This window comes from Stenella coeruleoalba, assembly GCF_951394435.1.
Source record: "Stenella coeruleoalba genome assembly, chromosome: 4".
Lineage (NCBI taxonomy): Eukaryota > Metazoa > Chordata > Mammalia > Artiodactyla > Delphinidae > Stenella > Stenella coeruleoalba.
Window position 1 is genome coordinate 135,234,154 of NC_137149.1, and position 281,712 is coordinate 135,515,865.

At 35.7% G+C, this 281,712-nt stretch overlaps 1 long non-coding RNA gene across 2 annotated transcripts; it reads left to right on the forward strand.

Annotated features, from left to right (window-relative positions):
• Window positions 1-1,114: 1,114 nt before the first annotated feature.
• LOC307185975 lies at window positions 1,115-185,675 on the forward strand. 2 transcript variants are annotated; one of them, XR_013828220.1, is made up of 9 exons: window positions 1,115-1,409; window positions 75,309-75,456; window positions 132,372-132,460; window positions 164,041-164,178; window positions 170,125-170,212; window positions 174,779-174,914; window positions 176,586-176,744; window positions 183,214-183,322; window positions 185,409-185,675. It is a non-coding gene; the product is annotated as an uncharacterized lncRNA (long non-coding RNA). The 2 variants fall into 2 exon arrangements; XR_013828221.1 differs by lacking the exon at window positions 1,115-1,409 and adding an exon at window positions 74,861-74,871.
• The last annotated feature ends 96,037 nt before the right edge of the window (window positions 185,676-281,712 follow it).

A 281,712-nucleotide genomic window follows, 5' to 3' on the forward strand; every position in this document is an offset into this window, starting at 1 on the left:
TTCATAGTTCCTGTTGTTTTTGGTGTCTGTCCCCAGTGGCTAAGGTTGGTTCAGTGGGTTGTGTAGGCTTCCTGGTGGAGGGGACTAGTGCCTGTGTTCTGGTGGATGAGGCTGCATCTTGTCTTTCTGGTGGGCAGGTCCACGTCTGGTGGTGTGTTTTGGAGTGTCTGTGGACTTATTATGATTTTAGGCAGCCTCTCTGCTAATGGGTGGGGTTGTGTTCCTGTCTTGCTAGTTGTTTGGCATAGGGTGTCCAGCACTGTAGCTTGCTGGTCGTTGAGTGAAGCTGGGTGCTGGTGTTGAGATGGAGATCTCTGGGATATTTTCACTGTTTGATATTATGTGGAGCTGGGAGGTCTCTTGTGGATCAGTGTCCTGAAGTTGGCTCTCCCTCCTCAGAGGCACAGCACTGACTCCTGGCTGCTGCACCAAGAGCATTTCATCCACACGGCTCAGAATAAAAGGGAGAAAAACTGGAAAGAAAGAATTAGTAGAAGTAGAAAGAGAGAAAGAAAGGAGGAAGGGAGGGAGGGAGGAAGGAAGGAAGGAGGGAAGGAAGGTAGAAAAGAAAGGAGATAAAGCAAAATAAAGTAAGATAAAATATAATAAAGTTATTAAAATAACAAAAAAATATTAAGAGAAAAAAAAGAAAAAAAATTAAAAAAACAAAAAAACCCGGACGGATAGAACCCTAGGACTAATGGTGGAAGCAAAGCTATACAGACAAAGTCTGACACAGAACCATACACATACACACTCAGAAAAAGAGGAAAAGGGGAAAAAAATCATAAATCTTGCTCTGAAAGTCCACCTCCTCAATTTGAATGATTCGTTGTCGACTCATGTATTCCACAGCTGTAGGTACTTCAAGTTGATTGTGGAGCTTTAATCCGCTGCGCCTGAGGCTGCTGGGAGAGATTTCCCTTTCTCTTCTTTGTTCTCACAGCTCCCAGGGGCTCAGCTTTGGATTTGGCCCCGCCTCTTCGTGTAGGTCGCCGGAGGGCGTTTGTTCTTCGCTCAGACAGGACGGGGTTAAAGGAGCCGCTGATTCGGGGCCTCTGGCTCACTCAGGCCGGGGGGAGGGAGGGGCACGGCGTGCGGGGCGGGCCTGCGGCGGCAGAGGCCGGCATGACGTTGCGCCGGAGTGACGTTGCAGCAGCCTGAGGCGCGCCGTGCGTTCTCCCGGAGGAGTTGACCCTGGCCGTGGCTGGCTGCACAGGCTCCCCGGAAGCGGGGTGTGGACAGTGACCTGTGCTCGCACACAGGCTTCTTGGTGGTGGCAGCAGCAGCCTTGGCGTCTCATGCCCGTCTCTGGGGTCTGCGCGTTTAGCCGCGGCTCGCACCTGTCTCCGGAGCTCCTTTAAGCAGCGCTCTTAATCCCCTCTCCTCGCGCACCAGGAAACAAAGAGGTAAGAAAAAGTCTCTTGCCTCTTCGGCAGGTCCAGACTTCTTCCCGGACTCTCTCCCGGCTACCCGTGGTGCACTAACCCCCTGCAGGCTGTGTTCACGCCGCCAACCCCAGTCCTCTCCCTGCGCTCAGACCGAAGCCCGAGCCTCAGCTCCCAGCCCCGCCCGCCCCGGCTTGGTGAGCAGACAGGCCTCTCGGGCTGGTGAGTGCCGGTCGGCCCTGATCCTCTGTGCGGGAATCTCTCCGCTTTGCCCTCCGCACCCCTGTTGCTGTGCTCTCCCCCGCACCCCCGAAGCTTTCCCCCTCCGTCACCCGCAGTCTCCGCCCATGAAGGGGCTTCGTAGTGTGTGGAAACTTTTCCTCCTTCACGGCTCCCTCCCACTGGTGCAGGTCCCGTCCCTATTCTTTTGTCTCTGTTTATTCGTTTTTTCTTTTGCCCTACTCAGGTACGTGGGGGGTTTCTTGCATTTTGGGAGGTCTGAGGTCTTCTGCCAGCGTTCAGTAGGTGTTCTGTAGGAGTTGTTCCACGTGTAGATGTATTTCTGGTGTATCTGTGGAGAGGAAGGTGATCTCTGCGTCTTACTCTTCCGCCATCTTCCTGGAAGCCTCTGAGCTTCAGTTTTATAGATTTGGACCTGTATTCTGCGTAGCTTGTGACTTGAATTTTTCTTATTTTACTGAAGGATTTTATTTTCTATATTTTGTTCACTTTATTTATTGAATGAGTGAATTTTGACAGAAGTAGGTGAGATCAATAAAATATATATGTGATACTTTTTATATCCTATTAAATAATGTTTGTAAATGTGTTGACTACCCTCCAATTTATAAATTCAATAGATTATCTAATATTAGCACCAAATTAATTCAAGCAAGATTTTCTAAACACCTACTATATTTAATGCATTAAGTTTGCTAGATGATACAAAATCAGTAACACTAAGTACCTGATCTCAAACATTTGACAAGCCATTATAGATCTACTAAGATATATTGTTTATCACTCTAGTACATAATGCAAAATGCAATTTAAAAGAAAGTGACCTAATATATCAGAAATACAGATGTTTTCTAAGATATGGATCTATAATTTGGCCAAGATGCTTGGTCAACTAGAATAAAATTAAAGTGTATTTTACCCTCTTGATACAGTGAAGTTTCTCATGGGTTTCTTATGAATAGCATCTTTTCTCCTATTATTCAACATTCAAAGTTACTTGAGAGTGATTCCGTGTATGTATGGTGTCAAAATGTTATTGAACGTACTGTATTTTTCTTTTCCTTTTAGATTTTGATATTAATTCTCCGATCAAATAATTTTATTATTAATTTTTACAAATATCTAGAGAAAAATAGATCTTGATTTTCCTCACTGAATAATAAAGAAATTTGTTTTGGGCTTGTTTTAAAGAGATATAAAAATTATGCCTTTGGCATTTTATTCATAGATGCAAAGGGACAAAATTTACATTTGATAAGCACCTACCACATTCCACACATTTGCAAACATTATTTTACTTGACCTCATAATAATCCAGAGAGTGATATCTTTAATTTACAGGTGACTTTGAGAGCCAGAGATATTAACTGACTTGTTCTGAATCACAGAGTAACTAAATGTCTGTGTAAGGATCTGAGCCCAGGCTGGTATCCAAACTAACTGATACCCAAACCAAACTGGTACCAAACCTCTTCCCATTTCACAGTAAAACTGTTTCCTATGGAAACATAGGAAAACTCATGTAGAGTTCTCCCCTGTTACGTGATGTATCAATTAGGGTTAAATTGTTTGATACTTTTAGAACCAGCACTATTAATTGGTCCCACTTTGGAGAGATTTATAGAATTTATTTATTCATTTAACAAATATTTATAGAGTGTTGGTTCGTGCCAAGCACTGTTTTATGCACTGAGGATAGAATAGGAAGTAAAACACATCTCTGCTCTACAGTGTATATTCCAGTGAGCAAGGGAAGTTTTATATAAACAAACATATATAACAATACTGTTATAATAAGGGCGAGAAAGAAAAATACAAGAGGAAGGAAATGGTATCAGGACAATTAGAGGCTGGGGAGTGTTGCTTTAACTAATTAGGGAAGGTCAAACTCTTAGTCTGCAGTGTTTAGGATTGTAAAATGTATGTCATTGAAGATGCGCAGCCTACAAACAGACTAAAAAAAGAGGCATAGTAGCAAGGGAAGCCAATATTTCTAGGAGGATATTTTGATAATGTTTGGTAGAACTTTTGCAAAGGATGAGCTTCCTAAGTTTGTTGCAATATTTCTTGCTACTGCAGATAATGTGGCTGCAAAGTTGGTTTGTGCAAGGAAGTTGATTTCAAGTCATGGGTAAAGGATTACTCATGAATTTAGAATCACTCAGACATACAAATGTTCCATTTTATCTCCATATGTTGCTATGAGCCTTAATTAACATTACTCCTATAACAACAAATCAAAGAAAGTGCAGACATTCTAGACTAGTATACAAGACTCACTCCATTTAAGAAGTACATTTATGTTTCCTTTGAAGGCACAGCAGATCTGTCATCATAAATTTATATATACTTTATAAACACTGAGTTTTTTATGGGTACTTTATTGGCTTTAACATTTATGAAATAGTAGCCATTTTAACTCCATGTACTCAAACATTGATTTTTCTCAACACAGTACCATTGCTACAACAGCATTCCATTTAAAAATAGGCTAAAGCAGCTGTCTACTGATGGTTTCTATTGATCATGCATAGACATTTGGATTCATGGTATAGCATAATACTGTAAATTTCAGGGTTTTTTCTATTGGTTTCCATTTTTAACTGCAAACAGTGTTTTGCCTGTCACTGAGAATTATTTTTAAAGCAGTCAGCATTCATAAATGACAATTGAAAATGTTTTTTTGAATAAGAATTCAAACCTTTTGTTCAATGAAAATTGAACATTTAAAAATTAAATGAAAAAAGGTAATGGGTATATACCTCATCAGTTAAAACACATATGTGCATCTTATTTGAATTATCCATATCTGCTACCAATCTATCTATCTAGTCTATCTATCATCTATCTATCTGTCGTCTATCTATCTACCTACCAATACCTACCTATCTAGTATATATAGCCAAAAGAAAATAACTTTATTATAAAAGGGCAGGAACAAAAAGCTCACACATGAAGAAAAGCAGAAATATTTACTATCACTGATGATCAAAAGAATGCAATGAAAACAATAAAATAATATGAAAACAGTCATTAAATAAGAAAATTATTTAAATGACAATGTTATTAATGCTCAGAAACTGTTGTTATAATTAAATATTAATGTAATTAAATATATATTTAAATATTAAAAATAATTTATTCTCAATCTTACTGTACAAAATATTTAAGATTAGTTATTAAAATAAATAATATAGCAAAAAAATTGTCATGAGAGTAAGACAAAGGGAATATATGGGTAGAAAATAGAAACAATGAAAATATTTGCATACAAAATTGCATGCTGTAGCTTTTTGTATATGAGCTAGAGCTGGCCAAAAACTTGGCTCAAGTTTCCTAGTGGCCAAAACAGAAAGAAAAATAAGTTTAGATAAACAGTTCATAATGTCCAAACACAAAATAAAACAATTGATCAAGGTAGTTTTTCTTGATGCTAGACCGAAGGGCAGCATATTTTCCGGGTTTCTCCTGAAGTACTAGAGTACTAGAGTATATCCTAAACTACATTTCTACAATAACGAGAATTCTGGTTCTCATAAAGCTGTTCGTTAAACATGAATCAGTGCAAACTGATAGCAGGAGGCCTACCATAAATCACTGAATTCTGAAAGCAGCCAAAAGCTGGTAAATATATATATTACAGGCATATGCCCTAAAAGTTTAAGAGCAATCCACTTAAAATTGACAAAGAATAACATTCCTCTTATTTCTGCCAAATACTCCCATTAATATTGCTAACACATCAAATACTTTCCTTTGGGAATCCAACCAGCTGTATTCCAAAAGATGAACCTTAAAAATCAACTGGTATAAAAGAAAACCTCCACAGGCCAGCATGAGGAGCTTGGCATGAAGGATAACTAAAAAAATTAAAATGATTACTGGAGTCAACCTAGATTGTTACTGAGCCAACATTCTACCCATTCAAGGAGGCAGGAGTGCCTCAGGATATTTGTACCAAGATATCAGTGAAGGGAAGAAGCTCACAAGTGTATTGGCCAGATAATTTCATTAGCAAACATTGAATAAAATGGGATAAGAAAATAGGATAAGAAAATTAAAAAAGAAAACTTCAGCATCTGTACTTTCAGAGAAAAACTAGGGAAATATTTTCTAAGGATGTGTAGTAAGCATATTAAGACAAATTTTGTGAAGATGGGTGAATCCTACTAATGGGAGAAAGCTCCCAATCATTTAGAAAAGACAAAGAAGTAATTTTGCGGTCATTAGTGGACAAAAAGTACTTGAAAAGTTTGGTAGTAATGTAGATTTTCAGATTCTGACCCCACAAATTCAATTTCAGGAGACCTAGGGTGGAGTCTGATAATCTCCACTCTAATTTAATAGACATCGGAAATGACCCTGGGTCAGATAGCCCTATGTAGCCACTTTCAGGAATGTTATTTCTATAGGAGGAAACAATATGGTTTAATGGAGAAACAACACAGTGATTTTGAAAAATTCAGTTATGATCTAAGTTCTAAAGTTGATCGAGTCTCCTTTCTTGGTAGATTTCCTTAGGAAGTATTCTTTCTCTTCACTACATGACAGATGAGTGAATGGATGTCTAAAATGGTCTAGGAATAGGAACTTAGCAATTCTTTCAAAATAATAAAATGGTTATATTCACAAAGATACTCCTTAGAGTAACATATATGTATGTAATGGCTAAAATTAATAAGCTAAATGCCTAACTAAGAATATTCATGTAAATTATATTTAATTGTATTGAATTACATAAATTAAATTGAATAAATGACAATATCAATAAGGTAATTATATTAGCATATATTATTTATAGTATATGAATATACAGTGTTAACTGAAACAGAAATCAAGATTAAATGTGCATGATGATAATAACTATGTAAATTATGCATGTGTATGATAATATTCACAAGGAGACTTTGGGAGAATTAAAATAGTTGTGTTTGGAGCGGCAAAAGAGCATATTTTTTGTATAGTTTCATAATGGGTTTATTATAATATACTTCAAAAGTGTTCAAAATCAGTATTAACAATATCTTAAGTAGTTACATTAAAATTATAATTATAACTTGCTTTCTGAAAAGGTATGGTAGGTTAGTACTTTGGCCAAGCATATGTTGATATATATAATACTTGGGGGAAAACATTATTGCTACTTCTTCAAAGAGTTTTATTTTAATGTTTGGAATGAGAAGCCCATGATAAAATATTTTTTATACTAAATTCTGGCTGCCTATAAATCTACTTTTACCTTTCAAATCTGTTGTTTGCACTGTTAAAATTTTTCTTCTCTGTAGTCCAAGGGTGACAGAGAAATTGGGATGATTTTATTTCTGTTGTATTCTCATGTATATTTAATGTAAAAAAGGCTTTTTATATTTTAAACTTGCATTACTGAAATGATTTATCTAATACTAACCATAGAAATACAGTCCCTAGAGAATGGTGTTATTTCTATTCTCTTAAATATATTCTGGTGAAAGCCAAAAGAATATATTCCTAATGTATAGTCTTGGGTATTGTATTGTAACATCAAGTAAACCGTAGGATTTTACTGTACCCCAAATTTTATTTTTATGTTGAAAAACACTCACCTTTTTCTGAACTCATATGACATGCTTAGCAATATTTAGCAATATGATACTTAGATTATTTCAAGAACCCCTTTGCTATTGTGCTATGTTATAATATTGATATCATCTTCAGATTACATACGAAAATCATAATTTATACATGTGTAACATGAAAATAATTTGTTGTAAGATCTTAAAACTAACTTGTTTACCTGTTAATAACAAATTTCTACAGGCATGTGACATCTGCCCCTTATCAAGTGACATATGCACTGTCAAAGAACATTTGACAGTTCTTTGGCTCACGTTTTCCAAATCGCCTGTTCCAAGAATAATGATGAGTTAAAATCCTGTGTTTTTTTCCTTGTTTCATTTCCAGTGGCTGAAATCTATACCTGTTAGATTTCAGAGTAATTTCTAACATTCTGAAATCAGGAATATTTATATTTCTTTTCATAATTTATTTTGAGGAAATCATGACAATACATTGCTTTCCCAGGTAACAGTTCTAGGCACAAGTAAGACTTCCTTTTGATAACTCCAGAGAAAATAGAATTTGTTTTGTGTTTACCTTAAATGCTTTCATCCGTATAAGCAAACAAAAGTATTAACTCCTATTTATAGAACATATGTGGAGTTTCAATAGGATTACATTAATAACAAGCAATATTTTGGGTGCTCTTCTTCCCACCAAAATGTTCTGGAAATCTAAGTAGGCCTTTGTAAAATATCTCCATCCAATTTTTGGCAATCCCGGGAAGGTATCGTGCATTTACCACCAATAACTTCTCTCTTAAATGATGTTAAATGATGCAAAAACTCTCTGCTCTCTTGCTCTGGCTGCTGTGAGGACATACTTTCTGTAGAATCATCTAGTGCATGGGGAGACAATTAAAACAACTGCTGCTTCTACTGCCTTTAGCCAAGGATGAAGAGCCATCCTACCACTCATTTCCTAATAACAATATACTTATTCTTTAATTTATTTAAATATATTCGATAAGCTCTTAATATATGTGAAGAGCTGCACCAGACACTGGGCATACAAAGATGAATATGCCCTGGCTCCCGTCCTGAAGCAGCAGATAGTCTATTTAGGGGAAGAATAGAAGAAAACAGGAAGATAATGAAAAAAGCTATGCTTTATGAAAAAAGCTATGCTAGGTAAGCACAGAGGGCTACATACACACATAGGAGGAGAATTCAAACCATTTCTATAGGTTCAGAAAACTACCAGTAAAAAAGTGATGTCTAAGCTAAAATTTTAATAGTAACTAACCACAGAAAAGTGTGTATAGAGGGGTGTATAGAGGGAGTGCATAATAGTAACAATTATTAATTTTTGTTATATTTTTACTAACTCATAACTCGCTATTTGGAGACTTAAATTAAGATAATACATGTAGAATCTTAGAACGAGTATGACTGTCATATGGTAAATGTTCCCAAAATATAAGATATCATCCTCATATATACATCACTATAGCAATTGTTAATATCTCGTTTATCATTTATAATTAATATAATCTTATTAATATACTATGATTGTATCATTTAATAAAATGCTACCACTACTATCTCCATTTTACCGATAAGAACAGGAGGGTTCAATAGCATTAATTTCTTGTGGAAGTTAACATAGGTAGTAAGAGGTGTAGCCTATTCCTAAACTGGCTCTGCCTGAATCCATAGCCTACCATTAACAAACTTCCTGAAAAGAGCTTTCCTGCTAGAAAGGACTGTCTGTGCAAAATAGCCTGAAATGAACTGAGATGAGTGAGTAGTAATCCAGGGAATCACAAGTTGTTTTACACAAGCTGGAGATAGAGCTGTATGTGGACCTGAGAGGTATACAGCGGTCATAATTTTTACTTTAATCTAAAAATGAGAACCTTTCAGCTTTCATTTCAATGTTTTTACTTTCTGGTTCTTATGAGACTAATAATGTGGAAAGGCACAGGAATGGATGCCAGCCAATCAATCAATCTTGGTGGCAAGTTTATGACATTGAACTCCTTTGAAGCACTGTGGAAAAGACTGACCAACAAGGGAGTTATGCCAGACCAATAACACTGCTCTGGCTACTGCAGTGCTAGTGTCCACAGTGTAACACCACCACCACTGCCTCAGGCTAATATCCATGTCATCAGTGATGGTGTCTGTGGATCCCCAACATCCTGGTGCTGCTTCCTATGGCTATGGATGCGTTGTGCTGGGACCTCCATGGTGATAGCCCAGCAGGATGATGCTGATGTGCTAGAAGATTCAGTGTCCCAGAGTTGCATTGTGGGTTTTTGATCCCCAGAGTACGGAAGCTTCATTGTGTTCTCTTCCAAAATGGAGGAAGTGCTGTCATTAATTTTGGTTACGCTTAGCAATGTGACCTTTCATTTTAATGTCTTATAAAATTTTACCAATTTATACTTTAGGCTTTTACACTGCAGTCCCACTTTTCCTTTTCTGGCACAATGTTGCTTAAAATAATGATTTGTTGAATTAATTTATTTCAATTTATTATCCCTTGTTCCATAAAAGTGTGAAGTGACTCCAAAATCCATTACCACTTCGGTTTTATAAGTTCAATAAAAATATCTGGGAATATGCATTTTGTTCCTTAAAATTATATATATATATACACACACACATATATATATATATATGTATATATATATGAGAAACTTTTCTGGTGTTTTGACATAAAATTGTGTCAACTCTCAGCATTTCATTCTGTTCCTAGTGATGCCAAGCAATTAGCCTTCTCTCTGATACCATTTAAAAAGACCTCATTTTGCTTCTGTGCCCTAGTAAAGGCAAGGTATATCATATCCAAGTGGCCATGTGGCCAGTATTGCCAGTCATGTCCTGGGTCCAGTCACACCACCATGTAATAAAGTCAAATGGGCCCAGCAGAAACCCAATGTAAAATGGAAATGGTACATTCAGGATTAGCATCAGGCGTGTCCAAAGATCACAGTAAGCTGTATGCGGAGCTAGACCAGATCCTCATGTTACCAGTCCATGTTGCACTGACTCCTATCAGCTCACACCCAAACTCATGGGAACCAGCTGATAGAGGATGAGAATAATTTGAGCCTGATTCAAGGGTAAGTCAGGTTAACATGTGGTTGCAAGATGAAAATGTTTTATTACTACGTTACCTTCTCACATAAGGGTGATCTGAAAAGGGAGCATTGAGAGTAAATCTCCCCAATGGGCAAAGCTTTGGGTTATGTAACTGACCATCCACTTTGTGTAGTGAAAGTTGTGATGTGAGGTAAGATTATGCTTGGATTTATAGGCAGGAGAATGGCTTAGCTAATTGGTTGGAATCTGAACAACTAAGATTGAGACAACTGAGAGATATTTGAGAAGCAAGTTTAGGGAAGAAGCTTGTGGTTGAATCTATGGAAGTGGACACAGGATTTGAGGATCATGTAATTTCTACCAAAAACTATCCACTACTGAAGAGCTTCTAAACAATTAAGTGGGCAGGATGACTTGGCCAGTAGATTTCAGCCAATTTCTGTTCTTAGCCATCAAAGCTTGGACAATGGACTCATAAACAAAGTAGATAGCAGATGATGACCAAGATGAGGGCTATACTTTGGAGCAAGTACATGGCACCCTGTTGAGGTTTGTCTTGCTACTTCCACTGCTGAATGTCCAAACCACCTGCAACAAAGTTCAGTGCCATGGCTGAAATACAGTACTCACTTTAAAAAGAGACTAACGAATCATTTGGTGGTAAGTTGACTGCATTAGATGCCTTCCACTCTGGAATAGACTGGCCAGAATTCCGCCTGACCAGGATTGACCATACTTAGGATTTGAATTTGTCTTTTTTGTCTCCTGTGCCCCAGCAGTGCCACTCAGGGCTCAGAATGTGAAATAAGCTGATGTATGAAATCATATAGCATTTTCTTGGACTAAGAGATTGTTATATGACAAAGAATTACAGTCAGTGGTAGATACATTATTGTGGGATTCGTAGATCTTATCACATACAAAACTATTCTGAAATTTCTACCCTGATAAAGTAGTAGACTTAAACCTTTGAAGTCAGAGCTAAGACACTAGCTTGAGGATGACAGTCAGTGAAAATGAGGTAGTAACTTTCAGGATGCAGTATAAACCTTAAACCAATGGCCATATGGTTTAAGGCACACATATGGCACACATATGGCACACATATGGTGATGTGTGCCCAATCGGTAGACTGGATGGGTTTAGGGACCAATAAGTTATAATAATATTGGCCTTGCTTACCATCAGTTTTAGTGTTCTGTTTGTGGGATTTGTACCTCTTGTCCTCACAAGACTCAGTGTCTAAAGTCCCAAGTCCAGGGTGGACATTTCCAACAGGATACAAGTAAGAGTGTCTGTAAGCTATCACTGTCCCCTGGTCTGATTGGGTTCCTTGCTACAGTAGATCAGCAAGCAGGGGTCAGTTACCCTATCATCAAGGAGAGGCAGGCTACCACCACATAATGGGGGTGAAGAGGAATGTATAGAACACTGGTGACCTTCTTGCATCTCTTGATATTCCCAAACTTAACTGAAACCACAAATGGACAAGGAGAGCAACCAACCCCTGATAAGGGCGTCATAAAAATGGATTTAGTCTCCTTGGACATGGTATGGATCATTCATCATGAAAGCCATTGAGACATACAGAAGTGCTAGCCAAAGGGGAGGGCAATCTAGAATGAATTTGGGGGAAGAGTGATGATGAGTATCAGTTACTGTGTCCAGACCAACTATAGCATTGAGAATTGTAGTTTGCCCTACAGTTTGTCCCACTCTTGGAAGTTTTCTCAGAAATTGTGACAGATAAAAATCTGAAAAAAGCTGTGCCTAGCTGCAGTATATTTAGTATTAACATAAGTGGGTCTGTGACTTGTGAAGTGTGAACTAGAATAGATTCTGTTGGTGACCTAGATTCCCTTTCCCAGCCAGTGTTGCCATACCCCACCTGCTTAGAGGTAGAGTTGCTAAGGCTCAGAATTGTCTGATTCTCCAGAGAGTCGCCCCATTTACTCAACCCATAAGGATGCAGTTTGTGTTCAGTGACTGACGGTCATTCAAGATGTAGAGTTCCTCTTGGGTACAGACTGAAGCTAGATCTAACTGAGGCCACATCCTTCCTTAGCTGCTTTCCGTGCTCTGTGATGCTTCTTCATTCTCTTTCTCCTCAGAGCTCTCCCTCAACATATCATATGATCCTGTTTTAGACTCCACATTTGGAAACTCAACCTAAAAACATGGAGAAATATAATTTCCATATTAATATCCTTGAGACATTTACATACTATTGATGCGTGAGAAAAATTGTACAACTATTTATAGGGTACAATTGTTCAAATCTCTATTTTTTTAACTCAGACATTTTGTTTCTGAGTAAGTATCCTGCAGAAATAATCATGCAAAATTTGAAAAAATATATATATATACATAAATGATTATTATAACATTGTTTTTTAATTGCAGAAATGCTGAATGTGTATCAGTATGGGAATGGGTTAAATAAGTCATAATGCATCCATACATTCAATAATACAGTATTAAGTAGATTCATTTGCTCTTACATAGAAGTATGCCCAGTGTATGGTGGGAATAAATAAAAGAGCTTAAGTGAATATACTTTCATGTTGGCAAAACAATTCTTTTGCAGGCTCTGCCTCTTATTTACTGCATGATGTCGAAAAAGGTACTCCACCTACATAAACCTACATTTCATTTTCTTCATTTTTAAAATTGCCTTTTAATAAGATATCACATGCAAAGCATTCAACACATAATTAATGGTCAGTATAAGTTTGCTCTTCTTTTATTATTATTATATTTTAAGTGAAAATGTTAAGTAGCAGAGCACTGATTCACTGAGTGTATTTAGAGATTGGTATAGTACTCATTAGTGTAGTTTAGATAGGATAGAACTTAAAGCATGGGCATGTAGCCAGTTCCCTAGACTAATGCCTTGTTGCATCACTAACTTTTGTGTAACCTTGGGGAATTTCTTAAACTCTCTAAACTCAAATTTCCTTGTCATCAAAATGGGTACAGTAGCAGTTCCTTCTCTGGGGGATTACTACCCTACCAGGCTTAAATGAAAGAAAAGCCATAATAGTTACTGCTTACTGAATGGCATTGTTCTAAATGTTTTACATGTATTTTTATCATAGTTTCACTGTAGCCCTAGAAGGTAGACATTGTTATTATCCCTGTTTTATATATGAGGAAATAAAAGCATAAAATACTTAAATAATTTGCCAAGGTTCATGTAGCTAGTACAAGGTGATTCAGGATTTGAATTCAGTCTGTCCAGTTTCACAGCCTGGGGCCATAACCACTTTGATGTAATGTGATTCCTAAGAAATATTAAGGGTTCAACAAATGGTATATTATCATATTTGTATAAAATATATGTATACACACGTGTATGTGTATATATATATACACATATATACACATGCACATAACGTGTGTGTGTTTGATTATTCATGGGAAAATATCTGGAAGGAGTTTAAACACTTGTTTGTTATGGTTACATCTGGGAATATGTTTCAGGGAGATCAGAGGAGGATATTCATATTTTAGTCAAAATATAGCTATTTTAAAAAAAGTTACAATAATCTAGATGCCCCCTCCAAAAATATTACAGTGAGCATGCATTATTTTGAAATAAGAGTAAAAATATAGTTTTAAAAATCAAGAAAATTACCTTAGTTAAATCCTAAAAATAGATTCAGTGAAGACAAGTTAAAATTGGTACACTTAGTAATAAAGCACCAATTACAATGAAAAGTTCAGTAATGATGGGTAGATAGGAAAAGTGGAAAGACAAGACATCTAATCATAGTTCACTAGAGATCGAATGCATTTATTATGTTGGAACAAAATTTAGGGGACAGAAAATCACTGGTGTTCTTAATTAGCTAGTTCATTGCCCAGCTGAAGGTGAACGGATCATTCCCTATTTCCACCTGGGGCACACTCCTTCTAAGGCTCCAATTGAACAATAAGATTAACAGTGATGGGTGGCTTCTCCTGGGCCCTCATTCTTACCCCCTTCAAAGGTACACAAAACGTTTGAGTTCCACATAAAATATAAAGGTGTCATTAATTTGGGATATTCATTTAGTTCTCAGACAGAATTGGAAGTTCGCTTTTCATATTCCAAGCCAGACTATTTTTAAATTATTGGTTCTAATCAACACATTTAAAAAGGATTCAAGAGGGGCTTCCCTGGTGGTGCAGTGGTTGGGAGTCCACCTGCCGATGCAGCGGACACGGATTCGTGCCCTGGTCCGGGAAGATTCCACATGCTGCGGAGCGGCTGGGCCCGTGAGCCGTGGCCACTGGGCCTGCGCGTACAGAGCCTGTGCTCTGCGGCGGGAGAGGCCACAACAGTGAGAGGCCCGCGTACCGCAAAATAAAATAAAATAAAATAAAAAGGATTCAAGAGAATGTACATTGAGTTTAAGAGAGGAATTACAAAAAGAACTACTAAAGGAGAACACACAGTGAAAAAGCTGGGAAGAATTTAGGTAGTATAATTCGTACAAGAAAATAAAATAGGCATGGCTGGCATGGGGTGTTGGTTTGGGGTAGCTATTGATAACTATGGCATGATGCACAGAACCAGGTTACCTTTCACAGTAAGCACATTTCTAATAGCTTAAGCTTACATTGTATTGGATATTCCAATAGAAAATATATTATGCAAGTGATTCAAAATAAGTTTTATCAACACAAAGAAATACAGCCTATAGAAGTAGAAAAACACATTCTATAAAGTTCCATATTGGATCATTCTCAAATATCTCTCACTTATTTTATCGAGGGGTTAAAATGGCCCAAGGAAGGTGTAGCTCTTCTACAGAACATGTCTGCAATCTAGGCTCCTTTTGCCTAGAGTTGCTCTTATGATGTTTTATAGAACTGGCTTGTTCTGGCTGAAGTCCTGATGTTGTAAAGAGTAAAACATAAGGAAAAAAGGATGAACGCAGAAATCACACTGGCCAGGGCACACATCCTGCCTTTACACCAGCTTAGCTATATGGTTTGGGATGTTTTTGAATTTTTTGAGTCTCCGATTTTTATTTGGCAAAAATCACCTTAAAGAGTTGTAAAATTACTAAGACAATATACATGATAATGTGGCATATAGTAGGAGATGATAAATTAACTATTATCATTATTTTTCTATATCCCTCCACAGATTTATACTTAAGTCTTTTTGTGAAGGTCACAGTTTTCCAGGCCTCAGTGTATTGAAACAGCCAGATTACAAATGAACAACCACACTGCGGAGAAAATGGAATCATTAAGTAACCAAGGAGGAGCTAGAAGGCAGAGAGGAGAGTTACACAGAGAGAACAAGAGACAGTTCATTATTTCTGACTCACAGATGACATTTTCTCTTCTTTGGACACAAAAAGTTATGAGAATATACAGGGAAATGGAGCTACCGCTTTAGTGCTTGTGATTTCTATGTTCAGTGCGAATCAAGTACACCTGAGAGGCAAGGCCTGGCAGAATCAACCCCTGTAGTGGGCGGTTCAGCCTGTTTTGATGAGCCAAGTACCTATTCATTCAATTGAAAGGAAATTGGTTATGTTGATGTAGTCAGCTTCACAGCAAGCCAGGAGCTAAGTTCAGGGAGATACAAGGAGTTCAGTGAAGAAGTGCAAAGTCTCCTGACCAAGGGGAGTACTTTCAAGGTAGGATGCATCTTAACTTATAGGCTAGAAAGAGTTTTTTCAGAATTTGGAAATGAAATTGCTTCTGTTCCCATTGCCACCTGGGGCTTGGTGACTTTAAAAAGGCGTTTTAAGGGCTTCCCTGGTGGCGCAGTGGTTGAGGGTCCGCCTGCCGATGCAGGGGACACGGGTTCGTGCCCCGGTCCGGGAGGATCCCACATGCCGCGGAGCAGCTGGCCCCGTGAGCCATGGCCGCTGAGCCTGTGCGTCCGGAGCCTGTGCCCCGCAACGGGAGAGGCCACGGCAGTGAGAGGCCCACGAACCGCAAAAAAAAAAAAAAAGGCGTTTTAATAACGTTGATGCAAGTTGGTTTTCGTTCAAAATGTAACCTTTCTCATTTTCAGTTTAGTATTTTATTTAGAGAGAATCTTAAAAACTTTTCTGCCATGTACTAATATTATAATGTTAGGAAATCACTTTATCTAATATTCAGTCTGTCCCTTAAAATGCCAGACTCCTCATTAGGCCCTAGGAATACAAAAGTGATTCTGACAAGATTGCTCCTCTCAGAGATGTTCATAGTCTAGTGGGGGAAATACAAGTCTGAATACATGATTTCAGTAATGTGAGAAAAGTGGCAATATTCACATGCATAAAATGGCACACTTCCCTAAGAGGTTTAGCAAAGGCCCCAGGAAGACAGTAGCAACTGAGCTCAGACTTTAAGGGTAAGCAGGCATTTTCCAGATTGAAAAAACAAAATGGACATTGCAGAGAGTGTCCTAAGGATGTTGACTATTTTAGCTCATTTAGCATGTGTCAGGTACTGAGGAAAATACTTTATATGCATTAACACATTTGAGCCTCCAACACTTGCCTGAGGTAAATTTTGTTTTTACTCCTTGGTATGTAAGTGGCTACAGGGATTACATATAACGACACAGTCTTTGAACACAAGGCAGTCTGACTTCACTTCTGTAACCACTTCACTGGAAAGTCTTTGGGTAAATGTATTATCATGCCACCGTAGAAAAGCACCGAAGGGAAGAAAACAGAGCATTAATTAATTCATGAGCACCTACTCTCTGCCAGGCACTGGGCTGGGGTGAACTGTCCAGAGAAAATTTAGGAGGATACTAACAAAACAATGAGGCTGAAGAAGCAAGTCTTGAGAGAAAAAGTAACTACTGGAAATTCGTTGTTGCCAGTAGATTAGGGATGAGAGATGGAGTAGACAAAAATGACTGATGGTTTTTGCTTGAAAAATGGAGTAAATATGATGACATAATATGAAGCAGGAAAAACAGGAAGAAAAATTTAATGGGGGAAAACAGGGTATTCATTTTGGAGCCCTGGGTTTCCCATGAAAATTAGTCAAATTACCTGCTTAACTACATCTCAGTTCAGTTAAGAATATCAGATTATGCAGTGATGCTTTTAACACTACCATATTATGCAAAGGTTAAAACAAACTATCTTACTCCAAGTGAATGAAAAGCCACAATGATATAAACTCATTCAATCAGGAAACATGGGAAACTCTAAGAGGGTCCTTCAGGGAGGTAAATGGCTACTTCCGAAGTCTGACATAGAACAGATAATAAATATTTGTGGAATGAAATAATAAATTAATGAATAAATGAATGTGCAAATTCATGGTGAGATTATCTACTGAATTTACTTGTAGAGCACAAATGAGAGAAAATGGACCTGAATTAGTGCAAAAGAGAGTTGAAATTCATAAATCATTAACTTCTTAAGCTTGTAGAGTATTACCCCTGGAGATGTTCCATAAAGGGAGAAACTGTCAGTGCTGGAGAGGTTGCTGCTTTGTAACTTGGATAGTTTATAACAGGCCTAATATGGAGTTCAACAGAAGTAGGAATGGAGGGGCATTATTTTATCCTGGAGAACCAGCCCTGAATATTCTGATAAACCCATATACTCTCTCACCTTCAGTTGATGTAAGCATTTCCTTTAACCTTAGATATTAACTCTTTAATTTAATTTTGTTTCAATATGCTACTTTTTAAACCCCAGCTAAGATTCTCTACTCATTTTTATAGAGACATTAATGTTAACCTTATAATTTGGTAAAAAGTTTACTTGGATTCAAAGCCATCGAACTATTTCCTATCAGTTGTATTTTTATTTTTACTCTCATGACCCCTCTACCTCAAGTGTCATTTCCTCCTCAACTGCCTTTTAAATATGTTTACAGTCATGACATCTATTGCTGTCATTTGCACTGAGAGCCAGCAATTTTTTTTTGTATATAAAGCTGTTTCTTTCACATTCAGTGATTATATTTTTAGCTATTTTTTTATTATGCAATAATTTTTATTGTATCGCACCAAATATTTTACTGTCTCTATAATCTGGTCCACATACTTTTGTTCTATTGCCTCAATAATAGTTTCATATACTCATTTTGTGTTTATTTTAATTTTAAAACTTATGAGTAAAATTATATAATTAAATATTTAATTTAGAATTAAAATATTTCAACTATGACAGAAGTAAATTGTAGTCATATAATAAATACTAAGAATATATTACAATATGGAAATTTATCAAAAAACACTGAGTGCCTGGTTGATGCTACTTGCCAAGCTAAGAGTTGGTGATAAAATAACCAAGAAGACAAGGATGGTCCTTATTCTGAAAATGCTTTTAGATTAGTGGAAAACACAGACAAATATAATTTTAGAATGTTATATAATAAGGGCTATAATAGAAAAATGTCAGATTACTATGAGATATAAATACACAAATATATGTATATACATATGTACATACATGTATATGATACATATATATTTAAATAAATAAAATATTTTAATTTTATTACTTTATTGTTGCTAGACTATAAGGTTGACTTCAATGTAATGACTTACATATTCCTAAAATACAGATATCCACTCTATTAATGATAAATCATTTTAAAAATAACACTGTATTTTTTTTTACATCTTTATTGGAGTATAATTGCTTTACAGTGGTGTGTTAGTTTCTGCTTTATAACAAAGTGAATCAGTTATACATATACATATGTTCCCATATCTCTTCCCTCTTGCGTCTCCCTCCCTCCCACCTTCCCTATCCCACTCCTCCAGGCGATCACAAAGCACCGAGCTGATCTCCCTGTGCTATGCGGCTGCTTCCCACTAGCTATCTGTTTTACGTTTGATAGTGTATATATGTCCGTGCCTCTCTCTCGCTTTGTCACAGCTTACCCTTCCCCCTCCCCATATCCTCAAGTCCGTTCTCTAGTGGGTCTGTGTCTTTATTCCTGTCTTACCCCTAGGTTCTTCATGACATTTTTTTTTCTTAAATTCCATATATATATGTTAGCATACGGTATTTCTCTTTCTCTTTCTGACTTCACTCTATATGACAGACTCTAGGTCTATCCACCTCATTACAAATAGCTCAATTTCGTTTCTTTTTACGGCTGATGTTCCATTGTATATATGTGCCACATCTTCTTTATCCATTCATCTGATTACGGACACTTAGGTTGTTTCCATCTCCGGGCTATTGTAAATAGAGCTGCAATGAACATTTTGGTACATGACTCTTTTTGAATTATGGTTTTCTCAGGGTATATGCCCAGTAGTGGGATTGCTGGGTCATATGGTAGTTCTATTTGTAGTTTTTTAAGGAACCTACATACTGTTCTCCATAGTGGCTGTACCAATTCACATTCCCACCAGCAGTGCAAGAGGGTTCCCTTTTCTCCACACCCTCTCCAGCATTTATTGTTTCTAGATTTTTTGATGATGGTCATTCTGTTGTGAGATGATATCTCATTGTAGTTTTGATTTGCATTTCTCTAATGATGTTGAGCATTCTTTCATGTGTTTGTTGGCTATCTGTATATCTTCTTTGGAGAAATGTCTGTTTAGGTCTTGAGCCCATTTTTGGATTGGTTTGTTTGTTTTTTTGTTATTGAGCTGCATGAGCTGCTTATAAATTTTGGAGATTAATCCTTTGTCGGTTGCTTCATTTGCAAATATTTTCTCCCATTCTGAGGGTTGTCTTTTGGTCTTGTTTATGGTTTCCTTTGCTGTGCAAAAGCTTTGAAGTTTCATTAGGTCCCATTTGTTTTTGTTTTTATTTCCATTTCTCTAGGAGGTGGGTCAAAAAGGATTTTGCTGTGATTTATATCATAGAGGTAACACTGTATTTTTAAAAGTTCCTGAATAGATCATAAGTATTTGCCATTAATTCAATATTTCACTTTTGTAATACATAAGAAAGTGTCATGTCTTTATGATTGACAAGTAATATGGAAAGAGCTCTTTTGAAGTTGCTGTTTTCATTTGAACATATGTATTATTAAGGTTATTTAAAAGGATATAAAAACTATGTTCAGGGCTTCCCTGGTGGCGCAGTGGTTGAGAGTCCACCTGCCGATGCAGGGGACACGGGTTTGTGCCCCAGTCTGGGAAGATCCCTCATGCCGCGGAGCGGCTGGGCCCGTGAGCCATGGCCACTGAGCCTCTGCGTCCGGAGCCTGTGCTCCGCAACGGCAGAGGCCACAACAGTGAGAGGCCCGCGTACCGCCAAAAAAAAAAACAAAAACTGTGTTCATTTGCATGAAGCATACTTCAAAATATAACTTTGTATTTAAGAATTTTTATATGTTACAGCCTTTAAATTCTGATAAATGATAAATATTATAATAATTTCATATTAAAACAGCTTTCAAATCATTTTTATTACCACCTAAGAAATGTAGCAAGATAATAACATAAAAGATTTGATTATGAATTATTTTTCAAGTAGTATCTGGAGGACAAAAACTATGTCTACTGTTTCCTTAGCATTTTCCCGTAGGGTGTAATAAAGTATGGTAGGAGCTCACTAAATGTTGATGATGGCCTCACTTCATATTTAGCTTTGATGAGTTTCTGAATTAGATGTCCTCTAATGTCCTTTCCTTCTCTGAAATTATGTTATTCTATAATATAGCTCTATATGTTCATTTTCCCCCATAGAGAAATATAAAGCATTTGATGCTCTTTAAGTAACAATGATCTGCTCAGTGATGCAGCTTACACATTATTCATGTTAGCGGTTAAGACAAAAATCACAGATAAGGTTCTCATCAGGAAGAGTTATTCCCAGATAGCAGAGAACGAGTTGAGGCAGTCTCTGCTCTTTCATTTTTTTCTTTTCAAATTCTGGTTTAAACAGGACAAGTGGAATTGTTTTGCTGGCATATTACCTTTAATTTATTTCTTTTTAAAAAAACTAGAGCACACATTATTACATGTTTCTCAATGATCAGTGTTAAAAACAGCATAATTGGAAAACTTCATGTTGATTACAAATACTGATTTATTAAACCTGAACTATCGAGAGTTGCATAGTGGTGATGCCAGGGAGGTCCAGAAAAACATCTTCTAATGTTTTTTATTATACATTAGGTTTTTTTTTTTTTTTTTTTTTTTTTTTGCGGTACACGGGCCTCTCACTGTTGTGGCCTCTCCCGTTGCGGAGCACAGGCTCCGGATGCGCAGGCTCAGCGGCCATGGCTCACGGGCCTAGCTGCTCCGCGGCATGTGGGATCTTCCCGGACCGGGGCACGAACCCGTGGTCCCTGCATCAGCAGGCGGACTTTCAACCACTGCACCACCAGGGAAGCCCTACATTAGATTTTTTGAAGTGTTGTTTGGTCACTTAATTCCTGTACATATCCTAAAAGGGTGGATGAATGAAACACCCACCCATAACTAGTTTGAAAAGTTTTTTTGACAGTACAAGGACTATATAAATTTAGAAGTGAGAACGTGCCAAAGACATAGTATATGATTCATTGCCAAATAAATGGCAACTAGGAACTCCTTTAAGATTTCAGATTGAGGAATCATGTTACCTTTTCTGTAGTATGGATAGCGTTTGAACGGGCAAAAAAAAAAAAAAAAATGCGATAGACAGTAAGGATGAAAAGCCTTAGTAAAATCTCAGAAGCAGGCAAACAAAAGTTAGACTCAGTGAAAATGATAGCGTCAGTTTGTCTGACACAGGGGTATGAGTAGGGAGGAAGAGCAGGCTGTGGTCAGACACAAAGGGTCTGAACAGGATAGCAGTGGACAGAGGCTGAATAAAGGTGTCTCTTACTTGTGAAAACCTTCTGAGGCAGAAGGCAGTTTGTTTAGTTTCTCCCAAACCAGGAAAACAAAAAGAAAGAAAACATACCTCTAGGTTATCACAGAATTAAATTATGTCCATAATCTGCCATGCAAAGCATTAAAATTCCACTCAATATTGTAAGTATAGATTTATACAAACTTCCTGTAGTACACTATATCCCCATAGGCTTTATAAACATTGTCAGGCATAAAAGTGATTTTTTTTTTTTTTGCTATGTATATGTTTAGGTTTTATTTAATTGAGGTATTTTAAACTGGAGGCGAATACAATGAGAACATTGGGTGGTAGAAACTCAAAGTAAAACCCTGGCTCTGCCAGGTCTGTTTTAAGAGTTTACAGTTTATATTCTATAGGTTTAAACATAGTAATGACACATAGCAAAAATGGAGGAAAGAAAAAAATATTTGTGATACAAGGGAAGACCATGGACTTCAGAGACAGAGACCTACTTTGTAATAAGTCTGCCTTTCTTGCTGTGTGGCTTTGGAACTCTACTGAAGCTCTTTGACTTTGAGATTTCGTATCCATAAAACAAGGACAGTTTTTCTACCTCATAGTATTTATGTGTCTAGTTTCATGCTTTGACACAGAGGCAGCACTCAAAAAACAATAGCTCACATCCCACGAATGTCATTATTTTATTCCTGGTGGGTTTTCTGTTAGTCATAAAAAAGACTATCAGCAATTTTTAAAGTTCAATATAAGGCTATATTGTGGTTGTTTGAAAATATATTTTAATTAACAACATCATTGATTCTATATATCTTTTTTCTGGGTTGAGATGACTGCAGTCAGTATTCAATATTCAATTTATGATATGATTCAGTTGAAGAGAAGAGAATCCACTCTGTTTTATATTAGCAGAAAGGGATTTGTTGCTGAGCATTAAATGCTTACAAAAGTTTGGGATGGGCTGAAAAAACAGTCTCTAGCCTGATCTTTCAGGAACTGCTACTTAAAAATATGCTCCAGAACTAGGCTGCCAGGAAAGCTGCTGTTCCCTCTGTGATTGGTAAGAATGCTACGTTGAGCATCAGGAAGTCCCTGCTACAGCTCCTCATTACCTCTGCTATAATGCTCGTGTGCAAAATGGATGCCTCAAGCCCTACTCTTTTTCCCACGTAATTTAGTTCTAATGCGAGTTTTGCTCAAATCTACCTGACTTGCAGTCCTAGATCACTTTTGAAATTCTAGGTTCAAAGAAGAATAAAAAATTAATTTCTTAAGCTTTTGAGCCCTTTCTGCAGAGGAATTTTCATAGAAGACAGAATGGATCATTCATTATCAAGTCAATATTGTGTGCAGTCCAATTGTGCAGTCCAACAATTGCTACTCAGTAACCTACTTCCATACTTAAATTTCTAAGCAACAATAACTGTACAACAGGTGCCTTCCTAATAAATATAAATGTCCTTCATGCAAATGAAGTAGTATCCAAATTTTACTGAAAAGGCACATTCTGCATGATGTTCATTCCTTCTCTAAATCATTTAAAATGATGAAGCCAGTATATTTACTTAGGGGATAAAGATAAAACTGATATATTCTACTACGATAGTTGGACAAAGGGAGAGAGAAACAAAAGATATCTGGTTAACATAAAAGCATATAGGAAGCATATATGGGTAGCTTCTTTAGTCTCTATATTTGCATAAGGTAATAAGATTTTCAGTTTGTTTCTTCCACCACCCATTCTTTATTTCCTTTGTTCACAGTTACTACCTCTGCTCTTCAGGATTCTTTACATGTTGGGGTGGCTCAAAACTGTATTCCTAGAGGATCTAACCCTTGATGCTCCTGCATGTGTGTGGTTGCTCCAGCGTTCCATTAACTAATAACACTGGAATGGCAGTACATGAAATACTCCTCCTTACTCCTGTTGTGTTAAAACAAACCCATTTGCCCTTGATAAGCAGAACCAGTCATCCTAGATAATACTGTATTATTCCCCTTTTGGGGGCTGTTGGTGTAGCAGCATGAGGAGCCCAAAATGACCAGGGGGTGATCTCAGTGACATTACTGTTGTTTTATCTGGTGGAAGCGTTTAGCTGAGAACTCTAAACCAATAGAACTTTGTGATGCAAGGAAAAGAAGAAAATATATTGTTGAGTTAGTCATTAGGTATAATAGAAATATTACTTCTAATTTACCCACATATTCTAGTTCCATGTGTTCTAACTATGGGAGAATTAGTCCAGCCTCGTATATTTGTCACTGATTTGTAGAATATTCTGTCTCCTCTAGGATGTCATACTTTCAAAGGGTTGTTTCTAAGTAGTGCAAAAAGCAGAGTCTTTAAGAGCCCATTTCACCAGTTACTTCCAGGTGATAGAGTTAGATTAGTCAGTTCTCTGAGTGTAAACCAATTGCCTCACTGCTTTGGCTGGAAAACAAGTTCATTCATTGAGAGGTAGAGTATCCTGGTGTTGAATAAGACATTCAGTAAGATTATAGTGGCATTGCTGGCATGCAGAGAAGAATGAACTAGAATAAATGTCTCTTCAAATAAGAAAACCTTCCATATTTGACATGCCCCAAGTTACTAACTGGTCCCCTAGAGATACACTGTTATTTGGAGACCTCAGTGTTGCTCCTTGCTGCTGGCATTGGGCAGATTAAGTGGCTTAGCCAAATAAGCTTTGAGAAGAGAAAAGAAGTCTGCATGCCCTCGTTCATAATCTTTATTCCTACCAACATGATCACTTTTTGCCCTAAACCTTTTAAGTATACATGAGATACCTAGGAAAAGAGGCCATGTAACATCATAATAATGCTGTCTTATTCACCTGAGAGCTTCTCCTACCAAGAGAAGCTTATATCCTCTCATTTTCAGTCTATTTTGAGTTCATAAACATACCTCTTCCCCCAAACTCTTGGTGACCTACCTGTTTTTATATATATATATATATATATATATATATTTCTAATTCACTGACCATCTGGCTAACCTGTTACCCTCTGTTCTTGAATAAACGTTGACTCATACTTGCAGCCAGTTCTTCTTCCATGCAATGTGACAACCATAGGTCTCATTAGAATTTTTGCCAAATGACAGTACCTTCTCCACTCTCCTTTCCAGTCAATAGACTGCTTCGGCATTACAGGCACACTTTTAACTATTTCTAGCATATAATGAAGGGCCGTTTGTAAACGCGGCTCTTTTTTTTTCTTTCACAGTCAAGTGGTCATAGGGAACTCTCTAAGTGAGCATGTGCAAATGTGGCTTGAAGAGGGGGCCAGTGCTGTAGAGATGGATGCACTGGATTCAGAGACTTCTAGAGCCTCAGTTTTACTTTTACTTCATATTATAGAATATTTTTGGTTATAAATAGTGCACTCTTTATAATAAATATGACATAAAACTTGTAGTTATGAAGATTGTATTTATAAGCCTAAAAATTAAAGTAAGGCCTTAGTGGGCTCCCCACCTATGTTAATCTTTGGTAGTCTATGAGCAATTAGTCAAAAATTCTGGTAACTTTAACTATTATGAAAACCATGATACCCTTGCTTCTGTCTGTTAAATATATCCACTTGGCCTCTGGATTCTTAGATCTCATCATACTTATTAAAATCTGAAGCCATATCAAGACAATTCTCATTATCATATTATAAAGAATAGCAAATAGAATGCTATGGCTTTCCTTACCAATGGATTTTTCAATGATTTGGTGAAAGGAATCTCCTTTGGACTCTCTCAGGGCGTCGCACTTAATGAATGTATAAATGAATTATGTATGATTAAGCCACACCAACATTGTTAAATCTTTGAGGTGTTAGAATTCCTTCTTCTATGTTATAACATGGAAATTTTGGCATTTTTGTCATAAGGATATAGTGCAGCAGCTAATCAGCTTATCAAATACTTTGCTTCAATAAACACTTTCTGCTGGGAGACTGCAGATAATCATTTAATTTGTTGCTTTGACATAGCATATGATGGAATAACAGTGTTCTGTACTCTGATGTTAGCAGGATCCTCTTTTGTCTTCAAACACAACCAGGTCAGACATTCAATACCAGATGCCCATTTCCTTGAGGCTTATTACCAGGCACACACTGTTGTATTAGCTAAGGTTTAACAGCAAAGACAGAACTCACTCGAGCTGGCATACAAATAAAATAATGTATTATAATAAATTTAATTTCTTACTGAACTATTGGGAGGCAGTAGGAACAGACTCTAGGTTAAGATGCAAGAATAACCTCCAAACCAACAATAGAACTGGGTTTCCAAGGACTGCTGTTCCCTCCATGATCAGGAAACTTCCTGTTGAATCAAGAAATCAGTACTACAACTGCTTGCTTCATAATCACAACACCTGTGCTATACTACACATACACAACACACACACACACACACACACACACACACACACACACACACACACACACACACACACACACACACACACACACACACACACACCCCCAATGGATGCCTTGTGCCCTGCTTCTTTTTACACTTAATTGAGTTTTGAATTCAAATCTTTTCAAGTGTGTCTGATTTGGGGAATCTAAATCATAACAAGGAATTTTATATTCTTGTTTTGTTCTGTTTTAGTAGTTCAGCATCTGCATTACAAGAAAGCATATTAGAAAGAGGTCGGAATGGCTATTGAACTGCCTGAGCCAATGCATCTGCCACAGTTTACTTACGTGGTAGTGATTTATGGAGTGGAAGCCTAATTGTGGGAAAGCTTTAGAATTAGCACTTGAATTTTGAAGTGTTCCCTCAAGCATTTACTCTATAGAACTGTTGCCAAACTTTTAGTTCAATTCACAACTTTAAGTACATAATTTGTGCCACGTTCTGGGGATGCAAAGATGAATTATATCAGTTCTTCACCCTTAAGGGGCCAACAGTCTATAGTGTATGATAAACTATTCAACAGCTGTAGTAATTCAGGTATTAACACTATACCAAGAAATGAACAACATGCTCTGGAATTAATTTAGCTTTGGGTGGGTATAGAATGGATATTTAAGTACTTCTACATGGGGAAATTTAAATCATGCCTTAAAGATTTTTTTTTTTTTTTTTTTTTTTGCGGTACGCGGGCCTCTCACTGTTGTGGCCTCTCCCATTGCGGAGCACAGGCTCCGGACATGCAGGCTTAGCAGCCATGGCTCACGGGCCCAGCCGCTCTGCGGCATGTGGGATCTTCCCGGACCGGAGCACGAACCCGTGTCCCCTGCATCGGCAGGCGGACTCTCAACCACTGCGCCACCAGGGAAGCCCGCCTTAAAGACTTTTTGTGGTATTATATGAGAAGGGAAATATATTATTTAAGGCGATAAGAACATGAGTAAAGCATGAAAAGATGAATGGTCATGTGAAAGTATATGATCCCTGACCCATAGTATGTGTACAATAAATATTTGTTGAAATTAATTTTAAAAAAACTAGGATGCAGAGGTCACAACAATAGTGAACAGAAAATAGGCCAAGATAGTTAGGATTTTTAGATTTTTAAGGACCTTTAAGGCAGTGTTGACAAGCGAGTTGTGAATGGATATCGAGATGTATCACTTACAGGCCAAAGCATTTAATTGCTTGTATAAGAACACCCAGGGATTTCTTTCCTATCTTGCAAAACCATTAATATTCAGAAGGAGACTGCTTACAGGAAATGTAAGAAAACCGAAGTCTTATACCAAGAAACCCCATAGTCGTATATTTATAATGGTAACTCTGGAAGTACTGAGGAGGGTAGATTATAGTGCAGACAGCTGGAGTCAGACATGAGATAGAATGCCATGTAAGAATCTATGTCCCCTGGAGCAGAAGCAGAAGTGGAGATGAGGAAGCTCATCTCAGAGACATTAAAGGGAGGGAAATAAGAGGACTTAGTTGGAGAAATTATATAGATAAAGAAGAAAGGGGAGGTGTCAGCAATAAGTTCAAGATTGCCATCTTGGCTCACTGGGTTAATGGTAGTTTCTTAATTGTGGCACAGATATTTCATACTCACCAGATATCTATGTTTGTTCCCGTACTGACCATACCTCTTGCCGTAAAGTAAGATAATCTAGTTGCTTCTTGTCAATGAGCTGTGAGCAGAAATAATGTGTGTCCCTCCTGAGAAAAGAATAACTTAAGTGGTATGCAGCTCTCTGGATCTTTCTTCCCTGACCTTGATAACAGAGATCTAGAGCTGAGGTGGCTGAATCACTTAGAGACTAGAATCCTAAGTCACTTGATGGATAGAAGCAACCGTAGAATGTCATCCAATCCTCATCACAAATTAAGTGAGATATGAACTTTTTCATGTGTAAATTGACTATGATTATGGGTTGCTTTTATGACAGCTTGGTCAGTTTACCCTGACTATAAAAATGGTGAAAGAGAAAGAACAGAACATTTGCAGAGGTAAAAATGTATAGTTTACTGAATATCTATCGTATGCCAGTCACTGTGTGAAGCACATCTATTATATGTAACAGTCCATTTGGTTCTAGGACAACTGTACAAGGAAAGGTTATTTTATTCCAGTTTTAGAGATGAGGGAATTGAGGCACAGGGGAGTTAGGTAATTTGATTTCATATAGCTAGGATGCTGTAAGCTTGAAATTCTGGACCACATTTTACACATGCTGAATATGAGACAAGAATATCCAGTGTGCATATAGAGATATGTTCTTCATGCTTAAGAGATTTAATTTTGTGATTCATTCCCATAGAGTTGATATCTCAATCCATAGACAAGATAAGTGTATTTGGAAGCATATTGATGCAAAAACAATATTGAGGTAGTGGGAATATAAGGGGATTTTTTTTTTTTGGAGACCTGAAATGACAAGAACACACACAAACACTGTGATATAAAGACTGGAATGTCTCTCCCTGGCTCTAAGATTCTAGATCTTAGTGGTTTTATCAGGCTGCCCGTTCACACTTGTAAATCCTATGTAGGGTGGGTGATGGAATTGGAGACCACTGTATAGAGTTGATTCAACTCTGCAGGGCTCCTTACCCTGAGGGATAGTGAGATAATTGTCTGCCTCCGCCCTCAATCTGGATGGGGAGGAAAAAAGGGAAAACATCTACCCTTACACTTTCTCACTACTAATCCACATTATCAGAGCTTGGGGACAAGAACTGCAACCTGTTCCCCTACAATTTCTAGCAAATGATAAAAATATAAAGTGGTTCCATAGATAGTACTTCTCTTTGTGGAAGAACTTCTTGCAATGTCTAACTTCGATAATGTTTCCTTCTCCACTTTTCCTTTATTATTATTATTTTTGAGTGCTAAACTCTTTTAATATTCCTTGTTCTGAATAATCTTTCTCCTGCCTTATTCATCATTATCTCTCAGGCCCAGCCATCTGTCTGTCCTGTGGGGGGCTTACATTCGAAACACATATTTTCAACTGCTGTATGCATATAAATATTCCCAAACATCTATTTATATCTTTATGTCTAGCTTGTGTTTCTGGTTCTCTCTAAAAGGTCTACGCCCTGACGTCTGCAACACATCTCTCATTAGTTAGCTGTCCAGCCAATACACAGGGAAAATTAAGGACTTTGATGGTGAACATTTCTTATTGCTCTTACTGCTATTGAGATTTATGCAAGGCAAAATATATTATCAGGGAGAAAATACGTTGCTGAAAAGGAAAACCTCTGGAGTCACAGAGTTCTTTGGTTTCAGTCTTGCCTCTGTTATTTATATGTGAGAGTTCAGATCTTTTAAGCTTTATATTCTGAGCCTCAGTTTTCTCATTTGTAAACTGAGGATAATTGATCCTACTTCACCTGTTGTGAGTACCAAATCAAATAATTCACAGAAAATCACTAGATACCTAGTATATAGCAGGCTTTCGATAAAAGTTAGATCCCTTCCCACTAGTTTGTGTTTTCAGTTAGATTTTCACTACGCAGCCAGCTGATTCTGTCTATTAGGATTTTCAAATCATCCTCTTTGAAAACTTTGATTCCAAGTTTTTGAGAGTTTAGATTTTAAGGCAATTCAGTATATGTATTAAGATTAATACTTTTTATTCAGTAGTAATGTGTATATCCTCCTTTGGATGGAAATATTATTTTAAATATTTTCATACATAATTTTAGCCTCTATACTTTTTACATTAAACCTCGATATATTGTACTTTTAATTTGGGGAAAAGTTTTCTTTGACAATCATTTTTTTCTTCATTCACTTCCTTTAAAAATGTAGTTCAAAACTGATTATTTCATGAAATTCTCTTTGTTGTAAAAACTAAATTCCATCCTCTGACACAAAATAATTATCTATTTATTATATGCTGGAAAACACACAACCCTATTGTGCACTGATCTATGTTTAAATCCTTAAGAAGTCCCCCAATTATGTTAGCTGTGTGTGTGTGTGTGTGTGTGTGTGTGTGTGTGTGTGTGTGTAGGTCAAAACTGAAACAAATCTTGGGAAAGTCTTTTAGAAATGTGATTTGAGTTACAATAGAGATTCTTAATGCTTTTTTTTTTAACAGCTTTATTGGAGTATAATTGCTTTACAATGGTGTGTTAGTTTCTGCTTTATAACAAAGTGAAGCAGCTATACATATACACATATCCCCATTTCTCCTCCCTCTTGCGTCTCCCTCCCTCCCTCCCTATCACACCACTCTAGTGGTCACAAAACACTGACCTGATCTCCCTGTGCTATGCAGCTGCTTCCCAGTAGCTATCTATTTTACATTTGGTAGTGTATGTACATGCCACTCTCTCACTTCGTTCCAGCTTACCCTTCCCCCTCCCCGTGTCCTCAAGTCCATTCTCTACATCGGTGTCTTTATTCCTGCCCTGCCCCTAGGTTCTTCAGAACTTTTTTTTTTTTTTAGATTCCATATATATGTGTTAGCATATGGTACTTGTTTTTCCCTTTCTAGCTTACTTCACTCTGTATGACAGGCTCTAGGTCCATCCACCTCACTGCAAATAACTCAGTTTTGTTTCTTTTTATGGCTGAGTAATATTCCATGTATATATGTGCCACATCTTCTTTATCCATTCATTTGTCGATGGACACTTAGGTTGCTTCCGTGTCCTGGCTATTGTAAATAGTGCTGCAGTGAACATTGTGGTACATAACTCTTTTTGAATTATGCTTTTCTCAGTGTATAGGCCCAAGAGTGGGATTGCTGGTCATATGCTAGTTCTATTTATAGTTTCTTAAAGAACCTCCGTACTGTTCTCCGTAGTGGCTGTTGAACCCTCTATGTTCATCAGTGATATTGGCCTGTAGTTTTCTTTTTTTGTAACATCTTTGTCTGGTTTTGGTATCAGGGTGACAGTGGCCTCGTAGAATAAGTTTGGGTGTGTTCCTCCCTCTGCTATATTTTGGAAGAGTTTGAGAAGGATAGGTGTTAGCTTTTCTCTACACGGTTGATAGAATTCACCTGTGAAGCCATCTGGTCCTGGACTTTTGTTTCTAGGAAGATTTTTAGTCACAGTTTCAATTTCAGTGCTTGCGATTGGTCTGTTTATATTTTCTGTTTCTTCCTGGTTCAGTCTCAGAAGGTTGATCTTTTCTGAGAATTTGTCCATTTCTTCCAGGTTGTCCATTTTATTAGCATATAGTTGCTTGTAGTAATCTCTCATGATCCTTTGTATTTCTGCAGTGTTGGTTGTTACGTCTTCTTTTTCATTTCTAATTCTATTGATTTGGGTCTTCTTCCCTTTTTTCTTGATGAGTCTGGCTAATGGTTTATCAATTTTGATTATCTTCTCAAAGAACCCAGTTTTAGTTTTAATGATCTTTGCTATTGTTTCCCTCCTTTCTTTTTCATTTATTTCTGATCTGATCTTTATGGTTTCTTTCCTTCTGTTAACTTTGGAGTTTGTTCTTCTTTCTCTAACTGCTTTAGGTGTAAGGTTAGGTTGTTTATTTGAGATGTTTCCTGTTTCTTCAGGTAGGATTGTATTGCTATAAACTTCCGTCTTAGAACTGCTTTTGCTGCATCCCATACATTTTGGGTCGTTGTGTTTTCATTGTCATTTGTTTCTAGGTATTTTTTGATTTCTTCAGTGATCTCTTGGTTACTAAGTAGTGTATTGTTTAGCCTCCATGTGTTTGTATTTTTTACTTATTTTTTCCTGTAATTGATATCTAAACTCATGGTGTTGTGGTCAGAAAAGATACTTGATAAGATTTTAATTTTCTTAAATTTACCAAGGCTTGATTTGTGACCCAAGGTATGATCTATCCTGGAGAATGTTCCGTGAGCACTTGAGAAGAAAGTGTATTCTGTTGTTTTTGGTTGAATGTCCTATAAATATCAGTTAAGTCCATCTTATTTAATGTGGCATTTAAAGCTTGTGTTTCCTTACTTATTTTCATTTTGCATGATCTTTCCATTGGCGAAAGTGGGGTGTTAAAGTCCCCTACTATGATTGTGTTACTGTCAATTTCCCCTTTTATGGCAGTTAGCATTTGCCTTATGTATTGAGGTGCTCCTATGTTGGCTGTATAAATATTTACAATTGTTATATCTTCTTCTTGGATCGATCCCTTGATCATTATGTAGTGTCCTTCTTTGTCTCTTATAATAGTCTTTGTTTTAAAGTTTATTCTGTCTGATATGAGAATTGCTACTCCAGCTTTCTTTTGATTTCTATTTGCATGGAATATCTTTTTCTATCCCCTCACTTTCAGTTTGTATGTGTCCCTAGGTCTGAAGAGGGTCTCTTGTAGACAGCATATATATGGGTCTTGTTTTTGTATCCATTCATGCAGTCTGTGTCTTTTGGTGGGAGCATTTAATCTATTTACATTTAAGGTGATTATCAATATGTATGTTCCTATTACCATTTTCTTAATTGTTTTAGGTTTCTTATTGTGAGTCTTTTCCTTGTCTTGTGTTCCCTGCCTAGAGAAGTTCCTTTAGCATTTGTTGTAAAACTGGTTTGGTGGTGTTGAATTCTCGTAGCTTTTGCTTGTCTGTAAAGGTTTTGACTTCTTTGTCGAATCTGAATGAGATCCTTGCTGGGTAGAGTAATCTTGGTTGTATGTTTTTCCCTTTCTTCACTTTAACTATGTCCTGCCACTCTGTTCTGGCTTGCAGAGTTTTTGCTGAAGGATTAGCTGTTAACCTTATGGGGATTCCCTTGTATGTTATTTGTTGTTTTTCCCTTGCTGCTTTTAATATTTTTTCTTTGTATTTAATGTTTGATAGTTTGATTAATATGTGTCTTGGCATGTTTCTCCTTGGATTTTTCCTGTATGGGACTCTCTGTGCTTCCTGGACTTGATTGACTATTTCCTTTCCCATATTAGGGAAGTTTTCAACTATAATCTCTTCCAGTATGTTCTCAGTGCCTTTCTTTCTCTCTTCTTCTTCTGGGACCCCTATTATTCGATCGTTGGTGCATTTAATGTTGTCCCACAGATCTCTGAGACTGTCCTCAATTTTTATTATTTTTTTCTTTATTCTGCTCTGTGGTAGTTATTTCCACTATCTTATCTTCCAGGTCACTTATCTGCTCTTCTACTTCAGTTATTCTGCTATTGATTCCTTCTGGAGAATGTTAAATTTCATTCATTCATTCATGTTCATCATTGTTTGTTTGCTCTTTAGTTCTGCTAGGTCCTTCTTAAACATTTCTTGTATTTTCTCCATTCTATTTCCAAGATTGTGGATCATCTTTACTATGATTACTCTGAATTCTTTTTCAGGCAGACTGCCTATTTTCTCTTCATTTGTTTATTCTTGTGGGCTTTTACCTTTCTCCTTCTTCTGCTGTGTATTTCTCTGTCTTCTCATTTTGCTTAACTTACTGTGTGTGGGGTCTCCTTTTCACAGGCTGCAAGTTCGTAGTTCCTGTTGTTTTTGATGTCTGCCCCCAGTGGGTAAGGTTTGTTCAGTGGCTTGTGTAGGCTTCCTGGTGGAGGGGACTGGTGCCTGTGTTTTGTTGGATTAGGCTGGATTGTGTCTTTCTGGTGAGGAGGACCATGTCCAGTGGTGTGTTTTGGGGTGTCTGTGAACTTACTATGATTTTAGGCAGCTTCTCTTCTAATTGGTGGTGTTGTGTTCCTGTCTTGCTAGTTGTTTGGCATGGGGTGTCCAGCACTGTAGCTTGCTAGTTGTTGAGTGGAGGTGTTTTTTAGCATTAAGATGGAGATCTCTGGGAGAGCTTTTGCTGTTTGATATTATGGGGGCGGAGAAATCTCTTTTGGACCAATGTCCTGAACTCGGCTCTCCCACCTCAGAGGCTCAGGACTGACACCCCGCTGGAGCACCAAGACCCTGTTAGCCACTTTTGGGAAGTCTGAAGTCTTCTGCTAGCGTTCAGTAGGTGTTCTGTAGAAGTTGTTCCACATGTAAATGTATTTTTCATGTATTTGTGGGGAGGAAGGTGATCTCCACATCTTACTCCTCCTCCATCTTGAAGGTCCCTCCTTTAATGCTTTTTGTGTGCAATGATTTTGATGAAGTAATGTGATTTATGAAGATAAATTTCTGTTATTTTTCTTGTGAATTTCCAATCAGCTTCCAATTTCTAATGCTGACTTTTTCTGATAAGTGAACATCTATTGAAGAACATCAGCAATATTGTCCATGGAAATTGAAAAGAGAAAAAATTTGTTTGCCCCAGTGGGGAGTATCTTGACATTCAATTGCTCTTTTATATTTTATTGTAAAGCAATAATGGGGCAAGATATGTACTTGTTGTAGAGGAGGTTATGATTAATTTGTCTGATAAGTGAACCAAAGTTTCTCCTTTCAACCTGCATTTGCACAAGTTAAAAGAGAAATATTATAGTTATTCTTTTTCTTTTTCTTATAGGTTTCTCATTTTTATTTCAAAATGCTAATAAATGAAGTTCATGCCCCAACTTATTAGTGGCAGTTGGTATTGCCAATATAGTGCAGGGAACTATATTTCAGTGCAGTAAAAGCTGGTTAACAAACATCTGTTCAAAAATAAATTTTTTTAAGAAAAAATATAACCCATTTCCAATTTTAACTTCCTAAATTATTTCCTATCTTATAGTTTTATAGTGAATATAATTTGAAAGAGAGCCTAATGTTTCATATTTGTAGTGTGTTTTATGCCTGAATAAAAAATATACACAATAATCCACATAGATGCAGAGGACACTCATCTGATAATCATCTTATTTGGAAGAAGGAAATCACCCAGGATCATTCATTCATTCATTTACTCACTCATTTAGCATTTACTATTTGATACGTGCTGGATAGAATGGTGAAGACCACAGACCTCACCCTACCTTCACAGAGACTACAGCCAATCATGTGTCACAGAGTTCAAGGATTTCTGCTCATGCCACATATACAACCTTTTCTCATAAGAGCTGTTAGCCACTGAGTCCCACATCTCATGTGAGCTTAATAGGCTCAGTGATCAAGCACTCTGACTCACAGCTGATTAAAATAAGTAAATCAAAACTGAGTTTACCTGCTAAGTGGCAAAGACATTAACAAGAAATGAAAGCATTTTGACTGTGAGAGTGGATAGAAAAATTTTCCCCACCTTACATTCCACTATTCAACTATAAAATAGCACATAATCTTATTCAACTCTTATTCACTTGCTTAACATTTATCAGTTATTATGTGACATATATGTACATGGACTTATAAAAAAATAGGAGTAAAATATGGTCCCTAAATAAAAGGAACTCGTAGTATTGTTTGTATATATGTGTATCCGTGTTTTGTGTGTGTGTCTTTGGCAGGGAGGTGGGGATAGTTGGTATAGGTTTCAAGAGCTGAAATCAATCAGAGGGGATATAGTGCCAAGGGAGAACTTTTAACTGAAGGTTACTTCAAAACTAGGGTTAAGCCTGAAATTGCTGTCAAAGAAGGTAGTGAAACTATTACAAAGATGGCATGATGACAGTGGTATCCTTGAAAGGGCAGAATGTGGATAGAACCAGAGTAAAGATGGAAGGCACTTATCCCACTGTGATAGCTGAAAGAAGGAAATGGACAAGGATCTGGGAACATGAGAGTAGGTGAGGCAGTGTGAATGTTTGAATTATTGTTCAGCAAATAGTCACTATGTTTCCTGCCCTGCTGTAGGCAGAGTCTGTTTACATACCTTATTGATTTGGGGTTTCCCCATATGACAGACACTTTCAACACTGGAGGCAGGACACGAGTTCCAAATGTAGGTCTTAATATTTATAAAGTGTTTTTCCTCAACTCTCGGAGAACTTTCGACCTCCACTATGAAGATCATACCCCACATAGCTTCTGCTCCTCTAGCCTGAGCCCCGAAATAAAGCAGATGGAGCAGAGTCCTCCAACCAACATGAACACCTGTGGAGATAAATAGTTTTTGAGAATAAATAAGAATTCACATTGAGAATAGTTATTGTTGTATGCCACTGAATTTTATGTAACAATAGCTAAGTAATAAATTAATTGGTGGCTAAGAATGGGGATGACTTAGAATGGGTCACACTGGCTTTGAGACTGGCTAATAGTTAACAAGGAAACTCTTATTGGAGAATGGATAATAGTGAGCTGTGGTATGTAATGGAAAAACATCTGGTAAAACATTTGCCTTTGGTAACTTGGAAGACAAAAAAAAATAAGGAAACTGTAGTATTGGGCAAGAAAGTTTTCATAGCATAAATGGCTAGTTGCATTTGGTAAGATACTACAGAGGGAAAAAATGAGTCCAGTAAAGAGCTGTGCAGTTTTAAATCATACTTGGAAGGAATATAGAGAAACTAGAAATTGCAGGGTTAAAATCATAGGCATAAAACATTACAACATAGATTCAGGAAAAAAGACAAAAATCCAGAGCACTAGATAAGAATGTAACACCCTTTATGAAGATCTTCAAGTGAATTAAACTTCATTTATTGAGCTGGACAAAGAGCCCCTAGAAAGCACAAGGGTGTGGTCCTATAGAAGCCAGATAAGTAACATCAACTATAATTATATTTAAAGAGAAAGAGCAGCATGCCCAAACGGACAAACAAACGACAGCAAAAGTCCAAACCCTTGTGGTTCTGCCTTTTGACTGTTGGAATTCTCTGCCATGAAACACATGAGAAATCCACAGCTTACAGAAACCTATATTAACAAAATCACTCCCAGCCTAGAGCAAATGAGATAGTCTTTCAATGTAAAAATACCTCAGAGCCACCACCTTTGTACAGACAAGAAGCAGTCTGAGAAAACCGTTTATCCACCAAGCAGTACTGCTTCAAAAGTAGCTAGGGAGGATTAAAGATAAAGAAGGGCCTCCCAGAGGGTAGCACCAAGCGTGGTAGTGATCAACGGAGAATGGGTAGCCACTCTCAGGGAGCAAATGTGGAATTAAATCAAAGATAGGGGCATCTGGAAACATTTGCCCAGCAGGAATTAGGCTTCTTGTGGACTATTAACTATAATTCTGCCTCTTATACTTCTCATTGTGGAATGAAAATATTTATTGTGGATATCCTTGTTTGTTTCACCATTGTAACTTAGGTAGGTGGAGAGTAAATGGCTTGTCTCTTTGGTTCATAAATCTTCAGGTCAAGAGAATCTGCATCTGGACATGATGCAGACGATGAGATTCTTGTCTTAAAGTCTGATACCATTGTGACAGATAAGTCTATTAGTGGTCTTAGGAGTACCTGTGTTTTGTGTGCAAGAGAACATGTGGAATATTTCTAAAGAAGAGGGTAGATTCTGATTGTTAGATGATTGTTCAGCAAATATTCACTCCTCCCTACTTCTCACTATGGGCACAGTATTCTTCTAAATGCATTGGTTTTAGATTTGGCCATGAGACTTGCTTTGGTCAATTGAAATGGCAATGGAAATAACACAGTGCAAAAATCCAAGAACAGACCTTAAGACGCATCACATCTTTCTGTGCACTCTCTTGGAGCTTCTGACCTCTGTGATGAGAAAACCATAGCACAGGTAACCCCTGCACTGCCAGCGTAGACATATGGGACAGGGTAGTCCCAGCCGACCTATGCAGACTAAAGTAAAGCAATTACAATTAATCCTGAGAGCCACTCTAGCTGACCTGTAGACCTATGAGCATGAGAATAAATGTTTACTGCTCCCAGCCACTGTGTTTTGGGGGTGTTTTGTTATGTAGCAGTAGCTGACTAATACAGGCAGGAAACTTAGTTCTGTGAGAAATAAAAGACAAGGATATCTGCTGAGAGTAATAGGAGAAGCAATGTGATAAGGACCATGATTAGATTATTGGATTATTTTAAAAGTGGTTATGAGAAATGGCAGAATAATAAGAAGCCATATGGAAAAAGAATCTAGGGTGTTATTGGAAACAAGTTTTCTTCTTTCTTTTTGCCTAAAGTGAAAGGAGTCTGCCACATGCCTGTCAACTCACAAAGTGAATTCTTCCTTTATCCTGTGTTCCCCTTTAGAGACCTCATGTTATTTTGCATTTCTTTACTCTTATAGATCTTCAAACTCACCCTCTCATAATTAAAAACCTACATAAATCTCCTTCAGAAATTAAAAAAAACTATAAATATATGTATAAACAACAACAGGAACACACAGAAAATTATTATTACCCTTTGAAGACAAACATAGATTACAAATCTTACGTCAAAAGATTTTCAAGAGAGCACTTCACACCCTTGAGATTTTGAATAAAGACAACTGCAATTTTGGCAAAACCTAACTTTAAAAATGCCATTGTCATGATGGAAGGTATGTCACTCAGTAACAGAGATTCATTGGTATTTATCAACCACCTCACACATTTTTCTTGTTATCTCAATTCTCCACGTAACTCTCACAATAAACCTACTAATATGTTAGTCTTACCATCCTTATCTTAAATTACAGCTTGTTAAGGTGATGGACAATATTAAATTCAGAAGTAAAATTCATCTATCTCTTACATTTCCACTTCCCCATTTCTAAGTAATACTTGGTATGTTGCATGCCACTCCAGTCACCTTAATAAAAGTTGAAGTTTCCTAAGCTCTTTCTAATCATCAAAGTGCCCATTTCCAGACTCCATTTATCTAGAATTCTCTATAGCATTAAATACTATTGACTTCTGTTTCCTCTTTCAAATATTCTTCATTGATTTCCATGACCTTTTATTGTTCAAGTCCTCTATATATCAACTCTATATAATTTCTTCTGTGTACAAGTATTCCCCATGTCCTCATTCTTTAAGTTGATCCTATGGGTTTTTATTTTCCTTCTGATATGCTACTCTCTACATTCTTTATCGTGGCAATCCATTCATTTGCATAGTTTTGATACCTAAAACTATATTTCTGAGTTTTCCTTCCTTTCTGCACTTCAGCTCAAGTCACCTCTTATTCTCAACTGTAGTTATTGCTTATTTATGATTTCTTGAAGTAATATTTTGTATATTGTTTTCTGCTTATGTTGAAATCTTATATCATTTAAAATGCTATATAAATTTATTAAGGGCGAATTTGTATTCATGTTCTAATCCCCTCTGAACCTATTGTAGTGTTTGGGTATAAAAGATCAGTAAGCATATTTGCATTCACTAGTGCATAATATATTTCTTCAGAAGACCCAGTGAGTCCATTTAGGGCCTAAACTGCCTCTTAAGATCCCTTGAGATCATTATTATCTTAAGACAGTCTTGCTTATAATGGTGTCTCTGATGAGCCAAGTGAAATTTAAATATTAAGTGTATTCAGTCAAGAAAGTAGAATATATAGAAAATAAATCAGTCTGAATTGTTCAGATAAGCTAAGCTTTGATCTTAAAAAGATAAACATACGTTCTTGAGTATTTATTTGTTTTAGATGCTTTTAAAAATGGACTCAGATAATGTTGCTATACTAAAAGTACAATTTACCAAGTAGATTCCAGTCTATTCTACATGCAGAGTTGTCAGTAGCTCATTATCACAGATCTTTCTTGACTACTGAACAATTTCACAGCTTCTTCTTTAGATAGATTGCAGAGGTCTGTTCTCAGCAATATATGTCATTTATTCTGAAGGAAAGTAAAGCACCAAGGATGCATTGTTTTCTAATCAAAAGCATCTTCCATAGCATTTGTTTATCTTGGACTCACTGCCCAGAGTAAAATTCATATACTGAGGCAACACGTCTTTTGGAGTTATAATTTCATTTTTAAGGTATATTATTTTTAAAGAAGTAAAAATACTAGATGGATGAAAATTTTTTAAATACAATAAATAAATTTTAAAACAAACGTACATGCTAGGGAAACTAACTATATCCTAGAAGAGTGTGAAGCAACTTCACACAATCTGCAAGTGGATAGAGAAAAGTGTTTTCAGCTATTTTTTATTACCACAAAGTCAAAACAAAGAAAAATATAGTGCAGGGCATTAGATTTTAGTCCAGGGCATTAGATTTTACCCTGATCTATTCCCATTTCAGTTATAGTGAAAATTGTCATTTATTCACAATGTTAAGTTTTCTGGTTAATTTAGTTACCAGGAAGAATAAAGTATTTTTGTAAATTTGTTTCAGACAATTCTGAATTGTGATGGACAATTCCTTGAACCTAGTCTTAGGGGGACAATCTGCTTATGATATATTGACATGCCAAGAGTTACCTTGGACACTAGGCTTCTTTGTTTTCATTATCCCACCTTATTTTTGCCCTTTAATATTTAACATCCAGCCCATCCTATGTTGCAGGAATTTTATACTGTACTTCAGACCCTCTCCCAGTACCCATGGCCACATGGAAGTGTTGCTGCCAGCTCAGTAATTATCATCCTGCAACATGATTATTGATGTTTATAACTTTTGAACATGTCAACAGTTTAACCCAAAATATAAATGCAATAATGGTAATAGTTTACAGATATTATGGTTTAGTATCATGGACACTTTCTATAAATGGCAAATGTAATAATAGCAAAATGCTTGTGAGCTTAGCATGTCCTTAGTGGGAAGTGGACATTTCTTTCTATCATGATTCATTAGTAAAGGGAGATGCTAACAGCAGAAGTTAGTACTTTTTTTGTTTGGGTTTTTTTTTTTTTTACTTTTTATTATTTTTTGGTAATCCATTCCTAGTCTTTGGGATTCAAATGTGACTCTGTTGCTTACTAGATGAAAGTTATCAGAAAAGTTACTTAATCTATATTGCCTCAGTTTTCTCACTTATAAAATAATAATAAAGCTACTTATTTATAGGACACTTGAGATTTAGATAGGGCATTACATAGGAATTGTTCAGGACACTACCTATAACAGCTCCATTAACTAATTGTTGCAATTATTATATAATAAAGTGAGTTTGATATACATGGTATTTAATATTGAATATTAGTGTTTTAGTAACACTAGCCAGTATAATTTGTTTCTTAGTACATCTTAAATGAGTAGGAAAGTTGAATAGATTGAAATATGATATGGTTGGAGACTAATTTTTAAAAATTTCTCCTTGTCAGTGATGAAAATTAAAATCTTGCTCTATAGTACTCAATAATAAAGAAATTAGAAAATAACATTTGAAAAAATAGTGGATTGGGTTATCAGAACCAAGATGCTTTTCCTAGTTTTGCTCTTACTGGCCATGTTAGTTTGAACAAATTGAGGCTCTGCTTGTAAACTTGTAATGGCTTACACAGAAAAGCACATTTTAGTTATATTTTACTTATAGATATAACCATAAGCACATAATAAATACTGGGAAATAATTACAATCATATTAATAGGCTACCTTAAAAGTATATCCATTTATTAGTTTGAAAATCCACATCTTATTTAAAACTATAATTTGGTGACATATGTATTTATATATAAATATATATAGTATTTTTAATTAGGAACTAGGGAACTGACAAGGTGTAATATGAATAAATTTTTATCTACCTGTATAATTCAAATAAATTACTTATTAGCAATGATGACTGTAATAAATTAAGAATGTGGTATGTAGAAACAAACAGCAGTTCTGCTGGTGAATCAGAGGGCCTTGCAATGTGATCAATCTTTGTTTTTTAAATAATTTATAAAATGAATATCATATAACTGACAATAAACACAACCAATCTGTGGAACTCTTTCTCATATTACTAAAATGGATCCTGTTCTCTGCAGTTGGTTGACTTCACTTGTATTTAAATCAATGGTTTCATTTAGAACAGAAGCCCACTTTGAGAATTGTGGAATTTCTCTACTACAGAGATCTATATATCCTGATGGGCCATAAAGACATAATGAACAACAAGGGAGTGTTCCAGGTATCATATATCATATAACCTAAATATGCGTAACAATCAGAGAATTTCTGTCATTTAAAAAACCCAGTTCTAAAGTTTCCATATTACAGTTTGATCACCATATCGTCTTAGACATTACCTTCCTAAAAGTCATCATATTTTACTCCCAGCTGTTCTGGCTGTGCATTTGTGATATTTAACTTTGCTGCAGTTACAGTCCTTTCTGGTTTAGTCTATTTCTCATGTTACAACTAGAGGCAATTCAATTCTCATTTTTATAAGGCAAATATCTCAAATTTTGTAGTAAAACTTAGGCAAATGAAATATAGGCGGTATAATCCTACTTAAATGTTTCAGGTAAATTTGTTTGTGCCAAAAAATTATTTTTAAATGCATATTTGTATTACCTCTGTTAATTTAGCACAACATGCTTAAAACCATTGCAAACAACATGTTTTTATTTAAACTGAACAAAGCACTTTTGAACAAGTGAACATGTGCGGTTAAAGTTTAGGGTTAGAAACTCTTTTAAATGTTCTCTGAAGGGTCAGTTTGTGGCAAAATATAACACATATTTAACACAGTGGTAGATCACCTCATGATGAACTGGGTCATTTGAAGCAATAAAACCCTAGAGTATTGCTTTTTTCCTTTCCTTCACCAAAGAGCAGGACGAAGGTAGAATTGGGGAATTCAAAATGATGTAGTTTACTAAGACCTGTGGTGACAATGACTGTATTTTCATTGAGGAATTTTTTGTTTGTTTGTTTTGGTTGCTATTACTAATCCCTTTCTTCTTCCCCACTTGCTTTCTAAGGACTTCTGTTTTCAACCAACTGCCAAGCAGGAGTTTCTACTTCAGTTAGTCCAGCTCACCACTTTTATTTATATGTTTTTTATCTTTTTAGGTACTCAGATCCCCCAAGGTTCATGCAGTCCTATGCCCATATCCCTTTAATTGTGCAGTTTTTGTTTTGTTTTGTTTTGTTTGTCTTGCAAAAGAGTGAATAGTCCTTCTCAGGCTCTATGTAAATGCATTGTCATAAAAGTCAGTAAAATGGCTTTTAGGCTCTTTGCTTGTAAACCATAGGGCACAAATGCCCAGTTTTCAGGGAACTCAGAACTTTGTTTTTAAAAATTGATTTTTTTCCTCTTTTGCTAAAAGTAGGTCGGTTATAATCTGTTGATAGTGTTCATCCTATGTAGAAGAAATACTCCTACATACGTTAGCTGTCCACTGTTTTCAGCTGTCATGCTGGCCTGAAGATGAAATTATGTTGTATGCAGTGATGCACTATAAGGGGGAAAGAAAAAAGGAAAAAATCAAATAAAAGACTTGCCTACTATCTTGACATTTTATCCAAAATAATTAAATCAAACAAAAGGAATGAAAACCTAAACTTATAATAGTACAGATATATGATGAATAACGTTTTGCAAAGCTAACTAAAGCCTTCTTTCAAGTCTCTTCTTTATTTCCTTCAGATATTATCTGACTTATGTTTTACAACAGCTGTTTTATTATACATGATAGCAAAGTGAGAGTATTAATAGAGCAAAGTGGAGAGTACATATAATGAGTCTATGCTTCATCTAAGAAATGAGTGTTTTATCATGCATGAGAAAAGAAGCTCAGACATAACATCTCAGAATTGATACATTCAGGACTGATACAGCTTTTTTTATTTCTAAGAACCAAATCCTGTGGCAACACAATTGCTGAGTACTTGCATAAAATAATACAACCATTTTTCATTTATTAATGTGACCTGAACATGTGTTAATCTTGTAATCTTAGGCTAATATATATTTTATATGTGTATATATATATATCTGTATATATATATGATACATACATGCTGTTTCCTAATATCAAATGACAAAATGTATTTCATGCACAAAAGAAATTCCTTTATTCATAACTATTCAGTTTTAGCGTTGTTTGTTTTATAAAAACATAAGGAATATTTCTATTCTCATTTGGAGAATATATTTTAGAACTAGTCAAGTTGTGAACATCAGCAAGATGGCGGAATAGGAAGCTCCAGATGCTCTTTCTCCCCACAGACCACCGATTTAGCAGCTACACAAGCATCAGTTCCCTTTTTGTGAAATCCAGAAACTGGTTGAGAGATTCCTGTATGCTGGGCAAGGGAAAAAACACCCACATAGACTGGTAGGAAAAGCTGAGACTCAATCTTGTCATAAACTCCATCCCTGGCACAGTACCATACGATCAGGAGGGAACCCCCAAATTGCAGTTCCTCCCTGAGGAGCAAAGGGTTTGGACCTCACACTACCGCCCCCATTTTTCCAGCTGCTATTCAGGGGTCTGTCTTATAACTCTTGTACACTGTTGATGGAAATGTACATTCATACAGCCTTTATAGAAAACGGTATGGAGGTTCCTCAAAAAACTAAAAAAGAAACTGCTATATGATCCAGCAATCGCACTTCTGACTATGTATCCAAAGAAAATGAAAGCACTATCTTGAAGAGATATCTGCATTCCCATGTTTATTGCAGCATTATTCACATTAGCCAAGATATAAAAACAACCTAAATGCCTGTCACTGGATGAACGAATAAAGAAAATGTGGCAGATAGATAGATAGATAAAAAGAAAGAATGGCATATTATTTGGCCTTAAAAAAGAAGGAAATCCTGCCATTTGCAACAACACAGATGAACCTGGAGAACATTATGCTAAGTGAGATAAGCCAGACACAGAATGACAAATACTTCATGATCTCACTGATATGTGGAATCTAAAATGGTCCAACTCATTAAAGGATAATGAGACTAGAATGGTGCTTGCCAGAAACTGAAGGAAGGGCAAAATAGGGAGATGCTTATCAAAGGATGCAAAGTATCAGTTATGCAAGATGAATAAGTTCTGGAGCACTAATGTATTGTACGCTTGAAATTTGCTAAGAGTGTAGAGCTTAAGTATCTTGAAAGAAAGAGAGAAAGGGAGGAAGGAAGAAAGGGAGGGTAAGACAATAACTGTGTGAGGTGATGGATATATTAATTAGCTTGATTGTGATAATTATTTTACAATGTATACTTATATCAAAATATCAAGCTGTAAACCTTAAATATATACAATTTTTATTTATCAAGTATATCTCAGTAAAGAGGAAAAAAAACAGTGTGTAAAGGTAATCAATATGCTTAATCTTTATGAAAGAAATATTTATGACATTGGAATAAAAGTGTTTCCAATGGAAAACTGCATTCTTTATAACATACACTTCCAGTTTATCTGATCCTATAGGGATTCTGTGCCTTTCTTTGCTTTTAAGCTACTTGCAACTTTGTAAATTGTAGACAAATGATAGCAATGCAAAATAATCACATTTATAGGTATGCAAAGAAATTTGTCATGTGGAGGTTCAATTTGGTTCCTTCCCAACTGAATTACAAGTCAGTTTCACACCTGTTTGCAAGCCCATTTCAATATTCCGGATCTATAAATATATTCCTTATATTCTTCTTTGGACCAGTTAACTTCTTACTCGTTCCTTCATTTATTAATGAGTTAATAAAATCTTTGCTATGTGTTCATTTTATAAATAGATGTTACAATTCTCATTTGAAATTTCCTTTAAACTTAAGTTCCTAAATTATGTTTCCAAAATTATAAAGGAATTAGATATTTATACATTTGAAAGTATTAAAAAATGTATTGTAAATCTCAGCAGTAAAGTGCTAATTACCAAAAGTATATCGAATAAGACTGGAAGCCAGAATTGGGAAGAGAGGAAGGGTGCTTAGGGATTTTCTTCTTTGGTTTGTTCAGATCTGTCTAGATGTTCACTATCAGGGAAGGGGAAATTAATACTTGTTCTCAAGTACAGGTCTGAAAGGTTTAGAGATCAAGAAAACAGTCATTTCGTTGTTGACCGTAGCAATACAGATTTGTATGTAGTAGGCTGGAGACAAGACAACAAATCAAGAACTGCCACTAAAGAAAAGAACTAGTGCTAAAGAAAAACTTGAAAGAATGTTGAATAAAGAGAACGAGGATAGAGAAAATTAGAAAATGTACTACAAAGTTCAAATACCAATGGAGTGTAAAACATTTGATGAAGTGTTATTAAATTCATCACGATATCTGGACTTTAAGAAGCATTACCATTTTTGTACCTTTAACTTGTTTCATTTCAGTCTTCAAATATAAACCAAGCATAAGCAGTTTTACTGATATGAAAACATCAAACCATCCAAAGAAACATAAGTTCCATTTTGTTTAAAAGAAAAGAAAGGAAGTTTATCTTTTACTCAATAACTTCCCTTTCACTTTCAGGAAATAAGTGAGCATTGGACAATGGTCTAATCTTTATTTTCTAAATCTGTGATCTTCATTTTGGAGAGCAGCTATCCTTCCCAGAAGACATTCTCAAGGGTGACCAAAGATACAGTTTAAAAGAAAGAAATTTTTAATTCCTCAACTTCCACTCATTAAAAAGTGATCTACCTGAGATTTCACTTGCTTGTTCCTGTTTTCCAAGTTCAATCCTCTTTTGCAAAATCCTTTCACTTGCATATCCCTTTACTCAAACTAAATTTTAGTATGTTGTATGTGTCCAGGACTAAGTACCTCAGGCCTCAAGAAAAGGTGCACTTTAAATTGCCCAAATCATCATATGTACCTCTCATTCTTGGCACATAGTTTTTGTTTTTTTTTTTGGTTAAGAATGAAGTGTGGACTTAAACCAAATATTGTGAACTGTGTCAGGCTGTTCTCATGTAGATATAAACTTTTAAGCTATGCTTAATGTGAAAGATGGAAATACAAAGAATGGCCTAGGGACTCTTCTACTCTTAAGAAAATTTTATTTTTCTTTTCTCATATTGACACTTTTTTTTAGCTGTCACATAGTACTTTAAAAAAACTTTATTTGGTTTTAAAAATCCTACTTTCCTTAGACAGTTTTTAGTTTTGACTGACATTTTAAAAATAGGATGCTGATATTAGGATAAGTTGCTTTGTATTGAGAAAAAAATATATACATTTGGATATCTGGTTTCTGGTTTACAGTTGAATCCCAAAATTTCATATTTCTATTCCGTCTACATATTAAATGACATTTTAGATGCCTTATTTTGTTCTCTACTCTAGATGAAACTTTTATTTCTAAGAGATGATGTTTCAACAGGAATACATCCAGTATTTTAGGCTTAAATCCTAGTCATAGTTCTTCCCATCCCACCATTAAAATTCATGAAATAATACAGCAAAAGATGATAATAAGCTTCTATGTGGTGCTAGCATATGGGGAATTATTTTAACATCTATAAGAGAGAAGAAGGTGGAAACAATTATTGTTCAGTATAAATATTGATGCTTAAATCAAATATGCTAATCAAAGAGGTCTACAACATATTTCATTTCCCATCATATTCTGCAAAACTCAGCATTGTAAGGAACATAAAGATAAGAAAACTTCTCTTTAGAGGCACTGGTTTCACTGGTCCAGGTACCTCTACTGTCTGCACTTCATCCTTTACCAGCACCTGTCTACATCTATTTGTGGTCTGCAGTGACCACAGAATATGGATAAGGAATTAGAAAATGGAAACAGTGGTTTTGTGGGAGACTTTGGAAGTTGTACACTTACCATTAAGACCAGGGTTAGAATAGGAGTAGTCCTGGTAATTAATATTGTGTTGGCCAAAAAGTTCATTCAGGTTTTCTGCAACATCTTATGGAAAAACCTGAATGAACTTTTTGGCCAGCCCAATATTTCATGATGGGGACCTCAGTTCCTGATATATTACATTATGCTAACTGAACAACAAAAAAAACACAGTTAATGAAAGTATGGGATAGTTTTTAAACTTGGAGAGCTAAATTAGAGGAATATTTGTAGGCAGACTGAACAAGAGTAATTATTTAAACCTATGCTCCTAAAATTTGTTTGAATGAGAATCTTGTATCACCCAAAGGATAGTGAGTAGGGACAAACATCTTTAAAAAAAATATAGCCAGTCCGAAAAAATCTTGCCTTGAATGAGAATGGTTAAAAAGTTAGGAAATCCAACACAATGATAGTAGAACTATCAAAAGAAATTCAATCATTGGAAATGGATTATGGATGATTCATATGGCTAGGAGGAAAAGGTATCATTGACCCTCATTTTGAAGAGAAAATCAGCCTTCATATTTACCACATTTTAAATTTATATATTTAAAAATGTAAAGTCTAAACCAAAAAATATTCTTAATACTCTCTTTTCTTTTTGCGGTACGCGGGCCTCTCTCACTGTTGTGGCCTCTCCCTCTGCGGAGCACAAGCTCTGGACGCGCAGGCCCAGCGGCCATGGCTCACGGGCCCAGCTGCTCCGCGGCATGTAGGATCCTCCCAGACCGGGGCACGAACCTGCGTCCCATGCATCAGCAGGCGGACTCCCAACCACTGCGCCACCAGGGAAGCCCCATGCTTTATTTTCTTGAAGAACTATGGCAAGCTCAATTATAATCCCAGATATTTAACACTTGAACACCTTTAATATGTATATTACTAATACTAAATTGAAATAGCATTTTTAATAGTTGCTCATTTATGACTAAAAGCCTCATATTTCCCTTTGTTGCTGAGTATGAGAAGACTTCATATTCCCCACAGGAGCATTATGAGGTCCCTCTTTGCCTACCAACACCAAAGCAATTCTTAGAATAGATGTTAAGTTATACCTGTTTATAAAAGAAATTTTACAATTTTTATGGGTTAATCTGGAATTCAACAAAATAAAGAAGGATATGGAAGAGGTATCTTGTGTGCCTACAACGTAGAAGCAGTACTGCAGAAACAAAAATCACAGATATGGAAAACATGTTCTCCCTAATATAAACAAAAAGACAGTGAAATGAGGAACATGGGGAAAAAAGATAGTAGATACAAGGGACAGAGGGAGCCAAAGCTAAATTCAAGATTTTGCTTCTGGAAATGGCAGATTAGCTTATGTCAAACCAACCTTCCTGCAGATAGTAATGATTAAATCTGTACAAAACATTTTTCAAGTCAACCATTTGAAAACACTCGAGGAAAAACAATACCTGTCCAAAACCAGAGAAGAGCTGACCCTTGAAAGAAGAGAACTATGCTGGGTGAAATTTATGTTTCTATGACTTTTCATCAGAGTCACTGTCAGTCTGTTGGGTGTAGAGTGACTACAACTCAAAAGGAACCACAACCATACTGACTTGAAGAATCAGAGGATGAAGTAGTGCAGCGCTGTAGTGTCTGGAATGTCTGTGTTGGGGGAGGGGTTATCCTAAAGGGAAGAAGCCACCGAAGAGGGAGCCCACAAAATCTCCATTTTACCTTTGCCCGGGATGCGAGTGGTCAAGATGCCAAGAATTGCAAATCAAGAGTGAGGGCCTAGGGGCTTCCCTGGTGGCGCAGTGGTTGAGAATCCTCCTGCCGATGCAGGGGACACGGGTTCGTGCCCCGGTCCGGGAAGATCCCACATGCCGCGGAGCGGCTGGGCCCGTGAGTCATGGCCACTGAGCCTGTGCGTCCGGAGCCTGTGCTCCACAACGGGAGAGGCCACAGCAGTGAGAGGCCCGCGTACCGCAAAAAAGAGTGAGGGCCTAAGAGAAATGCAGGACAAACAAGTTTGGAGTTTGAATCCGGCCAAATTAACCATCTATTTGAAGAGAAATCAATACGCTTCAGAGGAAGATAAGTAAATCTAAACTATCTACAATACCTCAAATACAATGTCAAGCATATAAGAGCAGTATGGTAAAATTGCAGAAAAACAGAGAGAATGAAAAACTTGGGAGCAGATAGAAAAAAAAAATCAAAAGCATATTAAATATGAGAGGAAGCATACACATGATCGTTGACTTCTCATCAGAAGCAATAAAGGAAAAACAAGGGAATTACATCTTTAAAGTGCCTTAAATTTTTTTTTTTAATTCTGTCAACCAAGAATTTGATATCTTAAAAAACTGTCAAGACCCAAAGGCCAAATGACAATTTCAGATAAATAAAAATTGAAGGAATTAGTGCAAGGGGATCCTGTACTTCAAGAAATGCTAAAAATGATCATTAGGCTGAGGGAAATGTCAACATATGGAAACTGTAATCTACAAGAAGAAAGGCAGAGTACTAGAAATGGTAAATATGTGGATAAACATATGACTGTATACTTTTTCCATCTTTTAATTTTTAAAGACATAGATAACTTTTTAAAGCAAAATGATGTGTTGTGGGATTTATAAATAAGTACACTATATGACTAAAGTAGAACTTAAGTCAGGAGTAATTAAAACTATAAGGTTGCAAGCTTCTTGCATTGTACATGAAGTAGTACATTAATAATTCTAAGTTAACTGATAAATTTTGGTTGCATACTGTAATCGCCAGAGAAACCATTAAAAATGTTTCAGAGAGGTATAGAAACTTATTATGAATTAAAATTAAATATTAATAAGAAATTGATAACCTAAAAGGAAAGGAAGGAGTGAAAAACGGGCAAAAATTAGGTGTGGTAAATTGAAAATAAAGAGCAGAAAATTTAGAGTTTCTGTATTAATGAGAGACAAAACTGACTCTAAGACAAAGAATATTACCAAAGAATGGTAAGTTCATTGAGGGTATAACAATCAATAAGGAATGCAAAGTCTTTTCAAGAAGTGGTGCTAGAACAAAAGTATATTGATATGGAAAAGAAAAACACAATTATTTTCTACCTCAAAGTGTATAAAAAACTAATCATAGATTTATGTATAAAAGTTAAAAGCCGTGAAACTTTTAGAAAAGAAAGGGGGAGAATATTATCACAACTTGGGAGTGGCCAAAATATACCTTGATACTGAAAGCAATAACAAAAACAAACCATAATAAGTTTGACAGAAAAATCTGCTTATCAGAAGACATGGTTAAGAAAATAAGCCCAGACTATATGACGAAGGATTGTGTCTAGAGCACATGACGAAGGAATCCCACAATTCGATATTTTTAAGGCAAAAACTAATAAAAGTTGGGCACAATTCTTGAATAAGCATGCCACAGGAAAGGTATATGAATGGGAAACCTACTACAGAACCCTTTCCTGCCTGGGTTTCATTCAAAGCCAGAAGCCTTTTTGAAACACCAGATATATGGGCCAGAGCAGTATCCCTTGTGCTGGAATATGCTGCTTTCAGGAACTGAAGAGGACTCTCAGGCACTGTGCTTCCTACCTCTTGGTGGAGACAGTGCTATTACGATTGTAATGTGTTGGCATTTACTTATTTTAGATCTAGAGAACACTTATTATATTCGATACCCCTGATTTATATTTTATGTCCTAGGTAGAAACTATCTGTCATTCATGGTGAACTTGACTCAAAATTTAGAATTTTTGCTATAATACAAAACCCAAAATATTTTAAAAAATAGATGGCATTCCTTTTGCCCATTTCTGACTTATCATTAGTTCTTTTGTACATCTCAGGAATAGGCAAGTTGCTGTATCTCAGGATATTATGAAACATTGACCTCTGAGTCAGTTGTTGCTGGTTGTTATTTTATTTTTTTTGCTTCAGGCTCTGTCACCATCAGTTCATCTCTCATGCTCTTCTATGTGTGTGTTTCTAGATGTTGCTCTCGTCTCTTCATTCCTTTCCCATCCCTTCCTTGCTTCATTTCTTCTTCATTTTTCATTTTCTTATTTTCTTGTGATTTCTTTTCCCCTGCTTTTCTTCATCACTTTTCTGTTTGTCAGATTTTTTTTTATGTCTGTATCTAATACCTGTTTCTTGGGCTAGTGTTTAGTAGCCCATGTTTGGGGGTTTGTATGTCCTTATGAGATAATTCAGAAACTCATAAAATAAGGTGCAAAAGGTGGTGTTCACTCAGTTGGTGAGAACAATACAGAAAGGTAAAGTCAGAAAGAAAAAGCAAGAAAAAGGAGAGAAAGAAGGTTGTAGAGAAATAAAGTGGAAGCAGAAGGACATAGAGAAATAAAGGGGAAGCAATCAACAAAAAATATTAAGGACAAAAAATTCACACTTAATTTCTATGAATATGTATTGAGTGCCTCCTAAGAAACAGAAATTACTGTATGGAATGAGGAGAAAATAATGGTGACCAAAAAAGAAAGTTTGCCCTGGCATAACTCAGTATAATCCAAAATATTAGTATATTTATTTAGTCATATCCCATGTCCCCTTAGCATGTGGTTTTATGAGTATTATTTCTTATCTAATTACCTGATTAACCATAGTTTATATCTAGACCTATGATTTATATTCAAACCTCCTAAAGGTTCACCCTGTTTGACAGAGCCACAAAAACCTGCCAGGGGAAAAATGATTCTTTCAGCTGACATAGCAGTATCTACAGAAATTACTACCCTAGGAGAAAATAAATAAAGTTAAAGGGCAGTGGAGAATGAGCTTACTATACACAATATACCAAGAGGAATAACTGTTTTGAACCTGAAAATAGTGGAAATGACAGGTGGTCAGTTTGTTTAAAATAGAGAAAGAAATAGCTATATCTGATAAGATAAAAAGCTAGTTGCTGTTAGGATTTTGAAAATTTTTGAAAACTGTTTTTGTATATGAAACTTAAATATATTGAGAGTAAATTTTAGTTTGAAATATGTTTTTTTATATCACTATAAATATTTTATATACATAATATTTTCATTATAATTTAATTATAGAACCAAAATACCTTGGTATTTGAAGGAAGTAAATTGAATAAAAATGCTTTGTCCACAATTTTGTAAAAATTCCACTTACTAATTTCTGAATAGAATTACGTTAAATGCTGTTTTTAAAAATTTAGACATTTAATTAAACCTATGAATTATTTCATTGAAAGGGATTAAAATCTCTTTAATGTTCCATTCCCATAAGCTGAATTCTGTGCCTGTGTTTTCTTTTCTTCTCAGAAAATGGTAATATGAGATTTCTAGTCCTCAAAATAAAACATTTCGAATCTTCTATCGCTCCTTTCATTGATCCACCTCTCATTTCAACAAGTTATTCAGATTCAACCTCCTGTCTTTCAAATACATCTCGGTTGAAAATCTAATGATGATTTTTCTTGGCCTATATAATTACATAATAATTTCCATATCCTTAGTAGTACTCTCAGTTTTTTACTGTCTTCTCCTATTTTCTTGTCACATCTACTCTGACCCCACAGTGAACATGTAACCACTCTATGCTCTAGCTGCTAAAAATATTTGTCATTTAATAAGTGGGTACTTCCAAATTTGGTGCAAGTGTGCATACTTGTGCCTTTCTCTGTAATATTCATTCTCTATGGTTGTGACTGTCAAAATCTTGTGCTTTGTTTTGTTTTAAATCAATTTTAAGTCTCTTTTAAAAAGCTCTCCAGGATGACAACCAGTTCCTGGGCAAAACTCCACAGCCGTGATTGGATATTTGCTGTGTAATAATAAAGCAATGTACAAGACACATTAAGGCTGGGAAGGACAGGAGATTAAGAAGGAAATGACTTTGAGAAAGGGAGAGAGATAAAGAGAAAATATGTAGAAGAAATGTTGGCTTCTTGATGCTTACAGTTCCCTGCTTACAGGGGAACTGCTTACAGTTCCCTGAAAGCAATGAGTTTTGTCTATCTCTGAAAATATTAAATTGAATTCTGAAATTCAAGATCCATATCATTTTTTAAATTGAAAATTTTATTGAGATCATTGAAGATTCACATGCAGTCATAATAAATAATACAGAGAGATCCAGTGTAACATTTACCCTGTTTCACTCAATAACAACTTATAAAACTCTAGTACAGTTTCATGACAGGACACTGACATTGATACAAAGTGCTGATTTTATTCACAATTTCCCAGTGTAACTTTTACTCGTTTGTGCATGTGTGTGTGTATTTAGTTATATGCAATTCTATCACATGGGGAGGATTCTGTATCCACTACTACAGTCAAGATACAGAACAGGTCCATCACCACGAAGATCATTCAAGTTGCCCTTAATAAAGTACAAAACCATTTGGAATTGTTTTCACTCAGTAGTATTCCCTACCTATGCATCTAAGCTGAGTGTATCATAATTTGCTTCCTTTTATTGCTAAGTAGTATTCTATAGTGTGTATTTTCTATAATTTAACCATTCACCTCTGAAGAACATCTGGAGTGTTTTATTGTTATTACAAATAAAGCTTCTATGAACAGTGATGTATGTTTTTGTGTAATAAGCATGTTTTCATTTCTCTCATACCCAAGAGTGAAAGAGCTGGGTCATATGATATTTGCATTTTAGTTATATAAGAAACTGCAAAACTGTTTTCTGTAGTGGCTGTAACATTTTACATCCCACCAGCTATGTACAAATGATCCAGTTTCTCTGCATCCTCAGCAGCATTTGGTACTGCCACTATCTTTTTTTAAAATCATAGCCATTCTGATAGATATATAGTGATATCTAATTGTGGTTTTATTTGCATTTACCTAATGGCTAATGATGAACTTCTGTTCATGTGCTTATTTGCCATCTGTATTTCCTCTGCAGTGAAATGTCTGTTCATATCTTTTTCCCAGTTTCTATTTGGATTATTTTGTTTTGTTTTTTATATTCTAGATACCTCTTCCTTTTGTCAGATATGTGCTTTACAAATATTTTCTCCCAGTCCATGGCTTGTCATTTTATCCATGTAGGATCTATCATAGAGAAAACATTTTTTAATTTGGAAGAAGTCCAAATTTATCAATTTTTCCTTCTGTCTGTCATGCTTTGAGATCAAAAACTGTCCAGCCCTAGATCCCAAATATTTTTCCTCATGTTTATTCTAATTCTTTTGTGGTTTCATATTTTACATTTAAAGCTTTATTCTATTTTGAATTAATTTTTCTGTAAAGCTATAACATTTAGGTTGACATTCAATTTTTGCTTATAGGTGTCCAATTGCTTCCACACAATTTGTTAAAATGATGTTGAATTGAATTGTTCCATTGAATTGCTTTTACACCATTGCCAATAATCAGTTGAGAATATTTGTGTGGGTCTAAATTCTGTTTGCTATTTAATTCCATTAATCTGTCGATTCCTCCTACAATACCACACTGTCTTAACTACTATGACCATATAGGTAAAGCATAGTATCAAGTAGAGTGAATCCTCTCACTTTATGCTTCTTTGTCAAAATGGTTTTACCTCATCTAAGGTCTATGCCTTTCCATATAATTTTTAGAATAGGCTAGTCTATATAAAAAAGATACTGCTGAGACTTGACAGTAATTGCATTAAACCCATCGATCAATTTGGGAAGAATTAATACCTTTGCTATGATGAGTGTTCTGATGCATGAGCACAGTATATCTTTCAATTAGTTTAGGTCTTCTTTGATTTAACTGGTATTTTGTTATTTTTAGTATATAATGCTTTAGTGTTCTGTTAATTGTGTACCTAAGCATTTCCTTTTCTTGGAGTGATTGCTACTGTTATTTGTTTTAAATTTCAGTTTCTGTAGGTTCATTATTGGTATAGAGGAATGAGAGTGATTTTGTGTGTTGATCTTAACATCCTGAGATTTATTACATTTTTAGTTTTAGGAAGGTTTTTTCTTTTTTGGTATAGTCCTTGCAGTTTTCCCCTAGATACTCTTGCCAACTTCAAATAGGAAAATTTTGTTTCTTTTTTTCTAATTTGTATGTCTTTTTATTCCCCCTTATTCCAGTAGCTAGGATTTCCAGTACTATGTTAAATGAGTGATCAAAGTGAACATCATTGCCTTGTTCCCTGTCTGAAAAGGAAAATATTGTTTGAGTTTCTCCATTAAGTAAGGTATTAGCCATAGGTTTTTTTGTAGTTGTTCTTTATCAAGTAGAATTTCCCTCTACCCTTAAATTGCAGAGGTTTGTTTTGTTTTGTTTTGTTTTGTTTCCCTTAATGGGTTTTGGATATTGCCAAATGCTTTTTCTTCATCAATTGAAACGATCACGTGATTTTTTTTCTTTAGCCTGTTGATATCGTAGGTGTATTGTTTGATTTTTTGAATGGTGAATCAGACATACTTACCTAGAAAAAAAGTCTCATTTGGTCATGGTGTGTAATTCAGTTTTACGTTGTTGGATTGGATTTGCTTTTATTTTCTTGAGAGTTTTTGCTTCTACCTTCATGAGAGATATGGAGCTGTAGTTTTCTTTTTTTGTACTGTCTTTTTCTGATTTTGGTCTCATGAAAGAAGTTGAGATAGGTACTCTCTGCTTTCTGGAAGGGACTGTGGAAAATTTTGTTAATCCTTCTTTAAATATTTGGTAGAATTCTGCAGTGAAATGATGTTGGCCCAGAGATATCTTTCTCAGGAGTTTTAAATTACAAATTCAAATTCTTTAATGATTATAAGATTATTCAGATTATCTGTTTAAGTTTGCTTGTTTTTAGTAGTTTTTGGTTTTTGAAGACTTACTCCATTTCAAATAAATTGCCAACTTTATCAATGTAACGTTGTTCATAGTATTCCCTTATTATCCTCTTAATGATGGTAAGATCTGTAGTGATATCCCGTGTCTCATTTCCATTATTGTTGATTTATTTCTTCTCTTTTTAAACTTGTGTTTGTCTTGCTAAATGTTTATCAATTGTGTTGATTGTATTAAAGAACTAATTTTTTTTAGTTTTAGTTGGTGTAGTGGTCTTACTGATTTTCTGTTATTCTCTTTTGAATTTCTTTCATTTCTGATCTTATCTTTATTATCCTTCCTCCTGTTTGCCTTGGGTTTATTCGTTTTCTTTTTATGGATTACTCAGAGGTTTGTTATCAAAGTTCCACGTGTTGGCTTTCTGTTACTCATTTCTAGCTTGACTCCATTATCATCAGATGTTGCTTTCTGGTTTCTTTCGGTGAATCGTCTATGGAAACCTAAGAATGTGTGCGTTTTGTTGTTGTCAGGTGGATTATTTTATATATCTGAATTTTATCCTACTGATTGATTCTGTTGTTCACAAATTCTATAATCTTGCTGATTCTCGGCTTAGTAGTTTTATCAGTTTCTGAGAGAGGTGTGTTGAAGTTTCCACATTTATTGTGGATTTGTTTTTTTCTCCTTTCACTTCTATCAGTTTTTGCTTCATGTATTTTGTGATTCTTTTACATACACATACAGAGGATCATTTTGTCTTTCTTGTGGATTGATTCTTTTATCATTATGCACTGTTCTTTGTCTCTAGTCAATTTCTTTGATCTTCAATCTAATTTATGAAATATTAATATACCTATTCTCCCATTGTTTCTAATTAATGTTTGCATGTTATATATTTTCTTATCCTTTTACTTTCAACCTACTTATGGCATGAATTTGAAATAAATTTGTTATAAACAGTGTATAATTGAGTAACTTTTTAAAAATCCACTGCTAATGTCTCATTTTTGATTGGTATATTTAGACTATTTACATTAAGTTAATTTTGGATATGTTAAAGCTTAAATCTGTCATTTTAGTATTCATTTTCTGTTGGTTCTGTTCTTGTTCTTTTGTTCCTCTTTTCTTGTCTTCTTGTAGGCTACTTGCACCTTATCTTGATGTATTTACAGTGCTTTTGAGCATATCTTTTTGTATAGTTGGTGTAGTGTTTGCTGAGTATTTCAATATTCATAAATGACTTATTACCATCTACTGGTATCAATATTTAACACTTTGAGTGAAGTTTGGAAATCTTTCTCCATTTTGGCCCTTGTTCCTCCCCCATTTAATATCATTGTCTTGAGTATCAGATGTGTTTTTTTTTTTTTTTCCTCAGTGATCAAATAGTTTCTATAAAGCTCAAGATGATAAGGTTAGTTGCTTGTATGTACCCATATATCTATTCTTTCAATTGCTCTTTCTTCCTTCTGGATGCTCCAAGATTCCTCCTTTTCTCACTTCTTTTCTGCTTCAGGAGCTTACTTTAGGCAATCTTAAAGGGTCATCTAGCAAAATTTATTTTAGTTTTTCTTTATCTGAGAATACCTTTACTTCCCATTTATTCCTGAAAAGTAATTTCAATGAAAATGGAATTTTTGGTTGACACTTCCTTTTTCTTCATCACCTGAAAAAATGTTATGCTATTTCCTCTGGCCTGCATAGTTTCAGATAAGAACTATAAATTAGTGTTTCTCTGTTAGGGAAGTTTTCTGATATTAATTTCTTCTAAAATTCTTTCAGCTCCACTCTCTTTCTACCATCTGGAACACTGACTATATGGACGCTAGATTTTTGGTATTGTCCCACAGATCTCTGAGAATCTGCACAATTTTTTTTTTCAGTATTTTTTTCTCTGTTGTTTAGATTAGGTCAATTCTGTGTTCTGTCCTTAAATTCACTGATTCTATCACCTCCACTATTGTCTCTCTCCTCTGTCATCTCCATTCTACTCTTGAGTCCATTAAGCTATTTTTATTTGTTACTGTGTCTTTTAGTTCTGTAATTTTCATTTGGCTCTTTTTTAAAACTTCTGTCACTTTACTGAGGTTTTTTTTCCATTTATTCAAGAGAGTTTATAATTAATTGTTAGAACATTTTTAGGACATTTGACTGTCTTATCTCATTCAAGTTACGATTTTCCTGGTTCTTGGTGTGCCAGGTGGCTTTTTATTGTATGTTGGCTATTTTGTCTATATGTTAAGGAGTGTCTGAGTCCTAGTTAAGCCTTTTATTTTAGTAGGTCATCATCCTGTTTATGGTTAGCATGTAGGTTCTAACCTATATCTATAGGCTGCAATTTTAAATACAGCTTGTTTCCAGAGCCTTCATGGTTTTATTTTGGTCTGCTTGGTTTATCTGGTCTCTCTGGGGTTTCCAAGGCCCTGCTGTTGCTGCTTCCCATGGCCACTTCAACAGGCACATTGGCCACACACTTTTGTGGTGAGATCTCCCTTGTTGGGCTACAGGCTTATAATGGTAGATGCCCTCTTTTAGCCTCCTCCACATCCTGGCCATACTGGCTGGTGGTACCTGGGAGGGGGCATCAGAGGCAACCAAAGGAGAAGCAAAGGGGGTTCTCAAGCAAACAGGGATAAAGAATATCCAGGGCCAGGCTACTTTTTGTAGTGTGGTCCCTATTGCCAGTCCCACTTGGCTGCCCTAGTATCTCTAAGTGGGAGAGGGAAGTTTCAGACCCTGTGGGGATAAAGAGCACTTTTCCTGCAGACTTATTTTTAGCAGAACTCCTGCTAACAAAAGCATTTCCAGTGGTGCTAGGCTCATCTGCGGTTGTCAGAGGGACTCCCATTCAATCCAGGGGAGAAATGAGCATACCTATGCTTCCTTCTGTTGCCAGGTTTGGATTTTGGATTCTGGAAACACTGAAATTTGATTACTTTCTACTGTTAGAGAGGAGACATAGGACACCCTTCTGCTTTGTTGTTTCTTTACTCTTGGGGTCCTAGACCAATCCATCTTCCTCTTACCACCTTTCAAAACTTTCCCTTGGTTGCCTTTTGCATTATTTCTAACGTTGTATTTAGCCAGGAGGAGCAGAGAGAAATGACACGATCTTGTCCAGATCGCCTTGTCATTTTAATTCCAGCAAAATGTCTGCACTTCTCTAGAATTTAATACAAGTCAGATGGATCACAATAAATTTCTAGGAATTGTACACCAAAATAATTATGTTACTTTTACAGACTCAATAATATACATGGGCTGTATATTTCAACATGAAGAAAAGAAATAATAGCTCTAGACTTTTCTTATTTTATACTCACCCCAATTAGCATTACTAGCTGAACCCTTAGACTGATGAGTGGAGTATGGCTTCTGTGGATGTCCATATGGCATTTTGTTCTGAAGTTCAGGAAATCAAGAAGAGGCAGAATAGCACTTGAAGATTATTTATAAACAAAAGGCTCTAACTAGGGGGAGGTGTGATTATGACGATGTAGATGAAAGAAATAGATAAGAATGAATCAAGTTTTAAATGTCATAAATAATGAAATGACCATTTTGATTCAATGTTAGTTCTAAAAAAATATATTGATTTGACTAATTTATATTTTGTATTTTGTGGTGGATAAAAACCACTGTGTGTCTATTGTTTGAGGAAGACAAGTCCTTCAGTAATAACACAGAGAATACTGAGGGTATAATCAAGATTTGAAAAATTAGCGTTTTTCCAGATAGATGAAGAGATGGGAAGTATAGTTCAGTAAATTAAGATCTCTTTATTGCCAGATATAACTTTTCAGAATTGAAATCATTTACAGAGCTCACTGTCTATATTATACAGAGTACTTTTTATCAATAACGTTAGTGTTGCCCCAGGAAGATAAACGTGAATAGAGATATTGTACATTCCAAGAACTTCCTGAAACACCCATGCTCTCTGAAATAGAAAGCATCAAATGACAATACCCGAAGATTCTTTGCAACGCTCACTGTGCCCACCTTAAACTACACTTAAATATCTTACTAAATATCCCATCCCTCTTTCACCAAGACAGATCAACCAAAATTAAAATAAATAAGGAAACACAAGCTTTAAATGACACATTATACAAGATGGATTTAATTGATGTTTATAGGACATTCCATCCAAAAACAACAGAATACACTTTCTTCTCAGTGCTCATAGAACATTCTCCAGGATAGATGATATCTTGAGTCACAAATCCAGCCTTGGTAAATTTAAGAAAATTGAAATCATGACAAGTATCTTCTCTGACTACAACACTATGATAGACTAGATATAGATTACAGGAAAAAACTGCAAAAAATAGAAACACATGGAGGCTAAACAATATGCTACTATATAACCAAGAGATCACTGAAGAAATCAGAGAGGAAATAAAAAAATACCTAGAAAAAAAATGACAATGAACACATGATAACCCAAAACATATGGGATGCAGCAAAAGCAGTTCTAAGAGGAAAGTTTATAGCTATACAAGCCTACCTCAAGAAAAAAGAATAATCTCAAATAAACAACCTAACCTTACACCTAAAGCAATTAGAGAAAGAAAAACAAAAAAAACCTAGAATTAGCAGAAGGAAAGTAATCATAAAGATCAGATGAGAAATAAATGAAAAACAAATGAAGGAAACAGTAGCAAAGATCATTAAAACTAAAAGCTGGTTCTTTGAGAAGATAAACAAAACTAATAAAACACTAGCCAGACTCATCAAGGAAAAAAGGGAGAAGAGTCAAATAAACAGAATTAGAAATGAAAAAGGAGAAGTAACACTGACACTGCAGAAATGCAAAGGATCATGAGAGATTACTACAAGCAACTATATGCCAATGAAATGGACAACCTAGAAGAAATGGACAAATTCTTAGAAAAGCACAACCTTCTGAGACTGAACCAGGAAGAAATAGAAAATATAAACAGACCAATCACAAGCAATGAAATTGAAACTGTGATTAAAAATCTTCCAACAAACAAAACCCAGTACCAGATGGCTTCACAGGTGAATTCCATCAAACATTTAGAGAAGAGCTAACAACTATCCTTCTCAAACTCTTCCAAAATGTAGCAGAGGGAGGAACACTCCCAAACTCATTCTACGAAGCCACCATCACCCTGATACTGAAACCAGAAAAAGATGTCACAAAGAAAGAAAACTACAGGCCAATATCACAGATGATCATAGATGCAAAAATCCTCAACAAAATACTAGCAAATAGAATCCAACAGCACATTAAAAGGATCATACATCATGATCAAGTGAGGTTTATCCCAGGAATGCAAGGATTCTTCAATATATGCTAATCAATCAATGTGATACACCATGTTAACAAATTGAAGGATAAAAACCATATCATAATCTCAGTAGATGCAGAAAACTTTTTTGACAAAATTCAACACCTATTTATGATAAAAACTCTCCAACAAGTAGGCATAGAGGGAACCTACCTCAACATAATAAAGGCCATATATGACAAACCCACAATCAATATTGTTCTCAATGGTGAAAAACTGAAAGCTTTTCCTCTAAGATGAGGTACAAAGCAAGGTTTCCCACTCTCACCACTATGATTCAACATAGTTTTGGAAGTCCTAGCCACAGCAATCAGATAAGAAAAAGAAATAAAAGGAATCCAAATTGGAAAAGAAGAAGTAAAACTGTCACTGTTTGCAGATGACATGATACTATACATAGAGAATCCTAAATATGCTATCAGAAAACTAACAGAGCTAATCAATGAATTTGGTAAAGCTGCAGGATACAAAACTAATGCACAGAAATCTCTTACATTCGTATACACTAATGATGAAAAATCTGAAAGAGAAATTAAGGAAACACTCCCATTTACCACTGCAACAAAAAGATAAAATGCCTAGGAATAAAAGTATAAGACACTGATGAAACAAATTAAAGATGATACAAACGGATGGAGAGATATACCATGTCTTGGACTGGAAGAATCAACATTGTGAAAATGACTATACTATCCAAAGCAATCTATAGATTCAATGCAGTCCCTATCCAACTACCAATGGCATTTTTCTCAGAAGTAGAACAAAAAATTGCACAATTTGTATGGAAATGCAAAAGACCCCGAATAGCCAAAGCAATCTTGAGAAAGAAAAATGGAGCTAGAGAAATCAGGCTCCCTGACTTCAGACTATATTATAAAACTACAGTAATCAAGACAGTATGGTACTGGCACAGAAACAGAAATATAGATCAATGGAACAGGATAGAAAGCACACAGATAAACCCACACACATATTGTCAACTTGTCTTTGATAAAGGAGGCAAGAATATACAATGGAGAAAAGACAGCCTGTTCAATAAGTGGTGCTGGGAAAACTGGACAGCTACATGTAAAAGAACGAAATTAGAACACTTCCTAACACCATACACAAAAGTAAAATCAAAATTGATTAAAGACCTAAATGTAAGGCCAGACACTATAAGACTCTTAGAGAAAAACATAGGAATAGCACTCTTTGACATAAATCACAGCAAAAACCTTTTTGACCCATCTCCTAGAGAAATGGAAATAAAAACAAAAATAAACAAATGGGACCTAATGAAACTTAAAAGCTTTTGTACAGCAAAGGAAACCATAAACAGGACAGAAAGACAGCCCTCAGAATGGGAGAAAATAATTGCAAATGAAGCAACTGACAGAGGATTCATCTCCAAAATATACAAGCAGCTCATGCAGCTCAATGTCTAAAAAACAAGCAGCTGAATCCAAAAGTGGAAGAAGATCTAAATAGACATTTCTCCAAAGAAGATAATACAGATTGCCAGCAAACACATGAAAGGATGCTCAACATCACTAATCATTAGATAAATGCAAATCAAAACTACAATGAGATGTTACCTCATACTGGTCAGAATGTCCATTATCAAAAAATCTACAATAAATCCTGGAGAGGGTGTGGAGAAAACAATAAATCCTGGAGAGGGTGTGGAGAAAAGGGAACCCTCCTGCATGGTTGGTGGGAATGTAAATTGATACAGCCACTATGAAGAACAGTATGGATGTTCCTTAAAAAACTAAAAATAGAACTACCTTTCGACCCAGCAAACCCACTACTGGACATATACCCTGAGAAAACCATAATTCAAAAAGATTCATGTACCACAATGTTCATTGCAGCACTGCTTACAAAAGCCAGGACACAGAATCAACCTGAATGTCCATAGACTGATGAATGGATAAAGAAGCTGTGGCACTTATACACAATGGAATATTACTCACCCCTAAAAAGAACTGAAATTGAGTTATTTGTAGCGAGGTGATGGACCTAGAGGCTGTCATACAGAGTGAAGTAAGTCAGAAAGAGAAAAACAAATACCGTATGCTAACCCATATATGTGGAATCTAAAAAAAAAAAAAATGGTTCTGATGAACCTAGGGGCAGGACAGGAATCTAGACGCAGACATAGAGAATGGACCTGAGGACATGGGGAGGGGGGAGGGTAAGCTGGGACGAAGTGAGAGAGTAGCATTAACATATATATGCTACCAATGTAAAATAGCTAGCGGGAAGCAGCTGCATCACATGGGGAGATCAGCTTGGTGCTTTGTGACCACCTAGAGGGGCGGGATAGGGAGGGTGCATGGGAGACACAAGAGGGAGGGGATATGGGGATGTATTTATATGTATAGTTGATTCACTTAGTTAAACAGCAGAAACTAACACACTATTGTAAAGCAATTATACTCCAATAAAGATGTTAAAAAAAAAAAAAAGAAATGTGACTGCAGTTCAGCTGAGAGCACAGTTGGCCACACATGCAGATGGTATAGGTATTTGCCTACCTGTTATAGATGAGAGATTCAGAAATGGTATATGCATACATAACACGCCATCCTAAAAAAAAATATATGTGTGTATATATATATATATGTGTGTGTGTGTATATATATATATATATATTCTTGAATGTCTGCCCTACCATGTACCCTATCGTGTGTGTTTGAAATTCTACAAGCAATTACATTATTTGAGGTACAACTTAAACAGTAGTGGTGCCCTCTGATTAAAAACTGAGCATTCCTTTGTAATTAATTTAGATTCATTGAGCTATTATTAGTCATCAACAATATAATATAAACCAGAATCCTGGAAGTTGGGGTACGGTCTAGAAGGCATGCTCCAGAGTATGCCTCTTTACGCCGCATGTCAATATGAAAGTTCAGAAAAGCCATGGAGCATAAGCGAGAATTAGGGAGGTGCACCCTCAGAAAGGACCCTGATGTGTTACTTAAGAGGGCTTTAAAGGGCAGATCGCTGACATCATAAATTTTCCTAAGCAGTGTTGTATTGAAGCATAAGGACGATGTGTTCTGCTAGTGGAAATATCTGTGGAGATGTATTTTGCATCAGAATTTGTGTATCACATTCTCAGAAATAACAAACAAAACTTAATTGATCCCAAAAGGTCTCTAAGTGTGCAGTCATACAGCAGTTGCACATTCATACATTCTGAATGTGAGAGGACCATACAGTCTTATTCAGTTCTTTCCCTAGGAGTATGTGTTACTAGTATTTGATTGTGTTCTTGGAGAGCAGCGGATCCTCAACTATTTTTTTAATGTTGTGATTTACTGTCCATGATAAACTCTGGAGCTCTTAGATTTTCTTTATGATTTTGATCCCTGTATTTACATTTGTATGTGAATCATAAGTGATTACACAAGAGCCAATATTTTGCTTTTAATGTTTGGGTTACCATTTCTCTTTGGTCTTAGGTTAATAAAGCCAAATTTCCAAATGACAGAAATTTTCCTACATCCCCTGTTATACTCAAATTATTTTATCAGTTCTGAAGGTTAAAATTATATGCACAATGGAGAGCCATTTTATAAAAAGGACTTTGATTTCTGAAATTAATAAACGGAGGCTTTAATAATGGAGGCTTTTATATTACATCACAGCAATGATAGGCGGTGAAATACACTGCTTTGTGTCTAGTGCCATCAAGAAAATGACTGAGGCCAATTAATATGTAAATTTGCACAGAGTGAAGATGAAATTGTGGTCAAGAAGCACTGTACAAATGACAGTTTTACAGTAGATGAACTAGATAATAGCAGTGGGTGTTTGAAGTACAACATGACACACTGAAGTCAAAAGCATTAGATAGTAATGGTTAAGAAAATGGATTCTCCAGCCAGGCTTCTCTACTTGCTAGCTTGAACAGGTGATTTCACTTCTTCTTGTCCAAGTTTCCTCAGTGAAAATTGGGGAATATAATAATACATTTTTATAGGACTGTTATGAACACTAAATGAGTTTAAAATATAATGTGCTAGAATAGTGTTTGGAACATAATCCAATAAAGGTCAGACACTGTTATTACTAGTTGTAGAACATGCACATTCAAAAGGATGTGTACCAGAACAGTTACCACTATATTAATGTTGTGGGCATTAATTTAATTTCCGCAAAATTATACCCTCTGCAACATTAAATTAATGTTAATAATGTGAAAGTAGTTGGTTTAATAATTTTGTTTATTAATATTTACAAATATGATTATTAAAATTTTTATACTGACTGATTTATGGTAATGACTATGTAAGTTTCTGTTAAACAATTATAAAATTCTATTTATGAATTGGTTTAGTTTCTGAGATGAACCAAAAATATAAACATAGAAATTTTTAGTTTTTGTTTTTACACATGTATTTAAAAACATAACAAGAAAAATTTGTCTTAGTGGAGAATCTGTTAGAATTTTCCCCATTTGAAACAAAATCTGCACAAGTGTAAAATTTTGGAAATATGCCCTACACAACTTACTTGGAGACAGATTCAAAATTAGGAGTACTGGAATTGGAATCAGGAAATGTTACTTTGAGGTCCAGATGAAGAACTAATAAAGTATGTGACTCACATCAAATTCATTTAACCACTGTACTCCATTTCCTCACCTGCAAATTTCAACTTAAACTTAATAATCTTTGAGGCAGGAGAATCCCAAGAGGTGGTACTTTGGCCACCTGCATCAGCATAATCTGAATACGCAGTAAAAGTTGTCAGCAAGAACCTGTATCTTAGAAGACTTCTGAATTATTCTCGAGGAGATGTGTTTTAACGCATAGAATTTTAAACTAAGAAGGTACATGGAGAAGATTATTAACATAATATTAGTAACATGTTTTGAGTTTCTCAGAAGACATTTTCTATTTATAAATAGCATTATATGTCATTATCACTATTGTTAGTTTATTTTTACATTTATGTGTTTTTTATAGTAAAATATTGTAAAATTAGATGAATTTAAACTGCACTGGGTATATTTGTCTTAGGGAAAAATGAATTATCAAGACAATAACTTTATGTCTACATATAGTTTACTTATTTATAATAATTTTATATCTTGATCAACTTAATTTTAATAAATATTCTTCATGTCTCCAAGAAGTTACTAATTACCCCTCCACTGCTGACCTCACATTTGAGTGGGACTGAATCCAATATTGTCCCTGATATATAAATTTATATTGTTCAATACAAGTATTTGCAAAATTGAATATTAATCAAATCAGAAAAATGCTGATCAGTAATAATCAATTTAATGGCTAGCTATCAATGTGCTACTCAGAATTATGTACACATACTTGCAAACATAACTCAAAATTGCCTCTGTAGCAGGGACAATTTCCTAGAATAAGTTGCCTCCTCCCTCCACTTGTGTAATTTCTTTCATCCCAAGGAAGAATTACTGGAAACAATGACCTCCATTATCTGAAATGTCAACCACTCTGAAAGTCCTGTGCGTCCCACCTTCTCCAGCTGGGACTCTCCACCAACTGCAGCTGTGAGACTATTTTGTAAATACAGATTTGAATGTTTATAAATGAAATAGAAGATAAAACATTCTATGACAGTATAATCTTTGGAAATATAGCAGGATGGATCATCAAACTTAACAAAGGGTTTTCTCCTTCCATTTGTTCTTCCCTGAAAACATTATCTGAGCCATGTTGTTATGGTACTGTTAGCTAATCAGATTTGTTTCCTAGCATTGAAATAATTTTTTTAAAAATAGGCATTATAAATCAAATTCAAGGCTTTATTCTTCTAAATTAAAAAATATATAATTTGATCATACTTCAAGTTATATTATGATAACAGATCTCACCTTTCACTCTGATTGAGCGTATATGACTTGGTGGTACAATTGTTGAAAAAGGTGAATGCATAAACTAATGAAAATAAAAAATAAAGTGATTTTCCAAGGAATCTGTGCTTTTGAGAGTTTTTGTAGTCACTAAACTGGTAAATATCTGAGCCAAGACTAAACTGGATTTTAAAACTTCTTGCATAACATTTTCTTAAATATGTCAAATTGAAGTCTTCTTGATGCTATTTTTCTCAGCCATAAAATATTACCCCTTTTGGCTTATATGAGAAATATTATATTTGCCTTCTAAAAGTTATATCTTTTAAAAAAATTTATTTATTTTACTTATTTTTGGGTGCATTGCGTCTTTGTTGTGGTGCGCGGGCTTCTCATTGTGGTGGCTTCTCTTGTTGCGGAGCACAGGCTCTAGGCGGGCAGGCTTCAGTAGTTGTGGCACGCAGGCTCAGTATTTGTGGCTTGCGAGCTCAGGAGCACAGGCTCAGTAGTTGTGGTGCATGGCCTTAGTTGCTCCAGGGCATGTGGGATCTTCCAGGACCAGGGCTCGAACCCGTGTCCCCTGCATTGGCAGACGGATTCTTAACCACTCCACCACCAGGGAAGCCCCTAAAAATTATATCTTTATTTGAGACACAGAGCAACACTTCATTGAAAAAGTTGGTATGTAAATACTCCCAGCAGGGTCTGAAGTAACATCCCATAATCAAACATATTTGCATTTCTTCAGCAAATTATGAATAATTAGACTGTATGGGATTAATATAGGCTAAAAATCACACCCCTTCCCATCAGATCAGGTTATGTTTTGCCACCAAATGAGTTTGCCACAATCTCACCAAACTACTTTAGGAGTTTTTTGGACTGTAATACCATGAATAGTGGATCATGGTGGTATTTCAACGTTCTAAAAGTCTTGATTATCCCTGAATAGTGAATTTGCCTCCAGGGAGCAAATTTAACACTGAGGAGAGTCTGTATGCTTCCTTGAATTCTATAAATAGTTGCACTTCTTGAGCTGTGCATAAACACGAGAATTCTCTTCATACGATGTCCACCATGTAATTTTTTTTTAACATCTTTATTGGAGTATGATTGCTTTACAATGATGTCTTAGTTTCTGCTTTATAACAAAGTGAATCAACTATACATATATCCCCATATCCCCTCCCTCTTGCGTCTCCCTCTTACTCTCCCTATCCCACCTCTCTAGGTGGTCACAAAGCACTGAGCTGATCTCCCTGTGCTATGCAGCTGCTTCCCAGTAGCTATCTATTTTACATTTGGTAGTGTATATATAAGTCCATGACACTGTCTCACTTCGTCCCAGCTTACCATTCCCCCTCCCAATGTCCTCAAGTCCATTCTCTACGTCTGCGTCTTTAATCCTGTCTGGCCGCCTAGGTTCTTCATAACCTTTTTTTTTCTTTTTTTAGATCCCATGTATATGTGTTAGCATATGGTATTTGTTTTTCTCTTTCTGACTTAACTTCACTCTGTATGACAGACTCTAGGTCCGTCCACCTCACTACAAATAATTCAATTTCATTTCTTTTTATGGCTGAGTAATATTCCATTGTATATATGTGCCACATCTTCTTTAGCCATTCATCTGTCGATGGACACTTAGGTTGCTTCCATGCCCTGTCTATTGTAAATAGAGCTGCAATGAACATTGTGGTACATGACTCTTTTTGAATTATGGTTTTCTCACGGTATATGCCCAGTAGTGGGATTGCTGGGTCGTATGGTAGTTCTATTTTTAGTTTTTTAAGGAACCTCCATACTGTTCTCCATAGTGGCTGTATCAACTTACATTCCCACCAACAGTGAAGGAGGGTTCCCTATTCTTCACATGCTCTCCAGCATTTATTGTTTGTGGATTTTTGATAATGGCCATTCTGACTGGTGTGAGGTGATAGCTCATTGTAGTTTTGATTTGCATTTCTCTAATGATTAGTGATGTTGAGCATCCTTTCATGTGTTTGTTGGTAATCTGTGTAACTTCTTTGGAGAAATGTCTATATCGGTCTTCTGCCCATTTTTGGATTGGGTTGTTTGTTTTTTTTTGATACTGAGCTGCATGAGCTGCTTGTAAATTTTACAGGTTAATCTTTTGTCAGTTGCTTCATTTGCAAATATGTTCTCCCATTCTGAGGTTTGTCTTTTCGTCTTGTTTATGATTTCCTTTGCTGTGCAAAACCTTTTAAGTTTCATTAGGTCCCATTTGTTTATTTTTGTTTTTATTTCCATTTCTCTAGGAGGAGGGTCAAAAAGCATCTTTTTGTGATTTATGTCAAAGAGTGTTCTGCCTATGTTTTCCTCTAAGAGTTTGATAGTGTCTGGCCTTACATTTAGGTCTTTAATCCATTTTGAGTTTATTTTTGTGTATGGTGTCAGGGAGTGTTCTAATTTCATTCTTTTACATGTAGTTGTCCTGTTTTCCCAGCACCACTTATTGAAGAGGCTGTCTTTTCTCCATTGTGTATTCTTGCCTCCTTTATCAAAAATAAGGTGATCATATGTGTGTGGATTTATCTCTGGGCTTTCTATCCTGTTAAATTGATCTATATTTCTGTTTTTGTGCCAGTATCATACTGTCTTGATTATTGTAGCTTTGTACTGTAGTCTGAAGTCCAGGTGCCTGATTCCTCCAGCTCCATTTTTCTTTCTCAAGAGTGCTTTGGATATGCGGGGCCTTTTGTGTTTCCATACAAATTGTGAAATCTTTTGTTCTAGTTCTGTGAAAAATGCCATTGGTAGTTTGATAGGGATTGCATTGAATCTGTAGATTGCATTGAATCTGTAAATTGCTTTGGGTAGTATAGTCATGTTCACAATGTTGTTTCTTCCAATCCAAGAACATGCTCCTATCTCTCCATCTGTTTGTATCATCTTTAATTTCTTTCATCAGGATCTTATATTTTTCTGCATACAAATCTTTTGTATCCTTAGGTAGATGTCTTCCTGTGTATTTTATTATTTTTGGTGCCGTGGTAAATGGGAGGGTTTCCTTAATTTCTCTTTCAGATTTTTCATCATTAGTGTATAGGAATGCAAGAGATTTGTGTGCATTAATTTTGTATCCTGCAGCTTTACCAAATTCATTGATTAGCTCTAGTAGTTTCCTGGTGGCATTTTTAGGATTCTCTATGTATACTATCATGTCATCTGCAAACATTGACAGTTTTACTTCTTCTTTTCCAATTTGTATTCCTTTAATTTCTTTTTCTTCGCTTATGGCTGTAGCTAAAACTTCCAAACCTATGTTGAATAATAGTGGTGAGAGTGGGCAAGCTTGTCTTGTTCCTGATCTTAGTGGCAATGGTTTCAGTTTTCCACCATTGAGAACAATGTTGGCTGTGGGTTTGTCATATGTGGCCTTTATTTTGTTGAGGAAAGTTCCCTCTACGCATACTTTCTGGAAGGTTTTTATTATAAATGGGTATTGAATTTTGTTGAAAGCTTTTTCTGCATCTATTGAGATGATCATATGTTTTTTTATCCTTCAATTTCTTGCTATCATGTATCACATTGATTGATTTGCGTATATTGAAGAATCCTTGCATTCCTGGGATAAACCACACTTGATCATGGTGTGTGATCCTTTTAATGTGCAGCTGGATTCTGTTTACTTGTATTTTGTTGAGGATTTTTGCATCTATGTTCATCAGTGATGTTGGCCTGTAGTTTTCTTTCTTTCTGACATCTTTGTTTTGTTTTGGTGTCAGGGTGATAGTGGCCTCGTAGAATGATTTTGGGAGTGTTCCTCCCTCTGCTATATTTTGGAAGAGTTTGAGAAAGACTGGTGTTAGTTCTTCTCTAAATATTTGCTGGAATTCGCCTCTGAAGGCATCTGGTCCTGGGCTGTTGTTTTTTGGAAGATTTTTAATCACAGTTTCAATTTCAGTGCTTGTGATTGGTCTGTTTATATTTTCTGTTTCTTCCTGGTTCAGTCTCAGAAGGTTGTGCTTTTCTAAGAATTTGTCCATTTCTTCCAGGTTGTCCATTTCACTGGCATATAGTTGCTTGTAGTAATCTCTCATGATCCTTTGCATTTCTGCAGTGTCATCTGTGACACTTTTTCCTTTTTCATTTCTACTTCTATTGATTTGACTCTTCTCCCTTTTTTTCTTGATGAGTCTCGCTAATGGTTTTTCATTTTTGCTTATCTTCTCAAAGGACGAGCTTCCAGTTTTATTGATCTTTGCTACTGCTTCTTTCTGTGTTTTCCATTTATTTCTGTTCTGATCTTTATGTTTTCTTTCCTTCTGCTAAATTTGGGGGTTTTTTGTTCTTCTTTCTCTAATTGCTTTAGGTGTAAGGTTAGGTTGTTCATTTGAGATGTTTCTTGTTTCTTCAGGTAGGGATGTATTGCTATAAACTTCCCTCTTAGAACTGCTTTTGCTGCATCCCATAGGTTTTTGGGTCATCGTGTTTTCATTGTCATTTGTTTCTAGGTATTTTTTGATTTTCCCTTTGATTTCTTCAGTGATCTCTTGGTTATTAAGTAGTGTATTGTTTAGCCTCCATGTGTTTGTATTTTTTACTGATTTTTTCCTGTAATTGATGTCTAACCTCATAGTGTTGTGGTCAGAAAAGATACTTGATAAGATTTGAATTTTCTTAAATTTACCAAGGCTTGATTAGTGACCCAAGGTATGATCTATCCTGGAGAATGTTCTGTGAGCACTTGAGAAGAAAGTGTACTCTGTTGTTTTTGGTTGAATATCCTATAAATATTAATTAAGTCCATCTTATGTAATGTGGCATTTAAATCTTGTGTTTCCTTATTTATTTTCATTTTGGATGATCTGTCCATTGGTGAAAGAAGTGGGGTGTTAAAGTCCCCTACTATGATTGTGTTACTGTCAATTTCCCCTTTTATGGCTATAAGCATTTGCCTTATGTATTGAGGTGCTCCTATGTTGGGTGCATAAATATTTACAATTGTAATATCTTTCTCTTGGATTGATCCCTTGATCATTATATAGTGTCCTTCTTTGTCTCTTGTAATAGTCTTTGTTTTAAAGTCTATTTTGTCTGATATGAGAATTGCTACTCCATCTTTTTTTTTGATTTCTATTTGCATGGAATATCTTTTTCCATCCCCTCACTGTCAGTCTGTATGTGTCTCTAGGTCTGAAGTGGGTCTCTTGTAGACAGTATATATATGGGTCATGTTTTTGTATCCATTCAGCCAATCTGTGTCTTTTGGTGGGAGCATTTAGTCCATTTACATTTAAGGTAATTATTGATGTGTATGTTCCTATTCCCATTTTCTTAATTGTTTTGGGTTTGTTATTGTAAGTCTTTTCTTTCTCTTGTGTTTCTTGCCTAGAGAAATTCCTTTAGCATTTGTTGTAAAGCTGGTTTGGTGGTGCTGAACTCTCTCAGCTTTTGCTTGTCTGTAAAGGTTTTAATTTCTCCATCAAATCTGAATGAGCTCCTTGCTGGGTAGAGTAATCTTGGTTGTAGGTTTTTCCCTTTCATCACTTTAACTATGTCCTGCCACTCCCTTCTGGCTTGCAGAGTTTCTGCCGAAAGATCAGCTGTTAACCTTATTGGGATTCCCTTGTGTGTTATTTGTTGTTTTTCCTTGCTGCTTTTAATACTTTTTCTTTTTATTTAATTTTGGATAGTTTGATTAATATTTGTCTTGATGTGTTTCTCCTTGGGTTTATCCTATATGGGACTCACTGTGCTTCCTGGACTTAATTAACTATTTCGTTTCCCATATTAGGGAAGTTTTCAACTATTAACTCTTCAAATATTTTCTCAGTCCCTTTCTTTTTCTCTTCTTCTGGGACCCCTATAATTCGAATATTGGTGTGTTTAATGTTGTTCCAGAGCACTCTGAGACTGTCCTCAATTCTTTACATTCTTTTTTCTTTATTCTGCTCTGCAGTAGTTATTTACACTATTTAATCTTCCTGGTCACTTATCCGTTCTTCTGCCTCCAGTATTCTGCTATTGATTCCTTCTAGAGAATTTTAAATTTCATTTATTGTGTTGTTCATCTTTGTTTGTTTGCTCTTTAGTTCTTCTAGGTCCTTGTTAAACATTTTTTGTATTTTCTCCATTCTATTTCCAAGATTTTGGATCATCTTTACTATCATTACTCTGAATTCTTTTTCAGGTAGATTGCCTCTTTCCTCTTCATTTGTTTGGTCTGGTTGGTTTTTACCTTGTTCCTTCATCTGCTGTGTGTTTTTCTGTCTTCTCATCTTGCTTAACTCACTGTGTTTGGGGTCTCCTTTTCACAGGCTTCAGGTTCACAGTTCCCGTTGTTTTTGGTGTCTGCCCCCCAGTGGGTAAATTTGGTTCAGTGGGTTGTATAGGTTTCTTGGTGGAGGGGACTGGTGCCTGTGTTCTGGTCAATGAGGCTGGATCTTGGCTTTCTGGTGGGCAGCACTGCGTCCGGTGGTGTGTTTTGGGGTGTCTGTGACCTTATTATGATTTTAGACACCCTGTCTGCTAATGGGTGAAGTTGTGTTCCTGTCTTGCTAGTTGTTTGACATAGGGTGTCCAGCACTGTAGCTTGCTGGTCGTTGAGTTGAGCTGGGTCTTAGCCTTGAGATGGAGATATATGGGAGAGCTTTCACCATTTGATATTATGTGGTGCTGGGAAGTCTCTAATGTACCAGTATACTGATCTCAGCTCTCCCACCTCAGAGGCACAGGCCTGACACACGGCCGGAGCACCAAGACCCTGTCAGCCACACAGCTCAGAAGTAAAGAGAGAAAAAAAGAAAGAGAGAAAAAAAATAAAATAAACTTATTAAAATTAAAAATATAAAATAATTGTTAAAAAAATTAAAAAGTAATAAAAAAAAAAAAACCAGACAGACAGAACCCTAGGACAAATGGTAAAAACAAAGCTATACAGACAACATCATACAGAGAATCATATAAATACATACACAAAGAGAAAAAGGAAAAAAATATATATATATATATCGTTCCTCCCGAAGTCCACCGCCTCAATTTTGGGATGATTTGTTGTCTGTTCAGGTATTCCACAGATGCTGGGTACATCAAATTGATCGTGGAGATTTAATTCGCTGCTCCTGAGGCTGCTGGGAGAGATTTCCCTTTCTCTTTTCTGTTCACACAGCTCCTGAGGTTCAGCTTTGGATTTGGCCCCGCCTCTGCATGTAGGTCACCTGAGGTCATCTTTTCCCGCTCAGACAGGACGGGGTTATAAAGGAGCAGCTGATTCGGGGGCTCTGACTCACTCAGGCCGGGGGTAGGGAGGGGTACGGATGCGGGGTGAGCCTGTGGTGGCAGAGGCCAGCGTGACATTGCACCAGCCTAAGGCGCGCCGTGCGTTCCCCCCGGGGAAGTTGTCCCTGGATCACAGGACCCTGGCTGTGGCTGGCTGCACAGGCTCCCGGGAGGGGAGGTGTGGAGAGTGACCTGTCCTCACACACAGGCTTCTTGGTAGCAGCAGCAGCAGCCTTAGCGTCTCATGCCTGTCTCTGGGGTACGCGCTGATAGCCATGGCTTGCGCCCATCTCTGGAACTCCTTTAGGTGGTGCTCTGAATCCCCTCTCCTCGTGCACCAGGAAACAATGCTCTCTTGCCTCTTCAGCAGGTCCAGAGTTTTTCTTGGACTCCCTCCTGGCTTGCTGTGGCGCACTAACCCCTTCAGGCTGTGTTCATGCCACCAACCCCAGTTCTCTCCGTGGGATCCGACTGAAGCCCGAACCTCAGCTCCCAGCCCACGCCCGCCCTGACAGGTGAGCAGACAAGCCTCTCGGGCTGGTGAGTGCCGGTTGGCACCAATTCTCTGTGCGGGTATCTCTCCACTTTGCCCTCCGCACTCCTGTGGCTGCGCTCTCCTCCGTGGCTCTGACGCTTCCCCTCAGCCACCCCCTGTCTCTGCCCGTGAAGAGTCTTCCTAGTGTGTGGAATCTTTTCCTCCTTCATAGCTCCCTCCCAGTTGTGCAGGTCCTGTCCCTATTCTTTTGTCTCTGTTTTTTCATTTTTCTTTTGCCCTACCCAGGTACATGTGGAGTTTCTTGCCTTTTGGGAGGTCTGAGGTCTTCTGCCAGCGTTCAGTAGGTGTTCTTTAGGAGTTGTTCCACATGTTGATGTGTTTCTGATGTATTTGGGGAGGAAGGTGATCTCCACGTCTTACTCTTCTGCCATGTTGAAGGTCTCTCTGCACCATGTAATTTTATAATATATCTTATACCTAGGATTTTGGTTCTTTCTATCAAAGTAAAATATTATTTTTAAAGCAAGAAACATTTGATTGCCCCTGCATGTCTAGCAACTCAAGCACCGAGAAGCAAAGTTCATTATTACAGTACAGAGTGAAAAGAAGCCTAGAAAGTTTAAGTGAGTTAGACATGTTTCTATTGATTACAACACTACTGAGAGTAGAAAGAGATAGATAAAAGCCAGAAAGTTGGAATTAGTTTAAAATTATCTCTCTAAGGGCGGAGCCCTTTGGAGAAAGCAGTGGATAAATTACAAGTCACATTTTAATAACCTTCAAGTACAAAACTATGAATATACTATATATGTGTGTGTGTGTGTGTGTGTATTCTAAAAGAAAACATAAGTGTAGTGTTGTTTAGATGCTTCTATTTCTTAGAAATATTTTGTAAATCTTCCAAGGAAAATTGCAAGAAATTCCTCACAGTTGCCATAGTAACAGAGTTAATATGTTTTGAACACAGTAAACTGAACCTTATTTTGAAAAAGAAAATATGTAACCTTGGTATACCTGTGGAACAGCACTGTCCGTAGAACTTTCTGTAATGATGTAAATATGGTAGCCCATAGCCACATGCTGGTATTGAGGATTTGACGTGTGGCTCCTGTGACTTAGGAACTGAGTTTTAAATTTAATTAGGTTTCACTTCATTAAATGTAAATGTAAATAGACACATGTGGCTCATGGCTACGCTATTTGACAGGGTAGGTATAGAATTTAAGATGTATTAAACATGGGCTTCCCTGGTGGCACAGTGGTTAAGAATCCACCTGCCAATGCAGGGGACATGGGTTTGATCTCTGGTCTGGGAAGATCCCACATGCTGTGGAGCAACTAAGCCCGTGCACCACAACTACTGAGCCTGTGCTCTGGAGCCCACAAACCACAACTACTGAGCCCATGTATCGCAACTACTGAAGCCCGTGTGCCTAGAACCCATGCTCCGCAACAAGAGAAGCCACTGCAATAAGAAGCCCGCGCACCACAAAAGAGTAGTCCCCACTCGCCACAACTAAAGAAAGCCCATGCACAGCAATGAAGACCCAATGCAGCCAAAAATAAATAAATAAAATAAATTTATAAAAAAAAAGTTAAGGAACTGTTTTAGAAGCATTTTTAAAATAAATAAAGAAGAAATAAAATAAAATATATTAAACATGTGAGCTTTTCCTACAATGTTGAGGTTATAATGTTTTGGATAAACCCATTTTAAAATTAATAAAAATTCTAATTATCTGATATTTGTTAGAACTAATGAAAATATTTTACTGGTGCCCAATCACAGTATGTAATTCATGTGATTCTAAATAAGAGGGTGCAGGGGATAAGATTTCCCAATGACAACGTAAGTCTTAGCTACATAAATCTAAGCTACATCAGTGCTCCTCAAACCTGAGAATACATAATAATCAGATGAAGAACTTGTAAAGCACAGAGATTCTTATTTGGTAGAACTGGGGTGGGACTCAAACATTTGAATTTCTAACAAGCTCCAAATAATGCTGCTAGTGGTGGTTCATGGACTACAGTTTGATTAGCACTCAGTAGGTACTTAGTGCAGTGGTCCTCAAAGTACAGACCCTGGACCAGCACCTTCACCATCATAATTACCTGGGAACTTGTCAGAAATGCACATTTTTAGTATTTATCTCAGACATATTAAATTAGAAACTCTAAGGATGGGTATATTTTTTTGGTTAACAAGCCCTCCAGATGAACTTGAAAATGTGCCTTAAAATCATTTGCACATATGCATGAGGAAAAATGTATTGTACGTATTAGCAAAAACTTGGAAACAACCAAAATGTCCATCTTAAAGAAACTAGCTGAATAAATGGCAGCTGAATCTGCTTTGGGAATACTATGCAGTAGTTAACAAAAAATCAGTAAGACAAATATTAACTGTCATGGAAAGATGTCTAAGACGTATAATGTGTGTGGAGGGTTTGCAGAAATAGACAGTGTATCATGATTTATGTAAACAAAATAATTTTTAAAATGGATGATCTTGGTATGTATATTTCTTGTATATAGAATAACTTCTGAAATCAAATTGATAACAGTGGTTTTCTATAAGGAATGAACTAGGATTGAGAGCAATAGTTGATATAGAATTTATTTTCATGTTGAATTTTATAAAAGGAAAATATATTCATAAAATTAATACTTGTGACTTAAAAATAATTAAGATACTCAAAATCCATGTCATGGTGTTATACAGGGATGCACTATCTATAAACATCAATTGCACAGACCTGTTTTATTATCTTTAATTTCTGAGACCATACTTTTTATTTTTATTTTTCGCGGTACGCGGGCCTCTCACTGTTGTGGCCTCTCCCATTGCGGAGCACAGGCTCCAGACGCGCAGGCTCAGCGGCCATGGCTCACGGGCCACCGCTCCGTGGCATGTGGGATCTTCCCGGACCGGGGCACAAACCTGTGCCCCCTGCATCGGCAGGTGGACTCTCAACCACTGCGCCACCAGGGAAGCCCTGAGACCATACATTTTATCTTTAATAGTTTACAAGTCGTTTCCTATATTAAGTTAGAAACAGCTTCCATTGCTAATGCTACAGTGTGTCATTATATGATAATATTGAATCAGAATTTTAGACCAAGAAATAACATTTTTACTCTTACACTTTTTGGTCAGTTTGCTATACTTCTGTATACAATGAACCTGCTTTGAATTCAGTTTCCAATATCAGGGTTTTTTAAATCTTTGTATAATTTTGGTGGATTTCTTTTCAAGACATTTTGCATTGTAAGGCGAACGTGATTAAGTTCTTTATTTGAAAAGATACTAATTATCAGAAAAACCAAGACAAAGGTGCTCTAACAGGGTACCTGACAAATTTTATCTGGTCCATTAGCGTTCACTTTACCTCTCTACCATGCCTAGGATGATTCCTCATTATCTTACCAGTTAGGTGCCCACAGTAACAAAGTGTATTTATCCCGGTGCATCATACACTGAACATGCACCTCATGGTTTGTGTAACATAGGAATACATGAATGTTCAAGATCCTTTCTGTCTTTCAAAACTTCCTTGTTAACATTTTAGGTATAATAAAAACAACAAAATGCTGTACTACACCTGAGGTTAATAGTGCTATTTTAATATTGAAATTAATTTTAATACTGCTAAAATTTCCTGTCTTGATCAATTTTATGTGTCAACTTGGCTAGGCTATAGGACCCAGTTTTTCAAACAAACATAAATCTTAAGTGTTGCAGTGGTTCTATATTTTAGATGTGATTAATGTCTACCATCAGTTAACTTTATGTACAGATTATCCTTGATAATCTTCACTGGCTGATCTAATCAACAGAAAGGGCTTAGAGCAGAATGGAGGTTTCCCTGGGGAGCGGAAACCTCACCTGTGGACTGCAGTAGCAGCTCCTGCCTGAAAGTTTCCAGCCTGCCCTGACTCAATATGTGAAAGTGACTTTGGAATTGGATAGTGGTAAAGAATGGGAGAAATTTGAAGCACTTCACAGAAAAAACCTAGATTGCTTTGAACAGAATGTTAGCAGAAATATGGACTTTAAAAGTGCTTCTGGGGGCTTCCCTGGTGGCACAGTGGTTAAGAATCCTCCTGCCACTGCAGGGGACACGGGTTCGAGCCCTGGTCCGGGAAAATCCCACATGCTGCAGAGCAACTAAGCCCATGCGCCACAACTACTGAGCCCACATGCCACAACTACTGAAGCCCACGTGCCTAGAACCCATGCTCCACAACAAGAGAAGCCACCGCAATGAGAAGCATGCACACTGCAACAAAGAGTAGCCCCTGCTCGCTGCAACTAGAGAAAGCCTGCGCTCAGCAAGGAAGACCCAACACAGCCAAAAAAAAAATGCTTCTGGTGCTCAGAAGGAAATGAGCACGGTAGAGAAAATGTCTATCTTGATTCAAAGACAAAATTTTTATTCACTGTAGGTCAGGAATCCTCCTGTGGCTTTGCTCTTATTGTAAATGTTGCAAAATGTGGATATGTAGGCTGGAAGAGTTGTGAACTTTTAATACTTTTTGTGATTTTTTTTGTAAAATTATTTGTTACCCATCTGTTTTATTAATGTTTCTCTTTACAAACATGTTTGAGGATCCAGTATGGTGTTTTCTGGACATGAGGTGTGAGATGGAAGAAGATGATTCTTTATCTTAGGTCTACAGATACTTCTGGTAAGGCTGGAAATAAACAATCACAATCTTCAAAGTCATTTCAAAGTAAGTGAGCGAGAGCAACAAAGGAAAAAACGAAACTATAGCAATAAAACCAAAAACTTCCTATATTTACCATGAAATCCAATTATTTTTACAGGAGCTGACAATCCAAGTTATCTAATCCCATTGTACATAGTTTGTTGCAAACAATCTCTAAGTGAAGCAACAAGATCAAAAGGACATAACTACAAACCATAGTCACTCAACAAGGAAAGTACTGAGAAATAGTTCTTGGAATCTTAAACTCAGTAAAGCTCTTTTTTAAAAAAATACCTGCATTCAATGAAATGTTTCAAGAATCAAGTTATTTAGTAGCAGGAATTATTCCCCCCCCCCCCACCAAAAAAAGAAAAGTTTCACATGGTTGGTGAGAACATAATGATGGAAGCATGTAAAGTTGTAGTGAGAAAATGTTAGGTCAAGATGCAGCTGGATAAATCAAAGACGCCATTCTCCATCAGTATAAGTTGAAATACTGAAGAAGTATCACCTGAAACTGAAGAGATTTGAGATCAGTAAATGGAAAAATGACATCTCCTTCCAGGTTGGTGAGTAAGCAGATTTCACCATTAGATATCAAGCTCTAGCTCTTGTAAAAATTGTAAACGTTGGCAAAATTCATAAACGATATTTTCTTGCTGCAAGTTTCCGTCTGAAACAAAAAAGGTCAAGGTACATTTAATTTTTTTGTCTTCATATTGAGAAAGTGCTGTCCAGGAGGAATTGTGTTGGCTTCTTTACCGATGTTATCCCATGGGTGGCTGGCTCCAGGAGAGGTTTCGTCTATTGTTATAAAATAAAATCTTGACATTGTCATAATACAGTGCTTTATTCACAGATAAATGCTGGGTTCAAAAAACTTGGAGAGCAAATGAAAACTAAAATGTCTGAATGACACTATAAAATGAGTAACTTTGTTAAAGGATGATCCGTTCCCTTGAGCATGTAAAACTGGGACGAAGAGCACATGAATGGTTTAGTACATACAGAAATCTGGATTCATTGTAGAGAGTTCTCAGCAAATTGTCAAAGTGTTTGAGGTGGAAGGTGAATTTCAGTAGTACATTTAAGGAAATATTGATACAAATTTTGTTGAATGCTTTGAAAATGATAAATGGCTGCCCAAAGTAACCTAATTAGTAGGTACTCTTTCTTCACTTGAACTGGTTGAACAAGTCTCTCTCTGCCAGGCTGTGGAGCGACAAGCCTCTTACACTTTGAAAGGAAACTGAATCTTTGAAAAATCATGTTGGAAATAGAAATTTTTGAATGTTTCCACTTTTGCTTGGGTTTGACAGTGAAGAAGGATATCAGCAAATATCTCCTCAGTCCCACAGTGAGTAAAAGTGGTATGAATTGCCTGCCAGAAGAAAATCTCTTCAGGAAAAACTTAATATCCAGAGCCTTTACTAATGTTAAAAGGCTCAATAATATTGACCTAGTTGTATCAGGTAACAGAATAAAATAACTAAAAAACCTAGAGAAAAACATAGGAAATGGAAACAGACCATTGGGGTAACAGATATTTTTAAATAATGTTAATTTACATGGTCAATAATATAGAAAGGTGGAGAATTTTAGCAGACCTTCTTGAACTCTACACACAGAAAAATCAAATGAATATTCCAAAATTAAAAATAAAATAACTGAAATTATAATTCAGTAGGCTTTAACAGCACACTAGACAGAAAAGGAAAGATAATTAGTGAAGAAAAAGATAGTTTAGTAGAAAATTTCAAACTGAAGTCTGGAGAGAAAAAAAATAATTGAAAATGTATTAAAAGCCATAAGAGATATAAGGTATATGGAAGAAATAAATAATATTCACACTACTGGAGTCCCAGGAATGGCGAGAAAATGGGACAACTTATAAACAGTGAAGAAAAAAATCATTAAAAATTTGAATTCAGGCATATTAAAAAAGACATCCTGTAAAATTTGATTTATTCTAAAAATTCAAGATAGGTTTAGCATTTAAAATGAATCAGTGTGATCCTCCACATTAACAAGATTTGGGAGGAAAATCATATGACCATAACAGTAGACACTAAAAAAATATTTAACAAAATTCATCAGCTATTCGTGAATTTTAAAAATAATTAGCAGACCAAGAACAGAAGGGAGCTTACTTAATACAACAGAGTATTGACCAAAATTCTGTAGTAAACATCCTGTTTAATGGTGATATATTGTAAAATTTCACTGTGAAACTAGGAATGAGTTAGAAATGGAGAAGCTTTGTAATACAATTTCTATTCAATATTTCATTCGAGGGAGTTCAGTGATGGAAGAAAAAGAAATAAAAGATACAAGTATTGAGAAGGATGAAGTAACACTGTCATTATTCACAGATGGCATTATATAGTACATAGGAATTCAAAAGAATATTAGAGACGATTAAAATTAATATGTGACTTTAAAAAGGTCACTGGATTAAATATCAATATAAAAGTTAACTGTTAACTGTATTAACACTTAGAAGCAATTAAGAAATGTAATTTTGAAAATATATCATTTATCAAAATATAAAGCTAAGAAACTTGAATAAGACTTCTATACCAAGAAAAAGATATTTATGAGATAAAGTAAGGAAGATTAATCAATGGAGATCATATATTGTAAACTTGTCACTTCTCCTTGAGTACAACTATAGATTCAATGCAGTCTCAGTAAAAATTTCAGCATGTTAAGTTGACAAGCTGACTTCAACTCATGTAGAAATGAGATAATCAAGAATAGTGAAGACAGTCTTGAGGAAATGAACCTTGCTGGAGGATATAATTGTCATCAAGATGTATAATAAAGTCATAGTTATTAGAACAGTGCTGTTACTCAAGAATAGACAAGTACACTAATGAAATAGAATAAATAGTAGAGAAATTAGCCTGATTTAAGACAAAGATGCCTCTGCAATTTGGTAAGGAAGGATGCTCTTTCTAATAAATAAGACTGGGTTAATTATATACCTGTGTAAGAAAATATAAACCTATCTACCTCATACCATACATAAAATCAAAATTTAGAACTATTTGGATGATAAGGCAGAAATATCTTTATGATTCTGGAGGTGGAGGAGGCAAGGAATTTTTTAGCTAGCAGCAAAAAGCAGTAATCATAAAGAAGAATACTGATGATTGAACTCCATTAAAATTAAAGTTTTGTTCAGCAAGAAGAAACCATTAGGAGAGAGAAAAGGCAAGCCACAGAGTGAGAAGATATTTATATCCAACAAAGGATTTGTGTCCAGAATAATCAAAGAATTTCTAAATATCAATAAGAAAAAAGACAGCCCACATTTTATAAAATAGAAAATTTTGAATTAATTCTTTACAAAGATGATATCCAAATGACCAAACAGCCTATGTAAAGAATTTCAACATAAGTAGTCATGAGGGAAATAAAGAAAAAAGACACAGTTAAATACCACCATGTACCTACCACAACAGTCATAAAAAGCTAAAAAAACAAACAAACAAAATGATTTCAAGAGTTGATGAGGATGAAGAGCAAATGAAAAGCTCATTCACTACTGGTTGGAATTTTCAGTATTTATTATACTAAATCTGAGCTTATAAATACTCTCTGATCCATTAAGTGCAGGCCATGAATGTCAGTTTTTCCAAAAACTTTAAACAACAAAGATGTCCACCAACAGTGAAGTAGTAAACTATGGCTATAAGCAACAAAGTGATAAATCTCACTCATTTCATGGTGAGTGAAAGAAGCTAGACACAAAATAATATGTACTATTTGCTTTCACTTATGTAAAGCTTAACCAAATAAGCAAATTGCTTTTGGAAAGGCTAATAACTGGGAGAGAATGATATGGAGACTTCTGGGATGTTGGTAATATTCTGTATCTTTATTGGATTATGGCTATATGTTCACTTTGTAAAGCATCATTAAACTGTGGAGTTCATAGTCTCTACATACGTGCTGTACTTCGGGCATTTAAAAGAGTAAATTAAGATTTAAATAAATGGCAAAAAGTATTCTACTCACACACTACTTCATTGTTTCAGCCATGTCTTTCTTTGAATTCTGTATTTTCCATTGATTTGTGAGACTCTGAATGTACAGATGCTAAATTATTTTATTTTATTTTTAGAATAAGTTTGGAATTAGCATCACTATTTCCAGTAAGGTAAAAAAAATAACATCTTACTGTGATTATATTTTGATATTAGACCTCATAGAATTAATACTGTGTTTTCCTAGCAAATGATAGAATATGTATTGCCATTTGTTCATCTTTTTTGGTTTTATATTCCTCAGTGGTGTTTTTTTTTTTTTTAACATCTTTATTGGGGTATAATTGCTTTACAATGGTGTGTTAGTTTCTGCTTTATAACAAAGTGAATCAGTTATACATATGTTCCCATATCTCTTCCCTCTTGCATCTCCCTCCCTCCCACCCTCCCTATCCCACCCCTCCAGGCGGTCACAAAGCACCGAGCCGATATCCCTGTGCCATGCAGCTGTTTCCCACTAGCTATCTACCTTATGTTTGTTAGTGTATATATGTCCATGCCTCTCTCTCGCCCTGTCACAGCTCACCCTTCCCCCTCCCCATATCCTCAAGTCCATTCTCCAGTAGGTCTGTGTCTTTATTCCTGTCTTACCCCTAGGTTCTTCATGACATTTTTTTTTCTTAAATTCCATATATATGTGTTAGCATACGGTATTTGTCTTTCTCTTTCTGACTTACTTCACTCTTTATGACAGACTCTAGGTCTATCCACCTAACACCATACACAAAAATAAGCTCAAAATGGATTAAAGAACTAAATGTAAGGCCAGACACTATCAAACTCTTAGAGGAAAACATAGGCAGAACACTCTGTGACATAAATCACAGCAAGATCCTTTTTGACCCACCTCCTAGAGAAATGGAAATAAAAACAAAAATAAACAAATGGGACCTAATGAAACTTCAAAGCTTTTGCACAGCAAAGGAAACCATAAACAAGACCAAAAGACAACCCTCAGAATGGGAGAAAATATTTGCAAATGAAGCAACTGACAAAGGATTAATTTCCAAAATTTACAATCAGCTCATGCAGCTCAATAACAAAAAAACAACCCAATCCCAAAATGGGCAGAAGACCTAAACAGACATTTCTCCAAAGAAGATATACAGACTGCCAACAAACACATGAAAGAATGCTCAACATCATTAATCATTAGAGAAATGCAAATCAAAACTACAATGAGATATCATCTCACACCAGTCAGAATGGCCATCATCAAAAAATCTAGAAACAATAAATGCTGGAGAGGGTGTGGAGAAAAGGGAACCCTCTTGCACTGCTGGTGGGAATGTGAATTGGTTCAGCCACTATGGAGAACAGTATGGAGGTTCCTTAAAAAACTACAAATAGAACTACCATATGACCCAGCAATCCCACTACTGGGCATATACCCTGAGAAAACCAAAATTCAAAAAGAGTCATGTACCAAAATGTTCATTGCAGCTCTATTTACAATAGCCCGGCGATGGAAACAACCTAAGTGCCCATCATCGGATGAATGTATAAAGAAGATGTGGCACATATATACAATGGAATATTACTCAGCCATAAAAAGAAACGAAATTGAGCTCAGTGGTGTTTTAAAGTTTTCTTCATGGGGCGTTTTTATTTCTTCCAACTTTGTTTTTCAGTATTTTATCTTATTATTGCTTTAGTAGATGGGTTCTTCACTTTAATTGATATCCATAATGTTTTTCTTCTTCAAATATGGGAAAGCTACTTTTTGTAAAGAAATCTTGTAAGTAGCTATTTAAGCACATTCTCTTATAGTATGAAACCATTTTGTAGTTGTTTTTCTTGTGTTTGTATGTATCAGATTCTGTCATCTGGAAATTGTGATAATTTTCTGTCTATCCAAGTTTTCTACTTCCAATTTCTTATTTCTATCTTTTCTCTGATTGTGTTTCCCACTCTGTTCATAAAAATAATACATATTTTATGGAGCCTTGATTAGGATCCAATGTGATTTGTTCAGAATCAATCTGAAAACTAGGATGGTTGACTGAAAATAACAAATCAGGTGTTTATCTTCTATGGTATTCTGACAAGCTATTAGTTGATGAAAAAGGGGAAAGAGGAGAATTATAACCATTATAATAATTATTATGGCATTTCCCATAAGGAGTTGAAATGAATTGTTTAGAAATTGGCAATTTTATTTCCAGAAATACATAGTAAAGTCAAAGCAATCTATATCAGAATTTGTGAGTTAAAGGGTCACTGTCTGAGGAAACTAAGGCCTGAAAATAAAAGTTTGTTTCTCAAGATCTCAGAATTAATCACGGTAAGGGTTGGATTTCCTATCTCCCAAATTGGCAGAGATAAAAATTTATTACAAAGTCATCTAATAGTCTAAAAACATTTAGTATAAATTAAATACATATATTTTGACAAAAATATTTTAATTATCTTTAAAACAATGCTTGTTCTTTTGAAATAATTTTGGCTAATTCTTCTTTTGTCCAAAATAAAGTAGGTTTTAGCATCTAATATGTACATAAAACTATCAGTCAAAACAAATAGAATATTAGATATAAAGATATATTTCATTTTCTTCTCTTCTTTGAATGTCTATTGGAAAATGTCTGAAAATTTATCACTGGAAAAGGTTTTTTTCTTATATTGAGCCCTACTTTTGGACACCTTAACGAACAAAAAGCTCTAAAAATGTAAGTAAATGGGTAAATTGCTTTTCAGGATGCCTTACATTTAATTATAAACACAAGTCTTTTTGACCATTGCATTTTTTTTTTTCTCGTCTCTAACAAGTTCTGAAAAGGATGGATTATACTCACTAATAAGCATTAGTTTGTCCATACTGATGATTAACATTTCTGAACTTGTTATTCAAGAATAAGAGATTTATAGGAGAAATACATCAGGCTTTACTAATTAGATAAAATACATTTGTATTTTGACTACAAATTCTGTAAAATCATGTAATATAAAACTAAATCCAATCAAATTACCATCATTATGCATACTTGTCATTTTTGAAAGTAAGCCAAGATTGTTAGATTATGAGTAGAGTTAACGGCTAACCTTAGTTGTAGACATCCCATAATTGAAGATTGAATAACTTAGTTCACAAGGTAGTTCAATTGTTGACATCCTCTTTCCCTAACAAAAATGTTCTTATGCTCTTGCACTTGGGTTAGGTAGAGAATCTATTTCAATTTCTTTAAGTAATTTCTCTCTTCATTCATCCCTTAATTTTTTTAACCTGGAAATTTACCTTTAAAAATAACGTGCATACATTGACATTTGGCAAGCAATGGATCAGTGCTACCATGAGATGTATGTATCACAGTTATTCTGTTTCACTTTATAAGCAGTTCAGTCATATTTACTAAAATGCTTTACTTAATGGATGACTTAGTAGTCAAAATGGTGAATTAGTATGGGCTTGTTTTAATTGTCTTGATGCTCAAATGCCACAGAGGTGAAATAAATAACAGAGATGGATGAAAGCAGTAAATAATAGGGAGTGGTGGGGACTGTGGCCAACCAAAGAACAAATATGTATGAAGTGTCATTCCCTACTTGAGATACTGCAGATTGTTGCTGTTCAAGAATGTAAGCAACTTGCTGCCAGATCTTCCTGTCTTAAGAGAAGCTGATAATACAGACTTCTGTTTGGATCTAAAATCTCTCTTTGTAAGAAAAAATGAGTGGGCAAAATAAAACAAATATATAACCTAGATCAAAACCCTGGGCTTCTAATGGGCCATTTCTCTTTTTAAGATTTTTTTGATGTGGACCTTTTTTAAAGTCTTCATTGAATTTGTTACAATACTGCTTCTGTTTTTTTACATTTTGGTTTTTTGGCTGCAAGGCATGTGGGATCTTAGCTCCTTGACCAGGGATCAAACCCGCACCCCCTGCATTGGAAGGCAAAGTCTTAACCACCGGATCACCAGGGAAGTCCCTTTTTTTTTAAGATTTTTTTTGATGTCTCTTCACTCCAATTCAAGCAGTGTGTATTTATGATCTTAAGACATATAAGATATCTTTGTAAGCTCATTTATGTGTGCTTATATCCTAGTCTGTGAGTGGGCAAAAGTTATTGTAAAACACTACCCTTGGCTGGAGACTAATTTTGTCATAAAAACATGAAGGCAAGAGACCTAAATACAAGTGTGCGGTGCTTGCTAGCCAGGGGAGGAAATAAATTGTCACCCAGGTCAGTACTGGTGATGAGATAACTTCTTCCTACCTCATACTCCATCAAGGTATCTTCTGAGGTATTCATATGTTTCCTCTTAAGAAGCCCCAAATAGGGTGTACCTATAATGGAAAAATGGGGGGCTGGGCATGGAACCTTAAGGGGATTTCTGTACATGTAAATTTTAACTATTGTCCTTTCATTTAAAAGAATTTGGGGACTTTTACCTCTTTTCCATGACATGCCTGTGTTTATTTGCATATAAAAATATTTTGAAGTATATTAAAGTCACTGTCCCAAGGAGATGAGCTGGTTTATTTTGTGGCTTCCAAGGGAGGAGGTCTGCAATCTGAGAATTAATTAGACTTTATGGTTGTTGGGAGGTGGGGATATTGAATAAATATCCTCTGAACTGAGAAGGAACTTTAAGACCAAAAATGAAGAAGGCAACTCCATAAAGTACACTTACGAAGTTTACTGTAACTTCCGTACAGGCGCGATCTGGCAGGCAAGATCCAGAGGCATTCACAGAGGCACTCTACTCTGCTGAAGGGGTTACAGGGAGATTTAAAAGGGGCCAAAGCTAAAAATAGAATTTGACTACTATGTGAGATGTGTGTCAGAACCAACTGGAGCTGGGGTTTTTCCCTCCCCCTGGGGGTCTCATGACCATTAACCATCTGCATCAGTAGAAGACATTCTTCCAGTTTTCGTATCAGATGAAGGCAAGGGTAAAAGTTGACCGGGAACTTATCTGGCTTGGGCACATTCCTTGTGAGTAGGCTAAAGCTCACTCATGCAGGCAGGGAATGGAATAGAACTGCAGGCCTAAGGTGAAGCGAGCTACATGGAGTCAGTATGGTTCCACTATGCATGGTAGATTGCATTATAACATATGTGACTCTCAAGCCCTGATCCAATAGAGTGGCCCAGGCCAGTGCAAACCATACGATGCCATTAATATTTTGTAGCTCATATCTACATTCCCGTCTTTTTTTCCAAGCTCTGAAGAGAACTAGGCAACTAATCATCAAAAATATATTATGTACAGAAATTGGTTACAAACTAACAGCACTCCTATGCATCTTAATAAATGAAGCATGTTTTTATTTGCTGCATTGTCACATATGTTAGTGTCCATGGTGGTATGTATGCCAGAATTACCTTATATAATTAAATAAGAGGCTAAAAATTATGCACTTTTATAAGTTCTTGAACACTACATAGGAAAAAAAAGGAGAAATAAATATGAGCAATCTCGGCTTTTTTAAAAAAAATGGCATACTGTAGCAACTATTTCAAAAGACTTGCAACCTTCTTTTTTATTTATTTCAATCCCCTTAGCTATTCTGAATTATTTAAATGATATATATTTATACTGTATAGAATCTGATTGTGTGTTTATCCAGAGGCAAAGTACAGGACAGTGTATTTCACGTAGGAGTCTATTTTTGATGTTCCATTTTTCACACTAAAATCTTGAAGCAGCATGGGTCAATGGTCTGAAACATGTGCCCGTCCTTTTTATTGCAACATAAAATTTGGAGTCTTTCTCTGGCACAGGCAAAAGGCGAGTAATCTATTAGAGTATACACAAAGATTTTGCTTTTTCCTATGACACGTGTATTCCTGTTTTCTATATGTATTACTACTCTCATTAGAGCAATGACAAAATAACATATAAGTTTGTGTGTGTGTGTGTGTGTGTGTGTGTGTGTGCACGCACTTGGGTGCATTGTGCATGGCACAGCTTCTTAGACTGGGGAAAATAAAATTATAATAGTAGATAAGGGAAATAGTTCTGGAGTTAAGTGGGTAGTTTTTATCCAAGCACTCGCTTTTAATACTTATTACTTGAGTGATTTTGAAAAAGTTGTTTACCCCATTCAAGCCTCACTTTTGTTAAATGTAAAGTGATAACAATTAAAATTTCTAATCCAAAGTGTTGGTACCAGAATTGAACCAGGTGAAGCATATGAAGTACTATGCATTTGCTGCTTGTTAACTTCTATTATTATAATTAAGATTCAATATATATCTGAATATGGGCAATTAGCTTTATTAATCATTTAGTTATTATCTCATTGTCAACCTCAGCAATGAAATTTATCTGAGGGAAGTTACTTAACCTTTCTGAGCTTCGGTTATTCATTTGTAAAATAGTGATAGTAATATTACATGTTTTGTTCTGGTATCTTGAGAATAAATGAGATGAAACATGCCAAGTGTTTAGAACTGGGTGGCACAAGGTAAGCTCTCAATAACTATTTGTTCACATGATAATTATTTGCTTTCCTACTAAATAGATTTTAATCAATGAATTAAGATTGAATGTTTTTATTTAATTCCTCTTATTCTTTCTTTTATGCTCCTTTACATTTTCAGTGAAATTCTTGACATAAATTTAATCCTTTATATATATGCATCATCATCTTTTCCTTTAAGCAGCAAATAACAAGTGTTGGAGAAAAGGGAGCCCTTGTACACTTTCAGTAGGAATGTATAATAAATTGGTACAGCCAGTGTAGAAAACAGTATGGAGGTTCCTCAAAAAATTAAAAATAGAACAACCATGTGATCCAGCAATTCCACTCATGGGTATTTTTCAGAAGAAAATAAAAACACTAATTAGAAAAGATACATGCACCCCTATGTTTATTGCAGCATTATTTACAATAGCCAAGATATGGAAGGAACTTTTGTCCATTCATAGATGAATGGTAAAAGATGTGGTATATGTATACAGTGGACTATTACTCAGCCATAAAAAAGAATGAAATTGTGCCATTTGTGACAACTTGAATGGACCTAGAGGGTATTATGCTAAGTGAAATAAGTCAGAGGAAGACAAATATTGTATGATTTTACTTATATGTGGAATCTAAAAAACAAAACAAATGAACAAAGATAAGAAAACAGGAACCAAGTCATAGATACAGAGAATCAATAAGTGGTTGATAGAGGCCCAGGGATTGTGTGGGGAAGGAGAGAAATAGGTGAGAGAGATTAAGAGGTACAAACTTCCAATTACAAAATAAATGAGTCAAGGGGATGAAATGTACAGTGTTAGGAATATAGTCAATAATAGTGTAATATCTTTGTATGGTGAAAGATGGTAACTTATCATGGTGATCATTTTGTAATATACAGAAGTATCGAATCACTATGTTGTGCACCGGGAACTAACATAGTGTTGTAGGTCAATTATAGTTCAAAAAATAATAAGCAAACTCATAGAAAAAGAGATCAGATTTGTGGTTACCAGAGGCCAAAAGGGGTGGGGGAGAAGGGGAAATTGGATGTAGCCAGAAGGTACAAATTTCCAGTTATAAGATAACCAAGTACTAGGGATGTAATGTACAAAATGATAAATATAATTAACACTACTGTATGTTATATATGAAAGTTTTTAAGAGAGTAAATCCTGAGTTCTCATCACAAGGAAAAACTATTATTTTCTTTTTCTTCTATTCTATATTGTATCTATATATATATGAGATGATAGACGTTCACTAAACTTATTGTGGTAATCATTTCATGATGTATGTGAGTCAAATCATTATGCTGTATACCTTAAACTTAGATGCTATAGGTCAATTACATCTCAATAACTGGAAGGAAAAATAAATAAGTAAACAGCTTATGAGAAAAAAAATTAGTTCTTCATATATACACATCATTGTTTTTCCTCTTAAATCAGTAATTAAATTTCTTTGATACTAAGTAGGTAAAACACTGCATAGTTGTTTTTGTTTTCTGCCTCAAGGCAGAAATCACCTTTTGGATCAAATGATGATAGATGGCAGGATTGTTGCTTCACCTCATGTCTTTCACCAGAGCCATACTGTACACTAGAGGCACATGTGTTGAAATTCACAGAAGACCACTGTTCTTAGCCAGGGCTAATATAAAACATATTTTGAAAACAGACCATTTGAGAGTTATTTCATTTGTCAAACCAAACAGTCTATTGCTTTGAGTGGTGTGACTCAGTGGAAACCCTTGGAAGTAAACTCCAGCACTTGCTGATTCTTCTGGACTCATGAATCCTCTCTTGTCAGTAGCTCTGCCACTTATACTAAGTCGCTGCACAGCACCAACAAGCACACCCCAGAGGTTCTAAGGACAGCCTGATGATGAGTACAGGGAAATGAATCAGCATCTAGTGACGTATAGAGGTTGCTTTTAGTACAACAAATCTATTCATACCTACCCATCTACTGCAAAACAAATTTATTTCCAAGTGAGAGTACCAAAGCCTATTTGGTAGATGTTATTTTAATCTCCAAATCTCAGCATTTTATTCCTTTTATGTGTTTCCCGGGTCTTTCTCCACTATTACATTATATCTTTCATAAATATATATTTGGGACTTTTATACAAATTAAGTAATTACAAAGATGGAATATTTATTGTCATCTAAGTCATACTCAAGATCTTTGAATATAACAGCAAATGATGTTTCCTTTAACTTTTTTGTGGGGGGAGAGGGGTAAGAGGAACACATAATTTTGTGAACTTAAAAATAACCTATTATGTTTTACTGCTTTTATCTTTATTTCTCAAAATATTTCTTTCCCAATATTTATATGAGTTGTTTATTGTTTAATATTGTTATTGCATACTGCCCTTAACAAGTACTTGAAAGGAACCATTCATACTCCATGCAATGTACACTTTAATTCAAATTGACAAATATATCTGCTTAAATTAAAACAGTCATCAGGGTGTGCCTGATCATGAAATTACAAGTGCAGCTTGTAATTTCAATGATTTTTAAGCATGTATATTCATGTTATTAAATTTTGATATCATGGCTATCATTTATGTTATATGTTTTTCAACAAAAGTACGTGGACACAATTAGTATATACTCTGGAATATGGGTTAATTTGGGCAGTGTTTCCTTCTGTTTTCTTTTGTAACACTCTTTTATATCTGAAGTACTCACACATCACCTGTGCAAATATCGAAGAAAAATATTTAGAGGCTATACAGGACATGCATGTGTGAATTAATGAAAGAAGCAGGTCATTGTTACCCTGTCAGTTACCCTTAAGTATAGCATTCTTGTTTCCTGGCAGTGGCAAATGTCATTCCTGCTCACCCCTCCCTCCTTATTCCCCTGTCCCTTTTTAGAGAAGGGGAGTAAAAAGGGCCTAAATTTTTGTCAGCTTTGGGAATTTAAAGTACATTTCATGATATGTATAAGCCTCACTTTCTTCGCTTGTATAAAGGAAATAATACTCCCTTCTTCTCAGGTTTACCCTGAGTCTAAAATGAGAGGATGCATATAAAATACATAGCACAGGATAGACAAATTTAATTCTCCTCCTCTTTTCTCATTTTGTTGAACCTAGTAATTAACAGTCACAAGAGGATCCCTTAACCATAATTTGAGATGCAATTACAAGGATATGTTGGCCTCTGAAAGAGAAATTGATACTTGACGAAGGTGATTCTTACTGGAATGAATAGAACCACGTGGGAGATTAGAGACTTCAAATCCACGTGTGTAAATTCAGCATATAGGTTCTTGCACAGACAAACTGCATGGCATTTAGGGATTATGATGCCCCCAAAAATATAGATTAAAATGTAGATTTTAGAAATGCTTTGGAGCAAACTAATTACGGTTTTAAATGATAGAGAAAAGGGAAAGAGAATATTGCTTTAGGGTTATAAATTTGACTAACTGAAACTATGGAGCTTGCAACAACACTGGCAAAGTCAAATTACAGATACACTCACTTTCTCAAAAGTTACGTTTTTCTAGAAGAGAAATCCATGAATTCACATCATTCAGGGCTACAGATGTTAGTGTGAGTAAACTAAAAGAATGAAATATATATGTATATACTGTCTAATCCAGGTACAGCCAAGAGACTCACTAGTCACGATCAAATTCAGTGAAGCAGCCAGGTAGTGGGGCAGTACCTGGAATCATGATGTGCTCCAATGGAAAATCCAATATTTAAACCTATTATTATATTATTATTATATATAAGGAGACTAGAGAGAGGGAGAAGAATTTAGGATGACAGAGAGATAATTTAGGAAAAAAAGCTGAATACAAGGATTTGGAATATAGTAAAAAGCATTAAATTTCCTTTATATTACCTCACTTAATTATGTATACAGGAAAATAAATGTAGTAAATATGAGAGACTCATACATGTGTGTAAATGTGTTTGAATTGAAAATAGTAAAATCTGTTTAGAAGTGGCAATATTCCAAATCTGAAAAATGAATTGCTGTCTCAACCTTACTTAGACACACAGTGGGGAGTACCCTTACCAGTGGCAAGCTAGTGTTATGTGACCCCTATACACTCATACAAAAAATGTAAATTTCGCTTTGAAATAACAGGCCAAGGCCAACCCTTGGCAAGGGCCGAGAAGGAGGGCTTCTCCACTGATTAATATTTTGAGCTGACCTAAGTTGTCCTCCATGCTCCACTAATGTAGAGATAGGGCTACAGCATTTCTTTTCATTTAAAATAGCAGGCTGAGTTTGGAAATACTGTATGATTTGAGAAGAGGGGTGAAGAGGTAGGGAAGACAGCTTTTTATTCACTGCATAAATGCTACCTATTCAGCTGTAACAAGCCAGTGAAGTTGGAGGTTGCAAATGAGAGAGGAGAATCACAGGAGTCTCTGTTAAATTCAGCTTCTGCTCTTGATTCAGTTTTATTACTTGCTAAACAAAGCTTGTATTTCAGTGATTTAGGGTTCATAAGCCCAGATCAAGTTCTTTCTACTCAATGAGCTCGGTCAGTTTGTGACCAGTCTAACTTAAAATCCATAAATGTGACTTGTTTAATCTGTCGTGTAGGTTGAGAGTCATTCAGGATTTTAAATCTATTTACTTTTCATTCCTGCAATGCTCTGCTCTCTCCAGCATGCAAGGAATTTGACTCACACACACTGGGAAGCTCTAGATGGTTTTGCCTCTAAGACATATTCAGTGTATTTTAGTTCCCACATTCATCATTTCATACTGCCCTTGATTGAAACTGGACTTGAACAGAACTCTCCTGAGTTACCTCAGACCTGCAAAGCTTAAATCTAGTCACAGTTTGTTGACGGAGACAGTAATGCATAATGAAATGCCATTAATTCACACATGTAATACTGGTTTCTAATTTGAAGCATAACATCTAATTGTCAGTAGGTTAGTTACTCAGATTCATAGCCTGGTGACTATGGGGAAAATGTGCCTACTTCCACTACCTGAACTGTCCGAAAATAGAATGATGTCTATTTCTTATGAGGGCAACTAGGAAATCTCTGAAGCCTTCACATTGTTATAGATTGATGGCTCAGTCCATAAAGAGAGTTCAGGAAAATCAGCTCTGCTGCTTGTTATTTCTCTACAACTCTCATCCCATACAGTGCTTGCAAAGAGATTCATCTTGGAAAAAGCACCTTATTTCAGTGCAACAGTTAGGGGTCATTATCCTGCTGTATTTGGGAGTAAAGGGCCTCAAAACATGGCAGCCATATTTCTAAAGCCCCGACTTTTGAAAGTATAAAGGAGTTCAGCATTTGATCAGCCTTTTAGGGGGCATGCTACTTATTAAGGGCATGAATTCCTAACCTCCGATTCTGTGTTTGCTTAGCTAACTTGGAGTGTTTGCATCCCCAGAGCAATCCTGATTCCACTTACATCTATTGTGCAAGGCTAGTTTCAGAAAGTGCTTTTGAATTCTGAGAAAGTACAGTCATAGGCATATTGAAGTTACAACTATGTATTCACAAAGACTGGCCCCTCTACAAGGGAGTATAGATGTTTGTGGAAAACATTGTTTCTCTTGTCTTAAAAGCGCCTACAGCCAGTCAGCAGGGAAGTGTGAGGGTGTCAGGTAAACATAATCAAGCCATTTGTGGAAAATGTGAGAGGAGAAAGAGGGAGGGTACTGAGACAGATAGTCAGGCTGTTTCCCAGTCTATTTAGCTAGATTGTTTTTCTCTAATTGTTTTTCTCCCTGGAGGTTAAAAAACAGAGAGAGAGGAAGGAGAGAGAGAGGAAAAAATAAGAGAATTTCAATATTATAAAACTAACCTTTATTATTGCTCCCTCCATTTTCTTCACAAAGAAATGTGTAAGGCATTATTGTTGTACCCAATAGCAACTCCATAGTTAAGGATTTGTCAGCAGTTCCATTATAGACCGTATTCCTGAAGATTCTATTACAAAAGCAAAATATTTGCTTTCAGGTAAAACTGGCATAAGTATTCTCAACCCAGGAGCATTTTGCTTTGCTCATTATTTTTAAAAAATCCTCAGAAAGTGATTTTTGTCACTTTGTCACCTCTGAAGACTTTTATTTTTATCTTACATGAATGTTGTGAAAACTCTCAAAATCAAGGTCCAATTCATTAACTCTAGAATATAATTATAAAAGGTAGCAATCTTCTAAACTCAAAGTTTTCTTTCTTTCTATCATAATGAATCTAGCTGAATGTCAGTCATCTATGAAAATGGGAAATAAGGATGAACTGGATAAATACAGTACCTAATAAATTCCTAAATTTCATGTAAACAAATAGTTGGCTTCTTTCCTTTTCAGCAACTCTCACCAACTATCAATCAGACTAACAAATAAACTTAACTAAAGATGGTACTATATCTACCAACTTTCAAGGGTTTACATTATTAAGGAGGAAAATAGTCATTATAAGCAGTAAAAAAGAAAGATAATTCAACAGTGATCTAAAATGAAGTCCAAGGCTCGTGGATAGACTGAGGAAATCCATGAATCTCTGACATTGATTCAACAGGTTTTGTGCACGTTCACGCATGTGTATGAATGTACCTACATAAGAACATACAAATGTACTCATTTTTTCTGACAAAATCAGATTGAGTCAGTGATCTAGAAATTCCATTAATTAGTTTGTGGACAATTAATATGTAACTATACATATTAATATGTACTTAGAAGTACCCGAGTACTTCTTAGTACCTAGCAGTTCAACTAGAAGTACCTAATACTTTTACTAAAACCTAATATAATCAAAAATGTTCTTTCAAATACGTAATTCTTAGTTACATACTCATCATTTTATGCAAGGAAGAAAGTGGTGAGGATAGGAACTTGTAACAATATATTGGACAAAGCACCAGTGAACAAGAACCTTGAATATAAGCATTTATAAAAATTGCAGTGAATAGCAAAGAACTGTGTAATAGGAAAAAAGAGATTTACTCCCTGATCCCAACAGTGTGACCTTGGGTTATGCACAGATTTTTTGGGTCTCACTGTCTTCATGTGTAAGAGGTTGCTTATGGCTCTAGCAATATATTATTACGTGACTTTTGATCAATGAATATGAGTATTCATTTTTTTCTTTCATATCCCTTTTTGTGTTGAGAGGATTTCAGTGAAAAGGCTGATTTTGATTAAATTTGCTCAGAAATATTTAGGCAAATTTTCAATCATTTTGATTGTAAATTCTGATGAAGTTTGGGATTTGGATCTTTTGGTTTTCTTTGCCTAATTTTTGTTTTGTTGTTATTTCTTTCTTCCTCCAAGACCACAAAACAGAAAATAAGGAACTTTTCTTTTTTCCTCTACTGGGATTGGTGGTGATCTATTACTGACTGTGAATATCACAGAAACTCAGAGATTAATACATAGTAAGACTAACCTGTTAGTAAGGTTAGTAAGACCTGTCTGTTAGTCTTTTAAATGTTCTGAGACACCTCAGAGGTGCCAGAACACATTGGAAAGTCAGTGGAATGCTACTGAATGACATTAGAAGGGAAGAAAGAAACAAAGATGCATGGCTGGACAGAAACATTAAATAAATCCGTGTGACCTTGTGCAAGTTACTTAACTTCTCTATTGCTATTTATACACCTATAAAATGTGGATCTAATGTTGTTATGAGGATAAACCATTATAATTATGGAATAATTATACAATTATTAACTACTATATTTGTCATTTTTATTCTCATACCCTTAACTTTGTTCTAAAAGTTGTAAGATTATTTCTGAAGAAAAATCAGTTCATAAATGGTTATTGGTGGAGCTGAAAGGTATTGAAAGCATGGCCTTTGAAAATATATACTGGAAGAACTAAAGAAAAAAGAATTGCTCTATTAGCAGCACCTTTAAGTGTAGTCTGAATATCCCTCTGCCCTACCGCCACCATGTGTACATTTTTGGAGACTGCTTCAATTGGATATATTAATTAATGCATATTTATTTATGTAGTCACACTTCAGATGCTTTATATTATATGAGCATTACACAACATGTAACATTATGATTAAAATATTCTTTTGCCCTGAGCAAAATATAATCTTTGCACTGATTTAAAACACTCTTTGTATTCTGTACTTTGAAATTTCAATATTCCTTAGTTCATAATTTTATTTCTGTCTGGATCTGAATTTTAAGGACTTGTAACACCAGACTATCAGATCAATGATCTTAGCATTAGGACTTATTTCAACTCCACTCTCAACCCTCTATTCAGCACTGTTCTAAAGCTCTCAAAGTAAGAACCATGAAAAGTACATTAAAATTTCATCTAATGGTGGTTTTGCTTTTGAGTACACATATACCTCAAGGAGTTTAGATGTTTAGGGTTGCTTATGACTTATAATATTTATTTAATGCACTTGATCCCTTGGCTGAAAATGCATGTAATGCTCTAGGGTTTTCAATGGGGAGTAGTACTTAGTGTCTTCATGGGTCTACTGTTTTTGTTAAGAAACTCTGCATTATCCTTTTATTTCTGTTGTTAAGTTGAAAGAACATGTGACTCTCTGGCAATACTTTATTTCTTTTCTCTCATTTTTATCTCCTTTGTGTATTTTTCTCTTCATCTCTTGTAACTCTTTTTCTAACAGGACGTGTAAATGCAATAATGTATATTTAATAATATATAAAATATAGTATGTATTATAAAATATGTAAAATATTTATATATTTTATATATTTGTATACTATACACATATTTATATATTTAATAAAATATGTAAATATATGTTTATATACCTGTCACCCAACACCTATATGTCTACAAGTTTGCCTATGTATATTATCTATTGCTACATAACAAATTGCCTCAAAATTTAGCAGCTTGAAACAGTTAACTCTCTCACACACTTTCTAAGGGTCAGGATCCTGGCAGCAGCTTAGCTATGTAGTTCTAGTTCAGGTTCTCCCATGAGGTCACAATCAAGCTGTTAGCCCATGCTGCTTTTCTCCAAAGGCTTGACCTCAGCTCACTCACCTGGCTATTGGGAGGAAGCTTCAGTTCCTTATGTCTTGGATTCTTCATGCCACACACTGCATGGCTGGCTTCCCCAAGACAGATTGATGCAAGAGAGAGTGACCAGGATGGAAGCCACAGTGCCTTCATAATCTAATCTTGGAAGACACATACCGTTGTTTCTACTGAATTTTATTGGTCATATAGACCATATTATGTGCAAGTGAACTACATGAATGTGTATATAGGCAGAGGTTGATTCAAGATAATCTTGAAAGCTGGTTAGTATAGCTGGCATTAAAACTAAATATTCAGATAATAACTGCATTTTTTATTCATTTTCTGTCTCATATTGAAAAAAATTTTTGATTTGTTTGTGTGTGTGTGAGTTTTATTGAGATTTAATTCACACACCATAAAATTCACCCTTTTAAAAGTGCCCAATTCCCTCTCTCTCTCTCTCTCTCTATATATGTGGTATATATAAATGATATATTCACAAAGTTATACAGCCAACACTACCTCTAATTCTAGAACATTTTCATCACTCAAAAAAAATCAAGTACCATTTATCAGTCACTGCCTATCTCCTTCTTCCTCCAGTCCTTGGAAACTACTATTCTACTTAATCTGTGGATATGCCTGTTTTCGACATTTAATATAAATGGAACTAAGCAATATGTGGCTTTTGTGGTTGGTATCTTTCACTTGCCATATTTTATTTTTGTTGTAGCATATATATAAGCACTTCATTTTTTGTGGTTGAATAATATTCTATTGCAAGAATATCCAACATTTTGTTTATTCATTCATCAGTTTTTGGGCATTTGGATTGTTTCCACGTTTTGGATATTATGAATAATACTGTTATGACCATCTGTGTACAAGTTTATATGTGGGTGTATGTTTCAATTCTTTTGGATATATACCTAGGAGTAGAATTGTTGGGTTATGTAGTAACTCTAAGTATACTATTTTGTGGAACTGCTAGACTATTTTCCAAAGTTGCTGCACCATTTTATATTCTCACAAGCAACGCATGAGTTCAGATTTCTCCACACTCTCACCAACACTTGTCTTTCCTATTTTAGCCATACTAGTAGGTATGAAGTGATATCTTATTGTGGTTTTGTATTTCTCCTTATATATGTTTTTTGTAAACATGTGTAAACAGCTCTGTTAAAAATAATATGCAGTTTTTCGATAAGTAAAAGGAAGGAAGGACACTTGGATTGTTCCATGTCTTGGCTATTGTAAATAGTGCTGCTATGATCATTGGAGTGCATGTATCTTTCCAATTAGAGTTTTTTATCTTTTCCAGATATATGCCCATGAGTGGGATTGCTGGATCATATGGTAGCTCTATTTTTAGTTTCTTAAGGAACCTCCATACTGTTCTTCATAGTGGCTGCATGAATTCACATTCCCACCAACAGTGTACGAGGGTACCCTTTTCTCCACACCCTCTCCAGTATTTATTACTGGTGGATTTTTTGATGATAGCCATTCTGACTGGTGTGAGGTGATACACCATTGTAGTTTTGATTTGCATTTCTCTAATAATTAATGATGTTGAGCATCTTTTCATGTGCCTGTTGGCCATCTGTATGTCTTCTTTGGAGAAATGTCTATTTAAGTCTTCTGCCCATTTCTTGATTGCATTGTTTTGTTTGTCTGTTTGTTTGTTTTGATATTGAGTTGTATGAGCTGTTTGTATAGTTTGGATATTAATCCCTTGTCAGTTGCATTATTTGCAAATATTTTCTCCCATTCAGTAGGTTGTCTTCTAGTTTTGTTTATAGTTTCCTTTGATGTGCAAAAGATTTTAAGTTTGATTAGGTCCCATGTGTTTATTTTTGCTTTTATTTCTTTTGCCTTGGGAGACTGATCTAAGAAAATATTGCTATGATTTATGTCCAGGAATGTTTTGCCTATGTTCTCTTTTAGGAGTTTTATGGTGTCATGTCTTATATTTAGGTATTTAAACCATTTTGATCTTATTTTTATATATGGTGTGAGGGAGTGTTGTAACTTCATTGATTTACACAAGGCTGTCCAGCTTTCCCAATACCACTTGCTGAAGAGACTGCCTTTTCTCCATTGTATATTCTTTCTACTTTGTCATAGATTAATTGACTGTAGGTGTATGGGTTTATTTCTGGGCTCTCTATTCTGTTTCATTGATCCATATGTCTGTTTTTGTGCCAATACCATGCTGTTTTGATTACTGTAGCTTTGTATCATTGTCTGAAGTCTGGAGGGTTATGCCTCCAGCTTTGTTCTTTTTCCTCAGGGTTGCTTTGGCAATTCTAGGTCTTTTGTGATTCCGTATACATTTTAGGATTATTTGTTCTAGTTCTGTGAAAAATGTTGTGGGTATTTTGATAGGGATCACATTAAATCTATAGATTGCTTTGGGTAGTATGGCCATTTTAACAATATTAATTCTTCCAATCCAAAAACAAGGGATATTTATCCATGCCCATCAACAGAAAATTGACTTAAGAAGATTTATATATATATATATATATACACACATATACATATTACATTGTGTGTGTATACACACACACACACACACACACACACACACACACACACGCACAATGGAATATTAGTCAGCCATAAAGAAGAATGAAATATTGCCATTTGCAGCAACATGAATGGACCTAGAAAATATCATACTAAGTGAAGTGAGTCAGACAGAGTAAGACAAATATTATATCACTTATATATGGAATAAAAAAATAATATAAATGAATCTATATACAAAACAGAAATGGACTCACAGACATAGAAAACAAACCTATAGTTACCAAAGGGGGAAGGGCGGTGGGATAAATTAGTAGTATGGGATTAACAGATACAAACTATTATGCATAAAATAGATAAGCAACAAGAATTTACTGTATACCACAGGAACCATATTCAATATCTTGTAATAATCTGTAATGGAAAAAATCTGAAAAAATATATAACTGAATCAATTTGGCATATAGCTGAAACTAACACAATATTGTAAATCAAGTGTGCTACAATAAAAAGGGAAAAAGGGAAGAAGGACAGAAGGAAGGAAAGAAAGAAGAACAAAAGAAAGAAAACGAAAGAGTGAATGTAAGATACACATACCCACATACTCATATATATGCATTGTATTTGAATAAGAATCTTTCAAAAGTGGAGGTGATTCATATATTAAGTTTCCAAGTAATCAACATCAGATTGGAGTTGATACTTAGTGTATATTCATTGTTTCCATTAAATGCATTAAATAGAAGACAAATGCAATTACTGTACCATACATTAATCCTGAATTGTAGGCCAAATCAGAGTTGAACTTACCAGGTTTCTGTAGCGAGAAAAGCAAAGCACAGTGCCTGGATTAGGAGCACTGGGTTAAGATTTAGTCCTCCAGGGCTTCACTGGTGGTGCGGTGGTTGAGAGTCCGCCTGCTGATGCAAGGGACACGGGTTTGTGCCCCGGTCCGGGAAGATCCCACATGCCGCGGAGCAGCTGGGCCTGTGAGCCATGGCCGCTGGGCCTGTGCATCCGGAGCCTGTGCTCCGCAACAGGAGAGGCCACAACAGTGAGAGGCCCGCGTACCACAAAAAAAAAAAGAAAAAAAAAAAAAGATTTAGTCCTCCATACTGAACAGAAAGCTACAGATAGAAAAAGATGATGTGGCTACAAGACTGGGGTGGCAACTTCAGACTGAAATCAGCCATGACAGAACACTGGAGAAAAGAGTAATGTCAGAAAAAGTCAGAAGACCACCTTAGGATCAAATAGAAGGAAAGGGGTTCAAAACCAGAGGAATAAGACTGCGACTGCTGAACTTGGGGCAAAGCCTGTGACAGTCACAGAAATGTACTGCTTGTATCTCCTTTCACAAAAGAACTGGATGATCAGCTGTAAGGGGTTCAGTTAGCTGACACCCTCCAGCTTCAGTGCCTTCAGGATATAACACAGCATTTGCCTGAGGCTCAGCAATTGCTGAGCATGGTGGGGATATTAAGCGTGACCATTTCTTTCCCGTGCAGGTGCAGGGCTCCTCTCCCAGCAGTCTGTGCTTGAGCTCCCACATGGGCCTGCTGACTTTTTCAGAGCTTCAGTGCAGTCTGATACTTTTCCTACCCAACCTTCCATTCTTATCCTCTTCTTTCATAGGTGTCAGACCGGTAGAATTGTCAGAAGGATTTTGAGGCCTACTTCTACTACAATCCTCTCCTCTTATTTTTCCTTGCATTTCTAACTCTGTCTTGACATGTGCTAACTGGAGGTGCCAACAGATGCAAGGGATACCAGTTCTTCAATTTGAAGCCTTTTAAAAATATGCTGCCCCCTGGTGTGGAAGTGGGAGAGAAGGGCTTTGCAGGTACTTAAGGGCATGATCACGGCATAGATACGAAGCTTAAGCAACTGTGGAATCCTTATGTTTTTAACAACACCACATATCTTTATAGCATTTTAACCACTTTTATGTAAATATTCTTAAATATAATACACCCCAAAAATAAGAAACTAGACTTCTCTTAAGGGCTCTGAGTCTTCTTTTTAAATTTGTACTATTGCAGTATATATCAAAAGGTTGTTGAGAGCTGTGAAGCTCTTTCCCCACAATATCAATGTTTGTAGGCTGCTGTGTCACTGATGTCACCTTTTTCACTTCTTACTGGTATGTTTCTATTCTTGTCTTACGTGTCTAAATGGCTGAAACTTGTGCAGTTTGCAACCGCCACGAGTTTGATCACCCAATAATTGAGTTTAATTTCTGTTGTTAACTCCATCTTCAACTCATGGACTAGCTTTGACTTTTGATCTCATTCATATAAACTCACTTGCTTGGGTTTATTAAGTTATGAGTCTTTGCTAAATCAGTGGTGGATCCAGGGTCAGAGTGGTGGAGTAGGAGAAAGATCATAGATTTTGGACTCTGATAAACCCTTATTATGCATGTGTCCTTGGGCAAGGAATTTTACTATTCTAGATATATCCTTTAGCATCCATAAAATGTATTTAATAACCACATATACTCTCTTGCTGTAAAGTTTAAATAATATAAGAGTTTACAAAATTCATCAGCATGCAGCACAGTCCTTGGCAGATATAATAATGGCCTCTTTACCCTCCCTGCAGAACGATAAACCTTTCAGAAGTTAATCAGAGGACTTCCCTGGTGGTCCAGTGGTTAAGACTTCACCTGCCAGTTCCGGGGGTGTGGGTTCGATCTCTGGTCTGGGAACAAAGATCCCACATGCCTTGCGGCCAAAAAACCAAAACAGAAGCAATATTGTAACAAGTTCAGTAAAGACTTTAAAATGGTCCACATCAAAAAAAAATCTTAGAAAAAAAGAAGTTAATCAGGAACTTTAAACTGATATTTCTTAGCTGGCTATGCTAGAGCAGTTTGCAGGTTGTGTTTAGCTAAACGTGAGTCATAAGATGTAAATCTTAAATAATTAATATTTGCTATTAGAACCATGCACATGATTGTGCCACAATGATATCTAAGCTTTAGCATGTCTTTTTTTTTTTTTTTTCAGTACGCGGGCCTCTCACTGTTGTGGCCTCTCCCGTTGCGGAGCACAGGCTCCGGACGCGCAGGCTCAGCGGCCATGGCTCACAGGCCCAGCCGCTCCGCGGCATGTGGGATCCTCCCGGACCGGGACATGAACCCGTGTCCCCTGAATCAGCAGGTGGACTCTCAATCACTGCGCCACCAGGGAAGCCCTAGCATGTCTTTTGTGAAGTCATTTTCCAATCAGTGTTTGCTGAGTGGAAGTCACAGGGAAATTGAAAACATATTGATTTGCAATATCAAGTGATGAAAACCTATAATGACACCTTTGGATTTCTACTTTGAAAAATCAGTGGATATTTTCAATAATAAAAGATATTTCCCCCTTTAATACGGAACAGCTTGAGTGATCAAGTGTACTTTTACAGCTATTAGGGGAGACTGAATGAGCATACTCAAGATTTAGCCTTTCAGGTGTTTTATCACATGATGGTTGTGGAGATCATAATTTTAAATTGTTTTTCTTGATTCTTATATACTGCTTAATTGCACCCATAAAAGACCAAAAAACCAAAAAAGGTAAAAGCAGACAATCTGAAAGGACGTAACATTGAAATACAAAAAAAGTTAATAGGGACATTAAAAATTATAATAATTCTGCAACTACATCTTGTAAGTTCCATTCATCTGATCAAAAATTTACATACTGCAGGGAGACACTGATGATACTTAAAAACTTTTAAAAGAGCAAAGAGTGAACATTATTGCAACTCTGATTATATTAAACATTTAACATTGATTTAATTCAATGTGAATTTTCATTGTTTTGAAATGAAAGGTATCAATAGAATGTATTTTGCAGAGAAACACTGTCATAAAGGATGTTGAAGCACTCTAGTTTCTTTTGTCGTTAAAAAAATGAAACTGAACCCCTATCTTAAACCACACACAAAAATCAACTCAAAATGGATTAAAGACTTGAACATAAGACCTGAAATCATAAAACTTATAGAAGAAAAAATAGGGACCTTGCTCCTTGACATCAGTATTGGCAGTGACTTTTTTTTTTAATTTGACATCAAAAGCAAAGAAAATAAAAGCAAACATAAACTAGTGGAACTAAAAAGCTTCTTCACAGCAAAGGAAACTGTCAACAAAATAAAAAAGACAACCTATGGTATGGGGGGAAATATTTGAAAATCATGTATCTGATAAGGGGTTAGTATGCAAAGTATATAAGGAACTCATACAACTCAATAGCAAAAGAGCAAACAATCCAATTTAAAAATGGGCAGAGACATTTTTCCAAAGAAGACATACAAATGGTCAACAGGTACATGAAAAGGTGCTCAACGTCACTACTCATCAGGGAAATGCAAATCAAAAGCACGATGTAGGGCTTCCCTGGTGGCGCAGTGGTTGAGAGTCCGCCTGCCGATGCAGGGTACATGGGTTCATGCCCTGGTCCGGGAAGATCCCACATGCCGTGGAGTGGCTGGGCATGTGAGCCATGGCTGCTGAACCTGCGCGTCTGGAGCCTGTGATCGCAACGGGAGAGGCCACAACAGTGAGAGACCTGCGTACCACACACAAAAAAAATCTTCAAACAAACAAAACTCCAGGACCAGATGGCTTCACAGCTGAATTCTATCAAACATTTAGAGAAGAGCTAACATCCATCCTTCTCAAACTCTTCCAGAAAATTGCAGAGCAGGGAACACTCCCAAACTCATTCTAGGAAGCCATCATCACCCTGATACCAAAACCAGACAAAGATACTACAAAAAAAGAAAATTACAGACCAATATCACTGATGAATATAGATGCAAAAATCCTCAACAAAATACTAGCAAACAGAATTCAACAACACATTAAAAGGATCATACAGCATGATCAAGTGGGGTTTATCCCAGGGATGCAAGGATTCTTCAATATACGCAAATCAATCAATGTGATACACCATATTAACAAATTGAAGAAGAAAAACCATATGATCATCTCAATAGATGCAGAAAAAGCTTCTGACAAAATTCAACACCATTTATGATAAAAACTCTCCAGAAAGTGGGCATAGAGGGAACCTACCTCAGCATAATAAAGGCCATATACGACAAACCCACGGCAAACATCATTCTCAATGGTGAAAACCTGAAAGCATTTCCTCTAAGGTCAGGAACAAGACAAGGATGTCCACTCTCACCACTAGTACTCAACATAGTTTTGGAAGTCCTAACCACAGCAGTCAGAGAAGAAAAAGAAATAAAAGGAATCCAAATTGGAAAAGAAGAAGTAAAACTGTCACTGTTTGCAGATGGCATGATACTATACATAAAGAATCCTAAAGATGCCACCAGAAAACTACTAGACCTAATCAATGAATTTGGTAAATTTGCAGGATACAAAATTAATGCACAGAAATCTCTTGCATTCCTATACACTAATGAGGAAAAATCTGAAAGAGAAATTAAGGAAACACTCTCATTTGCCATTGCAACAAAAAGAATAAAATAACTAGGAGTAAAATTACCTAGGGAGACAAAAGACCTGTATGCAGAAAACTATAAGACACTGATGAAAGAAATTAAAGATGATACCAACAGTTGGAGAGATATACCATGTTTTTGGATTGGAAAAATCAATATTGTGAAAATGACTATACTACCCAAAGCAATCTACAGATTCAATGCACTCCCTATCAAATTACCAATGGCATTTTTATGGAACTAGAACAAAAAATCTTAACATTCGTATGGGGACACAAAAGACCCCGAACAGCCAAATCAGTTTTGAGGGAAAAAAACGGAGCTGGATGAATCAGATTCCCTGAGTTCAGACTATACTACAAAGCTACAGTAATCAAGACAATATGGTACTGGCACAAAAACAGAAACATAGATCAATGGAACAAGATAGAAAGCCCAGAGATAAACTCACACACCTATGGTCAACTAATCTATGACAAAGGAGGCAAGGATATCCAATGGAGAAAAGACAGTCTCTTCAATAAGTGGGGCTGGGAGAACTGGACAGCTACATGTAAAAGAATGAAATTAGAACACTGCCTAACACCATACACAAAAATAAACTCAAAATGGATTTGAGACCTAAATGTAAGACTGGACACTGTAAAACTCTTAGAGGAAAACATAGGAAGAACACTCTTTGACATAAATCACAGCAAGATCTTTTTTGATCCACCTCTTAGCATAATGGAAACAAAAACAAACAATTGGGACCTAATGAAACTTCAAAGCTTTTGCACAGCAAAGGAAACCATAAACAAGACCAAAAGACAACCCTCAGAATGGGAGAAAATATTTGCAAATGAATCAACGGACAAAGGATTAATCTCCAAAATATATAAACAGCTCATGCAGCTCAATATTAAAAAAACAAAGAACCCAATCCAAAAGTGAGCAGAAGACCTAAATAGACATTTCTCCAAAGAAGACATACAGATAGACAAGAAGCACATGAAAAGCTGCTCAACATCACTGATCATTAGATAAATGCAAATCAAAACTGCAGTGAGGTATCACCTCACACCAGTTAGAATGGGCATCATCAGAAAATCTACAAACAACAAATGCTGGGAGAGGGTGTGGAGAAAAGGGAACCCCCTTGCACTGTTGGTGGGAATGTAAATTGATACAGCCATTATGGAGAACAGTATGGATGTTCCTTGAAAAACTAAAAATAGAATTACCATATGATCCAACAATCCCACTACTGGGCATATACCCAGAATTCAAAAAGACACATGCACCCCAATGTTCATTGCAGCATTATTTACAATAGCCAGGTCATGGAAGCAACCTAAATGCCCACTGACAGACAAATGGATAAAGAAGTTGTGGTACATATATACAATGGAATATTACTCAGCCATAAAAAGGAATGAAATTGGGTCATTTTTTGAGACATGGATGGATCTAGAGACTGTCATGCAGAGTGAAGTAAGTCAGAAAGAGAAAAACAAATATTGTATATTAACGCATGTACGTGGAACCTAGAAAAATGGTACAGATGAACCAGTTTGCAGGGCAGAAGTTGAGACACAGATGTAGAGAACAAACATATGGACACCAAGGGGGGAAAGCCGCGGCGGGGGGGTGGCAGTGGTGGTGTGATGAATTGGGAGATTGGGACTGACATTTATACATTGATGTGTATAAAATTGATGACTAATAAGAACCTGCTGTATAAAAAAAATAAACTAAAATTCAAATATTAAAAAAAAAAAAAAGGAATTTCTGGGCTTCCGTGGTGGTGCAGTGGTTAAGAATCCACCTGCCAGTGCAGGGGACATGGTTTGAGCCCTGGTCCGGGAAGATCCCACATGCTGTGGAGCAACTAGGCCCATGTGCCACAACTACTGAGCCTGCGCCGTATAGCCCATGCTCTGCAACAAGAGAAGCTACCAAAATGAGAGGCCTGTGCAAATAAATAAAATAAATTTTTAAAAAAAGGAATAATTTGTTATTTGTATTTTCTGTAGTTTCTAAATAGTCACTTGTATTATGATTTCATATTCTGTATTAACATTAAAATAAATGAGAAAGTGCCACCCGATATCTTCTTTAGCTTCTGCGGCTTTCATCCTCACTGCACTGCCTCCTGTGTTCTACCCTGTTTGTCTGAGATCTTCCGTGATGGTGAATTTTCCCAAGCCTATTTCTAGTTATCAATTTTATGTACAGAAAGATATGGTTTGGAGAGTTCAAAAGTACAGCTCCTTCCACAGGATCAGAGATGATTGTGCTTAGTAGCAGGTCTCATTTTAATTATCAGATCATCAATACTGAGGAGACAGCAGGCTATTTTTATGATTCTAAAGCTAGAGTTGGGTTTGCTATTAGTTTTATTGAAAAGTTGCAGGATGATGCTACCAGTGGAGGAAGATGCAGAATTCAGAGCTGCTATAAAATTTGCCTTAAAAATACAAATAAAACAGTAAGTAGGGTACATGCAATGGTTTTGAGTCCTAAGAGGACTGATAGTTAATATTTAAAGTATTAACATTAACATCCTTCTTATAAGATTGAAACACACATCATGGATAGTAGTCTCCATATACTTATAGGAAAATGAAGGTTATCCATAAGCCATTATATATGCCATGCTGCTTCTAAACTTAAATAAGTAGGAATTTCAGTCATAGGCTAAATGCATAAGGAAATATAAATGTGTAAGGAAATATAAAACTTTAGGTATACATTTTTTTTCTTAAAAACAAAGTTAAATTGGATGCTCTCATTGAAGTGCCAAAATATAAAAGACTAGCTAGGTCAAACCTCAGTGCTAGAGCAAGATGTGAGTTTACATGGAAGATATTACAAAATAGTTACATGATTCCACAAACTCCCACCCCCATTAAGGGCATTTAGGGCTGAGGATTTGGTGAATGAGAATTTCTCTAGCAACAGCTGGACTGGGCTCAGAGTGCCCCAACCAACCCCAGGAGCAGGAATCCCTGCCCTTCCCCTCAAATCTAAAGAGAAAGACTTCAGTGAGACCTTTCAGATAGTTTGCCATCTATTCTCTGAAGCAGAGATGGTGCAGGGAACCTGGGTTGAAGGCAGAAATAAAGGAGAAGAGAACAATTTGGTTAGTAAGTCTGTCCAGGGTGTGTTGGATATATGTTTCCCATGGACCTGATTTGTGCAAAGAGAGAGAGACAGGGAGAGAGAGAAGAAGGGATTATGTAAGATTTTGTCCAATAATTTTGCCATTTGGTGTCTGAACAAGTCTCTGCAGAGACAAGATGAGTTTTCTTGAGATTCTTATCTGCACCAGCAGAAATAAATGGTGAGTTTTGTAGTGGCCCTACACTGTTTCACCTTAGTCAATCTGGATCTACCTTTCCTAGTAATTCCTCACCTATATGGTTTCAGCCCATGTTGGCTTTGGGAGAAATGTGCCAGGCGTTTGGAAGTCAGAAGTAAAGGCAGAAGTAAAGCTTAACCATTAAGCTCTGAAGGTCATTGCAGGGGCCAGGCAGTTTTTGCATTCATAGTTGCTGTTTCACTGGCTCGCCTAATTAGCATAATGCTGTTCTTGAACTCATAACTCCTCCAGGCCCTTTTATAGTTTGTCTTGAGGATCCCTGTTTGTCCTTGTAAGGTGCAGTTTGTCTCTTCTCATCCAGGTCCAGCTTTCTTTTTTGTTTTTTTTAATAAAATCTCTCTTCCCTACTAGATTACAAGTTCTTTTTTTTTTTTTTTTAAGATGTTGGGGGTAGGAGTTTATTTATTTATTTTTGCTGTGTTGGGTCTTCATTTCTGTGCAAGGGCTTTCTCTAGTTGTGGCAAGCGGGGGCCACTCTTCATCGCGGTGCACGGGCCTCTCTCACTATCGTGGCCTCTATTGTTGCGGATCACAGGCTCCAGACGCGCAGGCTCAGTAGTTGTGGCTCACGGGCCCAGTTGCTCCGCGGCATGTGGGATCCTCCCAGACCAGGGCTCAAACCCATGTCCCCTGCCTTAGCAGGCAGATTCTCAACCACTGCACCACCAGGGAAGCCCCAGCTTTCATTTTTGACAGCCAGTCTGGCTGACCGATAGTAACTCTAGGGTCATCACCAGATTCAGGACAATAGACTGCTTTACCAGCTCCTACATTGTATGATCCCTGCAATACATTACTTACTCTATATCTCCCTTAGCAGTTTCTCTCCTCTGATCAAACTCAGACAAATGAAAGCTGTAATAGAAAGAGGGTATATCCCTCAAAATTGAGAGACCCTCAGGGGGAAGAGGTTGAGGTGAATCACCAAAGAAACCAAAGAAATGCCTACCCCCAGGAAGGAGTCCGCTTTCTACCTCAGCCAAGCCCAGAAAGCAGGCAGCTTGATTGGCACTTGCCCATGACTGCAAGCACGCAGGCTTTTCATCAAGACAGAGCCTACTGGAAAAAGAGGAGTAACTATCATTTTGTCTGAAGTTGGAAACTTTGACTTTTAAAATATAGGACTGGGCATTCATTGTACTGAATTAAGACTCTGCTTTGTGACATACGGTGACAGCAACTTGAATTAGCTACGAGTTAGCAGAAAAGCCATGGGTGCCTAAATTTTTATCCAGTGACAGGTGAAAAGTAGCCCCACTGAGCAAAACTAGACAGGGTGGTAATATAATAAAGATGGTTTTGAATTCATCCCACTACTTGTGCTTGTTCACTATTCATTGCACAAGTAAAACTTGCTTTCTTTACTTCCCAGGTGTTTGTCTGTTTACTTCCCTATATGCCTGTTGTACTTCTTCCTCTCTTCCAGTGTTTTCTTGACTTTTTTGTTTTCTGCTTTGCACTAGCATCATTATCTATTTGCAAACGTCTCCCTAAGCAATTCGATTTCTAAATTCAACATCTACTTCTTTTACATTCAGTGACAAGCCAAGTTGCAGCATCGAAGACAAATTAGTAGTCAAAAGATTTGAGATTGTTTTCCCTTAGAATGAGGTGGAAATAACCATGATCCTTTCTGGAAAGCACTAGGGTATGAAGCTGTTTTCTGTCTAACCACTGCAGGTTCATAGAGAATGTGCTAATATAATATTACTCAGAACTTTTAGAGCGCACAGCCTGATAGAGCGTGAGGTTTTATTTCCTCGTTAAGTTTAAATCCCAAGGAAGAATAGCCTAAGAAAATGTGTAAAAGTGTGTGTTTTTTTATTCACAGTAAACTAGTATGATTCAAAGCATTAGCTAAAATATTATAAAATAAATAATATCAAAAAATTTCTAATATGAAAAACCACTAAATATATGCAAAGCAGCTTCATCGTTGACCTGTTTATTTGATATAAATTAATAAGCCCTGTGTGATTCCACTTCCAACTTTAATGATTGACCTATGGTGGCAATGTTGGATCTTCCTTTCAATGAAATTATTTTGAAATAGAAGTTTAAATATAGAGTAAAGCACAGAAAAATGTTAAGTGAACATGGAACATAGCTTTGAAGGGATATTTATGTTGGCTTTCTGTTCTACTCTCACTGCCCACTTTGGGCTGCCCAGTCCTGTCCTGTGGAGCAGTAATAATGGCAGAGAAATCATCTAAGCACAGGCTGTACAGATGTTCTAATTCAAGGCCAACTTGAAAAGTTACCAGTAGAGCAAGGTTCTCTAAGTTTAAATGAGCTGCCAGTGCTACCATTTGGCAGTGTCAAGTGTGCAGTAATGAACAGAAGAGAAAAGCTATTGAATAAAGGAAACAGTGGCCATATTAAATAGTAGGTACAAAAAGAGTAGGTTCAAGAGAAAATCAACAGGACAGCCATACTTGGAGAGAGAGAGAGAAGGAGAGAGAAAAAGAGGTGAGAAATAGGCAGAAACTGTAAACTACTCACACAAAACTGAGTGGGTCTAATATTACAGCACAAATTTACTCAAGAAGAGTTAAGTTTTTTGCAGTGACAACAATGCCTATTCTCCACTCTGGTTACCCTGGCAACATGACTCCTTTCTTACAATAATGCCATTATAATAAGAAAAACAATAGACAAAAATGATGTGAAAAGTGATTAGAGGGCAGCTCTCAATCCACCTTGGAAATGCTTGGGGGAAAAATTTGAAAGGTATTTTTTTCAAAAGAAGTGAAAGCATGAAGAAATTCACTGACTTGGGCAAAGACAAGTAGAATGTGTTACCTTCAAACATCTTCTTTTTTGTGTGCTGCACAGTTCCACCCTTGGACCAAGGCACATAGAAACCCTTCCTGCATTGCCATATGCTGGAGGACCCACACTCTGGTCTCCTTCCAGCAGCATCTATCTGTGAGCTGAGGCATCCCTGGGCCTGTTGAGATGTGTGCATCCAGAGCCCATGCATCACCTTCTAGACCATGGTACTTGTTCCTGTGCACTGGAATTTTGTACCCAAATGGCTCCTAATCTGTGTCCACAGCCTGCCTGGGTCCTCTCTAGGGTGGATTATATATCACTGTTGTGAGTACCTCCAGGCTCAAGTGTCGGCCATGGGGAGGTTGTTCGTGGAGACTTTGGACGGATCTGTTAGTCCCAGCTGGGGTGCGCTGCTATAGTATAAGACTGAGCCAGGGCTGGAGGAGGAGGGGGGCATACTACACGGCCACATTTAGGCACTAAATTCTGTCCTTCCAGGTAATTTTGAGGAGTGCCTTTTATAAAGGAAGAGATTTGAGCATATTTAAGTCTTTGTTGTTTTGAGTTTAGTGTAAATTTACATATTTAGACCTATGGAATTTGAACCTCCATTTCCTCTTGTCTTGATCTTGCGAATGTCAAGGGCAGACTTGATACTTGCATGTCATAGATAATTGCACTTACATTTGTGTTGACAGTTCTTTTTTTTTTTTTCTGTAAGTGCTTTAAAGGTAAGGATGAATAGTGACCTACAGATATTATTTCTAAGTATTACTTAGAAAATCTGTAAATACAGAATTAAGATGATGCATCTTATTCTTATGAAATTGCCGTGGTTTTTCTATGCATACTCTCATCAAGGATCAGAAAAATGAACAGACCAAGAGCCAAGGGAGAAAGTATTTGCAAAGGTAGCTGCATGAATCTTTTTAAAGCTATGTTAAAGAATGAAGCACATGAATTAGATTATGGATATAACTCACGCAAGGTGCAGATTTTTAAAATATTATATTATTTTGACATTAAGTCTTCAAAAGCAACTCTGTAACAAAGTGTGAGCTAATGCTTCTCAATAGACTCCTTTTGTTGGTGACTTCTTTTTATATTTTGCCTCAAAAACTACTCATATTTTAAAAATATTGTTCCCACTATTTGATCAAAGAACCAATCAATGTGAAAGCATTTTAAACTGTATTATATAAATTTAAACACTTTTATATGTTATAATAAACAAATAAAGCAAATAATATATGTATATATTATATAGAGTGAAACTTTACTGTATTAATATAAACATTAACCTAATTATAGTAAACATTTATGAAAATGCCTTTGAGCTCAATGTTTCATCTTACCAAGTAAGACTAAGGCACATAAACTGAAAGGCCAAATCTATTTTTACCCTCACATTTGACTTTAATATTTGATATAATCTTCCTTGTAATTTATTTGTGTATTTATGTAATATCTACCTTTGAGAGTCAAGTTCAAAAGCATGATGCCATTCACCAAAGATAATGTTGCAGAGAGCTAAGTAACACTGCAGGACTCTGGAGATTCATGATGAGGTAGCACAGAGGAGGTCCCTGTTCCAGGGGAGCTTGCAGACTAGTTGGGGAAAGGTCATGAAGAAGCCCCATATATTAATAAACATGTATAATTTCACTTTATTCAGATAAGTGCTTTGTGAGAAAGGAAAGTGATCTATAAGAGCATCTGGTAAAGCAGTGGTTCTCAAGCTTTAGCACACATCATAAACCTCAGGGGGGGTTTGTTAAAACACAGATTACTAGGCCCTAACTCTAGAGTTCGATTTTGCACTTTTAACTGCTTCTCAGATGAAGCTGATGCTATAGGCTCTGGGACCAAACTTTGAGAAAGAGTCATAAAGAAACCTCACTACATTGGGAGATGCTTGTTCTTACCTTTGTATCTAGCATGCAAAACAACATGAGCTCAGCAAGTACTGATTTCAGTTATGTTCTTCCTGTAACATGTCCCACTTACCAGGGATTTCACTCTTCATATGACCATCTCTTCAGGAGTGATCCTGAATTTGTTAGAATGAACACAATCAATTGAGCAGAAAACCAACAAGTGGTAGTTTTATGACCAGAACTAAAAGCTCTATACTTTCTCCTTTCCTCTTTGGTTATTGTCATTTATAAAATTATGTTTTAAGTAATAGGAAGTGCAGGAAATCTTCTGTGAGAGAAAATGAAGAATGGTAATTACTGTAATGGAAGCAATAAGCAATTGCAACAGAACAAAAGGCATATAATACAAGAAAAGTGTGTTACATAAAATGCTGTGTCAAGAAGCCATTGGTTTACAGCCTATAGTTTAGTTTAAGCTGAAGAAATTGTACAAAATAGTCATTAAATATTACATGGATTTGAAATGTCAGTATGTCAAAATATTGCAAGCTACACCAGAGTAGTTAAATGGTAGATAATTCATATTTGTAATATTTTGTTCAAGCTACCCTATTTTTGTTATCTTTGAGTAGGTACCATCCTACTCAAGCTGAAAAATTAAATATTAAATACGTAAAAAAACAAAATTTAACCATTATGCAAATATAATACTATTTTAAGGACTTATGACTGATCTGGTTATAATATAATTATATAGATGGAACTACAGATTAAAATTCAATGTGGTTATAATTTTATAATAGTATTTACATTATAGGCATTTCATATCAATAAAATAATGAAAGATTATAACAAAAATTTTAGAGATAAAGTTGTATGTTTCAATAAATTATTCACTATTTTGCCTGTGGGCAACTACACAATCTAACAACACTGTATTTTTCAAGTAATGGAAGAAATGACCTTTGTATGCATTTAAAAGAAGCTATTCCCAAATGATTCCTTTAGGCTATTAAGTTGAATCAAAGTTCTTCAGCCTGATATTTTTAAGGGTTTTACTTGCTTCTGTAAAAATCAAGTTTATTGTTCATTTGTTCATTTAAGCCTGAAAAGCAACTCTGAAAAAGAGTGACGTAATGCTTCTCAAGCATGGTTTTGCTCAAAGGATATTGACCTTAGCAATAAATTGAAAGTATTAGAGATGAGTTAGCTGGAAATTAATGATAGATTGACTTATGATCACGTGTCTCACCAAAAATATGTATCAAAATATAAATATACCAATACGGGATGGGCCATAATTAATACCATTCATATCTATAGTGGATAACTAAATAAAAGCAAACTTGGAAATAATTTCTGTGCTTTTGGTACAATTTCTTTTTCCTGTTATAAAATTTTGCAGAAAAAATGGCTGAACTAGTGCAGACCTTCTAATTCTGGTTTGATTAATTTGCCTTTTCTATATAACCATGACTTGGGGTAGTTGGGGTGGAATACAATTAGAAATCATGGGAGTTAAATTATGATGAATTTTAATGTAAGTAAATGTCCTAAAAGAATTAGCAGAACTTATCAATATTATCAAAATGGTGGTTACAAGATTCAGCTACGTCACCATCTCCAGGGAATTGTTTCTTGACCCAATCTGTTGGAGTCAAAGTGGGTTACATATCCCTCCGCTATTCATTAGCACCCAGTGCTTGACTCTGCTGTGGTCTAGCTTACCACATGTTAATGCTCGTTCACTTATCTGTCTGCTCCTTTGAACTGTGAACTCCTTAGAGAAATTGATTGTGTCTTATTCATTTTTCCTCTTTTTTATTTTAATTTTTTATTAAGACTTTATATTTTTAGAGCAGCTTCAGGTTCAAAACAAAACTGAGAGGAAGATACAGAGATTTCCCATTTACTCCCTGCCCATATGCATGCATAGCCTCCCTCATTATCAGCGTCACTCACCAGGATGATATATTTGGATGAACCTACGTCAATGCATCATAATCATCAAAATCCCTAATTTACATTATGGTTCACTCTTATTGTTTTACATTTTATATGGGTTTGGACAAATGTATCATCATTATGGTACCATACACAATATTTTAACTGCCTTAAAAATCCTCTGTGTTCTGCCTATTCATCTCCCTTCTGCCCATACCCCAGTCCCCTGGAAAGCACTGATCTTACCTTTTTATTGTCTCTATAGTTTTGCCTTAACTAGAATGTCATATAGTTACTGTACTGTATATATAGTTACTGTACATATACAGTTACTGTACTGTACATATAGTTCTGTATGTACTTTATACAGTACATAGTATTTTCAGATTGACTTCTTTCATTTAGTAATATGAATTTAAAGTTCTTTCATCATTTCATGGCTTGGTAGCTTATTCTTTTTAGTGCTGAATAACATTCCATTGTCTGGATGTACCACAGTTTATTTATCCATTCACCTGCTGAAGGACATCTTGGCTGCTTCCAAGTTTTGGCAGTTATGAATAAAGCTGCTATAAACATCCATGTGTAGGTTTTTGTGTGGACATAAGTTTTCAACTCCTTTGGGTAAATACCAAGGAGCACAATTGCTGGATCATATGGCAAGAATATGTTTAGTTTTGGAAGACTGCCAAACTGTCTTCCAAAGTGACTGTACTATTTTGCACTCCCACCAGAAATGAATGAGACTGTTGCTTCATCTCTTCAGCAGTACTTGGTGTTGTCAGTGTTTTAGATTTGGGGCCATTCTAAAAGGTGTGTAGTGGTATCTCATTGTTGTTTTAATTTGTCTTTCCCTGGTGACACATAATGTGGAGTATCTTTTCACATACTTATTTGAAGACTTGTCTGTTAAAGTCTTTGGCCCATTTTTATATCAGGGTATTTATTTTCTTATTATTGAGTTTTAAGTGTTCTTTTTGGATAACAGACATTTATCAGATATGTCTTTTGTAAATATTTTCTCCCCATCTGTAGATGGTCTTATTCTCTTGACAGTGTCTTTCATGAAGCAGAAGTTTTAATTTTAATGAAGTCTAGCTTATTGATTATTTCATTCATGGATCATGCTCTTGGTGGTGTATCTAAAAAGTCATCACCCAAAAAAAAAAAAAAGTCATCATCATACACAAGGGCATCTAGATTTTCTCCTGTGTTATCTTCTAGGAGTTTTATTATTTTGCATTTTACATTTAGGTCTGTGATCAATTTTGAGTTAATTTTTGTGAAGGATGTAAGTTCCATATCTAGATTCTTTTTTTTTTTTTTTTTTTGCCTGTGAATGTCCCATTGTTCCAGCACCATTTATCAAAAAGATTATCTTTGCTCCATTGTATTGCCTTTGCTCCTTTGTCAAGGATCAGCTGACTATATTTATGTGAGGTTCTATTCATTTTTATAACTCAACACTCAGCACAGTGCCTGGCACAGGATGAGTTTTCACTGTATTTTTATTCAGCAAATGTGTGCGTGAATGAATGAATCTTGGTTTGGATATGATGTTTTATGCATTCAATTTCTAAATTTTTTTTAAAGCAGTTGACAAAAATGTACACTAAGGTCAAAGTAAATGACAGTGATCATTTTGAAAGACAAATGATTAGAATAATGTTAGTAAGCAAACCAAATAATAGAAATTTTTAATTGCTAATTCTAGGTTAATGTTTAGTTCTTAGCATTTTATTGGCTGCTTTTAAAAAAGGAAGGTTGTTAAAACTATGTAACATTCTGGAAAACTATGGAGATAGTAAAATGATGGGTGGTTGCCATGTGTTGGGTGGGGGGCAGGAATGAAAAGGCGGAACCCAGAGGATTTTTAGAGAAGTTAAAATACTCTGTATTATAATATAATGATGGATTCATGTCATTATACATTTGTCCAAATCCAGAGAATACACAACACCAAAAATGAACTGCAGTGTAAACTATGGACTTTGGGCGATTATGACATATCAGTGGCAACAAATGTGCCCCTCTGGTGGGGAAATGTTGATAATGGTTGGGGGGAGCTATTTATGTGTGTGGTCAGGGGCTATAAGGGAAACCTCTTATAGCCCCTGACCAAAGTGTTAATTTGGTTTTTTCAAAAGTAAATTTTAAAAAGTGAATTAAGGGGACTTCCTGGGTGTCCAGTGGTTAAGACTCCGCACTACCACTACAGAGGGCATGGGTTTGATCCTTGGTCAGGGAACTAAGATCCTGCATGCCGCAGGACATGGCCAAAAAAGAAAAAAAAAAGAAAAGGGAAGGTTGTTGATAAGAGTGAACTCTATGATAAGTTACCAACAAAAGTGCTAATTTGAAGAAAAATACAAAGTTAGTAGCCAAATAAAATAACAGAACTCTTATTATGTTGTTAGTTCTAGGTAAAGACTGAGCTCTAAGATTCTCAGAAACTAAAGTGAAGGGAGAAACATAATCTTAAGATTCAAAGTAATCATAAAATAAAAATTTTTCTGATATTTCAAAATTAAAATTCTGGATAAAATTTTCCCTGATGCCTCTTGAAGGGACCACTATGTGACGTAATAGACAGCATCCTTTAAAAATCCCTGAAATTATTATAAAGGCAGACTTTATACGATGGCTCCTACAGCATTAATCAATCCATGCTGAGCACCATGCCATAGGGAAGTCCAATAAAAGCAATTGTTCAAGATGTTGAAACACTGAGATCCAAATGCAATCCTCAGAGAGTCTGTCTCCCTATAAAGTACTATTCTCAACATTAGAAGGGTGATATATGATCCAACACATCCTCCAAGAGCAACCCTATTAATAGCAACCATGTTTTTTTGTTCCTTTTTATTTTTCCTAATATTGAGGAACAAAGAGTATGAGACTATATAGTCTGTAGAAATCTAGAGACCCAGTAGTCATTCTGTTGATTAAAGATAGGCCCATATGCTTTATAATCATCTAAGGTTAGTTGACATCTGAAAAGGAAATAGATTTCAAAACCTGGAATTTTGTCTAAAGTTGCTAGCCCATATTTGCATGAGGATAGCAAGAGGAAAAATTCAGGACCTGGCATTTCCTTGACAAATAATTCTGCATCTGTTCCAACATGAAAATGAGTGAGGGCTTAAAGACTTATTCCACACTAGATGGTCTCAATAATTTTATCCCGAACCATTTTCATAACATATTATCACTCACCAGGGCCCATAAAACATTTCATTTTAAGCAATTTGACTTCCCGGTGAAGGATCAAAAGCTAAATTAGTTGTAAAATATACCCTGAGGTAACTAAACATGTTAACGTGCTGGATACAGTTGTTGGATATAAACCAATTAGACACTGGAGAATATATATCAAAAACTGATTTCAGTTTTAGAGTAAGTTGATACTAAGTCATTCATTGTGACAGCAAGTGTGAGCTACTAGATCAAGATAAAGTTTTATCACCAACATGGTGCAGAATGCATATTGTTTGGTTGTCTAGAGTAGTGGCAACGGTTCCTTCAGTTTTTCTAAGAGACATGTTAAGTCATTAATCCAAAGTTAGAGAGAAGGAATGTTAAAAACTCTGACATTGAGAAATTGGGATTGTTAGGTTTTTTAGCATCATATCTCTAGCAGTTTCATGGGGAATAAAATTATGTATCCATATATTACACACAATTACCTTGTGTGCATTATATTAAATAGGATTCAATATGCTACTTGAAGATGAAAGTTATATGTGCAAAGGTTTAATGGTATAAATCACTTGAAGTATACAAATTCAGACAAAATTTAGTATAATCTATTTTTTGCTGTTTTTCAACTATCTATATCCTTAGTAGATGTTTGTATTTTGTCATGTCTCAGCAGAAGAAAAACAAATATATCCATATGATTGAATCTTAGAAGAAATATGAGGAATAAAATATTTAAATTGTATTTTTATAATTTAAAGAAAAAATAATTTGTTCTTGCAATTCAAATTCTTTTAGAATAAGAACATTTTTCTAGATAACACAAGTTACTTTCTTATGACTCTTTTTGATAACTTAGAACGCATAACATTCAAAAAAAAGAATCAAGAAAGATTAGACTAGGAGCATCTTTTGCAATAAACTTAACAAACCATAACAACTTGCCAGATATCATTCCTCATAAAGGAATATTTGGAGAGCTAAAGTTGTATAATACAGGCATAGAATTATCCATCTTATGTTGATGATGTAGAAAATACTTGAAATAGCTCATCATTTTCCAATCCGTTATACATTAATCCTGGGCATCTTTATGTAGCCAACGAATTTAACTTAAGGAGATTGGTGCCAAGACAGTCTGTACTGAATAATATCCTGACTGGACTACATTCCAGACTTAGTAGAATGAGGAGAAGTAGGTAAATGGAAAGCAGCATCTGCTCTGTCTCCTATATGAAGGTGGTGTAACAGAGGCTTCCATAAGAATGATAATATTACGGAAGCATTTAAACATAATTGGATTGCTTTCAGTACAATTACCCTTATAAATGTGCTTTGAGTCTTCCCATGACCTTCTGTATCTAATTGGCAAAATTTAGTAGGAGGGTAGAAAAGCAATAAATACAGGATGTTCATTTCAGGGTTTCAGCAGCATAATTGCTACTTATTAATAATAAGTTTTGCTTTTCTTTATCATTTTTGGACCTCATTTTTGAGTTTCAGAAATAGTCTTATAGTATTTATAATATTTATGCATACATTTATACATATATAATATGCATTATATTTTATTTTATTATCACTGAATAACACATTGAATTAATTTGTACTTAAAGAAATCAGTATTATTTCTGTATCACTTGTCTCTGAAAAGCTTAGAGTTTTCCATTAAACTGATACACAGATAATCTAAGATTCTGGTGTTAAGCTATTTAAGAGACCTAACAGCAGAGCATGGCAGGAAATAAATACATCAATAAGGGCTTATAAGTATGTGTGTTCAAATAAGTATATTTTACTTATGTCCTAACTTTTATTGTAATATTTTTGATGCCCACACCACATACCTTTTACATGAAAATTCAGATTAGAAAGATTTGGTTGAATTATATTCAAATATTAGATAGAGATTCATGTGAAAACTCACCAAATAGTCAAATTACAGTCTCTTGAATGTTAAATTAAAAGTGAGAAGATAATTTATATAGCAAAATTGATCACTTTTTTAAAGATACATGTAGTTTATAACAGTTACATGTAGTTAAAATTACTCTGGGAACCAATGACAAATAGTTATCTATGTAAAATGCCTGGTAGATATACTTTTAATATTTGTTATCCTTCTCTGTACTGAAGAAAAATTTCTTACAGATTCATATTCAACCAGAACTATAATATTTATTACTGTTAATCCATTGCTAAAGCACACCATTCTTCCTCTGCTTTGTTGATGCTTCTGGGTACTTTCTTTAACTTTTGAAGTCATCTTATACTCAATAATCCTTTTAATAGAAATTCTAGGATTCTTTTTCAACCTCAATTTCATTCTTACAGTCAGTGCTTTCAGTACTTACACAGGCACAATGCTCATGCAAGGATGAATTTGATGTCATTATAGTCATTAGAAAGTATTGAATTCAGACACAGTCACAATGTCAATTACAAGCATAGTTAGAAATAGGATATGGATAGAAAACTGAGGATGCATATAAATAAATAGCCAGCCATTCTTTGTGTAATATTCCAAACATAAACACTAAGAAACTGTAGATTAAAGTCATCATGCTGAGCTATAGCTCCATTTCTTTTCTGCTTATATGTTAAAATATCTATATGGTTTTCTGTTATATGCTTCAAAACAGTGACCACTGGGAGATGTGATATATTAGCTAACAAATGACTAGCATAGCGGATCTTAATGTGTTGTGAGTAGAATAATATTGCATATTGTATAACTTTGTGGCAGTAACATTATGCATGTACCGTAAGATCCACTTATAGAAAATAGAGATATAGTGATTTTTTAGTTTTAGTGAAGTAGAAATTCCTGCAGTGCATTAGAATATGCAAATTTGAATTATACTTGAGTGAACTCCCACTTAGAGTCAGGTTGTCTGCCAAGAACAAAAAAGCATTTGTAATACAATGGTTTCCCAACATTTTAAAGAATGATCTGATACTTTTTTTTTTTTATAAAATGAAAGCTCAGTTTTTTTTTACTTGTTCAGGCATGGACAAGCTGAACTACTTTGAATTTTGTCATCTATGAACTATTGTCTACTGAGTCAGTGATTTATCTGAGCTTCATTTCTTCAAAAATGACAGCAATAATGACAGTAAAGTACTGTTATTATAAAAGCAATTAACAATACTGGGTTTAGGAAATATATGAAAATGTTTTTGAAACATTAATTTTTATCTTGAAACCCTTATGCTGGACAGAAGATGCCACAAAACAAAGCCATTTCAAGAAAAACTACCTTGATTAAAAAAAGAAGGTAGAAAAGTGGAGAGAAAAAAATGGACATTTCTGGACTCTGTCTTTCTGTATAACAAGTCAGTGTGACATTAGTACTGCATTACAGTATGAAAGTACAGAAATAATAGAGAATAGGGGTTCTTTATTGTCATAAAACTATTTTAACAATTTGTATGAGTTATTTGCTCCTTGCTCTACAAGAAGATACTAAGTTGATATGTATGATTTTATATTATAAATCATATTCTATAAATCCAAGAAGTTACTTTGTTAATATCTAGAAGTTATTAAAATAGCATAATATAAATAAATAATTTAAAAATAGCATAATACATTCAGAGGCAGAATGTTACTAACAAGGTGCTATTGTAAAAGCAAATATTTTCTTTTGAGAATCATGTATTTATCTGTTCTAGTAATAGAGTATATATCTGTCTGGATAGTCTAGGTTATGCTGTGACAACAAACAGTCCAAAAATCTCCACAAAAATTTATTTTTTCCATGTTTCATGTCCATTAGTGTTGACTGGGGCCCTGTGGCATGTTGTCCTCAATCTTGAACCCATGCCAACAGACCATCCATCAACTAAGACGGTCACTTTGATAGAAAAGAATTTGGTATATCATACTGGCTTATAAAGCTCTGCTGTCAGGTAACACACGTTGGAAAAAACAAGTCATATGGCCACACCTCATTTTAGTGTGATGAGGGGATTACAACTTACTAAGTTCCAAGGGCAGAATTAGTAATGCTTGGTTTTTGTGTTAATGACTAACATAGGAGTACTAAGAAATCATATTTGACCAGCAAAATCTATTACTGTATAAGACTGGTTATTAGAAGATGACAGGCTAAAATAAACTACATTACTATACACTCTGGGCTTAACCCAAAACAAACCAAAATATATCATTATCATTAAAAAGTAAGTTAATAAGTGTTTTAGAAGGATCACAAAATAACATAATTTTTCTATTGAAAGTTATAATGTTTTTATTCTTTTGGAAAAAAAAGGTGAAAGGGAAAAACGTAATAACTGTGGTTAGGTTCACCATTAACTTCCTTTTGGTTTAAAAATGCATTACTAATGGCATTATTCTGGAAAGTATGACAAAGCCAGAAAAAGATTTTTTTTTATTATTTTAATAATTAAGAGGAAGTATTATTAAGAGAGTGGGTTGGCTGGAGCCAGCTTACCCATGTTTGATTTCCAGTTTTATCATTTACTAGCTGTGTAACTTTGGACAAGATATCTCAACAGTTTATGCCTTTGCTTTTTCATCTATAAACTTAGCATCATAAATAACTCAAAGAATTTTTAAGAGGATTAAATGAGTTAATACACAAAGGGCCCTTAGGTCACTACCTATTACATTATAAGGACTCAGTGGAGATTAGTCAGTTATGTTACAGTCCTCTCTCCCTCTATTTAAAATAAAGCAGCTGAGCCAAAAATGATTTTAGACTCTACCCTTATCCCTTACCATGTCACCATACCTCTAACATGTTTGAGGAAGAAGTAAGGCAGTGAGACAAAAGCAAGTTTCTAATGTGCAAGGCTCGAGGCTGATGGAACAACAAAGATGCTTCTGAAGAAGGTGTGTGTGTTTGTGTATGTTTGGGGCATGGGTTGGGAGTTTGCAGCCCCTTGTAGTAAGGCATATCCATCTCTAGTGGGGTGGCACAGTCAGTGCCCATCTGATCTGATTTTTCATATAGTATTTTGAAGTGCAGTTTGTTATCCGAATTCCCTGACTTCTCTCTGTAACGTTTAGAAAGGCACATAAAAAAGAAAAAGCAAAGTGATGTGGAGTGGGGGGAAGGGTGAGCGGGTCATATACATACTGGGAACAGAGATAGAAAATACCTGGTTTATAATCAGTTGTGGCACATCTATTTCCAGCTTTTTTCCACAAATTCTGCCCTCCTCCCAATATGTCTTTTTTTTTTGTGGTACGCGGGCCTCTCACTGTTGTGGCCTCTCCCGGAGCACAGGCTCCAGACGCGCAGGCTCAGCAGCCATGGCTCACGGACCCAGCCACTCCGTGGCATGTGGGATCTTCCCGGACCGGGGCATGAACCCCTGTCCCCTGCATCGGCAGGCGGACTCTCAACCACTGAGCCACCAGGGAAGCCCTATTTTCTTTTTATATGTAATTAGTTTTGTGTCCAACTTGGTTAAAATAAGTAGATCACCTAGAAATAATTTATGTAAACTAATTTAAACATATTTTTACAATAAGAACTTTATAAAATTGTTTCTTATGTAAAAACTTACATGTTACCTTACGTTTAATTATATAAACTCTAAAGACATTTTTTGACATTCATTGTATGATACACATTCAGAAATGTACATGAAAGTGATATGTACCTCTGTATGTGTTTCACAATCACCGAGGTCAAAATCTACCATATTATTAATACTCCACAACATTGTAAATCAACTATACACCAATAAAAATTGTAAAAAAATAAGTTTTGCCGACGTTATAAAGAAATTGGAACCATTATACCCTACTGATGGGAATATAAATGGTGCTGACAACATGAAAAATAGTTTGTCAACTCCTCCAAAAGTAAACATAGAGTTACCAGCAATTCTATTTCTAGGTATATACCAAGAAAATTTTTAAAATATGTTCATGTAAGAACTTAAGCCCAAATGTTCACATCAACATTAATGATAACCAAAAAGTAGAAACAGTCCAAATGTCTATCACTGGTGAATGTATAAACGAATTGAGGTCTATCCATACAATGGAGTATTATTCAGCCGTAAAAAGGAATAAAGTACTGATACACATTACAACATGGATGAACCCTGAAAACATTCTAAGTAAAAGAATCCAGGTACAAAAGATTCCATTTACATGAAATATTCAGAATAGGCAAACCCATAGAGACAAAAAGTAGATTGATGTTTGCTAGGGGCTACATTGTGGCAGGAATGGGAAGTGACTGCTAATGGGTTTGGAGTTTCTTTTAGGGATGATGATGATATTTTAAAATTAGATATTGGTGATGGTTGCACAATTCTGTCAATCTACTAAAAATGCTGAATTGCACACTTTGAAGAATGAATTTTATGTTATATAAATTATATCTCCAAAACACTGATATAAAAAACCTGGAATGTAAAATTTAACCCAGGGGATGTTCTCTACATATTAAACAACTTATATATGTAAAATAACTACCATGCCTGGCAGCAAGAAAGTATTCAGTATATAGGTACTATTATTATATCATTACATTAATAATATCTGAGGGCTCTAAAAGTCTTGACATTAACAAATGCATCTGCCTTTTCGAAAATGGTACACTTATTAGCTTAACAGAAGGGATACCATCTGTTTTTATTTTCTTTGTAATTTTCTTTACTTATGGCCTGGATAAAAGATCAAGCAGATGCTTATTGGTATGTGGCGCCACGTAAAGTTTTGTTTTTCACCAATCATTCTAATTTTAGAGATTCACGAAAGCGTAGTAAGTAAAGCTGCAAAAATAACGTTTTCAGATAATATTAGGTAAAATTATTGTTCAGATTCTGTTTTTTATTTTTTTTTAACATCTTGATTAGAGTATAATGCTTTACAATGGTGTGTTAGTTTCTGCTGTATAACAAAGTGAATCAGATATATGTGTACATATACCCCATATCTCCTCCATCTTGCAACTCCCTCCCACCCTCCCTTTCCCACCCCTCTAGGTGGACAAAAAGCACGGAGCTGATCTCCCTGTGCTATGCAGCTGTTTCCTACTAGTTATCTGTTTTACATGTGGTAGTGTATATATGTCCATGCCACGCTCTCACTTCATCCCAGGTTACCCTTCCCACTCCCCATGTCCTCAAGTCCATTCTCTACGTCTGTGTCTTTATTCCTGTCCTGCCCCTACGTTCTTCAAGCCATTTTTTTAGATTCCATATATATGTGTTAGCATATCGTATTTGTTTTTCTCTTTCTGACCTTCTTCACTCTGTATGACAGTTTCTAGGTCCATCCACCTCACTACAAATAACTCAGTTTTGTTTCTTTTTATGGCTGAGTAATATTCCATTGTATATATGTGCCACATCTTCTTTATCCATTCATCTGTCGATGGACACTTAGGTTGCTTCCATGTCCTGTCTATTGTAAATAGATCTGCAGTGAACATTGTGGTACATGACTCCTTTTGAACTATGGTTCTCTCAGGGTAACATTTTAAATAGAATATTAAATTGAATAGATCCATTAAACTGTAGTGTTTAATGCAACTTAAATGCTTCATTGTTTTCAGTTTTTTCCTTTCACGATTTGTTTTTATCCATTTTTAAAATTTATTTATACTCACTTTGTTGAACTAAAAGGGACATGTGTTCTCATTGTAATAAGTGAAATAGTACACAAATGGTGTAAAAAGTTAATAATCTCTTCTAACCTCTGTTCCCACCCCTGAAGTGTAATCAGTCTTAGCAGATTGATGTATTTCTTTGCCCATTTATCACCAGTCATACAATCCTATGAAACATATGTGCACGTCCATAGGAGTGGCAGACACTGTTAGTCACTCATCCAATATTCATTTTTCTCTGCTACCTTACAAATAGAACCCATTTTTTTAGGGAGGGAGTTACCAGTGTGCCCAGTTAAAATATTTGCTATTATAGACTTCCTTTCAGCTTGGGGCACAATGTGACAAACTTCTTGGTAGTGATAAGGATGTGGATGTCAACTAGGTGAGCTTTTGCAAAAATTTTTTAAAGGGAGAGAAGCTCAGTTGTCCCCTTGTAAGCTTTTCTTTTAGGCTTTTCTATTATCAGATAGTTGTGATAACTTCTAGTCCTTGGAGATGGCTTAGTAAAACTTTTCTCAAAGTGGGTGGACCTTTCAAATATTGAGAAAACATTTGGAAAATTGTTGATAGCTGCAAGACAAGGACACCAGCAATTCTGTCTTTGTCACAAGGATTGATATCTACCAATCACAGTAAAATAGAACATACGTGATTCGTTTGTTAAATCTGTCAGCTGTTTCTATAAACTGTATGTTGTAGAAAAAATGAATCACAAATTATGAAATAGAATCTTGGATGATATTTATTTATGATATCTAAGATTTAAAGTTGCAAGGCTTGGTGTCTTTAGAAATTTCTTATTTCAATTACTTATTTAATGAAGGAAATTCTGTCTTTGTGAAATTCAAAAACAAATGTTATCCTAGGGTGGAATGTTTAATTTTGAGGTCCTGTTTATTAATTGAGTACAATAGCTAAGTCTGTGGTTTTCTTTATTCCAATGACAATTTTAATAAATACGTTCAGAAACGAGTATCAGTTGTGTTTAATGATTATAATTTACTAAACTAGCTCTATTAATTTCTACTTGCCTCTAACTTATTATGTCTTTTCCTATGAATTGGCTTATGTTTTCCATGTAAAGAATAATGTAAATTTTACATTTTTCATCACAATAATTGTTACATGCAAGTTAGCATGAACATTTACAATTCTGTGTTGATTTAACTTAAGATGTTTTTCTTGATATTAAAGAGAGCATAATTCAGTCGAAATGATATATTTCAGCATAAAATAGTATAATTCGGCCTTTGTAATTAGATAGTTCTTTTTTCAGGGAGGTTCTTATATATGTAGGGGTGAAGGGTAGATGTGAGTTCACAGCAGCCTCAGAACTTGAGGCAAGGAAGGGAGCATTTCTTCACCTAACTTATAACTTTAAAAATGTGGCTTCCAGTGTTTATAATTCACAGCCAGCAAATTTAAAATTGATATAATCTTGAAATGAAGTCAGCAATGTTTATTCTAAATTTAAGTGAAACTTTTTTTCCCTTCCGTTTCTCTTCTCGCTGACGTGTTTCCAACATAGTTTTCTTTCCTATTTAACTTTCACTTCTTGACTTTTGGCTTGTACTCAGCCGCTGCTCTTTCTTGTAAACCATGTCATCATCTTTATTTTACATCTGTTTAAAATCTTCCTTTTTTTATTATTTGCATGGGTATAAGCTTTCAGAGTTCTAGTTGGTCCAAGGACAACCTTTATCTTGCCTTTTGCACTTCACAAATGGAATCAGAATGAGAGGTAACTTACCTGATGACCCAAGCCAACAGAAGAACCCATGGAGGCCACTATCTAATCATTCCAAACTGGGGACAGTCAAAAAATTATCAGGCCAAAAAAAAAAATCACAAGGTGTCAGTCAACACTATACTAAATCGAGCGAATTATGTAATGCTTAGCTTCTGAGCAAAAATACCTTTATTTATGAACTGATACTGCCCAATTTTACTGAATTCTTGGATAAAGTTAAAACAAATTACAAAAAAGTGCTTTCTAAATTAGAAAATATTCCATTTAGTTTAGGTGCATTATTAATTATTAAGACTAGATTATGAGAAAAAAATTAATGACAGATATTTAGAAAACCAGCCTACATGTACAAAACTAGACCAGATCTCTAGTTCTGGTAGGTCAGTATAGTAGAATGATAGAAGAATCAGCTCAAGACTCAGGAATGGAGGAGTATTCAACAATTAACTTGATAGATCCCAGGGCAGTTAAATGCAGTCATGTTTTTGTGTAGTGTAGTAGGCAGAATGCTAAGATGACCCTCACTGAATCATACATGCCTTTTAAAAATCTTTTCCCCTTCGAGGATGATACAACCTAGGACTTGCTTCTTGCCAATTGAATATGACAAAAGTTGTGAGATAATCACTCCCATGAGTAGGTTATATAAGACTCCATCTGAGTAGACTGGTATAAAAGCTTCTCCTATTTACTTTGAAGAAGTGAGTGACTATGTTGTAAACAGCCCATGAGCAGGCCACAGTACAAGGATCTGTGAGTAAGAGGGCCTCTGGGAGCTGAGAGCAGCCCCTGTCTGACAGCCAGCAAGAAAGTGGGGCCCTCAGTTGATACAGCAGCAAGGATCTGAATTCTGTCAACAAGATGTGAGTTTGGAAAAGGATCCTGGGTTCCAGAAAAGAAAGCAACCAGGCCAACAAGTAGATTGCCAAATTGTGAGGCCCTGAGCAGAGGACCTGAACTCCTGACCTGAAAACTGATAATGAAGATATGTTGTTTTAAGCATTAAACTTTTAGCACTGTGTTATGCAACACAGAAACTAACACATGTAATGAAAAGGGTTTAATCTAGCCTCTAGGAGTAAAAGGTTCACTTCATATTTTAGAGACAGGAGGCATTTTTATCCAGGAAAAAGGGCCCTGGGACTAGCTTGTAAAAAAAACAAGGCAAAACAAAGTAAAAAAACAAACCATGCACACAGAGAAATATCAGGATAAATTAGCAAAATAATTACAAATTTTTACACTGTCTATATGGGTGACTATCAAGGAATCTATTAAAGAGCTATTTAATTGCTGCTGAAGAATAAATAGCATGCTTTTCTGTTAAAGAGCACACTATTTAACATAGAAAACACTGGAAATAGAAAGCTAAGGAAACCAAGTATGAATTGTTACTCAATCAGAATTATTTTGTTAAACTTAGACCATGTTGCATTTAAGAAGGCAAACACTATTTTTCTTTACTTTGTTTTAAAACTGTGAAGTAAAACTACACTTCTCTTTAGATTCATTCTAGGATTTTGTGTGTGTGTCATGGATGGAGACGTGTTTGCTAATTTTCTTTAACAACAAGTGAACAGAAATGACTTTACTTCAAAATAATCACTATTGTGAGAATGCTGTAAACTGACATGTTCACGGCTTGCTTGTATACATGCACAATACTGTAATATTTTTGGAAAATAGTTGGTAATACATAAACATCAAGTGACATAAACAAATCAAATCCTTTGAGCCAGTTATTCCACAACTGGGAATAGATCCTAAGGAAATAGCTAAAATTTGTAGAACTTTACAGTAAATGACATTTATTGCTCGATATAATGAAAATGTTTCAATCAATCTAAATCTCTAAATGTAAGGAAACTGTTAACAATACCAGGCATTAAGGTAATTTTACAAGTAGTTTACAATTAGTGAGTTTCTGACGTCTCTAAATCTAGTTTGCTCACATCCTCAGGGGAAGCTCTGGAGAAGTGAGTCTACAATCCTCTGACTTGCTATCCAACAGCTGCTATTTCCATGCCCTGCTATGTCCTTGCCTGCAGAGCTACCTCCTCCTATAATAAAAAGCAATTTTTAATGACTGTGAACATTTCTGAAGAATATATTATTTGTTTTATTGCTATTGTATGTGTGTGCTTGTGTATGTTTATATCCTGCACGTGAGAGAGAGTTTATTGTGCACGATAACCTCAAAAAAACTATGGGCTTTAGGAGGAGAGTTGGTTCAAAGTTTAAAATTTCATTCTTTTCCCCACTAGGCCAGAGAAAAGGAATCACGCTTAAAGCTGCAGATGGTGGCAGCTGAAGGGGAAGCAGATGAACAAATACCAGGCATCAGAAAATGGAAGTAAGTGGTGTGACTTGGGTGTTAGCCTGGGAGCTGCAAAGCATCCCTGGGGGTTCCCAAAAAGAGTATGTAGGAGAAACTCATTCTTTCTTCATTCCAAAGTGACCATCTGTACTCCATAGCGCAAATGAATTTCTTTTTGTTGGAGTCTCTCTCAACCTTCTCCCCAACCTCCAAGCTGTGATGTGCACGAACAGTGGATTGAAAATGAGGGAATCCCTGTTCCCTGCATGAGGAAAAAAGGATAAGAATTGTTTTCCTATCATTTCATATCTATTTCTCGTGTTAGGCTGTTGAAGAGGTTGAGTACGCCAAGAAACGCCCCTCAGAATGAATAATTAAGTCTAGTAGGCTTCCGCTTGGTGCTTCTTGCCCAAGTCATGCTCCACCTTTCTTCTAAAACACAGTTATAGACTCCAACTGATAAAAGGCATCTGAAGCAGAATTTAAAAGGTACTGATGCAATTTAATATTTCCCTTGAAAGAAACATAACTCGTATTTCCATATGAATGTCAAGTTAGAAGATAGCTTTTAAAATTTTTCTGTCATTGTGAATCTCAAACTTTATAACATTTCATGCTTTATAATACTCTTGATGATTTTTCAAAATAAAAACATAAGCATTATAAATTACTTATTGGAAATTATACTTATACCAAACATCAAAATAATGCCATTTGTGGTCACAGCGAATATTTATAAATCATATATAAATTTTTTCATATGACTTGAATCAAATACATGACACCTGTATGCAAATTCAAGGCTGGACAATGTTGATACAGGGAGAGTTTTCAGTTTGTTAAAAGGAAGTGTGTGCACTCATTTGTATTTGTACCTGGGGAAAATTGTCTGGATAGAAGTAACTTATTGCATTTTGTATAAGTATATCCCTCAAGTAAAAGTAATTATTGCATCATTTAATCTAAACATGAATCACAAACACTTTGAACTCAACTGTTCCTTTTAAGTTTTCTGTTGAGATACAAACGCTATACACATCCAAAACATGGGGCTTATTCAAATAGTCATTCTAGGTATGCAAATTCTCTTTGTCATGTAAAATACAAAGACAAGAGGCCTAACTCAAACAGGTAGATATATTCTTTCAAAGATGAGAATAAACATCTATTAAATATTTTCTAAATTAATTCATTGGTTTATTTATTAATTTAAGCATTCACTTAGTTCCACCTGATATGAAAAGGTAAGTGTTGCAAACTTCTCGGTATTTTAAGAGAAACAAGACCTCTAGATACATCATATTTGATTGGCAATCATCTATTTGGTAAATTTTCAGTAGATGTGCAGCATACTGAATGGCCAATAATGTATTGTTGATTAAGCATTTAAAGAATATTTATTGATATTCAAGTATTTTAAAAAGAGAAAAAAATAGATTTCTTTTTCTAGAATGTGATTTTGAAAGATTAAAGACTGCAACCGCCATCAAAAAGTCAGCGCTTCATATCATTTGCATTTATTCTTTTACGTGTTTATTGTCTGTCCTCCCACTAGAGGGCAGGGCCTTCTCAGTTTTGTTAACCAATTTAGCCTCATGGCAGTTAGTAGGTGCTCAAAAAATTTTTTTTTGAAAAAATGAATTGATTAATTCTTTGGATTTATGCAATCCAACTTTTTGAATCCTACATTAAATGATATGCTTTAACTTCTCTCATGGTCCCACTGAACTGCACTGCTTATACCACATATGACAGAAAATTCCAGTTTGGCTTGTGAGTTTGCGGATAAGTACAGTCATCAGGCTACTGTGAAGTTGAAACTTCAGACAAGCGCAAGGACCTCAGCTGAGCCATCATAAACAAAATCTTTGTGAAAGCATTCCAGCTGAAACTTACGGTTTACAATCAGCTAGGTTTTATCTTCACTGTGATGTGAGCAGCAGGCGTCTCAAAGCATCGGTTGTCCAGTCATGCCCCTGTGAAGATGACGGGCAGCTGGCTGGTTTCACAGAAGGGATGGTGCTAAAAGCACAATGAGTCTGTTGATAGAATCTCTTCTGTTTCCAATATATTCTATAAAAAATAGAGTATTTTAAAATATGCTAGCATTTTAGCTGAAACTACTCTTTCCATTAAAATTTCCCCTAAAGATATTGAAAGAACTCTAGCAAATTTCATATGTGGTAGTGGACTACACGTATTCTCTTATACAACTGTACCTATCAGAAAACAGATGAGACCACATAGGCAGTATTATTATAATCCAGGTAAGAGATTTATTTTCCAAATGGCTAGCCAGTTAACCAATAGCATTTGTTGAAAAAAAAAAATCCATATTTTCTCCATGCTTTCTTTTCTTCTACTGGGTAGAATTGCTATAATAATCAAAACAATTTGGCACAGATATATATATATATATATATCTAGATAGATATCTATATAGATATATATAGATATACACATACAAACACATATATATATATACATATATAGACATATATGTGTTTAGATTTATCAAATGTAAAAGATGAAATCAAAAAAGATTTTGATTTAGTTATATTGAAGACTTTAGTGAAAATTGGCAGCTTTATAATGTTGAGATTTGTCATCCAAGAACAAATCATAATCATTGCTTTTGCTTTGTGAAGAACCACCACAACAAAAAAAGCTAATTTTGTTGAAAACTTACTTTGTGCCATTATCATTCAAATCATTATATGTTTTAAATCCTTTAATCCCCCACTACAATGTATGGTAACTACTATTACTATCATTTCCATTTTACAAATGAGAAACTGAGGCCCAGAAAGGTTAAGTGATTTGCCCAAGACCATGCAGGAGCAGGCAGATCAAAGCCATCTGCCTCTTACAGTCTTAATTCTGTCAGCTTCTCTGATATTTTGCTGATACTTGCTTATTTTCTCTGTTCTTTCTGTCTTTTGCTATGTGGTCTGTTTAGTACCTCATAGAAGTTATAATCTGCTTTATTTACTCAGAAGTAACTTTTTTTTTCTTTAAGTCACAACTTAAACCTGCCTTTCTTACTTTATTAACTTCAGGAAAAAAAAAATCTAATTCCCTGATGTGGAAGATGAAAAAATTGATGAACTAATAAAAACTTTCTTCAACCTCCCTTCCCCATTCTTAATAAAATATTCTGGGATTTTTATCACAATCACCAGAGATAGTTAACAGCATTTAGTATGTTTTACATTTATATAACTTGTCTTTTCAGAAAATAAACTATATTACTCATTTCTTAATACAATCATCACAGTTATTTAGTTAAGCCTATATTTTAATGAATGTGCTTATCTCTATCAGTCCTTTCACACCGTATGATATGATGGTAAGATGCTTCTTTTGGAAGTAAGTTTTAAAAATCCCACTCAAATTGCCTTAAAAATTTAGGAAATATATATGCCATAATTAGAAGTTCACAGATGACACAGGATCTAAGAACATTGCAATGGACTTGGTCTCAATGGTGTTATGGAGAACCACTGTTACCTTTAACCTCAGACCTAGAGCAAGTAGCTGGAGAAATTTTAGGAAACTCAGTCACATCCAAAGATAACGAGATGAAAAGGAGAAAAATATCTAAGTGAAAACGAGGAAGTTTCTCTTCTTCTCTCTTAGGCATAGAGATACTTCTCACAGAAGTCAGTAGCATACTTTCCCTCCAGTGTTGGAAGTTCCATTCCCATTTTTGAAATTTTACTGGGAGGAAAATTGGAATGAACATGTTTACTTTAGATTAATTATGTGGGTTTTTGAATTTGGGGAACTCTATCAAAAATCCCTTAAACACTATCCTCTTCATAAGTGAGCTATTTTTGGGGATCGTTTTGTAAATATCTAGCATATCAGTGAAGAATTATATTTCCTGAATTACTGTATACTAAATATATCATCCTGATGCCTTTGTATATGAAATACAACTTCCTGAGTAAGTAATTCAGAATTCACAGTATTTTCCTTCATACTCAATAGGTAGGCATTACTACTCTAATTTCTGGCACTAAATAGTATCCTTTGTATTTGTTGCCTATTTTACATTTTTATACTCTTCATATCACTGTTGTATCCTCTAACTCCTGATTTTTTTGTAGTTGTGTATTTTCTATGAAAGTTTTTTCCTTCATTAAGTGTCCTGTCAGTTCATTCTGTGCTATTAATACTTGATCTTTTATCACTTGTTTTGAGAATTGCATGTTCTCTTTAATTTCCAGGAGGTAAATTATTACTTGCTAAAAAACTTCTGTCTCTTAAGATATATCTTCTTCTGGAATGTTTTTTCAGTTTTTTCCATACTGTGTTTATTCCTTTTTTTTCTTTCTATCACCTCTGTGGCTATTAATAAAGTATATATTGACTATAGGTTTTTGTAGAACTTACATATTTTTTTTCTCTTTTATCTGACTCTGGATAAATCCACCTAGACCATTTTTTTTCTTTTTGCATGAAAATTGATTGTAAGGTTTTCTGTTGACTCTCCCCCTTTTTCCTCAAGGCATTGTTTGAATCATACCATAAAAGGATTAATGTGAGGACTAGAATCTGGTGTGATTTGGTTGTAATTTTTCCTTGGCAGCTCTTTAGATTACTGGAGAATTTATGGCATTATTCAAGAAACTTGTTGCATTCTGTAACTTCGACTTTTAAGCTCTAAATCAAAAGGCATCCCAGCAAAATAACCAAAAAACCACAGTCTAGGTAGTGTTGAGGGCTTTGTAATTCTAGTAATTAGATTGGAAGTGAGCAAATACTTTGGTGGTACAGAGAACAAACGATTAGATTTGAATGACCATTGCTGCAGAGATTAACTATAAAAACATTATTCCACATACATTCTCTTCTACAAGGCATATATATTTGTAATAGATTTTATAGTTTAGAGCACTTTTAGGTTCATAGCAAATTTGAGCAGAAAGTATAGAGAGTTCTCCTGTCCCTCCTGCCTGCACACACATACAACTTCCCCCGATACCGACATCCCACACCAAAGTGGTACATCTGTTTACAATTGATGAACCTACATTGACACATCATTACTAACCAAGTCCATAGTTGACCCACAAAAACAAACCCAAGACAATTAAGAAAATGGTAATAGGAACATACATATCGATAATAACCTTGAATGTAAATGGATTAAATGCCCCAACCAAAAGACACAGACTGGCTGAATGGATACAAAAACAAGACCCATATATATGCTGTCTACGAGAGACCCACTTCAGACCTAGGGACACATACAGACTGAAAGTGAAGGGATGGAAATAGATATTCCATGCAAATGGAAATGAAAAGAAAGCTGGAGTAGCAATACTTGTGTCAGATAAAATAAACTTTAAAATAAAGACTGTTACAAGAGATAAAGAGGGACACCACATAATGATCAAAGGATCAATCCAAGAAGAAGATATACCAAGTATAAATGTTTATGCACCCAACATAGGGCACCTCAATACATAAGGCAAATGCTAACGACCATGAAAGGAGAAATCGATAGAGTTACTCTTGGTGTTGTACATTCTGTGCATTTTGACAAATGTATAATGATATGAATCCCCCATAATAGCATAATTCAGAATATTTCCGCTGCTTTAAAAACTCCAAAATCATCTAAGTTTTCTCCTTTGTTATCTTCTAGGAGTTATATAGTTTTGCATTTTACATTTACATCTGTGATCCTTTTGGTGTTAATATTTATGATGAGTGTAAGGTCTATCTAGAGTCTTTTTTTTTTTTTTTTGCATGTTGATGTCCAGTTGTTCCAGTGCTGTATGTTGAAGAGACCATCTTTACTCTGTTGTACTGCCTTAGCTTTTTAAAAATAGATTGGTTGACTGTATTTATGTAGGTCCGTTTCTGGGCTCCAGGGCATATTTTTTCAAAGGCAAATTTTAGTGTTTTTATAATCTAGTTAAGCCTACATTTGTTCTCATTGAAGGGAATGGGTAAAGCCTCATCTGCTGGATCCTTCTTTCCTCCACCCCAGTGGCTGCTTGAATAGAACAGTTACTATTCCAAGAAAATCAGTGTGATAAACTATTTGATTAAAGTTGATATACGGATGCATACTAAACATTCACACTTACACATACACACACACACACACACTCACAGCCACAGAGGTTTTATGCCTGGTGGATTCCCATTCCTTCTCAATAGTAACATGAGAGAATTTAATCAATTGTGTAAAATTCTCAAGTGCTCATAATGTAATTTGCATGATAGGTCTTATTTACTCTCAAAAGGTAGTGCTCCGAGTAAGCTTGTGATTATCTTTGAATGTATTCTTTTGTCGAAGCTTGACCACTCTGTTCTTAAACGTTGTTCATTTTTTAATAAAACAATTCAATGAAAAGAACATCCTCTCCTTCATCCCTTAGAAAGCATAAATCCTTTTTTTAATGTACCATTATCATTCCTAAAACAATTCTGGTGGATCTCAGCATATCATGATTAATTTATATTAAATGGAAATCAGAAGTTTTCAATCTAATATAAACTGGTGGATCGAACTACGTTTTTGGGAACTGTATTCATGTGGGCTCAGTAATTTGAAATCTAATTAGTAAGGAATTTTATACATCAAGTTGAAATCATTTGGCTCAAAGTCAATGGTAAATTATACCCTCAATAATTTGGCTTACCATTGTTACGCCAAGAATTAGAGTAAGGATAAACCTACTGTAAGCTTCTTGAATACCAGATCTGCAAGGGACAGGAGGACCAGAACTACAGATCAATCAGTAAAGAAGAAGAACACCTACTTTCTAAGTGGCTCAATGTGGATGGGACTAGAGAGGCAACTGTTTTAATCAATTTAAGTCTTCTCTATATTTTATTTAAAAAGACACAGATATGGAGCACAGTGTTTAAGGGGAAGTCCCAGGGGCCCTCTGATTGAAGCCATCATTGCATGATTGATCCTACTTTGGGTGGTTGAAAGAGAGAAAACAACCTCAGTGGAAATATGTGTGCCTCTCACTTTGTGAGGATCCTAGGACATCAGTCAAAAGTTGCTATATACAGAGGGAAAAAACTAAGCTCTATGTCTTCTGGAATTTGCTGATCTATGGACATAAAACTTCAGTAAAAAGGAATCCCATGGTACTCTATTTCTATATCTTTCCAATAAAATATGGAGAAAACAGCAAACTGATTAAAACAATTACATCTCTTGTCTTTCCTATATAGAGCCACATAGAAAGTAAGCTTTCTTCCTTACTGTTTAATCTATACTCTTGATCATTCTGTCTGCTGTAGACTTGGTATTTAAGAAGCCTAAAGAAGTTGCTATCTTTACTCTAATTCTAGTCATAACCATTAAAATTATGATTATTGCACTCAGTATCTATCACTAGATTTCATTTCAAAGAAACAATGACAGAAACAAACATTTAAGTTTTAGAAATTTATCTTTTCCTTATGATTATGTAATTTCTCAGCCACTTCAGGCAACTACAAAGTTTAAAAGCAGAATCAATGCAAATTTCCTTTTCTTATTCCTTTCTTCATCTGGGTTGACATCTAAGTTCTGACGTTGGTTAGCAGCTGTAGTACATCATGGCATTTGAATGTTTGGCCTGTGGCAGCATCTGGTGACCAGTGCATCTAGGCTAGCTGCTTTGGTCTAAATGTGTCCCCCCGCCCCATCAATATGTTGAATCCTAACCTCAAAAGGTGATACTATTAAGAGGCGGGACCTTGGGAGGCTCTGCCCTCATGAATGGAATTAGTACTCTTATAAAAGAGGCTCTACAGAGATCCCTTCCCCCTTCTAACATGTGAGAATCACAGAGAAAATGCACCAGCTATAAAACCAGAAGAGGGCTGTCACCAGAACTCAACTGTACTAGTGTGTGGATCTTGAACTTTCAGCCTACAGAACTATGAGAAACAAATGTCTGTTGTTTATAAGCCATTCAGTCTGTGGTATTTTGTTGTAGCAGCCCAAATGGACTAAGACACTAGTCTATACCACAACCATTGCATACAATTCCACAAAAATCCAGAATAGCTAGTTACAGGCAACTGTACACAAGTATACACGGGGATAACAGTAGTACCTGCTTGTAGTGGTATTATAAGTATTCAGTGATTTAATATATGAAGAGTATTTTAAGTGACCGTCATTTACACAATCTTCTAAGTTATAATCATCAACACCATCATCGTTATTATTTTTTATTTCCACTCGTATTAATTGTATGTGATTGTTGTTTCTAATGTTTCAACCATGCTTCTCTGACAGCAGCTCAGTGTATCTGTTCTGCTTATAGGAGAAGCAGGAGGGCACAGTTGGTGCAGTAAACAAGGAGCAAGAAGCAAAAAAGCGTCATTGAGCCTCTGTAGACATCAACACAAAGCACCTAAATTTACTTAAACACACACACACACACACGCACACGCACACGCACACGCACACACACACACCCCGGAGTGGGCTGTCAAGAACTGTGAAGGCTCTGAGATTTTATCTTACTTGCAAGCTAACAAGTTAGCTTGTCACAGTTTCATACATGGTGGCAGACTCGCAGGTCAGAGAGACTCCCAGGTCAGAGATAAAGGACTTTATTACTCATGGTTTAAGCAGGCAGCTTGAGGTTCACGTTCTCATTGGGAACCCCTTGCTCTCCAGTCTCCAAGAGTGATGAAGAGGCGGTCCCTTTTGGACACTGCACACATAGTGGGTTGTTTCCCAACTGAAGAAGTCCAAGTTTTGGGTATCACCAGTCTTATAAAAGGATTGCCAACTCTTACCTCGGATAGGGACATTATTTTTATTTTCCTGGACAGCAAATCCATTTACCCACTTCCCTGAAGAGAAATATTATCTGTACTTTCTAAGGCTGTTTGTTATTCTGGAAAAGGTAGCCCCAAACTATCTGATACTAGACATACATAAACAACATTTGGGAGAATGGCCTCCCTAAAAGCACATGGATTGAAATGACATCTCTTTCCCTTAAGATGCATGATAACTTTAATGTTGGAGGGAATTTATTAAAACATATTTTCATTTATTTTACTTTTATTATATTAAAGTAATGCGGTGATGACAAATAAACCTCCAAAATCCAATAGCCTAACATGGCAGTAGTTACATAAAGTATATCTATTGCTATGATATGTGAAGTCCAGAATGATAGCTCCTGATAAGTGGGTAATTCTTCAAATAGTGGTATGTATAAGAATTCTAGCTTATTCCATATTGTGACTCTTAATATCTTCAGCACAATATCTTCAGCACAAGTCTCCCAAGTTTGCCATAGGCTTGGTCTTCATTCCAGCCATCTTAGAAGAGAAGCAATCTCAGTGGATCATATGTGGGAGGGTTTTACAGGCAGAACTCTAAGTGACACACCTCATTTCACCCACATTCTACTTATTGTCTAGCATTTAGTTACATGACCACATCTAACAGCAAGGTAAGCTGGGAAATGTAGTCTAGTTCTGTGTGTAAGAAGAGAAACTGGTTTCAGTACAGTACTCAGTTTGACAATCTCTCACACATTCAACTTAGATAAGGCTTTATCTAAGTTTAAACTTTTTAAAACCCATATCTAGAAAAATACCTTTTAAATATACATTTAATTTCATTTTGAGTTTTGCTGTGTGCCTTGAGTAGATCTGCTAGCTATGGTACAGAATTAATTTCAAATTAGTTTTCCACAATTTGAAGGTAATTTTGATGTGACATAAATACGTTATTGGTTAATCCCTCATATCAGATGTAGAGATTTTGAGGATTAAAAAGATTGATTTAAAGCCAACTCAGAAAAATAGTTATGCATGCATGAATAAATATAAAGCAGCAGAAATGAAAGAACTGGGGTATTGAAACGCTTATATTCAAAAGGATCCAAACAATTTTAGGGAGTTGGGGTCTGCCTAAAGTATTTTTTAATATTTAGAGGATAGTAAAACAACTTGGTTGGTTGTAATCACCCCTGGCTCAATTTATTTATCTGTTCTGCGTGCAGAGGAGAAACGGAAAAGTAAAATAATGCTTGGCAAGGTCAACCTCTGGGAGCCCTTGGCCACATGGGGCCAGATAAAGAGAGTGGATCAGCTTCTTACTAGTAAAATGTGACTTAGCGATGGCTTAGATCTCTGAACAATTTTATCAGAAATTCACCCTACCTTGTGGGAAACTAGAAATCTTAACAGTACTGGGGATGGAAGATAGCAGTTTTTCCTGTACCTATACCTTTTACTCTGAATTAAATTTAATTTTTCTTTTAATCACTTCGTTTTAGTTTCTCATATTTATAACCTCACTCTGATAATTGCATCATGTAAGTATTCTTTGTTCATGATCTTTCCTTTCATCTTTCTGTATTTTTCAGCATTGTTCAGTCACCATTTTTCCTTGTTGCTATGTGCAGTTTCTATGGTATCCTTTGCCATTAATTTTGTTTCTCAAAATAACCTCCACTCTTTCTCTTTGAGAGGAAACATCACAGAGCAAATAAACATTCCTAGTCCAAGATATACCGAAAGGTTTTAGTCTTAAAAAATAAACAGGTATCATCATCCTAAACTATTTTGTTTAATCAGAGTGTTGAAGATATCCCCTTTACATATTTAAAGTAAACATATCACATGGATATTTGGAAAAAGATAAGAATTACATGTATCATCTTCATTTTTCTCTCCCTATTCAAAACCTCTTATAGCATGCTCTTCCAACAACAACAAAAACAGCTACTATCTACTTAGTGCTTACAGTTTGGGATTCAAGGCCAAACACTCCTTTCTCTCCACACCAGGTTTCTGGCTAAAGGAATATACACATCAGGATTTCCAGCCAAATGGGAAACAAGCAAGGATTTTAAAAAACTGTGCAAGCAACTTAAAATGCCAAATGTAAGACTCTCTTTTACATGTTGTAGTGAAGAACAAGACAAGGGCTTACATAAGGGTCTGAAAAGGCATCTCCTCAATCATAAGCCAACCTTCACGTCTGAATTTCTTTACTCAGGTGTGCCTCAGGAGAGCTGGGTCTGAAGAGGCCCAGGTAGCCGCAAGGGAGAGAATTGCAAGACTGTCTAACATATAAACAACCTACCCAGGTTTGTTGTGGCAGGGAAGTAAGAAATCCAGTATACTTTTTATGTATCTTTGATATAACTAATAAAAGAAAGATGATGTTTGGGATAGAACATGTAACATGCTGTTCAATGCCTGTCAAACTTAGCTTAGTCAGATTAGTACCTCTGCTACATTGGGGATGAACAAATAAATAATGCTGCGAGAAAGTGATGAATGTAGCTTTCCCCCCTTTCTGGCCAAGGCAGAAATAGGGAAAGAGAAGTATAATCATTTTCCCCTAAACTCACAATATGCTAGTTATTGTGCTAAGCAATTTACATTTTTTGTAATGTCTTTATCAATGTTGTTATTATACATTTAAACAACTGTTAATACAGATGTAAAATAATGAAAGGTATTGTAGTAGGTGAACCCATCATTTGACTGTTTTCCCTCAAATCCATTCGTAACATTTCCCTGCCCCTCTATGTACCATAAAGAAATAACCCTTACAGATTACACTTTCAAAGCTGTAGAAACTGGCAGGAAGCGCTGGAAAGGGATGAAAAACAAGAGGAAGGAAGAGCCTTGGTATTGTTCCTCCTGGCTGCTGGCTTCAAATGCAGTGTAGTAGTAGCCGCATCTTCTTTATGGTTCCATCTCTCTTGGGCAGCCCCATTCTCTGAGGTCCCAGCTCCTGATGGGAAGCTGCCTGGGTGTTTCCCTCTCTTACTTCGTGGACCTTCCTCTAAGATTACAAGCGGGCGGCCTAGGATCCTGGAGGTAATATTACCTTCTTCCTTCCTAATATCCCATCATCCCTAAGAGTAGAGAGGGCTTTCTTTAGTTTGTAATATCAGGTTCTCCTTTGATCCTTTAGCTCTTCTTTTATTTAGGTGACTAACTACTTCCAAACTCATGTTGTCTAATTTCTGTTGAACTATTTGGTGTAGGTTCTAAATTCCTCAAATGAAGACCAGAATGTTAAGCTTAGTTATCCAATACTCACTTTGTGAAATATATCTTTTTCTGAATCCTGTTATATATTTTAGGCATTTATCAAATGATCTATTACATCGGGGACTCCTAGAGACCAGTGTATTATATTACTTTTTAAAATTTGTACAGTACAGAGTAAGTGTAACACATTAATTGAGAATTAGCCTAATAGTAGAGGAAAATGAACTTATTTATTCATCCAACAAATATTCTTTATGTTCTTTGAGTACCAGCTACATGTCAGATATCTAGTGAAGAGAACACCTATGGTCCCTGCCTTCAGGAGGTTCATAATCCGTCTTTGTTTCTGGCTCTTTGTAGTAGTTGAGCAGGGGGTTCCAAGTAGGTTTTTTCCACCAAAATTAGATTAAGAACATTTTCAAATATATAAAAAAGTTGAAAGACTCTTATAGTAAATACCCACATACTCATCACCTAGATTCTAACTTAATTAATATTAACTATTCTTATTTTATTATTTACCTATCCATTTATCTCTGGCTCTATTCATGCAAAATACAATCTTTTTTTGGATGTACTTCAGAGTGAATTGCAGTTATCATATACTTCTCCCTAAACACTTTAGCGTGAATATCACTGACTAGTTAAATATTTTTACATTTTTTTCTTGCATATAAAATATTTCCTTACGTATAAAATTTACATACAATGAAATGCAAAAATCTTCCTTACACATTAGCTGAGTTTTGACAAATATCTATACTTCAAACTCTTATCATGATACAGAGCATTTTGATCACAGCAGAAAATTCTTGATATCACTTCATAGTCAACTCCTATCTGTTCTCCATTGAGGATAACACTGTTCTGATTTTATCTACCATGGTTTAGGTTTTCCTCTTCTAAGAACTTCTTATAAATAGAATATTACAATATTCACTCTTTGTGTAAGGCTTCATTCATTCAACATTATGGTTTTGAAAGACATCCATGTTATTGTGTGCTTCAGTAATTCATTAATTTTTATTGGTCACTAGTATTCCTTTGTATGAATACTCTTCATTTGTTTTATCCATTTACCTTTTGAATGACACCTGGATTCTTTCCAGTTTTTGGCTACAATGAATAATGCTACTATTTACTACTAATGTTAAATAGAACAATAAAAAATAATAGAATATCATGCAACATTTCAAGTCTTGTTGTGGGATATAGATTTCCTCTAGTATTGAAAATGCTGGTCATAGAGTGCATGTATATTTAGTTTTAAAAGAAAGTACTGGTTCATATTCCCAAAAGACTGTAGCATCTTACCTTCCTACCAATGGCATATGAGAGTTCTGGTTATTCCACAGGCCCAACAAAGCTTGGTGTGAGAATTCTTTTAATTATTGCCCTTCTAATCAATGTGTACTAGTATTTCATTGTGATTTAAGGTGAATTTATCCAATGGCTAATAATGTTGAGCACTTTTTCCTGCATATTGTCCATTTTTATATCTTCTTTTGTGAACTTTTGACAATTTTTAATGGTGTTATCTTTTCAGTATTGAGTTCTAGAAATTCTTTATATATCCTGGAAACCAGGATATGTTTCACAAATATTTCTTTTAACCTGATAAAAGGTTTTCCTTTCCATTTTATTAACAGTGTCTTTTGATGAACAGAAGTTTTTGTTTGTTTATTTTGTCTTTAATTTTTATTGGAGTATAGTCGATTTACAATGTTGTATTAGTTTCAGGGGTATAGCAAAGTGAATCTATTATACACATACATGTATCCACTCTTTTTTAGATTCTTTTCCCATATAGGCCATTACAGCGTATTGAGTAGAGTTCCCTGTACTATACAGTAGGTCCTTATTGGTTATATATTTCATATATAGTAGTGTGTGTATATGTCAATCCAGTCTTCCAATTTTTCCCTCCCCTCCTACCCACTGGTAACCATAAGTTTATTTTCCACATCTGTAACTCTACTTCTGTTTTGTAGATAAGTTCATTTATATCCTGTTTTTTTTTTTTTTAGATTCCATATATAGGGAATATATGATATTTGTCTTTCTCTGTCTGACTTACTTCACTCAATATGACAGTCTCTAGGTCCATGAGTGGAAGTTTTTATTTTTGATGAAGTTTTTAAAAACTAACCTAATTTATTACATTTTTTAAATGTTTTAATTGCCACTGTTTTCTTTATTTATGAAATCTGTGTCTATTCCTGAAACATAAAAATACTCTCCATATGTTTTCCTCTAAAAGGTATTACAACAATAACTTGTAGTTTTAGGTCTGTGGTTGATCTTAATTTTTGTGTCTGGTGAGAAGTAGCGGATAAAAGTATTTTTTCTTTTCCATATAAATATCTTGTAATTCCAACATGAGTTGTTGAAAAAGACACCCCAGGCCCCATAGGATTGCTTTAGTGTCTGTGATGAAATTTGCCTGACCATGTAAGTGGCTCTCTATTTCTGGACTCTCTATTTTGTCTGTTATTCTCTTTGTAAATCACACAGTCTTGATTGCTATACCTTTATAGTAAATATTAAAGTCATGGAGTATAAGTTATTCAACTCAGTTCTTATTTTTTCAAGATTGCTTTGGAGAGTCTGTCTTTTCATTTCCATATAAATTTCAGAATTTTATATTGTTCATTTCTAAAAAATCTCTATTATTATACTTGTAATCGCAATTAAATTACAGATTAATTGATGGCTAATTGACAATTTAACAATAATATCTTTCAATTCATGAACATGGCACATATCTCTCCATTTATTCAGCTTTTCTTTAATTGTTCTTAGCAATAGAAGTCTTGTACATAGTTTGTTTAAATGAAATATTCAGACGTTATGCTTTATCTTCTATCAATGTTGGTAAATTTTATATCTTTATTTAACACTTTGGTAGTGCAGTATGCTGACAATTATTTTTCTTATTTACTTTTATCTAAAAATATCTTTAGGGCTTCGCTGTTGGAGCAGTGGTTGAGAGTCCGCCTGCTGATGCAGGGGACACGGGTTCGTGCCCCGGTACGGGAGGATCCCACATGCCGCGTAGCGGCTGGGCCCGTGAGCCATGGCCACTGGGCCTGTGCGTCCGGAGCCTGTGCTCTGCAACGGGAGAGGCCACAACAGTGAGAGGCCCGCGTACCACAAAAAAGAAAAAAAAATAAAATAAAATATCTTTAGCCATTATTCTTTTTTTAAAATAAACTTTATTTTTATTTATTTATTTTTGACTACATTGGGTCTTCGTTGATGCATGGGGGCTTTCTCTAGTTGCAGCGAGCAGGGGCTACTCTCCGTTGTGTTGCGCGGGCTTCTCATTGCAGTGGATTCTCTTAATGCAGAGCACGGGCTCTAGGCATGCGGGCTTCAGTAGTTGTGGCATGTGGGCTTAGTTGCTCTGCGACATGTGAGATCTTCCTGGACCAAGGCTCAAACACATGTCCCCAGCATTGGCAGGAGGATTCTTACCCACTGTGCCACCAGGGAAGTCCCTAGCCATTATTCTTGAATGACATTTTCAATAGATTTAGAATTCTAGGCTAATATTTTTTCCCTTTTGGCGTTTAAAATCATTATCCAAATCTCTTCTGTCTTGTATGGTTTCTGTGGAGAAGGCAGCTGTCATTTGAATCATTCCCCTGGATATAATGCATTATTTTTCTCTGGATGTTGTCAAGACTTTTACGTATTGTCGGTTTTAAATAGTTGTACTACGATGTGTCTAGGCTTGCTATTCTTAATATTTATCCAACTTGGTGTTTTTTGATCTTCTTACCTTTACAAATACATAACTTTCACCAAATTGTAGAAATTTTCCCTCATTATTTTTTCAAACCCTTTTCCTGCTTTATTGTTCTTCATATTATCCAACCAATATTTAAGCTTATGTTCATATTTCCCTGATCTTTTTATTCTCTGTGGTCTTCAAATCAGATCATCTTAATTGACCTATTTCCAAATTCACTCTTTCCTTAGTCAACTCTAAGTCCATTTAATTGTTTTTTTCCAGATATAATATTTTTCAGCTCTTTAATGCCTCTTGATTTTTTTAGTTTTTATTTATTGTTGAAATTTCCATTGCTTATTTCGCTGAAATCACATTTTCTTTTACCTCATTTATCATAGTTTATTAGCTGCTTTTAGGTCTTTGTTGTTATTTCCAAAATCTCGGGATTAGTATCTATTGATTGTCTTTTTTCCATAAAGAATGGGTCAATTTTCCTTATTCTTCATCTATCAGGTAATTTCAACTTTTTGCCACATTTTTGATTTGTTTTTTTTTTTTGCGGTACGCGGGCCTCACTGCCGGGGCCCCTCCCGTTGTGGAGCACAGGCTCTGGACGCGCAGGCTCAGCGGCCATGGCTCACGGGCCCAGCCGCTCCGCGGCATGTGGGATCTTCCCGGACAGGGGCATGAACCCGTGTCCCCTGCATCGGAAGGCGGGCTCTCAACCACTGCGCAACCAGGGAAGCCCTTGCCAGATTTTTGAATGTTATATTTTGGAGGCTGTGAATTCTGTTATATTCCTCTGAAGGATACTGATATTTTTATTTTAGAAGGCAACTAACTTGGTTGGACGCAAAGTAAAACACTTTCTCTTAATCTATAACTCAAAATTCAGTTCAAGCCCTTCTTCCCTCCAACACCATCACCCCCCCTGCCCCTGCCCAGCAGGGCTTCTTTCAGTCTGTAATATGCATGCATGCTTCAGTGAGCAGCTAGAGATTTGTACAGAGTTCACTCATAGAGTATGAAGATCTCAGCTCCGCATCTCTCTTTTCTAGGACACCCAAACCAATTTCTAGGGTCTGTGATTTCTCTATATTCCATTCAATGGCTGTTCAGGCCCAGAGGTCATAGATTTTCTACTGGAGTTTTAGCTGTCCTGAGCAATGTCGACCATGACTTACTTTCAGGCTAAAAGCCATAAATGTTGGAAACTCGCTCGACATTGTTGCATTCTTCCATAGTAAAATTCCCTCCACAGTATGCCTACTATTTTTCACTGTACCAGAGTTTATTGTCTAGACCAGAGGTTATAGTTTTTATCTGTGAGATGATCAGTCTGTTAGGCACTTACTTGGCCATCCCAGAGGTAGAACTTCTATTTTAGAGATATTTCTTTCTTTGCAGTTATGTGCTATTATTTACTACATATTGTCTGATAATTATGGTTACTATATTTAGAGAGCCTCTAATTTGTGTCTAAGCTTTACTCTAGACACTCTCATCAGTATATAATATATGTAATGCTTTTCACTTTATTCAAGATTTATAAGAAAGAAAAACTATAATTAAAAACCAAATGTTTGTGATGTCATCTTTTTCTGTAGAAATCATATATGATGATGAGAAAGAGAATAGAGAATATTGAGAGGGTTTCAGCTAATCATAGATTCTGGAACTTGATTGAATATGCCAGCATGAGAGAAGATTTAATATTTTCTTGGAATAGTCCAAACCCCAGTGTGGCTGAAACTTAATGAGCAAATATAAGAATTGCATTAGACCAGACTGGAAAAATTGCTAGGGGCCAAATCAACCAGATGCTCTACAGATTTTGTTAAGGGGATTGGATTTAATTGTAAGTATGATGGGAATCAGTTGAAGAATTTTTAGCAAGGAGTGACTCATCTTGAAGAATCTACATCTTCCAGTGTCTGAATTCACCCTGTTCAAGCCCAAACTTGTCTGAAGTCTTATATATGATATTTAAAATGCACATAAAATACAGCATGTCTGTGTAGGCTCAAATTAGAAATAATGATGTGAAGTGAGATACTGCTACCAGAGAAACATTAACTTGTTAATAAAATTATTATAAAATATTTAGTTATAGGAAAGAAATTAAAAGTTTAATTCAGTTAAAACAATGTTAAGATTTTTCAATATCAGTAAATCTCTTTGCTTTATTAAACCTTTCTCTTCTACCCTGTCCCGTAGAGATAACCGTTTTTCTGAAGTTCTGAAGCTTGTATACATGCATCAGAACTTGCAATTTAGATGTATTAGCCACCATTATTCATAGGGGATAGTTTTAGCTCTCTACCACTAGTAAAGATTTCTTGGAGGAAAATATCGTATTGTCACACTATGTTTTTAAGTATACAATGTATGCACAAAAAATATTAATTATAAATACATGAACTCTTCCATATTTATAATAGAATGGTAACATTATTTTTGTAGTGGAGTTTCATCTTAATTGAATAACCAACACATAGCAGACTGGTTTCTCAAATTTTTCAAACTTTCAAATACTTTATTTTGATAAATATACTCACCTTATTTCACTCCTCAGAGGTTCTGATTTACCTGTCTAGGAAGGTGGCCCACAATTCTTTTAAGAATCCTCTTCAATAACAAAAAAAATCTTCTCAAGCTTTTCTTTTTTCATTTTATATTTATAAAAAGATAGTTTTCACTCATTAAAATGTATTATGTGTATTGAATAATAAGTCAGAAACTGTGAAGGATCTGAGCATTCACCCTACTTCTAAGCTAACAAATTAGTCTGATTTTATCTGTACACACACACACACACACACACACACACAAATGCATGCACACACTGATAGAAGACATAAGAAGACAGGAGACCCCTTGATCAGAGACAAAAAACATTTATTACTCATAGCAAAAGTAGCAACAAGAACAATATTTTAGCACTGATTACTCAAACCCCAATCGTCACAGCATGACACAATGGGGAACATATAGTACTTGTACATACAGTGACCTGGATCACAGGAGAAAAATTTAAAATTAGGAAACTGAACTTATTAGGTCTGTTGCTGGCCTGATTGTCCTGCTTTCCAGAGAGAGAGAAAAAGAGAGAGAGAGAGAGATCCTACTTTACTTTGGAATGTAAACAAATGTCTCCAGAGAGGTGAGGAAGGATTTATCTTTATTACCCTCAGATATCTCTGGAGAGGAAAAGGTCTTTTAGTTGATTATCCTAAAATGTTTCCATATACAAAAATTTATACAAAGTTAATTCTTAACTTTGCTGTAAATACCTTTGCTAAGAGGATCAGCAACGTGCATAAAAATCAGATATTTATGGAGAATTGTCTCCCAACTACAGTCACCTTCTCTTTATTACTAAGTGCCACCACTTGGCCCCTGCCATCCTGGTATTCCCTTATCCCCATGCATTTTGGGATTCCAATTTGATGGTAGCATTCTGGCCTACATGAACTTACAGTGATCACAGAACCCTTCAGGGATGATGGAGCTCCCCTCACAAATTTATTTGTCACATTATTTTGTGAAATGTGGGTCCTGTGGACCCCCCTAGGATGACTGAGCAAATCTTAACATGATAAATGTTTTCTAACATTCCAATCTCTCTAAGTGTTTGGACATTTTCCTCTATAGTTTATCAAGATAGTTTTGATATTTCAACTTCATCTAATGTAGTCCATGTTAGGGTCTATCAGGCAATCAAGCAGAACAATTGTTAGAGCACTTTCTAACATCTTCAATCAAACACTGAGTCCAAAATCCCTGTTTGGTGGTCCTGTATCAGTAAATGTGGCTTGATGTAATTTTTTAAAATTTACTTATTTTTGGTTGTGTTGGGTCTTCATTGCTGCACGTGAGCTTTCTCTAGTTGGGGCTACTCTTTATTGTGGTATGTGGGCTTCTCATGGCAGTGGCTTCTCTTGCTGTGGAGCAGGGGCTCTAGGCATGCAGGCTTCAGTAGTTGCGGCATGCAAGCTTCAGTAGTTGTGGCTCATGGGCTCTAGAGCACAGGCTCAGTAGTTGTAGCGCAGGGGCTTAGTTGCTCCGCGGCATGCGGGATCTTCCTGGACCAGGGCTCGAACCCATGTCCCCTGCATTGGCAGGTGGATTCTTAACCACTGCACCACCAGAGAAGCCCCGGCTTGATCTAATTTTATGTTCCTTCCACCATTACCCACACCTTTAAAATCCATTCCCACACATATCCCCCCAATTTTTGTATATTTGTATATACTGAAAATAATCATGCAGTTCTTTTGATGTGTCAGGCACCTTTTCATGGGTCACACTTTGTATCTTACTCTTTGGGATCTATTAGTAATTGAGTCTGAGTATAGGCCCAGTCTATAATAGTCCTGGGTAGTTATAGGTCCAGAAACAAAGAGGTGACTGGGGTGGGCCCTAAATAGCATCAACAGTGCCTTGCAAGGCAGCAATCTCAGGAAGGTTTCTGCTGACAGAGAAGAATTTAGGGATTTGTCTTCCTTGGCTTCATTGTGATCTGCATGTAGGACCCCATTTGAATTTTCAGGATCTCACTCCCCAATGAGGTGGGGGATTCAATTTGCACTGTAATCCCATCATGACTTTTTGCCTCCAGCTTTATTAAGATATAATAGACATATAACATTGTGTAAGTTTAAGGTTTACAACATGTTGATTTGATACATCTTATATATTGCAAGAAGATTATCACTTTCACATAATTACCATGCCATCATATAATTATTAATACCATTTCTTTTTTTGTGGTGAAAGCATTGAAGATCTCCTCTCTCAGCAATATTCAAGCCTATAATACAATATTATTAGCTATAATCATCATACTGTATATTAGATCCCCAGAATTTGTTAATCTTATAACTAGAAGTTTTCACCCTTTGACCCATATCTTCCCATTTTCCCCACCCCCAAGCCCTGGTAACCACCACTCTACTGTCTGTTTCTCTGAGACTCTGACTTTTGTTTTCAGAAATCTCAGCCTTGTGGCAACAGCAGATAAAGGTTTCTTTCAAGGCAGATACAGAAGCTTTCAGGTCATTTATATTCAACTGAACCTGGGAATTTAAAACCCTGAGATAATCCTTTCCTTTCCTTACTTTTTTCAGCACAGTCAGGAGAAATATTATCCTCTTAGCTTGACTACAATATTCTAAAGCATCGAATACATGGTCATATAGAACATTCCCTTCTTTACGTATTTGGTTAAGAGTATTCAAGATGAAATTTTGTCTATCTCTATTGCCAAATCATGCCATGGACTACAAGTGCCATTTTTTACCACTGAAAATAGCAGAGTCATTAGTCTTTGAAATCTAAGCAGAGTAGAGAAGCAGTTCAACAAAACCCAAAACCAGTTTAGAAAACTCATCCTTATCATGCTATTCCTCTAAAACCACCCCTGTTACTAAAAATCTGTTATCAGTCAGGGTTCAACAAGAGAAGCAGAATCAGAAAAAAAAAAAAAAAATAAATATATATATATATATATATATATATAAAATATATATACATATAATATATATTATATATATAAAATGAGATTTATGGAAAGGAACTGACATAAAATTGTGGGGCTTCTAAGGCCAATTTAAAATCCAAAGGACTGGTTATCAACAAAGGCAGGCTAGAACTCTTGCACATGAACTGAAGCTGCTAGCCACAGGCAGAATTTCTTCAGTAAACCTCAGTTCTGAAGGTTTGTTCAAGTAATTAATTTATGCCCACCCAGATTGTCTTGGATAATCTCCTTCAGTTAAAGTCACTAGTTATGGATCATAATCACATCTATAAAATACCTTCACAGCAATGACAAGATAAGTGTTTGACTAACTGGTGACTGTAGCTTACTCAAGTTAACATATAAATTGTCCAGCATAATAGAGAAACAGTTTATTATTCTGAAAACTGGTAAATAGAGTAAAATAATCAAACATTGATACTGCTGTTTCTATAAGAACTATACCAATAGATAGGCAAATAATAGATGTGGGGGAATGTGTATTTATAAAAGTATACCAAGCAATAATTGAAAAAGAAATGATAGAATAGAATATCACCATTTAGCAGCCCCAGTGAATTAATGGATGTGGGCACTGAGCACAAATAAAAATGAGAAAAAAAAATCAGACATTATCTGTCCCTGTTCTTGATGAACAGCCATTTATAACCTTGCCAAAGAAATGAACCTGAGTCTGATCAGGTCTCTCTGTTCATCTGCCAGTACACTGAAAATGCAAAGGAAAAAGGCACATTTTGAACTATGTTGCACATATAAAAACAGCCAAATCCAGACTGTGGGAAATCCTTTATATCAGATAGCCCAGGTTCATCAATGGATAAATTGTAAAGAAATGAAAAGGATAGGGGTTTATATGCTAAAATTAATCTTAAAAACTATCATGTTTTAAAAGAACAAAACTATAGTGTTTAGGTATCACACTTGGATGATAATCTGAAAAATAGCTGTTTATATGATAGATTGTTTGTACTATAGTTATATAGAGTATCAACTTCAATGTTGTACACTTTCATGGCTCTCCAGATAGGAACTAGTTCTTCTGCTGTTTGACAGATGAAATTCTTGTCAATGAAGATATTTTGCTCAATGGATTCTTAATAATGAGGGAAAAGCCAACATGTAAGTTATTATCAGGTCCTAGGAAATCTAATAGTTTTGATATCTATTGTTTTGTGATGTTCAACACCCATTATACCCTTTTTTATTCTAAAAGCAGAACCATTTATTTTTGTGAAAACATGTATATAAAGCAGACCCCATCCCTCCGCATTCATGGTTTTGGGTCCATTATACAGGTGCAGCAAATCAGAGTTTATCAGCCCTAAGATGCAGTAACCGATACAGGGAAGAGATGGGGATTCATTGCTCAACAAATATTTGTGACAAAATTAGACCACAGTTCTTCCAAGGACATATTTTCATTGCTCTTCAATGTCCCTTTCATACTGGCACTGATAAGCTGTTAGGATGTAAGTCTGGTCCTGCCAGCGGGTTTTCTATAAACTGTATGAATAGAGAATTTGTGTATAAGAGAATCATGGCCTTGATGTCACTGATTTCATGAATCTAGCAGTGACTGAACCCATGGACTGTAGTCTCCCAGTTTAAATTTGCTTCCTATTTTTTGTATCTAAAACATTTTTCAATAACGTATTGTGAATATTTGAAGATTTCTAGAACCTAAAAGAACACAGACTATAAAACTGTGTCTTTGCTAAAGACTATGGGACATGGATTTTATGTGATGCGAGAGAATAGAGTTGGAGGAAGATTTGAGAAATAACTTCATACTGTAGCATATAAATGTGTCTATAAAAATGTGTTTCCAAACTTTTGTCTAGTAAAATGTTTACAGTTGATAGAATGTCTTGAGATTCTACAATGAACACACTGAAGTGACTTATCCAAGGTTACAGAATGGTAGGAGTGCCTCGATAAATAGAACACATTTGCTCTTAGAAAAGAACACAAAATCAACCATTTTCAGTGTACAGTACAGTCTATTCAGAAAACTATCCATTGAAGCTTCAAATTAGTCTTTTCTTATTCACCTTAAAAAATCACTTACTAAATATAGTTTTTCAAAATGCATATTGCATTAGGATACTATGTGTATAAACATGTCTGAAAATTTTATTTAAAAATCTTTAAAAAGAAGACATCTCAAAGTTGCTTAATGGTAAACAAAAGGTAAAATATTTTTAAAGTTTATGCTAAAATTAGATCCTTTCACTTATTTTATTTATGAGAATTTATTCACCAGTATTATGCCACAGAGGTAATGCATTTTGAATTTTAAATATTGGCATTATAAATTATAATATCTGTCTTCAAAAGGAAAACAAAAAGAATGATCTTTTGTAAAAAGATTTCTTTAAATCTACAGCACTCCCCTTTTGGCATGTCGAAATAGCTGTAACTCAGAGGTAAAGAAATATACGCATATTGATAAAGCATTTATTAATGTATAAAACTACAGTAATTCTAGAAGGCCTGCTTTTGTAAGCACTGTAATACATGGACAATGTTCAAGAAGTGTTCTGAAGTCTAATAATTATCAGCCCAGATGCTGGATTGTGTCTGGGTGGGACAGCTGAATGAGCTGTCACATGCAACAGAGTTGCCAGTCTTAAACCAGCTATGACTCCTCTCTGTACACTTCTCTCTCTGGGGCATTAAAAAACTCTTAATTAGCTTTTGTTCCCAAGCAGGGCTTCATTTTTCATGATGTTACTTCATTTTGTTAGGATTATTAGATTCAAATTGACCTTGACATTTCATTTATTACAGTAAGTACATATATTTATGCAATATTTAAATTCAAGTTGTCAACCTAAGATAAAATCAGAGGTTCATTAAAACACAAATGTCCCTTTAATACTGAAACAAGAATTTGTTGTACACAATTCAGGATTGTGCTGAGATATGATAAATTTATCTGAAAAAGCAAACCTATTCTTGAAGACTTAACAAAATGTTAAAAATACATAGAAATAACAAAGAGCGTAGAAATATTATGAACCTATACTGCTGGTAAAATTCTTGAATAAATTCTATACTCCCATAATGGCAAAAAAAAAAATACTTGAATTAAGACTATATTCTACTTATTGTAAAGAAAATTCAGAAAAACTGCCATATGATGTATACCAAAATGTTTTGAGTTCCCAAGGGGGAAAGCATTACACCAGTGCAAAATATTTAGGTATTTTTCAGAGCCTGGTATTTTTGAATAGTTTAACCTAAATGTATTTTTATTATACAGTGTCAATTTCAACTTACTTGAAATTCTTCACAGAGTAAATTTCGATTTGAGTCCCTATCTTCACTTAGGGTTCAGGATCAGTTAAAATGTGTCAGCAAATTCAGCTGCTTATGAAAGTAAAGAGCCAATTGTCGTTTACCTTTACAGATATTAATAGTGTGTTTAACAAGTAACAACATGCATCCTCCTTTTAGCAGAGATGTTGCTTACTAATGACATCTCATTTCTTCACACAGCAGGGCTACTCATTCTATTTGGGCATAATGACTGAGCTAACATCAGTTTTTAAGAATGTATGTTATCATTATTCATTACAGTACTGCACTGAACTTTCTTTGGGAGGCAATAAAGAACAAAATGTATATTTTAAAGACACTCATTTTCCCTCTAAATGCTTGAATTAACCTGTAGTCTGTGGTGTTCAGAGAATTGAGTTATGTCCTAAAGCAATGCTTCTCTTCGAGTACATCACGCCTGGAGATTGGGCTCTGATTAGCCTCTGAGTTTTCTAATACAGTCTATTGATTTTCTGTTACTGTAGCTGCCTTCGGATTTTGTGTGCTGGTACAGGGCTTCTGTCTTTTGCATGAGAGAATGATGAATGGTTGTCTGCGAGGCTCCAAGCACATACTTATTTCCTCTTCAATAAGGACAACCGTCAATATCATTTAAGCAGAGAAAAACAGTGAGGAATCCAGCACACTTATGGAACAAATTGAGTTTTCTTCACATTTTTTGTTGATTCTAACTACTAAACTATACACATCCTCCAAAAATTTGGCAATCTTATTTGGTACTCTTAAATTCCCTTACTCTTATGGTGAGAAAAGAATAAACTTTATTTTAATGGTAAAAATGCAGCTTTTGTGAAAGTATATTTAAAAGCAATCTCATTTTTATTTTTCAGTTGGCCACTACATTGATTTTAAATGCAAACAGACTAGGACTAAGAAATAAAGCAACATTCTGAGCACATTTTTTTAAATTAAGATAAATAAGTACTAGAGATATAATGTACAACATGATTAATGTAATTAACACTGTTTTGTGTTATATATGAAAGTTGTTAAGACAGTAAATCCTAAGAGTCCTCGTCACAAGGGAAAATATTTTTTCTTTCTCTTTTATTTTGTATTCGTATGAGATGATGAATGTTCACTAAACTTATTGTGGTAATCATTTCATGATGTATGATGTATGTAAATGACATATTTACATACATGATGCATGTAAATCATATCACTATGCTGTATACCTTAAACATACGGTGCTGTTATGTCAATTGTATCTCAATGAAATTGGTAGGAAAAATCTTATTATGAATGAATGTACAAAATTATAATCATCTAGAACTTCCTACACTTTACACTATAAAAGCTCATTTCAATGTCAGCAGACTCTAATTTTTTTTTTTCAGTAGAATACAGCATTGTCTTAGATCATATTCACTACAAGCATAGTCTGAGAAATAAGAGTCTTGGGCAAGTGATGTATTGAAGAAGTGGTCTGGATGACCCCTGTAGCAAGTGAGGGAAGCAAAATAAGTCAGGGAAGAGCTAAGCACAGATGTGGATGCAGGTGAAGTCTGGCCTCCGTCTCATTTCATAGGGAATCCTGGAGTGGGAATGGTGCCACTCAATTGTCCCACCTTGAAGCAAGGGCCCCGCCTTTTTTTTCACGCTTGTCAGTAAGTCATTGGTCATAGGCTGCATAGAAGTGGAAGGGGAACATAATTCCCTAGATTATTTCTTTGCCAAGCAGTTCCCATCAGCAGAGGGCAATATTCAAGAGAAGAGGCAGCTGCAAGCTGCTAGCAGTCAGCACTCACAGCAGCTGAGAGACGGGTGGAAGAGCCCTCAAAGGGGACCTGAGCAGGGCAACAGCAATGCCTGCTGGTCACATTCAGATTCACAATCCTGGTCTGACTTGCTCCCACATAGATAGGCAAAGATTGAACATAGTACCCAGAGCCTTTAAAACAGGGATCTGTAAAAGGGATGCACAGTTGGCTTACCAAAGTAATGGTGGTTTGAAATTGTAGTTTAGCATATAAATTGACCAGCAAAAACATTTGCTTTGCAATTTATGGATAAAAACCACAGCGTGTTCTGCATTAATTGAATCCACACTTTTACACCTGTTTAAAATATTTCTACAATTTTAATATTCAGTAAAGTATAAATAAAATGATTCGATTGCTGTGTTCCTGTTACTAATTTTTGTTCTTTCAAAGAACCCCCATAAAATGCAGTGTGTGCTGTTTCAACGTTGTACAAGGAAAGAGGATACGAAATGATCTACCTCTATATTTCTCAAGTTCATTTAGGAGATGGAAAATACTAAACAAATACTGTAATGGTTCAAAAGAGTAGTAATTATGACAGCAACTGAAATTTAGTTATACTTTAAAAAAAATTACCAAATTGTTTATGGAACAATGAGTTTCATAGCTTCTGAAAGTTGGAACGATCACAGTCTTTAAATGGTACATGAATCTGGGTTTTCCCACACATGAAATCATCCTCAGAATAAACTGAATTATATTCTAAGGAAGAGGTAGATTAAAGCAATCCAGATATGCTTAGATATTCATTTAGAAGTATTGTTTTGCTTCACAAAGAGCTGGTTTTATTGAAAACCTAGCTCCATATCATTTTTTTCCAATACCTTGAGTTTTTAGTTTTCTTTTCTTTTCACCTATAAAAATACTTGGTGTATTCTTTGCTCAAATTCTCAAATCACTAAAATAAGGTTTTTATATATGGTTTTTAAATTTTTTTATTGGTGTCAAATACTCTGACTTGCTGATACCAGAATATGAAATTACTGGCTATTGCAAATGATAGATTCTGGAGTGATTTCAAGTCACAACAGGATAGTGGATGAGCTTGTGCTTTTAGATCTTTCTCCAAGCGGATGACTCAGAGTATATAAATTAATATCAATCCAGTTTTGGCTTGGCACCTTGGTATTTATTCTACACAGGAATCTGTAATATTGATTACAAGTCATATGAAGTTAGACTGATATACTTCCTTCCATCTTCTTTCCAAAAATAAATTATGCCAGAAATTCAAGGTTAATGAAGCAAGCTCATTATAATACACTTCTTCTGGGCATTCTTTCACTTTAGTTAAGTAACTGAGGAAATTAGGCAGGTGGAGGTATGAAATGTGCTACATGCATACACACTCCTCAGGCTAAGCTGACGTAAAATTACTTGACTTCATTTCCTACCTGTAATAGAAATGACAAGGTATGCTGATGGAATAAGTCTAACAAACTTCAATGTGGTAGGGTATCAACTAGTCGAATTCACTCCTTGTCAGTTAGTAGAACATTAATATAGTAGCATATGGCATTTTGTGAATTCTTGAAGAATCAGTGCAAACTTCAAGAAAGGTAATATTCATCTATTGCTGATTAAGATCAACTGTCCTGCTGTAACTTAGGAACAATTTAGTAATATTAACCAATTGAATAAGGGATATACATATTCATTGGTATGCTGAAGAGCACAGACTGAGGCCACTTGCAAACTTGGTCAAGTTACTTAAACTCAATATGCCTTAGCTATCTCATATTTAGTATAAAGGTAATAATAGTACACTCTACGTGGAGCTAATAGATGTAAAATACTTAGAAGAATACCTAGCACATAGAGGTATTAGCTATGAATATTCACCAATAATCTTAAGAAAATTATTAAGGATGTATAAAAAAATTTCCTCAAGAATATTTAGTGTAACATTATTTGATATAGTGGAAAAATACAAAAAACCTTCAGGTCACAACACTGATGTTTGAATGATTACGTTAAATCCTTAAGTTGGAACCCTACACAGCCATGTAAAATGGCATCATAGAAATGCATTTGTGATATAAATATATTAATATTATAGCACCAAGATAAGTTAAAAACAGTATATGAAACATGACTTTAATTTTATTAAAATTAAAAAGTAAATGCATATAGATACCCTAAATAATTTTAACAATGGAAACACAGTGTTAAGATTGACTATTTCAGAATGTAGATATATGGGTAATTTTATATTTTTAAATATTATTGCACTCTGGATTGTTTTTTAAAAAATGAATTTCATTTTAAGAAAGAAGTCAATTAATTTAAAGGTTTAAAAACTCTCACAAATTGTGCTAAACATAGTTTCTAATCTGCTAAGTGATCTTGTAGAGATATACCTCTAAATAGGACCTTTTTATATAAATGATGTAAACCCAGCTAATTTGTGCTATTTCTCTATGAGATAAGTGCCTATTTCTCTATGAGATAAGTGCCTTCTACAGAAAGTCTTCTGTTTTTAAATGTAATAAATGTAAAACTCTATAGGGGATATAGGCTAATACCGAGAAATCACTGACTGGCTACACTTATGTCTTGAAGCAATAAAAATGTCCCCTCACGTTATATTGAGCAATCTAGAAAAACAGAAATCTGATAGCCTTTAGCTGAGACTAATGTAAACAGCCGCCATTATGTGACCTACAGTGCTGAGTAAGATGGCCTTCTGTTGGCAGAATGCTCAATGATCTTCAAGGGTACTAGAACGACTTTTTAAAAAAAACTTACAGACATACATCCTGAATTTTTCATGTACTCCTCAATACTATAAGAGAATATTGTTTTACAAAAAAGTTTCAATGCCCATGGAAAAATTCTGTGATGTGTCTACTAGTAAGAATTTAAGCACATTTACATAACGTTACCAGAATACATTGAGAAGGTAATTAATTCTTCACGCAGTCAAAAGTGCACTTGGCATTGGTTGTTTATAGAGAAGAAAACTTGTAGCATGCCTAAAAGTTAAAGACAAGAAATGTTATTATGAGATGATTTCACCTTGAAACACAGAATAGGAGAAGAAATCCATCTATGAGAAATCTAGTAAAATTTTCAACAATGCCACCTTGGAAAGAGCACTAGTTGACATGATTAAGCCTTTATTTAAGCAAGGGTTATTATAATCTCAGCTTCGTCTATTATTTCATTCAATCATTCACTCATTTATTCCTTCATTCATTTACTCAGTTATAGCAGACCATTGCCAGATGAAGAAACAAAAAAAAAAGCTCAATTAAAGCTAGAATCAAATAACTTACAACATGTCACCAGAAGTTACTACTAAATTTTCAGAGTATGGATTTTGGCAGCAGATAAAGAGTACCTGTGCTTTAGTTTCCTTAGAAATGAAACTGGATAAAGCAAATTAAAGGGGGAGGGGTCGTGAAACCAAAAAGCTAATGCCTACTGATTGATTTAAAGGAAACTTTGATTCTGCTGAAGATGCAAATATCAGTATCTCGAAGTTTATGACTTTTCCTACACTTAGTTTCTTCCCCCTTCCTCCACCCCTAACCCTGAATATGGCTGGAGAGCTGACAAATGCACACAGTACACTTAGATGCCAAATACCTGGAAGCACGTGTCAGCCATGATTATCAACAACCTGTGCTACATGCCAGTTTATCCCACAGGGGCTCTGGGAATATGTACATGTTGTTAGTCCACAGTGCCAACAAACCATGTGTAACCACAAATAGAAGCAGAGCCCTTCTCAGATCTAATCACACATTTCAGAACATGACTTTGTTTTTGTTTATATACCTTGTATTTCAGAAATAGGTTTATATTTATCTCAAGGAAAAATAAATATTAAGAGGCTGGGTCTGATCATATATCTTTCTGGGAATTAATCCCAGAAATTATATACTGAAACTGAAAATCTCTTCCAAAAACTATAATTTTCAGATAGTTAAATGGGCAAAATATCAGCTTGTTATCCATTTGCTTATTAAAAAGCAGATCAGGAACATCCCTACCCATCTTTTAACGATTATTGTGTAATATTTAATTGCCTGCTCACTGCCTTCTTACCCAAACATAAACCTTCTTTCACACAAGTACAAAAGCCTGGAAAATGCTCCTCTTAATTAAGTGCTTCTTTTAATGAATAAATAATTCATGAACTGTTACCTTCTTCATGAAAGTTTTTAGCAATTAGATAATATTATGAATGTTTTCCTATCACCACCTACTCTAGTTTTCAAAATTCATACTTCACGTTTTGCTAAATTTGCAAAATATAATGGGTTTCACTTTATGGACTTATATTTGTGACAATTAAATCTCTCAGTTATCAACATATTTGTTAATTCTTGTTTATTAGAATTTCTATTTTAATTTGCAAAGTTTGAAATTAAGGTGGTTGAAATGGAAATAAACTAGTTGATTTCTTCTGAAACATATATGAGGTGTTTACTCAGTTCACTTGAGGACCAAGAAATCTAGTGAAGAATTGTTAAGCTTAAAGAATCAGTGAAAATAGAGAAAATCAAAGTAAAAGCTATCAACCAATCAGTGATCTAGCTCTCTTTCACCTCATTATTATTGCTCCTTTATACTTTCTATCAGTTTAAATTTCCCTGCTCACATTCATGTAGCTGACCTTGAATTATTTACTTAACTTCTATTAGCTTCAAATTGTTCATCTAAGAGGATTATATAATAGAGTTGTTGGAAGACTAAATTAGATAGGATATGTGAAGTAGCAAGCGTATTGTAGACTTTAATAAATGATGGTCAGTATCTTTTATTTCTCCTGTTTTTCATATAAACACTTATCTCCCACTCCCTGAAATATACAGCTCTAGATGCAATATAATGTGTGTGGGTTTTTAAATATAGGTTCACTTACTCTCCTGCAGATTCATTTTCGTAATTATTAGTGAATGGGGCTACTGATTAATATATAACCATACTTAATAAAGAAATCTTGTTTTAAAATATCTGTGTTGATTAACTGATATAATTCAAAGTTATTCTGATATATGTAATTCAGTAATCTGGGTTTTTTTGTTTGTTTGGTTGGTTGTTTTTTTCTTGGTGTTCTGCTTAACTTGTGACTAACTGCAAACAACCAGATAGGCTTTGTTGAGTATAAACGACTTCAAATGCTCCTCTCTCCATGGCTTGAAAGTCCCTCGTACCTGTGGGAAACGACACATTGAACATATAATAGACCAAGTTTTTATTCTTTTTCTAGGTTATGTTAAAGGTGTCTGTAAGGGAAATGGAGCTACCTTTATTAAACTATTGTGCAACTATAAAGACGACCCATATTTCAAAGACTTGGACTATATATCCTTTCCTTGAACAAAAGTCAAGATGTAAATAAAGTCAGGTCAGTAAATTAAAAGAAAAATAATAATATAATTTCAACCTCATATTTTTTTCTAACATAAATGAAATGGGGGCATAAGTATGGGTTCATAATTATTAGGAGTGTGTCTCTGGAGAATTTACTGGAACTCCTTGACTTCTATTACCAATTCTGCAGTTTGGGGTAAGAACAGCATATCAAGCTTGTTTTATGATTACTAAATAAAATAGTGTTCAAGTACTTGGAAGATTATCAGTATGCAATAAATGTTAAATGTTAGTAAAGGGAAAAATTTTAAATAACATGAAGAAAATAATCTGGTATCATGAAATTAAAGAAAATAATGTAGATGTATGATTATTCTGACACTAAAAAGTGCTTCAGGAAATGGCCTGCCAAAGTTTTTATCTGTTTGTCCTTTTTTTGTTGTATTGAATGAATAGCCAGAAATTTTAAGAAGCAATAGTGATTGAATATAGGTTGTGTTTGATATATATATAATATTGGTTGATTTCCCATAGAGAAAGAGATCCCAAGAAAAGTGTTGGTCTCTTGAGCATGCGTTACAACCTATTCTGAGTGTATATATAGGTTTGAGATGTTAATGATTATATAGATCTCTGACAATACTAAAGTGCATAAAAATTTAACTTGCTGAATTATTATGGTTCATTTTGGGATTATTTCAAATAGCCCTTTGTATTCTATGTTTATAATATCATGTCAGTGATCAGAACCTACAAGTAGAAGGGCAATAGCTACAAGAGTGACTAATTATTAATAATGTACCACAATTTTAAAAATTTAAATGTCAGCAGTTGCTTACAAGGTGGGCATATGCTGCATTCTGAAAAATAAAAATAGAAATAGTAATTGGAAAGCTAATTACTGAATAAAACAATTAAAATTTTGATTATGTGTTGGAAAAGAAAAATTTATGTCTCATACTCCCAGATGTTAATTTATCTTCGTTTTAAATTTGAATTGAACACAGCAAAATGTGAAAAGTTAAAAAACAAGTTTCAAAAGATATTTAATATACTTTAACTGTTCTAAAATCATGAAAAATTAATTTTTATAATTTTATTCAACTAGAAAGTATTTTGTTATACAACTGCACCATAAAATTGCTAAAGTAACAAATATATACTAATTATTTGTACGACTCATTTTAGATTTTTGGAGTATCACGATCATTGAAATGTTTTTATGTGGGTATATTTTATGTCTCAAACTATAGTGAAACTATAAGCTTGTTCAAGCTAGAAATGACAGATAACACTATTTATATACCACCTACTCTCAACCACATCCCAGTTTCAGCTTACTACTAAATTATTGTTGGTCTATGCCTTTCTTATTTAAACTATCAGACATTACATCCGTTAACTGTACTAATTACTTAATTGCTCAACTATGTTGATATGGGATTTGACCAAACTATATTACACAGATGACAAGAGACAAATTCAGTAACCTTGGAGGCCCCATTCCTCCACTTTTGATGATAAGCAAGAAGACAGGAAGCCCTTCAGTAGGTCTAGGGCAGCTCATGGAAAAACTGGCTCATAACAGACTCAGCTCTGGAGACACATCCTTTTTATCAAGACTTTTTCCTTGGAAAGAAAATTCTTGTTGCACCTTTGTCTTGATATTCTCTGCCTGCTATTTCTTTTAATAGGAAGCACCCTCACTAGGATCTCTTTCCCTCCAGTCCAGCCATAGCTGGTCTAAGTTTTCTCCAGCAGGAGAGCTCATGAATTCCATGTGCTCTGATACTTCTCTTCTCAAAAGTTTTAACTCAATAAACCCTATTTACATTTACACTACATCAGGGTAGTACGTAGTGACTTGTGTATCTGTGCCTTGGTTCAATGACAAAGGATGTAGAGGCCTATTACTTTAAGATTAATATGAGAGAACACCTTTCATCACTTAAATGGTAAAGGGAACAGGGACAAAGTCTTAAATATATAATACTTGCATATAAGTCTGTTTTCCAGTGAACTTGGAATTTAGGATGGACTAAAGGACATATCTATGATTTTCTTCAAAATGCTGCAATACCATTTTATTGAGAATATACTGAAAGCTCTTTTGGAATCAGTTGGATCCATGTCTTTAGGTTACAAAAGTAGCATTGAAAATGTAAACAATATTAAACTCCAACAATTCAAGACAGAATGTTAAGGCTAACAGAATGTTAAGGCTAACAGAAGTCCTTCAAGATTTTCTTTACATTTGTATGTATCTTAGTAGACATGCCATCAACAAAACTTTTTTTCACTAATTATATTATAAACATGTTTATCTTTTTCTCATAAACATCATAATGAAATGCACATTGTTTCATCACATAAAGAATACTTAGCATAGGGACAGTTTATTTCCCATATTTTTAGTACAGTCTAGCAGAGTCACTAATATTTATCGACATTTTAAACTACAGAATAATTGGCAAAAACTGCTTGTGTCTTTTATTATAGCAGTTATTTAAATGAACCATATTTGGGGGAAAATAATTGGTTTGAGAGATGCCTACAACTGTCTGTGTTATTAGTATTTGCATGGAAAAAACAGATTAATTTAACTTTTTACCAAAGGAAAGTATTACTTTCTGATGGCTAGAGTTTGTCTCTTGAGACCAAAGGCCACTGCATAACTGCAGCCTAAACATCTATGGATCCCTGACAAGGAAATAGTCTCACCTAATGTTACAGGTCTCTTGTGATTTTTAACACAACTCTAATATAAAATTGAAGAAATCTAACTATCATTTTAGGTTACATTACAGACTGATTCCAGCTGGGAACATGAGAGAATTTATCAGCTGTTTGCTGAATATCTTTCAAAGGCAGTGATTAAATCCAAATTCCTTAATAAGATATTCAAAGACCTCCAAAATATGGTCCCACTTCCATTCATATTCTTCAAAAGAATTACATTAAATTCTATAAAATAGGCCATATTTTTCACTACTACTGTGCTTTTTCTCAGGACTTCTTTCTTTCTGGAATGCCCTGTTTCTCTTTCCTGCCTACTCTGTTTTCTGTCCAGATATTGTCTGCCTGCTTCCTAGGCCCAGTGCAAAAGTTGTCTCTTCTCTGTAGCTTCCACTGACCTCTTCTGAGCCATCTCTTCACTTCATGTGCCTGACACAGCATTCCTCATATTCTACCTTCTGCAATAGATGTTAAGACATGTTGTATTTCCTTTACTTGATTATGAGTATTTTGATGGCATGTATTTCATAACATCAACCTTCCCACCTACATGCAGTACTTCTCATTCTCAATTCACTTGAATGTATTTAATCATTAGGTGGCAGAGAAAGTTGAGTGATTGTTATAGATATGCAATTTTAAGCGAAATATAATTGAAACTCTGATTACATTAAAAACATAGGACTGACTTTACTACTTTTATTTTGGCAGGGATTTTATGTAAGAGAAATGGAACCTTAAAAAACCTTGCTAACCATGGCACTGATTTATTAGAAACAATGGCACTATTTTCCTGTGGGTAATTAAAATACCACAAATAAGTAAAATCCAAAACTTATCCCCAAATCTCATCTTCTAGAATTTGTATTTCTTCCACTCCATCTTTCCAAGTCGTACCTAATAAAAAAATCCATGTAAACACAATCATTTCCATGAGCGTGGCAATTTCAGAGCCAATACATTTGAATTTGGTGATAGTCATTTAGTGTGGTAGTCCAATGTAAAAGATGGAGCAGGACAGGTCTGCCTTGTCCCTTCCACCTATTTATTCTGTAATCCTGGGCGAGTTACTCTCCCTGGCTCCACTTCAGTTTGCTTATCAATAAAATGTTGGGAAGGACCCTACCCCCTAGGCGTTTCATGGTGATGAAAAGCTAATGTAAGTGTTCAGTATATGTGACCTATTTTTATTACTCATTCTTGGCTCTTCAACCTTTCTAGCTATAGATCTCTCTCCTAAAAGACAAACGTTGGCAGAACCAAATTCAGACTTTTTTTACCTACTGGAAATCTTTTAGCCCAGTCATGTTGCAGGCATGTACACATTTTTTAAATTTGCAGCATTTTCTTCAATGGAAAATTTGTTCGTTAAATCAGAAAGTTTCCTTTTGGGAAACAAAACGGAACACCTCAGTAACAGTGCTTCAGGTATACTTTGTGCCCAAATCCATTGATTCTTTGTTTTACTTTCTAGGAAGTAAATGATTTTCAAACAGGTCAGGAAAGGGTGATAAAACACAGAGAAACATTTTCTCTATTTCTATTATTCAAGTAAGAGTTCTTTTACAGTGCATGCCCCAAAATAAAATAATTAGACTTATGCTTGTCTGCAATCTAAGGAATAATGTATGTTACTTAGCACAGAGGTAACAGCAATCTGAAGCTTTTCAATTAAATCCAAAATGCTGACATACCAATTCTGTTACCTCATATATATCAGTAGATTTGTGCTTGACTAATTGCATGGAGGCATCTTCATAACGTCATGAGAAATATACCTGCAATTAACGGCACAATATACAATCTATTGACAAATTCTCTTGAGAACTAATAATTATTTTTTAATGTGTGTATGTTTGGTAAATGATGCTATAAATGAACTCAGACCAAAGCAATTATTAAACAGAAGAAAACATGAATCTGTCCTTTCTTAGGATTATGATATAAAGAATTAAATGATATCCAGTCATTTGCTAGCATCAATTGAGTTTCACATAATGTTGTCTGCCTGCCTAGGGTATATAATTTAAAGGCTTTCTATACAGAAAAAGTGTTTCCCAGAAGTATTTTATTCTTTAAGTTTATTAATTTAAAAATAATTTCATTCTTCTGTCCTATGTCCTACAGAGTAAATTTTTTTCCAGTGCTAATTTTTCAATCACATTTATGTGAATGTTACATTCTCAATTGTTATTTTAGAGCTAGTCAGTAAAAGTTATTTCTTCTGTCTTTGAACCCAAGAAAGGAATTCTGAAGTTCAGAGCTACTAATGCTCTGTCATGCATAGGCTCTCTTGTTCTCACTCTAGCTCTTATTCTCTCTGTATCTCTCCTTAATGCCTCTAAATTATCAGTATACTCTGAGACAGAGGAAAATAGGGATTTTTCTGTTAGGGATAATAGATTGGCAGGAATATGGGGAAGAGAGGATATAACTGTCTGAACTTAACAATCAGATTAAATCGGGTTTTTCCCCCTATGGACTAATCTAAGAAACTTTATTACCTCTAAGTTATAGAAATGAAACCAAACCACAGACAAGGCAGTGTTTTAAAGAAACATACCATTAACTCAGAGCCAAAGTTTTGAAGTCTTAGGAAACCTCAATTGTTTGAAATGTATAAATCTCAGAAAATGATACTATATAATTTTTCCCTTTAGAATATGATCAACTTTTACTTTGGCAGAATGAATACAAAGATCAGCATTCCATGTGAATATAGTCAGAGTTATGGAAAATGGAAATACAAATCTGCTTCATTGACAGTATTTGCTGAAGAACAATAATTTACACTTTAATTCCAAACTCACTAGAATAAATCATGGTACAATTTTTTTTTAAGTACAAATCTTGATGTTAAGTTCTCTTTATAAAATTTTTCATATTGTGTTAGTTAAAATTAAGTAACTTTCCCTTTCTATTTTTTTTCACTGAATGATGAATTCCTTTTTCCAAATGCCTTAGATTGAAAGAACTTCCTAGGCAGCATATGAAGTAATGCTCAAACAATTCATAAGTTTCATTAATTTCCAAACTATGACATGACATTAGATAGAATACCTTTATATAATCATGCTTTTATACATTTATTCACTAAGAAGGCTCTTATATAATTGTTCAAATGTGTAAGTGATCTATATTTTCATTAATGTAGATTGCATTGTTTCTGGTACACGGTGGTGTGGTATAGATTAATATAAGTGTGTGTTTATGGCGTGTGTGTTTACGTTCTTTCTGCCCGTAGGAAAATGGAAACACTTGATAAAAGGCATTTTTGGAAAATGGCATTTTGGATAAAAGACATTTTCCCCAAGGATATACAAGAAAAAAGGGTAAGCATTTATATTTTGTTTCTAGATAATTCTTTAAGGTGAAATGAATTCCTTATTAAAGATTTAGCTCATAAGAAGAGTGAACAGTGTAACTAGCTGCCTACTTTTGATGAGTTATCCAAATATTTTAAGGGTATTTTTCCATCTTAAGGATCAAAAGCTGGTTGAAATTATGACTTTAATCAGCAGTTTTTATATACATTGGCTAATATCCATGACTCTTTTTTCAGCCAATTAAAATAAGACACAAAGAATTCTTATCCTCCATAACTTGTATCCTGTTACTTATGTGAGACAGTAAAATTCTTCCCCATAGAGCGGAGGAGGAAGTCAGATAAGATCATGCCCACTGCCTTTTAGAATCCTATCAACACTTCTAGCATCTCCCAAAGTTGTCGCCATCCTTCTGTCTCAGAAATGGCATTCTTCAATTTATTTTGTAAATGGATCTTTGGCAATTTCTCAAATTTCTCCTAGCTTAGAAACTTTTTTTTTTTTTTTTGTATTTAATGGATCTATTGTCTTATCAGACTAAAGGCTCTAACAAAGGGATTTTCTTTCTTTTTCTCAATGCATATAAAATGGTGATGCTCAACTAAGAGATATTTTATAGGTTCTAAGGGACACTCCACACCAGCCAATTCTCAGGAATAAATCCCTTTTTGGAAGACCCTCAAAACGGGATCTTTGCCTTAAACAGAAGGATGTTCTTGGAGAAGATCATTCTTTTTTTTTTTTTTTTAGGGCTATCCATATAATTCCTTTATTTTTTAATTCATTTTTATCGGAGTATAGTTGCTTTACAATGTTGTGTTAGTTTCTATTGTACATCAAAATGAATCAGCTATTCATATACATATATCTCCTCTTTTTTGGATTTCCTTCCCATTTAGGTCACCACAGTGAAAATCATTCATTTCTAAGCCAGATAAAGGAGGAGACAAATAGTATTTCTCAATCCATAATTCAGAGGCTCACTTAAGTCAATTTCAAAGTAGACATGGACACTCAAGGAGACATCATAATTGTCAAAGTATAACTTTCAAAAAGTTAAAAATATGACTTGCACAAATACAGATTGAACAGCAAAGATTTAAAAACCCATTGTATTAGTTGTCTCTTGCTGCTTTGACAGATTACCATGAATTTAGTGGCTTAAAGGGGTGCAAATTAATTATTACACAGTTCTGTGGGACAGAAGTCCATCATGAGTCTCACTGGGTATAATCATGAAGCCAGCACAGCTGTGTTCCTTTTTGGAGGCTCTGGAGGAGAGTGTGTTTCCTGCTTATTTGTGTTGTTGGCAGAATTCAGTTTCTGTGGCTGCAGGACTCTTTGTTTGTTGTTGTTGGCTGTAACGTGCGGGCTACCCTTAGCATCACGAGTCCTCTGGTTTTCACTCAGAACAGGTAGGGCATTGAGTGCTTCCTGCTGCAGTATTTTCTGCCACATCCTGTGGTCAAGTCTGTCTTTCTGACCACAGCCAGGAACAGTTCTCTGCTTTTAAGGACTCATATGCTTGGGCTTACCCGGATAATCCAGGATAACCTCCTCTTCACAAATTCCATAACTTTAAAAGCAGTGGCAAAATTCCTTTTGCCCTGTAAAGTAACATTCAGGAGTTACACGGATTAGGGTGTGAGTGTTTTGAGGGGATCATTATTCTGGCTACCACACTCATTTTTTGTACCTTTTGACCCCCTTCACCCATTTCATCCACACCAAAATCCCCACCGCTGGCAACTACCAACTGGATCTCTGTACTTATAAGTTTTTTTTAGATTCTACATATAAGTGAAATCATACCGCTTTTGTCTTTCTCCTTTTGACTTATTTCACTTAGGATAAAGCCCTCCAAGTCCATCCCTGTTGGCAAATGGCAAGATTTCATTCTTTTTGGCTGAGCAATACTCCATTATGTATGTATGTACCACATCTTCTTTGTCCATTTGTCTGTCAATGGACACTTCGGTTGCTTCTGTGTGTTGGCTATTGTAAATGATGTGCAATGAATATGGGGTAAATATATCTATTTGAATTTGTGTTTTTGACTTCTTTGGATAAATACCCAGAACTGGAATTGCTGGATCATATGGTAGTTCCATTTTTAACTTTTTGAGGCACCTCCACGCTGTTTTCCATAGTGGCTGTACCAGTTCACAATCCCACCAGCAGTGCACAAAGGTTCCTTTCTCTCCACATCCTCACCAACATTTATTGCTCTTTTTTTTTTTTTTTTTTTTGGCGGTACGTGGGCCTCTCACTGCTGTAGCTTCTCCCGTTGCAGAGCACAGGCTCTGGACACGCAGGCTCAGTGGCCATGGCTCACGGGCCCAGCCGCTCCGTGGCATGTGGGATCTTCCCGCACTGGGGCACGAACCCGTGTCCCCTGCATCGGCAGGCGGACTGTCAACCACTGCGCCACCAGGGAAGCCCTTGCTTGTCTTTTTGATACAAGCTACTCTTAACAGGTGTGAGGTGATACCTCATTGTGGTTTTGATTTGCATTTCCCTGATGATTAATAATGTTAATCATCTTTTCACTTATTAATAAGCTAAATAGCACAATTCAGAAGGGGATAGGGGAGACTCATACAAAATCTGTGGGAAAAAAAGGATTCTGGAACAAATTTGCCAGATGGAACAGGTCAGTATTACAGGGTAATAAAACTGTAAGATTTGGATTGATCTCTTCAGGTGGATAAAACTTATTTGAATTTTTAATAAATGGAAATTATTTACTACATATTAATTATTTATAAATTAATACATAACTTTGTAGAATATAGGCCCTAATCAATAGTAAATAGGTCAAACAAAATTGTATTTCTTAGTCAAACTTCATCATGCATGTAAGATTTTTAAAAACTTATTTTGAAGCTTTGGATTTTTTTCCCCTAACAAAGTGAATCACATCAATGGATTATTGTCAGTTTCTTTGGACTGACTCTAAAAATTAATTTCATAGGTTAAGGATTGGATGTAAGGAAAGCAATTGTTCAAGTTAACTATAGTCTTTTTGATAATTAACTGAATAAAAAGTTATGTATTATATGCACAACTATGTTATGTATGTTCAAATGTATTTTAACATATGCATGTGCATATGTAATGTAGAGACATTTGTGTATCTGTACACAGATAATAATAAATATATTTAGATATGTATTTGCTAAGTACTGAGGACTCTACACTTTAAAAAGAAATGCAATTACTTCATGCAATTCACAGGAAGTGCCTTTCTCAGTCTTCTTACATAAGGCATTTTTAATGTGATCACTACAATTCTTTGTAATCAGTTTAATTCAGCATATATTTATTGAAGTCCTACTATGAAATATGAATTATATTAGGTGCCTGGATATTAGAAAAGAGTCACCTATGGTCCGAGGTCTCAAAGGACATACAGTCTAAAGGATGAGATGAATAAATAACCAAATAACTATGACATAATCTGAAAATTGCTCAATATAGTGATATATGAAATGTTATGGGAATGCAAATGCATAGATACTTTTTCTTGGGGGAGAGTTTCAGGGGAAACTGAGGAAATGAAGATACACTTGATTTCATTTTTGAAAGATGGGTAGGGATGAGACACATTAACAGGACATGTGGGCCATCCAGAAAGAGAGGCAGCAAGATTCCAGTGCGATAGGAGTGGAGGGCCTATGGTGGGTGGTGATTGGTATGAGGCAGGAAAGGTAGGCCAGAGCCTTGCTTTGCCATCAGGCAGACGGAGCTAAACAAATATCAGCTCTTCTCTTGTTTACTGTGTGCTTTTGGCAAAGTAGTTTTTCTAATGTTGAATAAATTGTACAAAATTATCTCCCTCAGAGTATTCTCATAGTACTGAGTATACATAGTACAGTATAAATGCTAAGTTTCCATCATTCCTCATATACCATGACTAAAGTGTAGACTTTTTTCTACAAGCGATAGAAATTCACCAGGATGTTTTTTAAAGATCATAGTCGTAGTAAAGTAGAATATGACCGCAACAGCAAAGGGTCGAATGCAGGAAGGCCATTCCAATTGTTCTGTCACACAGGAAGAGGCTGGAAATAAAACACTGGAGATGGAGAGGAGGAGGCAGTTGCTAGAGGCGTTTGGAGGTACGGATCTGCCTAGAATGATCACATGGTTTCTGGCTGATACAGAATATAAGGGTGAAGGAGAAATCAAATATAATCATAAGGTTCCTGGTTTAGACCACCTGTTATCAGTGATATTATTAAAGAAAATGGATAGAACGAGGAGAAGCAAGCAGATCATTAGGGAAAATTTCTAAGTTTTCAAATACTTGTCAGAACAAAATTGTGAAAGAAATTACTTTTTCTAGAGTTATTATCTTCATGAATTTTATGTTCCCTTTTCTAATAAACAGAAACTATTCAATAGTGAACTAAAAAGCAACTTATTCATAAAATATAATCTAACCCAAATACACACACACACACACACACACACACACACACAAGTGGGTAGCTCATGAAGTTGTGATGTTTTGCTGCGTTCTCACCTCACTGTTTTTGCAGTTGTAAAAGCCTTGCTTCTTCCTCTCAGGTCTGTGTTTTCTACCTCTTCAGCTGAAATCGCTCCTTGAAGACTGTCTACATAGACTAACGTACCTTGAAGAGAGGAAATTTATCTTCTATTTGCTTTGAAGTCTCGCCACCAGTATTTTGTTGCTGTGGTCACAGTAAGTGTTTAACACATATTATGAAACAAAATCATCCCATAATCTTTAAATGCAGACATCCCTTAAACTCTTATTGCTAATTAAGTTAATTAATTTCCAATTTGGCTGACAAGAGCAAATTCAAGAGGCTCTTGGTATTCGCAGAGGCCCTGAGAAATTCCCATTCAAAGGTTATAATCTATTCTGTCTCCAACACAAAAAACGAAATGTGAAGCAGGAGGCTTGATCTAACCTCTGAGCTCGTCTGAGTCAGTCACCTATAACTAATTAAGAAGGCGTGCTTTCGGGACGTCTGGACCCACGCTGGACATGCGGTATACCCAGCAACCACCCGGTCCAAGGCAGCAGAGCCAGTGGAGAGTGAAGAAACATTTTCTTCCCTGAGGTCTGACAGACACATGCTGGGCTAATCACTTTTTGCTTGTGCTCAGCTCCCAGGGCTTTTCCCTGTGTCATCATTCTTCCGGTTGCAGCCTCCTGGGAAAGTTTTCCATTGCACACCCTGACTCTGAACAGTTCATTCGCGGTGCATGGCAGGGAGAAAGTGGGTGAATGGTTCTAAGTATCATCGGCAGCAGTTGTATGTTGTGCTGAAAATACCCACAGCAAATTGTTAGGAACACAAGGGAAAAAGAAAGAGAAAGACTGAATGTAAAAAGTGCCTGAGGTACTCCAGGCAAAAGCTAATGAAGAGGGAACAGGTATCTCCCCCGAGAGCAAGTGCTGGGGGAGCCAGTGCCAGGTCCCTACATTGTAGGCTAGTGCAGCCATCCTGAAACCTCTCCTACTAATTCATACTCATTAGGCTGATTTTCTTTTCAGAAGGTTCTAAGGCAACTGAAAAACGAACTTGAATTTTGTACGGGTTTCTTTTTAAAATAAGTCATTTCAACAGAAATCATTTAGTTATAAAAAACTATTAAGTCAGGTTTGAGAAACACCTACCAGGGTGGGGAAAGGCAAGAAGAACTCCTGGGTGGGTGTACAAAAAAAATTCATAAAGTTACCAGGACAGGCAATTTAAAATAGGCAACTGTTTTTAAAAATAGGTAGAATGTAACGTATGTATTTTAAAAATAATATTGTCGTCTGTAAGTTAAATTCGATCTTGCGCATCTAAAGTTTTTTTAAGAAAAACGTTTTATTATTGAACAACTGAACCTTTAGAACCAATAATGTAAGCAACAGAAACTTTGAGAGTATAATTAAGTATATATTTTATTGTTAATGAAATGTTAATATATAGTTAAATTACATGTTTTAATAAATATTTATTTGTACTACAAAACATAGCATTTTGTGCAAGCTATGTCTTATTTAGTCTCCTGATGAAGGAAGATGATTCCTGTTAGGGGCTGAGTAGCATGTGGGGCATATAGGAATCAGGCTGAAATGGTTATTACTTTTATTATTATATCCCATCATAATTTCTCCTTTCTGTTCCTCAGTGTGAACAATCAACATATATAATGAAGTTCTAAGACAGTAAGTCTAATATTTCTAAACTTCACCAAAAGAGACTTATTTGAAATAAACGATAAAACTGGTATGCATATATTGAATAAAGAGTTCAAATATTTTTCATTCAGTTTAAACTTCCTGATATATTAAATGTTTCAGTGTTTCTACAAATATACAAATAAAAATAATAATGAGAACTTCTATTTCCAGCAATGTGCGTCAAGATTAAAAAATTAATTTTTGGAGAGGAACTCTCTAAGACCAGAGATGAAGCAGAGCCCCAGAACTGCTTAAATGAGCACTGGGTACCCATACCTACCCTGCCTGGAGGAATTCTGCAGTCAGGTGTCCGAGGATTTCAGAGTCCAGGTAGGAAAGTACAGTGGATAGACACAGTCATATCCCCAATTTGTTCATGCTTTCCGGTGTCCAGGTTGTTGGAAGTGCTTTTTTGCACCCTGCCTCTGGGCTTAGCCCTGTAATTCCTTTGGTCCCTGGGAACAGTAGCAAAGATGGTGGAAACAGACTTGAAAAGTGTTTATAAAGTGTATCTTGCCCTATTGCTGCTCTTGGAACCCTGTCACCACGTGAACAAGCTCCAGCAAGCCTCCTGAATGATGACAGGCCACCTGGAAATAAGGCCCAGTTATCTCTGTGGTCCCACCTGAGGACACTATAAATTACCTAGCCATTGCAAAACTACCTGCTGACTGCAGATAGTTGAATGAGTAAAGCTAAGATTAGCCAATTCCAGATCACACCACACCACAACAATCACACTTCTGAGATCAACCCAAATTCTTGATCTTCAGATTCATGAGCTTAATAAATGTGTGTGTGTGTGTGTGTGTGTGTGTTTTAAGGCCATTAATGTTGTTTGCTATATGGCAATAGCTAACTGATGAAGACAAGATGCCAAATTGGAGACTTCCCCAGTAAAACTAATATGCTGATATAATAAGAAAGTTAATGATAGTAGTAACAATAAGAAAAAGAATAATGCCCCATCACCTAAAGGATAAACTCCCATATCTTAGGCACGTCAAGTAAGATTCTCCATGATCTAAATTCTACCTAGTTTCTTTTCTTAACTTTCTGATGCTCCACTGTTTTCAGCCTAATTTCAAGAATAAAAATTTGTGTTCATCCATGCAGAAATAAAAATTTGTCTAGAAACAGCAGCCTCCAACTTCTGTTATGCTTCACGAAATTCAGAAGGTGATTGAGCACTACTGGCATTTTCAGGAAAGAGGGTTGATGAAAAACTGTACTAAAATAAGTTGCCGCTAAAATGTGAAAGCATAGTCAGATCTACTTAGCTTTCTTAGAAGCAGATCTCTAAGAAAAACTCCAGCCAGGCAAAACATAAATTAAAATAAAAAACACAGGAATTGGACACTTTTAGTACTGAATGAAAGTGGGGAAAATTGAAATATTATGTGCTGATTGAATGTAACATAGTATAAGAATCTGATGCATAAGCCAAATAAATTATGAAATATCTTGAGTCCAGGACATAAAAATTTATAGTCAGTGGACAAAACACAATTTGCTAAGGGCATTTATAATTCTTAAAGAAATTTAAAGATAGTACTTACCAAAATGATGTGATTCTAGTTCATAGTTACCCCTTATCTTTCAGCATATTACTCTTTCAAATCTCTTGTATAGATGTCTAATATATTTCTCTCCTTTAGCTTTATAGCCAGTTCATTCCCAAACATTCAGTTTCAACCTTATCATTCAATTTTATTACAAATGTAATAAAATTACAAATGTCCAGGTCCTCACTATGTCAAGTATAAAACATTTCAATAATATTAAACGTGTTATCTACTTCTGATACATTTTACAAACTACCAAGAAAAGAAGCACCACAACGTTTTCATCAATTCCTTCAACCACTAAAAACCTGCATAAACTTTCCATCAGGTACTTAAAATACAGTGCCTGAACTTAGATTATTCTGAGCCCTTTGGTTACACATTGAAACAGTGTTGTTTTTCTTTAAAGTGAGGGCTGAAGATTCATTAGCTCACATAACTGATGAGTCTGGGGCATCTGACTTCAGGTATAACTCAGTCCACGTGCTCAAATCATGTCATCAGGAAACTATGTCCTCTTATTTCTGGCTTCAGCTTTCTTCTGTTTTGGCTTCTTTCTAAACAATGATTTTACCATAACAAATATATTCAGAAATTAATTCCTGTCTAACATTCTATGTCTAACATGCATTTATTTAGTTTAGCAACCTCTGAAAGAAGACCCATTGCTTTTACCAGTTTAAGGAGAAGTCTCAGAACTGAATCTCATGTATATAACTTGGAACATGAAATTCTCCTTCAAGAAATTCTGGGCCAAGGAATGTTCTCACTGGCCAAGTCTAGGTAATATGCCCTATCCTTGGAGCAGAAAGGGGAATATGGTCACATGGATAGAGAGTGAAATAAGGGCTTTCCTCCACTCTTAAATTAATATGCTGATAGCAGAAGAAGGGAGGAATGAACACTGAGCAGATATAAAAAACATATACCTATCTGGTGGAGAACTCTTTTTTTTCTAAATTTTGAGAAACGTATGAGCAAGTTCAGCCTACACTAATTAATCAATCTTGTTTCCTAATAATTATTATCATGAATCCCCTATCTCAGTGAAGCAATCTCCTGAATGAAGTCCACACATGTCACATTCATAGCCATCTACACCAGGCCAATTGTAACTTACCTGCCTGTGATGCCCCCTTACCTCTCCATGCAGACGAACCCTTTCTTAATGTAACTCTATTAGATGCAATACTTTAAGTGAAAGTACAAGTCATAGTAAATACTCAACGAATATTGTTTTCTTTCTTTCCTTCCTTTTGTTTCATTTTCTTTCTCATTTTATAAGACTTTGTGAACTCTAACCTCATTTTAATGATTCCCCAGTTACTAAACAACATGCATTTATTGAAAAAATTAACATTTAAAAATTTCTGTTTTCTCCAACTCGTTTTGCATGTGTTAACTGAACAAACAATTAGCACTGCATTTTTACAAATCTAATTTCCATGGCTTTAGTGTAACCTCCAAACTAGCTAGGACCTTAAATTTAAGTAAAATGTTTTACTTTTACTTTATATATTGTGTGAAAATTAACACAGTTGTGGATTGTAATTAGCTATAAAAGAGGATGCTGGAGTAGAAACAGAAAACCTAAGCCCTAGTTTGAATTCCATCACTTACAAGCTGTATTATCTTGAGCAAACTAGCTACGCTCTATAAAACTGTATTTCCTTACCCCTCCCCAGTGGGAATATAGAGATCCACCCTGCCTACATCACACATTTACTTTATAGATCAAATGAGATGATGCATGAGGCAGTGTTATTAATAGAGAAGACCTATTGACCAATTGTTGTGATACCTATTCAAAAAAACGGTCTGGAGCAGGACAGAAGCAGGACACAGGTGTGCAGATAATGTCACATTGTCACAACAGCCCACAAAAAGGAATCACAATTACATCGAATGTGCTGAAGGACACTGGCAGGTTGGAGGGCAGAGAAAAACAATGTTTTGTTTGTTCCCCAGGTATAGGAGGCGTAAATTAGTTTGCTTATAATCCTGAGACTATAAGAAATTGTCCAGGTGCCAGTTTCACTCACAATATAGAAGGGTGCACTGAGATGTAACCCCAGTGGAAAATGCTGTCCTAATGATTGTGTAACATGTTCTGAGTTAGCCATCAGATATGATTACTTGTTACTGAGGGAAAACAGAATGAGCTGTTAGAAGGAATGTTCAAAATGTAGAACAAACATATATGAAACGCTTTCTACAATAATTCATATTCTCTGGATAATTTCTATCTTCTTTATGTTCTGTGAAAATTATATTGCTCCTTTTCCCCCCCAATATCAAAGAAAATAAGTCGTGTCTGTTCTGACTGGTACCTTGTATACCTATGGCTAATATAGGCTAGTGACTAGTGACTAGCCTATAGTCACTAGTCATAAAAGCCTATATAGCCTTTTATGGCTAGTGACTAGTCGTAAAACTGCTGAGCTAGAGTCACCCATTTTACACAAGTACTCTGCCCTGAGATAAAACAGTACTGTAGTCCAGGGAATGTGGTGGATGTTTCTTGCAGACCCATTATTATAGCATCAGACCCTTTTCAAAAGAAAACACTCTTCATAGCTCCATCACTTTTAGTGTTATTTTTTTTAACTTTGCTACTGCCAAACATGTTGCTAATTACTGTTTCTGTGCCCCCCTCCTCATGTTCTAAGCCAGGCCTGACCCCGTTCCTGACTTATGAGTGATTGACAAGGACTCTTCTGCTTTTGGAACTTTTTGCTTTAACTTTAGCTAAGGTACATATCGCTGATACACCCTCTGTTAAGTGATGCCATATTTTCTGTTTACTGTTCTGCTATAGTGGCTGTACCATATAAGAGTTAAGTCCCTATCTAGACATGGCAAATAAGCATGGACATCTCTTTTCTTCTATACCTTTCTTTGAAATCATACTGGGAAACCTTGACCTGCTAAATGTGGGCCTTTTTCACTCTGATAAATCTCTCTCACTGCCCTTTCGTATTACTATGCCAACTGCACATTTTCGAATCAGTAGAAATACTCCTTAGGATGCCCCGAGGTGTTGGCACTGCAAGTATCAATCTGCACTTTGTCTCCTCCCCATCGCTCTGTTCCTCCTGCTGCAGCCCACGTTGCAAATGAGCTTGTTTAGAGAACTGGAACATTTGGACAGCTTTTCACTGGGCATGACTAGAAAAAGAGCAGGTGATATGCAAGGTATGTGGCAAGGGCAAAACAAGGTCACATCAAGGAATTAATGGAACAGTTAATGAAACAAAGGAATTAATCCTGGAAAGTGATGTCAAAATATGATCTACTTATGATACTCTTGATAAAATAATAATCACTGCTTTATTATGACTACCATACGTCGTTTACCTGACATCTAATAGGCATTGTAGTAGGTTATTACATATTTTTTGAGCATTCACAACACTGTGGGTTGGCATTATTACCTTAGCTATATAAATAGTAAACTGAGGCTCAGTCCTGTTAACTCAGCAGGAATTATTCTGCCAGCCTGTAAGGCAGGGTCTGGGATTTATCCCAGAGTTCTCTGACTACAAAACTTCTGCTGCTCTTTTTTTCTAAGCAGAAATAAATATGCTCTAGGACTAAGTAAATAAATGATATATGTATGTGTGTATATATGTGTATTCATATATATTTAGAAAGAGAGTAAGAAATTGTGTGTGTGTGTCTGTGTGTGTAAATTGTCATAATCTGAAGATGAGATTGTGATACTGGTTAGTAGGGACAGCAAAATATAGTTGGAATGAGAGATTATGGATTACTTCTTTTATATATGTGTTGACTTCCACGCATATTGTATTTAACCCAGATGTTGGAGTTAATATACACCGAGAATTAAGGAATATGTCCTCATAATGTATTTCAGTGTTTCAGCAACTATATTAGATGCAAGGGTAGGACCAGAAGGCTCTCCAAATAATGACTTTCATGCTTACAAGTGCTCTCAAATGTAGAGCTCTCTAATAAATGGCAATCACTTCAGTACAATGCTGACATTTCTAGGGAAAAACTTTACAAACATGTTACTGATATGTTGGAAACATCTGGTTGAAGAAAATTTTGTGAAATTGAACTTTACAGCAGAAAAGTAGTACAGCATTTGAACTGTACCATTTTCAATTGTGGCAGGATGAAGTGAGTACTGGCCTCAGAATGTGAAAACCTGAGTTTTAAGTCTTGGCTTGGAACAAGCTGACTTAATTATTAGCACCACAGTGATTTCACTTATAAAATAGCATAATACTTAGTTCTCAGTATGATTGTGAGGATTAAATGAAATAATGTTTATATTGTACTCTACTGATATTTCTATACTATTATAATCATTATGCCATTTAAAATATATTGCATTGTAATTTTCTCATTGATTCTATAGACAGTTTTAAAATATAACTTATTGTGAATTATAATGAACAGAGTTGCGTAATTGCAAGTATAAATATGAATAATACATTTTTCAGAGAAATACTGGAAACATAGTTCAAATTTCTGTGAAAGCTCACTGATACTTTAGTTACAGGGAGTGTTTAACCAATGTTGTTATTTGGCCTTTGTATATATTAAATAACCAAAAACTGAAGTAGAAAATTCCATTTCACGAAAAAGTCGCTTCATAAATTATCCACTTTGAATGGTTTAAGCTGACTTAAGATTGGCATGCAGGGTGTCCCAATTGTGACTCCAGGTTAAGGATAGGTTCAGTGCAGGGACCAAAATGCGAACAGTTTTGTCACTTGTAGCGAGCAAGATTCTGAAACTGACTTTTGGAAAAGCAAATAAAATTATGCAAAAAACTGGCAGAGCTAACTTGATATCAGTTTTTACTCATTTGCATTTTCTAATGTGCCTGATTTCTAACACACCAGCAAAAATTTACGTGACAGAAAGAGCTGGCTAAGTAATTATTGGTATTGAAATGCTGATTAATAGAGACCAAATCTTATTAATATTAGTCTAGGATGAATTTATATTTAGGATAAATGGGAAGGATATTGTCAAAAATAAACTGTGTGAGGGGAGTTTACGAGAGGAGAATTTTTCATGGAATACTAACAAAAGATTAAAAATTGACTTAATAACTAAAGCCTCTCATATTAAGTATGTATTCTTTTATCTGTAAAGAATATAATAAAAAGATTCCTTGTTCTTTAATTTGATGTAAAAGAAAATCTTTTTGTCTACCACTGCTGCTTCATGCTATGATTTACTATTTTGATTTATAGAATCCAACAATCAAGATTGACCGTATTTGGATATTATAAACAGCTGGAAAACAAAAACTATATCATGTAGAAAATCATTTCAGGAATTGTATTCTTCAGAATAATCTTGGTAAGAATATATTGTATTAACTGTATAAAACACTGCCTCAAGTTCTCCCTCACTAGTTTGAATAAAGTCTACATAGTTTTTAAATTACAGCTAAATTCTTTAAATTATATTGTTAATACATAAACAATTTGGGCAAAGTTTCAGTTTATACTCATTTGTTCTTTATATTTTTCTCATAAAAATATAAGCAGTGCCAGCAATATTTCATGGCATTTAAGCAATAGCTTCCTCCCATGGAGCTCAAGCTGAATATTCATTTGAGCCATATTCAGAGGAATGGACCTTTAAAATAAAATAAGGCTAAAATAATCTGAAGATGATAACATCATTTTGCGCTACCACCGTATTTGTCTCTTTGAAACCTCAAATGTAATTATGTGACACCCATTGGTAAAATCATTCAGTGGCACCTTGTGACAAACAGAATTAAGCCCCATTTCAGATAATGCTTGATTTCTACTCCTGTGGTTCTTAAACTTTAGTGCATGTCGAAATTCCCAGGGGGCTTGTTCAAACACAGATTGCTAACACCTACTCAGTAGGAGTGAGATATGGCCTAAGAATTTGTGTTTCTAACAATTTCTCAGGATGTTGATTGTGCAGGTCCAGAGACCAAGCTTTAAGAATTGTTCTCGCTACTTGTAGTTACTTACAAGCTGCGTAATGTTACTTGTCCCTCCGATCATTGCTTATGCTATTCTCTCTGCCTGGAACAAACAAATACCATTTTGTTTTCCACATGCTTAATTCTGAATTTGTTATTCAAAACAGACCTCAGGAAAACCTTTTTTTTTTTTTTTTTTAAACTTAGTCCTTCAGGCTGAGTTAGAGGCCTTTCTTCCGTGCTTTCATAGAATCCTGTGAGTGTCCATTAATGCGTATGGCACAATGTACTGAAATCACATTTTTGGTAGCTCTTGCATCAGCTTGTGAGTTTCTCAAGGGCAAGGACCATATATAATTAATATTTGCATCCCCAAATCTACCATGCTATGGGGTACCCCACGAACATCCACTGATTTGTAGTGTTCTTTCTGTGTTTCTATATACAAACTTTGAAAATGACCAACAACTATACAAATAGTCATAAAGGATTGAGAGTAAAGAATATCCCAGGAAAAATCAATAGAAAGAGGACAGTAGAGATGGAATGTAAATTGCAAGCTCAAGTCTTCTGACAGGTGCTAGCTAGAGGAAGGTTAGTTTAAAAGAAGGTTAATGATTCACTGGAATTAGGTGAAGATGATTGTTTTGTCTAGGAATTGATTTGTAGGTATGGCTGTCAAGGTCAGCTTCTGAAATACATCTCTTTTTTGAGAATATAAACTTCTATACAGAGTGTAATAAATTCAAATGAACTTAACTGCAAAATACGTTTTTACCCTTCATCTCATTCAAGGTTTGGATATTGTTGTAGTTTAATAATCTCTAATTGTATTTGAAACACACAAAATATTCTTTTTTCCTAGACTGATGTTATTTGTCTCATACCTGGATTAGTGTTAAGTGTTCCCAGACTTCAGAAGTGCTGATTAACATGATTTTGTTTCTGGAATAATGGAAAGATCACAGTCTTACATTATTTATATTTTAAACTGCAGTTTTATCGTTCCGCATTGGAGTCGGTGGCAGGAGGTTGCAGGGAACACTGTAGGCAATTCTGCACAACTCATACTTCTGTAAGAAAGAATATATCATGGAAGGCCACAGAGACAGAAAAAAGGGTCAGGAAAATAAAAAGCTAGGGACTTATTAAGATTGGTCATGTTCAATTTATGAGACATAAGCAGTAACAGCTGAACAAACAGAAGGTAGGAAAATCATATTTCAATTAAGTATCCTTGAAGCTTCAGATTCAAAAATACCACCCAATCTCTCTGGGGAATTCGATTGCCAGACTGCACTTTTATTGGAGATAATTAGGGCTCACAAGAAAGCAATGTGATGATCAATAAGACTTTATGGTTCGTACTTACTCTATAATGATATCTTGTGAAATCTTAGGGCAACATAATGGTCCTCAGCGCTGATGGGGCTCATGAGCCCTTTAGCATCTCACTGCCGCCTTCTCTGCATTTATTTCTAGCGACTGTCTTCAGGCTATGGTATGCCTGATCCATATCACCCAGAATGTCTGCTTCTCACAGAGAATCAGGACAGTAGTCAGAGGGACTGCTGCAGAAACGTGGACATGAAGAATCAGTGCACACTGGACACTTCGTTCCTTCTGTCAGAGAATTAAAAATGTACAGATGGATCCTGAGGCCAAAGGTATCAATGCATGTAGATAAGGGCTTGTTCTTAGTTGTGCCTCATCTGCAGTCACAGATCCTGAAAGAAGGGACTGTTGCTTTCAAATACACTTTTCAAGCTGAGAAAGCAAGTGGTGGGAACTAGTCAGTGAGGGGGTGTGTGTGTGTGTGTGTGTGTGTGTGTGTGTGTGGGTGTGTGTGTGTGTGTGTGTGTGTGTGTGTGTGTGTGTGTGTGTGTTTAGGGGGTTGGTTTAGGAAGAGTATACAAAGGAGAAGGGACGCAAACATCACAGCAGAAAAAAGCAAGGTATTTTGGCTTCCTTATGCCTTAAGATAGGAGGGTTCTTTGTGCTGCCCATCATTAAAATGGTACCATATTAATAATTCAAAAAGATCACAACTTTACATTTTTAGAAATACAGTTCTACTTTTTTTGAGAAAAATCTGCTATTTTTAGTCAGCTGCTAATATATTCCTTTAATATTTCACCCTACAATTTGAAACTAATTTCAATTCATTCAACCAGAGTGAATCAAAGGAAAGGGAAAAAACACGTTTAAAAAGATTAAATCGTTGTAACTGAAAAAGGACATTATGATTGAAAATGTCAGAGTAGATGGGAATATTTTAAATTTGTCATATTGAAACATGTTTTTAGTCATATACATAATTATATACATATGTATATATACATAGATATATGTACGGCATCCTGGTTACTCTTAGTATCTGTCCCTATTTTTTTTTTTTTTTTTGAGAAGCAGGCTATTAGAAGGACTGTTTTTAAAATACAGTGCTTTATTTCTTTGGTAATGGAAACATAATTTTTAATCAAACTACCTAATGTTCCTTTCATGAGCTATAGGACAAAAAGGTGAGAGAAAGGTAGAAAAGGATTATATGTCAAAAAATAGAACATATTCACATAAAACTCAGAGAAAAATTTTTCCTCGAGTCTTAATTCTAGAAAGTTCTAAGTTTAACATTTAGTTCAACCTTTGAGAGGACGTCTGTCCTATTCCTTTGTGCTGAATTTATACCAATGCCTTTGCTAGTAACAGACAGATAGATTGATGACATCCTCGCTACTAACTTCAATTCAGAAATTGGTCCAAGAAACCCACTATACCATTATTGACAAAAAATCAGGGTCAAACTTTAAAAGTAAAAGCCATGCCTCCATAATCTTTTCTCTTATTTCTTCCCTTAAGGTCAGAAAATTTGACTCCCTTCTATCACCATTAATTGCTTCTTCAAGCTAAAAATCTGTTGATTGACAAGAAATGATGATATAAGCTAAATGGTCTATTTGGGTTTTCCATCTTATATTTTTGTTGTTCTGTGCTCACTCATCTACCCCCTCCCTCCGCAGCTTTTACATGTCTCATCTTTCTGCCATAATTGTCTAATGCCTCAATTTAGTTACTGCTTTTCATACTGTGCTCAAAAGATGACATGGCTCATTTTGAAAAAGCAGCAATTATTGTGCAGAACACAGTTGCATAGCCTGGAACATTTTCAGTTCAAATCAAATAAAAATATTTATGAGCACACATAATAGGAAAGCCACTGTGGTGGGTGCATTTGAAGATACAAAGAAACATAAGCAATTCCTGCTCTTAAAATGCTTAAGATCTATCTATCCATTTGGAATTCAAGACATTAGTACAAAACCTAAATATCAGTAATAGATTGACATTAAGCGAGGAAGCAACCAGAGGTAAGTGATTAATTGCTGAAGATGTGGTCAGCACATTAGGCATTCAGAAGACAGAAACATCACTTTATGTTGGGATGCTGAGAGCAGAATTCAGGCCTTCAGTGGTCTGAAATTATGTAGCAGATTTGGGTGGGAGGTGATGGTAAGCCACAGAGAGGGTAAAGGCTAAGGATGAGGTTAGCAAGAACATTGGAAGGTAACTCAAGCAAGACACATGGTGAGAGAAAATCTCCAGAGAGAGCAAACCAGTTGCAGTGTTTTGTGGATAGTGACTATTCAGTCTGGTGAGAGAGGAGAGGTTACATACCAACATATCAAGAAACGGAATTGTCTTCTAGTCAATGGGGAGCCATTGATTCAGAGACATGGTGTTTGAGCAAGAAAGTGGCATGATCCCAGCAGTGTTTTCTGAAGATTAATAAAATGCTGCTATGTGTTGGACTATTCGGATGAGGAAGTTAGAGCAGATCAAGATAGGAGTCTCACACAATTAACTTCAGGTTGAAACAGAAATGGGGAAGTGAGTTCTTCCACACAGTATCTGTCTCACGACAGAAGCAATGGGAGATCTGTGCGATGCTGACTGAGTGACTGCTGTGTGCCATACCCTGGAATTACAGCATAAAGCAAATGTAGACATGGCTTTTGCTCTTCTTGAAGGGAAGAGCAGAATCGAAAAATATAATAATTAGACAATCCAGAAGGGAAAAATATAATCATTAACTAACTACACAAATAAATGTGTAATTTAAGGTAAGATGAACGGTATAAAGAAAATAAAAGTCAGCCTTAACAATGTGTATATATGTATGCACATAAACCATGAAAGAGTGATATGTCTGGAAAATTTCCCTGAAAACGGACATTTTGGTGAGATTTAAGAATGAGTAGGTAATATCTAGGTAAAAGGGACTGGAGAAGAGACTTTTAGGAAGAGTAGAGAAACATATGCGAAACTAAATGGGAAATAGCACTGATATATTTGGATACAGAAGAAGGCAGATTTGAATAGAAAAAATTAGAGCAGAAAAATGGAATGAGATGAGGTTAACAAGATGGGCGTTTACCATAGTAAGGCTTCAAAGGATTGTATCTTATATAAAAATTGGTAGCCAGTAAAGGATTTTTAAGAGGAAGCATTTAGAAAAGATTACCATAACTAGTACTTGGGTCAGAGACTAGAGGTAAGCAAGTGTCCCTGCAGGAAGATCAGTTAAGAAGCTACTGCAGAGAGAAGATTCTGGGAAGATGGCAGAGTAGAAAGCACAAAGAATCTGTCTCCCCACCTAGACAACAATTGCACTAGCATAATCTATCTGATTTAATTATTTTGGAACTCTGAAGTCTGTTGAAGGCTTGTAACTTCCAGGGCAAGGCTTGGACAGTCAAATGTGGTTATTTTTGGTCAATTTCAGCTTGTAACACAGTAGCAGCTGACCATCCCCCATCCCCAGCCCCATGGCAGGCAGCTGTGTGCCTGTCCCTAGATCAGCCTGCACATAGCTCGTGGGAGCAAGGTGGATAAGAAGATTCAGCCTTTCAAATATTGGGTCTGGGTACTCTGATTGTTGATTGTTGCTTCTGGCTACAGAGGTGCAGACAAAGAGGTGGGCAGCCATTGTTGTTGTGCCTCCCCACAACGTGGCAAGCCCCTCTCCCCCATCTGCAGTGATTTCCAGGGGGTTTAAAGGGCAGTGCTCTTCTTCCCCACTTCACTTTCTCTTTTTCCCCATTTGGGAAGTAGACATTAAAGACTAGGATATTAAAATGCATGTGTATATATATGGGAAAAATTAGAAAGTGACCACATATGTTCAAGGAAGGTGCAGGCAGGATCAGAAAAGATCTGAGAATACAAGCAAATCAAATTCAGCAACTTATTATTTATACACAGTGACCAAGTAGGATCATGCTTGGAATGCAAGGATGGTTCAACATATCAAAATAGATCAATGTAATACACCAAATTAACAGAATGAAGGAAAAAATGATCATCTCAATTGATACAGAAAAAGCATTTGAAAAATTCAGTATTCTTTCATGACAAAAATAACTCCATGTTCATGGACTGGTAGACCTGATATTTTAAGATGTCAGTACTACCCAAAGTGATGTACAGATTTAATGCAATCCCTGTTAAAATTCCAGTGGTGTTTTTTTGTAGAAATAGAAAACCCTACCATAGTTAAAAAAAAAAAAAAGTGGGGGGGGGGGGGCTGGGCACAGTGAGAAATCACACCTATTGGAATGGCAAAAATAAAAAATCTGACTGTATACCAAGTATTGATAGAATGTGGAGGATCTGGAACTCTCATATACTGTTGGTGGGGATGTAAAATCATACAAGTACTCTGGAAAACAGTTTTGTAGTTTCTTAAAAATTGAAATATATTTACAAGACAGAAACAGACTCACAGACTTAGAAAAGAAACTTATCCTTACCTAAGGGGAAAGGCAGGTGAGAGGGATAAATTAGGAGGGATAAATTAGGAGGTTGGGATTAACATATATACACTACTATATATAAAATAGATAATCAACAAGGTCCTACTGTATAGCACAGGAAAATCTACTCAGTACTCTGAAATAACCTATATGGGAAAAGAATCTGAAAAAGAATAGATATATGTATAACTAAATCACTTTGCTGTACACCTGAAAGTAACACAACATTGTAAATCAACTATACTCCAATATAAAATAATTTTTTTTTAAAAATGAAGTTGCACAGATCCTGGATTATCCCCCTCCATATATCAGTTTTTTATTTGAAAAAAATTTTAAATGTAAACCTGCATATGATCCAGCCATTCCATTGTGGGTTTTTACTCACGTTAAATGGAGGCATATGTCTGTACAAAGACTTGTACATTAATGTTCAAAGTAGCTTTATTTGTAATAGCCCCAAGCTGGAAATAACCTATGTGTCCATCAACAGGTGAATGGATAAACAAACTGGTATAAATAATGCTAAGCAATAAGAAGGAATCAACAATTTGCACATGCTGAAAGAAGAAGAAGGAGAAGCAGGGGGAGGGGGAAGAGGAGGAGAAGCAGCTTACTGAATTTGTCTAGGTGACAGATGATGGTGTTGCTGGAGATAAGCGGAGGCTCTCAGAAGCTATTTAGGAAAAATATTCAGCAGTACTTATTGGTTCATTAGTCATGAGAGGTAAGGTAAAAAGAGATTGCAAGGGTGAATCCTAAATTCTGACTTGCACAAAAGAATTGGAAGGATGATTCATTGAGATAGGAAATCATGGAATAGAAAGAATAAGATTTTTGAAGAAAGAGTTGGGGGAATTTTGATTTCCGTTTGAACATGCTATATGTAATGGTTCCTGTGAAACAACCCAATAGTTGAATAGGTATGCAAAGCATGGAGGATCTGTCTGGGCTCAAGATACAAAATTGAAAATACTGTTATTTTTGATAGTGTACAAAGGTATAGGTGGTTATGATATCATGTAGTGAAAGGAAAATAAAAATAGTACGGAACCCTGAAAAACTCTGACACTTAATATGGTGGAAGTGAATCATGGATCTACAAAGTATGTTAGAGAAAAGATGAGAGGGAAACCAGAACAGTGTGATGTTGTAATCCATGGGAATAGAAAGTGTGAAGATGGAAGGACTAGTCATTAAAGGCAACTTTAGCTGAAAAAAACAGATAAGAGAAGAAATGAGAAGGGAATTAGTCCAAATAATATTTTGTGACTCTTTTTCTATGATTACAATAAAACTGACAGTTTAGTATCAACAGTATAAAGTTTTATGCATTTGAGTACATGTATAAATTCATATAACCACCTCCACAATCAGGATACAGAACAATTTTATTCCCCAAAATGTTCTTTATTCTATCTCTCTATAGTCATACCCTCCCCTCAAACCCAAACACCAGCAAACACTGATCTTTTCTCCATTACTATAGTTTTGTCTTTGAGAGAATGTCATAAATAGAATCATAGAGTATGGAACCTTTTGAAACTTGCTCCTTTCACTCAGCATAAAGCATTTTAGAGTAATCCAAGCTTTTTTGTTGTTTATATTAACTGCATCTTTTCATTACTGATTAGTGTTCTATTGTATGATATACCACAGTTATTTTATCCATGCATCTGTTGAAAGACAGTTTGTTTCTAGTATTTAGTGATTATAAAAAGAGCTGCTATAAACATTCATATATAGGTTTTTGTGCCAACAAAATATTTTACTTCTCTCAGGTAATACCAGGAATGTGATTACAGTGTAATAATGCAAGTACTAGCTTAATCACACAAGAAACAGCAAACGTTTTCTTGAGTGACTGTACCATTTTGCCTTCCACCACCAACATATGAGAATACCAGTCGCTCCACATCCTTGCCTGCACTTTGTAGTATCAGCATTTTTTAAATTTTATTCTTTCTTATAGGTGTATAGTGATTTGTTATCATGGATTTAATTTGTACTTCTCTAATGACTAACAATATGGGACATATTTTCACCATCTTATTTACCAACTATATATACTCTTTGGTGAAGTATCTGTTCAATTCTTTGACGTTTTTTTAACTGGGACTTGTTTTCTTAATGTTGAGTTTTGAGGATTCTTTACATATTAGGGATGCAATTCATTGTAATATATGTCATTTGCAAATATTTTCTACCAGTTTTTATCTTGTCTTTTCATGTTTGTAGCAGGATTTTTAGCAGAGCTAAAGTTTTAATTTTGATGATTTATCCTTTTCTTTTGTGAATTGTGATTTTGGTGACAATTCTAAGAACTCTTTGCCTAATTCTGGGTCACGAAGATTTTCTGTTATGTTTTCTTCTAAAGTTTTATAATTTCATAGTTTACATTTAATATATGATCCATTTTGAGTTAATTTTCATATAAGGTGTGAGCTTTAGGTTGAGGTACTTTGTCTATGGTTGTCAAATGTAATTTATAATATTGTTGAAAATATTATCCTTTCTCCATTAAATCTTGAAAATAAGTACCCATAAGTACTATTATTTTGCCTTAGAATAGCATTATATATTATGTTTTGCAATACCCAATTTTATAATTAAATAAATTTTACAATTATTGACAATATGTTTCAAAAGGCAAAACCTTGTTTTCCTTTGTTTCATTTTAAATAATTTTACAAATACTGAATACACATAAAATGATATTTATAGTATGGGTAATATATCAAGAATAAATGTAAAATGAGGCAAAACCTAGAAACATTCCAAATTGTTCTTTACCTAGGAGGCAGATAAAACAGCAGTGGTACATACATACATTGGAATACTATTTAGCAATTAAAAGGAACACATTATTGATCCATGCAAAAATATGGGTAATTCCCAAATACATTATGCTAACTGAAGGAAGTCAGAATCAAAAGGATACAAACTTTATGACTCTACTTACAATTTATTTTATAAAAATTTATAAAAATAAAACGCTAGGGATGGATTATAAATCAGTAGGTACCAAAGGTTAACGGTTGGGGGATTCTCTGGCTCCAAAGAAGGTAGCATAGAGGAATTGGCAGGGCCAAGCAGGGGAGGGGTGTGTGTTGAACTGTACTGTATCTTGATTTTCTTATTGGTTATGTAACTCTACACATTTTTCAAAACAAAATAGAATTTTACACCAAAAAGAGTAAATTTTACTATATATAAAATCAAAATGCATTTTTAAATAATAAAATAAGCACTAGTGTACTTTCTCCCAAATGTAAATAATAGCATGCTGCTAGTGTATTCAAAGAACACTATGTACTCTTCGATATTCTAAACACTATCCTGACTTCTGAGATTAGGATTTCCTTACTTTTCCTTAGTGTTTCTTCTCTTATGAGGATATCCCTAGACAATATAGTGTTTGGATTTGTATATCTTTAAACTTCATATAAATATAAACATATTTTATATTCTTTAACTTATTTTTTGTTCAGTGTTGTTCGTGAATTTAATCCAATTTATGTGGATAGTTATGGTCCATTAATTTTTTCACTGCTATATAGTATTCCAATTCAATGAATATAACACAGTTTATTTGCCTATCCTCTTTTGTGCAGACAATGGTTTATTTTATTTTTTTCTAGTTAAATGATGCTTTTGGAATAAATATTACATATTTATTATGTAATTATTTATTACTTTACATAATAAATATTAAAATAAAATATTTATTTTACAATAAATAATAATTATTATATTACAATAAATTACATATATATGTATATATACATACATATATATATGTATGTATGCATATGATATATATATATATATATAACCTGATAAATACTTGCAAGTATTTCTCCAGGATATATACTAAAGAGTTGAACTACAATAGAGTTATAGACTATGCATATTCTCTACCAGATAACTTCTTCCAATTTTTTACAGTAGTTGTAAAATTATATATGCCCATATTCCCACTAGCAGCACGTGGAATACATAATTGTTCTTTCTGGATAGCACTTTATCTTATAAGATTTAAACATTTTGCAAATATAGTCGTTATGATGGAATCTCACATCTGGCGAAGAAATTGTCTAAAAAAATACAGCAAACTGTTGAAAATTCTCTCACTTTATACATTCTATAATTCTGTATAGCTTGAAATCTTTATCCAATGAGCTTGTACTGATTTTTAAATAACAACAAAAGTAAAGACAAAAATATAGATAAAAGACAGTAATAAAATTCAGCTATTTTAAAAAGCTTGTTTATCACATAATTAGCAAATACTCTGACAAACTGGGGAATGAAGAGTGCACAGCAAAATCTTGTCCTGGGGACAAAAGTAGATAAACATATGTATTACTTTTCACTTATGCAGCATAGACAAAACAATGAATTTAATAATTGGCAATCTTCCAAATACTCGTTCCTTGTAAATAGCAATATGTAGTAGTGAACAATGCTCAATTAAACTAACAAAATTCTGTGACTTAGAACTTTATGATAATTTTATCCCTTTGTGGAACATCTTGCTGTCTGCGATGATTCTATGATCTTTTTTTTTTTTTTTTTTTTTGCTGTACGTGGGCCTCTCACTGTTGTGGCCTCTCCCGTTGCGGAGCACAGGCTCCGGACGCGCAGGCTCAGCGGCCATGGCTCACGGGCCCAGCCGCTCCGCGGCACGTGGGATCCTCCCGGACCAGGGCACGAACCCGCGTCCCCTGCATCGGCAGGCGGACTCTCAACCACTGCGCCACCAGGGAAGCCCCGATTCTATGATCTTTTGTTCAGCCGTTTTTAGGAGTTCTAACCTACACTGAATTTTAATTTATCAATGTATGTGCATGTCTACCTTCCCCACTGGACGTTTCTGCAAGAACACTGGCTTTGAAATCATACAGACTGAGTTTAAATCCCAGTTCTGTAACATATTAGTGGTTTACATGTGGATGCTTAGTCCTTGAGCTAAAACAACATTTTCTCTGAAATGCTACTTTTGTAAGAGGGGGAAGGGTACGATATTTATAATGAATAAGTAGATGTTCTGTAGACTTTTAGCAAAAGGAACATACATACATATGTAAACATGAGAAGTTACGGAGTCTGTCCTCAGCTCCCGCCTAATTATTGCAACAACCTCTTGAGAGACATTTCTTCCCTTTCTTGCCTCCACATACTGTGAAGCCAGTGATTTTTCTAAAACATGGTATTGTTCATGGATTAACCCAACTGAAAAACTTTAATAGTGGCCCTTAAGACTAAGTTTAAAATCCTTTAACATGACTTATAAGGCTGCTCATGGCTGACTTTTCTTCCTCTCTCCAGTCTCGTCTCTTGTTACTACCTGTTCAAACTCTTCCTTCCAGCCATCCTATTTTTCTTGCAGTTTCTCTATTTCTAGAGAAATATACTTGTTTTCCTCTACTTTGCTTTTTTTTAAAGTGAACTTTATTTTTTTGGTATTTATTAATTAATTTATTCATTTAGGCTGCACCAGGTCGTAGTTGCAGCATTCAGGATCTTTAGTTGAGGCATGCAGGCTTTTAGTTGCATCATGCAAATTCTTAGTTGTGGCATGCAGGATCCAGTTCCCCAACCAAGGATCAAACCTGGGCCCCCTGCATTGGGATCACTTAGTCTTACCCACTAGACCACCAGGGAAGTCCCACCTCTACTTTGCTTTGAAGCCATAGGTATGAGCTGGCAGTTAGCCTCAGTGCACTGGGAGTGGGAAGTGGGTGTCTTTGGAATCTGGACGACCTCTGTGCAGTTTACTTTGGCCTTCAAACCTGACCCCTGATACATCACTTCTGTTTTATAATGTATTCCTGCTGGGCCCGTCACACTTTTCAAGTTGGAGAGTTGTATGCAAAGTAGCTCATGATGAGCAGTTTTACCAGAGTCACTATTGATGTCCCGTTGTTAAAGCCTGGTTCCTAAGATCTAATAACTAAGAGCTACTTTTCAAATAATAATCTCTGCTACACAACAGACTGAGCTTCCCTAGAACCCTAAGGATCTATTCTGTGAATCTCTTAATGGTGACTTTTCACAGGCTCAGCAAAATGTGTTTTTCTACACAGATACTCAAGTTCCCTGCTATCTGTTGGGTCCATGGCCCAAGTTGGATGACCGTTTATACTGCTTCCTGGAAAAGTTAAAGTAATGGTACATTCAATTAGAAGGTAAGACTGCCCCCGACCATTCTAAAGACCTTATGCCACTCAACCAACAAGCAACAAAAGAAAAAAAGTCTCCTAGTTGGAGTGTTTTCAATTATCAAGAGGAAATTATGTTGCTGTTATACAAATTTAGGTAAAGAAAACTGTATCTGAAACCCAAGAGATTCTCTGAGTGTGGGAGCCACGCTTAGTACTTCTTTGACCGCTGAGGTTCTGAATGAGTGCAAGTGAAATACATTATGCGGAGCAGAAGGAAGCCATAAATGCTACAGCTTTGTGACCAGTTGCAGAAAGGATTATAGCATGTTTGCATATTTTTCTCTGCTTGTGATAGGTGTATGTTTAATTGAACATACAACCATGTTATTTTTCTCTTTCCTTCTACCCCTTCCTTTTTATTTTATTTTTATTTTATTTTATTTTATTTTATTTTACTTTACTTTATTTTATATTTTATTTATTTTATTTATTTTATTTTATTTATTTTATTTAATTTATTTATTTTATTTATTTTATTTATTTTATTTTTTTATTTTATTTTATTTTATTTTATTTATTTTATTTTATTTTATTTTTTTTATTTTTTTTTTTTTGCGGTACGCGGGCCTCTCACTGCTGTGGCCTCTCCCGTTGTGGAGCACAGGCTCCGGACGCGCAGGCTCAGCGGCCATGGCTCACGGGCCCAGCCGCTCCGCGGCATGTGGGATCTTCCCGGACCGGGGCACGAACCCGTGTCCCCTGCATCGGCAGGCAGACTCTCAACCACTGCGCCACCAGGGAAGCCCCCTTTTTATTTTATATAAAATTTGTAGGAGAATAATTTAACATGTGGTGTTTAGCTAATGAAATTTTCAGAGATTCTGTGGTAAAATTTTATGGTCATAGCGAATGTGCATATTTCTGTTTCGGGAAATGGTGAAAACTTCTAAGAAGGACAGCTGTATCTTGTTAAGTGGAAAAACAGAGTTGTCTCACTGTCATACGGAAGTTCAAATGTGTATAACAGAGGTATATGGAAGTGTCCAAAGGAGTGAACTTTCCCAGTTATCAGTGTATTTCCTGTCAGCTCCTAATCCACCCTCAATACCTGTACAGTGATAATGAGGCTTGTGCTTGTATGAATTTCTTTTTTGCTCCAAGTACGACTTTAAATTTTGATTGTAGGAGGCACCAGAGGAACATTACAAGAGGAAAGAGTTTTTCTTCCTGGTTAGCGTGTCCTTCCTTTTGCTTCTTTTTGTTCCCGTTGCATGGTTTACAGTAGCATGGGAGAGGAACATCCAGTGATGGTCAATCCTGGCTGTGGACCTAGAGAATACAGTCAGTGTCTCAGCCAGCTTGAGTCCTCAGCCTCAGTAGGTGGGTGGCCAGCTCACGGTGGTCCACTCTTGCAGACAGTGTACAGCCTAGACCTTGTACTATCCAGCCACAGAGAAGGCTGCTAGAACCCTGAATAAATCTGTACCTTAGTCTGCTGGTCTTAGACCCTCTGCACCCTGGAAAGTTGTTTCCTGCTTGCCAGTCCCAGCTCCTATTTTCTACATATCTGTACCCTTCATAGCTGTGCCAGTCTCAGCCCCTTCATACTCTGGAGAGGTGTACCTGACTTGCCACCTTTAGCCCACATACCATAAAAGGTACCTCCTGTTTGCCCAGTGACTCTGGGCAACACAGGGAGCCTCTCCACCATCCAGTGTGCTGCACCCACACTTTCTCCAGTGAGGTCTAAATTCCAGCCTTGGGATGGGAGCTCCCTTCCAAATTTGTTCTTTCCTTGGTTATGTGCCTTTCAGCCTTAGGACATTCTTTAGAGTTCTTGTTACCCTTTGTATTTGCTCCCTAGTCATAGTTAATAATTCTTTATAATAAACTCTCCCTGTTCAAATTGTGGTTTTTATCTCCTGATATATCTCTACGGTTATAGGATCAACTGAATTTGAAAATTGTGGATTTGTAGTGTTCTTAATACAATGATATCTCTTTTTTTAAAATAAATTTATTTATTTTTGGCTGCATTGGGTCTTCGTTGCTGCACACAGGCTTTCTCTAGTTGTGGCGAGCAGGGGCTACTCTTTGTAGTGGTGTGCAGGCTTCTCACTGTGATGGCTTCTCTTGTTGTGGAGCACTGGGCCCTAGGCACACGGGCTTCAGTAGTTGCAGCATGCGGGCTCAGTAGTTGTGGCTCACAGGCTCTAGATCACAGGCTCAGTGGTTTTGACGCACAGGCTTAGTTGCTCCGCGGCATGTGGGATCTTCCTGGACCAGAGATCGAACCCGTATCCCCTGCGTTGGCAGGCGAATTCTTAACCACTGCGCCACCAGGGAAGTACTTATACAATGATCTCTTGAAACATACAATACCCTGGGAAGACCAAAGCATATGATGGAAAGTCAGTGAGTGAATAGTGATAAAAGTGCTGGTGGAAAAATATTTCTGTTGTAATACAGTAGAGTTTAGCCTTTGGCATTTTCTTTCATATATAACATCCAGATCATCGTTAGGTCCTGTCAGTTCTATCTGCAACATATATTTCGAATTCTTGTGACTTCTTTTCCATCTCCGTTGCTGCCAGCTTAATTCATGCAGTTATCATCTTTCAATTATATGCCAATTAAGCCTTCTAACTAATCAAACCACTCATGCACTTCTTCAAACTGCTCTTTACATAGGAAGTTATTTAGTTTCTAACACACTTCAAGCATTAAAAAATTTTACTGAAATTTTTATGTATCTGTATTTTGTTTGTCTTGTTAGTGTTTGTAGTTTGGTTTTTCATTTCTAGAATCTGTGAAACATTGAGTCAATGTCGTTCATCATTATATCTGTAGCTCTAAGCAGAATGTTGGCATATACACTTGGATGTCAGCACATACTTGCTGAATGACTGAATGAATGGCAAGGATTAGAATTCTATTTTTTTTCAGGTGTATAACAGGATTCCATATTTGTATATATTGCAAATTGATCACCACAGTGATCTAGTTAACATCCATCGCCACACAAGTTACAGTTTTTTTCCTCATGATGAGAACTCTTAAGATCTACTTTCTTAGCAACTTTCAAATAATACGATACATTATTATTAACTATAGTCACCATGCTGTACTTTACATCCCCATGACTTATTTATTGTATAACTGGAAGTTTGCACCTCTTGACCACCTTCATCCATTTCACCCACCCCCCAACTCCCGCCTCTGGAAACCACCAATCTGTTGTCTGTATCTATGAGTTTGGTTTTTCAGCGTTTGTTTTTTTTTTTTTTAGATTCTACATGTAAGTGAGATCATATGGTGTTTGTCTTTCTCTGTCTGATTTATTTCACTTAGCATAATGCTCTCAAGGTTCATCCATATTGTTGCAAATGGCAAGATTCTTTTTATGGCTGAATAATATGCCATTTTATATATACCACATTTCTTTATTCACTCATCTGTCAGTGGACACTGTGGTTGCTTCCATATCTTGGCAATTGTAAATAATGCTGCAGTGAACATGGGGGTGCATTTATCTTTTTGAATCAGTGTTTTAATTTCTTTCTGATAAATACCCAGAAGTGAAATTGCTGGTGCATATGGTAGTTCTATTTTTAATTTTTTGAGAAACCTCCATACTATTTTCCAAAGTGCCTGCACCAATTTACATTCCCACCAACATCACCAAAGGGTTCCCTTTTCTCCACATCTTTGACAACACTTGTTATTTCTTGCCTTTTTGATAATAGCCATTCTAGAAGGTGTGAGGTGAAATCTCATTGTGGTTTTGATTTGCATTTCCCTGATGATTAGTAATGTTGAGCACCTTTTCATGTACCTGTTGGCCATCTGTATGTCTTCTTTGGAAAATATCTATTCAGATCCTCTGCCCATTTTTCAACTGGATTGTGGGTTTTTTTGCTATTGAATTTTATGAGTTCTTTATATATTTTGGATATTAACTTTTTTCCAGATATATGATTTGCAAAGATTTAGGTTGCCTTTTCATTTTGTTTCCTGTGCTGTGCAGAAGCTTTTTAGTTTGATATAGACCCACTTGTTTATTTTTGCTTTTGTTGCCTTTGCTTTTGGTTTCAAATCTGAAAAATCATTGGAAAGACCAATGTCAAGTAGTTTACTGCATATGTTTTCTTCTAGGGGTTTTATGGTTTTAGATCTTACGCTCAAGTCTTTAATCCATTTTGAGTTAATTTTTATATTGATATATGGTGTAAGACAGTGATCCAATTTCAGTCTTTTGCATGTGACTGTCTTTTTCCCACCACCACTACTTGAAGAGATTGTCCTTTCTCCATCGTATATTCTTGGTGCCTTTGTCATAAATTAGTTGACCTAGAAATCTATTTTTGATGAGTTCTTTAAATTGATATCTGAGTCTTCAGAATATTTTAATGCATTGAGAAACGAAATGGCATTGTCCTTATAAAATTGGTGCTTACGGAGTAATAGGATAAGATGACACATATTAGAACAATTTCTGGACAAGGCAAAATGCAATGGGTATTATTGTTTGGTGGAATCAAATTGTACGACAGTTGAGGGAAGAGGAATTCATAGGGGAGGATCAAAGAAAAGATGTTTGAAGTAGAAAATTTTTAAATAGGTAGGGAATGCCAAAAAGATAAGCAGACCAGGCAGAGAGCATGAAATAAGCAAAAAGGAGGGATGCAAAAAATTCAAGGTTTATATTAGCAATGACATGTCTTGATGGGCTAACCTAGGCTACATTAAGAATAAAACAAATAGCTTTTTAAAAAGTGAGGGAATAGTAGAAATGGGATTAATAGCAACTTTAGTAGATCTCTGTCATTATTCATGGTGTTCAGCTTTTGAAACCCTTCCTATGTGTGGGGAATCCACTGACTTGTGAAGCAAAACTCACATCCAACTATACAAGTGAAAAGTGCGAGAGAATTTTTTTCCTTGTTTCTCTTGAATGTAGGGCTCAGGTGCAGGATGTAGGGCAATCAGATGGACACATCTCAGTTTTTTAATCTGAAGTAAATGACCAGCTAGGTATGGTAAAAGGGGTCAGCTAACACTTATTTTCCCAAGTTGTCCATGGGTGTTGCTCCATTAACAGCATCCGTTTTTTCAGTATTGATGCTATCAGAGCAACATCACTGGTATCTTTGATGAAAGATTTTTGCAGCATAATTTCAAATACTTTTTTTCCCAAAATGCATGACATCCAAATAGGTTCTCAAGCCCTGCCATAGATTGTTAGTTTCTCAGTATCCTCCTAAGGAAATGCATTTCAGCTAAAACCATTCAGATTTCTGCCTCTTAATGCTTGTACATAAGAACTTTGGTAAACTGGTTTAGGAGATTTTAATTTTAAACAGTTGAAAAATCTACAATAATTTGAAGTATTTTAACTGAGAATTATTCTGGAAATGTGAATTAGTTAAGATTAATCTAGAAACAATTTGTAATCATCACAGAAGCCAAAAGAGGCTTGCGGCAGTGATCCAAGAAGGAAAAAAAAAAAAAGACAATATATACAGGCATTTCACAGAAAAAGCGATACAAATTACTTATAAGCATATGAATAGATGTTCAATCTTATTCAAAAATAATAAAATGCAAATTAAAACAACAGTAAGAGAACAGATTGGCAAGTATTATAGGAATGATAACACAAGGGTTAGAAGGGTGTGGGGAAATCTCATCTTCATACATTGCTAGTTAATAAATAAATAAAAGAGTACATTGTTTCAGCTACTTTGGAGATGATTTGGAAATATATTTGCGTGCATGAATGATAATTTTTTGGACTGATACACATAAAACTGTGGTAATAGAAGGAATGGAGTATTTGTGCCAGGAGAGAACTTCAAATTTAATTTCATTATAGTTTCACTGTTTTTATTGTGAATAACAATTATTTTAACAACCAAACTGAAAAAGAAAAAAGGAAAGAGTTAAGGCCAAACATGAAGAGAAAAACAACTTGAGTAGGGAAAAAGCCTACTGAAAGAAAAGGACAAAATCAAAATATAATTCAAAGAGAAAACTTCCCTGGAAAATGATTAGATATAGGAAGTGAAGAGCAGAGATAAATGAAATGTTATTTAAGTATGTGGAGACTAGGAAATTGAGAAAAATGGGATTATCATAAACCTAATAGAAATTAGAAAAAATAATTGTTTTAATGAATAAAATGAATATAATTTAAAAAATGTGTTGAGGAGTCTTTCAGGATATTCAGCTAGATATCACAACAGATAGTTACAGATTATAGACTAGATCAGTTAAGAGATATCAAGGTTCAGAGATTTAGGAAGTACTCACAAAGGTGGGATGGCAATAACTGCAGGACTGCCAAAGAAGAGAGACCAATAAAGATAAAAAGAAGCACAACCTTGAATCTTGTAACACAACTACATTCGGGCAGTGGTAAAACAGGAAGAGTCAGTAAAGAATAAAAGAGAGTAACAGGCTCTGTGTCAAGAGAAGCAGCAGAATGGTATATGTTCATTGGACCCTAGGGATAATACAATTTTAAGAAGATAGTCAGCTGTGTGGATAGTTATAGAGATAGAGGTTCAGACTGAGAAAGGGTCACTTGAATTTGTGATTAGATGGTCAGTTTCAAGTTAAGCAGTGGTAGATACCTGACTGCAAGCATCCCAATGCACGAAACAGTGGAAACAGCAAGAAAAATAGTAGTTTCAAAACTACTTTTTTTTTTAACATCTTTATTGGCGTATGATTGCTTTACAATGGTGTGTTAGTTGAAAGGTTAGTCACAAAAGGAAAGAAAAAGATAATTCAGGGAATTAGAAGAGCTTCAACATATGTACACATCTCTTGTGAAGATATATTGTTTTGTATTCAAATGTTGGTCTTTTTTAACAATAAAGGAAGATGCAGGAAGCCAACATTCAGAAGACAGACTTTAATAGGTGGGAAATATTACTATTGTTTTTTTGTGCAATTGAATCTCGGGGTTCTGAAATGTAAAATCTAGGTATGCTTGACAGTGTGTCCTGGGTGATGCAGTTAAATGGCTTCCCCCACTTTGGGGAAAACCAAAAGTCAAGGGGTGGTAGGGTGTAGGGTCTTCCAGTGGGAGTCATTAGCAAGGAATTATTAAATCTAAAAAATCTCTGCCTTTATAATACATGAACCCTTACTTAAGCTGTGATTGTATCTTCTAGCTTGGTTTCAGTTGTGCAATAAGGAATTAACAGAAGGGTTCTGTGTTTTCTTTTTGGTTAAAACATTACAAGAGCATTACTCTACTGAGTTCTGTGTGTCAGGTATCTACCAGAGATTAACCGTATATAGCTCTCTTGCCTCCAATTGCCTTGCCCAGCAGTATTTAATACCTCATATAACCCTAAAAGGGGAGAAGAATTTGAGGAACAATGGTTGGGACTCTGAAGCCTAGACAGCTCTTCTCCACATGAAAAGTCCTCCCTCCATTGCTTTGGAATACCTAGATTTGATTTCATGTTGTTGGCTGGTACATTATAAGATAATAGAAAATCTGAGAAGTTTTATGAGTATAGGGAGATCTAATATGTTTATTAAAATCCCTAAAAAGTCACTAGTAAAAAATTGGAATGTATATGCTGAATACAAGATGACAGTTTTCATTTTTTTAGTCAAAATGATATTTTTCTGTAATTTTTATCTCCAAATGGGTAGGAGAATATTTTTAACCATTTTGAAGACATCAAGAGGTAGTTACCTCATGACCAGAATTGCAGTATATGAGGGTAGCTACTAAAAAATTTGGCACTCAGATTTATTGAGAGTGCATTGACATGTTCCTAATTCAATAAGATACCACCTACAGAGTTGACAGATTTGGTCAGCTTCATCCAAAACTGGGCAGTTCCTTGAAGGAAAAAGTAATCTATCGGATCAGTTACTTGTAGTACAATCAATCAAAAAACTGGCTATATGCCTGAAATTTTAAATTTTTAATGTTTTCTTTTGGCATTATGCAGGCATAACCACTTTCAATAGCATTTAATACTTATTCAAGATAACAATTTTACTGTTAATTTTACAGTTAATTTTACACTTTATACTTCTTCATCCACTCTCTCCTCACAAAATACAATATCAAATCACATAAGAAGAAGAAGCATTTCATTTTTTTAAAGCATTTCATTTCTAACCAATACGATGACTCTGTATATATGGAAGAGCTATTTAAAATGCCATCTTTATGAATATTCAACTAAATTCAGATTAAGCTTTACCATTAGGACAAGTGAAGCAGAATGCTGACTCTACCATGAAAACACTTTTTAAAAACTACTTTTTTGGGAATGCCATATGTAAAGAGTGAATGTTAACAAGCAGTTGGGCAAAAGTGATATACTTTTTATATCTCTATATTATTCCTGTGTAGTCCTTAAAATGACTGCAGAGAGAAAGCTTTGAATGCTAATTTAGCAGAGACAGGAATACACATTTGTATCTATGTCACTTAAAAAGTACATCTTTTTTCCCCTTACAGTGACACATTATAATGATGTCAAGGTCCTGAAAAAAGAGCATGACATTAACAAGATGGAAGGCTAACTTAATGGAAGTTCCATTGATAAAATGCCATCGTCACAAAGCTAGTAATTATTCTTTGGCTATTATACTGTTACCAAAGAAGAAATATATCAGATGCCTGCTCATCTAAGCGTAACTCTAAAAGATTCTGAGGCACTGTAAATTGTATATCACTAAACCGTAGAACATTAAAAGCAACTAACTTATTCATTAATTATTATATCTTACTGACTAGAGTCAAGAATTATGACAGACAATTTAATCGTTAAAAACCTCACGCATAGTTACTTGAAAGTGTTGTTTTCTTTTAAAATAAAACACATCCCTAGGTAAAAAGTCAAAGATTCTGCTTCTCATGCACACATTAATAACCATATAGCATTGGATTGTGAAGTTCTTAGTAATCAAATTATGTTTGTGTTTTATTGTAAGTTTCTAGATCCTCATAAGAAGCTTAATGTTATTATGCAGCAAAAAAGTGTTAGGGCTCATCATAATAGCAGATAAATTAGCTTTAATATGACTGTGGTTCAATTAGAGTTGAAATTAAAACTTTAAAATATGTGATTTGAGTTTTTTTTTTTTTTTTTTTTGCAGTACACGGGCCTCTCACTGCTGTGGCCTCTCCCGTTTCAGAGCACAGGCTCCGGACACGCAGGCTCAGTGGCCATGGCTCACGGGCCTAGCCGCTCTGCGGCATGTGGGATCTTCCCGGACCGGGGCACGAACCCGTGTCCCCTGCATCGGCAGGCGGACTCTCAACCACTGCGCCACCAGGGAAGCCCTGATTTGGGTATTTTTATCTTCATCATATGCATTACCATTATGCAGGTTCTTGTAAACCATCTTTTTGCTGCTCTCTTTTCCGTGGTCACTGAGTTACTAAAGTTAGCTTTTGTGCTGTCACCTACCCTGAGACTTTTCTGTGATTATTACATGCAGTCACGGAGAACACTTACAACTGACTGTGCACTTGTAGAAGCATAGAAACAGAGATTTGCTCAATGCGGTAAAATTTCTTTATGTACCTCATGCCCCTCTCCCTACCCGCATTTAAAATTCACCACTGAGTATCAAACAGTAGGTTACATACAAGAATTTCTAATCATGCACCATAACAAATCATTCCCCCAAGGAAAGGAGCAAAAAAGGCATCAGAATGATCAAATTTACTTAAATCTCTAAACCAAGGATCTCTTCCGTATACACTTTACTCACATTGCTAGTATTCATTCATCCCACAATTATTGATCAACCCCCTATCATACACAGCACGATGTGAAAGGCACAGATACAACTTGTCTTCAATTATTTCTCTGATAAGCAGACTTTGAGTCAAGGGTTTGAGAGAAAGAATATGGCCAAAGCAAGACAGAGAAGGAAGAGAGTCAAGCAAAGCTGTAATTTTAGGTGAAGTCCCAGCCTCAGCCTGTTCCCACGTGTAGGGGCTCTGGAGTGGTTGGTCACCTCTCAGATGAAGGAACTAGGATTTCCTCCCTTGCTCCCTCAATGTTACCAGGAGGATTAGTCAGTCACTGCCTTCTGGCCTGGCTGCATCAACAGAAAATAAACTCCCAGGCACTTGTTGCCTCTAGCTGGGCTTGGCAGCTTCAAGCACCCTGACCATCTTCTGAAGGTCACAGCAACACATAAAGGTGCTGGGAATGGGTGCACAGGCTCTCAGGGATCTGGGGGGAGTCACCATGGTGTCAGCTGCACAATTCTAACAAGAAACAGTATTTGTACTAAAATGACTTTATAGTGGGTTTGAATTTAAGAAGCAAGCCAAAAATAAAAAGTTCCATTCTTTGGTGTTTAGAACTGCTGCTGATAGACAAGAACTAATATAAATTGATCACACAAAAGGCAAGCCTATACCCAGTGTTTTACAAATGGATGCTATCTGGCCTATAGCAAACTCAGTTTCGTAGTTGCTAACGCTTGTCCTCAACATCACCCAAATATATTTTCTTTTTTTTCTTATTTCTCCATAAATGTATATGGAAAAGAGCCATTTTGGAACTGTACATGCAAAACCCATATGGCTAAAGGCTGCTAAATGCCTGGAAGATTATCCTGAGAAGTTCTGTAGTTAGTTTTATATTCACTGCACTCAGTGCTAGTTTGATAATTGTAAAATTAAGGAAGAGTAAGTGGAAAGAGATAAAAGGTATTGTAACTACCCCTTAATTAGTATGTTTTAAATGAATCTGAATCTTTGCAATTAGATACCACGTTATTTCAGTTATTTTGTGGGAAATAGATGACAAAAGAAAAAACATTCTCCAGTACTGAGGCATTTCTGTGTGTGTGAAAGCTGTTCAAATAGAAGTTTTATCCAACTGGCTAAGCACCCATCTGCTGGGCAGATGATAATAATTCCGATTAGGTGCAACCACAGCAGATATCCATTGCAAGACATCAAATTATTCATTAGTCTCTATGTGTTGGCTTCTGTCCTGATTACGTTAAAAATACTGCGGTGTAAAAGACTCCTTAATAAAAGCCCAACATTATTTGTCCTCATGCCAAATAATTCTATTAAGACAGTAAAGTCTTTAAAGAAACGTCTTTCAGGAATTGATACAAGGACATTTACTTTTCTCTTTACATATGGAAAGAGAGAAAGAGGCTAAGAGTGACCTTACCAGATGCAAAAACATGCCCTCATTTTCAGAATCATGAGGTAAATTCATTTACCCTATGGAAGTTTCTTATATAGGCTTAAAGTACCACTTGAATTCAGGTTTCGTCGCTATTTATGTACGTGTTTATAGCTATTAGAAAGCAAAAGTTGGCCGGTTCCCTAGCTGCAGCCGCCGTCTCCGTCGCCTGTGCAGGTGCAACGCGGCCGCCTTCCGCCAGCTCGCTCTGGGGAAGGAGAGCGCGCGCCACCGCCGGCGTCCTAGCCCCAGCCTTTCCGCGAGCCCTGAATCCCAGCCGCGCCCGGGGCGGCGAGATCTTGTACCCCACGGAGAAGGTGAGCTGTCTGCGTAAGTTCTGGCCTAAAGCATGCTTCCACTACGAGACCTGCAAGATGACACTCCACATGAAGAACTACAAGGGCTATGAGAAGAAGCCCCGGTGCAATGCACACTACCCCACGGAGTCCTTCACCACGGCGGCGACAGCCCGGAAAAACAACAGAGTGAGCTCCAGAGTCAGGTGCGCTGCTCTGTGCTCCCCCCGCCGCGGCATCCTGCCCAGGCTCACTCCCCATTTACTTAAAGCCTCCTTGAAGCAGAGGGAGAGGGTCCCAGGGCTACAGAACTGGAAGCACAGATCCGGGATGAGGAAGGGAAAGATGCTGCCACCTCCAAGTCCCTTCTCTTGCCTGTTGGGGGCTGTGCTGACCCTTGCCTGGCTTTATTCATCTCTGGGCTTTCTTGTCACCCTTCTGGGTCTCCCCCTCCCATCTTCACCCCGAGTCCACTGACTCAGGCCCCACGGTTGACATCTTTGCATCCTTGTGCCCTGCCGGAGAGGGAGGGGCCTGCAGGCATACTTAGCATCAAGTCCTCACTGCTTGTGAGTTGACTTGGGAATATTTACGCCAAATCAGAGGCTTGAGCCCCTGTCTGACCAGCCCCTTTCCCTCCTTGGCCAGAGCCAACGTGAAGACAGGTGGAGTGTCTTATATCGGGCAATTTGGGGGATGAGGGAGGCAGTGAGGGAACAATTGTGGGAGCCTTGGGACAGGCGCTGGTCCATTTTGTTTCCTCTTGATCTCAAAGCACAATGTGGATTCTGGGACCAAAGGTCAGAGACACATCCTGTTGGAGAACCTGCGGTTGGCAGGGTAGTGAGAGGGCGGGCGGAGGACCTGGGGGAACAAGAAGTAGCCTGTTTTCACTCAGCTTAATTGTCCTTCCAAAACAAGGCAAGCCAGCTGCTGGAATCCTGCTGCCAGCCCTCTGCTCCTCCCATCCCAAAAATAGGGGACCTTTTCTGACACACTCCCAGAGAAAGGAGGGACTGTCACAGTGGTGCTGAGGGACCCAGGGGCTGCTGGCAGTCCTTATTCCTTTCCAGGACCGTCCATCCCTAGAAGAGCACAGAAGCTGAGGGCTGGGCTGAGTCCCTGGTCTTTTCTTACAGTTCACAGAGGTGTTTTAGTCAGTCTAATCCCAGCAAAGAAGATGCAGCAAAGCTAGAATGTGAATATAACTTTAGTGGACCAATAATAAAATGCAAGAAGCCCAATGGTGAGAAAACTGAATTCTCTCAATATTGCTTCCTGTTTTCTTCCTCATATCCCTCCAGGGAAAATTACTATATTGCTTAATTTCTGCCTCCTTCCCCTCACATATGCACTTTTGGGCCTTTTTTTTTTCAATAGCTGGAAAAAAAATACCACCCCACAGACCTGTATTTTAAAAGAAACAGAAATGACCATGTGAAATGTACCTCTGTCCAAACATTTCATGTGTGTGTGTGTGTGTGTGTGTGTGTGTGTGTGTGAAGCTGTCCGCTCATCTTTTTACATGGGGTGTTGTCTTTCCTTGGTCTGTTTTGGTCCCCTCCCTCGTGGGCTTGTGCTTGGGATCAAATCTTTCTAGCCTGTTATGATTTTGAACATTTGACTTGGACCACAAGTGAATCTTTCTCCTGGTGACCAAAAAAAAAAGTTTTCTTACAAAGATGAGTGGCAAGACAAAGTATTCGTTACATCCTAGCTGTGTATTAAAAAAGCTGGATTGACTTGATCCCTCTGGCAATCCTCATCATTAATATAGTGAATGATGATGTCTGGGAAAAGTTACCTGCAGTCAACCTCTTGTTAATGGTGCTATATCATCCATAAACTAAAATTTAAACAGTTGTTTAAGAGAAAATGTGCAGGCCTCCACCCCACCCAATTTGCCTAAGTGTGTGAAAGTGGAGTGACTAATAAAGAGAGCAATTAGACATACAACCTGAACAATGCCATTAGGCTTATTATAGAGTTATTTTGCCACATTCCTCATTTACATAAAAACAGATCTAAAAGCATCATCACCAAATAATATGAGTGATTATATGCAAATTATAGGGTAGGCAGTAACTGGGCTTACCTCATACTGGGATAGTACAGAAAGCAAGCAAACTAGACCTGGAGGTGAGAGTTCTCCAAGCAGCTCTCGAGCTTAGCGGAAAGCAAATGAACTCACCCTCTCAAAGTTACAAATACTTAATTCTTTTATGCAGAACTTCTCTGTAAATACACTTTGCAGAATACCACAGCAGGAAAGTGATTGAGTTTCAGATGTTTTATTCCTTCAGAGATGATATAATTTTTAGGAACATTAAGGTGGTGTAAATAACCTGTCCTTATGTTTATTGATTTATTCCCTTTTAAAACAATTGTTCTGTGCCAGTCATTCTATGTAATTATCACTCAGTCTGTAGTTATGTGTATTTTTCCTCTAAAAAGTAGACATCATCTGAATGAAATAAGTGGCTGAGGCAATATAAAAGAAAGGATATTATTGATAAAGACTTTAAGGTAAATGTATGGGCCACCATGTATTTTTTAATGTATACCAGAATTTTTAATAATTACCAGAATAATTTTGGTAATGGAGCCATTAAAAATTATAGATATTTAAACAGTTTAGACCTACAAAATGACAGTTTCCTATGAGTCAATATAAGTCTTATTTGACATGCTCTCTAGTCAACATGAAGGTAACAAAACTTCCCAGACTTGCTGTTTCTAGGTTTCTTAGTTTTCTAAAATGTTTAGAATATAAACTTAGTGATAGTAATTACCATTATCGTTATTAATATTAGCAATGGTTTCCAGAGTGCTTTACTATGCTAGACACTGACCAAGAGCTTTAAATGAATTGTCTGATTTTACTCATAAAACATCCATGTTAAGAGATTAAATATAAATGGGACAGACCATACGATCAGACCACATGTGCACATACTCTGACCCACCAATGCTGCAGCAACCAGCCCAGGAGGCCAAACAACAACTTCTGTAGCAACTCGCTCAGAACCATAAGGACTTGGTAAGTAACTGCCAGTCTCCCTAGATTCTGCCCTGCTTCCAGTTCAGGACCTGTCAGAGAAGGTCAAATAATCTCCCCAAACCAATCACATAATACGCCCTGCTTCTAATTAGTCCCCTCCAGCCTCCCCATGCCAAAGCTTCCCATCAGCGTCTCTGAAGCCTTCTCTTTTTTTTTCACTATAAAGCTTTCCCAGCTGGTTCAGCTGCTCCTATGCAGGACAAATTGAAGAAGGGAGGGACTTCTAGAGCAGGGAGACCCCTTTGGAGGCTATTATAATAATACAGAAGAGAGATGATGAACGCCAAACATAGTAGGGTGATACAGAAGGAAATGATGGTATATAAAGAGAAAGTAAAAGCTGACCCTCAGTTTAGAGCCTAGATAATTTGAAGAATAATGACGTTACTTACAGGATTTAGAGAGACATAAAAAGGAGTCACTTTTTCTGGGAAAATAATAACTTTTTAAAAAGCATAGTGACCATTGAAGTTTCAGCAGTGACCCACTTGAGCTGCAGTGTCCTATAGGCAGTAGGGGGCATGGAGAGAGTGGAAGAGAGACCAGAGTTGAAGTTAAAAATTATAGTTGATTGTTAAAATTTTTTGATTAGGATGACTGATTTCTGCTGAAGAGTAAAGAGCTGAGGGTAATAGACTAAATCCTTAGTGCTCACACAAATGGGAAGCAAAAAAGGAGTCAGTTAAATGACGCAGAGATGATGCAGTCAGGTGTGTGTGTGTATGTGTGGTCTGTGCAGAAATATAGGGCCCCACTTGGCATGGTGTCACCAGCCTAGGGCTACAAAATTGATCTCACGATGCCACAGTCCAAGAGAACAATGACGGACACAACACATCCCAGGTTCCTTTGCCCAGGAATCCCAAACATCTCCAGCCACTGACCCTAATAAAGTCATGGGCCCCAGGTTCTTTCTCCTTTGCCTACACTCTGCTTTGACCCCTCCATGTGGCACCTTGAGGCTCGTGGTGTACTTCTCTAGGACCTGTGAGTAATAATCTTTTTCATTTCAATTTCTCTTGTGGTCTGTTGAACCCTGGCTCACCATGGGGCATCCTGTGCTCCACTTAACAAATGTTAATTTAACAAAGTCATAACACCTGTATAAAACCAAGATTGGTAAAGCTAACTTTTCTTTTTCGATAGGAAAAATAAAAAACTAACCTGTAGACAAACAGGATTGGAAAATATGACTGTAATTACAGATCTAGGTTCAATGTGAGGAAAAAGCCAAGGCCAAACAAAACAGAACAAAATGGGGCTTCCCTGGTGGCTCAGTGGTTGAGAGTCCGCTTGCCGATGCAGGGACACGGGTTCATGCCCCTGTCCGGGAAGATCCCACATGCCGTGGAGCGGCTGGGCCCGTGAGCCATGGCCGCTGAGCCTGCGTGTCCGGAGCCTGTGCTCCGCAACGGGAGACGCCACAACAGAGAGAGGCCCGCGTACCGCAAAAAAAAAAGTAGAGCCCAAGCAGAGGTCATGTCTCAATTGCCTCACCTTATATTCATCACCCAGCACAAGGTCAGCACTGAAACAAAAGTCCTTAGAATTCTTTTTCGTTTCCAACAATATTATAAATTTCTGTAACAGTATGAAGAAGTAATGATGATCACATTGTTAAAACTCCTGCAGTTGGCTTAGGGCTATTAGAGACACAAACATTTAAAAATCCATTGCAGAAATAATACACAAAGATTCCCTGCATCTGTTTACTGAAGTGTACCTTGAACTTTGATAATGTGTCTGTCTTGAGGATATTATTCACAATGTCATAGATGTCCTCAAAATGCTTTCACTCCATGGGAGAAATTGTGCTCATATCTTATCAGCAAAAAAAACCCAAACAGTTATTTATGTAAAAAACTAAGAATGTTACATTGACTATGTTTCTTGCTGTCCTTTGACATTTTGGAAATTTAAAGCCGAATTGTTTTGTTATTTGATAGCACATGAGATATCTTAATGATATTAATTTCAGTGTGTTTATCTTTCCTTTATTATTATAATACATTATTCTTCGATTATTTTTAGCCTTCCAATTATATATATTTTTGAGCTTCAATTTCTTCAAATTCTTTCCAAAATAAGCTGAAAATAAATTAGCAAATCACAGAGTTTTACCAATAAGATATAATCACCTATTCCTTTCATCCTTTTAGCACATAAACAATGAGTGATTTTTCCTTCAAAGACATACAATATTTATTGGTATAAATAGTTGAGGATAATATGTAATTCTGAACTGTGAGTGTAATTTATAAATTTTCCCATCTTAAATTACCAAGAAGTACAGTGATAACTCCAACTCCAGTGCTCACTGTTCTATCTAAATGCTTCTCTTTCTGCCCCATTCCAACTCCACTCTCACCATAAATCTCATTCTCTAAGTGCATTTCCAGATTGAGTGTTCTCATGTCCAAGCCTTAGATGACCTTATTTATCATAATCTTATCCCACAGCATCTCTGCTAACAAATATAGGTCTGTCCAGTTGTCAATGATGTAGAGTCATTATCTTCCTCAAGCATCTATCAAGTGCCATATCTGTTTCAGCGCAAACTGCTTTAAAATAACAATGTCAGAAGGGACTCGTGGAAAGTTAAGAAGAAAATAAAGATCTTTAAGTTTATTATAATTGGTTGAAGTTTGTGCAGGTGATATTCCAAGAACAGTCACCAGGATCTGGAAGAGTTGTAGGGAGTTCAAGTTAACTAATTTTATGCCTCAGAGCACTCAGTAAAAAAGAAAAGGAAAAGAAGGAGTTAGAGGGGGAATCATCTACTTAACTAAGCTTGTATCAAATACTACCCTGCTGGCCATGCTGTCCATTTCTGGAGGTTTGATGTGGTTAATAAATTCACAAGTCAATTCTGACTTCTGGAAACCAAAGCATTCCTCAAATGATCTAATCAAGTCTTACTGATTTTTCTTTCCTTCAAAGAGAGTTTTACAGTAAATTAGGGGTTGGTGGTATGGGAGGAGGATAGATTAAACTGCAGAATTGGGGGAGGGCTGAGAGATGTAGAGAGAGAAATCTGTAATCATCAAATAAATTTGTAAAAATATTCAATCAGAATTATGATGTTAATAATGATATTCATACCTTGGCCTCACATAATTAGCTTTAAAGATAGAGCTCTGATTTAATAGCATTAGTCATTTCCTTTCTTCTGAAGTTGCGGGAATCAGCTACAAATTTAAATTTTTTAAAAAAAAGTGAATAGTAAAAGTGGTCTTTTTTCTGAATATAGCATTTTATACTGTCCATTAAAGATATAAGATTAACTATAAAGAAATGACACTGGCACAGGCAATGAAAAGATAAAGAGGAGTCCTATTAACAGATTGCAATTATTTTAAACCTTTTCATGAAGATTTCACATGTTGACAAAGCAGTAATTATTGAAGCTGTGTGTACAAGGTGAAGTGCATGTGGAGTGGACCAGTTAGAAAGAAATTACAGGTGTGCACGTTATCAGGCCTTGAATTGTGTATCAGGCAGGTCATGGTGCTACATGCATATGTTTCCAAAGCACAGCTGCCTCTCATTTGGATGCTGAACCGGATGCCTCTGTCTCCTGGTTTGCTTTGTCCCTTGCAATGTAACATTAATTCTGTTCTTCACTATATTAAGTAGGATTTGTATAAAGTCATAAAAACAAAATGAAATTTCAGTTTTCTTTTATATAAACAAGACGCCCACTGGCTTCAATTTCTTTTTACCTTAAATCAGCTCAGTTGTTGAATTTTTAAGGTATAGCATAACATCAAAGCTAAAATGATTGCAAGAGAATCTATAAACATTCTAACAGCATTTTAACTGAGGTGTCCATTAAATTCTAACCAACTCATTTCTTACTTTACTTTTTTACCTCTACAGAGTCAATAGAGTGTAGAGCTTAAGAGCTCAGTCTCTGGAGCAGGACGGTTTGGATTTAAATCCCAGCTCCAACACTTACTAGTTGAGTGAACTGAGGTAAACTATACACCTCACTTTCCTCCTCTGTAAAAAATAAGGATAAAAAGAGTAGCGTATTATGGTATCCCTATTATTATAGGGATCTTGTAAAGATCTCTAAACACTTGGAAAGATGCCTAGCTAATAAGCTACACTATTTAAATATTTACTGTTGTTATTGCTTTCTGCCAAGATTCATATGTATTTTGAATAAAAACAGTTATGTGATCAGACTTCTCACAATCAATCTATAGCATCATATTTAAGAATAAAAATTACTCTGGACCTCTCTGAATTAAAGGAAACACAACTGAAATATAGTAGGGAGAGAAGCTTTAATTTCTTGAGAAAACCTCAATAGTGCATTAAGTATACCAGTCTTTATATAACTGAGTAAATAAACTAGATAATATAGAAAATCAAAAGAAAGCATGCTTTAATAAATATAAAGCTGTTATTTTTATCATAATATGCTACTCATTATTTTAATTAGCTATGAGGGTTTAAGATTTTAAATGACTTGAGTTCAGATTATATATTTAGTATTATTTTTCATAAAAAGCCATGTCATATGTCCCGGGAATTCATTTATCTAATTATGATTTGTTTAATATGGTCATAATGAGATGGCACTGTATTTCCCACTTTAAGTTATTTTTTACATATGATCTATGATAGTATGTAGCCAACATTTTGTTTTTAATATATTGAGAAATCTCACACATGATTGTAAAAATAGTCCATTAAATTATATTTAATATTTTACAGAAGTAGGTATTTGAGAATATCAATTATTTATCAAGAGTATTCCAATTCTCAAATAATGTGTAATAAATCACCCAAATATAGCAGTATCACACAAAAATACATTCTGTGAGTCAGGAGTTCAGCAAAGACTCAGTGGGTTGGCTTATCTCTGCTCTACAATGTTTGGGACCTTAGCTGCAAACTGAAACATCTGGGGATGTCTGGTGTCTCAGATAACTGGAGATCTGTGTCATCTGGAGGCTCTTTCACTAACATGTCTGATGCCTGTGCTGCCGTAACATGGAGGTGGGCTCAGATGAGACTGTTGACTGTAATACCTCCCCCTTCCTCCATGTGACTGAGGTTTTTCAAAGCAGCTGGGGGAATTCTGAGAGGAAGCATCCCCAAAAGGAAAAATGAGGATTCCAAAAGACTGAAGCAGGACTGCAAGACTTCCTCTTACGTAGCCTTGGAAAGCATGCTGCATCACTTTTTTCACCACTTTCTACTGCTATAACTGAGTTAGGAAAGCCATACCAGATGCAAGGGGAAGGTGATTTGAGTTTACCACTTGATGGGGGAGTGGCAGAGTCACATGGCAAAAGGACCTGTGTGATTGTTGATATTGGTACAGCCACTTTTGGACAAACTGATCCTGCTACTGGGATCATGTGACTTATAGGATTATTAGGTCAGTTTTAGGTTAAGCAATGTATACAGAAATTTAAAGTGCATACACAAAAATAACAAGCTTAATAAATTTAAAAAAAACAATTTACTCCTTATCTACAAGTAGAAAACATTTTCAGAAGGCTTCTCTTTTTTTAAAAAAAATATTTATTAATTTATTTTTGGCTGCTTTGGGTCTTAGTTGCCACACGCCGGATATTTCATTGTGGCACGTGGGCTCTTCATTGCAGCATGTGGGTTTCTCTCTAGTTGTGGCATGTGGGCTTAGTTGCCCCGTGGCTTGTGGGATCTTAGTTACCCAACCAGGGATCGAACCCACGTCCCCTGCATTAGAAGATGGATTCTTAACCATTGGACCACCAGGGAAGTCCCCAGAAGGCTTCTCTTAAGAACTCAAAGTTATAAAACTTAAGGTTCATTCATGACTTCTTATAAGTAAATGATATCTCTAAAACAGAAGCCTCTGTAAAAATATTTTAAGTGCGGTAAAAGCTGCTAAAACTATGAATTAAGCTAGCTTTTATAAACCATTTTGATGTGCAAAAAATGTTATCATGTATGAATTATGATTAGTTCCAAATCACTTCTATTTAAATGAGCATGATAGCATCAGTGATCTCTGGAAACTTAAATTATGTTGGAGGGGTAGATTTATAAACAGATAAATATAATATAGAACCAGGCATTTTAAAATATGTTATCTGAGTACTTTGAAAAGAAGGAAAAAATGAAAATTAGCAGAAAACTGTGACAAAAATGCATATATTAATAGCTATAAGAGTCTTCAGTATTTTTTATTAGCCTGTCAGTTATATATAAATGTACATTTATATAGGATATGTACTTATACTTCATTATCACAGAAAAAATGGATGATATTGGGTAAAAATTAAAGATTTTTTCTTCTTTAGAAAGACTAATACTGAATATCAATTTTGTATGAGATTTGAATCATTTTAAATAGTAATGAAGAAAACAATGAAAAAACTATTTAGAAACAGTTTTTGAGCATCTACTTACTAGTTGCTGAGGATATAAAGATGAATGATGTCTCCTATTTATATGACAGAAATGAAGTGATTTGCTTCATTTATCAGAGATTAAGAACAAAATCTAAATGAGCATTGGGCCCAACTCCTTCTCCACTTTTGTTTTCTCAGAAGAAAAATGAAAGGTACACATTTTAATCCATAACTGCAGCTAATAGCCAAAGGTTCCTGAAAGAAGGAAAATAACTGTGCAGGAGAAATATTTTCCTTTTTCTCTTTTGAAGTTCATTTTTCCATGTTTCTGAAGTACACATATTCCTGAGATAATTTCCAAACAGCCATGTTCTGGATATCAACATTTTAGCAACAATGTCTACAATCTCAATCAAATGTTGATATCTCCACTATTGATCCATTTTTGTTATTTTTCTATCCTATGGCATAATAAAATCGTGTATTCAAGAGAGATTCTGGGGAAAAAAACAAATAAAACCTCAAACCAACTTTGTTATAATTCTTCCCAATGAAGGCACTCTAAGAGCAATGGCATATTTTTCTTAATTGTTTTTTATGTAATCCATTTATAATTATTAATCTGCTCTGGTTATATTTCACAGGATTTTCTTTTAAAAGTAGCAAATGGATCTTGGTGTCTAAAATGGGTGTTAATGATGGACTGATACAATGGAATACTGGAAAGGACTCTCCCAGTGCTATCTCATTAACCAGATGACCTCCAGACATTGTCAGTGCAACCCAGCCGAGGTGATTGATCACCAGAGAACAGAGGTTAGTAACTCTCCCCCAGGTATTAATGTATAGCATCTTCACTTACCCTCCTCTCAGGCTTTTCCAGTAAAAGATTGATTTATTATGCAGCTTCAATGGGGATTTGTCAAACTCTTAATCAAGGAATCCTATATTGCCACAAGTAAATCAGTGACACTTTCTGGTACCTGAAAACATTACTCTGTGTGCAGGTACTGTTTGGTAACAGCAAAATATGTTCAGATATCAGTGAAGCAGAGATGGCCCAATGGAAGGCAAAAACAACACATCCATTCTTTGACAGATGCTATTGTAAAGTAAAATGTTTTTCTGTTGTTTCCTGGAAAAATCAACACAGTTCAAAACTCTGGGACTTGGTAAAAGGAAGCACAGAAGGCAGAGGTGAAATGAGTAAGGAAGAAACATACTTTAAAGACTGAATGTTTGAGATATATATATAAAGAAAATGATAGGGAAAGAAATCTTAAAGCCTGACTGTTGACTACCTGTCCTATTTAAATGTCCCCAGGGATCTAGCCAGTAGCAGGTGCTTTGTTGATTTCATGACATATATTATGATGGGAATTCAATAATCAATGGTGTGTCTTATGATAATGACTAGAATTATTATTATTTGCCAAACCATATACCAAACAATGTAGACTTAAATGAATGTAAACAGTGCAAACTAAAGACACTAAAGTCTCCTAACCAAACAAAACATATAAACAACAAACCAAAATTTCTTCTTTCTGCTCTTTATGTCTAGGAATACATTCCTTACCTCTGAAAATAATTTTTTTTAAATAAGCAAACTATGTTCTCTGGTATGTTTTTTTTGTTTGTTTGGTTTTTTGCGGTATGCGGGCCTCTCACTGTTGTGGCCTCTCCCGTTGTGGAGCACAGGCTCCGGACGCGCAGGCTCAGCGGCCATGGCTCGCTGGACCCAGCCGCTCCACAGCATGCGGAATCCTCCCAGACCGGGGCAGGAACCCGTGTCCCCCCGCATTGGCAGGTGGACTTTCAACCACTGCGCCACCAGGGAAGCCCTCTGGTATGTTTTGAATTGTACTCTTCTTCAAAAGAAGATATGTTGAAGTCCTAACCCGCGATAACTCAAAATGTGTCCTTATCTGGAAATATAGTCTTTGCAGATTTAATCAAGCTAAGATAGGGCAATTAAGGTGGATCCTAATCCACTATGACTCATGTCCTTATGAAAAAGGGAAATTTAAACAGACCCACACAGAGAGAAGATGGTGTAAAGATGGCCATGTGATAGCAGAAGCAAAGACTGGATGGATATAACTACAAGCCCAGGAATGCCAAGGACTGTCAGCCAGTATCAGAAGTTAGGAAGTAAGGAAAGATTCTGTCCTGAGTTTCAGAGGGAGCTAAGCTCTGCCAGCACCTTGAGTTCAGACTTCTAGCCTCCAGCACTGTGAGACACTAAATTTTTGTTGTTTTAAGCCATCCAGTTTGTGGTACATACAGTTTGTTATGACAGCCCAAGCAACTAATACCCTCTCTATGCACAGACCAGTCATTGTCCCAGTAAGGGAGACAGTTGCCATCTGGACTGACTAGACCCATGCAAGAATCAGCTCACAAGGATGAAGAAATAGGAGACTCAGTGCACAGAACTTAGAAGTTTCATGCCCTGGGCAAGGCTATCAGCGTGTGGAAAACAAATGGTTGAAACAAAGACCATAACTTCCCTTATCAGAAGAGAATAGTCCCACCTCAGTGATGATGGGCATCTCTGAGGAGTGATAGAGATGACTTCCTCTTTAGATATGACAGTTTTAAATATAGCATTAAAATCTAGTAATTATTGGAATTGTTTGTTATCTTTAGAAAACAAAACCAAATTTGATGTGATTGCTACAAGTGTTTCTGATACCCAGCCCCATAGGCAATGAGGATGGCTTCTTCACAAAGCCAGCAGTCAAATTATTCAAAATCCTATGAGCTTTGTAAGTCACTAGGGACCACATCAATTGACATGTGTTTAATACAATGTGTTTACCAGTAATTCATTTGTTTGAAGAAATCAAATATGACAACAAAGCAGGGGAAAGCTCAGTTGCACTGTAAACTGGTATCCTCACTGCCAAGCTTGTCCTTATTTTATAACTAAGACCTATGCTTTAAGGGCAAAACACTACATCCTAAGTAGAAAGTACTACTTTCATTGCGAGGAGCATTTCATTGTAATGTGTTCCTTTAAAGAAGTCTACTATCTCAGAAAAATAATTTGGCTTTGAAGAACTGCAAGGACGTTTGGGAATTACTTAAAGGTTTTCTTTCCTTAAATGTCTTATAAATATATGTGATGATAAGACTTCTTGTTGAAATAGTATATGTTAATCAAAATCTCCAACATGAATATAGGCTATATATGGAGAGTAATCAGTATTAGCATTTAATAGCTCCTAATGAGTCTCTCACAATTGCTAAACTTTGTATTATCAAAATCACTACATAGGGCTTCCCTGGTGGCGCAGTGGTTGAGAGTCCGCCTGCCAATGCAGGGGACACGGGTTCGTGCCCCGGTCCGGGAAGATCCCACATGCCACGGAGCGGCTGGGCCCGTGAGCCATGGCTGCTGAGCCTGCGCATCCCGAGCCTGCGCGTCCCGAGCCTGTGCGTCCCGAGCCTGTGCTCCGCAACGGGAGAGAACAGGAGAGGCCACAACAGTGAGAGGCCCGCGTACCGCAAAAAAAAAAAAGAAAACTTCATATCTAAATAACCTTTTACTTAAAATTTACAAGTCTTTTTGCATCCAAATAGTTTGAGCCACTGATTTGTATACAATGCTGTGAATATTTAGAGATCCATCAGAACCAGAAATCCATCATAAGAGATTTTTGTCATGATGAAAACTGAAAGTATCGTATTAATATGAGATGTATTTCTTGGGAAACTATAGCCTACTATTGGGGAAAACAAATCTGTATTTTATAATGACTTACTCCAAACTTATTGAAAATAAACATTACTCTTATCACAACAATAAACATTTTGGAGATCAATCATTTTAAAGAAATTCTTCCTTAAAGTGGATTTCAGTGGTTCTCATTTAAAGTGAGCCACACAGTGCACTTAAATTAACCACCTAAATTATAGTTACACAAAGCAAGAAAGGAATAATATGGACTTAGACTTTTCACAAAAAAAGTGAAAAGCTTTTGGATGCATGAGAGAATATACTAGAAGAAACTTCCTCTCAAAGTTAGAGCCCCTAAAATGACCTTATTGATTTGCCTTGGGACAATCTCCTTCCAACGCAAGGCTTCACTTCACTGAATGGATGTTCTTTGAAGTCAGTTAAACTTGGGCATGGCACTCCCAAGACGGCAGCACTTTTATAGCCGAAGGCAACAACTATTTGACAGGGTGACATGGAACTCAGACTCCTGATGCGAAGCACTATTTTCAACCTTCAAGCGCGTGGGAAATATAAAGTAAGGGTATTTATTTGATATTTAAAATTGAGCTGTTTCAGGGCTTTGGAGGATAAATATACAAATTCAACTGAGCTTTCCTTAACTTCTATTCAGTTCAGACCTAAAGAGCTTCCCTCTGTTTCCAGCTGCCAGCCCTCTCATGAATGCTTGGCCATGTCCACAAGAGTGAATATGTGAGAGATTTGAGAACAAATGAAAGAAATTTCAACAATCACAGATACTGGAAATGCCTAAATGTGGGTCACTGGGGTCCAGTTATCAAGGTGAGAAACTTCTGTTTAGTTCATTTATTGAAGAAAATCTTTGAGTGGTACCCAGTTATTCCCATTTGGCACTTTTGTCAATCAGGAGATGAGATTGAACTACTAATTCAGAATAGCCTTTGTCATGGCATGGTTGTTATTTTATTAATGTATCATTATTAATATATAAGCAAATTTATTCTAGGAAAGAGAAAATGTTTTTAAACATTCATCCAGATTCACTATATGTAATTCACAATCAAATAAGCAATTAAAGATTAAAAAGTATAAACTTAGTTTGTATGTATTGACTTAGTGTAAATTAGTTGAATAAAATATAAAGGACCAAAGGCATTCTTTTAATATGTCTATTGCTCTAAATTTCAAAGGAAATAGAAAAATACTTTTGTTTCCATTTATTTATGAAACATAGTAGTTAGCTATTTCCTGTGGATACTACCTTCCCATTTACCTCATGAAATGAATAATATAGATAACAAATTTTATATTCACCTTGGCAAATGGTGTAACTTTGCTCATACTGTGTTGCTCTTCCTGTAGGTAATGCTACCTGACATCCTATACTAAAATTAGGTTTAAAAGCAAATTTTAAAAATAATTACCTGGGAATGAGAAATCTTAAAACTCTATTAGAGAATAATCCATTAACACATTTACATATATTGTTATGGGAATAGTTAATTTATCTTCCTGTTCATATCAGATACTAAAATACAGTAAAATCCTTAGGAACCTTCAAATGCATAAAATATAATATTTCATTTTTTTAACATCTTTATTGAGGTATAATTGCTTTACAATGGTGTGTTAGTTTCTGCTGTATAACAAATTGAATCAGCTGCACATATACATATATCCCTATATCTCCTCCCTCTTGTGTCTCCCTCCCACACTCCCTATCCCACCCCTCTAGGTGGACACAAAGCACCAAGCTGATCTCCCTGTGCTATGCGGCTGCTTCCCACTAGCTATTTTACATTTAGTAGTGTATATATGTCCATGCCACTCTCTCACTTCGTCTCAGTTTACCCTTCCCCCTCCCCATGTCCTCAAGTCCATTCTCTACACCTGTGTCTTTATTCCTGCCCTGCCCCTAGGTTCTTCAGAACCTTTTTTTTTTATTTTTTAGATTCCATATATATGTGTTAGCATACGGTATTTATTTTTCTCTTTCTGACTTACTTCACTCTGTATGACAGACTCTAGGTCCATCCACCTCACTACAAATAAGTCAATTTAGTTTCTTTTTATGGCTGAGTAATATTAGGAAATAGCTTAGGAACTCAAAGATTTCTGCTAATTTGTGATCCCGTGTTTATTGTTATTACCATTTTTTTCACCATTGAAAAATGTGAACTATTCATCTAACCAAAGTCATTTTAGCAGATTTCCTGTTAAAATCTGTTAAAAGTGAGGAGTTGTGCTTCACCTAATTGAGGGCAGAGTATCTATATAATTTATTTGGAATTCTTCTGCACAGGTTTGTATATTCTCCCCTATTTATTTATTTGTATCTGCATAAGTTCATGTATATTTGTTTTATACATTGGGATATAATCCAACATTACTTCATTCTCAATTCTTTAGTGAGTGTATGCCTCTGGACTTTGAACCTGACACATGTGTTTCTCAGTTTTTTTCTCCCTCCTTTGGTGAGAGAGGTTATTTGGATTGGGCTAGAATTGAGTATTTCCTTTCTCCCACTTGCAAGGCTAGAGCTGACTAGAGTTGGATACTTCCTTTCCCTAGGTCAGTTAGGCTCTGACAATACTGCACTAGGTTAGCCTCTGGTGAACTTGTTTTTCCTAAGGATAGGCACTGTGAGAGTCCTCTGGCATATTTCAAAATTGTTCCTTTTCCACTCCTCCTGTAGGAAGCCCAAAGGGATATTTCTCCACTATTTACTGTGAGAACCTGGCCGAGCTCTAGAGGTAAATCTCACAAAGTTGCAGTGACTCTCCAGTGGCTGGATTCACCCTGGAGTTTTTAACTCTTAGAGTTGTCCACATTGAGCTTCCGGCAATTTGTCAATTATAGTTCAGGTTCTCCTACTCCAGCATTGGTTCCCCTGGAGATTTCCACTCATGAATCCCTGCTCAGGTAAACCATGACTCTCTGTATTCACCTGTCTCTCTCTTGTTGGGGACACAGCCTCTCTTAGGAATCCAAGAAGAGTTGTTGATATTTCAGTCTGCTCAGCTTTTTACTTGTTGTTAAGATAAAGTGATGACTTGCACCTTCCTTACATGTGGAACTGGAAACTGGTCATGTCCTTCACTTTGAAGTGTAATTCTATGTTGAATTTACAATTCTCGGTTGGTTGTGTTTTTTTTCTTTCAACACCTTAAACATTTCACTCCATTTTCTCCTTGCTTGCATGTTTTCCAATACAAAGGTTTCTGTAATACTTTTCCTTATTCCTATATAGGTAAGGTCTCTATACCACCCCTCCCCCCACTTCCCTGGCTTCTTTCAAGATTTTCTACTTTTCTTTGGTTTTCCACAATTTGAATATGATATGTCCAGATGTCGTTTTTTGGTATTTATTCTGAGCTTCCTTGACCTGTGGTTTGGTATCTGTCATTACTTTTGGAAATTTCTCACTTATTATTACATCAGATAATTATTTTCTATCTTCTCTTTCTTCTCCATCTGGTCTTCTAATTATGTGTATGTTACAGATTTTCAAAATTCTCCCACAGTTCTTGAATGCTCAGCTTTGATTTTTAATTATTTTTTTCCCTTTGCATTTCAGTTTTCAAAGTTTCTATTGACTTTTCATCAGCTCACTGATTTTTTTCCTCAGCTGTGCCTTCTCTACTAATGAGCCCATTAAAGGCATTATCCATTTCTAGTACAGTGTTTTTGATTTATAGAATTTTCTCTTGAACACTTCCATCTTTCTACTTACATTATCCATGTATTATTGCATGTTGTCTATTTTTTCCATTAAAGCCTTTAACTTATTAATCATTGTTTTAAATTGCCTACCTTCTAATTCCATCATCTGTGACATACCTGAGTCTAATTCTGATGACTACTTTATCTCTTCAGACTGTTTTATCTTGTTTTGCAACATGTCTTGTAATATTTTTATTGAAAACTGGACCTGTATTCACTAATAGCAAATGAGGTAAATAGGGTTTTATTGTGAGTATTTATGTTAATCTGGCTGGGAGTCGGGCTGTGTTTAATGTTTGCCTTAACTAGGTTCCAGACACTTTGTATTTGTATTCCTTTAGTGTTCTTATTTTGACTCTTCTCTTGACCTTGGGTTTAAGTACTTCTTATGGAGAGCCTGTTTCTTGTAACTGTTTCAGGTAAAACCCACTGCTGTCATACTGGAGCCCTGTTGATATAGAAGTAATGTGTAGAGGATAGGAAGCCTTCTAATATCTTAAGGTTCTCTTTAAGTCTCAGTCTTTAAATAATGGGCTTGTGTCTCCGGTTTGTAACTTTCACAAGCTTTTCTCCAGTGGTTATATTATTTTTTCACCCTTTAGGTGAGACAGGACGTCAGAGAGATCTGGAGGGGGTAGAATGCCTTTACCCCAGCTAGGATAAGTCTCTGACGAAGTCTGTTCCCCTGGAGAACAGAAATGGGTTGTGGAGAACTTTCTAGGAATATTTTGCAATGATTACTCTCCCCTTCTTACTGTCAGAGCCATGAGGGGATCTTTTTTTGGATAGTCACCATGAGAACCTGGTGGTATTTCTGGAGGTAAAAACCCATGGAAGTTTTGAGGTCCTTCTAAGACTACAGACCCCAGGAATTTCACATTCTCACACTAGTCTACATGCAGCAAATTTAAGTATTTGCTAAGTGTATTTTTGTAATAGTTATACATATTGATGGTTTTTATTTTCCTCTACTTATCAAAAATTATGTCTTCGTTTCTTTGTTTAAATTTATAAATAAAATTCAAACCTTGAATAAAGACACAAGTATATTTAGATTTGACTCTTTTCATTTATAGTCAGAGCATATAGCATATTATGCTTTGTGGTTTTCTTAACTGTAATTATACATTAAAATATCTGGCATATTTTTCATCTAATATCATAGCTTCAGAACTAGGAGAGGCTAATAAAATTATAATTATCTCTATTGCTATACCTTGTAGATTACCAAAAAGATTGGTCTATAAATATTGTGATTAGGCTTTTTTATTATGATGCATATACTGGTATAGAAGAAGTGATATGGAAAAAATAACTGTTTTTTCACTGCATAAACCAAGATAATTGATAATCAATACTTAAAAGTCTTTACGGCTGTTTTGCAACTTCTTATCAGTCAGTCAGTTCCTATTACTAAATGTTTATAAAATGAGTTGGCTTCTACATTTTATGTATATTCACCTCTACATTTAAAAATTTTAATGATCTTTGTCAGTTGTAAAGTTGAATTCAATTGAATAAATGCTGTAAAAAGTGGACTTTCTTCTTCTTTCCTCTGTACTTAATGGTTTGATGGATGGGTATATCAAAATACTAAGCCTTATTGAAGTACAAATAATTAAACACTTAAGTTATTATTTTTCGATGAGTATATAAGTAATTATTTTACTGGCCTTTAAACTCTTAGCAGAATCAAAATTTTCCAAAATAAAAATGGGCAACTGGTGGGAGAATTAGCCTTGGGGCTAGGATGGCCTACTCTGGTCTGTAGGCACCACAGCTTCCTTTAATTGGTCCACAAATGAAACCCTTCTCCTCTAGATCATGCACTTCTTCACAGCAGGGTCTGAGCTTCCTGCCTCTTGCTGATCTCCCACAGTTCTGATTACAGAGGTGGTGATATAGATTCTTTGAGGCATAGATTTATCCATGATGATCATATAAATGAAACATTTACTTCTTTTCAGTGAGTGTGTTTTCTCAAACAGCTGTATGGTATATAATTGGCATACAACGTGTATTTAAAGTATACAATTTGATAAGTTCTGACATTTGCATATACCTGTAAAGCAGTCAACACAGTCAAGATAGCAAATATTCATCTCCAACCAAATTTTCCTGTGCCCCTTTATAATTCCTCATTCTGTCCTTTCCCTGCTGTCTCATCTCCCAAGCAACAACTCATTTGCTTTCTGTCTCTAGAGATTAGTTTCCATTTTGTAGAATTTTGTGTATATGGAATCATACACTGTATACTGTTTGTTGCTGAGCTTCTTTTACTGGCATCATTCAGTGAAATTCATCCATGTTTTTAGATGTATTAGTAGTTCATTCTTCCTATTTCTAAGTAAGAATGCAAGGTGTAGATACATATAATTTGATTATCTAGATGGACTTTGGGTTGTTTTCAGTTTGAGAATATTACAAATAAATCTACTGTGAACACCCATGTAAAATTCTTTTTATGAAAATAAGCTTTCATTTCTCTTTGATAAATACTCAGTGAAATAACTGAGCATGTGATAGGTGTATGTTTAACTTTGTAAGAAACTGCAAAACTATTTTCAAAAGTGGAATATTTTACATACAAACCAGCAGTTTATTAGAGTTCCAGTTGCTTCAAATATTTGCAACACTTGATATAGTCAACCTTTTTAATTTTACACATTCTAATATGTGTGAGGCAGTAGCTGTGATTTCATTTTACATTTCTCTAATGACTAATGATGCTGAGAACTGTTTCCATGTACTTATTTGCCATCTATGAATCTTTTTGAAAAAGTGTCTATTTAAATTGATTGCCAGATTTTTCAGTGGGTTGTTTGTTGTTTTATTATTGAATTTTGAAAGTTCTTTATATATTCTATATTCTGAATGTTCTTTATCAGACATATGATTTGCAAACATTTTCTATAGTCTTGTTTTTTCATTCTCTTAAAGTATTAACCTTTTAATTATAAATTTCTGGCCAGAAGTTTTTTTAACATTTTATAACTAAAAAGCCTATAATATCAATTTAACAACAAACTATTTATTATATAGGAATAATAACAATGCTTCTCTCTATTGTAACTTACATTATTCATCACTTATGCTAATGGTTCTAGTATCCAAATATCCCAAATCCCCCTACAGGTAAATGCTTCTTCTTAAATAAACATGTGAAATATAATCGTCATCAAATGCTCTTTGAAACATATCAGATTAAATATTTATTGAATGAGTTTTCTGGAAGAGATGCTGCCAGTTCCTAGTGTGCTTCCTTGAATGATTCAAAGTGTTTCATTTCCAGCCCAACACCAATGCCAACAAAATATTGAAATTAAATTTAGGAAAAAATTATTTACCATTGTTTATAATCAAACACACCATCTAGATGACTTTTTGATAGAGAGGAAATTAATATTATAATGTATTATTTGGGGATGGTGGTGTGATGAACTGGGTGATTGGGATTGACATGTATACACTGATGTATATAAAATTGATGACTTATAAGAACCTGCTGTATAAAAAATAAATAAAATTCAAAAATTAAAAGAATTTATTATTATTCATAATTCCTAAGTGGGTAGTAATTGTTAATCCACCTTCAGGGAGACATGAAAAGGTAACAATACATATATATATTATTTAAACTTATATTTATTTATTTATCAACAGTTACAGTGCTTAAGCATCATGTTGATTCTCCTTTCTCTTGTGGGGAAGGTGGGCTTTCATAAAGTCACAAGATTTAATCAATGTGTTCTTTTTCACTAAATATTTTAAACCCATGTCTACTATGTGTCAAGAGATATTTCATTTCTAGAAAGCCTCTATTTCTAAAATGGTAAAAACTGAATAGAGATAGTTCAGATTCTGCCTTTTTTGCTGAATGCGTTGATGGTGAATAGTGGTGCTACAGGTATTTAAAATGTTATTTCCTGGCCTTTTGAAATAAAAACAATGACATTTAGAATGCAGCCAAATAGCATTAATCTGACTTCTCTGCCTCCGAGTTATATTGGAAATTTATCTCAAGCAGGGTTTCATAGTTAAGGTGACATAACCCAAAATGTCACTCTGTAGAGAGCCAGTGACCCTGTTCTTACAGAATAAAAGCCTAAACAATGTAAGTGGTTATATTTCAAATTACACCATGTTGTACCCTAAAGAACTCTCAGAATGGAATCCAAAGTATAAGATTCCTAAGCAGGATTCATGCGTCTAAGGTCTTTAATTTATTTTCAAGGTTCATTTAAATATGGCATTATCACTAATTTCATATATTTTTTGACAAATAACTATTGATAATCTACTATATTCCAGACACTGTTTTAGTTAATTAACAGTAAAATATCACTGTTTACATAGAGCTTAGAGTCTATTAAGAGTAGTAAGAAATAAAATAAATGAGCAAATTGTTAGAAGTAAGTACAAAAATGGAGAGAAAGAAACAGGAAAGAGTTGCAGAATGGTGGAGTGAGAGATGGTTTAAAATTTTCAATACAGGGTCAGGGAAGACCTGATTAAGAAAATGACATTCTGGGAGAGGACCCTCAAGATGGCAGAGGAGTAAGATGCAGAGATCACCTTCCTCCCCACAAATACATCAGAAATACACCTACATGTGGAACAACTCCTACAGAACACCAACTGAATGCTGGCAGAAGACCTCAGACCTCCCAAAAGGCAAGAAACTTCCCACATACCTGGGTAGGGCAAAAGAAAAAAGAAAAAACAGAGACAAAAGAATAGAGATGGGACCTGCACCTCTGGGAGGGAGCTGTGAAGGAGGAAAAGTTTCCACACACTAGGAGCCCCTTCACTAGTGGAGATGGGGAGTGGGTGGGGGGGAAGCTTTGGAGCCACAGAGGAGAGCGAAGCAACAGCAGTGCAGAGGGCAAAGCAGAGAGATTCCCCCACAGAGTATCAGTGCCGACCAGCCCTCACCAGCCCAAGAGGCTTGTCTGCTCACCCGCCAGGGTGGGTGGGTGCTGGGAGCTGAGGCTCAGGCTTCGGAGGTCGGGTCCCAGGGAGAGGACTGGGGTTGGCTGTGTGAACACAGCCTGAAGGGGGCTAGTGCCCCAGAGCTAGCCGGGAAGGAGGCGGGGAAAAAGTCTGGAACTGCCAAAGAGGAAAGAGACCATTGTGTCATAGTGTGCGAGGAGAGGAGATTCAGAGCACCACCTAAACGAGCTCCAGAGATGGGTGTAAGCCGCAGCTATCAGCTTGGATACCAGAGACGGGCATGAACTGCTAAGGCTGCTGCTACAGCCACCAAGAAGCCTGTGTGCAAGCACAGGTCACTATCCACAACTCCCTTCCCGGGAACCTGTGCAGCCGGCCACTGCCAGGGTCCCATGATCCCGGGACAACTTCCCCGGGAGAACACCTGGCGCACCTCAGGTTGTTGCAATGTCATACTGGCCTCTGCTGCCGCAGGCTTGCCCTGCATTCCATACCCCTCCATTCCCCCAGCCTGAGTGAGCCAGAGCCCCCTAATCAGCTGCTCCTTTAACCCCGTCCTGTCTGGGCAGGGAACAGACGCCCTCAGGTGACCTACACGCAGAGGCGGGGCCAAATCCAAAGCTGAGCCCCTGGGATCTGTGAGAACAAAGAAGAGAAAGGGAAATCTCTCCCAGCAGCCTCAGCATCAGCAGATTAAATCTCCACAATCAACATGATGTACCCTGCATCTGTGGAACACCTGAATAGACAAAGAATCATCCCAAAATTCAGGCAAAATTTGGGAGCAGCTGTAGACTTGGCATTTGCTTTCTGCATCTAATTTGTTTCTGGTTTTATGTTTAACTTAGTTTAGTATTTAGAGCTTATTATCATTGGTAGATTTATTGATTTGGTTGCTCTCTTCATTTTTTTCATATATATCTGTTTTTTCCTTTTTCTTTTTATGAGTGTGTATGTGTATGCATCTTTGTGTGATTTTCTCTGTATAGCTTTGTCTTTACCATTTGTCCTAGGGTTCTGTCTGGTTTTTTTCATTTTTTTTTTTTTAGTATAGTTTATACTATTTATTATCATTGGTGGATTTGTTTACTGGTTTGGTTGCTCGCTTCTTTCGTTTTTCTATTTTTTTAAGTTTTATTTTTTATTACCTTTCTATTTTTTAATTTTTCATAATTTAAAAGTTTTTTATTTTATTTTAATAACTTCATTTTATTTTTTTTCTCCCTTTTCTTCTGAGCAGTGTGGCTGAAGGGTCTTTGTGCTCTGGCCAGGTGTCAACCCTGAGCCTCTTAGGTGGGAGAGCCTAGTTCAGGATACTGGACCACCAGAGACCGGCCGGACCCACATAATATCAAACAATGAAAGCTCTCCCCGAGATCTCCATCTCAATGCTAAGACCCAGCTCCACTCAACGAACAGCAAGCTACAGTGCAGGACACCCCATACCAAACAACTAGTAAGACAGGAACACAATCCCACCTATTAGCAGAGAGGATGCCTAAAATCATAATAAGCTCACACACAACCAAAAACACACCACCGGACGTGGTCATGCTCACCAGAAAGACAAGATCCAGCCTCATCCATCAGAACACAGGCACCAGCCCCCTCCACCAGGAAGCCTACACAACCAACTGAAACAACGAGAGCCACTGGGGGCAGACACCGAACCGAAAACAACGGGAACTACAAGACTGCAGCCTGTGAAAAGGAGACCCCAAACACAGTAAGTTAAGCAAAATGAGAAGATAAAGAAATACAAACAGCAGATGAAGGAGCAAGATAAAAACCCACCAGACCAAACAAATGAAGAGGAAATAGGCAGTCTACCTGAAAAAGAATTCAAAGTAATGATACTAAAGATGATCCAAAATCTTGGAAATTGAATGGAGAAAATACAAGAAATGTTTAACAAGGACCTAGAAGAAATACAGAGCAAACAAACAATGATGAACAACACAATAAATCAAATTAAAAATTCTCTAGAAGGAAACAAAAACAGAATAACTGAGGCAGAAGAAAGGATAAGTGACCTGGAAGATAAAATAGTGGAAATAACTACCACAGAGCAGAATAAAGAAAAATGAATGAAAAGAATTGAGGAGACTCTCAGAGACCTCTGGGGCAACATTAAATGCACCAATATTTGGATTAGAGGGGTCCAAGAAGAAGAGAAAAAAAGGGACTGAGAAAATATTTGAAGAGGTTAAATAGCTGAAAACTTCCCTAGGATGGGAAAGGAAATAATCAAGTCCAGGGAGTGTAGAGAGTCCCATACAGGATAAATCCAAGAAGAAACACGCCAAGACACCTATTATTCAAACTATCGAAAATTAAATACAAAGAAAAAATATCAAAAGCAGAAAGGGAAAAGTAACATATAACATGCAAGGGAATCCCCATAAGGTTAACAGCTGATTTCTCAGCAGAAACTGTGCGATTCAGAAGGGTGTGGCAGGACATATTTAAAGTGATGAAAGAGAAAAGCCTACAACCAAGATTACTCTACCCAGCAAGGATCTCATTCAGATTCAACGGAGAAACTAAAACCTTTACAAACAAGCAAAAGCTAAGAGAATTCAGCAACACCAAACCAGTTTTACAACAAGTACTAAAGGAACTTCTCTAGGTGGGAAAAAGAAGAGAAGGAAAAGACCTACAATAACAAACACAAAACAATTAAGATCATGGTAATAGGAACATACATATTAAAAACTACCTTAAATGTAAATGGATAAAATGCTCCAACCAAAAGACATACACTGGCAGAATGGATACAACAAGACCTGTATATGTATGCTGTCTACAACACACCCACTTCAGACCTAGGGACACATGCAGATGGAAATTGAGGGGATGGAAAAATATATTCCATGCAAATGCAAATCAAAAGGAAGCTGGAGTAGCAATTCTCATATCAGACAAAATAGACTTTAAAATAAAGACTATTAGAAGAGACAAAGAAGGGCACTATATAATGATCAAGGGATCATTGGGATCAATCCATGAAGAAGATATAACACTTGTAAATGTTTATGCACAATACATAAGGCAAATGCTAACAGCCATAAAATGGAAAATCAACAATAACACAATAATAGTAGGGCATTTTAACACCCCACTTTCACCAATAGACAGATCATCCAAAGGAAAATAAATAAGGTAACACAAGCTTTAAACCATACATTCAACAAGATGGAATTAATTGATATTTATATGACATTCCATCCAAAAAAAAAACAGAATACACTTTCTTCTCAAGTGCTCATGGAACATTCTCCAGGATAGATCATATCCTGGGTCACACATCAAGCCTTGGTAAATTTATGAAAATTGAAATCTTATCAAGTATCTTTTCTGACCAAAACACTGCGAGACTAGATATAAATTACAGGAAAAAATCTGCAAAAAATACAAACACATGAAGGCTAACCAATACACTACTAAATAACAAAGAGATCACTGAAGAAAACAAAGAGGAAATCAAAAAATACCTAGAAACAAATGACAATGAATACACGACAACCCAAAACCTATGGGATGCAGCCAAAGCTGTTGTAAGAGGGAAGTTTAGAACAATACAATCCTACCTCAAAAAACAAAAAAATCTCAAATAAACAAGCTAACTTTGTACCTAAAGGAATTAGAGAAAGAAGAACAAAAAACCCCCAGAAAGTGGAAGAAAAGAAATCATAAAGGTCAGATCAGAAATAATTGGAAAAGAAATGAAGGAAACAATAGCAAAATCAATAAAACTAAAAGCTGGTTCTTTGAGAAGGAAAACACAATTGATAAATCATTAGCCAGACTCATCAAGAAAAACAGGGAGAAGACTCAAATCAATAGAATTAAAAATGAAAACAGAGAAGTAACAACTGACATTGCAGAAATGCAAAGGATCATGAGAAATTACTACAAGCAACTATATGCCAATAACTTGGACAACCTGGAAGAAATGGACAAATTCTTAGAAAAGCACAACCTTCCAAGACTGAACCAGGAAGAAATAGAAAATATAAACAGACCAATCACAAGCACTGAAATTGGAATTGTTATTAAAATTCTTCCAAGAAACAAAAGCCCATGACCAGATGGCTTCACAGACAAATTCTATCAAATATTCAGAGACGAGCTAATACCTATTGTTCTCAAACTCTTCCAAAATATAGCAGAGGGAGGAACACTCCCAAACGCATTCTAAGAAGCCACCATCACCCTGATACCAAAACCAGACCATGATGTCACAAAAAAAGAAAACTACAGGCCAATATCGTTGAACATAGATGCAAAAATCCTCAAAAAAAAAAAAAAATACTAGCAAACAGAGTCCAACAGCACATTAAAAGGATCATACATCATGATCAAGTGGGGTTTATCCCAGGAATGCAAGGATTCTTCAATATACGCAAATCAATCAATGTGATACACCATATTAACATACTGAAGGAGTGAAACCATATGATCATCTCAATAGATGCAGAAAAAGCTTTTGACAAAATTCAACACCCATTTATGATAAAACTCCCTCAGAAAGTAAGCATAGAGGGAACTTTCCTCAATATAATAAAGGCCATATATGACAAATCCACAGCCAACTTCATTCACAACGGTGAAAAACTAAAACCATTTCCACTAAGATCAAGAATAAGACAAGGTTGCCCACTCTCACCACTATTATTCAACATAGTTTTGGAATTTTTAGCTACAGGAATCAGAAGAAAAAAGAAATTAAAGGAATCCAAATCAGAAAAGAAGAAGTAAAACTGTCACTGTTTGCAGATGACATGATACTATACATAGAGAATCTTAAAGATGCTACCAGAAAACTACTAGAAGTATTCAATGAATCTGGTAAGTTGCAGGATACAAAATTAATGCACAGAAATCTCTTGCATTCCTATACACTAATGATGAAAAATCAGAAGGAGAAATTAAGGAAACACTCCCATTTACCACTGCAACAAAAAGAGTATAACACATAGGAATAAACCTACCTAAGGAGACAAAAGACCTGTATGCAGAAAACTATAAGACACTGATGAAAGAAATTAAAGATGATACAAACAGATGGAAAGATACACCATATTCTTGGATTGGAAGAATCAACATTGTGAAAATGACTGTGCTACCAAAAGCAACCTACAGATTCAATGCAATCGCTATCAAACTACCAATGGAATTTTTCACAGAAGTAGAACAAAAAATTTCACAATTTTTATGGAAACACAAAGATGCCAAATAGCCAAAGCAAACTTGAGAAAGAAAATGGAGCTGGAGGAATCAGGCTCCTGACTTCAGAGTATATTACAAAGCTACAGTAATCAAGATAGTATGGTACTGGCACAAAACCAGAAACATAAATCAATGGAACAGGATAGAAAGCCCAGAGATAAACCCACACACATATGGTCACCTCATGTTTGATAAAGGAGGCAAGAATATACAATGGATAAAAGACCACCTTTTCAATAAGTGGTGCTGGGAAAACTGGACATCTACATGTAAAAGAACAAAATTAGAACACTCCTAACACCATACACAGAAGTAAACTCAAAATGGGTTAAATACCCAAATGTAAGGGCAGACTCTATAAAACTCTTAGAGGAAAGCATAGGCAGAACCCTCTATGATATAAATCACAGCAAGATCCTTTTTGTCCCACCTCCTAGAGAAATGGAAATAAAAACAAATGGGACCTAATGAAACTTAAAAGCTTTTGTACCACAAAGGAAACCACAAACAAGATGAAAAGACAACCCTCAGAATGGGAGAAAATATTTACAAACAAAGCAACTGAAATAGGATTAATCTCCAAAATATATAAGCAGCTCATGCAGCTCAATATCAAAAAAAACTAACAACCCAATCCAAAAATGGGCAGAAGACCTAAATAGACATTTCTCCAAAGAAGATATACAGACTGACAACAAACACATGAAAGGATGTTCAACATCACTAACAATTAGAGAAATGCAAATCAAAACCACAATGAGGTATAACCTCACACCAGTCAGAATGCCATCATCAAAAAATCTACAAACAATAAATGCTGGAAAGGGTGTGGAGAAAAGGGAACCCTCATGCACTGTTGGTAGGCATGTAAATTGTTACAGCCACTATGGAGAACAGTATGGAGGTTCCTTAAAAAACTAAAAATAGAACTTCCCTACAACCCATCAATCCCACTACTGGGCATATACCCTGAGAAAACCATAATTCAGAAAGAGTCACGTACCACAATGTTCATTGCAGCTCTATTCACAATAGCCAGGACATGGAAACAACCTAAGTGTCCACCAACAAATGAATGGATAAGGAAGATGTGGCACATATATACAATGGAATAGTACTCAGCCATAAAAAGAAACAAAACTGAGTTATTTGTAGTGAGGTGGATGGACCTAGAGACTGTCATACAGAGTGAAGTAAGTCAGAAAGAGAAAAACAAATACCATATGGTAACACATATATATGGAATCTGAATTTAAAAAATGGTTCTGAAGAACCTAGGGGCAGGACAGGAATAAAGATGCAGACGTAGAGAATGGATTGAGGACAAGGGGGAAGGGTAAGCTGGGACGAAGTGAGAGAGTAGCATTGACATATATACACTACCAAATATAAGATCGATAGCTAGTGGGAAGCAGCCACATAGCACAGGGAGCTCAGCTCCGTGCTTTGTGACCACCTAGAGAAGTGGGATAGGGAGGGTGGGAAGGAGAGTCAACAGGGAGGGGATATGTGGATATATGTACACATATAGCTGATTCACTTTGTTATACAGCAGAAAGTAACACACCATTGTAAAGCACTATACTCCAATAAAGATGTTAAAAAAAAAAAAGTAAATGACCTCCTGTATTATTTACAAAAACACTTGTATAATACCGTCTTCCAGGCTAACTGCTTTTTGAATATTAACGCACTTAAATCTCATGACAACTCTTGAGGAGGAGGTACTGTTATTAACCCCATAGTATAGAAAATGAAAGGGAAGGACAGAAAGGTTAACAACTTGCCCAAGATTCATAAAGCTGGAAAGGGGCAGAAGGGGACTTAACACAGGTAGCCGGGCGCTGGGCTCCAGGCTCGTTGCCTTTAACTCACTCAGCCTGTCTTCTCACGTCACAAAGACATGTAAGGAGCAGGAGAGCAAGCCATGTAGGTATTTGAAGGAAATGTATTTTAGACATAGGTAAGAAATAAAGGCCTAACTTGTTTGTAAAACCGTCTGGAGTCCAGTGTGGCTGGTGTAGAATGCAGACAAAGGAAGGGTAACAGGAGTGAGGTCTGAGAGGTAGTGAGGCACTAGATCACGTAAACATTTTACTTTTACTCTGAGGGAAATAGAGAAACAGGAGAGAGATCTGAGCAGAAAGGACATGTTTAGTCTATTTTAATCACTGTGGTTACTCTGTTGAGAACAGACCATAGACAGTAGGAAAACAGGACCACTAGTGGGGAAACCAGTCTGAAGATTTGCAGTAATGGTGATGAGAGATTATCATTCCTTGGATGAGGTAAAAAGTGTTGGAGATTATGTAATAACCGGATTCTGATATATTTTTAGTCTGGCCAATAGAATTTCTTGGTGGTTAGTTATGGGATGTAAAAATAGACAGAAAACCAGCATGATATCAAGGATATTGACCTGAATAACCAGAAGGATAAAGTTGCCATTAATTGAAAAGGCAAGGCTGTAGTAGAAGAAGATTAGATTATGGATAGAGACAGCTTTGTACCTGTTCAATTTGATGCCTATTTGACATCTAAGTGGAGATGTCAGTTTGGCAATTGGATTTATGTGTCTGGAGTTCAGAGAAGAGATCTACGCTGGAGATATAAATTTGGTGTGATCCAAGTACAATTAGTACCTAAAGGCATGAGGCTAGATAGATGAAATAAAGCAGTAACTGGGGAGAGGGAAAAGAAAGGGTTCCAGGGCTAAGCTAGATCAACAGTTGAGCATTTTTTCATTTGCTAGATAATAAATGTAATGTGTCACATATGAAAAGGTAAAAAAACAATCAGAGAGCAGAAGCTAAACTGTGTTTATAATACTTTGATATTAACACATATAGAAAATGCTGATATATATGTATATATATAACATAACACAGAAGACTACAAGTTTAAAATGCATTTGAACTTCGCCTCAGTACAGGTTTAAATTTTCTCAGAACTCTGGATTCTCAAAATTAATAACACGGCAACATTCCATTTCATGTAACTTCTATAAGTGTTCCTCCTTTGAAGATCACTTGGATTAACTTTGATTGACAAGAGCTGTCTGATATTGATACAAGTAAGTTATAAATGGGCCAATAAGATGTTTGTTACATTTATCATTAAGAAGAAGGAAGGAAAGAAGGGGGAGGGAGGCAGGGAGGAAGGAAGGAAGGGGAGAGGAAGGAAATGAAGGGAGAGAGGGAAGGAGAGAAAAAGAGAGAAAGAAGGAAGGACAGCAAAACTGATGGATGAAAGCAGCCAAACTTGCCAGGTCTGTATTCAGAATTTGAATGGCTAGTTTTACAGGGAGCACCTGGATTCCCTAATCACCACCCCCCACCAATCAAGTGAGTAATAATCACAGCAAAAACACACTTTCAGAGCTTCTGATATTGCAAAATAGCTAACTATCTTTGGTATTTAATTGACCCGTGGAATTAAGCCTTTGTTAGAGTTGATTTTGCAAAGGAATTTGGCTTCTGAAGCCCATGAAAAGCAGATGGATTCTGGGAAGGAATTAAGTGTCTGCTGGTAGGCGGGTGACGGGGTTGTTTCATCAATAAAATGTGAACAGCAGGAGGATGTTAATGAATAGACACCCCAGAACTTGCATACCAAATTTATTTCATGAAAAAAAAACTTGAATATGATAACAAGCAGAGGTATTTTAGAAAAGGAAATGCCAAAATAGGGGGAAAATTCATTACTTAGAACTGTAAGGTTTTTAAAAAATCAGTTTCTGCTACTTTCAATATAGCATCCCATTTTTTCCAACTTGTGGTCTAAAGACAAACAAAATGTAAGTAATATTAATTAATATCATATATTCCATAGTTAGAATATTGATCCCATTTGGGAATTTGTGATAACTGGTTATTTATTTTATTTAGATAACATACTTTCTTCTCAATTTACTTCTCAATTTACTTCTCAATTGACAAATCTTAAAAAACTTAAACTAATTTTGTTTATGTCACAAAAGTAACTCATACATACTTGCAAAAAGTTAAAACTACAGATAAGCCAAAAAAGAACAGTAAAATATATCATAATCCCACCATCCAAAGGTTATCACTGTTAACTCACTCTCCTCTCAGACCTTTTCTATCGAATAAAATACTGACTTACATGCATCACCTAAAATTAATTTCTGGAGAATGCTTCAAGTATCTGGACACAACAAAGTATGGCAAGCAAGATGGGAGTAAAAACCAGTGCAATGATACAAATGAAGGGTCTTTATTCCTTTCAACATTCTATTTGTTTGTAGTCCACTGAGGTGAAGGCATGTCAGGGCAGCAAGGATACTGCAAAAGTAACTCTTCTGGCATGCCTCAACATTTAACTTTATAATTTTGCATTTACAGTTAGTGAGGTAAAGGCATTTTCTGCACATTCTGCAGTCCTCTGGGGTCTCCAGCTGGTAGGCTGCTCTGCTTCTCCCCGCAAGATAATCAGCCTTGCAAATGCACTCCTGTAAGGTATGGTGCGCTGCCATATGTGGCCATCCGGCTCGTGATCGCCATGCAGCCCCTGACATCCTAATGCAGGAAGTAGGAGCTTCCCTGGATGAGTGACATTCAATTATCCAAGAAAGAAATTCTTAAAGGACCACATGATACAAAGATAAATCACCTTGGCTGACAGCTTCATTACAAAACTGACACATGGAGAAGAGAGGTAGCCCGCTGGCCTAAAGGTATCTTCTCAGCCACTCCCTAAGCAATAGTGATGTCTGGCGAAAGGAGAGCCTTAGCCAGATGATTTGGGCAAGACCGAGGAATCACATCATGAGAGGATTAGATTTTCCCCACAACATCAAGGACTGTGTTTCTGACGTCAACTATTTGATAAATCACCCCTGAGAAGTTCCTGACAAATAAATATAATAGTATTTATTATGATATGGTCCCTGACTAGGTTATCCAAAGCTACTCCCTCCTCCTAGCACCCCAACTCCCTACCATTAATCTAGGATGATCTCAGTCTCTCATTTACTTCTACACTTTACCAGGCACAATCCATGTCTGTCTTATTCTTTATGTTATCTCTATCAACGAGCACAATGCTTAGCACTTGGAAGACAATGAATAAATATTGGTGAATGGATGAATACATGAACGAATAACAGTATAAATGGTGGAATGCCTCACCAGCTGAACACAGACTACTGGTGCATGCCTTTGCGCACAAAGCAAGAGGAGATAGCCCGCCTCTCCTCCCCACTGATGCCACGGTAAGAAGTCAGATCTTTGGCTTACACTGTGCACCCTCCACCAGCCCAACGACTTTCACACTGTCCCCTGGCATTAGTAAGAAACAGGACTACTTAAGTAAGGCTTTTGCTTTTCTCAAAAGGATACTAATAGTATTAAAATCCTAGGATTATAGTGAAATTTAATTTAGATAATGTAAGTAGGACAGTAAACACCATGTCTGGCACATAAGAGTTCTGTAAACAGGAACTATTTGGCTGTTGGACACTAATGCTAGAGGCTCACGGCCACAACAGTGAGACTCTCCCAACGTCTGGGAGAAAAATATCATTTGGCTGGTGGCAGAAAACACAGAACATTTTAAAAGTCCTCGCTTCACACTTATTTTGTGGTTATGCATCTGTCTCAGAAGGACAGGACAAAGAGGAAAACTCCCTCTAAAAGGCTACCTGCTAGTTGTGTAACCATAGTAAATCACAGAATATTAGAATTATTGATAATAATTATTATTAATGATAATAAATCTAGTCTCTCACTGCACATTTGAATCCTCACTATAACATCCTCAGTGAAGGGTACTCAGCTCCCATAGCCACTGGTGAGAAGCCTGTTCCCAAATATATTCAAGAGAGAGGTCCCCAGGGAAGAAAAAAGAAAAGTTGCCTGTATTCTCTCCTGTTTTTTATTAAATACGATAAATTCAACAATATGAAATTCTACACTGCATACCACAGTGCATAGACTGCCATGGAGGGTTCCTTTTAAACTTCTGAAATAATCTTATTCTCATTTTGGTTCCAGTAATAGGAGATGTAATGAAAATGTCAAAAGAGGTTACTAAACGATTTAGCCACATTTTCAATTCCTGTGTTGCATTTTTAATAGTTACATTAAAAAGCGAATACTATAGGGACTCTTTCTCACTCTCTCTCAGGGAAAATGAGGTGTTCTGGAGATACATCTTTGATATAAGTAAAGGCTTTAAAGAGACAGCTACTTAATTATGCATTAATATAAATAATGAATAGGAGATGTTTCATAATGAAGGGAACCCCTATTACAGATTATATCCTACTCTTCCTATTAATGTTTAGTTCCTATTACTGACTGTAGGGCTCACCAAGGCTGGAAAGAGCAGAGAAGCCTAATTAAATCAGGCAGTTCCTTCGGAGGTGGGAGGGGAAAAGGAAATTGATGCCTGCATGGGAAAAACAGTTAGTCATTGAGATAAAATGAACCAGAGGTTTATAGTGAAGGATCATGTTGCTTTATCACTTGATGTGTCAAAAACACTACGGTTAGAACCAACACACTAACACACAAATACTACCACCTGGCAGAAAAGGGGTTTGAAAACACTAGTGGCATGGTACAAGTCATGTCTTGTACCTTAAAAGGAAGACAGTCAGAAATCCCTGAGACCTCAAGGGACTCTAGTCAGAAGTGCAGGCTAACTTCTTTGTGAACTGGGAAGCCTAAAACAGCTTTCACATGTGGCTGCTTTATGCTTTGCACTTTAGAATGCCATAGTGCAAGTTGTGTTGTGTTTTTCTTTCCTACCACTATCATATTTATAAAGATAAAATTTAGATTAAATATCTAAGTAGCCTTGAAAGCAAGAAATAACACAAGGGTGGGATTTGATGTGTGTATGATGCAGGTAAAGACTTTGGATATGGTCTCCACAGATGCTGTTATTCTTAACTCAAGCAGGCACCTCCTTGACTCAAGGATTGTATCATAAATGGAATTCCAAAGTTGTTAAAGACAATAGGGCTTTCTTTTCTTCCCTAAGTTTTGAAGTTTTTAAAGAGACCACACACTTGTAAAGGCCAGCCCTTTAAAGAACACAACAAGATGGGGTGACAGTCTTTCAGGAAAACTAAATGCTAGTGAAGGGATCAACTTCCTGAGATTAACAAGCCCTCAGTGGACAGGTCCTGGAAGAGAGTGGTGATTTAGAAACCATTTGGTGAGAGATGAACAAAATGGCCTTGTGATTTAGAGACCTTTCATCCATTTCCTAAACACCAGTGGACTTCTGAATTTAGTGTGAATGTAGGAAAAAAGAATGATCTAAAATTTTCCAAAATTAAATAGCTACCAATTTGGTGAGATCATAGGAAGAGTCAATTTTACCTCCAATCTAAATTTTAAAAGGTATGAATATTTCTTGTGCTCCTGAGTTGTGGGCTGAGTTTCACATCAGCTACAGATGTAGAAAACCAGTTCTTATTCCAGTGCACTTGCTAAACTAGTTGGAAAGGCAAGATACACATGGTAGATTACAGGATCAAGATGGTATAGGTCAGGCTCTAAAGCTTAAGTCTTCAATCTGAGTATGCCTGGTTTTATAACGAAATTGTTAAGTAAGTGAAGTCCTTCATATCCCCTTCATATGGCTCAGTGCTTCTCATACGTTTCATTCACAATGAAAGGCAGCCTTGTCATTGTGACTGACAAGCCTTGTGCCTAAGTCTGTTACTCTGACACCACTGAGATGTGCTTCGGACCCATTCCCTCCTAACTTCATTTCTCAGAGAATACAGATACATAATTTGATAAAATCGTTCTAAAGCATTATTATCCTTCGGATTTCCACAGGATATTTCAGTGTTCTAATTTAAAGGGGGAATTCTAAGCAAGGTAATCTGAAGCTCTGTGGCAGGAAATCATGGGACATGGTGGGGGGCAGACAGGTGGGAATGTGTGTCGTCACATGGATAAAGCTCAGGATCAAGGGTTAGGTTGCCTAGAATCTATGCTACTGTTTTTTCTGGGTCACAGTTCACTCATCTTTAAAAAAAAGACTTGAAAGCAATACTTTCTAATGTTTGTCATTCAACAATTCTATTTTGCTGCCCATAACTAAAGTATCTGTTCAATATCCATCTCCTTTTCACACACACACACTTCCCTTTTCTCTCAATTTGCCTCCTACCCCACAGCATGTCTATTTCTAATTAAATGAGTGGATATATGAATATTCAAATAAAATAAAAATGAATAGAGTTTCTGTACTCATTGAGAGCTATCTTCCTGTGCTTAGATGTCAAGAGATCAAAATACTAAACTAACAACTATAGAATTGTCATATTTATGTTTTATTTATTTCTGAGATTTTTGTATAAGAAAACTATTTTCAGAATTTTTCAAATTAATGACATGAATCTATCACAGTCCTAGGAAATGATTTTACAAAGAGATATAACCTTATAGGTCGAGTGGAATATGGTGTGAATATGCTTGATAAGAAAAAGCAAGCCCTTGATGTAGAGACAAACTGGCCACTAGCCAAAGGTGGTGAGCAAACTTATTTCAGAATAACACAGCGATAAGTGGTGTTAGGCCACAGTGTAAAGTTGATGGAATCTGTTCTTGATGCCCCACTTCATATTCACCTTTCTGTGCAGGTAATTCCATGTATCCCTGGCCTAGACTGCCCTCGTTATCATTGCACTTGATGGATCTCTGTGATGGCTGTATGTACCTGTCATCGTGTTTCCTGGGGGATGTGTACCATGGTGACATTCCTGACTTGGGGGAAGGAAACTGAACGTGAGCATCTCAGTGTCGCTCTGTGCTTCTTTAAGAATAGTTTCATCCCTGGACCGCTAGGTGCCTTCTGCTGTGTGTCTGCTTCCACCTGTAGAGCAGACTTTGGTCAGGCCAGACTAACTTCTAAGAGGCAGGTCTTAGAGACATTTTTTTCACGAGACTCCTCCTATCAGACTTCAAAGATAAGACAGAATGATTACCCTCATCTACCTCTGTTTAGGTAGACATACTTTTCCTCAGATGAATCACCTCAATGTTTAGACTGGGGGAGGGGGGCGGGGTACAGATAATGTTTGGTAACCAATTTGGCTTTAGATTCCAGTCATGTTCTCCATTCCAGCATTTCCAGAAATACAACTGGTATTTAGAGGTACACTCTTCTGTTTATCAACTAGTTCTTAACTGCAGGGGATGGGGATGGGGTAAGAGAGAGAGTGTTTAATTAAATACCAACTTTAAAAACTAACACTGTCAACCATCTATTATTAGCTTGTCAATATTTTAGCTGATACAGGTTAAGAGATGTGTTTTCTGAATGATAACCTGTGTTAGCTTGAAATTCCATGGTGGTGTTGATCATTCTATTATTAATTAATTTAAGAAATTTTATCTGTATTAGAATAAGCTTATTCTTATAAGCTTATGCTTATTCTAATTTTTTACAACCTTATAAGGTGGTAATTATTGTCTCTACAGAAAAACAGAATCAGATAACAGTAACTAGGTGATAATTAGCTGAGCCAGAAGTTTAACCAAATACATACTTCAAAGTTCATACTCCTGAACATCGCTATTATGAAAGATAAACTGTATATACAAATAATCATTTACTGTAAAAATCCATGTCTACCACTGAGAGAAATACAAACACCAACCTGACTTATGATATAAATCAGAAATATCTGAAATCACCTTTAATCATACTCTTAACTTTCCTTCAGAGCATTATAACCATTTATAATTAAATGTTTCTATGGCTATTTAATGTCCATTTCCCCAAATGAATCATATATTCTGTATGGAGTAGAACTGTTTCTATTCTCTCCACCATTGTACCCTTAGCTCTCAGCTCACTTTTTCGCTCATACTAAATCACCAATGTTTGTTGAATAAATTTTAAAAATAGAAATTCAGCCCTGTTCTCCCTTTTAGCAACTGCACTCTTTTTCAATGAGAAAGATAGTATGAATGGACGAATCAATTTTCTCTCTCCAGAATCTATTTTGGATCTATGAGGAGAAAGTAACTTATTTGCATTTGAAAATCCAAGCAAAAAGTCACAGGAAGAAACAGAATTTTCAGAATTCACTTGAATGTGCTCCTGCCTTTTTATTGTTATTGATACTTCTCCTCACCTTCCCAGTACCTTTGTGCACCACCTGCCGGGTATCCCCAGACTGCTGTGTTTTTTAATAATATGGCCACATGACCAGGTATTGGAGACTAAGTTTGTCTTGTGCTCAAAATGTTTACCTCACCATTCTCAGCTGTTCAAATACAGCCTTTATTTGAGGTGCAGCTTCTATGTGAAGACGTCAGCTTCTCTTCCCAGCCAAAGATAGTTCTTTCTTCTGATCTCCCATCAAACATCCTTAAATTTGTATTACAGTATTTATCACAGACTGCCTGGCATTAGAGTTTGCTTTGTACAACTCTTTCCCTAACAAAATTCAGAGCTCCTTTGTGCCAGGAGCTATGTACCCTCAGTTCCTGGCACTGTATCTTGGGCCAGGAACACAGTCAATTAATGCTTATTAAACTGAATTCTGTATCTTTATTTAGAGTGTGGAGATAATGACTAGCTTATAAATAGTGGGACACTTCATCATGCCAGAATCATGAAGCACTGTCAATAGTTGAAATGACAACTTGTTCAGTCATCAACTTGTTTGTTTTGTCAGTCCTTTTTTAAAGTGTGTCTTCTAGCTGTTATTACCCAAAAGAAATAACAATGTAGAATGCTCCCAGAATAGTTTACCATAATGGGCACAGATCAGATGACTATTGATACAATTGTATCTAATCTCCTATGTTATTTATTAGGAATAGAATTTTAAATTACCTGAAATTTGACAAACTAAGTCATATACATCTTGTAAGCCTCAGAGTAGATTTACCTTTTTCTATTTTAGCAAACATCTCTCCAATGAATTCATTATTTTTTTATCTGGTTTCATTGAGATATAATTAACATACAGCACTGCAAAAGTTTAAGGTGTACAGTGTAGTGATTTGACTTACATAATGAAGTAATCACCACAGTAAATTTAATGAACATCCATCACCTCATATAGATACAAAAGAAAAGAAAAAGGAAAACATACTTCCTTATGATGTGAACTCTTAGGATTTACTGTCTTAACAACTTTCATAGGTAACATGCAGCAGTGTTAATTATATTTATCATGTTGTACAGTACATCTCTGGTATTTATTTTTCTCATAACTGGGTGTTTGTACCCTTTGACTGCCTTCATCCAATTCCCCTTCCCCTCAGCCCCCTCCTGTGGTAACCACAAATCTGATGTCATTTTCTATGAGTTTGTTTGTTGGTCTGTTTGTTTATGTAGCATAATTGACCTACAACACTGTGGTAGTTTCTGGCACACAACGTAAATGATTCAATATTTCCATACATTACAAAATGATCACCACGATAAGTACCATCTGTTGCCAGAGATATTTAATGACTATATTCCCCACACTGTACATTTCCTACCCATGACTCTTTTTTTTTTTTTTTTTTTTTTTGGTAACTGGAACTGTGTACCTCTTAATCCCCCTCACCTATTTCTCTCATCCCCCTGCCCACCTTCCCTCTGGCAACCACTTGTTTGTTCTCTGTATCTATGACTCTGTTTCTATTTTATGTTTGTTTTGCCTTTTAGATTCCACATATATGTGAAATCATATGGTATTTATCTTTTCTCTGTCTGACTTATTTCACGTAACATAATACCCTCTAGGTCTATTCATGTTGTCACAAATGGCAAGATTTCATTCCTTTTTATGGCTGAGTAATATTCCACTATATCTATCTTTATGTCTGTCTATCTATCGATACCACATCTTCTTTATCCATTCATCTATCAGTGGGAACTTAGGTTGCTTCCATATCTCGGCTATTGTAAATAATACTGTAATGAACATAGGTGTGCATGTATCTTTTTGATTTAGTGTTTTTGTTTTCTTCAGATAAATATTTATCTAGGAGTAGAATTGCTGGATTGTATGGTAGTTCTATTTTTAATTTTTTTGAGGAACCTCCCTACTGTTTTCCATAGTGGTGCACCAACTTACATGCCCACCAGCAGTATATAAGGGTTCCCTTTTCTCTACATGCTTTCCAGCACTTGCTATTTGTGGTCTTTTAGATGATATCCTTTCTAACAGGTGTGAGGTGATATCTCATTGTGGTTTTGATTTGCATTTCCCTGATGACTAGTGATGTTGAGAATGTTTTCATGTGCCTGTTGGCCATCTGTATGTCTTCTTTGGAAAAATGTCTATTCAGGTCGTCTGCCCATGTTTTCCATGGGGTTGTTTGTTTTTTGATGTTGAGTTGCTTGAGCTCTTTTTATATTTTGGATATTAACCCTTTATCAGATATGTTGCTTGCAAATATCTTTTCTCATTCAGTAGGTGGCCTTTTAATTTTGTTGATACTTTCCTTCACTGTGCAAAAACATTTTAGTTTAATTAGGTCCCATTTGTTTATTTTTGCTTTTGTTTCCCTTGCCTAAGGAGGCATATTCAAAAAAAACATATCTCTAAGACCACTGTCACAGAACATACTGCCTATGTTTTTTTCTAGGAATTTTATAGTTTCAGGTCTTACATTTAAGTCTTTAATCCATTTTGAGTTTATTTTTGTATATGGAGTGAGAAAGTCATCCAGATTGATTCTTTAGTCCATAGTGTCCAGTTTTTCCAATGCCATTAATTTTTTAAGGTTAAATAAAAGGATGAGTTTCTGGTATTTTCAACCAAAGTGGCCTAATTGCCACAGTTGCTGAAATAGAAGAGAGGTGACGTTTACTGGAAATATTAGAAAAACATAGGAAGGAAAGTCAGGGAGGGATGATGTTTGTGAGCTGTCTGGATATTTTCTACTATGCATGGATTGTTGTGGTATTTGGGGGGAATGATGGAGAATCCAAAACATCTAACTTTGATTGGTTATTTCATTTCAAGATAGGTGAATTACCTGTCTATTACAGCTTCATTATTGTTTTCTTATGAATGAATGAACCAATGAATGAACCAATGCTCCATTTTCACACCATGGTATTGCTTATAATGCCCTTCCACCACCAATTATATAGTAAACTGAGTCAGATTCTTCCAGTAGCCAATCCTAAATTAGATATCTTTGAAAGCTATATTAAAATTTTAACTCAAAACATTTTCAGAAGTTGCTTAATTATTATGCAAACACTGGGGAAATCTGACTCAACACATCTTAAATAACTGGTGGCATATATTAAGTGTTAGCCGAGGGCAACTTTCAAAAAACAAATTACTAAGTTGTCACACATCAAGGCAGAATTATGCTTCCTATTAGCTAAGGTGCAAGCTATCCTTATACCAAACACAGAATCTACATCTTCAGTCAAAGTAGACAAAAGAGTGCACACACATATAGTTGAACTAAACTTGAGCTTGCATCAAAAATGACAGGCATTTAGTAGTGACCTAATACTGAATGTGGTATGTGCCCATCATTTTAAGAAAAACAATGGACAGCACATTTTCTCCAATGATAAAATTTGAAATCAGGAGTAAAAATTATAATTGTGGAACACTTGTACTCACCAAGGTGAGTTTGACAGCTTTCCAATTCTAAAGACTTTTCTGATGAGATTTGTGTGACAGTAACAAATATGATTTTTGTTGTTGTTGTTAAATAATAGAATCTGTCAACATTTGGAAGATGTACATAACCCAGTGAACCCATCTTCCCCAAAGAAGCAATGCATGATATCCCAAAATCTGTTCAAAGTGAAGCTATAATGATAGACTTTAACAAAACAGAGTATGACAAATTATTTCTTTTAGAATTTTTCAGATTTCAAAATGCAGTTTACATTTAAGAAACTACCACAGGTTGAATTTGGTGTAATAATAAAGACTATCCATGATTAATCTGCAAAAGCTTTTCCTTTTTCAACTATATAATATGACAAGCTGGATTCCTTTACATGTTTCAACCAAAGAAATGTTTCACAACAGATTGAATGAAGAAGCAGTTATGAGAAGCCAGATATCTTCTATTAAGTTAGACACTAAGGAGAGTTGGATAATTGTAAAGCAAAGCCACTCTTAATGTTAACTGTTTTTGTTTTATAAAAGAGTATTTTGCTTTTTAAAAAATGTTATTTATATTAATATGCAATGAGATTATTAATGTTATTTTTAAAGAATTAACATATAAATAATTTAAAGCTTCTCAGTTTTCATTTTAATATGATAAATACTGACAGATATTGTCCACATTTAAAACAGCACTTTGGTGTCCTCAATAATTTTTAAGAATGTAAAGAAGTTCTGGGGAAACCAAAAGTTTCAGAATTAGTTTCTTATAATATCTATAATATATAATACAGTGCTGAATAAACACTTGCCACTTCTTATTAATTAATTGTGATATCATCAATTTAATCTCTGAGATTGAATTCCAAATAATGATTTAGTTACATGTTTGAGTTTTTCTAAATCTTATTTTCCAGTTTTAAAGATAAAATAATGTATTTGAAAACTTTTTCTGCATTTCATTTTCCAGTCTCAAAGATATACATCTTTAACCCACAAATTCTACCTGTAGCAATTTACCTTAAGAGAAAAATTGAGCAAATGTATCAAAGATAGGTATTAAAAGGTCTTCACTGAAGTGTTTTTATGGTAACAAAAAAGTAGAAATAAATAAATCCTGATCTACAGTGCATTAGTTAAATAAAGTATGGTACGGCCATATGAAAGTCTATTACAGAGTCACCGAAAGAATAATACAGTTGTAGGTGTATTGAATTAAGTATGTATTTATGACATATAAACTGAAAAGCAGGTATCAAGATAATATGAACTCTGGATAGTATTGTAAATGTAGGATTTTCCTCCCCCTTCACCTCCCACTCCAAGTTTTAGCAATTGTAGGTAAATTGTAAAAACAGAAATTTAAAAAGATATAACTGGACTCAAAAGAAGAGAAATATTTCCATGTACCAAAACATAAATGTCAAACAGAGAACAAGCCTGAAGCTGTGTGTTTACTGGGTCCTCATTCATGTTGAGGTAAAGGGACTATAAGTGCCCTGTGATGGTTGCATGACCAGGATCTGAGTGAGGTTCTCCCACTTATAAAAGGAGTCTGGAAGAAAAAAAAGAAAAAAACATCTTCCAGCAGCTGCCTGGGTTTTCAGATTAAATGAAGCAGCATGTCTGGGGAGTAGGAGGACAGAAAGGATAAAGTTGAGAGAATTGAGCCAATCCTTTTAGTAGGTGACTGAATTCTCTGATATCTCTGAGGAGATACATAAAATCTGATTCTTTTATTTTTTAAATTGAACTATAGTTGATTTAAAATGTTGTGTTATAAAATCTGATTATTGACTGACAATCCTGAAAAGTAGAAATGGAAGTAACTGCAGAACAGACAAACAGGGCTGAATCTAGAGCGAATGACAGACCAGAGACAGTAAGGCGGGAGGGGAGATGATGGAAGGAGATGACAGAGAGGGAGATAAAAGAGACAGACAAGGAACACTTCCCAGTCAGGATGAGTCACTTAATGAAAATAAACGATTAAAAAGCAAAGAAAACTAATGCGTAGAAATACAATAATGATAATAATTGAAAGATAAATTCATGAAAGAGGAATAAAAATTCTTTAAAAACAAGAAATAGAAGACTATGAAGTGTGTAGGTTTGAGATCCTGAAAGAAATAAGTGTTGAGAAACTAGTAGTTTTCTAATCTTAATTTGGGTGTGTAAATATATAAAATAACCTGGTTTTTAATTTTGTATTATCAAAGAAATTGGCATCATCTTTCACAGTTGCACTTCTAGGTAAACGTTGAACATTTACAAGAGAAAATTTTGGACATATATACCATATATAAGGATGATCTTATTTGTTAAACACACATTCAAACAATAATAACAAAAAAGAATCTAAATTATGCTAGGAGAATTAAAGAAGTGGTACCATATTTATACAATGGAACACAAAGGAAGTTAAATTAAATGTCCTAGGTATTACATAAATTACATAAAACATAAATTAAAAAGAATAAATCCAAAAACAGAATACTAAAAGGCAAAAAAACAAGTTGCATAATGATGCCTGCAATATGAAAGCACTTGTGTAAAACTTTAAAATATGAAAAACAATGCTACATGACATTTGCAGACACATATTATGTAGTAAACATGGACAATATCCTGGCAGCAGCCTGTGATTGACCATGAGCCCTCCTATAGGAAGGACAGAGCCTGGAGGTGGTCCTGCCCTGACATTGAGGGCAATCCTCAGTGAGTACAGAGCTGTGAGCTGGTAATGGTCTATATTCTTAACTGCTGGATGATGGCTACAGTAGCCCAGACAAGAGAAAGGACGTGGAGTATGTGTATCCATTACAATAGTATATCCACAAAACAAAGTCTGAATGGATATTAAAATTTTAAATACACGTGCACCTACTTCTATGTATATTGAAGATGCCTGAAATAAAACTTATATTCTTCACACAGTATTTTTTAAAGGTCAGAATCAAATTAGACAAGTAGCCAGCAGGAAAGATGAGAGCTAAATTATAAAATATGAAGGAGCTTTTGCTGCAGATTTACTTTTAGGTTTGAAATTTGTGGCCGCCAATGTAAGAAACAAACTGAAATAATATGGCTTCTTGTCATCCTAAAAGAAAATAATTAGCTTTCAGGAAAAATACACATTTTCTTGTTTATAACCTTAGAAATAATTTATCACATGTAAAATATATTAACTATGTCTTTAATATCTGCAGAAAGTGTCATCGTTCAACTATATATTGGTAAAATTGAAAAGCTGACGAGACAATCAATTGCAACAGATCATTGCTAAGGAGAAGTAAGCCCAACTGTATTGTTTTCTAGTGCCGTAACTTGATCCTACCTAGAGAAATGAATTGGTACCCTGTCTTTTAGATCAATATTGATGAGAAGCATTTGCCTAACCATATTTTGCCTGCAGCTAAATAATAGTTATTGCAAGATAGAGCTCTCAGGCAAGTACCTGGCACACACATATCTATGTTGATGATTGAAAAGATACCAGATGGTCTGGCAGCAAGGTTACATTCTGTTATGGAAATTAAGGAGTTGAATTATATTCTTGCCCACTTGGAGGATCATCCCCTGTCCACATGGAAGTAAACAGTAGGGGACCTATGGGTAGAATCAATGTTTCAAAAGAGCTTTTACTCTCTATCGACTGAAGACATGTCTCTGTTTTATCTTAAAAGCCATCGCAGATAAACTGGTACTTCCCAGAAGTCTAACTTGAGAAGAATTTTTAGATAGTTTCAGTATTCTGTGGCAAAAACCGTCATGACTTATTAGTAAAATCTGCCATGGACAAGAGGGTAAGCATGCTATTTATCTGCTAACCAGGATTTAGTCCCACGGAGAAATGTACCATGCGGCTTGGGAAGGCTCTGGATGAGATCACTTTTGGAAGAGGTAAAATCTCAGCTGGCTTCTCTAGAACATATGATTGTGAGTAGTACTGCTTCCTTTTGAGTTCATGAGCTGCAAAACATACTCCTCAGGGACTCTTGATAGAATTATTTACTGTGGCTCATGTAATTAGATGATGCCAAATGCAAATTTAGTTTTAGCCTAGCTGCCACAGAATTGATAGTCTCTGAGAATCACATCCAACTTGTTTGGCTGCTTAAGAAGCATTCTGATTTTTGATAGTGCAATGATGTCATTTGGAAAGAAGAAAATATCTGCCTTTCTGATTCCTAATGGCAGGAGAGTAGAGTATGTGGTTTCCATCAAACTATTTGGAAGTGTTAAGTGATCATATTCAGGTATATGTGCATATGTAGTAGGAGCGTTAAATACAACCCCATTTTAATCCATTCATAAGTATTTCGTCTTCTCATTGAGGACTTTTCTAAATACCCTCTTTCCCATTTAAAATGGTAACTCCATCTCACTACTTACTCTGGCTTCCATATTCAGCTTCCCCACTTAATTTTTCCAAGTAACACTAATCATTGTTTTCAGTATACTGTATAATTTACCCATCTATCTTGTTCATTGATTTTTCTCTCCCCATGAGAATGTATGCTCAGTAAGGGCAGGGATTCAGCCTACTTTGTTCACTTTTACACCCCGGGGTCTAGAACAGTAGCATGACACACACTAGGGAGTCAATAAATAAATAGCTGTTGACGAAATTAATGGATGAACCCACCAATAGATGGTGCCTGTCCATTCTGAGTCTATAATTATACTGATTAATATTGATTTCAAGAATAAATAAGATTGAGATCATGTGGAAATCACATGGCTTGGCCCAGACATATGTCCTACTAATATAGAATGTGAGGAGGCAGATGATAGATCAATACACAGTAGTATAAGAGCGTTGGGTTGTTAACTGCTTTTTTAAAAGATAAAATAGAGTACTTGAGGAGATGATTCATTCTATAGAATACTGCAAATATACCTCCCTGAAGTTCAATCCTGATGAATACTTCTACTCTCCTCAAAACTCTTCAGAGAAGATCAAAAGCCGTACTCTTGGCCTGGAATTCATTGCCTTCTCCTTTCCAGACAAATTGCTCCTGGACAAATGTTACAACCTCATTTCTATTGCTACAGTATCTTTTTCTAAGATCTGCTACTACCTTCTACTAATACTATTTCTCCTCAGCATTTTGATACAGATGAACTGCGCTAAAATGAGAGTCCCTAATGATCAAATACTATTAAAGCTTGAACCAAAGATTGGCAGGATGTTGAGTTTATCCACACCCTTTCATATTCTGGAAGAATTTTAGAGGAGGTACATTTGTTTGAGGAACCAGAACTAGAGATAATGGTTTCATTAGCTATTATGTGTTAAGCTTAACTGATTCCACAGTTACTGGTATTGCATTGTACAACTGTATGAGAGTTGACACATCCTACAAAAAAAAAAAAAAAAAAAATGCGTAAGGTTCCTTGACCAGACCACTTAAACAAAAAGGTATGATGAGAAATTCATTTATTCCAGAGAAGTTGACAACTGATAAAGTTACTTATCAATTTGTTTATTGTTTGTTACCAATTCCCATATAACAGATTATAAACTCTATAAGAAACATTATGATCTGTTGTTTTCTTTGTTAGTAAATACCCAGAAATTAGCACAGTGACTAGCTAAGCGTGCTTATTAAATAATTGTGAATATAGGATTAAGGCAGAGACTTCTAGTTTATAGAGGAATTACCAATAATTTATTCTTCCAAGGTTTCTAATAAAGGCATTTTAATGTCTCCTCTAGGTTATTAAAATTCTCACTGGTTGTCTTCTCATTCCACAGCATGGCCCATGTGAAAAGCACAAGTAGAAATAAATTTTATGTATTGAAGAGCATGGTTTTTAGTTTCCAAATGTTCTCATATAGGATTGTGGAGGACCTATAAAGGCAACAGATACCTGACTTTGTTCTTAGATGCTGTGGTTGTGGCTGCTTTTCTTTTCTTTTCATCAAGTAAAAAGGGTAAAGAAAGGCAGTCAGACATATTCAAGTCTGTGAGACTTTAGAGTCTGTCTGGGTCCTAATGACAAACTCCTCTTTGGTCCTAGGATGGTTCTGGGCATGTTTAGTGTGAGGTAACATTAGGAATGCCCCCTTTATACTGACATTCTTATTGTCATTAAAGGTAAAATATGAAAATGCACATTTATAGTCATTAGATAAATGTACTATACTTCTAAAAGGAAAATTAACCTACTCTCAATAGTAAAGGAAAAACATAAGAGAAGAAAGGTCAGAGAAGACTACAGAGATAAAGCACTGAAAAGCAGCTATTAAGCTGACATCTGAATAAGTAGTGATAATAATAATTACAATTTAGAGTTTACTATATGCTAGGCACTGTTCTAAACACTGCACATATATAGACTAATCCTACAATACCTTTGTAAGGTAGATACTGGTATTATATTCATTTAGTTAAAGAAGAAACTGAGACTGATGGAGGTTAAATGATTTCCTCAAGGTTACACAGCCAATACATGTTGAAGCCTGGACTTGATCCCAGGCAGAAGGTACAAAACCTGTGCTTTCACCACTGTAAATCACAGGGTCTTGTAAACTGGCAGTCTTTGTTAAAATAAAAGATTGATGTCCTTGTAGTGATCCACATCCATGTTCCATGTTCCTATCATTATCTGTTTCTATCTCTATCTTTATAAACAGTTAAATTAATTGATGCAGTATTTGTTAAAGTGTGACCTAGAATCCACCTACCTCAGAATCACTTGAGGATTGCAGGTTCCTAAACTCCATCCCACATCTACCAGATCAAAATATATATGGGAGTGGGTCCATATATCTATGTTTAAAAATGAATCTCCCTTTTTTATATAAAGGTCAAAGACAGAAAATCTAAATAATAATGGATTCACACACATTTATTTATTCATTCAATAAGAATTAATTGAGTACCTACTATGTGCATTCATATTAGGTAAATCATAAACAAAAGCCATGGGGTGATTAACACAGAGCTCCATAGAGTGGTTACACCTATGGTGGGGGAGAGAGTGATGGCCTAAGGTGAACACACAGAGGGGCTTCAAAGTAATGATCAGTTTCTTAAGCCGGGTTTGGGTAATCAAATATTTTTTTCTTCTTTTTTAATCATTTAAAGTTAAAAGTAAAAAAAAAAAAGTATGAATAAATAAATTTTCCTAGTAATTTTTGTGCAGACTAAAGTTTGAAAGCTTCTGTTTTGGTCAATGCAGAGAACTTTCTCTTAGAGAAAAAGCATGTTTGGCTTGCCCTTAAGAAGAAAAAATGCTTATATTTTATTTCTGTTTAAACAATTAGCATATTCATTTGACAAATACACACATCTAAGTAGGCAATTTCAATCTGAAATCATTTCTTTTTTTCCCTAAAATAGATAGCCCTGAACAATGCTATGATAGTACATGTATTCATTTGTTCAAAAAATTTTAATAAAATGCTACTATATTCCAGGTACTGTTCAAGGCAATGGGAACAGTATAACAAGACAGGCAAGTCCTTGAGATAACTTTTAAGTCATATTTATATACAATGCATGTAGAAAAGTGAACTACTTGTACAAAAAAACTTGACATAATGTCCAAATGAATGTATGGGTTGTATATATTATTGTGCAGGCATTATTCTATACAATAAATTAGCTCATTTACTGAAGTTATTACATTTTTTATGTAATTTTATTTTATTTGCACAGTGTTATTTCTCCCATGATATCTTTACAAGTCACATTTTCAGTAGCCACTTCAATCCTGTTTTGAAACGAGACCTTATCTGTTTCACAGAATCATCATAGTACAGGAAGGAAACCAAGGAAACCTTCATTTCAAAGAAACACATAATACATTCATCGAAATGGGTGATGTGCTACACGGAGCATCCTTTTAGGGCAACATTTGTCTCAGTGATGCCAAATGCAAATGACCAGAAGAAACAGCAATAATCTACAAGGCCTATAGCAAGTAGATTTGGGATTTCTTATGCCAGCGCCTTTAAAGTCTTAACTAGACCTGGTATGAAAAATGTCTAAAACATCTCTAGAAAGAATCAAAACCTCCATAAAATATGTAGTAATGCATCTAAATAATAAGCAAAGGGAAAAGAAAGGAGAAAAAGATTAAATACATGTAAAAGTCCATTAAAATCATTCTACTTAAGTGTAAACTTTTATGGCATTGGGTAGAAAACATGTGCCTTCTCAGACTTATAAGAATACGTCTTATGAATCATTTGTTAAGTGTTTGGGCTACATACAGCATTATTTTTCATGTACTGCATATGCCTCTGCATTCTCTGGCAATGAATTTTGAACACTTTCACGTGTTGGTGAACAATAAACTCAGCATCTCACATGAACAATATGAAATTCTGACCTGGCATTTACTTACATACTAACTGAAAACACAGTTGCTCACAAAATGTGGTAGCTTCTAAAATCAATACATAACATCCTTGAAATCTTTTGTGGGTGGAGTTATATATAGGAAAAAACAGTTGAAGATGTTTAAATACCTTTTTAAAAGTTTTTTTGAAACTATCATTTTATTTAAAGCAATAAATAAAAGTGTATAGTATTTATGTATATAGGTATATGCTTATATGTAATTATTTATTCACTAGTTCTTCCAAAAAGTTCTGAGGCACTTAAAGAATGGAAAAGGTACTGTCATTCATACTGATGCTTGAAATTGAAGGAACTCATTTTAAATGAGTAAACAGAGTTGACTCATCAAAACTTTAGGAATATTGCATAATTTAAAAAATATATTACTTATTACTTACTACACTATATATATGTGCATATATGTGATATCCTAATCACTTTCACATAGATCACCTCATTTGATCATCATGATAATTCTATTTCATATTCTTACTATATTAATTTTATATATAAAGAAACTAAGGGCAACAACAGAGAGGTTACCCAGTTAGCCGATAAACAGTTCTATGTGCAAACACAAGACTTTGGTTCCTAAGCAGTTAGATCTAGAGGGAAGATAATCAGAAAAGTCTAATATAAATTATTGAAAAGGAAATCAGTTTTTCCCATAAAATGATTTAATTATTATAATTAATATCAAATTACTAAATTCACCACTTGACACTTAATGGAAGAGCGATGTTATACAGATTATAGATTATAATATCTCACAAAATACTCCAGAGACACCTGTACTGCGTCTTTTTTCCCTATTAGTTATTTAGAACTATGGGATGAGGAAATCATACTGTCAGATCAAAAGCAGGATAAAAAGAGAAAGCAATGTTCTCTACAGAGATCCTTTCATATGATATGAGTTAAAATTCCAAAGACTAGAGTAGGTATCACATTGAAGACAAGAAACCAATTTTAAGATAAATCATTAAAAAGAACCTCATTTTCTAGGTAACTCCTTTCCAAAGAGACTCATTGGCCAAATCAGTACAGGAAAATATCAAACTTATTTGCAAAACATAAACCCTTATATGTCATCTATCCGTGTATCACCATTATTCTCTTGATTAGATGATATGCCTTTGTAATCCCCTTACATTAAAAAATTCATCTTTTTGTATATTATAAACATTCCATAGTAGATTAAAATTATTATACCTATTAAGCCCTTCAAAAGCATTATGAAAATTCTCCTTCAATTACAACTGTATTTCAAACAGCTAGGAGCAATGAAAGATAGGCTTGTTTTATTTTAAGGAAAGACCATGAGATTATTATTTTTACAGATAACTAAAAGTAAAATGTAAATGCCATTCTGTTTTATAGTCAAGGTTATCAGGATCATAGTTAGTGAGCACTCCATAGGGATGTTCACTTAGCATTATTGCAAACTAACAATATGCATGAGTGTCAACTAATACTAATTAATGATCTAAGTGACTCTAACACTGTAGAAAATCACACAAGTGAGTCTTTTGTTCCCAACCAGTACTTGTCTCTGACTTTCAGTGTAATAATATACACTGCAAACTCTTTAGATTTTTCATGTGAGATGACCAGATGTTCAAATGAATATGTTTTACTATTTTTAGAACTATGAAATGTGCTTGTCTCCCATCTGAAATGTCATTATGATATGTATTACTCTTTCCTAATATTTAGCTGTCAGACCATTTATCTAAATATTGATTTGTGATCTTTGGATAACAATTCAGAGTGCATATTATTTCTTCAGGTGCTATTGAAATATAAAATGGCTTCTGCAGAGAAGCCTCCATTTACATATTTATTCTTTCTTTTATACCCTCCTATCTTTCTTTATTCCTGATGAGTTTATATTCAAGAATGTATGCTTTATCCCAGAGTATGCCATTTTATTTTTATTTTCCTTTTACCTAGTCCCAACAAATTTATTGTGTATTTGTTCTTGGGGTCGCCATTCCAAGGAAGGGTTCTCTGTACATAATAGTTCTGTCCTTATGATAAAGCCTAGGCAAAATATTGGCTATACTTTGCAATTAAAAAGTTTCCTCCTAGAAATGGGATCTTAAGTTCCCCCACTAAATCTTTCAAAACACTAGAAATAAATATGAATATTATTTTAGATTTAAAACGAGTAAATTTGACTTTACTCAGAAATAGTTAAATAATTATTAATAAGCAGAAATATTAAATATACTTCTACTGTGTCTGTCAGGGGAGTGAAGAATTCTAAGACCTGACTTCTCTTCTGAATGTCTTTAGACCAAGACCCAGTCTGTGTTTGGGGATCTTGTTTTGACAAGAACAAATAATTTTAGGGATCTTCCCAGATCCTATCAAAATACATATTTATTTCCTGTGGTATAAGATAGGTTCAAAGAAGGTGTTTCATTTGCAATAAGCAGACAACTTTGCCTCAACTGATGTAAGCAGTAAGGAATATTTTGTTTCATAATATGCCAGAGATTTACTCCTCTTACTTACTTAGAGTTAAGGTTTAGAGGTAGGGACCAGCAGCATCAGAGGGCTCAATGATCTTTCCAAGGACACAGTTCCTTCCATACCTATGTCCTATGGCCCCCAGTCTTAGCCTCATCCTGAGCCTGTTTGCTCTCTTGATGGCAAGATAGCTACAGCAGTTAGAGGTCCAGACACCCTATAGTAGGAGAAAGGTTGCTTCTTTCTTGTGTCCTACTTTATCAGTAATCCTTACCAAGGACTATCCTCAACAGACTTCTCCTCACATCCCAGAGAGCATACTGGGTCATATACCCACACCTAAACTAATCCCAGAGAAAGGGAATGAGACCACCATGACCCATTTCAAGCCATCAGGTTAGCTGACAAAACAAAAATCAGAGCTCTGACTTTGACATTGAAACATCCTGTACGTTGAAATAAAAGCAGGGCTCTGCCAGCATGGCAAGGGGGAAATACTACTGAGTAGACAACCAGCTGATGCTACAGGCCAGTTTGTCTATCCAAGAGATATTCACATCCTTCATTCTGCATACACATCTAAAAACTGGTCTAGATGAGGGTAAAGCAAAGAGCACAAAGGAGGGGGAAAGACTCCAAAGACCCATCAAGATGGCAAGCTAAAAAGAAGACACAGGGCTTCCCTGGTGGCGCAGTGGCTGAGAGTCCGCCTGCCGATACAGGGGACACGGGTTCGTGTCCCGGTCCGGGAAGATCCCACATGCCGCGGAGCGGCTGGGTCTGTGAGCCATGGCCGCTGAGCCTGCGCGTCCGGAGCCTGTGCTCCGCAACAGGAGAGGCCACAGCAGTGAGAGGCTCGCGTACCACAAAAAAAAAAAAAAAAAAAAAAAGACACAGACTCTTCCCAAGATATTTTCAAAAACTGCAGCGTGTAGTCTGGCATGCCCTGGGAAGTGATTAATTGGCAATTTGATTCATTTAGGTACCAGAGAAGAAATAATTTACCATTAACTCCCTGGTTCTCTGAAGGAGTTAATTTTCACCACATGGATGAGCACTTTATTCCCAGAGAGTATCTTACTCACTCTGCCCGATCATGGAAAGAGTCTCAATTCAAGGAAATATTGAACCATTTGGGAAGAACATTAGACTGAATTAAACACTTTCTGTGCTCACCCATATGATGCAAATTAATTCATTGTATTCTTTTAGTCTGTTTGCCAAGAAGCAAAAGAAACAGGAATATGTACTACCAATTTAATTGCATAGTTAACCAACAATATTTATTAAGCACCTACTGTTTACAGAGAACTATTCTTGGAATGATGAAAGTCAAAAAGGAAACAATATTCATGCAGAGACAAGTCAGATAAAAGTCCATCAAACTCTGACTTTCTCAGTCTATTTGTAAAATTAAACCCAGCAAAGCCTTCCATTTGCTTATTTCACAGAACTGGTAGGTCACAATAAAGAAAGAGGCAAATAGCTACCTTTCCATCACTTACAAACCTTACTCAGTGAGTTTTTTAAAATATTTTTTAAGTAAATTTAAAATAAAAATAAGTTTAAAATAACTTCTAGCATCCTGCCTCACCCCATCCCAGTTCACTCTTCTGAAAGCTAGATACTAAGCATTATTTAACTTACAATACAGTTGATAATTATCATTTGCATATATAACATAATAGGCTTTTTTTTTCATATAGCGACATCTTAAATGTTGAGATTTCTCAACAATATTTCATTTTTAATTTTGTAAAAGAAGGAACAGAAGGAAAATGAAGTGTAAAAATGTTGATATGGCAAAAAATATATACATTAATGATACTGTTTTATTTTGATATGGATAAATACATCAAATACCATACTATAGAAAAAATTCAATATTTTATAGTATATAGAATACTATCAATTTCACCCACAATTTCATAAAAAATAAGCAAATATTGGGAATTCCCTGGCAGGTCAGTGGTTAGGACTCTGCACTCTCACTGCCGAGGTCGCGAGTTTGATCCCTGATGTGGGAACTAAGACCCTGCAAGCCACTGGGCCAAAAAAAAAAAAAAAAAAAAAAGCAAGTATTATTTTATATGCTTTATGGAGAAGATATAATTTCCTTTGGTCAAGTCAACTATCTTTGATTCAAATATTAATACTAATTTGGCAACAAGAGGTGGTAAATTCAGTGTAAACAAAAATGTTTTTGTTTTTCACGTTAAATCAATATGACAAGGCTGCTTTAGTATAGCACCTCCCATGCTGTGTGTTGCTGAACGCTCAACAACATGCCACTGCCTGATACCATGAGACATTCCTGGGGATTGGCACAGGGCCCATTTGCATTCTACAGAGTAGAGCACTAAGAAAGAATTTATGGAGATTGAAATGTGAGCTACATTGAGAGCAAAATTCCATACAGATGATTTCAGTTAATTAAAGCTAGTAGTACAGGTCCCATATAAATGGGTGCTGGTAATTTCCAGAATATATGAGGACATCTACTGAACTATACATTTTATCACAGTCTTATAAGCTGTGATAAAATGCTTTAACTACTGTGAGGATTTATGGAACCAACTGTGTTTATCAGACTGATATTCAGTCAACTCTGACATACTAAAAGAGGGCCCAATTTGGTTTATTCATGGCCTTCTCTTTATCTTCCTTTCTACTTACCCCTAAGCTCATTATATCCTCCATCAGAGGAATAACAAGGAATCACTCAGTTGCTTTTAATGTTTTTCGTGAAACTTGCCTTGGTTAAGTGGGAGCCTGGTAAACTTGCCTGAGACTAGGCTGGAGAATATGTCCATGTTTTATTCCTGACATACAAGAAAAAACTAATCATTAATCTCCAAAGATCAGTGGATAATGAGATAATACCAAATCAATTTACTGAGTATTTTCTAGTGTTCTTGCTTTGTATCCATATTATCTGGTTGGCTTATCTTATCCATCTTATCAAGATATCACTAAGATCAGCCATTTTGTAGGTTGCGACATCTGCTAGATAACAATTTATTTTTCCCAGATTGAAACCATTTTTTTCATATTCTAATATGAAGCTTATTAGAGCATCAACTAGGAATATGAATATAATGCCATTGGTGATAGCTATCCTCTTCCATCGATCTCTGTTATTAAATGGCATCATAAAGTATCCCGACTGATGTTTAACTTTGGTCATAAAACCCCTACCAGTTTGTGCAAAATTACATTCAGGACCTAAAGAATTTGGATTGTGGAACTGATCCCTGAAACTTCCAATGATCTACTAATACAGGCAATATGAGACCTCACATTTTATTTGATTATATGTTTTATATATTTCAGCATGTTTTCATTTGAGTAGATTTGAAACTGCTTCTTGAGGAAAAGTTTGCTGTCATGAAGGTCCCTCTTGTGTCCCATCTCCATGCAGAAATCCAATAATGAATGTTCAGTTTACTTCTCAGTCTTAAGGAAATGATATCAAACTTTCCAGTAGTACATGTGGTATTTTCTAAGATCTTACTGGAAAATACCTCTTTGATGAATTGTGTATAATTTGGCCATAAAGCAAGCACTTAATGAAAGTGTGCTATAATACTGTAATTATAATCATAATTAATAATTAAATAATATTGTTCTAATAAATATTTTTCAAGCTAAGTACTATATATGTTTTTTATATATATATATATGAAATCTTATTTAATTCTCATACAATATTACAAGGGCTAATACTAATAAATAGTATGTATTTAACTCTTACTCTCTGCCAGGACACTAGGATGTGGGCTTATTTTTTTAGTATTAACTTATCTAATTTTTAATAAGCTAACATTTAACATGAAATAAGTACTCTTTACTTCCTCTTTACAAATGAGGATACCAAAGCTTATAAAGTTATGTGCATTGCATGCTAGCTGCTCTAGACTCTAGAACATATTCACTCAATGTTGACAATCCAAGGTAGCACGTACAATAGCCATACCCTTGAATCAGCTGTTTATTTCAATCCCCTGTCCCCTAACTTCAATGATCAAAGCAGTGACATCAATAGCTGACCTCCCCTGCTATCTTACTCTTGGTCTCAAAGCAGGATATTCCCCGTGTCCGGGCATCTTTGTCTATGGTGAGTGTGACCATAACTGGAAACAGATGAGGCAATACTGATGGAGCATCAACTGACTATGGCGGTTTTACTACTTACTTTCATACTTTAGTAACTTATTTAGTGGGGGAGCCAAGGAGGCATACCAGTCTCTCTCTGAATAAGTAGAATATTCATGACAACAGCACCAGTCTGTGTTCAGGCTGACTCCTTTCACAGTTTGCCCTTCACTGCACCTCATTTATCTTATCTTAAGTAGGGCTCTATTCATGATTGAACCATCTTCCCCAAGATTGATATATTAAAATGTGTGAGGGGCAAAGGTAGCACTTATCAGCATTAATGACTAGCCTGATTTTATTGATGATAAAAAAGCTTAAGAGCATTAGAAAAGAAAACAAAGTGGAATGTTTGCTTAATTAATTCCAGTTTCATTGGGAATCTAAACATCATTAACTTTCTCACAAGCCTTCCTTCCACTTTTCCAAATTTAAAAGAATAAATAATTTATATAAGAAACCTGTTATGTTGTGATGGTTATAAATGTGAATTCTTAACTCAAAGGCTTATTTGTGAATCCTGGTTCCATTATTTATTAGCTATATGAACTTGGGAATTCACTTAACTTATTCCTGTGCCAGTTTTTTCATCTATAACATAGAGTAAGTAATACTATTTATGTCATAGGATTTCTGTGATGAGTTAAAACATGAAAGAATTTAGAGCTCTACTTAGCACACACAAAATACTCACTAGGGGCTTCCCTGGTGGCGCAGTGGTTGAAGGTCCGCCTGCCGATGCAGGGGACGTGGGTTCATGCCCCGATCCGGGAAGATCCCACATGCCGCGGAGCGGCTGGGCCCGTGAGCCATGGCCTCTGAGCCTGCACATCCAGAGCCTGTGCTCCGCAACGAGAGAGGCCACAACAGTGACAGGCCCGCGTACCGCAAAAAAAAAAACCAACAAAAAAACCTCAATAAATATTAGTTAAATAATAATGTTATTATTAATTCAGAATGGCTTTCTCAACAGAGTCTGCTGATTAGTCAAAGTTTCAAGATGTTATAGGAAGGAACTCAAGCCCTAGGTCCTAGAGCCTCAAGGAACTGAATTCTGCCAATAACAACCTGAGTGAGCTTTGAATGGACCCTCTCCCAGTAGAGTCTTAAATGAGACAGCAGGTTCTGGATGACGCCTTGTTTACAGCATCATAACACCCTAAAAAAGGGCCCAATTTTGCCAGACCCAGACTCCTGACTCACAGAAAATGTGAGATAATAAATGTGTCATCCTTTAGACAACTAAGTTGGTATTACAGCAATAGATAACTAATCACTGGCAGTGGAGAAATGCAGTAATTATGAGATTTCTAGTTTGAGAGTCTACATTTATAACTGTGTTAAGGCTGAGATATTAGTTGCTATGTGGAAGTCAGACGATCTGGTGCTAAGGACGATTTTACTTGACAGTAGTGGTAATCTTTTACAGAGCAGTTTCAGCAAGTCAGCAGGATCTGAACCAGATTTAAATCAAAGTTTAAAATTGGTGACAGAAAGTCCAATGGCTGTTCCAAAAAAAAAATTTTTCTTCACTGAAGGAATAAAAGGAAATAAGTAGCCGGAAGAAAAGAGAGTTGAAGGTACATTATTTTACGGTGAAGTAAGAAAAGGGAGTAGATAACTTAGGGAAAAGTAAGAAAAGGGGAAAAGGACTACATTTGTTAATGGAGAGGATGAAATCTCCTAAAGACACAGATTGAGAACAAGGCAAAAGAAGAGTCAGATAACCCTCTACATCTGAAAAATTGGGTAAAAGTTGTTGGGGAAATATTAACAAGACAATAAGTATCAGTGTAAAGCTTTTAGCACAATGTCTAACCTAGCAAACAAGAAAAACTATCACCTACTACTAATTTTATAATTATCAGAGATATCAAGAGATAATTAGAAGAACAAGAATTGCAGGTAGCAAAAGGAAGGGTATAAGTGTATCAATTAATATCTTTCTTTTTCTTTTTTTTTTTTTTGTGGTATGCGGGCCTCTCACTGTTGTGGCCTCTCCCGTTGGGAGCCATTACAGTAACTTGGATATAGGATTATTGGGGGAAGCTTGTCTTCAGTTGCAAGCTCTATGAGTGCTCAGTTATAAAGGCATGAATTTGGGGGCATATACCGAGAACCAAGGCCATGTTCTATTCCGTTTTCTCTACTCCTCCAGTTGTTAATCAAACTTTCTGAACTTCAGCTTAACTCCAATCTTTTCTTTTATGAAAGGAGAGACACCAAAACATCCTAGAGTAACTTAATGAATCATTTAGGATAAAGGTAAGTTCTATTCTGAAATGCATAAAAAATTATCTTTAATTCAGATGCAAGATATGTTATGCTTCTTGTTTTCAGAAATTGTTTTTAACCGTGTAAAAACAACAAGTAATCAAAACCTCCTTGTCTTAAATTTTGAATCTTCAGTTTGTATTAGCAACCTTTCACACACGTCTAGGCTGAAGTGTTAATCTTGTATTGAACTCTGGGTTGGTTAATGTGCTTTTCTCATCATGTTACCTTCACACTCATCTCCAATTTACAAATCTCACCAGTATAGGCAATTTTGCTATCTTTTCACAAGATGACAGAATTCTTGGTTCAATGCTGAAGTGTGAAAAACTTTCCACTATAATAATAAATGTGATACATGATATTAGAGGCTTTATTTTTCAAATTACTAATGTAGCTTTGAGTTGTTGGAAAGATTTTAAAGGAAAGAAACAGTTCAGTGCACCCCCCAAATTTTCAAACTACATAAAAAAAGAAAACTCAAGGAACACAACTGGACTGGAAGTGTGTTTTCCTGATAGGCATCATTTCACATTTGCCTTATTCATTCTATGGGGACAATTATAACGAGAATAAACAAATATGGAAAACTATCTAATGAATGTAGAATGGACAACTATTTAAATAATTCAAAATAATTAAAATGATATGTAAATGATATTAAATCTATAAGCATTTTTTATTGGTGCATACCAAATATGGACATTTTTCCTTAAAAATGCATACAGCAATAACTAGTACAGGTGTTATATAAGCTCTGACAGTATTAAAAACAAATGCCCAAAGAACCTATGTTTTTAGAATTGTCCATTCTTTTCTTCTCTTAGAAGGAAAGAGAATGAGTTCATTCTGATTGACAGAGGTAGATTTAGCATAAAGCTAAGGAAGCTCTTTCAAACTTCTGAAGACATGAAGTTTCTTCACTCGCTTTTGAAGAAGAAAAGCGCTTTCTGACACCCGCTTTTCTGTGAAGGACCCGCGTGTCAGGCACTTCCAACAGTCACATCAGTGCATTTCAAGGCAGTGTGTTCATACATGGCTTCTTTCTCTGTTCCCCAGGCCACATACAAGTAAGGGGTCAAAACCATATCCATGGCCATTTCCATTAGTTTTGTCTATGAAAGTGGAGTAAATGAAACTTAAAATCTGATTTTTAGTTCAATTCTTTCAAACAAAACCATACACTGAGGGGAGAGCTCAGTCACTGCTTCCTTCTGCCACTAGCTTTGTATGTGTTCTGAAGTTGTTCCCACAAAGAAAGGGAACAGCAGCTGAATCTCTGTGAATTTTGGATTCATATATCTTTTCGTCTATATAATATCTTAATTTTCTTTTCCTAAATGTTTGGATTTTCTCTTTTATTACTAAAGAATGAAGAATTCACTTTTTTCCTTTTTATTGAAGTATAGTTGATTTACAATATTGTGTTAGTTTCAAGTGTACAGCAAAGTGATTCAGTTATATGTATATGTACATATCTATATATATAGATATATTCTTCCTTCTATTCTTTTCCATTATACTTTATTATAAGATATTGAATATAGTTCCCTGTGCTATACAGTAAACCCTTGTTGTTTATCTATTTTATATATAGTAGTGTGCATCTGTTAATCCCGTACTCCCAATTTATCCCTCCCCACCCCTTCCCTTTTGGTAACCATAAGTTTGTTTTCTATATCTGTGAGTCTATTTCTGTTTTGTAAATAAGTTCATTTGTACTGTTTTTTTTTTTGGATTCCACATATAAGTGACACCATACAATATTTGTTTTTCTCTGTCTGACTTACTTCACTTAGCATGATAATGTCTAGGTCCATCCATGTTGCTGCAAATGGTATTATTTCATTCTTCTGTATGGCTGAGTAGTGTTCCATTGTATGTATGCATTTTTTACAATAGCCAAGACATGGAAGCAACCTAAGTGTCCGTCAATAGATGAATGGATAAAGAAGAATTCACTTTTAATTGTTGTCTCATTGCTTTGTCAATGAAAAAAAATTCTCCCCATGTATTGCCAAACAACACTAAACTGCTCAATCTCAGACACTTCCTTACCCAAATTAGGACCATCTGAAAGGCCAAAGGAAGTATATTCTCATAAGGTGCTCTAGGCAGGGAAGAAAAAACGAGAGCAGTTGTGATTTTGTTCATAAACTGCAGCAGACTGAGTTTACCCTACTTTCTTTCCATTTCCTTATACAAGATGTCATCAGATAGGAGACAAAGTGAAAATACTTAGTTCATTTAATGAAATTAAACCTAATAGGAGCTTTCTTTAATTATCTAAGAGCAGAGTCAGTGAGAGATTGGTGCTGAGAAAATGATGGATCCAGTGCAAGCACTTTAATCTGGTGCTAACCTGCTAGCTGCAGTTTTCTTGGTGTGCATATTAATTGTAAAGGGGAGATTTTATGTATCATTTAGATGGACCCTTTATAATTCAAGCCTTCTTTACGTACAGTGCAAAATGTATGCTTAGTTTTTCCAGTAACACTTGGGGAAATGCCTTGTAAATGGTGTATAAATTTGCTTAATTAATCAAACAAAGGGAAAAGCTTTTAGAGAGCAAAATCATGACGGGAATTTAAAAGAAGGAAATTAAAAAGATAAAGCTTATTACTGCCTAGTAATTTCAATTTATGCTGTAAATAAAATAGGTCTAAAAGCAAAGCCAATGCAAATATGCCTCTATAGCAGGTTCTCCGGTAAAATTGGCTGTGACCCAAGAATTACCAACGGGCTCTGAGTCAATATTGTTTTTTGAGTGTCCTTGGACTATTTAATTTATTAAGTGGTTTGTGTATAGTGAAGATATTCTCTAGGTAACCTTGCCTAGACTCCACATGTGATCTCTAAGTCACCAGCTAAGCGCAGGGGGTGAATTCTGATAGGCAAAAGTTTTCATGTTGATCTTGGAAATGATACTACTCTACAGTTAAAACTGATTTTAAAAATCATAGTGATTTGGGGATTATTGTAAGTTACTTCTATAAACATATACTTCGAATGTTTGTCCTTTACTTCCAAGAAATTTGAGCAAAACGTTAGAGAAACTAACTTCAATTAAATTCCTGGGCTTATGGCAAATGGGCCATATGAACCTGCAGTTCTGGTGGGTGATGGTGACGCTCCACCTACCCCTTTGTCTTCAAAGTGGGTCTATGAGCCAACGACGTGTGTATTACTGGGGGACTTTTTACAAATGCAGAGGCTTCCCATGACAGAACTACTGCATCAAAATCTACATTTTAACAAGATCCCTGGTTAGAGAACAATCATTCCAGCTAATGTAGGGAGAGTGAGAACTCTTCTTATTCCCCAGGGGATTTGTATTTGTATTTGTACTTGGCACTGTGTTGATTCATAATTTTTTTTTTTTTTTTTTTTTTTTTTGCGGTACACGGGCCTCGCACTGTGTGGCCTCTCCCGTTGCGGAGCACAGGCTCCAGACACGCAGGCTCAGCGGCCATGGCTCACGGGCCTAGCCGCTCCGCGGCATGTAGGATCTTCCCGGACTGGGGCAGGAACCCGTATCCCCTGCATCGGCAGGCGGACTCTCAACCACTGCACCACCAGGGAAGCCCCGATTCATAATTTTATGGCAGTAAATGTGCCACCATTTTTTTTAATGTCTTGAGGGATTTATTTCTCCTTTCTTCTAATGGATTGTAATAATAATTTAAAATAATTCAGAATAGGCAAATGAATTGAGAAATAATTTGAGCCATGGAAATAAAGAAGTCTAAATTGGTCTCAATTTGGGTTAAGCATCATCTCAAATATTATCCAAGTTCTAAGAGTGTCGGAGAAATTAAGTACTTGCCATTTTTGCAAATTATTCCCTCCCATGGGGGGAAAAAAGGTTTACCTCATTTTCAATTTTCTCTATAGGTTACAATTTACTACCTATTTGTAATAGAAAATGATTTTGTTCTTATTATGTGCAATGATTTGATTCAGTGATTTAATTATTTGTCATTACATTTCTAATCTAGGCATTTGTGTAACAGTTGAAAAAACCAAAAACATGGTATACAGTATAAATAGCTAACATTTATTTAGGACTTTTCTATATGCCAGGAATTCTAAGTTTTTTATATATATTAACTTATTTAATCCACACAATAACCCTATAAATTAAGTACTATTGTTAGACCCATTTTACCCTTGTAGAAACAGAAGCACAGAAATGTTAAGTGACTTTCCCAAAGTCACACAGAAAGCTTATAATGGAGTTGAAATACAAATTTAAGTAGTCTTTCTTCAGAAATTACACTCTTAAACATTTATAAACCCTAAACAGTCTAAATGCCCAATAACACAGAGATGGAGGCTCTGGGGAAGGGGATGCATTTGAGTTGGGAGAATCCAGTCCCTTGTTCCTATAAGACTCAAGCCCTTGTTTTCTTGCTGCCTAACACCCAGACATTGCTCTCAGCTTTTATAAGCTGCTCTCAGGTCCTCTTCACAGAGCTCTTAGGTTGACATGCCAAATCCTAAGAAAACAGGCTTACTGCTTTCACATGTAGGGAGTTAAAATGCTCTTTCTGGGGAGGGGGCTAAGGAACAGAAAGAGCTGCCATTTCTGTCAAGTTACTGAATGTTTCATCTGATTGCTAGAGTCACAGGCAAAATAGCTGGAGGCTAGACAGGTATATTGCTCTTTTAAAAACAGATGGTAGAACTCACAAGAGATTTGAGAGGGAGGGAAAACAGAAGCTTGAACAGAGTAAGAGATTTCTATAAAATGAGTGATCTTATATATAATAGCAGATACAAAATCACCAATGCATTCTTCATGCTATATTACCTTTATAAACGTTGTATGGTGCCTATTAATAAAATGTTCACCTTATGATCAGTTTTGCCAGTGTGTTTTTTAATATCAAATTTTGAATACAAAATTTTATATAACACTTTTATTGTTGTATTCACATCTAAAAATGATAGCATAAAACTATTATTTAAGAGATTTGCAAAATTTATTGCTTGAATATATGTATCATAATTGAGGGTATTGACTGCCTGGTAAATATAAATATATTTATTAAATTAAATTACTGCTTTCGTGTTGATGTAACATTTAGTTTTGTAGTAAAATACATCATTGGAAAAGCAAAGTTGGAGACAGCAATCCTAATTCTATGCAGGAGGGCTGCTTATTGCTAAGTTGGAATTAGCTTATTGCTAAGGTAAATTTTCTTCAAAATTTACCTGCAATAGGTATTGTAAAATGATGAGATAATAGACAAATATTAACATGGCATGTACCTTAACCTCAAAAAAGCAAATGTCTCATGACAATACATTTCAAAAAAACAAACATTTATTTAAAGAAGAGGACTTACCCTCTGTAGATAAAGATAATGCTACTGGTCAACTTGAAAAGCATTTCTCCCCAACGGGGATATGTGTTGAAACATTCACAATATCTAGAATAATCATCCTAGCAATAATTGCCTAGTTTTAAGTGTTTAGGCTACTATCATGGACAAAGAATAAGGTAAACTAATCATGATGATCAAACACGGGGTAATAGCAACATAGGCACAGATTTCTTTATCTGTGACCTAATTATCTCACTTTTATTAATGTGTCATAGTTTCATTTTTACTTAATATCATCATCAATTGATTAGACAAAAATATCTATAATCAATTCAGAAGCCATTTAAGTGTGTATAGATGGAGAGATTTACTGGCATTTTGCAAAGAGTACCATTCTCCGCTATAGACTCTCAGATTTATGAAGGCAGAGAGCATCCCTGGCTTATATTCTATAAGCTCACATCTGTAAGCTACTGGGACACAGCACGGTGTTTGGCACATAGTGGCAAACACTCTACATTTATTAATTAATGTTAGGTCATCACAGAAAATTGTGAAATAAAGAGTAGTTAGTAGATGGCATCATTATGGAACATCTAGAGTAGAAAACGTTTGAGAAGGAATTTTCCTTATTTTCCTGTCTTTAGAGAGTGCCATATTTAAAAATATGATAGGAGAAGAAAAATAATATGTAAAAATAACAATTGGCTCTATTTAATGGGACTGAACAAAATAAGGTTAATAGTTGGTTCAGTTGAATGAGTTAAACATGATCCTGCAATGTGACTGTAGATATAAGAATACTATTTGGAACAACTAGTATTTCTGTAAAATTAACTTATTTATTACAAACTTAGTCTTGCTTTCCTCCAATTACCAAAGTTTAGTATTATATCTTATACAGGCTGTTTCTTTCTTTATTAGTAGTATTAGCATTATTCTTAGAAAAGGAAAAGTCAATCTAATTATATAAATACACCAAATAAATTTTAAAAGTTGAAAATAAAGTTAGAGAGGCAAAAGACTTAGAAGAAACAAGTTATTTAATCTCATCAAATGTCATAAAATATTATCTGACTATATGGGAAGACCATGTGTCTCTATCATATGAAACGATTTTTTGCCATATGTAGATCAGCTTTCCAAAAGATAATGCATATGCAGATCCAATTGGAAACTCAAAAATGATATTAGGGGGGAATTGCATTTAGCGATTTTTTTGTGTGTGTCTGTATGTTTCATATTTTAAATAACAAATACTATCTGAGACTAGCCAAGAAATTTTAAGAGAAGAAGAATCAGGAAAAGAAAAAAAATGTATATGATGGCAGAACATAGTATAAAGAAATGGTAATCAAATAAATAGGATTTTGGCCAAAGTAAAACAAATGGTGTGGACACAAAGTGACTATCCCTCTAAAATTATAAAATTGAATCCCAATATTATACCATATGTATTAGTTTCTTAAAGACAAGCAAAACATAATATTAAGTTTTAATTATTTTCCCTGCATTTAATTTAGTGACATGCACAGATATAGTGTCTGCTTAAAAAATATATGTTAATTTGTTTAAATGATAAACATTGAAAATAATATTGTATCTATCAATAACTTAATTTGTCGAAAATCTCAACAGTAGTAAAAAACAATAATAATGATGGTAATGTTAGCAACTAACACTTACAGAAAGTTCCCTTTTAACCACGTAAAATGTGAAGAATTCTATAGGTATTACCTTATTGATTCCTCACAGTAACCCCATGAGGAAGAGTCTGAGAGTCTCTACATTTCATAAAGCAGGAATCTGAGGACTGGAAGGGTCAAGTCATGTACCCAAGGTCACTCATACGAGAAAAAGTGGAGCCAGGATTTGAATACAGACCGTCTGATTCCAGGAGCCTCATCCCAAACTATAAAATTTGTACATATGAATATTCATACTCACTCTCTCACCTTTCATGACAATGTTCCTGTTAAAGATAATCTAAAATGTATATGCATGAAAGACTTAAAGCAAAGATAATGATAAAATAACAATTACAGGGAAGGCAAAGAAAAAAAGAAACCAGTTAAAACTTCTGCAAGAAGAATTTCTTGAATAATTATTTTATGATTTATTATGTTACTTATTATTCTATTTTGTTATTTTACTAATTATTTTAATGCTACTGAAATAACTTCCTATGAATGTAAATAAGAAGAAGATATATTTATCAGTGAGGTATTACTTAAATATTACTATTTCCTATAAAAGCATTCCAAATGGTCCACCACAATTCATTCTTTACTCAAATTTTAAGGAAAAGAAAAAAGATTTGAAGTATCAATAATGACATGTAATACAAGCTGACTTTGAAATGTTTGGCAACCAAACACATGATAATGATAGGTATATTCTCATAGTGAATTTTATATATTATAGTTAGTACAGAACGAAGTAAGATTTCTATTCTTTTATAGAAATAAACCAAAAATATTAACCAGATTGAGATATAACTTATAGTTTCAACTGGAACTGAGATTAAAAATTCCTACACTCTGAGGAAAGACTGGTCTTTTGTAGCCATAGTAACAAGTAGCCGTCAGAACCAGCTTAAAATCCATTCCTTGTATGACAACAACTTGCAAGCTGACTAATAAGAAAGTCCTTCCTGAAATTCAGTTACTCAGGGACTAGGCACTCCATTAAACACACCTCTGAGGCCAACAAGTCAATAACAGCCTCACCCAGTTTTCAACCCACTTCTGCCCCTGTACTCCACCAATCCCTGAACTCCATGCTTCCCCCAAAACATTATATATGATTTGCAGTCACCTCTGCTCAAAGAGAATGCACCTGACCCGCATGGGTGTCCCTTCCTGGTGTGCAGGATAAATGCAAACCTGTCTTTTCAGTTGAGATGATTGGTCTCCTGAGCCTTTGATAGACTCCTCCAACTAAGGGTCTTAATTTTAAAATAAAATTATTTTAAAATAATTGACAATTATTTTGGATAGGAGGGTCCTAGTGAATGTAATTGAAACTTGCCATCCTTTTTAAGATTTGGATTTGTAAAATAAACGTTAGCGGACTGGAAATGGTAGCAGTGATTAAGAAAGAGAGAAGAATCTAGAGTCAGACCCACCCAGGTGTTTTAAATTCTGGATCTAGAATTTACTAGCTGGGTGACATCACTGGATCTCTGAAGTTTTAGTTTTGTCATATGTAGAATGAGGTTAATAATAGAATAACTCCACAGGGATTATGTAAAGAACACATGAAGTAGTTTGTCTAAAACACAGAGATTAATCCCTAGCACACTGCAAATGTTCGATAATGCCAGTATTTTGTTATTGTATTTCTTACTGGTCTTCAGATTTAATCCAGATTTACCACTGATAAGTTTTAAATACATTTAATTATAGCAAATAAAGTTTTAGAAGAGATACAGATAGTTTACACATTTTATAGGACAAGAATTTGATAAATATTCTGCCTTTTCACTTTTTTTTTTTTTGGTTTCAGAAAATTATGTCTTGAAATTAAAAAGTAAATAAAAAGAAGAGAAAATGATGTCTTGGTAGAAAATAACTATTAACAGTTACATGTAGCAGACATGCTGCAAAATAACCTCAAGATATTAGAGACAACTGTTTTTCCCAATAGTTGATCATTATATTTGATGATCAACAACCAAAAATCAACAATCAAACATCTTCAAATACTGGCTTAAATTCTCAGTACATTCTCTATATCTCAGAGTATTCTTTTGTGTTTCTGAGTTTGGATTCTCCTTAACTTTCTGATTCCCTGCTGATGCTGCTGCTTTTGCCCCCAGGTAATTCAAACCCACAGTCCTTTCTTTCTTTGCTCTAATTTCCAAAATATCTCCCACAACCTAAAAACAAAACCCAGGCGTGTTGCACCTGAGTGAAATAAATGCAATGAGATTGTCAGAATGAATATGTCTTTGTGAAAATTACATAAGACAATGGACTTCTGGGACTTGGGAGGATGTTATGTGAGGGGAGTGGAGGGCATGGGGTCATGGTGCCTATCACAAAGTGGGCATTCAATAGTAGCTGCTGAATGAATGAATGTATGAATTAACATGAACTACAAAATCAGGAAAGCCATGACTCAAAGAGCCCTTGTAGATTTCTTGTTGGTTCACTGCCAAGGTTCCTTGACACAGACCTTACTTCTGTAGAGGTGTTCTTTTTGAATCATTTCTTTCCATTACCTCTTCTCCTTTCTATTCCTATTAGTTTAAAACCCAGTGACACAACATATCCACTTATATTGAATTATCTAATTTTATGAGCCAACCATCAAGGACACAGAGAAACTCTTAAAGCTATATGACCTCGAGTTGTCTCCTACAAATAAGAAAACTAACTCACACTTTCCTTGTACTTAATGGATATTCAGTAAATGAGAGTGATATGTTTATTGGATTAATAATCAGAAATACATGAAATTTAAATTTTTAGACAGGAAATCCAACATGTTTAAAGAATTTTTGGACATAGAGTCAACAGCTTATTTTCCAACTAGATTTTGCAATTAATTAGCTAACAGAATAACTCAATTAAATTATCTGTCAAATTCAATGTCTATAACAGTATTTCCACTGGGGATATACAAAATGGTCCAATTAAGTGCAGAAAGAAAATAAGTAAACTTTTTTTATAATTATTTTATTAAAACTAGAAGAGAAAAGTTAGGCTGGACAATAATACATGCAGATAATATATGACTATATATATTATATTTATATATATATAATACACACACACACGGGGTAAAAGTGCGATAGCATTCTACAGATCAGAGAGAGCTCTTAGGACTTGTTTTAGGTGATGTCTAGGATGATTTCTTTTAACTCTTCCAGTTTTAATTTTGTTATTTTATTCCCATTACAACATGAATATTATTTTAGTAATATATTATTTTCTTAAACTATCTCAAACTTCTTGGAAACTCCAGGCAAAAACCTTATAAATTTAAACTCAAAGTGAAAACCTTAAATGGCAAAGTTCTGGTCACAGTGATTTCATATAATTGTATATTTTTGCAAAGACTAAAAGTGTTCCTTAAATATCATTTGAAGACTTGATACCATGAACCTTTTCTGTTGGTGCATCTGATAGTATGAGAAAATTTAAATTATAACCTTAACATTAGACTTTACATAATTGTATTGCGGAAATTATTTTGAGAACTTTAAAGACTTTACCACATGTGTTAATGCTTTAAGTACCTTAACTTTTTCACTGAACTTACACAGACTAAAAATCAAAAATATCTGAAAATATTTTCAACTAGGAAAAATGATTGTATCTAAAATTAATTTGACCCTAAGATGTCTATAGATGAACACTTTTATAAGTTTAGAACCTTAGGAGAATAACTGAGTTCTAAATATGAGGTTAGCAAACAGTGGTCTAGTATATCAATAAAATGTTACATATCTGTTGTCTTCAAATTTACCAAAGAGTCTCACTTGATAGTCACATCATGTATAAACTCAAGAAAAATTGCCTTTTCAGAGACTGTAAAATAAAGGGAGGCGATAAAATAAAAATCTATCAAGGGAAAGGGAAGTGGATAAAAGAAGAATGGGGAAAAAAATAAGGGGAGAAAGAAGGTATGAATGCTGTACTAATTGCTTTTTTTTTTTTTTTTTTTTTTTTTGCGGTACGCCGGACTCTCACTGTTGTGGCCTCTCCTGCTGCAGAGCACAGGCTCCGGACACGCAGGCTCAGCTGCCATGGCTCACGGACCCAGCCGCTCTGCGGCATGTGGGATCTTCCCGGACCGGGGCACGAACCCGTGTCCCCTGCATCAGCAGGCGGACTCCCAACCACTGCGCCACCAGGGAAGCCCTGTACTAATTGCTTTTGATTGTCAATTTTTAAAAGTATTTTTCGGTTCAGAGTAACAACAGCTGAGGGGAAGGGAGCTGTCATTCCTTACGATGTTTTTTTGGACAAGAGAATACTCTAAAACTCTTCTTTAAAATAGTTTGATAAGAACTCGACTTTTTTTTGTGGGAAGAGAGTTTTTTCTGCTCTCAATCCATCTCACTTGTAGTTATACATTAATTAAATGAACTGTGGAATTTTTCCTTACTTCAGAAATTACATTGGAATAAATGGAGTGCTAAAAGGATGTTACCACATACTTTGTCATTTTACATTTAGCTCCTAAGAAGATTAACTATGCTTCTTTAATTGCTCAGAGTAAGAAAGCAGGTTCCAGTTAATACCTAATGGAGAAAAGAGGGAGAAGGATTGAGGGCAAGTGAATAAGTGTGGTGAGTCACCGAGCTTAATAGAACAGAATGCAGACTAGTGATTTACACATCTAATGGAATAAAGCAACATCAAAAAATACTTCTTCTGCAAAATCCCAGGTCAGAGGGCACTGGCTCAACACACATACACACAGGCACACACACACTCAACAGGAAAGTCATAGACTGCCCCCCTCAAATAAGGTTAGCTATTCAGAGAGAAGTAATATCTTTATCTAACTATTATTTCTGTGCATATAGAAAGCTTAGTTTTCTTTGAAAACACACCTAAGTATTGCACCTGCAATAAAGTAGAAGGAATTTTAAGTTACTAACTTTTACGGTGGGTCATGACAGGGAGGGGAAAGCACCACTGAATCTTCACAACTGTAAACATGCTCAAAAATTTTGTAAACAACGTCAGCATCTGAGGACATCCTTGCTCCCATGCTTTCATAGTCATGTATTATTTTACAGCTCAGGGCATTGTGTGGTATGTGATTTGGTGCAAAGCAAAGGAGTGGTGGGTTATAAAACAGTGCTCTGCCTTCTGTGTGTGATTTATTCAACATGATGTCAAATTTACATAGTAATCAAAACTTAAGCATGGGTTTAAAATTTGTCATGTGACAAACATGATGCTCAGCTCAGAGGAGGATGGGAGAGAGGCAGCATATTTGTCTTACAGGCCCCCAAGTCACATATAATAATTATAACAGCAATAAGTGTTATTTGGATAATATTTTGCAGCGTAAGAAGTGCCTTCTCTGATAATAATGGATAGTATAACTGGAGAACTTATCCCTACCCTTAGCAAAACAATGTAGAAAAGGATATCACTAAATCAGTCTAAGAAACATTACAGATTGAAGGCACAGAGGTGAATTTATGGAGACATTTTATTTCTCCTGGTTCTAGGATAAAGAATATTGTTTTTTCCTCTCTTTGTAGAATGGCTGGATTAGCCGTTTTCTGGAAAGACTCTGAAATAGTCCCTCAAAGCAGTAATTAAAAGATAGGGAAAGGAGGTGGGCATCTGTTGACAATGCCTAAGACATTAACGGCTGCATACAAACCTAGGAAAACAGGGATTTCTTTTAAGGCAAGAAGTCAAAGACAGCCCTAGAATAGACTGTGATAAAGGAGATGCTATTCCTGGGCTTAGCAAGTTAGAATCAAACTAAAGAAGTGGGGCACAAGTGAGACTGAGGATTTAGGTCAGTGCGTAAGTGTACCACCAACAGATTTATATAAAATCAACAAAGTCAGCAAAATCTGGATTTTCTTCCGAAAAGTTAAAAAATCAACACCTTAGTCCTACAAAATGGATACAAGGAAAGTGTTTGCCTCTCTTTCTCTTTTTGTTTTCTTAAATGCGATGCCCCGTTGAATATTTAAAATCAGATTTTATCAAAGCACAGGCTATTAATAATTTGCTCACCGTTGTAATTAGTCCTCTCTCAAAAAAGATACAGATTTTGGTGTAATCTCCCTTAATTCCTATGCAGTTAGAAGATCTTCAGATTCTTAGGGTTTTGTGTCTCTTTTGTATGTGTATACAGATATCCATATATGTGTACACAAATAGGCATTCTTTAAGATAGACACACATATATGTATGTAATTCCATTCACACGATTTACAAAGGTAAATATAAAGTATGTTCATGCCATTTAAATGACAAAGTAAATAATAGGAAATTTTAAAATCATTAGCTTCTTCCTTCCTCCCTTTCCCCACGGACTTAACCATCAGTGTCAATTTAGTACAAATCAGTGATGTGATTTTCCTCTTCCAATACATATATACATATGTACTGGTTTTTAATTAAATTTTTAACAATATGAAATTATGTTAAACATAACATTTTGTACCTTTCTTCACTTGATTGTTGTAGCCACGTGTACTTCATTTTATTTTATTCGTTTCCCAGTATTCCATAGTTTAAATGAACAAATTTAACCATTCCTTTTTGGATTTAAATGTAGATTTTGCCCAATTTTTTGCTTCCATAAATGATGATGCAACAAATATCTTTGAAATTTATTTTGGCATAATACATTTATGTTAATTTAATGATATTAATATTTAATAATATTTTGACAACATATGAAACATTCCCCGAGGTAGAATTGCTGAGGCATCATAAGAGCTTTTAAAAATTTGAAAAAAAAAAAAAAAATACCGTAGATGATGTTCTACAGTCTCACCAGCAGAATGAAGAGGACTCATTTCCTCACTCCTTCATCGTCACTGAATGCTACCACTTCATTTTTTGGTCAGTCTGATGAGAATAATACGGTTGTTTTATTCCTTACCATAGCTACTAGTGAGCAGGGCCAGGTACATGACTGGTGTGGCCCGGGACACAATGTAAATGCAGGGCCCCAGCCGGCCGGCACCCAGAAAGTCAAGTCTCCCCTTCTCACAACCCAGCCCTGCAACCCACGGCTGATGGGTGACTTCTAAGGGACTGAAGGCTTCACACCTGGACACACCTGGTGCCTGTCTGCAGGTGGGCAAGAGAGGCCTGCCAAGTAATCCTCAGAAGCAGCAGGGAGGCAGGCAGCCAAGACTGGATCACCCCTGCCTGGCCCCGTCCAGGACCACCTGGGGCAGGTGCTGGCCCGCCTGTTTCCGCACCCCACAAAGGCCCTGGTCTTCGAAGGGCAACAGAAAAACAGGGGCCTTCCCCAGCCACACAAGCTGATCTCTGCCCCCAGTAGGGAGGGGAGGAACCCATCTGAGGGAAGTAACAGGGGGCAGGAAGGCGGGAAGAGGCTGGATCTCCTGGGAGCCAGGGTGCATGCTCTAAATGTCCTCTCCGAGTTCACTTACAAAACCCCAAATCAAGAGTAAAAATATTAAGAATTTCAAGATGATGGCCACAGAGCATTAAACACCAAGCAAGGAGGCCTTCTCAGGGCGGGAACCTTGGTTGCTGGTTGCTCGCAGAAGAAACAGAACCTGCTAGTGAGAGTGAACGTCTATTTACAAGTTTATGGGGCTTTTGCATTTCTTTTTTCTCTAAAATTTTTGAGTATATCCTTTGTCCACTATGATGTTTGTTTATGTTTTGCTTAGATGGTTTTAGAATCATTTTGTTTAAGAGAGAAAAGAACATATTTTCTGCCCAGGATGTTGTCAATATCTTCTCCTAGCCTATTTTTGTCTTCTTACAGACATCAACATTTTTGTGCAACAATGTAGTTCAATTTCTTTATCTCTATAAACTCTGGGAATAAGAGTGTATCCACTCCCAAATTATGAAAATACCTAGATGTTTCCATCCAATGCTTTTTATTTAATTTACTTGATTATGTAATTGTTTTTACATTTTGAGCTCCAATTCAATGGAAATATATTTATATGTATACTGAGATGTTTGAGTCTAATTTTATATTCTTCCAAATGGTTAGTCAGTTGTCAAACACCGTTACTAAGCAGTTGAGGCTTTTTTCCTGGCAGATAACTCCATCAATATAACAAATAAAAGTCCCATTTATACTTGAATAAGTTTTGGTTCTTCTTATTCTATTCTACTAAACCACAGTGTCATGGTAAATATCTGATTACAATATTAAGTGTTAGCTAACTGGTATTGCTGTTAATTTAAAGGTTAGGAATACATAGTCAGCTCTATTCATAACATACAGCTTAGCTGTTATAAGTATGTGGAAATACGTAACCATACATTTTCCACGCTGTTAGGTAATGAAGTTTGGTGTAACGGATAGCATAAAGAATTGTGAGTCCAATCGTGTATTGGAATCTTATTTATATGAGTACTAGGCAACAGGTAAATTGCCTATATTTACAATGCCTTATAATTTTCAGCTGTAAAACAAGGGTAATAAAGCCTCTTTCACAAAACAAACTTATTGCAACACTGCAAGCACTCTATAAATATTAATGCCCCCTCATCATAACATCAAGCATTTTACTTTAATTTACATCCTAGTATATCTTTAGCCATATCTTGCTCTTATACATTTTAACTTCCAAATAGGTATCATTTCTCTGGAAATCAGGAAAGAGCTGGAAATTTCTAATTCAATTGAAGGTACTGCTCAAATAAACAACCTAACCTTACACCTAAAGCCACTAAAGAAAGAAGAAGAAGAACAACTACAAAAAACTAAAGTTAGTAGAAGGAAAGAAATCATAAAGATCAGAGCAGAAATAGATGAAATAAATGAAAAAAACAATAGCAAAGATCAATAAAACTAAAACCTGGTTCTTTGAGAAGATATACAAAATTGATACACCTTTAGCCAGACTCATCTAGAAAAAAAAGGGAGAGGACTCAAATCAATAAAATTAGAAATTAAAAAGGAGAAGTTACAACGGACACCGCAGAACTACAAAGCATCATAAGGGACTACTACAAGCAACTATATGCCAATAACATGGACAACCTGGAACAAATGGACAAAGTCTTAGAAAGGTACAACCTTCCAAGAATGAACCAGAAGGAAATAGAAAATATGAGCAGACCAATCACAAGTAATGAAATTGAAACTATGATTTAAAATCTTCCAACAAACGAAAGCCCAGGACCAGATAGCTTCACAGGTGAATTCTATCAAACATTTACGGAAGAGCTAACACCTATCCTTGTCAAACTCTTCCAAAAAGTTGCAGAGGGAGGAACACTCCCAAACTCATTATACAAGGCCACCACCACCCTGATTCCAAAACCAGACAAAGATATCACAAGGAAAGAAAATTACAGGCCAATATCACTGATGAGCATAGACGTAAAAATCCTCAACAAAATACTAGCAAACAGAATCCAGCAGCACATTAAAAGGATCATACA